Genomic DNA, 243,793 nt, shown 5'->3' on the forward strand with positions numbered 1-243,793 from the left:
TTATAGTGGGTCAGGTCTCTCTACTATTAGGAATGGTAGTCTAAAATCCTTGGGGGATAAGATCAAAATATCATCAGGCTAGTATTGGAATAAAAAGGGGAACAAAAGTCTTGCCCATATTTAATTTTACATTTGACTTCTTAACTATATTTTTTCCTTTTTCTTTTTCAAATAAAATGCTCCTGTCCTCACAGAGGGAGTTGGAGTGGGGGATGTTTGTATTTTGCCTGGAAGCTCCTGGCTGCCCACCGCTGCCATTTTGAATGGGATCCTAAAATCGTTGAGTCTACCACTAACTGTGCCTGTTTCAAACTCACCCTGTTCTAAAGCCTGTGTGAGCATCTCGTCTACCGATCAGTCAGCACAGGAAAGAGCACAGCGGCATGGTAGTGTGATGTGGTTGCATATCAGGCAAATAACATTCTTCCCCCCTGCCTAGCAGCTATGTAGCTCAGCCATCCTACTGTAGGTTGATATCTCAAAAGTGCCATCTGCAATGCATTCGCCGTGGCTGCAGTTTGGATGCCAACATTTTGGCCTGACTAGTGTTGATAGCAAATTTACCAATTCATTTAAAAGGCATATTAAGCTATGGATAGATAGGGGTCCAGGGATTTTTCTCTCTGGTAGAAATCCTCAACTTTGCTCAGGGAAACTTGCTAGCTCAGTTGTATCAGGATCAAAACTGAAACTCTGGCTCACTTTGTCTCCATTTCGACACAAATGAATTAGACTGAGCTGACACCAGAGCAGATGTGGCGCCTCTGTATTCTGACAGTTGCTTTTTTTTTCCCAGAGTATCATTATTTCACGCTGTTGTTGTCACTTTAGTAACACTCATTGCATCCCAGCGATTGAGGTATTGATCCACTCAGACCTTTAAAATAAATGATGGATTAAATGTACTTGTCTCCTCTTCCATGTTGGTTTGAGAAAAAAAAAAAGTATTTTGTTGTGAGGGCGAGGGGAATTGAATATGGATAAAATATATTTGAGTTCCCTCTCTATAAAGCCTTTTTGTCTTCCTAACTTATATCCCTCAACACATTCCCCCCTCAAGCACTCAATCACCTTCTAGATTCTAGACAGACTTCACATAAACATCCTTTTTACAGCCATATACAGTACTCTCATATTTAGTATACAATACAGAGAATAAAAACTCTCTTGAGCCTAAAATAACAAAGCTATTTTAAATAATGCCTTCGGGTAAAAAAAAAGTCAATTTTTAGCTGTGGCCCTACGGGTAATACCATTGTATCAAGAAATATTGATTCATTTAAATGTTTTATGAATATACAATATTTCCCATTGCCCATCATTAAAGAAATACAAATGGAATAACAATATCATTGTTATGTGGTTTTCATCCGATGGTGAGTGAGAGTATTTTTATTGAACTCCTGGTAGTAGTGATAGGGATAGTGATAGGTATGGGTTTGTAAAAAAAAATGTTTAGGGAGAAGGTGCAGGGTGGGGAAAAGGAGCGTCTTGGTGATATAAAACATTGATCAGCATTGATTTTGTGTGTCTGTGCATGCTCTGGCCTCTCCGTCTCTCCTCCTCCCCACTCCCCCACTCCCCCTCTCCCCCTTTCCAGTCGCTCACCTCAATGATGTTTACTCCTGTTTCTTTTTGGGCGGTGTTTTATCGAAGAGGAGGATGGTAAAAATCCATATAATAAATAAATAGAAACAAATAAATGTAATGGCCTCAGTGTGAGGAGAAATAGGCTAGTATTGGCATTAAAAAAAGAAATGAAAGTAGGCCCTGAAGACAACTGTAAATTATGTTTCCTAAGGATTGGTTGAAAAAGACACGATGAGGGTATACTTGGTTATAGGTCGTCCTGTTTGCATACGCGAGGGAACACTTGGCTGCTTACATTTCAGAATCATTGCATGATTGTATTCTACTTTTGTGTTTATGTCTGTCAAAAACTCTTGGTGAACGCGGTGAGCTGGAAGAGCTGGCAAGCAAACAAACTCTACTCCAGGCAATATCTACAAAAATAATTCCCCCATTAAGCAATGTTGATTGCAGTTGCTTGGTCGTTGTGTGTTGTTGTTCATGGTCTCTCGCTCTCTCTCTCTCTCTTGCTCTCTCTCTCCACACCATTAAGGTTGCTGAATAGCTAAGCCCTATTCTACTTCAGCATCTTAGATTTCTAGAGCAGTCAGGGATTGGATGTGACTATGAGCTGCCTTGCTGAGTGTGTCGACCCTCCAGTGAGATCAGTGTGTGTCCCCAACGGAGGTGGGTGGCTCTGAATGTTTGCCCAGGATGCGTCTCAAATTGTACTCTATTCCCTTTACAGTGCACTACTTTTGACCAGGGCCCATGTGGCTCTATAAAAGGAATATGGTGGCATTTGGGATGCATCTCCATCCACTGAGCATGGCACAGCAGGTCTCAGGTCTGTGGGAGCGTGTGGCTGAATGTCTGGCCCTCAGCTGTGCCATGCCACACGGCAGCAGGCTGCAACTCTCCAGATGGCTGCTGGTGGAGCGTGGAGGCCACAGGGCTGAAAATCCCATCAAGCCCCAGTTCCAGGCCCGTGCGTCGGAAAGATGAAGCGCACCAGCGCGCCAGGGGACAGACACGGCCAAACCCTGACGCATCTCCTCTTCATGTCCTTCTTTCTTTTCCTCCCTCTCTCCATTTTCCATACCTCTTTTTTTTCCTACTAGGAGAATGATGCAAGCCCAAAAAGCTGGGATACGCTACGGTGTTGCCCCCAGGGTCCGTGCCCTGGCTTGTTAAATAAAGGAGCTGACTGGCTGATTGATAGACCCTCACCAGTCCCTGCCCCTCACACGTTTCCCGGTTCACTGCCTTAAATAAGAATCCTTTGTTGGGCAGCCTGGTTTGGGCGGTCGTTAAATGTAGTGTTTGATGGATGGCACCAATTTTCCTCCAAACCCAGATGAGCCACCTAAGCACCTTTTTCCCCCCCTCGTTCCTCCCCAGGTAAACCCCCTGTGCGCGAGAGGACAGGAGTATTCCAAAACGGTATCAATCACACCAAAGCCCACACCGCCGCTACACAATGTTTCAATTATTCCCCACTTCTTGATATCTGGCGCCCCATCACTCCCCTTGGCCCCCTAGTCAGAGGAGAAAGCCTCCAACCCTCTTATCATCAAAGCGGCCCACCTCTTTAAATTCCTAATATTTTTTTATTTTTTATTTTCCCAGTTTTCTCCACTTCAATCACCCTGTCTAGTCTACAACACGGTCCACCCCTCCTTACCCCAATGTCCCACAAGCCACACCAACCTCGCAAATAGACAGTCTTCCAAACCATGACGCATGGCTAAGTCCGAAAGGCACCGTTTGAGGTCCGTAGTGGCCGGCCCGGCCGGGGCTGCAGTGGGTCGGAGACCAACAGACAGGCAGGCGGGTGGATAGAAGAGATAAATAAATGCGAGCCCATGGTCTCCATAGTGTCAGGTTCATTTGTTACCCAGCGAGGACAGACATTCCCCTCAGACAGGGACAGGGCAGCACCAGATGGGAAGTCAGTCCTGTGGCAGAATAAAAACCTTGGGTTAAGGATAAGGATTTTCTTGGCTGTGGGCTTTTATTTCCCTTGTGGAGCGTCTTATCCAAGCACTGTTTCTCTTTTGAACTCTTCTCTCTGCCTCTCCTTTATCTTGTTTTTTTTTCCACTGTTTCTTCCGTTTTTTTAAATGAAATCAAATCAAATCAAATCAAATCAAATCTTATTTGTCACATACACATGGTTAGCAGATGTTAATGTGAGTGTAACGAAATGCTTGTGCTTCTAGTTCCGACAATGCAGTAATAACCAACAATTCCAAAACTACTGTCTTATACACAGTACGGTACTGTACATATTTCACTAACAAGTGTCTTTTTCCATTCAATTCATACTTTATTGCTTCTTGGACCTTTATGTAACCTGTAGGTATGATGCAAAAGGACCAGGTCATATATCAACAGCAAAACTGACTATGAATACGATTTGAATACAGACTAAAACAGCAACCAGGGTAGAAACCCCTTTATTAAACCAGCTGGTTGCATCCCTCATGCATATCTAGTTCCATGAACATCCACATTACTGGACAGAACTGGTTTAAATATTACGGGGAGCGTTCGACCATACTAATTGGCCCAGTGAACCGAACGACTCATTCATCATTGTCGCTCATTAGGTGCATTTTAATATCACGCTATGGCCATCGCAATTGATTAGCCAAACGAGACTGGATCAATGAATCTTGCGTTAAACCTCATACAGTCAGGTCAAAAATTATTGGCACCCTTGATAAAGTTCAACAAAAAAGACTGGATAAAAGAAGTAATACAAATATTGAGCTATATTATGATGCTCAAGAAAATGGGAAAATAGTCTATTTTTATACTAACGCAACTGCTCATAGAAAGAGAGTTTTTAAAAAAAAAAAACTTTTTCTCAAAAAGATATGGACCAAAATTATTGGCACCCCTGTTTTCAATACCTTTCAATACCCCACCTTTCGAGGATGACGGCACTGAGACTTTTTACCCAAAAAGTTCATGAGATTGGAGAGCATATTGGAGGGATCATAGACCAACCATTGCTCCATATGGAATATTTCCAGATCCTTGATATCCTTAGTCTCCACTTATGGACTGCCATCTTCAATTCAAACCACATGTTTTCAAGATGACTATTGTAAAATGTTGATTTTGGGGTTAATAAGAAAAAAGTGGATTTTGATGTGTGCTTGGGGTTAAAGTCTTACGGTCAAGTTTCAGCCTCCGGGTTTTTGGTGAAAACTCTGACGATGTGCACTTGAGCAAGGCACTAACCCTGATTGTGCTAAATTATTCAAATGTTTTTACATTGGAATTTGGTTGTGCTTTTAGATCATTGAAAGCATAGTGATAACGCATTGGGAATTCAACAAACTTCTGGCTATCTTTTTTTTTTTTTTGAGTGGATGAATAAAGGTTCAAATCTCTTTGATCTACATGTCAACCAAATATGACCCAAATGTCCATGTTGAAAGGATGTGGTGTGCACAGTGGGAATTGCCCCAGGACCAGTGGAAGCAAATTAGCCCCATAACATCAAAGATCCACAACCATATTTCACAGCAGGTATGGGGTTTATTTTCTGCTTATGTATCCTTTGTTCGATGCCAAACCCACCACTGGTGTTTGTGGCCAAAGAGCTATATTTTCATGTCATCGAACAAATGTGAACACCTGGAGTTTGCTAAACGGCATTGGCACTTGGATTGAAAGCGGTGTTACGTTCAGATGACACGAACATAGAGCTCTTTTGCCACGTGCACCTGTGGTGGGTTTCTCTTTGGCCACGTAAATCAAATGGTGGTGGATATTTTATGTTACGGGGCTATTTTTCTTCCACTGGTCCTGTGGCCCTTGTTAAGGTCAACAGAATCATGAACTTAACCCAGTATTAGGACATTTTTTGCCAAAACCTGGTTGCCTCTGCCAGCAGGCTGAAACTTTGCCGCAAGTGGATCCTCCAGCAACACAATAACCCCAAACACATTAAAATGGTTAAGAAACAGTTCATTGTAATGGTCATTGGCCACAAAATCAACATTCTGCAATGGCCATCTCAGTCTCCGGACTTGAACCCCATTGAAAGCCTGTGGTTTGGCTCGAAGAAGGCAGTCCATAAGCGTAGATGAAGGATATCAAGGTTCTAGAAAGATTATGTTTGGAGGAACGGTCTAAGATCCCTCCCAATGTGTTCTCATAAAACATTTTTGAAAAAGGCTCAGTGCCGTTATTCTCGTGAGGTATTGAAAGGTATCGATAAAAGGGCAGCCAATATTTTGACCCCTATCTTTTTGGTGAAAAAAAACTATTACTTGTTAAACAAAATCTCAGCATTTGTATTATTTATTTAATGCAGTATATTTTGCTCATCTTTATCAAGGGTGCCAATACTTTTGGACATGATTATATACTTATGAACACACCTGGGTTCAAATACTATTCTCAATCTTTCATATACAGAACCAGTCAAAAGTTTGGACACACCTACTCATTCCAAGGTTTTTCTTCATTTTTACTATTTTCTACATTGTAGAGTAATAGTGAAGACATCAAAACTATTAAATAACACATATGGAATCATGTAGAAACAAGAAAAGTGTCACGCCTGCTTCCGCTCTCCCTCCCTGGTGCTCGAGGGCACCAGGCTACCCAGCACTAAGCACTCCTGCCACCATCATTACGCACACCTGCTTCCCTTGTCCCACACATCAGCGATTCATTGTTCTCGCCTGGACTCAATCTCCTGTGTCATTACCTCCCCTATATCTGTCTGTTCCCCAGCTCTGTTCCAGCCTTCAGCATTGATTGTCGTATGTCTTCATATTACCTGGTTCTGACGCCGTTCCATGTCTGTGCTAAATTAAATGTTCAACTCTCCGTACCTGCTTCTCATCTCCAGCGTTGGTTCTTTTAAAAAATGTTAAACACATCAAAATATAGATTCTTCAAAGATTCTTTGAAGTCACCACCCTTTGACTGTATTTATTATGGATCCCCATTAGCTGCTGCTAAGGCAGCAGATACTCTTCCTGGGGTCCAGAAAAATTAAAGCAGTTTATACAATTTTAAAAACATTACAATACATTCACAGATTTCACAACACACTGTGTGCCCTCAGGCCCCAACTCCACCACTACCACATATTTACAGTACTAAATCCATGTGTATGTATAGTGCGTATGTTATTGTGTGTGTGTGTATATGCATGTGTCTGTGCCAATGTTTGTGTTGCTTCACAGTCCCCGCTGTTCCATAAGGTGTTTATCTGTTTTTTAAATCTAATTTTCCTGCTTGCGTCACTTACTTGATGTGGAATAGAGTTCCATGTAGTCATGGCTCTATGTAGTACTGTGTGCCTCCCATAGTCTGCTCTGGACTTCGGGACTGTGAAGCGACCTCGTGTGGCATGTCTTGTGGGGTATGCATGGGTGTCCGAGCTGTGTGCCAGTAGTGTAGACAGACAGCTCGGTGCATTCAACTTGATGACAGCTTTGCACACTCTTGGCATTCTCTCAACCAGATTAATGAGGTAGTCACCAGGAATGCATTTCAATTAACAGGTGTGCCGTGTTAAAAGTACATTTGTGAACAAGGTAGGGGTGGTATACAGAAGATAGCCCTATTTGGTAAAAGACCAAGTTCATGTTATGGCAAGAACAGCTCAAATAAGCAAAAGAGAAATGACAGTCCATCATTACTTTAAGAAATGAAGGTCAGTCAATCTGGAAAATCTCAAAAACTCTTTCAGTACAGACGCAAAAACTATCAAGTGTTATGATGAAACTGGCTCTCATGGGGAGAGGAAAGGAAGGGAGGGAAGACCCAGAGTTACCTCTGCTTCAGAGGATACGTTCATTAGAGTTACCAGCCTCAGAAATTGCAGCACAAATAAAAGCTTCACAAGTTCAAGACACATCTCAACATCAACTGTTCAAAGGAGACCGTGTGAATCAGGCCTTCAAGGTCGAATTGCTGCAAAGAAACTACTACTAAAGGACACCAATAATAAGAAGAAACTTGCTTGGGCTAATAAACACAAGCAATGGACATTAAACCGGTGGAAATCTGTCCTTTGGTATTATGAGTCAAAAAAAATTATTTTTGGTTCCAACAGCCGTGTCTTTGTGAGATGTAGAGCAGGTGAACAGATGATCTCTGCCTGTGTAGTTCCCACCGTGAAGCATGGAGGAGGAGGTGTGATGGTGTGGGGGTGCTTTGCTGGTGACACTCTCTGTGATATATTTAGAATTCAAGGCACACTTAACCAGCATGGCTACCACAGCATTCTGCAGTGATACTCCATCCCATCTGGTTTGCGCTTAGTGAGATAATCATTTGTTTTCAACAAGGCAATGACCCAACACACCGCCAGGTTGTGTAAGGGCTATTTGACCAAGAAGGAGAGTGATGTAATGCTGCATCAGATGACCTGGCCCGACCTCACCCGACCTCATCCCAATTGAGATGGTTTGGGATGAGTTGGACCGCAGAGTGAAGGAAAAGCAGTCAACAAGTGCTCAGCATATGTGAGAACTCCTTCGATACTGGAAGCTGGTTGAGAGAATGCCAAGAATGTGCAAAGCTGTCATCAAGGCAAAGGGTGGCTTCTTTGAAGAATCTCAAATTTAAAATATATTTGGATTTGTTTAACACTTTTTTGGTTACTACACGATTTCATATGTGTCATTTCATAGTTTTGATGTCTTCGCTATTATTCTACAATGTAGAAAATAGTCAAAATAAAGATAAACCCTTGAATGAGTGTGTCCAAACTTTTTGACTGGTACTGTACTTTGAGCATTTGCTTTAGCCTGTCTGGGAGTGCCAGGTTGGACAGAGTTTTCTATTGGTTCCAAAAGTTCAATCAAGCACAGCTTAAGTATTTTGAACCAGTTATGGTTCTGCCTAGCCACACTAACCCAAAGACTCAGGCCAGCCAACATCACTGCTTCAGGCTCTCTGCGATCACTCAGGGCACTTAACACCATCTGTTAAGATCTTGATTGAGATAAACTAAAGAATGAGCTAATCAACAAAAAAAGATGGGAGTGTACGCCTCATTAGCCCTTGCTCTTTAGTCTGGGTTTAGAAAGCATGGCCCACTTGACTTTGATTTAAGCGAGTTTAGGGGCGCTCGCAGAAAAGTCATCAATCCCACACTTTTGCATGGTAATCTAAAATAATTGCAAGTTATGAATGGGTCCTATCTTTCGTTGTTAAGGTATCTTTTGATCAATGAGGCTTAGAGTGATTAAAGTCTTAAAACCAACCTTTTTCATAGACTATTTTAGTTGTTAAACATCTGTTCTAGCCATCTGTAAAGCAAAATTATAAACATTAACCACTGATCATTAGTACCTACTGTGAGAATGACTACTGTATACCTTCATTCTACAAAGGTTTTTCTTTCCATTTGCAGTGCCTTCAGAAACTATTCAGACCCCTTGACTTTTTCCACATTTTGTTACGTTACTGTCTTATTCTAAATGGATTAAATAAAACAATTTTCTCAGGAATTTCCTTACACAATTCCCCATAATGACATAGCTAAAATAGGTTTTTATAAATGTTTGCAAATGTATTAAAAATAAAAAACAGAAATACCTTATGTACAGAAGTATTCAAACCCTTTGCTATAAGACTTGACATTGAGCTCAGGTGCATCCTGTTTCCATTGATCATCCTTGAGATGTTTCTACAACTTGATTGGAGTCCACCTGTGGTAAATTCAATTAATTGGACATGATTTGGAAAGGCACACACCTGTCTACATAAGGTCCCACAGTTGACAGTGCATGTCAGAGAAAAAACCATGCCATGAGGTCGAAGGAATTGTCCGTAGACCTCCAAGACAGGATTGTGTTCAGGCACCGATCTGGGGAAGGGTACCAATTCATTCTTAAATGGAAGAAGTTTAGAAACCCCAAGACTCTTCCTAGAGCTGGCCGCCCGGCCAAACTGAGCAATCAGTGGAGAAGGACCTTGGTCAGGTAGGTGCTCTAGAGTCCCTCAGAGCTCTAGAGTCCCTCTGTGGATATGGGAGAACCTTCCAGAAGGACAACCATCTCTGCAGTACTCCACCAATAAGACCTTTATGGTAGATTGGCCAGACAGAAGCGGCTCCTCAATAAAAGGCACATGACAGCCCGCTTGGAGTTTGCCAAAAGGCACCTAAAGAATCTCAGACCCTGAGAAACAAGATTATCTGGTCTGATGAAAGTAAGATTGAACTCGTTGACCTGAATGCCAAGCGTCACGTCTGGAGGAAACCTGGCACCGTCCCTACGGAGAAGCATGGTGCTGGCAGCATCATGCTGTGGGGATGGGGAGACTAGTCAGGAGCGAGGGAAAGATGAACAAAGCAAAGTACAGAGAGATCCTTGATGAAAACCTGCTCCAGAACGCTCGGGACCTCAGACTGGGGCAAAAGTTAACCTTTCAAAAGCGCACAGCCAAGACAACGCAGGAGTGGCTTCAGGACAAGTCTCTGAATGCCCTTGAGTGACCCAGCCAGAGCCCGGACTTGAACTTGATTTGAAAATCTCTGAAGAGACCTGAAAATAGCTATGCAGCAACACTCCCCATCCAACCTGACAGAGCTTGAGAGGATCTGCAGAGACGAATGGGAGAAACTCCCCAAATACAGGTGTGCCAAGCTTATAAAAAACTGTTTTTGCTTTGTGTGTGTAGATTGATGAGATAAAAAACAATAAATTACATTTTTTAATAAGACTGTAAACAAACAAAATGTGGAAAAAGTCAAGGGGACTGAATACTTTCCAAAGGCACTGTCTATCAACCTGCATTTTGTTGCTCTATATGATGTCTCACAATGTGGTGAATTACATGCTGTTCCAGTCACACAAGGGCAAAATCCATGGATTCAAGACAACTGCTGTTCAACCACCCACATTATTTCATATTGTTGTTGTTATGGCTACAGGCTTCTTGTATTGGGCCAATCCAAACCATGGCTTTTCACATGAAACCATGAGCAAACCAGGCCTATGGGCAAGGGCCATGGAATTCACAGTCAGACAGACAAACTCAGAAACAAGGGTTTTGTTGGGTGGTCCTTGAGTTGAGACACACTGGCACATACTCGGAACAACTGGCGCCTCTCCTCCGCAGATGGGCACACAGGTGGGCACACAGGTGGGCACACAGGTGGGGGAGGGAGGGTAGGGGCACTTGCCAGGTTTGTGTCCCCGTCCTGCTCTGTTTGTGTATGGATGTGTGTGTTCCAAGTGTTTTGGGTATTTTTTTCACCTTGCTATTGGTCACATCTGGACAGTGGTCCACTGTGTGCCTTTTGTAAGACGGTAATATGAATCTACACTGCTCTCCAGTGGACAACACAGGTACTGTATACATACTACATGATTATTGAATGCATTGTTTTTTCTCCATATCTTATGTTGTCCACTGGAATAGTTTCAAATACAAATATTTTTTATGAAGTGAGTTTTTGATATTTTGCTTGCTATAAAGCTGCAAACACAACAGTTGTAACCGTGGGTTGCTGCGTGTGTGAGTTGCCCATATGAATCGCTTAGAATGTATTGGTTAAGAGCAGCAGAGATTGTATGGTCCAGTTACTGTTTCATCCACCTGGAGCATTGAGGCACAGGGATATTAAAAATCATAGAATAGTTACCTACTGTATATCCACACTTTTCAAGCAGTAACAAGTGTTTCTTTCCAGAGGACTATGTTTTTGCCTTCACATTAAATATGGATATTCACCCATCCTTTACATAGGCCTCTTGAGGCCTTCTTTAAGAGCGTCGTCCGGTCTTCTCCCGTCAACTCTCATCCAAAAGTGAAATTGCTTGTCTATCTACTGTGCTATTATAATGAACAAAACAAAACAATCATTGCAGAAAAGCAAACTTCAGTATTGATTTCCTGAAACATACAGACAGCAAATTGATATGTGTGTCTCCTCAGTGCATGCCATGAGTCTAGATCAATTTCAGTGAGAGGAGTTATTGACAAAGGAAGTGGAGTCGCTCCACGTTCAGTGGTGTGGACTGCTGTGAATTCCTCGTCAAACCAGACCACAATGCTGTCATAAATGGTCAATACGTAAATATGCAATAGACTTACATTTCACGGTTTCCCTAATTCTGGGTAAAGAAATATACATGTATTAATTGAATATAATTTGCCATTCAGCAGATCTGTTTATGTATAATCTCATTCTGTTTATCTAAGATTCTCTTGTTGCGGTTACCCTATCCATCCACCTTTACCATCCCCTCACTCTGTGGCCCACCCCTCTAGCCCCAAAACTACTAGATTATCTATTGATCGGAGGCAGCCTCCATGTAACCTGTAGAATTGCTTCATCACTTTGCCATTATCAGCCCATGATGAGCTGATGAAAGCTGCAAAGGTGTCTCCCAAAGGAAATCTTATTCAACAGTGAGCCCTGGACAAATCTGCTTCTTCAAATGGCAAATTCCTCTGAGGTTGGAGAAGGTTGGAGGTTTGCTTATACTGTTAGCGACGCAGCAGACACTTTTGAAACTGGGCATGTAAACTCAGCAAAAAAAAGAAACATCCTCTCACTGTCAAATGCATTCATTTTCAGTAAACTCAACGTGTAAATATTTGTATGAACATAACAAGATTCAACAACTGAGATAAAAACTGAACAAGTTCCACAGACATGTGACTAACAAATGGAATAATGTGTCCCTGAACAAAACAAAGGGGGGGGGGGTCAAAATCAAAAGTAACAGTCAGTATCTGGTGTGACCATCAGCTGCATTAAGTACTGCAGTACATCTTCTCCTCATGGACTGCACCAGATTTGCCAGTTCTTGCTGTGAGATGTTACCCCACTCTTCCACCGAGGAACCTGCAAGTTCACGAACAATTCTGGGGGGGAATGGCCCCAGCCCTCACCCTCCGATCCAACAGGTCCCAGACGTGCACAATGGGATTGAGATCCGTGCTCTTCGCTGGTCATGGCAGAACACTGGCAGTACTGTCTTGCAGAAAATCACGCACAGAACGAGCAGTATGGCTGGTGGCATTGTCATGCTGGAGGGTCATGTCAGGATGAGCCTGCAGGAAGGGTACCACATGAGGGAGGAGGATGTCTTCCCTGTAACGCACAGCGTTGAGATTGCCTGCAATGACAACAGGCTCAGCCCGATGATGCTGTGACACACCGCCCCAGACCATGACGGACCCTCCACCTCCAAATCGATCCCGATCCAGAGTACAGGCCTCGGTGTAAGGCTCATTCCTTCAACGGTAACGCAAATCCGACCATCAACCCTGGTGAGAAAAAATCGTGACTCGTCAGTGAAGAGCACTTTTTGCCAGTCCTGTCTGGTCCAGTGACGGTGAGTTTGTGCCCATAGGTGAGATTGTTGCCGGTGATGTCTGGTGAGGACCTGCATTAGAACAGGCCAACATGCCCTCAGTCCAGCCTCTCTCAGCCTATTGCGGACAGTCTGAGCACTGATGGAAAGATTGTGCGTTCCTGGTGTAACTCGGGAAGTTGTTGTTGCCATCCTGTACCTGTCCCGCAGGTGTGATGTTCGGATGTACTGATCCTGTGCAGGTGTTGTTACACGTGGTCTGCCACTGCGAGGACAACCAGCTGTCCGTCCTGTCTCCCTGTAGCACTGTCTTAGCTGTCCCACAGTGCAGACCTCGCAATTTATTGCCCTGGCCACATCTGCAGTTCTCATGCCTCCTTGCAGCATGCCTAAGGCACGTTCACGCAGATGAGCAGGGACCCTGGGTATCTTTCTTTTGGTGTTTATCAGAGACAGTGGGAAGGCCTCTTTAGTGTCGTAAGTTTTAAATACTGTGACCTTAATTGCCTACTATCTGTAAACGATCTAAACTATCTGTTAGTGTCTTAACGACCGTTCCACAGGTGCATGTTCATTAATTGTTTATGGTTCATTGAACAAGCATGGGAAACACAATTTAAAACTTCTTCAGGATCGGTGTCCCTTCCATGAGACGGTTGAGCTAACATAGGCTAATGTGATTAGCATGAGGTTGTAAGTAACAAGAACATTTCCCAGGACGTAGACATATCTGATATTGGCAGGAAGCTTAAATTCTTAATAATCTAACTGCACTGTCCAATTTACTGTAGCTATTACAGTGAAAGAGTACCATGCTTTTGTTTGAGGAGAGTGCACAATTTTAAACATGAAAAGTTATTAATAAACCAATTAGGCACATTTGGACAGTCTTGATACAAAATGTTGAACAGAAATGCAATGGTTCATTGGATTAGTCTAAAACTTTGCACATACACTGCTGCCATCTAGTGCCATCCAAAATCTAAATTGCAACTGGGCTGGAATAATACATTATGACCTCTCTTGCATTTCAAAGATGATGGTACAACAAAATACAAAATAACAATTGTTTTTTCTTGGTATTATCTTTTACCAGATCTATTGTGTTATATTCTCCTACATTCCTTTCACATTTCCACAAAATTCAAAGTGTTTACTTTCAAATGGTACCAATAATATGCATGCCCCTGAGCTACAGGCAGTTAGATTTGGGTATGTCATTTTAGGTCCCATTTTTTTTTTTTTTAAAGGAGTGGCTCCTTAAGATGTTAAACACTTTACAATGAAGATCTGTGAAGTTATTTGGATTTTTACTAATTATCTTTGAAAGACAGGGTCCTGAAAAAGTGCCACCAGGTAAACATAACAAGACCAAAACAATGAACAACACACAGTTTAAAAAATTCTAACAAATTAAAGATGATCATTGTACATTTTAATCATATTAATTAACACAATCCAGGCTATGCATTGAAGACAAAGGAAATAAAGAAGTGGTCAGATGACGCAGATGCTAAGCTACAGGACTGTTTTGTTAGCACAGACTGAAATATGTTCCGGGATTCTTCCGATCGCATTGAGGAGTACACCACATCAGTCACTGGCTTCATCAATAAGTGCATTGATGATGTCGTGCCCACAGTGACTGTACGTACATACCCCAACCAGAAGCCATGGATTACAGGTAACATTCGCACTGAGCTAAAGGGCAGAGCTGCCAATTTCAAGGAGCGGGACTCTAAGCCGGAAAATTATAACAAATCCCTCTTTGCCCTGGAAGTGTACTCCGAGCATGTGCTGACCAACTGGCAAGTGTCTTCACTGACATTTTCAACCTGCCCCTGACTGAAGCTGTAAGACCACCATAGTCCCTATGCCCAATAACACTTAGGTAACCTGCCTAAATTACTACAGACCCTTAACACTCACATCTGTAGCTATAAAGTGCTTTGAAAGAATGGTCATAGCTCACATCAACACCATTATCCCAGAAACCCTAGACCCACTCCAATTTGCCTACCGCCCCAACAGATCCAAAGATGATGCAATCTCTATTGCACTCCACAATGCCCTTTCCCACCTGGACAAAAGGAACACCTATGTGAGAATGCTTTTCATTGACTACAGATCAGCATTTGACACCATAGTCCCCTCAAAGCTCATCACTAAACTAAAGACCCTGGAACTGAACACCTCCCTCTGCAACCAAATCCTGGAATTCCTGTCGGGCCGCCCTCAGGTGGTAAGGGTAGGTAACAACACATCTGCCACGCTGTTCCTCAACACAGGGCCGCTCAGGGGTGCGTGCTCAGTCCCCTCATGTACTCCCTGTTCACTCATGCCTGCATGACCAGGAATGACTCCAACACCATCATTAAGTTTGCTGACGACACAACAGTGTCTGATCACCTATAACGATGCAAGCCTCTACGGAGGAGGTCAGAGAGGTGGCCGTGTGGTGCCAGGATAACAACCTCTCCCTCAACATGATCAAGACAAAGGAGATGATTGTGGACTACAGGAAAAGGAGGACCGAGCATGCTCCCATTCTCATCGACGGGACTGTAGTGGAGCAGGTTGAGAGCTTCAAGTTCCTTGGTTTCCACATCACCAACAAACACCCCAAGATAGTTCAAACACCCCAAGATAGTTGTGAAGGGGGGGTCACGACAAAGCCTATTCCCTCTCAGGAGACTGAAAATACTTGGCATGGGTCCTCAGATCCTCAAAAGGTTCTACAGGTGCACCATTGAGAGCATCCTGACTGGTTGCATCACTGCCTGGTAGGGCTCTGCTCTTCCTCCGACCGCAAGGCACCATTCTGACTGTCCTGACCCCGAGCATGCCTGTTGTTCTGTACCTTATTTTTTATTTTATTTTATTTTTTTTATTTTTTTTGAATTTTACCCCTTTTTCTCCCCAATTTCGTAGTATCCAATTGTGTAGTAGCTACTATCTTGTCTCATCACTACAACTCCCGTACAGGCTCAGGAGAGACGAAGGTTGAAAGTCATGCGTCCTCCGATACACAACCAACCAAGCTGCTTCTTTAACACAGCGCACATCCAACCCGGAAGCCAGCCGCACCAATGCGCCGGAGGAAACACCGTGCACCTGGCCACCTTGGCTAGCGTACAGCCCGCCACAGGAGTCGCTGGTGCGCAATGAGACAAGGACACCCCTACCGACCAAGCCCTCCCTAACCCGGGCGACGCTAGGCCAATTGTGCGTCGCCCCACGGACCTCCCGGTCGCGGCCGGTTACGACAGAGCCTGGGCGCGAACCCAGGACTCTGATGGCACAGCTGGCGCTGCAGTACAGCGCCCTTAACCACTGCGCCACCCGGGAGGCCCGTTCTGTACCTTATTGACTCTGCCATGGATTACGGACCACTGCCTGCCTTTGACCTGTTTTCTGCCTGCCCTCTCTTTGGGTCAATACACATCTGTGAGTCTAACTGTTTGCATCTGGGTCTTATCCTGAGTTCTGATAGGTGTTCCTAATGTTTGGTATACTTAGTGTACATAACTTATAAACAGTTCAGCAAGATACTGAAAGACAAAATGCTCAAAACAAATAGACATCAAAATATTAGGTCCAAAGATGTCCTTATGTCATTGAAACAAACTCACCTACACTGAAACTCAAGTTTTTCTAGCTTTACTGATTTGCATTTTGTCTTTTGACAAATTTGCAACAAAGGACACAAAATAGTAGCCTAGGTACCCGTCTGTTTCTTCTTAGCCAAGAATTTTGAAAACAGTTCAGTAGGCCTGAAACACACTTAATTACACAGTAACTTTTTGTGGTTGTGTGTAGAAAGAAAAATGTTCAGCATGATTCAGGCTAAGAAAAAAAACTATGACATTTATTGACATCATATACTGAGAATATAAAAAGGGCAACTACAAATCCATCCTCCTACAGGAAACTGATTTGGGTGTCACACAAATCTATAAGAACAAAAAAGAATCCCATAAAGATAGTAGAGAAACTTTCCTAATCCATTCTTGGTGGCCATGAATCATACATTGATAGCTTTCAGTGTCTACACTCCATAGAATAACCCTTTTTTGGGTTCCATGTAGAACCCTCTGTGGAAAGAGCTCCACGTGGAACCCAAAATAGTTCTACAAAGTGTTCTTCTATGGGGACAGATGACAGATGTAATATGGGGACAGATGTAATAACCCTTTTAGGTTCTAGATAGAAACTTTAATTAGAGTACCTTTCTCATTGTTATTAAACTAGCTTTGCCATAGTTCACATGATCTCACTGAGAGAGAAGAACAATGTGATCCAATCAAATACTGCAAATCAGACTACATGATTTTCTCCCACCCTCTGGCATATGTGCTTGTGTGTATTATGCATTTCACTAGAAGAATCTCATACATGCACTCCATATGAAAACGAACCAAAGCAGTGGTTTCATCTGCAATGACAGTTCCTGCAAACTATATTGCTAATACATTACATGCTCTCCTGAAAGCATTTAGTGTTAGAGCAGTTGACTCATTCAAAAAACATCAAGATGCTGACAGAGACTTTCCTTTGAATTTCAGAGTACACTTCTTTACCCAGACATGAGATTTTGTATGCGAGCCAAAAACATGCTACTCTTGTTAGGGAATAGTGCTAGACATAAATAAACAATGACTGTCTAAACATGGTGAATCACCACAGGAGGTTGGTGGCACCTTAATTGTTGAAGACTGGCTTGTGGTAATGGCTGTATACAACCTCAGTCATCGGCTTCATCAATAAGTGCATCGACAACATCGTCGCCACAGTGACCGTACGTACATATCCCAACCAGAAGCCACGGATTACAAGTAACATCCGCATCAAGCTAAAGGCTAGAGCTGCCACTTTCAAGGAGTGGGACACTAATCTGGATGTATATAAGAAATTCCGCTACACCCTCAGACGAACTATTAAACAGGCAAAGCGTCAATACGGGATTAAGATTGAATCCTACTATACTGGCTCTGATGCTCGTCGGATGTGGCAGGGCTTGAAAACTATTACGGACTACAAAAGGAAACCCAGCCGTGAGCTGCCCAGTGACGTGAGCCTACCAGACAAGCTAAATGCCTTTTATGCTCGCTTCGAGGCAAGCAACACTGAAGCATGCATAAGAGCACCCGCTGTTCCAGATGACTGTGTGATCACGCTCTCCAAAGCCAATGTGAGCAAGACCTTTAAACAGGTTAACATTCACCAAGCCGCGGGGCAAGATGGATTACTAGGACATGTACGCAAAGCATGCACGGACCAACTGGCAAGTGTCTTCAATGACGTTTTCAAACTCTCCCGGATTGAGTTTGTTTCAAGCTGTCCAAAAAATTAAACCATCTAGTGTTCAGCGAAATAACAACACAAATGTCAAATTTTTATTTATTTATTTATTTTATTTTACCTTTATTTAACCAGGTAGGCAAGTTGAGAACAAGTTCTCATTTACAATTGCGACCTGGCCAAGATAAAGCAAAGCAGTTCGACAGATACAACAACACAGAGTTACACATGGAGTAAAACAAACATACAGTCAATAATAAAGTATAAACAAGTCTATATACAATGTGAGCAAATGAGGTGAGAAGGGAGGTAAAGGCAAAAAAGGCCTTGGTGGCAAGGTAAATACAATATAGCAAGTAAAACACTGGAATGGTAGTTTTGCAATGGAAGAATGTGCAAAGTAGAAATAAAAATAATGGGGTGCAAAGGAGCAAAATAAATAAATAAATTAAATACAGTTGGGAAAGAGGTAGTTGATAGGGCTAAATTATAGGTGGGCTATGTACAGGTGCAGTAATCTGTGAGCTGCTCTGACAGTTGGTGCTTAAAGCTAGTGAGGGAGATAAGTGTTTCCAGTTTCAGAGATTTTTGTAGTTCGTTCAAGTCATTGGCAGCAGAGAACTGGAAAGAGAGGCGGCCAAAGAAAGAATTGGTTTTGGGGGTGACTAGAGAGATATACCTGCTGGAGCGTGTGCTACAGGTGGGAGATGCTATGGTGACCAGCGAGCTGAGATAAGGGGGGACTTTACCTAGCAGGGTCTTGTAGATGACATGGAGCCAGTGGGTTTGGCGACGAGTATGAAGCGAGGGCCAGCCAACGAGAGCGTACAGGTCGCAATGGTGGGTAGTATATGGGGCTTTGGTGACAAAACGGATTGCACTGTGATAGACTGCATCCAAACTGTTGAGTAGGGTATTGGAGGCTATTTTGTAAATTACATCGCCAAAGTCGAGGATTGGTAGGATGGTCAGTTTTACAAGGGTATGTTTGGCAGCATGAGTGAAATACAGGTAGCCTAGTCAAATAATTAACATCCAATCACATTAACCATTACTCTCTTGCGGGAATTCCACTAACGGTCGATATGCAGCCAAACGTAGCTGATGCTTATGTTGGCATCTGTACTGATGGCGCAAAAGCCATGACAGGGAAGCATAGTGGATAGGTAACGCGTGTGTAAGCAGTTACTCCCGGCGACACTTGGGTACACTGCAGCATCCATCTAGAGGCTCTTGCTGCCAAGGGAATGCCTGACAGCTTGAAAGACGTTTTGGACACTATAGTGAAAATGGTTAACTTTGTTAAAGCAAGGCCCCTGAACTCTTGTGTATTTTCTGCACTATGCAATGATATGGGCAGCGACTATGTAACGCTTTAACAAGGGGCAAAGTATTGACAAGTTTTTTTAAATAGAGGAACGAGCTTAAAGTTTTTTTTACTGACCATCATTTTCACTTGTCTGACCGCTTGCATGATGATGAGTTTCTCACACGACTGGCTTATCCGGGTGATGTTTTTTCTTGCCTGAATGATCTGAATCATAGAATTACAGGGACTTTTCGCAAATACAGTGCCTTGTGAAAGTATTCGGCCCCCTTGAACTTTGCGACCTTTTGCCACATTTCAGGCTTCAAACATAAAGATATAAAACTGTATTTTTTTGTGAAGAATCAACAACAAGTGGGACACAATCATCAAGTGGAACGACATTTATTGGATATTTCAAACTTTTTTAACAAATCAAAAACTGAAAAATTGGGCGTGCAAAATTATTCAGCCCCCTTAAGTTAATACTTTGTAGCGCCACCTTTTGCTGCGATTACAGCTGTAAGTCGCTTGGGGTATGTCTCTATCAGTTTTGCACATCGAGAGACTGACATTTTTTCCCATTCCTCCTTGCAAAACAGCTCGAGCTCAGTGAGGTTGGATGGAGAGCATTTGTGAACAGCAGTTTTCAGTTCTTTCCACAGATTCTCGATTGGATTCAGGTCTGGACTTTGACTTGGCCATTCTAACACCTGGATATGTTTATTTTTGAACCATTCCATTGTAGATTTTGCTTTATGTTTTGGATCATTGTCTTGTTGGAAGACAAATCTCCGTCCCAGTCTCAGGTCTTTTGCAGACTCCATCAGGTTTTCTTCCAGAATGGTCCTGTATTTGGCCCCATCCATCTTCCCATCAATTTTAACCATCTTCCCTGCACCTGCTGAAGAAAAGCAGGCCCAAACCATGATGCTGCCACCACCATGTTTGACAGTGGGGATGGTGTGTTCAGGGTGATGAGCTGTGTTGCTTTGACGGCAAAAACATAGCGTCTTGCATTGTTGCCAAAAAGTTCAATTTTGGTTTCATCTGACCAGAGCACCTTCTTCCACATGTTTGGTGTGTCTCCCAGGTGGCTTGTGGCAAACTTTAAACAACACTTTTTATGGATATCTTTAAGAAATGGCTTTCTTCTTGCCACTCTTCCATAAAGGCCAGATTTGTGCAATATACGACTGATTGTTGTCCTATGGACAGAGTCTCCCACCTCAGCTGTAGATCTCTGCAGTTCATCCAGAGTGATCATGGGCCTCTTGGCTGCATCTCTGATCAGTCTTCTCCTTGTATGAGCTGAAAGTTTAGAGGGACGGCCAGGTCTTGGTAGATTTGCAGTGGTCTGATACTCCTTCCATTTCTATATTATCGCTTGCACAGTGCTCCTTGGGATGTTTAAAGCTTGGGAAATATTTTTGTATCCAAATCCGGCTTTAAACTTCTTCACAACAATATCTCGGACCTGCCTGGTGTGTTCCTTGTTCTTCGTGATGCTCTCTGCGGTTTTAACGGACCTCTGAGACTATCACTGCAGGTGCATTTATACGGAGACTTGATTACACACAGGTGGATTGTATTTATCATCATTAGTCATTTAGGTCAACATTGGATCATTCAGAGATCCTCACTGAACTTCTGGAGAGAGTTTGCTGCACTGAAAGTAAAGGGGCTGAATAATTTTGCAAGCCCAATTTTTCAGTTTTTGATTTGTTAAAAAAGTTTGAAATATCCAATAAATGTTGTTCCACTTCATGATTGTGTCCCACTTGTTGTTGATTCTTCACAAAAAAATACAGTTTTATATCTTTATGTTTGAAGCCTGAAATGTGGCAAAAGGTCGCAAAGTTCAAAGGGGCCGAATACTTTCGCAAGGCACTGCATATTCAATGGGTGTGACAAAATTGAGGCTATGTTTAAGAAGTTGCAGCTTTTTTCTGCCTGCATTATAAAGGACAACACACAGGTCTTTCCATCATTGTTAGATTTTTTGTGTGCAAATTAACTCAAGCTTACGGACAATGTCAAATGTGATATAGCGAAGCGCCTGAGTGAGTTAGGTGCGCAATTACGTGTAACTGGTGTGAAATGGCTAGCTAGTTAACATTGTGCACGCTAATAGCTTTTCAGTCAGTGACGTCACTCTTTCTGAGACCTTGAAGTAGTTGTTTCCCTTGCTCAAATCAAATCAAATCAAATTTTATTTGTCACATACACATGGTTAGCAGATGTTAATGCGAGTGTAGTGAAATTCTTGTGCTTCTAGTTCCGACAATGCAGTAATAACCAACAAGTAATCTAGCTAACAATTCCAAAACTACTACCTTATACACACAAGTGTAAGGGGATAAAGAATATGTACATAAAGATATATGAATGAGTGATGGTACAGAGGGGCATAGGCAAGATACAGTAGATGGTATTGAGTGCAGTATGTACATATGAGATGAGTATGTAAACAAAGTGGCATAGTTAAAGTGGCTAGTGATACATGTATTACATAAAGATGCAGTAGATGATATAGAGTACAGTATATACATATACATATGAGATGAATAATGTAGGGTATGTAAACATTATATTAGGTAGCATTGTTTAAAGTGGCTAGTGATATATTTTACATCATTTCCCATCAATTCCCATTATTAAAGTGGCTGGAGTTGAGTCAGTGTGTTGGCAGCAGCCACTCAATGTTAGTGGTGGCTGTTTAACAGTCTGATGGCCTTGAGATAGAAGCTGTTTTTCAGTCTCTCGGTCCCAGCTTTGATGGACCTGTACTGACCTCGCCTTCTGGATGATAGCGGGGTGAACAGGCAGTGGCTCGGGTGGTTGTTGTCCTTGATGATCTTTATGGCCTTCCTGTGACATCGGGTGGTGTAGGTGTCCTGGAGGGCAGGTAGTTTGCCCCCGGTGATGCGTTGTGCAGACCTCACTACCCTCTGGAGAGCCTTACGGTTGTGGGCGGAGCAGTTGCCGTACCAGGCGGTGATACAGCCCGACAGGATGCTCTCGATTGTGCATCTGTAGAAGTTTGTGAGTGCTTTTGGTGACAAGAGGCTGCTGCGCCTTCTTCACGATGCTGTCTGTGTGGGTGGACCAATTCAGTTTGTCTGTGATGTGTACGCCGAGGAACTTAAAACTTACTACCCTCTCCACTACTGTTCCATCGATGTGGATAGGGGGGTGTTCCCTCTGCTGTTTCCTGAAGTCCACAATCATCTCCTTAGTTTTGTTGACGTTGAGTGTGAGGTTATTTTTCACATTTGATTGTGAGGAATTCTAAATCAGGTGAACAGAAGGACTTGAGTACCTGTATGTTGTTATGATCACACCACGTCACGTTAACCATGAAGCATACGCCCCCGGCCCTCTTCTTACCAGAAAGATGTTTGTTTCTGTCTGCGCGATGCGTGGAGAAACCAGTTGACTGCACCGACTCCGATAGCGTCTCTCCAGTGAGCCATGTTTCCGTGAAGCAAAGAACGTTACAGTCTCTGATGCCCCTCTGGAATGCTACCCTTGCTCGGATTTCATCAACCTTGTTGTCAAGAGACTGGACATTGGCGAGAAGAATGCTAGGGAGTGGTGCACGATGTGCCTGTCTCCGGAGTCTGACAGGAAGACCGCTTCGTTTTCCCTCTTTTACAACGTCTTTGTTTTGGGTCGCAGGCTGGGATCCATTCCGTTGTCCTGGGTGAAAGGCAGAACACAGGATCCGCTTCGCGAAAGTCATATTCTTGGTCGTACTGATGGTGAGTTGACGCTGCTCTTATGTTCAGTAGTTCTTCTCGACTGTATGTAATGAAACCTAAGATGACCTGGGGTACCAATGTAAGAAATAACACATAAAAAAAACTAAAAACTGCATAGTTTCCTAGGAACGCGAAGCGAGGCGGCCATCTCTGTCGGCGCCGGAAGTAACATCTGCAAGGGCAAAGGATTTTGTGGAGCAATGGGTAGCGATGCTTCGTGGGTGTCAGTTGTTGATGTGTGCAGAGGGTCCCTGGTTTGAGCCCAGGTAGGGGACGAGGAGAGACGGGAGCAATACTTTTTCATAGATGCTGTTGACCCGGATCACTGGTTGCTGCGGAAAAGGGGGAGGTCAAAAGGGTGAGTGTAACTGGTGTGAAATGGCTAGCTAGTTAGCGGGTGTGTGCTAATAGTGTTTCAATCAGTGATGTCACTCACTCTGAGTGCATCCTTTGAAGCATACCCTTCTCATTAACCTGTGGTGAGTTATTCACATTTTTCGATTAACAAATAATGTTGAAAAAGTAAGACGGTTAAATAAAAAGCAAAATGATTGATTGCTATTACATTATTATTTATGTCCCGGTCTTATAAGAGCTCTTTGTTTACAACCCGGCTCACGGGAAATGACAAACTCACACTCATTCTTATGTTTAATAAATGTATCGTACAGTGTGTGTGTGTGGCAGAATTACAATGAGGCAAAAAACATTTGAAAATGTGCTGACGCTGGTGCTAGAGGGGGTACGTAGCTGGAGTTTGAATGTTTGAAGGGGTACGGGACTATAAAAACTTTGGGACTCCAATTTGCCATACCGCCCCAACAGATCCACAGATGACACAATCTCAATCGCACTCCACACTGCCCTTTCCCACCTGGACAAAAGGAACACCTACAGGTGAAGTCAGAAATGTACATACACCTTAACCAAATACATTTAATCATAGTTAAAATTCCCTGTATTAGGTCAGTTAGGATCACCACTTTATTTTAAGAATGTGAAATGTCAGAATAATAGTAGAGAGAATGATTTATTTCAGGTTTATTTCTATCATCACATTCCCAGTGGGCCAGAAGTTTACATACACTCAATTAGTATTTGGAAGCATTGCCATTAAATTGTTTAACTTGAGTCAAACGTTTCGGGTAGCCTTCCACAAGCTTCCCACAATAAGTTAGGTGAATTTTGGCCCATTCCTCCTGACAGAGCTGGTGTAACTGAGTCAGGTTTGTAGGCCTCCTTGGTCCCACACGCTGTTTCAGTTCTGCCCACAAATCGTCAATAGGATTGAAGTCAGGGCTTTGTGATGGCCACTCCAATACCTTGACTTTGTTGTCCTTAAGCCATTTTGCCACAACTTTGGAAGGATGCTTTGGGTCATTGTCCATTTAGAAGACCCATTTGCGACCAAGCTTAACCTTCTTGACTGATGTCTTGAGATGTTGCTTCAATATATCCACATAAATTTCCTTCCTCATGAAGCCATCTATTTTGTGAAGTGCACCTGTCATGTATTGTCATATTATGTCTTGTTCCTGTTCTTTCTCTTCACTCCGTCTCCCTCTGCTGGTCGTATTAGGTTACCTTCTCTTCCTCTCCTTCCCCCAGCTGCTCCTCATCTTCTCTAACTACCTCGTTCACCCTTTTCCCACCTGTTCCCTTTTTTCCCTCTGATTAGGTCTCTATTTCTCTCTCTGTTCCTGCTTCTGTCTTTGTCAGATTCTCGTTTGAGTTTCTCATGCCAGAACCAAACTATCGTCTCGTTTGCTTCACCCCTGTCCTGTCGGAATCTGCCTGTTCATCTGAGGCTACGTGTGATCAGGTACCTCTGTCCTCTACAACCCAGCTATTCTCCTCTGCTGCTAGAAGGGGAACTCTTCTGTGATATTCAGAAGGACTTTATGTTTCATTTGTCGCCCTCTCTGCGGGTTGTTTATTTTGCCATCATATACATTTGAAGAGGATCTATGTCTTACCTGTGTTTTGACATTAAAGGACTCTGTTTTTGTTAAACCGCTTTTGGGTCCTCACTCACGTGCATAACAGCACCAGTCCATCCTGCAGCAATGCACCCCCACAACATGATGCTGCCACCCCCATGCTTCACGGTTGGGATGGTGTTCTTCAGCTTGCAAGCGTCCCCTTTTTTCCTCCAAACATAACGATGGTCATTATGGCCAAACAGTTCTATTTTTGTGTCATCAGACCAGAGGACATTTCTCCAAAAGGTACGATCTTTGTCCCAATGTGCAGTTGCAAACCGTAGTCTGGCTTTTTTATGCGGTTTTGAAGCAGTGGCTTCTTCCTTGCTGAGCGGCCTTTCAGGTTATGTCCATATAGAATTTGTTTTACTGTGGATATAGATACTTTTGCACCTGTTCACTCCAGCATCTTCACAAGGTCCTTTGCTGTTGTTCTGGGATTGATTTGCACTTTTCGCACCAAAGTACATTAATCTCTAGGAGACAGAACACGTCTCCTTCCTGAGCGGTATGACGGCTGCGTGGTCCCATGGTGTTTATACTTGCGTACTATTGTTTGTACAGATGAACATGGTACCTTCAGGCATTTGGAAATTGTTCCCAAGGATGAACCAGACTTGTGGAGGTCTACAATAATTTTTCTGAAGGCCAATTTCTTTTGATTTTCCCATGATGTCAAGGAAAGTTTGAAGATACTGAGTTTGAAGATAGGCCTTGAAATACATCCACAGGTACACCTCCAATTGACTCAAATTATGTCAATTAGCCTATCAGAAGCTTCTAAAGCCATGACATAATTTTCTGGAATTTTCCAAGCTGTTTAAAGGCACATTCAACTTAGTGTATGTAAACTTCTGACCCACTGGAATTGTGATACAGTGAATTACATGTGAAATAATCTGTCTGTAAACAATTGTTGGGAAAATGACTTGTGTCATGCACAAAGTAGATGTCCTAACCGACTTGCCAAATCTATAGTTTGTTAACAATAATTGTGTGGAGTGTTTGAAAAACAAGTTTTAATGACTCCAACCTAAGTGTATGCAAAATTCTGACTTCAACTGTATGTGAGAAAGTTGTTAATTGACTACAGCTCAGCATTCAACAGCATAGTGCCCACGAAGCTCATCACTAAGCTAAGAACCCTGGGACTGAACACCTCCCTCTGCGACTAGATCCTGGACTTCCTGACGGGCCTCCCTCAGGTGGTAAGGGTAGGCATCACTATGTTTGCTGATGACATAACATTTACAATGATGAGACAGCCTATAGGGAGGAGGTCAGAGACCTGACAGTGTGGTGCCAGCACGACAACCTCTCCCTCAACGTGAGCAAGACAAAGGAAATGATCATGGACTACAGGAAAAGGCGAGCCGAACAGGCCCCCATTAACATTGACAGTGCTGTAGTAAAGCGGGTCGAGAGTTTCAAGTTCCTTGGTGACCACATCACCAACGAACTATCATGGTCCAAACACACCAAGACAGTTGTGAAGAGGGCAGGACAACACCTTTTCCCCCTCAGGAGACTGAAAAGATTTGGTATGGGTCCTCAGATCCTCAAAAAGTTATACAGCTGCACCATCGAGAGAACACCGTCTGGTATGGCAACTCCTCGGCATCTGACCGCAAGGCGTTACACAGGGTACTGCGTAAGGCCCAGTACATCACTGTGGCCAAGCTTCCTGCTATCCAGGACCTATATACTAGGCGGTGTCAGACGAAAGCCCAAGAAATTGTAAAAGACTCCAGTCACCCAAGTCATAGACTGTTCTCTCTGCTACCGCAAGGCAAGCGGTACCGTAACACCAAGTCTAGGACCAAAAGGCTCCTTAACAGCTTCCACCCCCAAGCAATAAGACTGCTGAACAATTCATCAAATGGCCACAGGACTTTTTACATTGATCCCCTCCCCCATTTGTTTTTTACACTGCTGCTACTCGCTGTTTACTATCTATGCATAGTCACTTCACCCCTATCTACATGTACAAATTACGTCGACTAACCTGTACATATAGCCTCTTTATTGTTATTTTATTGTGTTACTTTTTTACTTTAGTATTTTCTTAACCAACAGTGCAGTTCAAGAATTTGTTAAGGGCTTGTAAGTAAGCATTTCGCGCTAAGGTGTATTTGGCGCATGTGACAAATAAAGTTAGATTTTAAATATCTGTCAGAAATGTTATGTTTTTCTCTAACACATGCTGAAAATGGTGTTGCTTATTAGGATAAAAAAAACTAATGATAGTATTTCTTAAATGGAATTTGGGACAGTCTGGAAGGATCTTTGGGCATATATTGTTACACACACTGGTATGTCACAGTCAAGTTCACTCCATCTTCATAGCATCTTAAATTATGGATTATTTCATTATTTCCTGCTCAAACATTAATTGAATACCTATTTTTTCAAGACCTTTCTAGGATGCCTGAAATATAAAGACATCATATTTAGTTATGGATATGATATTACAAGAGAGACACGAAATTGAATGGATAGTTTGTTAATTGAAACTTTAGTAATTAAGTAATTAAGCTTCAAGCACTCAAAAATACATGTCTAATAACCTACTTCCATGTCAAGGGGTGCATCCCAAATGTCATCCATGATGTCATACTCCAGAGGATGTTGAGAAGGCCAATCAGACTACTGTTTCCTATCACTGGTGTGCTAACAGGTCCGTATCTCCTCCTCCTTAGATCATGAGTCTAAGTCCAGTGCCAGACCTGTCATTCAATATTTAAAGAAGAATGATCAATTACATACTGTATCACATTTCTTTGCATTCAAATCTCAGGCTATATTTATGTTAGAGCAGTTAACTAATGATTAGAGATTCTCTGGTACTTTGGAATACTTTTTAGCCAGTAGTTCCGGATGAGCTCATGAGCCAAAATTGCTCCCCCAAAATTGAGTACTACGTCATATGTGCACCACTTCATTGCTCCCCCTCGCACTCTGCTGTGTGTACATGATATGCCTCTTGCTAACTCTCACTAAAATGGTGAGGGGCTGAAGCTCATTAGTTAAACTCAATTTGCTAGGAGGCTGGCCCACATGGGGGAAAATGTAGGGGAAATTACTTGATCAGGCAAATATTGTTTGCCTGATCAATAGACCCCGCCTGGTTGCGAATGATGTAGCCATCCTTGTTGAGGTCCAGAAGTTCTGTCTTGAGTAGTTCAGCCTTGCGCAGAGAACCAATGTAATAGCACGATGTGGTCACTGCAGAAATCTCCAGCACCAAGCCTAGGATGCTTACTACAACTAAGGGCCGAGCGTCCCTTTTCAGTTTCTGTTTGATGGGTTTAGCATTTGTACATGTTCCCCCTGCACCGTACATTTTGGTCATTGTCAAATCAAAACAAATCTAATTTTATTGGTCATACACATGGTTAGCAGATGTTAATGAGAGTGTAGCGAAATGCTTGTGCTTCTAGTTCCAACTGTGCAGTAATATTTAACATGAAATCTAACAATTTCAGAACAACTACCTTATGCACACAAGTGTAAAATAATTAATAAGAATATGCGCATATAAATATATGGATGTGCAATGGCCGAACGGTATAGGCAAGATGCAGTAGATGGTATAGAGTACAGTAAATATATATATACAGTGCCTTGCGAAAGTATTCGGCCCCCTTGAACTTTGCGACCTTTTGCCACATTTCAGGCCTCAAACATAAAGATATAAAACTGTATTTTTTTGTGAAGAATCAACAACAAGTGGGACACAATCATGAAGTGGAACAACATTTATTGGATATTTCAAACTTTTTTAACAAATCAAAAACTGAAAAATTGGGCGTGCAAAATTATTCAGCCCCTTTACTTTCAGTGCAGCAAACTCTCTCCAGAAGTTCAGTGAGGATCTCTGAATGATCCAATTTTGACCTAAATGACTAATGATGATAAATACAATCCACCTGTGTGTAATCAAGTCTCCGTATAAATGCACCTGCACTGTGATAGTCTCAGAGGTCCGTTAAAAGCGCAGAGAGCATCATGAAGAACAAGGAACACACCAGGCAGGTCCGAGATACTGTTGTGAAGAAGTTTAAAGCCGGACTTGGATACAAAAAGATTTCCCAAGCTTTAAACATCCCAAGGAGCACTGTGCAGGCGATAATATTGAAATGGAAGGAGTATCAGACCACTGCAAATCTACCAAGACCTGGCCATCCCTCTAAACTTTCAGCTCATACAAGGAGAAGACTGATCAAAGATGCAGCCAAGAGGCCCATGATCACTCTGGATGAACTGCAGAGATCTACAGCTGAGGTGGGAGACTCTGTCCATAGGACAACAATCAGTCGTATATTGCACAAATCTGGCCTTTATGGAAGAGTGGCAAGAAGAAAGCCATTTCTTAAAGATATCCATAAAAAGTGTTGTTTAAAGTTTGCCACAAGCCACCTGGGAGACACACCAAACATGTGGAAGAAGGTGCTCTGGTCAGATGAAACCAAAATTGAACTTTTTGGCAACAATGCAAAACGTTATGTTTGGCGTAAAAGCAACACAGCTGAACACACCATCCCCACTGTCAAACATGGTGGTGGCAGCATCATGGTTTGGGCCTGCTTTTCTTCAGCAGGGACAGGGAAGATGGTTAAAATTGTTGGGAAGATGGATGGAGCCAAATACAGGACCATTCTGGAAGAAAACCTGATGGAGTCTGCAAAAGACCTGAGACTGGGACGGCGATTTGTCTTCCAACAAGACAATGATCCAAAACATAAAGCAAAATCTACAATGGAATGGTTCAAAAATAAACATATCCAGGTGTTAGAATGGCCAAGTCAAAGTCCAGACCTGAATCCAATCGAGAATCTGTGGAAAGAACTGAAAACTGCTGTTCACAAATGCTCTCCATCCAACCTCACTGAGCTCGAGCTGTTTTGCAAGGAGGAATGGGAAAAAATGTCAGTCTCTCGATGTGCAAAACTGATAGAGACATACCCCAAGCGACTTACAGCTGTAATCGCAGCAAAAGGTGGCGCTACAAAGTATTAACTTAAGGGGGCTGAATAATTTTGCACGCCCAATTTTTCAGTTTTTGATTTGTAAAAAAGTTTGAAATATCCAATAAATGTCGTTCCACTTCATGATTGTGTCCCACTTGTTGTTGATTCTTCACAAAAAAATACAGTTTTATATCTTTATGTTTGAGGCCTGAAATGTGGCAAAAGGTCGCAAAGTTCAAGGGGGCCGAATACTTTCGCAAGACACTGTATATAAGATGAGTAATGTAGGGTATGTAAACATTATATAAAGTGGCATTGTTCAAAGTGACTAGTGATACATTTATTACATCCAATTTTTTATTATTAAAGACCCACTCCAATTAGCTTACCGCCCCAATAGGTCCTGATTTGCCTAGTCAAATAAAGGTCAAAATAAACATTTAAAAATGATGACGGAAGTGAGAGCTCAGTTACCTTAGCTTTCTTGCGAACAGAAACAATGGTGGCCCTCTTGAAGCATGTGGGAACATCAGACTGGGATAGGGATTGATTGAATATGTCCGTAAACAAACCAGCCAGCTGGTCTGTGCATGCTCTAAGGACGCGGCTAGGGATGCCGTCTGGGCCGGCAGCCTTGTGAGGGTTAACACATTTAAATGTTTTACTCACGTTGGCTGTGGTGAAGGAGAGCATGCAGGTTTTGGCAGCGGGACGTCTCAGTGGCACTGTATTGTCCTTAAAGTGAGCAAATAAGTTGTTTAGTTTGTCTGCGAGAAAGACATCGGTGTCCGTGATGGGGCTGGTTTTCCTTTTGGAATCCGTGATTGACTGTAGACCCTGCCACATATGTCTCGTGTCTGAGCCGTTGAATTGCAACTCTACTTTGTCTCTATACCGACGCTTAGCTTCCTTGATTGCCTTGCGGAGGGAATAGCTACACTGTTTTGTATTCGGTAATGTTTCCGGTCGCCTCGCCAAGATTAAAAGCAGTGGTTCACGCTTTCGGTTTTGCGTGAATGCTGCCATCAATCCACAGTTTCTGGTTGGGGAAGGTTTTAATAGTCACGGTGGGTACAACATCACCGATGCACTTGCCAATTAACTCGCTCTCCGAATCAGCGTATACATCAATGTTGTTGTCTGAGGCTATCCAGAACATATCCCAGTTCACGTGATTGAAGCAATCTTGAAGCGTGGAATCAGTTTGATTGGACCAGCATTGAACAGACCTGAGCATGGGCGTTTCCTATTTTAGTTTCTGTCTATAGGCTGGGAGCAACAAAATGGAGTCGTGGACAGATTTGCCGAAAGGAGGGCGAGGGAGGTCTTTGTATGCATCGCAGAAGTTAGAGTAGCAATGATCCAGAATTTTGCCAGCCCGGGTCGTGCATTCGATATGCTAATAATATTTAGGGAGCCTTGTTTTCAGATTAGCCTTGTTAAAATCCCCAACTACAATAAATGTAGCCTCAGGATATGTGGTTTCCAGTTTACATAGAATCCAATGAAATTCCTTCAGGGCCGTCTAGGTGTCTGCAAGTGGGGAATATACACGGCTGTGATTATAATCGAAGAGAATTCTCTTGGTGGATAATGCGGTCAGCATTTGACTGTAAGGAATTCTAGGTCAGGTGAACAAAAGTACTTGAGTTCCTGTATGCTGTTATGATCACACCACGACTCATACGATACACCCCCGCCCTTCTTATTACCAGAGAGATGTTTGTTTCTGTCGGTGCGATGCGTGAAGAAACCAGGTGGCTGTACCGACTCTGAATAACGTATCCCGAGTGAGCCATGTTTCCGTGAAACAGAGAATGTTACAACCTCTGATGTCTCTACAACCTCTGTCTACCTTGTTGTCAAGAGGCTGGACATTCGCGAGTAGTATACTCGGGAGCAGTGAGCGATGTGCCTGTCTACAGAGTCTGACCAGAAGACCGCTCCATCTGCCCCATCGGCAGCGCCGTTGTTTTGGGTTGCCTACTGGGATCCGATCCATTGTCCTGGGTGGTGGTCCAAACAGAGGATCAACTTCGGGGAAAGTCGTATTTGTGGCCATAATGTTGGTAAGTTGACGTTGCTCTTATATCCAATAGTTCTGCCTGGCTGTATGTAATAAGACTTAAGATTTCCTGGGGTAACAGTGTAAGAAATAATATATAAAAAAACTAAATGCTGCATAGTTTCCTAAGAAAGCGAAGCGAGGCAACCATCTCTGTCGGCGCCAGGTGTACAGTGACAGTCCGCCAGTGAAATGGGTTGTCAGGAATCCCTTAACTTTGTGAAAGTATCCTTAAAGTAAAACAGGAGTTCCCTGATTGGCCCTCACAATGCATGTATGTAGAGACGTGTATGAGGCATGACCTTGGAGACTGCCGAGGGAATTTGTCTTGAAATGTTCTTCTTTCAGTAGACATTGCCCCCACTCTTTTCATCTGTTTAACTGCCTGAATGAAAAGAAAGAACCAGCTTTTAGATCAAAGTCTCAAGGCAAAGTTAGTTTAGCAATCCAATCAGTTCTTCAGATCTAAAATCACTGAGAGGGGGAAGGAAAGAGAGAGAGACAAAGAGAGTTTACTTACTGCTGAGTCCCTCTATAAATAATCCAAAATCCACTCACCCATTGTTTGAAATCACTAAGAAACCTTCCAGAAGAGAAGATATAATCACTATATCTCTACAATCATTTTAGGAGATTGCCCTACTGTAACGGGGTGAGTAACTGGTTGCCGGGAAGTCAGGCGCAGGAAAGCAGAGATGGGTGATAACAGGAGAACTTTAAAATACACCCTGGCCCAAAGGCACAGGCGAGGCAGCACAAAGCACAACCACGGTAACATGAACCAGATTAAACAAAACAAACAAACCAAGGTTTGAAACAAACCTAGCGCAAGCCAGCCTGTAGCGTAACACCCTACACAAAGAACAATTCCACACACAGACATGGGGGAAACAGAGGGTAATTGTAACGACGTTCGTCTGTAGGAGGAGAAGCGGACCAAAAAGCAGCGTGGTGGTTATTCATGTTCTTTAATGGAAAACTGAACGATACATGAAATAACTCAAATCTACAAAACAACAAATGGAACGTGAAAACCTATACAGCCTATCCTGTGACAACAAACACAGTGACAGGAACAATCACCCACAAACACACAGTGAAACCCAGGCTACCTAAGTATGATTCTCAATCAGAGACAACTAATGACACCTGCCTCTGATTGAGAACCATACTAGGCCGAAAACATAGAAATGCCCCAAACATAGAAAAACAAACATAGACTGCCCACCCAACTCACGCCCTGACCATACTAAATAAATACAAAACAACGGAAATAGAGGTCAGAACGTGACAGTACCCCCCCCCAAAGGTGCGGACTCCGGCCGCAAAACCTTGACCTATAGGGGAGGGTCTGGGTGGGCGTCTGTCCGCGGTGGCGGCTCTGGCGCGGGACGCGGACCCCACTTCACCATTGTCGTTGTCCGCCTCCGTGGCTTTCTCACCATGACCACCCCTCTCAATGACCCCACTGGACCGAGGGGCTGCTTGGGACAGAGGGGCAGCTCGAGACAGAGGTGAAGCAGCAGCTCGGGACAGAGGGACAACTGCTCGGGACAGAGGGACGATAGCAGCTCGGGGCAGAGGGGCGGCTGCTCGGGACAGAGGGGCGGCTGCTCGGGACAGAGGGGCGGCTGCTCGGGACAGAGGGGCAGCTGCTCGGGAGGCCCCTGGCTGACTGGCGGCACTGGCGGCCCCTGGCTTACTGGCGGCCCCTGGCTTACTGGCGGCCCCTGGCTGACTGGCGGCACTGGCGGCCCCTGGCTGACTGGCGGCACTGGCGGCCCCTGGCTGACTGGCGGCACTGGCGGCCCCTGGCTGACTGGCGGCACTGGCGGCCCCTGGCTGACTGGCGGCACTGGCGGCCCCTGGCTGACTGGCGGCACTGGCGGCCCCTGGCTGACTGGCGGCACTGGCGGCCCCTGGCTGACTGGCGGCACTGGCGGCCCCTGGCAGACGGGCGGCACTGGCGGCTCCTGGCAGACGGGCGGCACTGGCGGCTCCTGGCAGACGGGCAGCACTGGCGGCGCTGGGCAGACGGGCGGCGCTGGGCAGACGGGCGGCGCTGGCGGCGCTGGGCAGACGGGCGGCGCTGGCGGCGCTGGGCAGACGGGCGGCGCTGGCGGCGCTGGGCAGACGGGCGGCGCTGGCAGCGCTGGGCAGACGGGCGGCGCTGGCGGCGCTGGGCAGACGGGCGGCGCTGGCGGCGCTGGGCAGACGGGCGGCGCTGGCGGCGTTGGGCAGACGGGTGGCGCTGGCGGCGCTGGGCAGACGGGCGGCGCTGGTGGCGCTGGGCAGACGGGAGGCTCAGCTGGCGCTGGGCAGACGGGAAGCTCAGCTGGCGCTGGGCAGACGGGAAGCTCCGGCAGCGCTGGACTGAGTAGCTCTCGTAGCGCCGAACAGGCGGGAGACTCCGGCAGCGCCGGAGAAGAGGAAGGCCCTGGTAGCGCCGGAGAGGCCGGAGACTCCGACAGCGCTGGAGAGGAGGAAGGCTCCGGCAGCGCCGGAGAGGCGGGAGACTCCGACAGCGCTGGAGAGGAGGGAGCCCCTGTAAGGATGGGCCGGAGAGACAGCCTGGTACGGGGGGCTGCCACCGGAGGGCTGGTGCGTGGAGGTGGTGACGGATAGACCGGGCCGTGAAGGCGTACTGGAGATCTTGAGAGCAGGGCTGGCACCAACCGCCCTGGCTGGATCTTCACCCTAGCCCGGCAGATGTGGGGAGCTGGGATGTAGCGCACTGGGCTAAGCACGCGTACTGGGGACACCGTGCGAACAACTGCATAACACGGTGCCTGACCAGCACCACGCCCGCCACAGTTAGCACTGCTAGGAGCACTGTAGTGCTGAGATGGCACAGGACGTGCAAGGCTAGGGAGATGCACAGGAGGCCTGGTGCGTGAGGCTGGCACAGTCTTCACCAGACCCCTCGCACGCACCTCAGGATGAGTATGGAGAGCTGACCCCGGTGCCATTAAATCCCTGACACGCTCCGTCGGGCGAATGTCGTGCCTCATGCACCAAACCAGCATGTCCCTCATATCACTCTCCTCCAATTTCCCCATTAACTCCTTCACAGTCTCTGCTTCGCTCACCTCCAACACCAGCTCTGGTTCTGAGCTCCTCCTTGGCTCCTCACGATAAACGGGGGGAGTTGGCTCAGGTCTGACTCCTGACTCTGCCACACTCCCCCTGTGCCCCCCCCCCAAGAAATTTTTGGGGCTGACTCTCGGGCCTCCATCCGCTCTGCCGTGCTAGTTCCTCATAATGCCGCCTCTCTGCTTTTGCTGCCTCCAGCTCGGCCTTGGGGCGGCAATATTCTCCTGGCTCTGCCCAGGGTCCTTTCCCGTCTAGAATCTCCTCCCAAGTCCATCTCTCCAAGTAGTGCAGCCTCTCCCACTGCTGATTTTGCTGCTGCTGCTGTTGCTCCTCCTGCTGCTGCTTTTGCTGCTGCTGCTGTTGCTCCTGCTGCACCAGTCGCTTCTCCTGCTGCTGCTGTTGCTGCTGCCTCTGTTTACCACGCCGCTTGGTCATTGGTGGGTGGGTGATTCTGTAACGACGTTCGTCTGTAGGAGGAGAAGCGGACCAAAAAGCAGCGTGGTGGTTATTCATGTTCTTTAATGGAAAACTGAACGATACATGAAATAACTCAAATCTACAAAACAACAAACGGAACGTGAAAACCTATACAGCCTATCCTGTGACAACAAACACAGTGACAGGAACAATCACCCACAAACACACAGTGAAACCCAGGCTACCTAAGTATGATTCTCAATCAGAGACAACTAATGACACCTGCCTCTGATTGAGAACCATACTAGGCCGAAAACATAGAAATGCCCCAAACATAGAAAAACAAACATAGACTGCCCACCCAACTCACGCCCTGACCATACTAAATAAATACAAAACAACGGAAATAGAGGTCAGAACGTGACAGTAATATACATTTAGTCTGATGAGGGAATGTGAACCAGGTGTGCGGGAAAACAAGACAAAACAAATGGAAAATGAAAGGTGGAGCGGCGATGGCTAGAAGACCGGTGAGGTTGACCGCCGAATGCCGCCCGAACAAGGAGAGGGACCGACTTCGGCGGAAGTCGTGACACCTAAAGCAATACCAACGTGTTTGTTTTGTTCATACATACCTGCTTTTTATGCAAGAAAGGAAATGGCTACACAGACTATTTGTATTGATCCCCCCTTTTTTTACACTGCTGCTACGCGCTATTTATCGTCTATGTATACCCTTTACCCCTACCTACATGTACTGTACATATTACACAAATTGGCTCGGTACTGGTACTCCCTGTGTATAGCCTTGTTATTGTTCTTTTATTATGTTATTTTTAATTTAGTAAATACTTTCCTAACTCTTATTTTTCTTAACTGCATTGTTTGTTAAGGGCTTGTAAGTAAGCATTTCATGGTAAGGTTGTATTCGGCACATGTGACAAATACATTTGATTTGAGGTAGATTTTGCAATAGAGCTGCAATATGAATTCAGGCCTACTCTGGGTGTTTTGTTTCAAAATTCAACAAAGCCAAAGAGTGGCACACATACAAAACTCTGTGTCCCGCTAAGTCCTTAAAAAGATGGGTGGGGCTAATGCTTAAGAGGGTGTGAATGATGCCGAATGTGTGTAGACAAAGAAGAGCTCTCCATTAGGTTTGCCAAAACTATTCAAGGGCCATTTTCTCAAAAGTGGGGCTACAAGTTGATCGACTTTCAAAGCAGATTTATTTTCCCATTGTTCTTCAACCGCAGTGTATGCTATACTGTTTTCTAGCTCTGAGTCTCCACTGTTATCCAATGTAAAAACACAACTTCACATTTTGCTGCATAAGACCAAATTGAGGCAGTCAGTCACATATAATGGCCATCATGGAACCTTTGCCCACATTAGTGCAACTTAAGGGAAATGTGTAACCAAAGCAACAACTCCAATCAGCAATGGGGGTATGGTGGGAGGAATGATCAAACCAGGAGACTGGGAGCTTGGCAATGTGCCAACTCATCTGTAAACACACAGAAGCTTCAAACAGACACACACCTATACACACTCACTTACACTAGAAACCGCAAGGGTCTACTGAGCTAGGCCAATACAAAGCAGGGTGGTTCTGGGTAATTACATGGCTGATGTTAGTTATCAGGGCAAATCAGGAGAGAAATTCAATTTAAGATGCACCAGGCCCAGGGATTTCTGTTCCCTGCCTCTCTCTGAAACCTCTTGCGTGCTGACTTTTATTCCTAACTGCTCTGGGCCTTCATAGCCTGCCTTGGCTGCTGTAGGGTCGATAATGAAGGATGCTTGTAGTTAATTAGCAATCTAATGGTCTAATTCTGTGTTCAACCAGCCTTGCTATAGATTTTTCCCTCAACGGCAACGCTAACCAATCTTGAAGGGTAAGTAGTGGATTTTACATCAACAGGCTGTGGCTCCCAGACACAACATAGCACAATTATTAGCATACAATTAGGCCTACATGTGATACCAAAGGTTATAACAAAAAAATGCATGAAGTCATGTTTTTTAGTCAATGGCCTGTGAAGGTTCTGCATATTAGTTATTTCAGCTGATTTACTATCAGCTAGGCTTGTGCAAATGTCTGCGTGAAATAAAGAAAAAAGTCCTGACACGAAACCTGAATGTTTCACTAGATATACAGTGCCTTCAGAAAGTATTCATACCCCTTGACTTTTTCAGAATTCTGTTGTGTTACAGCCTGAATTTAAAATTGATTAAATGTAGATTGTTTTTGTCACTACATACAATATCCCATAATGTCAAAGTGGAATTATGTTTTTAAATAGTTTACTTATTGATGAAAAGTGAAAAGCTGAAATGTCTTGAGTCAATAAAGTATTCAACCTATTTGTTATGGCAAGCCTAAATAAGTTCAGGAGTAAAAATGTGCTTAACCAGGCATATAATTATACAGTGGGCTCCAAAATTACTGGCAATGCACAAACAATACTTAAAAAATATAAACAATGTAATTCTAGAAACTCAAACTACCAACGTGAGAAATACTGTGATTTAATGTTTCAATGGAACCCACCAAAATCATACAATTATTTAATACAAAATACATTTCACCAAAATCAAGGTTTAATAATTATTGGCACTCGTCATATAGTGCAACCACCTCTGGCAAGGATAACAGCGTGGAGTCTATTCCTGTAATGTTTTACAAGGTTAAGGAACACATTTGGAGGGATTTTGGACCATTCCTCTATGCAGATCCTTTCAAGATCCTTCACTTTCTTGGGTTTGCGCTTATCAGCTGCCCTTCTCAACTCAGCTAACAGGGTTTTTGATTGGATTGAGGTCCGGCGACTGAGATGGCCATGGCAGAACATTGATTTTGTTGTCACAAAACCATTTCTGTGTGGAACTTGAGTAATGTTTTGGGTCATTGTCTTGTTGGAAAGTCCACCTATGGCCAAATCCCAGCCTTCTGGCAGAGGTAACCAGATTGTCAGCCAAAATTGCCTGATACGTGGGGGAATTCATTATGCCATCAATCTTAACCAGTGCCCCTGGACCTCTGGAATTAAAACAGCCCCAAAACATCACTGATCCACCAACATATTTCACTGTGTGTATGAGGTGCCTCTCCTTGAATGCATCTCTGTTGACGCCAAAGATGCCAAATCTGACCAAAACGTTCAATTTTGGTCTCATCTAACCAGAGCATCTGTCTCTTTTGAGCTGCCAGTTCTTTTGTTTTCATCATGGTGGTTATTGCATGCGTGTTACCCCATTTTTATACCCTAGTGAAACAGGAAGTGATGTAATGGCTCAATATAGTTCCTTAAGATTTATATAAACTTAAATAAGTGACATTTAATTCCTGGTTTAATTTTGGAAGATGTCATTTACAATAATCTTTAAGGGTGACATTAATTGTGAAACCTTGATTTGGAGGACATTTATTTGTTAATTAAATCAATAAATTATTTTGTTGGGTCCCATTGAAACATTAAAGTATATTTGAAACCAAATATTAAGTTCTGCTTTTCTGATGTATCAAATATTTATGTCATGCAATAAAATGCAAATTAATTACTTCAAAATACTTAAAAATCATACAATGTGATTTTCTAGATTTTTGTTTTAGATTCCGTCTCTCACAGTTGAAGTGTATCTATGATAAAAATTACAGACCTCTATGAGCAGGAAAACCTGCAAAATTGTCAGTGTATCAAATACTTGTTCTCCCAACTGTGTATATAGATATATATATATATATATATGTATTTTTTTAATTGAATCTTTATTTAACTAGGCAAGTCAGTTAATAAGAACAAATTCTTATTTACAATGACGACCTACACCGGCCAAACCTGTACTACGTTGGGCCAATTGTGCGCTGCCCTATGGAACTCCCAATCACGGCCGGTTGTGATAGAGCCTGGATTCGAACAAGAGTGTCTGTAGTGACACCTCTAGCACTGAGATGCAGTGCCTTAGACCGTGTGTTTAACAAGATTTTTTAACAACTACCTCATCTCTGTACCCCACACATACAATTCTCTATAAGGTCCCCCAGTAGAGCAATGAATTTCAAACACAGACTCAACCAGGAAGGTTTTCCAAAGACTCGCAAAGAGCCCCTATTGTTAGATGGTAAAAAAGGCAGACACTGAATATCCCTTTGAGCATGATGAAGTTATTAATTAAACTTTGGATGGTGTATCAATACACCTAGTTACTACAAGATAGAGGCGTCCTTCCTAACTCAGTTGCCAGAGAAGAAGGAAACAGCTCAGTAATTTCACCATGAGGCCAATGGGGACTTTAAAACAGTTACAGAGTTTAATGGCTGTGATAGGAGCAAACTGAGGCTGGATCACCAACATTGACAGAGTGAAAAGAAGTCTGTACATAAAACAAATATTCTAAAACATGCATCCTGTTTGCAACAAGGCACTAAAGTAATACTACAAAGAATGTGACAAAGCAATTGTCATTTTGTTCTGAATAGAAAGTGATATGTTTCAGGAAAAATCCAATACAACACATTACTGAGTACCACTCTCCATATTTTCAAGCATTGTAATGGCTGCATCATTTTATGGATATGCTTGTAATCGTTAAGGACTGGGGAGTTTTTCAGGATTAAAAATGAATGGAATGAAGCTAAGCACAGTCAAAATCCTAGAAGAAAACCTGCTTCAGTTTGCTTTCCACTAGACTCTAGGAGATGAATTCACATTTCAGCAGGACAATAACCAAATACACAAGGCCAAATCTACACTGTAGTTGCTGACCAAGAAGACAATGAATGTTCCTGAGTGGCCGAGTTACCGTTTTGACACAAAACTACTTGAAAATCCTGACAATGGTTGTTTAGCAATGATCAAAACCAATTTGACAGAGCTTGAAGAATTTTGAAAATAATAATGGGCAAATGTTGCACAATCCAGGTGTGGAAAGCTTATAGAGACCAGAAAGAGTAACAGCTGTAATCGCTGCCAAAGTTCCTTCTACAAAGTATTGACTCAAGGGTGTGAATACTTACACTATCGTTCAAAAGTTTGGGGTCGCTTAGAAATATCCTTGTTTTTTAAAGATAAGCTCATTGTTTTGTCCATTAAAATAACATCAAATTGATCAGAAATACAGTGTAGACATTGTTAATGTTGTAATAGACTATTGTAGCATAGGCGTACAGAGGCCCTTTATCAGCAACCATAGGAACACTGTATATAGATTTTTCTGTTGTGTTATCGACTGTCCTTTTGTTTATCCCATGTGTAACTCCGTGTTGTTGTTTTTTGTAACACTACTTTGCTTTATCTTGCCCAGGTAGCAGTTGTAAAGGATAACTTGTTCTCAACTGGCCTACCTGGTTAAATAAAGGTGAAATACATGTTTGTTTTTTTAAACATCCCTCCTATGTTCCAATGGCTCATTGTGTTAGCTAATCCAAGTTAATCATTTTAAATGGCTAATTGATCATTGGAAAACCTGTTTGCAATGATGTTAGCACAACTGAAAACTGGTGTGCTAATTAAAGAGGCAATACAACTGGCCTTCTTTAGACTAGTTGAGGATCTGGAGCATCAGCATGTCACGTATACTCCCTCTTCGGCCTCTAGGTCATCAGGCTGCTGATTATCCCGCACACCTGTCACCATTTTCTCGCTCACCAGCGCCTCATGATACTCACCTGGACTCCATCACCTCCTTTATTATTTTACCTATATCTGTCACTCCCCTTGGTTGTTTCCTCAGGTGTTATTGACTGTTTTCATGTCGGTGCATTGTTTGTGGTTCGTGTTTATTATTTATTTTATTTATTAAAACACTCACTCCCATTACAAAATAACACCTCACCTAAGGGAAGCATCAGGGAGTGTTTTTTTAAAATTGTGTCAGAGTAATGATGTTGGGTCCGGGAACTGCTACAGGCTCTCATGCCTCAACCAGATCGCCAGGCTCCCCTGCTTCTTCCGATCTGTCAGGTTCCCGCGTGACAGGTTCTCGTGCATCAGCAGGGGTGACCGGTCCGCTCCTGATCCCTGGGTTTGTCCCCTTTGACAGCGTCCTGTGGCTGGAGCCGCGCGTCAGGGAGCGGGTACTGTCACATATACTCCCTCTCCAGCCTCTAGTTCATCAGGCTGCTGATTATCCCGCACACCAGTAACCATCGTCTCCCACACCTGAGCCTGATGACACTCACATGGACTCCATCACCTCCTTGATTTTCATCCCTATATCTGTCACTCCCCTTGGTTCTTTCCTCAGGTGTTATTGACTCTGTTTTCATGTCGGTGCATTGTTTGTGTTTCATGTTTATTGTTTCTTTTATTTATTAAAGCAATCACTCACTGAACTTGCTTCCCGACTCTCAGCGCACTCGTTACACAGCATTTGTCGGTTCGATTAGAGGCTCAAAATGGCCAGAATCAAATACTTTCTTCTGAAACTCGTCAGTCTATTCTTGTTCTGAGAAATGAAGACTATTCCATGCAAGAAATTGCCAAGAAACTGAAGATCTCGTACAACGCTGTGTACTACTCCCTTCACAGAACAGAGCAAACTGGCTCTAACCAGAAGAGAGGACAAGTACATTAGAGTGTCTAGTTTGACAAGTACATTAGAGTGGCTAGTTTGAGAAACAGATGCCTCAAGTCCTCAACTGGCAGCTTCACTAAATAGTGCCCACAAAACACCAGTCTCAACGTCAACAGTGAAGAGGCGACTCCGGGATGCTGGCCTTCTAGCAGAGTTGCAAAGATAAAGCCATATCTCAGACTGGCCAATAAAAGATTAAGATTGGCAAAAGAACACAGACACTGGACAAAGGAACTCTGCCTAGAAGGCCAGCATCCCAGAGTCGCCTCTTCACTGTTGATGTTGACACTGGTGTTTTGCGGGTACTATTTAATAAAGCTGCCCTGCAAGTGTATACTTGTCATGATACGTCCTCAGAATTGTCCACTTAATTTGACGACTGATGGGATAGGGTGTCTATTTTAAGTGTTTGGAATGCAGCCCTGATCGTGTCTGGTGTTGGCGGACAAAATCAACATGCGCACGTGAGCGGTCTGGTCAGCATGTTAGGTAATTCAAGCGTATGAAATGGTTGGATGGAAACCTGGTTACGATTATCCAAATAACTATCCTTCCTCTGTTACTAAAATCAGACAATACTGTAATTGCCCCCCACCACAAAGTATCTTGCCCCAGAGGGAACAAACAAAGTCTCTGAACCGATCCAGAGGTCTCCTTTGCCTGCGTGGCCATGATGTTCGCAGAGTTTCCAGATGTGAAACAGGGGGCTTAGTATGTGGCTGGGGGCTGCCCCTCTGGGGCCCAGGGGATGAAGGCAGGGACATGGGGGACAAGGATGAGGGAACAGGGAATACAATCTGTAACTCCGGGGAATCATGCAGTGACACAGGGAGGGAGACTGGTGAAGTGGGCTGTCTGGAGCCTTGTCTGCAGCATCTGGGGAATGTAATTGCCAGAGAGGGGAATTGTGGGAATCCCTGGGGTTTGGGGAGAAGAAACCTCTCTATATAGGTCTAAACTGTCCCAGTGTCTCCCCCTGGGAGAAATCTGTACCCGGTAAAAAACCTCCCTTCCCCTCTCCAGGATTCTGCAGGGCCCCACCCAGTGGCTGTCCAACTTGGGGCATCTGCCTTTCTTTCTCAGAGGGCTGTAGACCCAGACCAGCTCCCCAGTCACAAAGTACCTTCCCCGGGTGTACACGTCATAGTTCCTCTTCTGCCTCGCACCTGAAATCACCAGCTGCTCTCTGGTGAAGGTGTACTCTGGAATACTCTGACCCCAGGGGAACAGGAGGGCTATCTAGGGGCCTACCAAACGCCATCTCTGCAGGGGTGCGGATCTCTCTGCCCAGCATGAGAAGAGCAGGCGTGCAGGAGGTGGAGTCTTGGACAGCGGAGCTGCACGCCATGAGGACCATAGGCAGGTGCTTGTCCCAGTCATGCTGGTGTTTGGCAGAGATGATGGCCAGCTGCTGTCCAAGCATTTTGTTGAAGCGCTCCACAAGGCCATCACTTTGAGGATAGAGAGGAGTAGTACAGGTGCATACCCAGCCTCTCACACATGGTGGCAAACACACAGGACTCAAAGTTTCTGCTTTTGTCTCTGTGGATGGACTCCGCAGCTCCAAACCTGCTGAACGTCCCCGCTGCCAGGGTGTCGTCGATGGTCTTTGCCTCCTGTAGCATGCCATCAGCCAGCCGCAGTCTCTCAAACTTTGACCACAACTCTTTGGTCGCGAGTGAGAGCGCTGCAGCACTGTAGCACTGGCTGTAGGTCTGTGTCCCGTCCCTGCTTCTGCCCTCATTCATCCACGTCGACAGTCTGCAGCTCACAGCAGACAGGCCCGCTCACCCGACACCCCCTCCTCCTCACACAGCTCTCTCTCACAGCCCTCTCTCGTCTCACAGTGGCGGCAGCCATCTGCAGTACAGGGCCGACGGGACATGGCGTCGATGTTGGAGTGGCGTGCCGCTGCCCTTTGCACCACTGTGAAGTTGCACGACTGAAGCTCCTGCAACCAGCGTGCAACCTGCCCATCTGGCTCTCTGAAAGACATGAGCCACTGAAGAGCAGAGAGGTCAGTCCTTACAGTAAAGGGCAGGCCATCCAGGTAGTACTTGAAGTGTTTGTTGGAAGCTACAACAGCAAGGAGCTCCCGCCAGGTGACACAGCGGCGCTCATGTTTGTTGAATGTTTTGCTGAAGTACGCCACCACTCTCTCCCCCTCTGGCCCCACCTGGGCCAGCACCCTACCCATGCCCACATTGCTAGCGTCTGTGTCCAGGATAAAGGGCAAGGTGAGGTCAAGGGGGGGGGGGGGGAGCACAGGGGCCTCGATCAGTGCATGTTTGAGGGTGTTGAAGGCCTCCTCGCACGCCACTGTCCAAGTGAAGGACTTGTCCTTCAGCAGCAGGCGGTTCTGTGGAGCAGCGATGCTTGAGAAGCCCCGTACAAACCTCCTGTAATACGAGGCCAGTTCCAGGAAGCTCTTCAGCTGATGCTGGTTGTGGGGGTGGGCCAGTCTGGCACCTGCCAGTAGCCAATGCGGAGGTCTAGTGAGGAGGACCCCCTAACCAGGTCCAGCGACTCATCGATACGTGGTATGGGGTATGAGTCCTTCCTGGTTACCTCATTCAGCCGCCTGTAGTCAGAACCCCAGCTCGCTGCTCAAGGGCTGTCTGAGGGCTCGATGAAGTCTGCCCGCTGCATCGCTAACACAGCCTTGTCTGCCGCCTCCTGGCGTGCCAGCGGGATACGGCGGGGACGCATCTTGATGGGCCGAGCATCACCTGTGTCGATCTCGTGCTGCACCAGATGAGTCTGACCCACCTCTTCCTCACTCAGCGCAAAGCTGTCTCTGAATTTAAACAGCAACTGCAACAACCGTTCCTGCTGCTCAGGGTGAAGACCAACACAGTTCCTCCCCCATATCTCCCTCATTGCAGACAGTGTCCTCTCCTCTCCCATCTGGGGTAGCTGGGGGGGGGGGGGCGTGGCCCGGGCTCGCGGAGGGATGTGTCATGGTGGTAGCTGGGGGAATGTAACACACAGGCTTAGGTGACAAGAGGCTGGGGAAAAGTCAGGGGCAGCCATGAGTCTCTGCTGCTTTAACTGTTGGAGTAAAGGGGTTGTTGGGTTGTGTGAATGTGACATTAGGGGTGGCCATGGTGACAGCCGGCCCTCCCTGGAAGCTCAGTGTAACCCCTTCAGGTCTAACTGGCAGCCTGTGCTCCTAAGAAAGTCCAACCCCAGGATACAAGGGTCCTGCACAGTCGCCACCCACACAGGATGACGCACAGTCCTGCCCCCTACTGTCAGAGTCATTATTCCCTTCCCTTTCATGGGTGCCAGCTCACCTGTGACTGTGCGGCGCTGCACAGTTGTGGGCTCAAACTGAGTCCAACCTGGCACAATATCTGGCCTCACCAGGGTTACTGTAGACCCAGTGTCCACCAGTGCAGAGCAGGGCATCCCCTCCACAGTGACAGGGACATGACAAAAGTCCCCAACACAGATCCGGCCCACCACAACAACAGGCTCCACTTGCCCTTGTCGGTGGGCTCCTCCTAAAGATGGTGGTAGTTGGGAAATAGAGCCAGGGTTCCGCACTGCTCCGTCTATGCAGACCCCGAGCCGTTTACCTGAGCTCTTGGGGACATGGGGCAATCCCGGCGCAGATGGCCTGGCTGGCCACACCCCCAGCAGGCCCTGGGACTAGGGGGTGTGTTTCCTGCAGCCTGTAGCGACTCAGCACAAATGAGTTCAGTCATTTCAGCCACCCATGCAGGCATTTCCAGCTCTGGGCTGCTCTGCCCCCCAGCCTGCGCAGTGGGTCAGTCTCCCTGAAGCCCCAGCTGAAGCCTCAGCCCACACCAGCTCCCTCTCCAAAGCCATCTCCAAGGCTATCTACAATGACTCAGGATGAGCCAGCTGGGTCTGTATGCGCAGCTCCGTAGGAGAGAGCGCCTGTATGAACTGGTCACGTGCTAGCTCACTCTGCACAGATGGGGGCATGTGAGCATATGCCCGCCGAGAGAGGCTCTCAATGTTATTAGCTAGCACCCGTAGTGGCTCACCAGGCTGTCACTCGGTTCAGAGTGCAGCAGCCCGGGGTGTACACACTGTCCAAAGCACCACCTCAGTGCTCCCACGAAAGCCCCATAATGACGTCTGTCTCCGGGGCTAATCAATATCAAACACGACAAAGCATCATCTGTGAGGCACAAAGCCAACTGCAATGCCCTTTCTTCATTCTACCACCTTCCAAAATGAGCTAACAGTTCAAACTGAGCATGAAAAGCTTCCCAATCCGCCTTACCGGAGTACTTCAGAGTCTTAGAAGATATGAACACAATCTGGAACTGTGCGCCACCATGTTTGCTTACATCCTGAGCCCCAGATTCCTCGTCCGCAGCGTCTACGTCACCCCTTCGGTCCGTTCATCAGAATCCGCGCAAAGCACAGTCGACGAAGCACTCATGCCCGCTTCAGCCTCCATCATTCTAGCGGTCTCCCTCAAGCATTCTTACTTCTGACACCAATGTAACGACCTGGCTAGATCATAAAGGAGCAATTGTTCCGACAGAGGCTTGAGGTTACGAATTCACGGTTTATCCACGCAGCCGACTGTTTGGCCGGAGCCCACGCCAAATAAATGAAAGATATCCATATAAAAAAAACATGACCTTCTCTTGTGAACACCAGACACAAGAAAGAGAACAATAGCTAAAACCCTTCTGTATTCTCTTGGTATGAACTCACTCATGCAATACTATCTGTTTACCACTTGGTGGTGGAACAGCACAGCAGAATCAGACTAAGCTGTAACAAAGTTACAAGCGGACAGAGTTGATATATGCTTCCTTTATTTACATTTGAATGACTTGAATTTCAGGTAACATTACTTTACATTGTTACTTTACATTATAAATGAGTTATGAATAATGCATTAAATTAATCAGCTGTCAAGATCAAAACACAGCAGAAGATCTCTAATAAATCCAGTACAGTTCATTGAACATGTGGTTAAACTTTCAGCGTAGGCACTCAGACACAAATTCTGGATGAATGATGTAGTATGCAGCCTGGTAAGGTTTCACCACGTTGAAACAGCTGTATCCACCACTGTAACATAAAAACAAACTATACATTTGATATACTATGTGTCGACTGTAGCTGCAATGGCATGCAGTGGTGGAAAAAGCACCCAAATGTCATACTTGAGTGAAAGTAAAGGTACCTTAATAGAAAATTACTCAAGTCCCCTAGTAAAATACTACTTGAGTAAAAGTCTAAAAGTATTAGGTTTTAAATATACTTAAGTATCAAAAGTAGAAGTATAAACAATTACAAATTCCTTATATTAAGCAAGCCAGATGGCACCATTTTCTTGTTTTTTATTTATTTATGGATAGCCAGGGACACAAGTTAAGCATGTGTGTTTAGTGATTCCACTAGATCAGAGGCAGTAGGGATGACCAGGGATGTTATTTTGATAAGAGCGTGAATTTAACAATTTTCCTGTCCTGCTAAGCTTTCAAAATGTAACAAATACTTTTGGGTGTCAGGGAAAATGTATGGAGTGAAAAGTACATTATTTTCTTTAGGAATGTAGTAAAGTAAAAGTAAAAGTTGTCAAAAATATAAATAGTAAAGTAAAGTACAGATACCAAAAAAAACTACTTAAGTAGTACTTTCAAGTATTTTTTACTTTACACCACTGATGGCATGGAACTACATTCACTATATACCCCGACTGTAAATTTGGCTACAGTATTGTGTGTTGCACTTCACACTTGAAACTGTGGATAGTTCAATATCTTTATATAGTCTGTAGTGGGCTATTCAAAACAATGTGTTACTGAGAACATGTACTGAGATGTAAGAGCATGTACTGTACCATGAATCCAGTGTAGTATTGGAGCGAGACCTCCGGTAGTGGGCCTGTGGTAGGAGGTGCCTAACGCCTGGGAGGCTGCCATTTTGAAGTCCATTCCGATGTTCAATGCCTGAGTTTCTCCTGTCAGAAACAAAAACGATTTGAATTTCCCAACAAACTAATGCATATAAATTGGATATGCCCTTTCAAATGAATTAAGTGTTTACAGTATGGTATTCAAAAGGGTAACAGCTAAACAGATATTTTGTATCCGTCAAAAATTAATTGAGACTATGGTTTTTCTATGGGGCTCATACATTGACATTCATAATTTGTCCATCTTTTTTTCCATGTGTAAAAATGTAAATGAGCTTGAACTTGCCTCAGGAGGTCAGGGTTCAAAGGTCACTCTCACCTCAGTCCCTGTGATGAGTGTGGATGGTCACCCCGGTAACACTGGACATCAGTCAGGTAGCAAGCTGGCCTCTGTTGTAATGACTTGGAGGAATCCATGTTGCTGTAATCAACATCAAGTCGTATTAATCGCAATAATTATAATAATCTCCATTGGAATAAATCCCAGAAAAGAACAGAGAGATCACAATCTTGATTTCAATTTCAATCAGAGCCACATATTTCAGGTCTGTGGCAGTATACACTGCATCATTATAATAATGCATGCACTGGATGACTGATTTGGATTTTAAAAAAACTAAAAGACATAAGGAGTGAAGACCTCATACTTTACCTTTGTATGTTTTTTAGGAGTGGTTGGAGTTGCATGTCTCTGATGGAGGGGTCAGTCATGTGTGGTTTGTGTAGCCAGCCTGCAAGTGGCAGCATGTGCTGTGTTGTTCTGGATGGGCTGAGGGGTGGCATGCGTGGCGGCTCTGTGTCCACAGCACTGAGAGAGCGTGCACGTTTGCCATCTTGTGGAAGAAGAGCCACATAAGATCATGCAAAACAAATGTACCACTATGTACACACGTGCAGGCACGCACGCACACACACACACAAACAACGAGGGAGAGATGAGATGATGATAATTCAATGATTGGTTGAACAGGTAGAATGGAGCACAGAGTGTCATACCTGAGTTATGCTGAAAAGACAAGTGCCGGACAGGAAGGAAAAGTGGACGGCCGTTGTTTACAGGAGCAGTAGCAACCTGGAACACTGACCGGGAGGCCCTGTGGCTATTCTGCAGTTTCCTGGGCAACAGGAAGTCCTGTATGGGTAGTTGGGGAAAGAGAGGAAATAAGACACCCGTCCCTCGACTCTGAGCACTGAAGATAGATGGATGGTTGGCTCAGGTGACGCATTCTGGATAATTATGGGGATAGTAGTGTAAGAAGACGATTTGGTAACACTTTACTTGAAGCCTGCGGGTATAATGCATAATAATGTAGTTATAGTGCATTGTAAGACTTGTCAAAAGCATGTATGCCCTCCTCCTTCTCTGTCATAATGATACTGGCTAAATAACAGCCATTTTTGGGTCAGTTGAAGATGTCCTACTACATAGACAGACCTAACATAACATATTATGATGAGACATTCTAAAGGCTCATACATGCCTATAACAAGTAATAATGCATTACAGAAAATTGTTACATTTGCTTTTTGTGTCTCTACTGTCCCGGGCCAAAAAACACATCCGGTACTATATCTAGTATCTATGTGTTACTGTATACACACAATCATTAAGCATTATGTCATGGGTAGGAAAGGTAAAGCTTCCTCGTGATTCTGTTTACATGCCACCTCACGAGGGGAGAGAGGGAAGCATTGAATAATAGATGACATGCAGCTTTCACCCTGTAGAGATGTATGTAGACAACGGCCCTCCAATTAGCGTAAGAGGATTTAGGCCTCATGAAGAGGGGAAGTGTATAGGGGACAAAGGAGGCAAGAGGAAAAAGTAGCAAACCCACAGGGGGATTTTTTTGTCATCTGAAACATCATCCAATCAATTATTAAACTACTGATACAATTCAGACATCGAGCATGTGCCATTCTCAGAGTGTTGACCAGGCAGATGTGTATAGAATGTAGACAGCTGCTATTAAATATGGGTATCCGAGTATTTGAAGAGAACCTGTACAAGGACTTCATAACACAACATTCATAATATAAACCGAATGCATTCATAAGTAGAAGACATTACACAAAATATTGTGAAATATACCGGTATATGAACTTTCAATGCTTATGTCAACAACTGCAAGTTGATATTTCTGTTATGTCAGAGTAATATCACGTATACTGCAATTAGCATCCACATCAACTACACTACATTACTCTTAACCTGTCTATGTGGTTTGTCCTGGCTGTTTACAGTATATTACTATATGTCCTGGTTCTTACCGGTCTGGGGTGGGGGTTATTTCTGCGGTGGGCTGAGGACGGTCTCGGTTGAGTTGGTTTGCCTTGTCCAGGTGAGCTGAACTCCTCTGTGTATGTGCTGATTTGGAGCTGGAGAGACATCTCCCCAGGAGCCCCAGTCGCTATACAGTACCTCTCCTACAAAGAGCTATGTGAATCTCAACCTTTCCAACCCAAGCTGAATCCTCCCTCTCTCTGTCATCTGCTCACTCCTCCCTTGCATTATTTCTTTCCGTTACCTCTATCCCTCTACCTCCCTCTCTAGTTCGCCCTCTTTTCATTTATCTTCAAGACATACTGTTGTAGTCTGTCTCTGTCATTGACAATCCTTTTAACTGCACTCAATTCTGAGATAATTTGCAACAGGACAATAGTTGGAAAGGAGCAATACAAATGTAGGATCTTAATTTGAGCCTGTTTGCTGCAGCATGAAAAATATCCTGCAGCAACAGGAAATGTGAATTATTATGTGGATTATAATTCATGGACATTTTTGTAGGGGTTGAAAATCAAGTATGAAATCTCAGTGGAAATTACCATTTTTTAAACCTCAAATACACTACAAGTTTAAAATGTCCTGCGTTGCAGGAAAGTTATCCTACAACATGGTTATCAAATTAAGTGGTGGAAAAAGTACCCAATAGAAAATTACTTTATGTTTAGTGAGTCCGTCAGATCAGAGGCAGAAGGCATGACCAGGGATGTTCTCTTGAGAAGTGCGTGAATTGGACAATTTGCCTGTCCTGCTAAGCATTCTAAAAGTAATGACTACTTTTGGGTGTCAGGGAAAATGTATGGAGTAAAAAGTACATTATTTTTTTCAGGATTGTAAGTGAAGTAAAAGTAAAAGTTGTCCAAAATCAAATAGTAAAGTAAAGACAGATACCCCCAAAAAACTACTTAAGTATTACTTGAAAGTAGTTTTACTTAAGTACTTTACACCACTGATGACATGAAGATCCTGCCTCTGTAGGCTAATGTGTTGGGTTAGCTATTCAGTTGTTTTTAAATCTAACACGCGGTCATGTGTTGAATCCTTTGGATCCTTTCAACTTTCTACTGCAAGCACATTGTAGAGTTGGTGCCTCAACCTCCCTTATACTGTATGTGGCAGTTGTGAGATGAGCAGCACCCAAGCCAAGAGGAACCAAAGCACTTCTCTCTCTCTCTTTCTCTCTCTGAAATCTGAGCAGCCTTCCTTCAACGGGTTCTAAGCTCTCACAGCTCACTGGCCTTGTCTGTCACCCAATGGTCTCTCACCCAATGGCCTGTCACTCAGTGGCCCCTGCTTAGATCTCAACCAAGGTTCACCTCTCTACAGTCACCGCTCTTCACATTCATCTATTATTCAGCCAGCGGCTGCAGGGTGTCTTTGTGTCCCACTGCACCCCCCTGACATGGTCTTTCCAGGTCATTTTCCCCAGAGTGACAGGATCGGGTTAGCCAATTACAATCCAGTCAAAGCAGACAGGTGCACAATGGTGCCAGAACCCGGAAGGCAGTCATGATGAATCTGTTGGACCCTTACAACCTCATTTCAGCTCAATGTACCCTAAAAGCATGAGGATCCACTCAGGTTATATCTAAAAATGTAGTGACCCAAGATTTTTCAGAGATATACGGCGACTTCAGAAATTATTCATACCCCTTTACTTATTGCACATTTTGCTGTGTTACAGCCTGAATTCAAAATGGATAAATATACAGTACCAGTCAAACGTTTGGACACACCTATTCATTCAAGGATTTTTCTTAATTTTTTACTATTTTATACATTGTAGAATAATAGTGAAGACATCAAAACTATGAAATAACAAAATACTTTATTTTATATTTGAGATTCTTCAAGGTTGCCATTGCCTTGATGACAGCTCTGCACATTCTTGGCATTCTCTAAACCAGCTTCACCTGGAATGCTTCTCCAACAGTCTTGAAGGAATTCCCACATATGCTGAGCACTTGTTGGCTGCTTTTCCTTCACTCTGCAGTCTCCCATAGTACAAAAGTTTATCCTATTATATTCTGTGAGAGAAATAAATATTCCAAACATAGTCTGGGACAGTTGTGGGATGCGATAGACACCAAATTAATACAACCACTAGCATTAAAAAAAACTTTTTTACGCAATATGGCTGACACAACAGATCAGAACATTTAGCTTAAAATGTTGATTAACTATTAGGCTACATGAGATGTGCGACAATGACTTGCAAAAGTTGCCAAAAAAAGGCATTGTTTCTTGTGCTGGGTATCATTCATGGGTATCATGTGCGGCAGGTAACCTAGTGGTTAGAGCGTTGGACTTGCAACCGATTGCAAGATCAAATCCCCGAGCTAACCAGGTGAAAATCTGTCATTCTGCAGCTGAACAAGGCAGTTAACCCACTGTTTCTAGGCTGTCATTGAAAATAAGAATTTGCTCTTAACTGACTTGCCTAGTTAAAAAAATACAAATTCAGAAGTGAGAATATATACGGTTGGAGTCATTAAAACTTGTTTTTCAACCACTCCACAAATTTCTTGTTAACAATTTATAGTTTTGGCAAGTCGGTTCGGACATCTACTTTGTGCATGACACAAGTCATTTTTCCAACAATTATTTACAGACAGATTATTTCACTTATAATTCACAATTCCAGTTGGTCAGAAATGTACATACACTAAGTTGACTGTGCCTTTAAACAGCTTGGAAAATTCCAGAAAATTATGCCATGGCTTTAGAAGCTTCTGATAGGCTAATTGGCATAATTTGAGTCTATTGGAGGTGTACCTGTGGATGTATTTCAAGGCCTACCTTCAAACTCAGTGCCTCTTTGCTTTACATCATGGGGAAATCAAAAGAAATCAGCCAAGACCTCAGAAAAACAATTGTATACCTCCGCAAGTCTGGTTCATCCTTGGGAGCAATTTCCAAACGCCTGAAGGTACCACGTTCATCTGTACAAACAATAGTATGCAAATATAAACACCATGGGACCACTCAGCCGTCATACTGCTCAGGAAGGAGACGCGTTCTGTCTCCTAGAAATTAACGTACTTTGATGCTGTGTGTTTCGGGTCGTTGTCATGCTGGAAGATCCAGCACGACCCATCTTCAATGCTCTTACTGAGGGAAGGAGGTTGTTGGCCAAGATCTCGCAATACATGGCCCCATCCATCCTCCCCTCAATACGGTGCAGTTGTCTTGTCCCCTTTGTGTCACGCCCTGATCTAAGTATTTTGTGTTTTTCTTCATGTATTGGGTCAGGCCAGGGTGTGGCATGGAGTTTTTGTATTGTGGTGTGTTTTGTCTTGGGGTTTTGGTGTGTATGTATTGGGATTGTAGCTAGTGGGGTTATCTAGCAAAGTCTATGGCTGTCTGGAGTGGTTCTCAATCAGAGGCAGGTGCTTATCGTTGTCTCTGATTGGGAACCATATTTAGGCAGCCATATTCTTTGAGTTTGTCGTGGGTGATTGTCCTTAGTGTCTTGATGTCCGTGTTCTGTGTATGTGCACAAGTATTAGGCTGTTTCGGTTTTCGTTACGTTTATTGTTTTGTAGTGGTTGTATTTAGATTCGTGTTGCTATTGTTAAATAAACATGGATCGCAATCCATACGCTGCAGTTTGGTCCGACTCTCCTTCACCACACCTAGAAAGCCGTAACACTTTGCAGAAAAGCATCCCCAAAGAATGATGTTTTAAGGGCTTCGAAAATAAAAACTAAGGTGATCAAATATTTATGTCATGCAATAAAATGCAAATTAATTTCTTAAATCATACATCATACATCATGTCTCTCACAGTTGAAGTGTACCTATGATAAAAATTACAGACCTCTACATGCTTTGTAAGTACGAAAACCTGCAAAATCGGCAGTGTAAAAAAATACTATATATTATTGATTTTAACGGAACGGTTTCGACCTTTACCATTCCTGGTGGTGAAAATATTAAATCGTCTTCGTCACGTTTTAGTTTTGAAATCGGATCCCCTGTCTTACACTCCGTCATGTTTGCTTGTTTTCATAATATTTGTCGATACATTTCTCTCGTCTTCAAATTTGTTTTGTGTTATTATCCAGATTGAAGGTTATCACCCACCAGATTGTGTAGTGCTAAAATTTAGTCTAACGTGCCGATATTGAATACTACGTTTTAATCTTGAGGTACATAACTACGTTCAGCCCACCATTACCAGCACACAATTTTAGAGAAATTAAGTTTTTGTGCCAATGGAACATATCAGGGATTTGTTTTTCTTCATGAAATATGGGACCGACACTTTACATGTTGCATTTATATTTTTTCTCAGTGTACTTTGCATTCCTCATTTACTCAAGTGTTTCCTTTATTTTGTCAGTTACCTGTACATTTTTGCAAAATAGATTTTAATATTATTCCAAAATTTCTGGCTCTGACAGGCCCATTTATATATTACAGTAGTACTATTATTGTAAAACACTGTATGACCTAGGTCCTAGAGTAGACACACGTTGGCATATCAAAACAAAAAGATTGTGTGTGTGTGCATGTGTCTGTTCCAATGTTTGTGTTGCTTCACAGTCCCCGCTGTTCCATAAGGTTTTTTTTAATCTGTTTTTTAAATCGAATTTCACTGCTTGCATCAGTTACTTGATGTGGAATAGAGTTCCATGTGGTCATGCGCTTTATGTGCATCCCATAGTCTGTTCTGGACTTGAGGACTGTGAAGAGACCTCTTGTGGCTTGTCTTGTGGGGTATGCATGGGTGTTCGAGCTGTGTGCCAGTAGTTTAGAAAGAGCTCGGTGCATTCAACATGTCAATACCTCTCATAAATACAAGTGGGGATGAAGTCAATCTCTGCTCCACTTTGAGTCAGGAGAGACATGCTCTCTATTAGCTCTCTGTGTACATCCAAGGGCCAGCCGTGCTGCCCTGTTCTGAGCCAATTGCAATTTTCCTAAGTCCTTTTTTGTGCCACCTGACCACACGACTGAACAGCAAAGGTGCGACAAAATTAGGGTCTGTAGGACCTGCCTTGTTGATAGTGTTGTTAAGAAGGCAGAGTGGCGCTTTATTATGGACATAATTCTCCTCCTCTTAGCTACTATTGTATCAATATGTTTTGACCATGACAGTTTATAATCCAGGGTAACTCCAAGCAGTTTAGCCATCTCAACTTTCTCAATTTCCACATTATTTATTACAAAATTTAGTTAAGGTTTAGTGAATGTTTTGTCCCAAATACAATGCTTTTAGTTTTAGAAATATTTAGGGCTAAATTATTCCTTGCCACCCACTCTGAAACTAACTGCAACTCTTTAAGTGTTGCAGTCATTTCAGTCGCTGTAGTAGCTGACGTGTATATTGTTGAGTCATCTGCATAGATAGACACTCTGGCTTTACTCAAAGTCAGTGGCATGTCATTAGTACAAATTGAAAAAAGCAAGAGGCCTAAACAGCTACCCTGGGGAATTCCTGATTCTACCTGGATTATGTTTGAGAGGCTTCCATTAAAGAACACGCTCTGTGTTTTGTTAGACAAGTAACTCTTTGTCCACATTATAGCAGGGGGGTGTAAAGCCCAAACACATATGTTTTTCCAGCAGCAGATCATGATCGATAATGTCAAAAGCTGCACTTAAGTTTAACAAGACAGCCCCAACAATCATTTTATCATAAATTTCTCTCTGGCCAATCATCAATAATTTGTGTAAGTGCTTGTTGAGTGTCCTTCCCTATAAGCGTGCTGAAAGTCTGTTGTCAATTTGTTTACTGTGAAATAGCATTGTATCTGGTCAAACACCATTTTTTTCCCAGAAGTTTACTAAGGGTTGGTAACAGGCTGATTGGTCAGCTATTTGAGCCAGTAAAGGGGGCTTTACTATTCTTGGGTAGCGGAGTGACTTTCGCTTCCCTCCAGGCCTCAGGAAACACACTTTCTAGTAGGCTTAAATTGAAGATGTGGCAAATAGGAGTGGCAATATCGTCTGCTATTATTATCTATCACTCCAATGTTAATGCGAAATTGTAATTATTTCACCTCCATGGCCTATTTATTGCCATACCTCCCTACTCTTCTACATTTGCACACACTGTACATAGATTTTTCCACTGTGTTATTGACTGTACATTTGTTTGTGTAAATCTGTGTTTTTATCACACTGCTTTGCTTTATCTTGGCCAGGTCACAGTTGAAAATGAGAACTTGTTCTCAACTGGCCTACCTGGTTAAATAAAGGTGAAATAAATAAAAAATTGCTACCACTGTATCATCGAAAGTATTACCTTAGTGAGTTTCAGAGATAGTCAGAATTATTTATGAATGTCATCTGTTACAAGCAAGTTATTGACTTCATGGACCTTGTTTCTCAGGCTGCAAATGTTAATATGGGCTATTTTTAGCACTTTTCTGGGTTGCTTGATTGTTTTTCATGGGAAGCGTATCAGAAGTAGACTTACTCATGTTATTTATATTGGAGCTGATTGTGCAGCTCACCCTGCACTAAGTGGTCTTCCTTCTAGGGCAACACCACCTCAGTGCTAACAGTGTAACTCTGGTTCATAGGCTCATGATTACTGCATACAAGAGTGTTTGCCAGAGTTACACTGTTAGCAGTCAGGAAGTGTGCCCTAGTAGGAATATCCCTTTGTGCAGCTCACCCTGCACTATCAGCAGAAGTATTCAGTGCAATTAGGGGAACATAAATTAAGTTACTTACATTATGTTTGCCATTGCCCCTAGGATCATGTACATTTGATGCAGCATCATGACGACTCATTGTCACAATGGTAGGGATTAACTTCGTTGGTCTTTGATCATTGAACAGTCATTGTTTCAACTCAGCCTTGAAATATGTGGACAGAGTCCAGGAGCCAAGATGATTTGGATTGACCCTGTCATTCCTGTAGAGTATCTTCTGTTTCCAGGAGGTGTCAACGTTATCTATAAAAGTGTGTAGATGGGTGAGAGAGAAACATTTTATTTAATCCCATTTGACTGTAACACAACAAAATGTGGAATAAGTCAAGGGGTATGAATACTGTCTGAATGCACTGTGCTGTACATAGAGAGATAGTTAAACACCCGGGTTAATTTGACCTCTTGTATGGATCATTTGTCCTTGCATGCACAATCGTTCTCACAAACTCCCGATCTCTTGCACTCTAGTACCCATCTCATGCTGGAGCCTACAAGTCTGAAGTCATAACCTATGATATCTTGATCATTATCTCACCTAGGTGTTATTACCCTTAATTAGTTGCCAGCTGCCCAATTACAATGGCACAGGGCTCAGCTCAATAGTAGGTCCTTAGCCCAAGGTTTCACATTAAATAATCACCAAAACACACCTATCTGACTTTTCCAAAGAACACTGACACATTTCCCAAAAACTAGCCAGAGGCAGGAATGACAGTCAATAATTAAGTCAGTATCTTTCCACCTCTCCCTCACTCTCCCTCTCTCTGTATATATTTGCATCTGACAAACAAAGCACAAACCACAAAGATGGTTTCTAATATCTTATCTGCATACTTTATGTTTTGACAAACAGGGCAGACTGAACAGAGAGAGCCGGGTCGGTAAGTTGGTACTCAGCCCAGTAGTTATACTGGTTTGGTTCCATGGAAGTCAAGCAAAAACAAAGAATCACTTGAAGTGTGCATGAACAGTGCACAAACTATTTAGACCCAAACTTACACAACCGCCAACGTGTCTAGTGAGTGGAGAGGAAAGAGAATTTTAATGGTGACATCATTTCTACTTGTGGACTCCGAAGACTCCAAACGTGTGTAGTGAGAGGAAAGGAAGGGACTTCTAACATTAATCTACAAGTACTGTAAGATCTGAAAACACAGCAAAGATCAACATAACTTTTTTCTGATGTCCCGTGGAGGGTGTACAGCAGAATCCAGCAGCATGCGATACTGACAGAATGACAGGTGAGTGAGTGAAACTCTTTCACACAGAACTGTTTAAAAACAGTAGCCACAGGGAATCAGGGGCTAGTGCAGACCTGACCTGACAAGCCCATACCTGATTTTGCATCAATGGAAGCTGGGTGCATTTTTATCCAATTATGGATCAGTTAGGGAATTTTGACTGAAATGTTCAATGTGCTTCCCGGCAAGAGCTGTGTCAGTCAAATCAAATCAAAGTTTATTTGTCATGTGCGCCGAATACAACAGGTGTAGAACTTACAGTGAAATGTTTACTTACAGGCTCTAACCAATAGTGCAAAAAAGGTATTAGGTGAACAATAGGTAGGTAAAGAAATAAAACAACAGTAAAAAGACAGGCTACATATACAATAGCGAGGCTATAAAAGTAACGAAGCTACATACAGACACCGGTTAGTCAGGCTGATTGAGGTAGTACGTACATGTAGATATGGTTAAAGTGACTATGCATATATGATGAACAGAGAGTAGCAGTAGCGGAAAAGAGGGGTTGGCTGGTGGTGGGTGACGGGACACAATGCAGATAGCCCGGTTAGCCAATGTGTGGGAGCATTGGTTGGTCGGCCCAATTGAGGGAGTATGTACATGAATGTATAGTTAAAGTGACTGCATGTATGATAAACAGAGAGTAGCAGCAACGTAAAAAAAAGAGGGGTTGGAAGAGCACATAATGCAAATAGTACGGGTAGCCATTTGATTACCTGTTCAGGAGTCTTATGGCTTGGGGGAAAAGTTAAACCCTATGCAACCTGGCCTCAGGACGATTTATACGTTTTGGAACGTAAATGTGAGTCCCTTCAATTCGTATGATGTATTATGTTACCAGACGGAGGTACACAAATTTACACTCCAAAGTTTATATCTGTTTAAAACTTTGTCAGGATCGGTGTCCCGTCCACGGGACGGTTGAGCTAACGTAGGCTAATGCGATCAGCATGAGGTGGTAAGTAACAAGAACATTTCCCAGGACATAGACAAATCTCATATTTGCAGAAAGCTTAAATTATTGTTAATCTAACTGCACTTTCCAATTTACAGTAGCAGTGAAATGACACCATGCTATTGTTTGAGGAGAGTGGACAGTTTTGAGCTTGAAAAGTTATTAATAATTAATTCGTTAGGTACATTAGGGCAGTCTTGACACAACATTTTGAACACAAATGCAATGGTTCATTGGATCAGTCTAAGATTTTGCACATTCGTTGCTGCTATCTAGTTGCAACTGGCCTGGAATAATACATTATGGCCTTTCTCTTGCATTTCAAACATGTCATTTTAGGCAAAAATAGAAAAAACGGGGTTAATCCTTAATGTGGCCAGGTTGGCCTATGGCAAGGGTCCCAACCTACAGTACATCCAGCCACAGGACAATTTTTTTCTGGAGCGTATGGTCGATGCCGGAACATAATAAATCATATGTGCACTGAAATTGATCGCAAAAAGTCCAAACAGTCAAAAACATTGAAACATAATTTCAAACCTTGATTAAATTACATCTCTTTTTAGGAGTGGGAATACTTTAAGCTGATTTCCTGGAGAAGTATTTATTTTTGCTCAATTTTTTTTTTGTTAACCTTTATTTAACTAGGCAAGTCAGTTAAGAACACATTCTTATTTACAATGACGGCCTAGGAACAATGGGTTAACTGCCTTGTTCAGGGGCAGAAATACAGATTTTTACCTTGTCAGCTCGGAATTCGATCTAGCAAACTTTCGGTTACTGACCAAACACTCTATCCACTAGGCTAACTACCTCCCCGACTTGGGGGACCAAATCTCCCGCGGTCCGCCTGTTGAAAACCCCTGCCCTATGAGCTGGTACTACAATGAATTTGCCCTTGAGAAATTTAGGGACAGTTTCCCTGACACAGATTAAAGGGGAGTGTCGCGCCCTGATCTGTTTCACATGTCTTGTGCTCGTCTCCAACCCCCACCAGGTGTCTCCCATTTGTCCCCTGTGTATTTATACCAGTGTTTTCTGTTTGTCTGTTGCCAGTTCGTCTTGTCCCATCAAGTCCTACCAGAGTGTTCCAGTGTTTCCTCTGCTCTAGTCTTTGCTTTTTCTAGTCTTCCCAGTTCTGACCTTTCTGCCTGTCCTGGCCCTGAACCTGCCTGCCGACTCTGAGACTCGTACTATTCGCCTCCTGCATCTGAGTCTTAGCCTGAGCCGTGATAGTACGAACTGGTCATGACTGAGCCAGCAGACTCGGACCAGCTCCGAAACGCTGTCTCCTCCCATGGAGCCACCATTAGAAGACACGAGGAGTTACTTCACAACCTTATGGAAGGATTCCAGACATTAGTGGAATGCCACAAAGTGCTGTCCATACATTGCTGGAGCAAGTCCGTGGATTGGCTACTAGGCACCCAGCCATTATCGTAATTCCCCTGACTCTCAGCAACCCTGCCACCAGGCTTCTTCCCAGCCTACCCCGGTGTCCCGAGAACCTCACTTACTTCCTCCAGAGTGCTACACTGGAGATTCTGGAACCTGCCAGGCTTTTCTCTCCTAGTGCTCCCTCATCTTTGATCTGCAGCCTTCTTCGTTCACCTCGGACCAATCGAAGATAGCGTAACTCATAACGCTGATGTCCGGGAGGGCTCTTGCCTGGACTACGGCGGTGTGGGAGCAACAGTCCACCGTTTGCCTCAGTCTGGAGGAGTTTTTGGCGGAGGTACAAAAAGTGTTAGATTCTCTATTGTCTGGGAGAGAGGCTGCTCGTAAGCTGCTCCAAATAAATCAAGACTCCCGTAATGTGGCAGACTACGTGGTGGGTTTTCCTGAGATTGCATGGAACCCGGAAGCCCTGTTCAACACATTTTTCCACAGATGATCAGAGGTGATTGCCCATGGAGGGAGCTGCCCAAGGACCTTGACTCCCTCATAGCCTTGGCCAACCAGATCTATGGGTGGCTACGGGAACGTAGGAGGGAGAGGGAGTCTGTTCCTCAATTTCCACCTCATCTCTGCGGAATCCCGGAAATCCCAGAAGTCCACACTTCCGAGTGAATCCAATGACTCCCGAGTTCTCTCGGAAATCACAGAGGGTGCATACTCTCCTCCTCTGGAGCCAATGCAACTTGAGAGCTAGATTGTCTCCTGCCGAAAGGTTACACAGACCGAACACCAAGAGCTGTCTGTATTGTGGGACTAAAGGTCATTATGTTTCTATCTGTCCTGTAAAAAGACCCGGCTCATCAGGAGGTATGAGTATGCTGGTGGGAATTACGGAGAATGTCCGGTCTCCCCTTACTCGTAACACTCTCCATGCCATCCCACTGTGGGGTGAACAGTTAAAATCTCTCCGGGTACTCATTGACTCTGGGGCTGACAAGAGTTTTATGGACGCTACCCTGGTGTCAGAGTTGGGAATCCCCACTCAAAACCTCTCCATTCCCATGGACGTCAGAGCGCTGGATGGGCATTCTATTGGCAGAATCACCCACAACACGGTTCCTATCAACCTGTGAGTGTCAGGCAACCACAACGAGTCAATCCAGTTTCTACTTATTGAATCCCCTCAAGTACCCATTGTGTTGGGGTTTTCATGACTCCAGAGACACAATCCCCTTGTGAACTGGACTGGAGCCCATTCTGCCACGCGCATTGCCTGATGTCGGCACAGGCTGTCCCGGGACATTGGGTAAAGCCTCTGATGTCACAACCGTTCCGACAGAATACCAGGACCTCCAGGAGGTTTTCAGCAAGGCCCGTAAAACCTCACATTTTTATTTTTATTTTATTTCACCAGGTAGGCTAGTTGAGAACACGTTTTCATTTACAACAGTGACCTGGTCAAGATAAAGCAAAGCAGTGTGACAAAGATAACAACACAGAGTTACACATGGAGTAAACAATAAACAAGCCAATAACACAATAAACAAGTCAATGACACAGTGTGTGCAAAAGTCATGAGGAGGTAGGCAATAAATAGGCCATAGGAGCAAATAATTACAATTTAGCAGATTAACACTGGAGTGATAAATGAGCAGATGATGATGTGCAAGTAGAGATACTGGTGTGCAAAAGAAAAGAAAATAAAAACAGTATGGGGATGAGTGTTTTATGAGTTGATAAAGTTAGTGATTATATTTCTGGCATTTGGATAACAATCTAGATAATTATAGACATTTGAGAAATAGATGCGTTGGGCCAAACTTGCTATTTTTGTCTCCCGCGTTTCAGAACCGGGTAGCGTTGGTCATTATTAATTTAGAGTGAGGACACAGAGCCAGCCGATTGAAATTTGAGGAGATATTAGCTGACCAAGCGATAATTCTCAGTTCCCCACATTTTCAGTTGCGTGGATAGGACACAGGCGTATCTTCTTCCTACAATTACAATGAGTTCCAGTAACTTAGTGCTAGCAAAGAAGAATGATGAAAATGGTTTGAATGTAAGATGATTACTAGTAAAACTGTTTCCTTTTTTAAGGATGTTATGCTTGAAAGTGTACAAAGTAGAATTAGCTTACACAAGATGCTAAGCTAACATAGGAAGAGAAGCCATTTTGTTTTTCCTCTGTCACGTTGAAATTCCTCCGTCTTGGTGACAGAACTCCCACCCCTTTGTACTTCCGTTTGATTTTAGCTTTCTGCGATCAGTGACCCCTGTTGGTGAAGAATCACCAGTACATTTTTGATACATAATTATTTAGGTGACACCCAACGTGTATCACGTTTAACAAGTGGTTACTTATGATATCCAGCCAGTCTCAACTGATTGGATATCGATGTCTCATTCAATTGAACTAATAAGTAAATGTCAGACTTACCTTTTTCAAATAGACATTTGAAATATTATCCAAATTGATTGGTTTCTACAAAAAGAGACAATTTAAACTTTTCCACATTAACCTTGATACAGCAACGCTATCAGGTTAATTCAAGTTTAATTCCCAAATAGCCTATACAGGTTTGATTAATCAGTCACATTTGCTTTTGCAAAGCTTATTCAGTACTACCCAGTACTGAAGGAAGTCCCGCCTTCGGCTTTATGAATAAATAACCCTAGTGGTGAAACTACCCTAACGTTTGAACTACGGTTCACACTTATGATAATTCAGCTAATCTCAATTGATTGTATGTAATCTTCTCATTCAATTTAATTAGGTAAATTGTCAAAAATACCTTTTCAGGTTCTTCCAAGTAAATGAGACATTTTAAACTTTTCCATATTAACCTAGATGAAGCAACGCTTTCAGGTTAATTAAAGTTGAATTCCCAGATAGCCTATCCAGGTATGATTAATCATTATCATTGATTAATCAATTCAATTTGCTTTTGCAAATTCATTCACGTTCAACTCCCACATTACGGATAGAGTAATGATAGTTCATTAACGTCTATAAAGAGATTAAAATCGTCTTTGTAGCTTCCATCGTATTCCAAAACCCATTTAAATGTTTTTAATGTTCTAATAATGTGCAAGCTATCAGAGGGGGTAGTCTCCACTCCCCCGCTAATTAGTGAATCCTCACCCATAAATGGATTGATCTCCGACCTCAGCAGCGATACAAACCCTAATTATGCCATTAGTGGAAAAACAGCTGAAATTGCGAACAACGTTCTCCAAAATCTATCATCAAACGCAGGCTTTGTAACGGTTCTCTCCACTTTGGCCCTTATGTATCGCCATCACAGATTAGCATTGGTCCAGTACCGCAGTGCTCAGCCGAAACACATGCAAGACATGGCTGACATGAAGGGACAGGTGGAGAGAACCGAGCAACTATTGAAAAAAGCAGGAAATTAAAACATTCTGCAAGCTGAGGAACTGCGTTTGAAATAGGAACAATTAAAAGTAACTGCAAATACTTATGATGATGAACGAGCACAAAATCTTCAACAAAATAGTTTTCTACAGGAATAACTTGATTTAGCCAAAAATAAATACGATGTAGTCCACTCCAAACTAGATAAATCTTTCAAGTTATCTACAAACAGGAGCACGAAATGTGATAACATACAGGCAGTTGTGTTGAATGTTACTCAAAGTAACAATGTTCTACTTCAAATGCTGCAGAGCAAAGACGATTAGTTAATGAACACAATAACTAAGTTGGATGACAAAACAGCAGGACTCATTGAAGTAGCTAACCAAATGAATGAGGAGAGAACTCAAGTGATGAAGATGGAAATATTGATTTCTAAGCAAAGGGAGGAAATCTCATCACTGAATCTCTCGCTCCGTACTCAAGACCTCTGTCTGCAAACCATGACAAATAGGTATGAGACCGAAAGGAGCAATTGCGACACTCATGTGTCCAAAATCAGTACTCTAATGCAATGCAGCAGAATACCACCCTTAGGTACAATCTGGTGGAATTCCAGAATGGTCATGTGCTGCAGCGTGACTACCCAACCAAGCAACCAGAGCCCGGTATTCAAAGGAGTGAAGACGATAGAAGGTTTCAGATTTTGCCTCCCTCATGTCCCTCAGTCTTCTCCTCTTGGCCATTCGGCAATGAGTAATATGGAGCATCTTCGCTGCCAAAGCTTGGCTTCTCCTCTTGGCCTTTCAGTCCCAATTTCCCCACAGGATGAAGCCAACCCTTTCCACCCGCTTAGCGTGAAATTCCTTGACAAACTAGTCAAAAATTTCCCCACCTTTGACCCCGTTCTAGGTCAGCCAAACGATACTGAGACGTTCCTACCTGACAAAGAGGAGGCATTGGATGGCTACCTGAACACTACGGGTTCTAACAGGGTTTACCTGTTGAAGTAAGACCAGCTGGCTGGTGTGTTTACGGACATATTCAATCAATCCTTATCCCAGTCTGCTGTTCCCACATGCTTCAAGAGGGCCACCATCGTTACTGTTCCCAAGAAAGCTAAGGTAACTGAGCTAAACGACTACCACCCGTAGCACTCACTTCAGTCATCATGAAGTGCTTTGAGAGACGAGTCAAGGACAAAATCACCTTCACTCTACCTGACACCCTAGACCCACTCCAATTTGCTTACCGCCCCAATAGGTCCACAGACGACGCAATCGCAACCACACTGCATACTGCCCTAACCCATCTGGACAAAAGGAATACTTACGTGAGAATGCTGTTCATCGACTACAGCTCAGAATTTAACACCATAGTACCCTCCAAACTTGTCATCAAGCTGGGTCTCGATCCCGCCCTGTGCAACTGGGTACTGGACTTCCTGAAGGGCCGCCCCCAGGTGGTGAGGGTTGGTAAAAACATCTCCACCCCGCTGATCCTCAACACTCGGGTCCCACAAGGGTGCGATTTGAGCCCCCTCCTGTACTCCCTGTACAACGGAACATTTAATAAGGATTTATGCTCGGATCACTTAAAAAGGTACTCTTAGGCCTTTTGACTCCACAGCTACAGTACTCACCAGTTTCTTCACAGAGGTTCATATGTCATCCCGGTAGACTGACCGAAACTGGTGCCTTACAGCTCTAGACTTATCATGTACAGTTGAAGTCGGAAGTTTACATACACTTAGGTTGTAATCATAAAAACTCATTTTTCAACCACTCCACAAATTCTTTGCTAACAAACTATAGTTTTGGCAAGTCAGTTAGGACATCTACTTTGTGCATGACACAAGTAAGTTTTTCAACAATTGTTTACAGACAGATTATTTCAGTAATAATTCACAATTCGAGTGGGTCAGAAGTTTACATACACTAAGTTGACTGTACCTCTAACCAGCTTGGAAAATTCCAGAAAATGATGTCATGGCTTTAGAAGCTTCTGATAGGCTAATTGACATAATTTGAGTCAATTGGAGGTGTACCTGTGGATGTATTCCAAGGCCTAACTTCAAACTCAGTGCCTCTTTGCTTGACATCATGGGAAAATCAAAAGAAATCAGCCAAAACCTCAGAAAAACAATTGTAGACCTCCACAAGTCTGGTTCATCCTTGGGAGCAATTTCCAAATGCCTGAAGGTACCATGTTCATCTGTACAAACAATAGTGCACAAGTATAAACACCATGGGACCATGCAGCCATCATACCGCTCAGGAAGGAGATGCGTTCTGTCTCCTAGAGATGAACGTACTTTGGTGCCAAAAGTGCAAATCAATCCCAGAACAACAGCAAATGACCTTGGGAAAATGCTGGAGGAAACAGGTACAAAAGCACCTACATACTGTATATCCACAGTAAAACGAGTCCTATATCGACATAACCTGAAAGGCAGCTCAGCAAGGAAGAAGCCACTGCTCCAAACCGTCATAAAAAAGCCAGACTACGGTTTGCATCTGCACATGGGGACAAAGATTGTATTTTTTGCAGAAATATCCTCTGGTCTGATGAAACTGTTATGTTAAATTGTTATGTTTGGAGAAAAAAAGGGTAGACTTGTAAGCCAAAGAACACCATCCCAACTGGGAAGCAAGGGGGTGGCAGCATCATGTTGTGGGGGTGCATTGCTGCAGGAGGGACTGGTGCACTTCACAAAAATAGATTGCATGATGAGGAAGGAAAATTATGTGGATATATTGAAGCAACATCTCAAGACATCAGTCAGGAAGTTAAAGCTTGGTCGCAAATGCGTCTTCCAAATGGACAATGACCGGAAGCATACTTCCAAAGTTGTGTCAAAATGGAGGTATTGGAGCGGCCATCACAAAGCCCTGACCTCAATTCTATAGAAAATTTGTGGGCAGAACTGAAAAAGCATGTGCGAGCAAGGAGGCTTTACAAACCTGACTCAGTTACACCAGTTCTGTCGGGAGTAATAGGCCAAAATTCACCCTATTTATTGTGGGAAGCTTGTGGAAGGCTACCCAAAGCGTTTGATCCAAGTTAAACAATTTAAAGGAAATGATACCAAATTCTAATTGTGTATATGTCAACTTTTGATCCACCGGGAATGTGATGATAGAAATAAAAGCTGAAATAAATCATTCTCTCCACTATTATTCTGGCATTTCACATTCTTAAAATAAGTGGTGATTCTAACTGACCCAAGACAGGGAATCTTTACAATAATTAAACGTCAGGAATTGTGAAAAACTGAGTTTAAATGTATTTGGCTAAGGTTATGTAAACTTCCGACTTCAACTGTGACTATATCTCTTAAGTTTACATTTCCCAGCTATCAGGTTTACATCTGAAGTGTGTATAAGATGAATGAATAAGTATAAGAATACTTTTGAAAAGATAATGTGATTTAGTCTTCTAAATGAGAATTCATTGTTTTATGATAACTAATGCAGAGTCAGTAGCCACGCCTAGGTAGGCACAAACATGATGAGATGGCCCTTTTCTACCCAAGTATGAACACCCTCGTGACACAATTCACACCAGACCACGCAAACCACGGTTTAAGCTAAGGTTGCAAATGGTTGAATTTCTAAGACCAGAAAATATGAAGCGTTAGCTACATGCTGAAATGGTTGGCACTACAACTCTACCAAAGGACAAGACCAGAGAACGTGGAGATCATTCCCACGTTGAAATGGCAAAGACATCTACAAACTAAAGAACAATTATGCAGACTGCAGCTGTTTAAATAGTTTAGTCTGGTAAACGCTTCCAATCTAAGAACAGTTCCGAATGGTACTCTGAAGTAGCCATTATAACAACTACGACAGACTGTGACTCCTGGGGAACGCAAACAGAGACTTTCTGTTGATTGACTCTCCAGCAGACGGACCGGCGACCACAGAGAAAGACAAGACATACACTCTTAAATATGTAAATTGCAATTTATTTAAAATGAGCGGTCGTTCATGTAAGGTATTAGAAATGCCTGAGTGTAGTTATCAGCTATGAGTTTCCCATTCTTAAGCCGTCCACATCCCCTTTCCTTTGTCTACTAAGCCGTCATATCGGTTTCGTCTACTAGGGACTTTTTCTTTGTATCATGTAATGCTCAATGTATGAACTAACTGGGTGTGTGTTTCATGTATTTCTGTGATATGATTATTTAGTTAGTAAATAAATAATTAAGCCGATTTGTATATCGCTGATAATTTATTTATAATTTATTCTCGGGTTCGTGCAGATATCCAAGGGTTTGCGACATTCAGTATTGAGAACTGATGAGGTAATGAAAGTATATTAATACAAGACTGTACACAATAAGATATGAAAATATCTGAAGAGTCGATTCGGAAAATAGAGACTCTATAAACATTTTCCCATGGTTCCCCGACTTCCTAGTTAAAAGTTTACGTGATTAGTTTAATCACATAATAATTACTAATAGAGAATTGATTTGATAAAATACCAGTCTTCACATTTAATGATACTCACAGACATTACACAGGCGTCACTGTGCACTCACATGTAATCTAATGCAATCTAATGATCAAATAGCTTGCACACGCACGAGCGCACACATACACCAAATTTTCTCCTGGCTATTTCAGACTAGGCAAACACTCATCTAACGGCCATGCTGCTTTATGAACACAAACAAAAACAATTATTGATACTGTCACTGAATGCAAAGAGAACTGGGGTTTAGCCCCTGTCAGTCTGCCCTCTGAATTTGCTTTACGTTCTGCTGCATAGACTAGGCGAACACCTTGCAAGAAAGCTGTGCATAATGGGAACTATTAATGACCTTATCCATGGTGCTTTACTAGCAGTAGTATTTCCCCCTTATGGTAACTGTCCTTCTAACAATAGGGTAGTGGGCTACGTGAGCACACCCAGTAAAACAAGTTATCTTGGGATCCCGGAGACCAGGGGCTATGCATGTGTATGTGTCCCATATCAAACTGCTCTCCAAATCCACTACAACACTGCTATTTTCAGCACCCTATAAACAAATAGTCGCCAACAAGATTGAGTACCTTAACCTGTAGGCTAATCTTACATTACAGTGGACAAGTGAAAATAAATGATAGGTCTATCCAATGGCTGCGGTAGGAATGATAAATGAAGAAGGGGTTTTATGCAAGTATCACGATTTCAGGTAAGATCCAACTGCAGACTGAAGTAACAACACTTGTAACAACTTGTAACAACACAAGTAACAACTTGTAGAGGTCTACAATTGTTTTTCTGAGGTCTTGGCTGATTTCAGAGCTCCAGAATTCCTTTGTGGAGATGGGAGAAACTTCCAGAATGACAACCATCTCTGCATCACGCCACCAATCAGGCCTTTATGGTAGATTGGCCAGACGGAAGCCACTCCTCATTAAAAGGCACATGAAACTCCGCTTGGAGTTTGCTAAAAGACACCTAAAGGACTCTCAGACCATCAGAACCATGATTCTCTGGTCTGATGAAACCAAGATTGAACTCTTTGGCCTGAATGCTAAGTGTCACATCTGGAGCAAACCTGGCACCATCCCTACGGTGAAGCATGGTGGTGGCAGCATCCGATGTGGGAATGTTTTCTAGCAGCAGAGACTGGGTGACTAGTCAGGAACGAGGGAAAGATTAACAAAGCAAAGTACATAGAGATCCTTGATGATAACCTGCTCCAGAGGGCACAGGACCTTAGACTGGGGTGAAGGTTCACCTCCAACAGGAAAATGACCCTAAGCACACAGCCAAGACAATGCAGTAGTGGCTTTGGGACAAGTCTCTGAATGTCCATTAGTGGCCCAGCCAGAGCCCGGACTTGAACCCGATCAAGCATCTCTGGAGAGACCTGAAAATGGCTGTGCAGCAACGCTGTGCTTCCAACCTCACAGAGCTTGAGAGGATCTGCAGAGAAGAATTGGAGAAACTCCCCAAATACAGGTATGCCAAGCTGGTAGCATCAAACCAAAGAAGACTCCAGGCTGTAAACACTGCAAAAGGTGCTTAAACAAAGTACTGAGTAAAGGGTCTGAATACTTATGTAAATGTGATATCATTTTTTTTAATACATTTGCAAAAAGTTCTAAAAACTGTTTTTGCTTTGTCATTATGGAGTATTGCGTATAGATTGATGAGGGGGAAAACAATTGAATATGTTTTAGAATAAGGCTGTAACGTAAAAAAATGTGGAAAAAGTCAAGGGGTTGCGTGTCATTATTCTCGAAATATTGGCACTTTATTCTTGAAATGTTGTCACTTTATTCTGGAAATATTGCCCCGTTATTCAGAAAATTTTATTTCGACCTTATTGCAGCTTTATCTCTAAATATTGCCACTTTTTTGAAAGTATTGGCATGCAAAAAATTATAATCTTTGTACCACCACCCCTCGCTGTTTTTGTTTTTTCACTTGGCCTTAATACTCTTCTACAGACCAACACTTTACATATTTTTGTTCCGTTTATAAAGCGATCTATAATGACGTGTAACCCCGCAACACTTTAGGCTAAAAACAAACTTTACATTTCACAAGAAAGACAGGATTCCGATGCACATGTGGATATATTTGGTTTATTGACATTGAGGCTGAGTTATGACCTTCTAAAGTCGAGGAGACAAAACAATTGACTTTGCGTGGGAAGTAATCGAATGCGTGGGAAATAAATGAGAACTTGGGGCTTTACCTAGCAGCGTGACTGTCGCCATCAATTGAGCTAATCACTTTTTGAAAAAGATGAACTAAATTAATACTTGAGTGTTGAAATAAATGAGGCTACAATATATTTGTTAGTGGAATAACATTTGTAAAAAAAATAGTATAGACTTTTTTTCTCCCATACTTATTGTCATGAAATTGCTTACGCAACTGAAAAGATTTGGCGTGGGTCCTCAGACCCTCAAAAAGTTCCACAGCTGCACCATCGAGAGCATTTTTGTTTTATTTATTTCACCTTTATTTAACCAGGTAGGCTAGTTGAGAACAAGTTCTCATTTGCAACTGCGACCTGGCCAAGATAAAGCGTAGCAATTTGACACATACAACAACACAGAGTTACACATGGAATAAACAAAACATACAGTCAATAATACAGTAGAACAAAAGAAAACAAAAAGTCTATATACAGTGAGTGCAAATGAGGTAAGTTAAGGAAATAAATAGGCCATGGTGGCGAAGTAATTACAATATAGCAATTAAACACTGGAATGGTAGATCGGCAGAAGATGAATGTGCAGGTAGAGATACTGGGGTGCAAAGGAGCAAAATAAATAAATACAGTGCCTTGCGAAAGTATTCGGCCCCCTTGAACTTTGCGACCTTTTGCCACATTTCAGGCTTCAAACATAAAGATATAAAACTGTATTTTTTTGTGAAGAATCAACAACAAGTGGGACACAATCATGAAGTGGAACGACATTTATTGGATATTTCAAACTTTTTTAACAAATCAAAAACTGAAAAATTGGGCGTGCAAAATTATTCAGCCCCTTTACTTTCAGTGCAGCAAACTCTCTCCAGAAGTTCAGTGAGGATCTCTGAATGATCCAATGTTGACCTAAATGACTAATGATGATAAATACAATCCACCTGTGTGTAATCAAGTCTCCGTATAAATGCACCTGCACTGTGATAGTCTCAGAGGTCCGTTAAAAGCGCAGAGAGCATCATGAAGAACAAGGAACACACCAGGCAGGTCCGAGATACTGTTGTGAAGAAGTTTAAAGCCGGATTTGGATACAAAAAGATTTCCCAAGCTTTAAACATCCCAAGGAGCACTGTGCAAGCGATAATATTGAAATGGAAGGAGTATCAGACCACTGCAAATCTACCAAGACCTGGCCGTCCCTCTAAACTTTCAGCTCATACAAGGAGAAGACTGATCAGAGATGCAGCCAAGAGGCCCATGATCACTCTGGATGAACTGCAGAGATCTACAGCTGAGGTGGGAGACTCTGTCCATAGGACAACAATCAGTCGTATATTGCACAAATCTGGCCTTTCTGGAAGAGTGGCAAGAAAGCCATTTCTTAAAGATATCCATAAAAAGTGTCATTTAAAGTTTGCCACAAGCCACCTGGGAGACACACCAAACATGTGGAAGAAGGTGCTCTGGTCAGATGAAACCAAAATTGAACTTTTTGGCAACAATGCAAAACATTATGTTTGGCGTAAAAGCAACACACCATCCCCACTGTCAAACATGGTGGTGGCAGCATCATGGTTTGGGCCTGCTTTTCTTCAGCAGGGACAGGGAAGATGGTTAAAATTGATGGGAAGATGGATGGAGCCAAATACAGGACCATTCTGGAAGAAAACCTGATGGAGTCTGCAAAAGACCTGAGACTGGGACGGAGATTTGTCTTCCAACAAGACAATGATCCAAAACATAAAGCAAAATCTACAATGGAATGGTTAAAAAATAAACATATCCAGGTGTTAGAATGGCCAAGTCAAAGTCCAGACCTGAATCCAATCGAGAATCTGTGGAAAGAACTGAAAACTGCTGTTCACAAATGCTCTCCATCCAACCTCACTGAGCTCGAGCTGTTTTGCAAGGAGGAATGGGAAAAAATGTCAGTCTCTCGATGTGCAAAACTGATAGAGACATACCCCAAGCGACTTACAGCTGTAATCGCAGCAAAAGGTGGCGCTACAAAGTATTAACTTAAGGGGGCTGAATAATTTTGCACGCCCAATTTTTCAGTTTTTGATTTGTTAAAAAAGTTTGAAATATCCAATAAATGTCGTTCTACTTGATGATTGTGTCCCACTTGTTGTTGATTCTTCACAAAAAAATACAGTTTTATATCTTTATGTTTGAAGCCTGAAATGTGGCAAAAGGTCGCAAAGTTCAAGGGGGCCAAATACTTTCGCAAGGCACTGTAAATACCAGTATGGGGATGAGGTAGGTAGATAGATGGGCTGTTTACAGATAGGCTAAGTACAGGTGCAGTGATCTGTAAAATGCTCTGACAGCTGGTGCTTAAAGCTAGTGAGGGAGATGTGAGTCTCCAGCTTCAGTGATTTTTGAAATTCGTTCTAGTCATGGGCAGCAGAGAACTGGAAGGAAAGACGACCAAAGGAGGAATTGGCTTTGGGGGTGACCAGTGAGATATACCTGCTGGAGCGCGTGCTACGAGTGGGTGCTGCTATGGTGACCAGTGAGCTGAGATAAGGTGGGGCTTTACCTAGCAGAGACTTGTAGATAACCTGTAGCCACTGGGTTTGGCGACGAGTATGAAGCGAGGGCCAACCAACGAGAGCGTACAGGTTGCAATGGTAGGTAGTGTATGGGGCTTTGGTGACAAAACGGATGGCATTGTGATAGACTGCATCCAGTTTGTTAAGTAGAGTGTGGGAGGCTATTTTATAGATGACATCACCGAAGTCGAGGATCGGTAGGATGGTCAGTTTTACGAGGGTATGTTTGGCAGCATGAGTGACGGATGCTTTGTTGCGATATAGGAAGCCGATTCTAGATTTAATTTTGGATTGGACTTGCTTAATGTGAGTCTGGAAGGAGAGTTTACAGTCTAACCAGACACCCAGGTATTTGTAGTTGTCCACGTATTCTAGGTCAGAGCCGTCCAGAGTAGTGATGCTGGACGGGCGAGCAGGTCGATTGAAAAGCATGCATTTAGTTTTACTTGCGTTTAAGAGCAGTTGGAAGCCACAGAAGGAGAGTTGTATGCCATTGAAGCTCGTCTGGAGGTTAGTTAACACAGTGTCCAAGGAGGGGCCAGAAGTATACAGAATGGTGTCGTCTGCGTAGAGGTGGATCAGAGAATCACCAGCAGCAAGAGCAACATCATTGATGTATACAGAAAAGAGAGTCGGCTCGAGAATTGAACCCTGTGCCACACCCATAGAGACTGTCAGAGGTCCAGACAACAGGCCCTCCGATTTGACACACTGAACTCTATCAGAGAAGTAGTTGGTAAACCAGGCAAGGCAATCATTTGAGAAACCAAGGCTGTCGAGTCTGCCAATAAGAATGTTGTGATTGACAGAGTCGAAAGCCTTGGCCAGGTCGATGAATACGGCTGCACAGTAATGTCTCTTATCGATGGCGGTTATGATGTCGTTTAGAACCTTGAGCGTGGCTGAGGTGCACCCATGACCAGCTCTGAAACCAGATTGATTAGTGGAGAAGGTATGGTGGGATTCGAAATGATCAGTAATCTGTTTGTTAACTTGGCTTTCGAAGACCTTAGAAAGACAGGGTAGGATAGATATGTCTGTAGCAGTTTGGTCTAGAGTGTCACCCTCTTTGAAGAGGGGGATGACCGCGGCAGCTTTCCAATCTTTGGGAACATCAGACGATACGAAAGAGAGGTTGAACAGGCTGTAGGGGTTGGAACAATTTCGGCCGATAATTTTAGAAAGAGAGGGTCCAGATTGTCTAGCCCGGCTGATTTGTAGGGGTCCAGATTTTGCAGCTCTTTCAGAACATCGGCTATCTGGATTTGGGTAAAGGAGAAATGGTGGGGGCTTTGGCGGGTTGCTGTGGAGGGTGCCGGGCAGTTGACCGGGGTAGGGGTATGACTGGCATCATGACTGGTTGCATCACTGCCTGGTATGGCAACTGCCCGGCCTCCGACCGCAAGGCACTACAGAGCGTAGTACATCACCGGGGCCAGAGGAAGGCCGTAAAAATAAAAAAATTCCAGCCACCCTAGTCATAGACTGTTCTCTCTGCTACCACACGGCAAGCGGTACCGGAGCGCCAAGTCTAGGTCCAAAATGGCTTCTTAACAGCTTTAAATGGCTACCCAGAACATTTGCATTGCCCTCTTACCCCCTCTTTTATGCTGCTGCTACTCTCTGTTTATTATCTATGCATAGTCACTTTAACAACTCTACCTACCTATAACTCTATGCACATATTACCTCAATTACCTCGACTAACCGGTGCCTCAGCACATTTACTCTGTACCAGTACTCCTGTATATAGCCTCTCTACTGTTATTTTACTGCTGCTCATTAATTATTTTTAACTTAACACTTATTTTTCTTAAAACTGCATTGTTGTTTAAGGGCTTGTAAGTAAGCATTTCACTGTCAGGTCTACTACCCCTGTTGTATTCGACACGTGATAAATACAATTTGATTTGAAAAGATGTAATGGGTCAAGTTACACTACGTTGAATTACAGGAAATTCTCTTCAAAACAACATAGAATTTCTACATATTTCTACAATAATTAAAGTAGGCCCAAATACAGGCTCCGGTCAGCATTCTTGCCTCCAACCTTGACCACGCAACAGCATTCTTGCGCCCACCCTTGATTTCACACACATCTTTAACTTATTTGGTCTTTCACGCTATCTAGTGTAAGTCAGTGGAACAATTCATATTCCCTACAATGGGCTAAATATAGAGTAATTAGTGTGTTTGTGTACTGGAAGAACACTACTGTTATTTTCCATACTTCTTTTATTCCACTTCTTCCCAGTTTTGCCGGTGCAACTAGGCCTACTTATTTGAAGTCTGATATTGTAACGGATTTCCTCCTCTTGTCTGAGGAGGAATAAGGATCGGACCAAAGCGCAGCGTGGTTAGTGTTCATCTTATTTAATAATAAACAAAACTGAACAACAAAAAAACAACCGAAACAGTTCTGTCTGGTGCAGACACACAAAGACTGAAAATAACCACCCACAAAACAAAGGAAAACAGGCTACCTAAATATGGTTCTCAATCAGGGACAACGATAGACAGCTGCCTCTGATTGAGAACCATATCAGGCCAAACACAGAAATAGAAAATCTAGAAAAACTAACATAGACTGCCCACCCCAACTCACGCCCTGACCATACTAAAACAAAGAATAAAATAACAGAACTATGGTCAGAACGTGACAGATATATATGGTAATAGTTCTCTTTGAAAAAACATTTAATGACGGCATGCATTTTTGTAGGCATTTCATATCAGCTGTGTTCTGGACATTGTTGATTGTAAGTCATAAAACATTTGAAATGAACATATTGAAATGCCCCTTGCCTCAAGTATCTTGTTTAGTCCTTTTAGTACTTCAAACCAATTGGTCAAGTTTTAAATATTCATTCAACGTTCAAAGCATCCTGAATACACCGGACTTGTGATTGTATTTTCATTCCATTCTGGTCAAAATCGTATATGTTCGCTTTGCTATTTTCTAATACTGAACATAGCATACCCCTTCTTAACATTTAACAAGTTGACCCCTGGTTATGATAGTGATAATAATGTGTCTGTGTCTTTCCCCAGCTCCGTGGCTTGAAACTTCCCACTGGCTTGACTCCACCCTTCCACCAGTGATTCTTCCCCTTAGCAACCACACGGTGAAGACATTGACTAGCAACCAGTCCTGTAGTGGTGAGGATGAGGTCTTTAAATACAGAGCCTACACCGTCACCTATCTACTTGTGTTCCCTATAGCATTGCTTTTCAACAGCGGAGCGCTGTTCGTGTTCCTGCGACTGAAGTCCAAACGCTCTCCCTCTTCCATTCTCATGACCAACCTTGCCCTATCAGACGCATGCTTCTCCCTTACCCTGCCGTTTCGATTGGCCTACTACTTCAGGGGCGCTCACTGGGACCTCCCTGATTGGCTGTGCCGACTCTGTGTGTTCTGCTTCTACCTCAACCTCTACACCAGGTACGCATGTGCACACACACTGCAAAACAGCTGTTCACTAAAAAACACACATACACACACACAGTTATTATAATGTGAGGTGACCCTGCTTGACCAGAAAGGCACCTAACTAATAAGCTATATTATTATTCCCTTTCCCTATAGCATTCTCTTCCTGACTGGACTGAGCGTGCTCCGTTGGCTGGCCGTGCTGAAGCCTCTTCATCATCGAGCCTTGGCCACGCCCCACCGAGCTTCATTGGCCTGTTTGGGCATCTGGTTGTTTGTGGGTGGAACTTCGGTACCCTTCCTATTTTCGGGGACCAGGGTGAGGGCGGGACTAACACGCTGCTTCGAGCCCCGTAACTCCGCCTCCTGGAAGAGGATCTTCATTCTCAACTATGTGGGCGTGACATTTGGCTTCCTGATCCCATTCATCACCATCCTTGGTTGCTACGGCAGCATCATCCGCCGACTGACAGCTACAGCCATAAGCCAGACGCTACAGACAGGAAGCCTGAAGAGTAGCCATGGGAGACGTCATCGCCAGTCTCTGTGTCTAGTCGCCATGGTGACCTGCACATTTCTACTGTGCTTCCTGCCCTATCACGTGGCTCGCTCGATGCACCTGCACGCGGTGGTGGGCGGGTGGGGCTGCGTTGTTACTGCAACACAGCAGCGGGTGTTGGTGGTGACGCTATGTCTGGCGGCGGCCAACAGCGTGCTGAACCCTCTGTTGTATTACTGTGCCGGGGAGTCCTTCAGAACGACCATACGCAATGCCTCGTCACGACGACGGTCCCTCTCCTCCCTCACTCAGGGCAGCTTGCTGAACTCTCACAGGAAGAGGAGTATTCCAACAAAACTCACAATGCTAGCCACACCCCTCGCTCAACCCCTATCCCTTCCTGAGTCCATACCAGACACACTCAGCCCTGTGAACAACAGTCCATAAAGGATTCAAAACCTCTCCAGAATCAGAGACACTTTTCTGCATGTGTAAAATGGAGCCCTGAAGCCTGAACCAGAAACACACACACACCGAAGACTGAACCCTAACATCCTCTGGGAACATAAGACACTAAAGGTTACTACTGTACAAGTGCCACTCTGTTGATCTACGTGCGTGCATGCACGTGGGTGGTTGGATTCTTGGAGTGGCAGAAACATTTTGGTAACATGATATCCCAATTCCATTCACAAGGGGACGATAGAAATGTTTTTTTATTTGTTTATTTTAATTTTGTAAACAACAAGGAAGAGTCACTTTCCCTTGCTAATAGTAGCCAGCCATTACCTAGCTGGCAGCCTGGCTAGCTGGCTTTTGCCTGGCTAAAAACATAGCAAGCTAGCCTTTTTAGCTTTCTCATCTTCATGTGATATAAATCAGAAAAAGTCACATGGCTAGCTAGTTGGCTACTGTCACGACTGTCCTGTGAGGATCACAAAGGGTCAGATCAGCTTGGCAATGGTTGACAATAACCAGACCTTATCTCACCCACAGAAGAGGTGAGGGGGAACTGGGCCGGTTTGACAGTTCACACCCTGTTGTAAGTTACAGGAGAGGGGGGGGGGTCTCGTTCTCCCCCTCCAATAAAATCCACAAGAGGAATGTCTTTGTTAACAGGCTTTTCCTGACGAAACTCTAACAGGGTCAAAAGTGGATACTGGAACAATAATTCTAACATAAGAATGTGGGTAATGGTCAGTGGGGAGCTAATGAAAACTAATGTCATAATGGTTTTGATTTTGTGATGTCGTTAAAAATCATATGGACGAAATACTGTAACTTGGAAAGTATATCCCCTTTATCTGCCAAGTTTCCATCCAATACGTTGTGCATATAATATGAAAAGATGAAAGTATTTTTTGTTAAGATAGGGACATGAAAATAGTTTTACATAACTTTGTGCATAGTAAGTAGCCACGCCCCAAGTGAGGTCAGAGAGCATGTCAGACTGACAGAACTGTCCCCTTTGGTCAGAGAGCATAAAAGGACTGCTAACAGAGATTAACATTAGACCAGGAAAGACAGGGAGTTGCAGCCCACATCTAAAGTGGTATAAAAGCTGAATCTCAGAGACCAGGAAATGTGAGGCGGGAGCTACATGTTTGAAATGGTTGCAACATTGAACCTGAATACGAGGTGAAGAAATAAACTCACCTTCCTTTAGACCAGAGAGAAGGCGAGCTGCAGGTCATTTCCATCGTGGTGCGAATCCTGAATAACAACATGAGGGGGAAAACAAACTCCCCTCTCAGACAATCACTGAGACAGCTGATTAGCTATCTTGAGTCAAATATCTAGAAAAGCAAAGTGAGACTATCCTACTACGCTCATCACCAATGGGAACTGTCGACATGTCTGGCTAGCTATCTTCCAGAGTGAACAACAGTAGAAAAGGGGGAAAGGGAAGATCCCTTTCGGACAATCAGAGCCATACAGCTTGCCAATGAAAAGCCAACAACCTTCCCAAGGAGGGATGGTTCCGACCGATAAAAGGCTCTCACATGTAAATACATTCATGATTTCTTGTTCAAAATGGGCAGCGGTTTGTGTGCAAACTATATGATTACTGTGAGAATAGTTCTGAAATGTATTGACGATATGTGTCTTTTTCTCTCCCTCTCTCTTCCTCTCCATGTCGTTGTGTAAAAAGCCACCATATTGTAAAAGTCCGCTAGGGACCTTTGTCTCATGTATTAAGTGTGTATGTTAGCCTGTTATTATTTAGTTAGCTAGTAAATAAATAATTAAATCAATTTGTGTAGTACTGAATCATGAGTAAGGCTGGGTTTTTGCAGATGCATGAGCTTCCGAATTAGGATATGATAAGATGCCCTGATCTGTTTCACCTGTCTTTGTGATTGTCTCCCCCCCTCCAGGTGTCGGCCATCTTCCCCATTATCCCCTGTGTTCGTCTTGTTTATTCAAGCCTACCAGCGTTTTGTGTCTCAGCTCCTGCTTTTTCCAGTTTCTCTTTTTCTCGTCCTCCTGGTTTTTGCCCTTGCTTGTCCTGACCCTGTACCCGCCCGCCTGACCACTCTGCCTGTCCCTGAGCCTGCCTGCCATCCTGTACCTTGGCCTCTACTGTTACGGTGCGTGAATGAGGACCCAAAAGCGAATCAACTTAAACAGAGCTTCTTTAATTACCAAACATAGGTAGGCTCAGATGGACCGGCAGATTCCGACAGGACAGGACAAGGTTACAGCAAACATGACGGCAGTCTGGTTCAGGCATGAATGACACAAACAAACAAGAATCCGACAAGGACAGGAGCAGAAACAGAGAGAGATATAGGGACCTAATCAGAGGGAAAAAGGGAACAGGTGGGGAACGGGGTGAATGGGTAGTTAGAGGAGACAAGGGACAGCTGGGGGAAAGCGGGGGAGAAAAGGTAACCTAACACGACCAGCAGAGGGAGACAGGGTGAAGGGAAAGGACAGAGACAAGACAACATGACAGTACATGACAGTACCCCCCCACTCACCGAGCGCCTCCTGGCGCACTCGAGGAGGAAACCTGGCGGCAACGGAGGAAATCATCAATCAGCGCACGGTCCAGCACGTCCCGAGAGGGAACCCAACTCCTCTCCTCAGGACCGTACCCCTCCCAGTCAACTAGGTACTGATGACCACGGCCCCGAGGACGCATGTCCAAGATTTTACGGACCCTGTAGATAGGTGCGCCCTCGACAAGGATGGGGGGGGGGGGGGGGGAGACGAGCGGGGGCGCGAAGAACGGGCTTAACACAGGAGACATGGAAGACCGGGTGGACGCGACGAAGATATCGCGGAAGAAGAAGTCGCACTGCGACAGGATTAATGACCTGAGAGATACGGAATGGACCAATGAACCGCGGGGTCAACTTGCGAGAAGCCGTCTTAAGGGGAAGGTTCTGAGTGGAGAGCCAAACTCTCTGACCGCGACAATATCTAGGGCTCTTCGTTCTACGCTTATTAGCAGCTCTCACAGTCTGCGCCCTATAACGGCAAAGTGCAGACCTGACCCTCTTCCAGGTGCGCTCGCAACGTTGGACAAAAGCCTGAGCGGAGGGGACGCTGGACTCGGCGAACTGAGATGAGAACAACGGAGGCTGGTACCCGAGGCTACTCTGAAAAGGAGATAGCCCGGTCGCAGACGAAGGAAGCGAGTTGTGGGCGTATTCTGCCCAGGGGAGCTGTTCTGACCAAGACGCAGGGTTGCGAAAAGAAAGACTGCGTAAGATGCGACCAATAGTCTGATTGGCCCGTTCTGCTTGACCGTTAGACTGGGGGTGAAAGCCGGAAGAGAGACTGACGGAAGCCCCAATCAAACGGCAAAACTCCCTCCAAAATTGAGACGTGAATTGCGGACCTCTGTCCGAAACGACGTCTGACGGAAGGCCATGAATTCTGAAAACATTCTCGATGATGATTTGTGCCGTCTCTTTAGCAGAAGGAAGCTTAGCAAGGGGAATGAAATGAGCCGCCTTAGAGAACCTATCGACAACCGTAAGAATAACAGTCTTCCCCGCTGACGAAGGCAGTCCGGTGACAAAATCTAAGGCGATGTGAGACCACGGTCGAGAGGGAATAGGAAGCGGCCTGAGACGGCCGGCAGGAGGAGAGTTACCGGACTTAGTCTGCGCGCAGACCGAACAAGCAGCCACGAAACGTCGCGTGTCATGCTCCCGGGTGGGCCACCAGAAACGCTGGCGAATGGAAGCAAGCGTACCCCGAACGCCAGGGTGGCCGGCTAACTTGGCAGAGTGAGCCCACTGAAGAACGGCCAGACGAGTAGGAACGGGAACGAAAAGAAGGTTCCTAGGACAAGCGCGCGGCGACGGAGTTTGAGTGAGTGCTTGCTTTACCTGCCTCTCAATTCCCCAGACAGTCAACCCGACAACACGCCCCTCAGGGAGAATCCCCTCGGGGTCAGTGGAGGCTACTGAAGAACTGAAGAGACGAGACAAAGCATCAGGCTTGGTGTTCTTAGAGCCCGGACGATAAGAAATCACGAACTCGAAACGAGCGAAAAACAGCGCCCAACGCGCCTGACGCGCATTAAGTCGTTTGGCAGAACGGATGTACTCAAGGTTCCTATGGTCAGTCCAAACGACAAAAGGAACGGTCGCCCCCTCCAACCACTGTCGCCATTCGCCTAGGGCTAACCGGATGGCGAGCAGTTCGCGGTTACCCACATCATAGTTACGTTCCGACGGCGACAGGCGATGAGAAAAATACGCGCATGGGTGGACCTTGTCGTCAGAGAGGGAGCGCTGAGAAAGGATGGCTCCCACTCCCACCTCTGACGCGTCAACCTCGACAACGAACTGTCTAGAGACGTCAGGTGTAACAAGGATAGGAGCGGATGTAAAACGATTCTTGAGGAGATCAAAAGCTCCCTGGGCGGAAACGGACCACTTAAAGCACGTCTTGACAGAAGTAAGGGCTGTGAGAGGAGCTGCCACCTGACCGAAATTACGGATGAAACGACGATAGAAGTTCGCGAAGCCGAGAAAGCGCTGCAGCTCGACGCGTGACTTAGGGACGGGCCAATCAATGACAGCTTGGACCTTAGCGGGATCCATCTTAATGCCTTCAGCGGAAATAACAGAACCGAGAAATGTGACGGAGGAGGCATGAAAAGTGCACTTCTCAGCCTTCACAAAAAGACAATTCTCTAAAAGGCGCTGGAGGACACGTCGAACGTGCTGAACATGAATCTGGAGTGAAGGTGAAAAAATCAGGATATCGTCAAGGTAAACGAAAACAAAGATGTTCAGCATGTCTCTCAGGACATCATTGACTAATGCCTGAAAGACAGCTGGAGCGTTAGCGAGGCCGAAAGGAAGAACCCGGTATTCAAAGTGCCCTAACGGAGTGTTAAACGCCGTCTTCCACTCGTCCCCCTCCCTGATGCGCACGAGATGGTAAGCGTTACGAAGGTCCAACTTAGTGAAAAACCTGGCTCCCTGCAGGATCTCGAAGGCTGAAGACATAAGAGGAAGCGGATAACGATTCTTCACTGTTATGTCATTCAGCCCTCGATAATCTATGCAGGGGCGCAGAGACCCGTCCTTCTTCTTGACAAAAAAAAACCCCGCTCCGGCGGGAGAGGAGGAGGGGACTATGGTACCGGCGTCAAGAGCTACAGACAAATAATCCTCGAGAGCCTTACGTTCGGGAGCCGACAGAGAGTATAGTCTACCCCGGGGGGGGGTGGTTCCCGGAAGGAGATCAATACTACAATCATACGACCGGTGTGGAGGAAGAGAGGTGGCCCTGGACCGACTGAACACCGTGCGCAGATCGTGATATTCCTCCGGCACCCCTGTCAAATCACCAGGCTCCTCCTGTGAAGAAGAGACAGAGGAAACAGGAGGGATAGCAGACATTAAACATTTCACATGACAAGAGACGTTCCAGGAGAGGATAGAATTACTAGACCAATTAATGGAAGGATTATGACAAACTAGCCAGGGATGGCCCAAAACAACCGGTGTAAAAGGTGAACGAAAAATTAAAAAAGAAATGGTTTCACTATGATTACCAGAAACAGTGAGGGTTAAAGGTAGCGTCTCACGCTGAATCCTGGGGAGAGGACTACCATCCAGGGCGAACAAGGCCGTGGGCTCCTTTAACTGTCTGAGAGGAATGTCATGTTCCCGAGCCCAGGTCTCGTCCATAAAACAGCCCTCCGCCCCAGAGTCTATTAAGGCACTGCAGGAAGCTGACGAACCGGTCCAGCGTAGATGGACCGACAAGGTAGTGCAGGATCTTGAAGGAGAGACAGGAGTAGTAGCGCTCACCAGTAGCCCTCCGCTTACTGACGAGCTCTGGCCTTTTACTGGACATGAAGTGACAAAATGACCAGCGGCACCGCAATAGAGACAGAGGCGGTTGGTGATTCTCCGTTCCCTCTCCTTAGTCGAGATGCGGATACCTCCCAGCTGCATGGGCTCAGCACCCGAGCCGGCAGAGGAAGATGGTAGTGATGCGGAGAGGGAGGCGACGGAGAGCGCGAGCTCCTTTCCACGAGCTCGGTGACGAAGATCAACCCGTCGCTCAATGCGAATAGCGAGTTCAATCAAGGAATCCACGCTGGAAGGAACCTCCCGGGAGAGAATCTCATCCTTTACCTCTGCGCGGAAACCCTCCAGAAGACGAGCGAGCAAGGCCGGCTCGTTCCAGCCACTGGAGACAGCAAGAGTGCGAAACTCAATAGAGTAGTCTGTTATGGATCGATTGCCTTGACATAGGGAAGACAGGGCCCTGGAAGCCTCCTCCCCAAAAACAGATCGATCAAAAACCCGTATCATCTCCTCCTTAAAGTCTTGATACTGGTTAGTACACTCAGCCCTTGCCTCCCAGATTGCCGTGCCCCACTCACGAGCCCGTCCAATAAGGAGAGATATGACGTAGGCGACACGAGCAGTGCTCCTGGAGTAAGTGTTGGGCTGGAGAGAAAACACAATATCACACTGGGTGAGGAACGAGCGGCATTCAGTGGGCTCCCCAGAGTAACACGGCGGGTTATTGATTCTGGGCTCCGGAGATTCGAAAGCCCTGGAAGTGGCCGGTGGATCGAGGCGGAGATGGTGAACCTGTTCTGTGAGGTTGGAGACTTGGGTGGCCAGGGTCTCAACGGCATGTCGAGCAGCAGACAATTCCTGCTTGTGTCTGCCTAGCATCGCTCCCTGGATCTCGACGGCTGAGTGGAGAGGATCCGAAGTCGCTGGGTCCATTCTTGGTCGGATTCTTCTGTTACGGTGCGTGAATGAGGACCCAAAAGCGAATCAACTTAAACAGAGCTTCTTTAATTACCAAACATAGGTAGGCTCAGATGGACCGGCAGATTCCGACAGGACAGGACAAGGTTACAGCAAACATGACGGCAGTCTGGTTCAGGCATGAATGACACAAACAAACAAGAATCCGACAAGGACAGGAGCAGAAACAGAGAGAGATATAGGGACCTAATCAGAGGGAAAAAGGGAACAGGTGGGGAACGGGGTGAATGGGTAGTTAGAGGAGACAAGGGACAGCTGGGGGAAAGCGGGGGAGAAAAGGTAACCTAACACGACCAGCAGAGGGAGACAGGGTGAAGGGAAAGGACAGAGACAAGACAACATGACAGTACATGACATCTACTCTGGATTATCGAACCCCTGCCTGCCTTGACCTGTCCGTTTGCCTGCCCGTTACAATAAACATTGTTACTTCACACAGTCTGCACTTGGGTCTTACCTTGGTACCTGATATATACCTTAGTTTAATTTTTGAGATGGTAACTGTTTAAACAACCTCTTCCGTGGTGTCTCAAATCCTAATGAGTTAATTGTTACATGATTCATTTAATTGGGTAACAATTAAACATAGTGGATTAAATAAATAAGTCATCAGATTAATGAACATAAAGTCACGACACCACAGCAGGTTCTACCATTTCACAATAGCCTGTAATCACTAGTTATTACATGTATTATTATTATTAAACAAAATACATTTTTGGGTGGATTCTTGTTATCTTCTCATTTGTGGTGAAAGCAAAAGAATGGTCTCTTGTCCTCCATTGCTTACAAGTTTGCTAAACACTGCAAGCTAGCTAACCTTTTTGCTTCCCATATCGCCATGTGAAATAACCAGATTTATAATGAAACATACAGTATGCCCTGGCAAATATTCTTATACAATGAGTGTACAAAATACCTGCTCTTTCCATGACATAGACTGATCAGGGGAATCCAGGTGAAACTATGATCCTTTATTGATGTCACTTGTTAAATCCACTTCAATCAGTGTAGATGAAGCGGAGGAGACAGGTTAATGAAGGATTGTTAGGCCTTGAAACAATTGAGACATGGATTGTGTATGTGTGCCATTCAGGGGGTGAATGTGCAAGACCAAATATTTAAGTGCCTTTGAACAGGGTATGGTAGCAGGTGCCAGGTGCACTGGTTTGTGTCAAGAAATGCAACGCAGGGGCCTCTCGAGTGGCACAGTTGTCTAAGGTACTGCATCGCAGTGCTAGAGGTGTCACTACAGACCCGGGTTCAATCCCAGGCTGTGTCACAACCGGACGTGATCGGGAGTCCCATAGGGCGACACACAATTGGCCGAGTGTCGTCCTGGTTAGGGGAGGGTTTGGCCAGGGGGGGCCTTACCTGGCTCATCACACTCTAGCGACTCCTTGTGGTGTGATTTTGGTTGTTAGTTGAATGGTATTTCCTCCGACATATTGGTGCATCTGGCTTCTGGGTTAAGCGGGCGGTTGTTAAGAAGCGCAGCTTGGCGGGTCATGTTTCGGAGGACTAATGACTCGACCTTTGCCTCCCGAGCCTGTTAGGGAGTTGCAGAGATGAGACAAGATCGAAAAAAGGGGTAAAACATTTGTTTTGGTATTCGCGCTTAACAGTTTCCAGTGTGTATCAAGAATAGATATTATTAAATCTGCTTAAAACAATATGAGCATTTTCCCACCTGAGACGTGTTTCCAGTGCAGATAGTAGTGCAGATAAAAATAACTTTTGCTGTTAAATTCCCATGTACCGAATGAAAAATACACGTTAAATGGGTTTCCATTGCATTTTCAACTATAATGATAGTAACAAAAACTGTTGCGTTACATTGCGAATGTCTTGGAATGTCTTTGGTCTTGGAACATGGGCTTTAGCCAACAGCTCGCAGATACAGTGCGGGTAGACTACCTACATGCTGAGACTATTATGAATAAGAGCGATATTATTTGCATTTGTCAAACTTCAGCCAAGCATCAATCATCATGACACCAGAATAGGAGCATCAAGCTCATCACCTTGCACATTCACTACCCTCTGAAGTTCATCACAACTTATTTAATCTGTAACCTAATAAACTGCATGGTTTCCAGAGTCGTAGAGGGAGGACAACATAACATATCATCACGTGACTTTACTTCGATATGAAGGTTATTAGATCAATATTTGCGCATAAAGGTGTTTCCACCACAATTTCTCACATAATTAATTGTAATTAATTTTACCAACACAAATAGTGAATAGATCCTTGCGACATGGGGCCGTGCATTATCATGCTGAAACATGAGGTGATGACAGCGGATGAATGGTACAACAATGGGCCTCGGGATCTCGTCATGGTATCCCTGTGCATTCAAATAGCCATCGATCAGCAAACTGCTCGCCCACACAAACATTGGCACAGACACATGCATACACACACACACACACACACACACACACACACACACACACACACACACACACACACACACACACACACACACGATAACATACGCACTATACATACACATGGATTTAGTACTGTAGATATGTGGTAGTTGTGGAGTAGGGGCCTGAGGGCACACAGTGTGTTGTGAAATCTGTGAATGTATTGTAATGTTTTTAAAATGGTATAAAGTGCCTTAATTTTGCTGGACCCCAGGAAGAGTAGCTACTGCTTTGACAGCAGCTAATGGGGATCCATAATAAATACAAATGCACAATGCCATACATGGTCTGCGGTTGTGAGGCCGGTTGGACCTACTGACAAATTCGCTAAAACGATGTTGGAGGTGGCTTTTGGTAGAGAAATTAACATTTAATTATATGGCAACAGCCTTGGTGGACATTCCTGCATTCAGCATGCCAATTACACGCTCCCTCAAAACTTGAGACATGTATGGCATTGTGTTGTGTGACAAAACTGTGCATTTTAGAGTGGCCTTTTAGCACAAGGTATACCTGTGTAATGATCATGCTGTTTAATCAGCTTCTTGATATGCCACACCCGTCAGGTGGATGGATTATATTGGCAAAGGAGAAATGCTCACTAACAGAGATGTAAACAAATTTGTGCACAAAATTTGAGATAAATATTTTTGGGTTGCATATTGAACATTTCTGTGATCTATTATTTCAACTCATGAAACATGGAACCAACACTTTACATGGTGCGTTTATATTTTGGTTAGTATTTTTTACAATGGTGGAGGAGCGCCTATTTGGAGTCATTTTTACAATTTGTATTTAAAATGTAACCTTTATTTAACGAGGCAAGTCAGAAAAACCCGGACGACGCTGGGCCAATTGTGTGCCGCCCTATGGGACTCCCAATCACAGCCGGTTGTGAGATGCAGTGCCCAAAAGCCATGGTGGTGACGCGCGGCTCCCGCAGCGTGTCGACGCCAGCCTCGAGGATGACCCGGAGGGCGAGGCGCAGGTCGATCCGGATGGAGGCTGTGGAACTCACTCAGCAGAAATTAGTCCAAGATGTCCCCCACCGGCACCCAGCACCTCTCCTCCGGACCGTACCCCTCCCAATCCACAAAGTACTGCAGGCCCCCCACCCGACGCCTAGAGTCCAGGATGGAACGCACCGTGTACGCCGGGGCCTCCTCGATGTCCAGGAGGGGAGCAGGGACCTCCCGCACCTCAATGTCCTGCACTGGACCAGCTACCACCGGCCTGAGGAGAGACACATGAAATGAGGGGTTAATATGATAGTAAGGGGGAGCTGTAACCTATAACACACCTCGTTTATTCCCCTCTGGACTATAAATGGCCCCATAAACCGCAGGCCCAGCTTCCGGCAGGGCAGGCGGAGGGGCAGGTTTCGGGTCGAGAGCCAGACCCGGTCCCCCGGTGCGAACACGGGGGCCTCACTGCGGTGGCAGTCAGCTCTCTCCTTCTGCCGCCCACCAGCCTGTTTCAGGGATTCCTCCAACGCAGTAGCCTCGGTCTGACTGATGCCACGGTACCAGGACCGGCTGATAGCCCGGTCCTGAAACGGCGACAGGTTCATGGAGGAGTGGCGGAGTGGCGGAGTGAATTTTGGGCCATCTCGGCCCATGGGACGAACCTCGCCCACTCTCCTGGCCGGTTCTGGCAATACGACCGCAGAAACCTACCCACATCCTGGTTAACTCTCTCCACCTGCCCATTACTCTCGGGGTGAAATCCCGATGGTCAGGCTGATCGAGACCACCAGACGCTCCATGAACGCCCTCCAAACCAGGGACGTGAACTGGGGACCCCGATCAGAAACAATGTCCTCAGGCACCAAGTAGTGCCGGAAGACGTGTGTAAACAGGGCCTCCGCAGTCTGTAGGGCCGTAGGGAGATCGGGCAAAGGGAGGAGATGGCAGGACTTAGAAAACCGATCCACAACGACCAGGATCGTGGTGTTCCCCTGTGATGGCGGAAGATCAGTGAGGAAGTCCACCGACAGGTGTGACCAAGGCCGCTGTGGAACGGGGAGGGGTTGTAACTTCCCTCTAGGCAGGTGTCTAGGAGCCTTACACTCGGCGCACACCGAACAGGAGGAGACCCTCAAAACCCTCAAGTCCTTGGCCAAGGTGGGCCACCAATACTTCCCCCTAAGATCCCGCACCGTCCTGTGTGGGCCCACCTGATCAATCTGTCGCGAACACCAAGCGGGACGTACCTCCGACCAGCTAGACACTGTGGTGGAGTAGGTTCTAACCGTGACTCCCGCTCAATGTCTGCGTCCACCTCCCATGCCACGAAACAAGAGGCCGGAAGTATGGGGGTGGGCTCGATGGACCACTCGTCGGTATCATAGAGACAGGACAGTGCGTCGGCCTTAGCGTTACGGGAACCTGGTCTATATGAGATGGTGAAACTAAATCTTGTGAAAAACATCACCCACCTTGCCTGGCAAGGATTCAGTCTCCTCGCCGCCCGGATGTGGTCAGTCCAGATGAGAAAAGAGTGTTGCGCCCCCTCAAGCCAATGTCTCCACACCTTCAGAGCCTTTACCACAGCCAGCAACCCCCGGTCCCCCACATCATAGTTTCGCTCCCTCGAAAAGAAAGCACAGGGTCGAAGCTTCAGTGGCGTGCCCAAGCGCTGTGATAGCACGGCTCCAACACCAGCCTCGGACGCGTCCACCTCCACTCTGAATGCCAAAGAGGGGTCCGGATGAGCCAATACGGGAGCATCGGTAAACAAAGCCTTCAGACAACCAAAAGCTCTGCCCGCCTCCGCCGACCACCGCAAAAGCACCGGCTCCCCCTTCAGAAGTGAGGTAATGAGAGTAGACACCTGCCCAAAACCCCGGATAAACGTCTGGTAGTAATTGGCAAACCCTAAAAACCGCTGCACCTCCTTTACCGTACCGCAATGCGGTCACACTCCATCACCACCCCAGATGTGGAAATGCGATACCACAGGAAAGAGACGGCTTGTTTGGAGAACACACATTTCTCGGCCTTGACGTACAGGTCATGCTCCAACAGTTGCCCAAGTACCCTGCGCACCAGAGACACCCGTGCAGGTCCCGGAGAATATTGTCTACAAAAGATTGGAAGACCGCTGGAGCATTTTTCAACCCATATGGCATGACTAGGTACTCATAAGGTCTGCGTCCGTGCCAATTATTTATTAAAAATAACTTGAGGAGACGGATGACGTGGAGGGCCGAATGTACCCCTGTCCCAGAGATTCGGTGACATATGTCTCCATAGCCACCGTCTCCTCCTGTGACAGGGGATACACATGACTCCTGGGAAGTGCGGCGTTTACCTGGAGGTTTACCGCACAATCCACTCAACGATGAGGTGGTAATTGGGTCACCCTCTTTTTACAGAAACCCAATGCTGGATGATTCTCTTCTCATCAATCCGTCATCAATAACACAATGAAAATGTTGAATTATTTATTAAATTGGTAAAAATGTAAGGCCATGTGGCAAACAATAATGCAGGCACTGGGGATGAGGGTGTGAGCATGTGGGTCTGGGCAGATGAGATGTAATAGTTGTTTCTGTGCGTCTGTAAGTTCAATTGTTGTTCGTATGTGTGTGTTATGTTTGTATCTGGTGTGGGGGCAATTTTTTTTAAATTAAGACAAAAAATGAATGACAACACCTTGTCTTGAATGCACCCATCTAATCCAGCCTACAAAAAGGGGAGACACAAATTGTAAAATATGATGTCCATCTAGTCTGAAGGAGGAAAATATTGTCCCCCAAAAATGTACTTAAGTAGGCTACTGTGGGAAAAATACTACATTTTCATACTTAATTAAAAGTAAATGCTATACATCAAATTCCAGTTAAAGGAAACCAGACGGCATGATTTTCTTTACAGAGAGAGAGAGGAGAATACTAGTCTTTCGAACACCAGCCACTGTGTAGTCAAGTGTGTCGCGCGTCAGCCAAGTAAGGAGGGCGGGACTAGACGCCCTTGATCCAATGAACGAGCACTGTGAGAACGTGATGTGATGACGTAATGAGGCGAACAGAGAACGCGCAAAATTCGAAAGTGGACCGGAAGTAAAATCAACCGCAGGTCCGCAGACAGCAGGAGGATCCTAATGTTTTCTTTTTTTTTTTAAGTATATTGTCCGTTGGCTAAATTTTAGATAGGCTACATTACGTTTTTATTATATGTACGTACTAGGTTGGAAAGTTCATTCGTATTCTATCTCTGTTAGTTTGCTTGCAATGAATGTGTTGAATTATCCAGGGCAAGATAGCTAGTTGACTAGCTGTTATTGCTGCTCATAGCTAACGTACCAGCTGGTTTTGTGATTCTAAAACTGATCCTGCTGTGTCAATCTCTGTTGGATTAGGAAAGAGTCGAGGCGTCGGTATGTTTAAATTCAAATATCAAGGGAGTGTGAAAGATCTGGCGTCTCTCGATCCAATGACCAGTCGCTGCTCCCGCCTCAACCACCTACTGCAGGTGAATATTACTGTCTGGTGTAGCTACTTGATGTACTGCCTTTATATATGGGCTAGTAAGAGAGAATAATCAAAACAACAGTAGAAATACATACTCCTAATAATTTGGTTATAAACTTGCTAGCGACTAATATAGCTAATTAGCTCAACAGTTCAATGCAGATAAAGGTTCAGCAAGGTCTGAGATGGTCGTTGGCAAGCCTCGTTTAATTGATAAGAATGATTAATGTATGCCCCTGTTGCTTTAACACTCCAGGGAAAGACATCCAACCATGGCCTACAGGGTGGGGTGAATGTGACGAGGGAGGAGCTGTTGGACGCTCTGCTCCTTCTCTACCAGGAGTGCTCTTCCCCAGACCTGATGAAGATAGAATATGTGGCCAACTTTGTCAACAAGTGTAAGCATTTGATTTGCATCTATCATTTACTACTGAAGTGTTTTAGTAGTAAAGGATATCATCTTATTATACTCCTATGTTTAATAGGGATGGGTATTTTACATGTTTTGACTGTTGGAGTACTTGCATGTAAAACAAATATGTGTGCATTTGTCTATAGGCCTATGCCAACAGTGTGCAACAATTCCTAATTTTTCATAACCATTACAGATAACATGGCCCATTTATATATTCAGTCAAGAAAAAAGCAAGTGCCATTTTAATATTCATTTATTGAAACCGTAATATCAACTGGTTATATCATATTGTGGAACATAATCTTCAGAACCTCAGCAGTGGCGCTTGCTTGTGCAGCCTATTGCTGTGTAATAGCATAGCCTTGCTTTGTTAATTTAGCAGACAATAGACTCTTATTTCCTTTAGCCCTTATCACAGTCAATTTTATAGAAGAAGAAAAATATTGTGTAATATAACAGAATAAAATAGAACCTCGTATTTTTCCCAAGTGAAACAATTTAGACAGAACAGTTAGACCGTGCGAAGGGATGCGCATCTCACGTCTGGAACAGTTATTCTCAAAGAGTGATCATTTGAAACAGGGCTCAATTTGGCAAGTTGAAATACTTTTTTTCAGGGTTACAAACCAAGATCTGTTTTTTCGAAATACAGGCATTCAATTTAGTTTGTCCTGCCTGTTCTTTGGAATTTTCTAAATTGGATTAACAATTCCACATTGAACTCTGCATGGTGGTGAATTATGGCCATGACATCAGTTTGGTGAGTTGGCCTATGCTTAATGATTGTCATGAAAATGTAGTTTTTGTTTTAATCAAACAAATGTTTTTGCGTATTTTCAGTTTCGAACTTGTCTATGTTTAGGGTGGTTATAAGCTAAGCTAACCAATTCTTAATGGCACTAGCAGTTCGCAAAGGAGCCTACGCGGATAATAGATAGGAAGCAATTAGTCCAAAACTGCAGCTTGTGGTTGGAACACACATTTTCCTACTTCATTCAACAAGTCCATTTTGAATTTGTGAACTGTCATCATTTGGCAAGGAATGTAGCTTGTGTATCCCATTAGTTAGATAATGTTTTTATAGGCATTGATTTCTGGAGGCCTAATGGGAGCTTGTATGCTCACTCAGCACATGTGTGTGTAAGGAGCGGTCAGAACGCAGTTGAGTGAATGAGACACTGAGAGGAAAGGGAATTTAGGGAAAAGAACTTGCGATGCTTGGCTTGGTTTCTTTTTTGTTGTGCCCCTGCAAATGTACATGTACAAATGGAACACTAGAGTCAAAGCAAGTTTATGTTGTCTTCTAGGTGAAATTACACTTGCCTGTTTGGGCAACCACAAAGCGCATTGCACAAAATAGTTTGACAGTATTTGTTGAAAAAAATTATCTCTGGTTAAAGATTGAGCTTTGACGTCTGTTCGAATACTCAATTACTAATGTTTAACTGTGTATGTTTGTGTGACTCTCAGACTCTGAGGTGGTGTCAGAGTTACATGAGTTGCAGCCTGGGTTGCGGGACTTTGAGAAGCGCGGGGTGGTTGGACGCGGCCGCTTTGCTGAAGTACAGGTGGTCCGAGAGAGATCCACAGGAGATGTGTGTGCCTTGAAGGTCATGGAGAAGGCAGGCCTGCGCTCCAAAGAAAATGTAAGCTACACAATTTTTCATTCTGCTCCAAAAATAGTTATTCGTTGTGGGGGCGGGTCCTCACTTCCATGTAAATCATAGAATTTTCACTTAGTCATGCGTCAATGTCGAAGAGAGACTTTGAAAGTCAACTTAAATGGAAGTAAGTATTCACCTTTGACTGAGGAGTCAATCTGTGAAAACTGTACCATGTTTGGAAAATATCCGTTGTTTGTGGTTTCCTGAAATGTAGTTGATAGGCGTAGCATTCCCTTCCTCTGTAACTCATGTTCTGTTCCTCCCTCAGGTGTTCTATGAGGAGGAGAGGAAGATACTGGCACTGAGCTGCAGCCCCTGGATCCCACGGCTCCTGTATGCCTTCCAGGACCAAGACAATGTCTACCTGGTAACAGTATTGAAATACATAGGTTATGGCCTATGAATTATTTGTTGTGTGATTGACACCACAATGCAATATCAATATTCGACACAATTTGTCAAAATCTATAGATATTACTAGCGAGAATGCCCCTAAGACAACGCTGAAAATGATGGCCATGGCCACTCGTCTGTCTCGCTCGAAAACATTCCGTCGACCTTGCTTTCACAGAAAAGTCTCGTTAAAAACAAGGCAATTTGGCTGGGAACAAATCAGATTCCAGATTGGTTATGGGTCAGTACAGCGGTGGGCAATCTATGGCCCTAGGGCCGAACATGTACTTCAATATGGCCTGGGACCCTATATTTACATCCGTAGTTAAATGAATTCATCATGGCATTGCGCTCTGTCAATCCAAATGGAACCCGGGTTGCTTTTCAATTTTCTTACATAGTCTCATACCTCTCCATTGCTATCCATCAGATGTCCAATAGATGGCGTCATGTACCATATTTTGTATTGGGCTGATAAACAGTACTATAGATTTTCAAAACATGTTATCGATGCATAGTGTTTGCAGGGTATGGATGCTCCGATGTCTTCCTTTTCATAACAACAACAATAATATAAACCGAATGCATGCATAAATAGCATCTATAGACCTTAGTAGGCCGATAATAAATAAGAATTTGTTCTTAACTGACTTGCGTAGCTAAATAAAAATAAATAATCAAATTGTTCAAACCGTTCATTGGTTTAATTTTCGTTCCTTTGCAGCCTTCTTTGAGCCGCTATTACAATTTTGTGGCTTGTAATTCAATTTCGAAATCCCAAATGTGTCCCTTCAGCCAAAAAGTTGGCATTTTAGATGTTTTTTCCCACTTTACCTAATCAGTACAATTGTGTGTTTCCCTCACTGTACTCCGTTTGCTGGAACGCTCTGTCCACTTCTTCCTGTGAATTTAGTGGGATTAGAATATCCAAAACAAATGCCAAGTGAGCAATGCATTGCTGCTCGGAAAGCGAACTGAGTGGCTTAAATTAGAAATGAGTTATTTTCCATGTCTGCTTCAGCTCAGTCAGCCCCCGCTCCCAGCTCTGATCTCTGCCCACACTTCCATACTGAGCCCAGAGAAAATACAAAGAATCCATCTCTACCCAAGTGTTAGACTGCTCCAAAGTGTCTCTCAGTACCCTGTTGCTAGGTAACCTCTTTAGAATGCTGCTGTTCATTCAGACTCCCCGACCATTCATGCGCTGCGGTATGCTCCTCGTTGCTGAACTTTTAACACCCCTACTGATAGCTGCTGCCTTTATTGCTTCCTGTTTATATTTAGAATGCATGGAACAACGGCAGCACTGGTAGAATTAATTAGAAACGGTTGCTTTGTTATTTTCTACTCCCTATATATAGCCATGTTATTTTTACTTATTATTTATAGTTGTTATTCAAAGTCTATTTATTCCTCACTATTTATATTTTTTATAAAAATGTTATCTTATCTTTAACTCTGTATTGTTGGAAATGGACCTGTAAGTAAGCATTTCACTTTTAGTCTACAGCTGTTGTCTACAAAGCTTGTGACAAGTATTTCAATTTGATTTCCAGACACATTTTGGAGCTCTTGGTGGTTTAATATGGGACCAATGACCATAGAAACTGTGTTGTCTGCAATGTGGCATGGTGATACTTGTCTTTTTTCGCAGGGTTTCAAATAAACACAAAATGAATGAAGCTGTTTGGCCAGGCTGTTGCAAGACAGTTTCCTGTTTGTCTGAAAACATGATTGTCACGTTACTATGCACATGGCCGTGTTTGTGTTTAATTTCCGTGTGTGTGTGTTGATAGGCGATGGATTACCTCCCGGGTGGGGATCTGATGGCCCTGATGAACAGATATGAGGAGCAATTTGACGAGGCCATGGCCCAGTTTTACCTGGCCGAACTAGTGGAGGCCATCCACGCTGTGCATCAGATGGGTTTTGTCCACAGGTGACTTCCAAATTCCACACTTTTAATACACTCAAATGGGCTGCACACCTCTGTACCGCTAATGTGAATCCCCAGAATAACAACGTGACTACTAGTGTCAATGTTCATATACGGTTAATACACCACAGGTATAAGAGAGAGATCCTTCTCGCTCTTTGTAAGATCTCTCACCTGCGTTTAGGTCAAATTGTTTTGTCTGGTCTCGCTCCTCCTTGTCCTTCTGTTCCCATTCGCTTTCTCCTGCATTCTCTCACATCCTCCTCGCATCTTTGCTGTTGCAGAGATGTCAAACCAGAGAATGTGCTCATTGACCGCACTGGGCACATCAAGCTGGCAGACTTTGGTTCAGCTGCCAAGCTCACTGCTAATAAAAAGGTAAAAGCTCACACATCAGAATGAATATACTGAAGAGGATTTCTTATTTTTCCTATTGAATGTGTGAGAAGGTTGTGCCGCAAAAACAAAACAAAAAGCTCATGGAACTACCAAGTTGCTGGCTCCATTGAAACAACATGTGAAACCTGTGCAAGGGATGGATTACTACTCAAACATTGGGTTATAACATAATGCAATAGCAGTTACAACTTCCACATAATAACATTCATTTAGAGATTATTCATGAGGTCAGAGTAACTGAGATGGCTGTTTTGCAGGTGTTTACCCCCAGGGCATCTGTCGGGACGCAGGACTACCTGTCCCCTGAGGTGTTGGGGGCTATGAACGGGGGGTCCCAGTGTAGCTACGGCCTGGAGTGTGACTGGTGGTCACTAGGGATCATCGCCTACGAGATGATCTACATGAAGTCTCCGTTCACCGATGGCACCGCCACCAAGACTGCCCACAATATCATGAACTTCCAGGTAGGGTCCCATTATTATATCTAATACGTACTGTCTGATACTTCTTGCACTGGTCTGGAAGTCTGTAAAAAGGTATGGAATGATAAAGAACTGGTATCCTGGAAAAGTAGGTCATTTTTATTTTGAATCTGCTGGGGGGGGGGGTTACCTGACAAATGATGTATGAGGCTGTCCGCTATCTCTTCAGGCAGTCTACAGGGAAAATAGGCGTAGCAATTTTACACCAACTACAGTAGTCATAACAAAACATTTAGTGATTCTTGACAACCTTAGCTGCCACAGAGTTATCTGAATTCTATGTTTAAGACCATTGTGACTCTGCATTCTGTCCCTATCGTTTTCCTCCCAGCGTTTTTTGAGGTTCCCCCAGGATCCAAAGGCAAGTAAGCACTTTGTAGACCTGGTTCAGAGTCTACTCTGTGGAGCGCAGGAGCGGCTAGGCTTTGAGGAGCTCCGTTGTCACCCCTTCTTCTCCACTGTGGACTGGAACAAGCTGAGACAAGGTGAGCCCTGGCCCCCTCCTAACTGACCAGGGTCGTATTCATTAGCCACCAAATGGAAAACAAGTGAACTTGTCCAATAAGAAACACTTATTTTCATTTTCCGTTTGCGAAACGTTTTCAAACTTATCCGTTGAGTGCCCTGATGAGTACGACCCTGGTTATAAGCTGATCATGGTCCTCTCACCTCAGCCTTGTTTATGAATGTGTGTCTTACATCTGTTAAGTGTTGCAAGGTAGAGAAGAACCATTTGAAGAAAAATTAGGGTTTGATTCGGTTTAAAGGGATAGTTCACTCAAACTTAAAGCTGGCATGGTTTTCCACTTAGCTTGGTTGTTGATTCACTAAGACAGTTTTTGGATATACAGTATATTTTGCTTACTTCAGTAAATGGTTTGTAGAGCTCTTTCTTATTGATCGATGGAATGCACACACTTGAAATACAGCACTCAAGCGCTTTCCATGCTTCACTATACTACTAAAGGAAACAAAAATTGTACACAGTATACTACGTACAGCGTAATGTGTACACACACACACACACACAGAGCTGCTGATCTCTCCTCAACATCCCCCCTCTGGACTAAGCTGGCCTCCTGCCAGACCGTAGCGAATCTCATTATCTCACAACTACTGATGCCACTACTACTGTGTGTGTCTGTGTGTGTGTGATCCCCAGGAGAGCAGGGAAAAGGCTGGACATAAAGCCTGACACTAGGATGAGGGAATATATTAATGAGATAAACGCTTGTGTGTTACAGCTCAGAATCACTCAGCATTGACACGTGGTGAGAATGTCATGAGAAGAATGCCAGAGCCTTTGATTGACCAGATATGTGAAATTGCCTCATTGATGCTCACAATATCATATTGTTGTCAGGGTAAATAGATGAACGTCTGGAATTAGAATTACTGTGGACTATTCTATTTCTGGAAGAGGATTTACTGGAATATTTTTCCTTTCATGGAAGAGCTGTTATTTGTGGACCCTGATTGAAAGAAAATTGTTGCTGAATTCAGTAAGAAATGGAGTCCCGTGTCCAAGTACTTGATCATAGAGCTCCTTTGTTTCATTGACATTAAAACACAGCATCAGGATGTTTTGGCGCAGCGGTCTAAGGCACTGCATCTCAGTGCTAGAGGCGTCACTACAGACACCCTGGTTCGAAACCCAGTCTGTATCACAACCGGCCCGTGATTGGGAGTCCCACAGGGCTGCGCACAATTGGCCCAGCGTCATTCGGGTTTGGCCGGTGTAGGTCGTCATTGTAAATAAGAATTAAAAAATTATTTAAAAAAAAAATTGACCTGGGTGGCTATTCACCCACCTAGCTTAATGGGCTATTTGTCAAATATGCTGATCAAAGGAACCTTTGGGAATCCAAATACTGCCTCTGCTTTAAAATGCTCTTAAAGACTACCATAAGATGGTGTGATTGGTGTGCGTCTTAAATGCGTGTGTGTGTTGTGCAAATGTATGAGGCTGGGCTTGTTAATGGTTGAGTGAGTGCAGATAGAGCGCTAGACTATAGGGCTGTGCTTTGGCGGCTATGGCTCCAGCTGATTAGACCGAGCTGCTGCAGTGAGAGAGAGGGAGACGCTACAACGTATGTATGGGAGGGGGGGGAGAGCAATTTATGAGTGTGTGTGTGAGAGAAGGAGTGTGTGTGTGTGAGAGTGCGCGAATTGCTGCGCTACAGCCACATCGCATGTTTCTTCTCCTCACTTCCCCCGTTTTTTGTATCTGTTGACTCTTTCCCGGCGTATCTCTCTCGCTCATTCACTCTCTCTCCCTCGTTCGTTCTTTTCTCCCTCCTCCCGCAGCCCTCCCTCCCTTCGTGCCGACACTCCGCGCCGAAGATGATACCTCCAATTTTGAGGAGCCCCCGGAGAAGCCTCGGCCCCGGCGAGCGGATGCCCAGCGAGACCCCCTGCGGCCGGGCTTCCAGGGCCAGGACCTGCCCTTTCTAGGCTGGTTCTTCAGCAGGGCGTTGACAGCGCTGGCCAAGTCTGAGTAAGTACTGTACCTTGACCTGCGTCTGTCAGCCGAACCCCTCTGCTTGATAGGCGCCATTCACAGGTGGTGGCAGGTCTGATCTGCCTTGAGTAACGCCACGGCAACGCTCTCCAGGTATCATCCAACCATGTCTTTCTATATGCTGCCTGAGTCTATAGGCAGTTTTTTTCCTGCAGTGGCAGTGCTTGGCTGGTGGCTCTATTATGGGCTTGGTGGCTATGTGCTGTGTCAGACAGAATGAGGGGAACTCCTCTCTCTCCTTTCTCGTTGGAGACAAGCCCCTCTTTCATGCGTTCATCCAGTCATAAACACAGACCGGATTCTGACTGTTTTCACCATTTGAAAACAGAGCTCTCTGATTGAGAAAGGTTGGGATAAAGAATGAGACGAGAGGTTTGTCGTCTACCTCTGACTGCTGTGGAGATCAGACACACCAGAGCTGAATGGTAGGAGAACGTAGCTTGCTGATGTTATTGGACTATCAGAGCTGGTTGGTATTCCGGTGAGTGTGTCGATGGCGTGCGCTGCTGTGAGGTGGAGGAGACCCTCCCCTCTCTCCCCTCCTCAGTTGTGTGCATGTTATGGTGCTCTGCCTTTGTTATTGCCGCGCAGTGTATAATGGCTTTGCCAAATTAACAGCGGTGTGGTTTGGTTGGTAATTGACTCAACTAGTCAGTGGCTTGCTGATTCCCTAATAATGTTGCCCCTGGTTGATTTCTAGCACTGACTGTTCCCTGTGGCAGGTTAATTGCAGAATCTGTGGGTGATGATGCAGAAAAGGAACAGAAAGAAGAAAAGGAGCACAAAAAATATGAAACAAAGGGCAGATTAGATTAGTCAGAGAAAGGAGGGATGCAGATTGGTGGAGCGAATGTATTTCTATGGAAACGAGGATGTTTTTTTGACCCATCTCTGTATGTCTCTCTTTTTCTCTCTTTCTCGCGCTCTCGTTCTCTCTCTCCTCCCTATTTTACATTCATATATTTTATTTTCTTTCCCACGATGCTGCATCTCCCTAAGACACGGTGATCTGTTTTTGGTTTCATTTTTTGCACTGCTTTTAATGGTACCAAACAAGCAGCGCAAACAAGACACAGAAGCTGATTGTGTTAACATATGAGGGCTTGTTGTATATTAAACTGCTCATTAAGCCCAATTAGGGAAAAATGCAGAGCAATCCAGGCAAATGGTCATTTGTTTAGCATAGTGGAAGCAGATGGGAGCTCCTGTAGCTGACAAGTGCTAACATGTAACCACACAGAGCCTGCCCAGCCATCCATCCTGGCTATCTATGAAAATGCAGCCAGCGCTGGCTGTTGATCTATGATCTCTGCACAGTGTGATGGAGGCAGTGATGCCCATCCTGTGTGTTTTGCTGTTCGCCAGGCACCGTCTCTCCCAGGGGCATTGTGATGATGAGGGAAGTATGTTGCTCAGTACGCATTCAAGGAAAACTGGTGCTGATTTTTATGGATGCGTGTTATGTCATGTACCTGTGTTTTTGGCATTTCAATGTATCAGCCCATTTCAATCTGTACTCATGTAATGGTGGTCCTGAGCGCTCTAGGAAATGTGCTGTTGTGTTTACATTGCAATTTTTCTCATGGTTTGTTTGTCGGACCATATGTCGTTATGTAAACAAGATTCTGTGATTGCTAGACATTGACTTGTTGCGGATAAAAGGCTGTGCATGACGTAGTGGACATGAAAATAACTTTTGCGGCAAAATTCCTATGTACCGACTACAAGTTCAATGGGTTTCCATCGGATTTTCAATTCAGATGGTTTTGTCACGCAGAAAGTGTTCAAACCCCTTGACTTTTCACAAAACAATTACGTTATAGCCTTATTTTAAAATGGATTACATAGTTTTCCCCCTCATCAATCTACACACAATACCCCATAATGACAAAGCAAAAAACATATTTTAGAAATGTTTGCAAATAATTTAATTTGTAAAAAAGTTATAACAAAAAAAAAAAATGAAATATGACATTTACATAAGTATTCAGACTTTTTACTCAGTACTTTGTTGAAGCACCTTTTGGCAGTGATTACATCCTTGAGAGTTCTTGGGTATGATGCTACAAGCTTGACATCTATTATTGGGGAGTTTCTCCCATTCTTCTCTGCAGATCCTCTCAAGCTCTGTCAGGTTGGATGGGCAGGGTAGCTGCACAGCTATTTTCAGGTCTCTCCAGAGACGGGTTCAAGTCTGGGCTCTGGCTGGGCCACTTAGGGACATTCAAAGACTTGTCCCAAAGCCACTCCTGCGTTGTCCTGGCTGTATGCTTAGGGTTGTTGTCCTGTTGGAAGGTGAACCTTCGCCCCAGTCTGTGGTCCTGAGTGCTCTGGAGCAGGTTTTCATCAAGGATCTCTCTGTACTTTGCTTTGTTCATCTTTCCCTCGCTCCGGACTAGTCTCCCCGTTCCTTCCGTTGAAGAACATCCCCACAGCACAATACTGTCACCATCATGCTTCACCGTAGGGATGGTGCCAGGTTTCCTCCAGACGTGACGCTTGGCATTCAAGCCAAAGAGTTCAATCTTGGTTTCATCAGAACAGAGAATCTTGTTTCTTATGGTCTGAGAGTCCTCCAAGCGGTCTGTCATGTGCCTTTTACTGAGGAATGGCTTTAGTCTGGCCGGTCTACAATAAAGGTCTGATTGGTGGAGTGCTGCAGAGATGGTTGTCCTTCTGGAAGGTTCTCCCATCTCGACAGGAACTCTGGAGCCCTGTCAGAGTGACCATCGGGTCAACTCCCTGACCAAGGCTCTTTCCCCCCCCATTGCTCAGTTTTGCCGGGCGGCCAGCTCTAGGAACAGTTCTGGTGGCGCCAAACTTCTTCCATTTAAGAATGATGTAGGCCACTGTGTTCTTTGGGACCTTTTTTTGGTACCCATATCTGTGCCTGTACACACTTCTATCTCGGGACGATACGGACAATTCCTTCTACTTGGTCTTGGCACGTGTGCTCTAGCCAACAGCTTGCAGATACAGTGCAGGTAGCCTATAGCCTACATGATGATATTTTTATGAACAAAAAGGTTTGACAAACTGCAGCCAAGGATCTGTCATCAGAATAAGACCCTAGATTTTTATTGGAAAGGAGAATCAAGTTCATCACCTTGCACTTTCACCACTCTGTGAAAAGTGTAGCCTCATAAACTGCATGGACCACACAACATAGTGCTTTCAGAAAGTATTCACACAACCTTTTCCACATTTTGTTCTTACAAAGTGGGATTAACATTTTTATTCTGTACAGGCTTCCTTCGTTTCACTTAGGTTTAGGTTAGTATTGTTGAGTAACTACAATGTTGTTGATCCATCCTCAGTTTTCTTGTATCACAGCCATTAACTGTTTTAAAGTCACCATTGGCCTCATGGTAAAAATGCATGAGCGATGTCCTTCCTCTCCGGCAACTAAGTTAAGGACGCCTGTATTTGTAGTGACTGGGTGATTTGATACACCATCCAAAGTGTATTTAATAACTTCACCAATAGGTGCCCTTCTTTGAGGCATTGGAAAACCTCCTTTGTCTTTGTGGTGTAATCTCTGTTTGAAATGCATTTGAATTGAATTTATTTAGGCTTGCCATAACAAAGGGGTTGAATACTTTTTGACCGAAGACATTTTAGCTTTTCCTCATTATTTGTTAAATTACAATAAAGAAAAAAAACAATTCCACTTTGACATTATGGGGTATTGTGTGTAGGCCAGTGACACAAAGTCTCAAGTAATGTTTAATTCAGGCTGGAACACAGCAAATTGTGGAAAAGGTCACACAGTACCAGTCAAAGTTTTTAGAACACCTCTCATTTAAGGATTTTTCTTTATTTGTATTATTTTCTACATCGTATAATAATAGTTAAAACGTCAACACTATGAAATCACACATATGGAATCATGAGGTGAAAAGTGTTAAACAAATCAAAATATATTTTATATTTGAGTTTCTTCAAATAGTCACCTTTTGCCTTGATGACAGCTTAGCACACTCTTGGCATTCTCTCGACCAGCTTCATGAGGTAGTCACCAGGAATGCATTTCAATTAACAGATGTGCCTTCTTAGAAGTTCATTTGTGGAATTTCTTTCCTTCTTCATCCGTTTGAGCCAATCAGTTGTGTTGTGATAAGGTAGGAGGGTATACAGAAGATGGCCCTATTTGGTAAAAGACTAAGTCCAGATTATGGCAAGAACAGCTCAAATAAGCAAAGATAAACGACAGTCCATCATTACTTTAAGACATGAAGGTCAGTCAATACGGACATTTTCAAGAACTTTGAAAGTTTATTCAAGTGCAGTTGCAAAAACCATCAAGTACTATGATTAAATTGGCTCTTATGAGGACTGCCACAGGAATGGAAGACCCAGAGTTACCTCTGCTGCAGAGGATAAATTTGTTAGAGTTACCAGCCTCAGAAATTGCAGCCCAAATAAATGCTTCACAGAGTTCAAGTAACATACACATCGTAACCTCATCTGTTCAGAGGAGACTGTGTGAATCAGGCCTTGTTCGAATTGCTGCAAAGAAACCACTACTAAAGGACACCATTAAGAAGAGGAGACTTGCTTGGGCCAAGAAACACGAGCATTGGACATTAGACCGGTGGAAATTTGTCCTTTGGTCTCGAGTCCAAATGTGAGTTTTTTGGTTCCAACCACCGTGTCATTTGTGAGGCGCGGTGTGGGTGAACGGATGATCTCCTTATGTGTTTTTCCCACCATAAAGCATGGAGGAAGGGTTATGGTGTGGGGGTGCTTTTCTAGTAACACTGTCTATGATTTATTTAGAATTCAAGGCGCACTTAACCAGTTTGGCTACCACAGCATTCTGCAGCGATACGCCATCCCATCTGGTTTCGGCTTAGTGGGACTATCATTTGTTTTTCAACAGGACAATGACCCAACACAACTCCAGGCTGTGTACGGGCTATTTTTTTTACCAAGGAGAGTGATGGTGTGCTGCATCAGATGACCTGGCCTCCACAATCCCCCGACCTCCTCCAAATTGAGATGGTTTGGGATGAGTCGGACCGCGGAGTGAAGACTGTTGAAAAAGCATTCCAGTTGAAGCTGGCTGAGAGAATGCCAAGAGTGTGCAATGCGGTCATCAAGGCAAAGGGTGGCTATTTGAAGAAACTCAAATATAAAATATTTTGGTTACTGCATGATTCCATATGTGTTCATAGTTTTGAGGTCTTCACTATTTCTACAATATAGTAAAAATAAAGAAAAACCCTTGAATGAGTAGGTGTTCTAAAACTTTTGACCGGTAGTGTAGTTCTTAACTTGTCTACATTTGGCAAGTTTACCCACAAATTTGTGCTTTCCATCAGGCCCGTCGTGGCATTTTGTTACCTGACATGTACAGTGCCTTGCGAAAGTATTCGGCCCCCTTGAACTTTGCGACCTTTTGCCACATTTCAGGCTTCAAACATAAAGATATAAAACTGTATTTTTTGTGAAGAATAAACAACAAGTGGGACACAATCATGAAGTGGAACGACATTTATTGGATATTTCAAACTTTTTTAACAAATCAAAAACTGAAAAATTGGGCGTGCAAAATTATTCAGCCCCCTTAAGTTAATACTTTGTAGCGCCACCTTTTGCTGCGATTACAGCTGTAAGTCGCTTGGGGTATGTCTCTATCAGTTTTGCACATCGAGAGACTGACATTATTTCCCATTCCTCCTTGCAAAACAGCTCGAGCTCAGTGAGGTTGGATGGAGAGCATTTGTGAACAGCAGTTTTCAGTTCTTTCCACAGATTCTCGATTGGATTCAGGTCTGGACTTTGACTTGGCCATTCTAACACCTGGATATGTTTATTTTTGAACCATTCCATTGTAGATTTTGCTTTATGTTTTGGATCATTGTCTTGTTGGAAGACATATCTCCGTCCCAGTCTCAGGTCTTTTGCAGACTCCATCAGGTTTTCTTCCAGAATGGTCCTGTATTTGGCTCCATCCATCTTCCCATCAATTTTAACCATCTTCCCTGTCCCTGCTGAAGAAAAGCAGGCCCAAACCATGATGCTGCCACCACCATGTTTGACAGTGGGGATGGTGTGTCAGCTGTGTTGCTTTTACGCCAAACATAACGTTTTGCATTGTTGCCAAAAAGTTCAATTTTGGTTTCATCTGACCAGAGCACCTTCTTCCACATGTTTGGTGTGTCTCCCAGGTGGCTTGTGGCAAACTTTAAACGACACTTTTTATGGATATCTTTAAGAAATGGCTTTCTTCTTGCCAATCTTCCATAAAGGCCAGATTTGTGCAATATACGACTGATTGTTGTCCTATGGACAGAGTCTCCCACCTCAGCTGTAGATCTCTGCAGTTCATCCAGAGTGATCATGGGCCTCTTGGCTGCATCTCTGATCAGTCTTCTCCTTGTATGAGCTGAAAGTTTAGAGGGACGGCCAGGTCTTGGTAGATTTGCAGTGGTCTGATACTCCTTCCATTTCAATATTATCGCTTGCACAGTGCTCCTTGGGATGTTTAAAGCTTGGGAAATCTTTTTGTATCCAAATCCGGCTTTAAACTTCTTCACAACAGTATCTCGGACCTGCCTGGTGTGTTCCTTGTTCTTCATGATGTTCTCTGCGCTTTTAACGGACCTCTGAGACTATCACAGTGCAGGTGCATTTATACGGAGACTTGATTACACACAGGTGGATTGTATTTATCATCATTAGTCATTTAGGTCATCATTGGATCATTCAGAGATCCTCACTGAACTTCTGGAGAGAGTTTGCTGCACTGAAAGTAAAGGGGCTGAATAATTTTGCACGGCCAATTTTTCAGTTTTTGATTTGTTAAAAAAGTTTAAAATATCCAATAAATGTCGTTCCACTTCATGATTGTGTCCCACTTGTTGTTGATTCTTCACAAAAAAATACTGTTTTATATCTTTATGTTTGAAGCCTGAAATGTGGCGAAAGGTCGCAAAGTTCAAGGGGGCCGAATACTTTCGCAAGGCACTGTAGCACTTCATTTCTCTGATATAGCCTACTGTATCTGTAGTGGTGAAGGTAAGACACTGGGAGCAAGATTAGCCTTCAATTTTAAAATATAGCTTGAAGAGGTAGGCCTAAACATCATGTGTTTAGTCATTTGCCAACAAAAACATAGGCTTCATTGTTTTGGGGGTTATGATAATAACGCCACTTGGGAATTGTTCCATCCTACAAATTCAAGCGGTTGATTTATTGTAACTTCTCTTTAATATCTTAATTAATATCTTGATTACTACGTTAATCATCCCTCATCTTATTGCCACAAACTAAGCCTCTAAGCATGAGGATTGACTTCAAAGTCATTGTCTGCCAAATCCAATTTAACTTTTCAGTTTGACTCAACGTAGTCAATCAAGATGGACAGTCATTGTACCAAATTATATTGAGAAGAGAAATGGGCCTAGTTGCTTTGAATTAAATGGCATTAAAAATGTGTTATTATTGAGCTTGAATTGCAGTCATGTAATAGCCTAGTCAATGGCCTATAGTCTGGATTGAAGAAACTATTGAATGCCAGTTAGAATCTGACATATTTGTCAAACTCGTGGAGCACAACCCTTTGCATTCAATTCAAAATGAGATGTGAATGTTTTATCAGAATGGTGCAATGAGTGTGTTCTCCCATATGCCTTGTCCCAGGTCAGTGGCTTCAGGCCTCAACTCTCCTGCCAAAACCAACTCCATGGAGAAAAAGCTTCATATTAAAAGCAAAGAACTTCAAGAAACTCAAGACAAATGTCACAAGGTACTGTGCTGCTTAATTTTTATTTTTATTTTTTTTCCTGGAAATGGTCCACATGTAAATGATTCTGAATGGTGGTCTATATCTAAAGTCTCCAGGCACTATTTAACCTGAATGTAAACAAATCTTGACACTCCAACAGTATTCACCTTCTCCGATGAGTTGTTTTTACACACTGATTTTTAAATGATGATCTTCTTGTAATATCTCATTGGAATCCGAGAGAATTAGGAGATTGTCGTGGAGTTTTAAGGTCCATACGTCAGCGTAGCATATGCATGGCATACTCTCTAGATGGATATTGATTTGAGTGCTATAATAACCAATATAGTAAAACATCTTATTTTTAACCCAATTCATTACTGTTAATTAATTATGTATTGATTAACAGATGGGGCAGGAGATCTCTCGTGGCATTTACCGTGACATGGGGCAAACGTTGAACTCCTTTTGAGTGACTATCTCGTCTCATTTGACAAAATGTGTACAACTCTGAGAAATATACATTTCTATATACAGTGAGGAGAACAAGTATTTGATACACTGACGATTTTGCAGCTTTTCCTACCTCCAATGCATGTAGAGGTCTGTAATTTTTATCATAGGTACACTTCTACTGTGAGACGGAATCTAAAACAAAAATCCAGAAAATCACATTGCATGCAATAAAATGCAAATTAATTACTTAAAAATCATACAATGTGATTTTCTGTATTTTTGTTTTAGATTCCGTCTCTCACAGTTGAAGTGTACCTATGATAAAAATTACAGACCTCTACATGCTTTGTAAGTAGGAAAACCTGCAAAATCGGCAGTGTATCAAATACTTGTTCTACCCACTGTACAACTCTGAAAAATAAACCTTTGAGTCACGGTATAATAGCTAGCTTCGGTGTCCCTTGTGGCTTCCTTCCTAGATGGAGCAGGAGATCTCTAGGTTTCAGCGCAAGATGACTGACCTGGAGTCAGTTCTGCACCAAAAGGATGTGGAGCTCAAAGCCTCTGAGAACCAGAGGACCATCCTGGAGCAGGACCTGGCCACCTACATCACTGAGTGCAGTGTGAGTACCTAATGCTATGTGTCCATCCAAACTATCCTTACGGTTACAGCCATTTTGCTAGAAAAGTAATGTGTTAACTCTGTGTTCAAATATCTAGTTGCATATCAACACAGTTGAGTGCATATTGGACAGTGGAGTGTCTCTTACATTATTTTTCTTCATTACAACCTTGTTAATGTGTCCCATATAGTTTAGTATATGCATGACTGATGATAATGCGGTGTCGTCATGCATTTCTCCATTTGATTAGAGTAGACCTACCGCATTATAGGGTGATATATTTGAATGCGTTGTGATTTATTTACTGTGTGTGCGTGTGTTATTTGTGCGTGTGTTTCCACAGAGCTTAAAGCGCAGCCTGGAGGCAGCCCGTGTGGAGGTGTCTCAGGAGGATGACAAGGCTCTGCAGCTGCTGCATGACATCAGAGAGCAAAGCAGCAAGCTGCAGGAGATCAAGGAGCAGGTAGAGTCACACTTCAACTTTGTCTTCACTTCATCAACCCCTTCCTTACCAGTGAACCGCATGCTTACTGAGTTTTCACCCAGAGGGCCGTACGTATCAAGCATGCGAGAGCAGGGCTCTACAGTGCAACCATTTTACTTGCAAATGCGCCGAAATACTTTGCTGTGCGGAATGGAATTGTATTTTAGAAGCTATGTCTAATATCGCAAATATTTTTAATTGTGCGCCTACATCTTTCAACGTAGCTGCACACTTGTTCCTTGTAAAAACAAGTCAGCATAGAGCCCTGCAGAGTATGAGTTGGATCAGGTCATGATGTGAAGGGCCAAAACTGATCTTTAATACATACAGCACCAAACCTACTAACTAACCCTCTGCCTTTCTGAGTTGTATGCGTCACACAACTAAAGTTGTGTCCCAAACTCAAGACATGTCCTCTAGAGGTTCTAGTAAGGGAAACGCCATTTTGGAGACTTTCCCAAAATCTAGAACACAGACAATTTACTCCTATGTCTATGATCAGGACTCTTGCATTTCAGGGAAGTTAGGAACCAATATACCCAGGCAGTTAGGAAAGCAAAGGCTAGCTTTTTCAAACAGAAATTTGCTTCCTGTAGCACAAACTCCAAAACGTTCTGGGACACTGTAAAGTCCATGGAGAATAAGAGCACCTCCTCCCAGCTGCCTACTGCACTGAGGCTAGGAAACACTGTCACCACCGATAAATCCACGATAATTGAGAATAAGCATTTTTCTACGGCTGGCCATGCTTTCCGCCTGGCTACCCCTACCCCGGTCAACAGCCCTGCACCCCCCATAGAAACTTGCCCAAGCCTCCCCCATTTCTCCTTCACCCAAATTCAGATGGCTGATGTTCTGAAAGATCTGCAAAATCGGGACCCCTGCAAATCAGCTGGGCTAGACAATCTGGACCCTCTCTTTCTAAAATTATCCGCCGCAATTGTTGCAACCCCTATTACTAGCCTGTTCAACCTCTCTTTCGTATCGTCTGAGATCCCCAAAGATTGGAAAGCTGCCACGGTCATCCCCCTCTTCAAATGGGGAGACACTCTAGACCCAAACTGTTACAGACCTATGTATGCCCTACCCTGCCTTTCCAAGGTCTTCGAAAGCCAAGTTAACAAACAGATCACCGACCATTTCGAATCCCACCTTACCTTCTCCGCTATACAATCTGGTTCCCGAGCTGGTCATGGGTGCACCTCAGCCACGCTCAAGGTCCTAAACAATATCATAACCGCCATCGATAAAAGACAATACTGTGCAGCCGTATTCATTGACCTGGCCAAGGCTTTCGACTCTTGTCAATCACCACATTCTTATCGGCAGACTCAATAGCCTTGGCTTCTCAAATGACTGCCTCGCCTGGTTCACCACCTACTTCTCAGACAGAGTTCAGTGTGTCAACTTGGAGGGGCTGTTGTCCAGACCTCTGGCCGTCTCTATGGGGGTGCCACAGGATTCAATTCTCGGGCTGACTCTTTTCTCTGTATACATCATTGATGTCGCTCTTGCTGCTGGTGATTCTCTGATCCACCTCTACGCAGATGCCACCATTCTGTATACTTCTGGCCCTTCTTTGGACACTGTGTTAACAAACCTCCAGACGAGCTTCAATGCAGTACAACTCTCCTTCCGTGGCCTCCAACTGCTCTTAAGTGCAAGTAAAACTAAATGCATGCTCTTCAACTGATCGCTGCCCGCACCTGCCCGCCTGTCCAGCATCACTACACTGGACGGTTCTGACTTAGAATATGTGGACAACTACAAACTCACACTAAGCATCTCCAATCCAAAATTAAATCTAGAATCGGCTTCCTATTTCGCAAACAAAGCATCCTTCACTCATGCTGCCAAACATACCCTCGTAAAACTGACCATCCTACCGATCCTTGACTTCGGCGATGTCATTTACAAAATAGCCTCCCAACACTCTACTCAGCAAATTGGATGCAGTCTATCACAGTGCCATCAGTTTTGTCACCAAAGCCCCATATACTACCCACCACTGCGACCTGTATGCTCTAATTTGCTGGCCCTCGCTTCACATTCCTCACCAAACCCACTGGCCCCTGGTCATCTATAAGTCTGTGCTTGGTAAAGCCCCGCCTTATCTCAGCTCACTGGTCACCATAGCAGCACCCCCCCGTAGCACGCGCTCCAGCAGGTATATTTCACTGGTCACCCCCAAAGCCAATTCTTCCTTTGGCCGCCTTTCCCTCCAGTTCTCTGCTGCCAATGACTGGAACAAATTGCAAAAATCACTGAAGCTGGAGACTCATATCTCCCTCACTAACTTTAAGCATCAGCTGTCAGAGCAGTATACAGATCATTGCACCTGTACATAGCCCATCCAACTATCTCATCCCCATATTGTTATTTATTTTTTGTCTCCTTTGCACCCCTGTATCTCTACTTGCACATTCATCTTCTGCACATCTATCACTCCAGTGTTTAATTGCTATATTGTAATTACTTTGTCACTACGGCCTATTTATTGCGGTAGAGACCTAACCTCACCTCATTTGCACACACTGTATATAGATTTTTTCTATTTTGTTATTGACTGTACGTTTGTTTATTCCATGTGTAACTGTGTTGTTGTTTGTGTTGCACTGCTTTGCTTTATCTTGGCCAGGTCGCCGTTGTAAATGAGAACTTGTTCTCAACTTGCCTACCTGGTATAATAAAGGTGAAAAAAATAATGTAACATCCTGCAAGCACTGAATGGTCATTGAGCACCTTAGTTCATTTTGTAGCCTGGGCCTAGCCAGTCCAGTGTTACTTTTCCACTCTCTCATATCTACATTATAAGGTCATAGGGTCATCATACTTGCAATGCATAATGCATATTTTTTTATTTAACCTTTCATTTCACTAAGGCAAATAATTTAAGAGCAAATTCTTACTTTACAATGACGGCCTACACCGGCCAAACCCTCCCCTAACCCGGACGACGCTGGGCCAATTGTGTGCTGCCCTATGGGACTCCCGTTCACAGCCGGATGGGATATAGCCCGGGATCAAACCAGGGTCTATAGTCACTCCTCTAGCACTAAAATGCAGTGCCTTAGACCGCTGCGCCACTCGGGAGCTGGATGTGCTCTTTAATACAGTATATGTGCTCTTTAATACAGTATCATTGCACTCATCACGAACTGTACAGTATCATTGTACAGTATCATTACCTTATTCTGTGACCCTTCACGTAAATACTGGTCGACAAATGAGGCTCATACCCACACACTTTGTCATAGAGAGTATGGCTTTATTATGCGGTCCTTTGTAGTAGAGCTGGGAATTGCCATGGACCTCGCAATATTATCATGATACTTAGGTGCCGATACAGTATGTATTGCGACTCTCACGATTTTATATGTTTTGGGATTCGATACTTTTATTTTATTGGGATTCGATGTTCTGAACATTTTGTTAACCATATGTCTGCTGTAGAGGGATGAGAGAACACGTTTTGATCAGTCATGGAAATTAAGTCTCTGAAAACAAATTGACTCCGAGTTTTGGTAAAGGTACAGCCAACTAGCAAAAATAATATTGCGACATTGTCAAAACGATACGATATATCGTAAAAAATAATATCCAGATATGCAACGGTATTTATGTATTCCCCCCCCCATCACTACTTCATAGCTCAGTTGGTAGAGCATGGCAATTGTAATGCCAGGGTAGTGGGTCCGATTCCCGGGACACCCATATGTAAAATGTTGCACGCATGACTGTAAGTCGCTATGGATAAATGTGTCTGCTAAATGGCATGTATTATATTTATTACTCTGTGTCCCTTTAAACAAAGATACAAGGAGGCCCACACACACACACACACACACACACACACACACACACACACACACACACACACACAAAATCCTTTGTAGAAACTAGCCTAGCGTACCTCTGCAGTCTCTAACTCTCTGGTCTGGTGTGAATCTCTGGGTGATTGTCTGTGGTCTAGGAGCCAGTGATTGGTCTAGGAGCCAGTGATTGATGCCCTCTGAGGCAGGCAGCAGTGTGAGAGAGTGTTCCACACCCATAGTAGGGATCAGCAGGCTTAGTAAGCCTCTCTTTGTCTGTGATTCATCCTCTCCACATGCTCATATACTATAGAGCGGCAGGTAAGAGGCTTTTAACCCCACCGTCTCAATGAGAGGCTCATTCTACTGCTGTTAGTATAACAAGCCAGCTCTTGTCGGATATTATCAACAATATTATTAGAAGCGGGTATGTGTGAATCATGAAGGGGAAAAGACTAAAGAGGATTTTTGTTTTGACGGTGTGATGATTATAAGGATGATGTTTTCCGTCCTGAAGAGTGGATGTCATTATAGTAATTATAAAATCTTTTAAAATCCTCCACGACAACTCCGCAGAAATGATGAGCCAGTCACATACACACACACACACACACACACACAAATTCATGAGACTTTAATTCCCAGGGGCCCAGAATATGTTCATCTTGGCCTGCATACATTTCCCTGTGCTCCAGGAGTATAATGCCTAGCTAGAGGAGACAGACACGCACACCCTGAACCCTTGTCTTTCTCTGTGCGCCCGGCCGTAGGAGTACCATGCCCAGCTGGAGGAGATGCAGGTCACCATCCGGCAGCTGGAGGAGGACTTGTCTGCCGCCAGGCGCCGTAGTGACCTGTACGAGTCAGAGCTCCGAGACTCCCGGAACACCAGCGAGGAGCTCAAGAGGAAGGCTGTGGACTACCAGCAGAGGATCCAGAAGGTGTGTGAATACTGAGTAGGACCTCCATGGAGGTGAATGCAGGTGCAGTCGGAATGCTAACATGTCGGATTTCTGTCCCCAAGGCGAAGGAGCAGGGTAAAGCTGAGGTGGAGGAGCTCCTTTCCAAACTGGAGAAGGTATGCCGTCCTGTCCATGGGTGAACTGTATTGTGGAGTACTCTTCAAAAATCTTTGGGTGTCGAATCGTCGTTTTGTATAGTCCCATAGAGAATGAAATGGATAACATCAATAATTGATGTATTGCCTTGCACTGATGCGTTTTGGCCTCGGTCTTCTGCAGAGATTAGGTCCCATTATTAATAGATACATTTCACACATTGACATTACAGTCAGCTAATCTTTCGTACTGTTTTTCAGACCAATGCGGAACAGCAAGTGAAAATCCTGGAACTCCAAGACAAACTCTCCAAGGTATATTTTCTAAAGTACACACACACACACACACACACACACACACACACACACACACACACACAGGGGTCCTGGATGTCACCGTAGAATAGCTTCGTGAGCCCAAATGAATGGTTAGTCATCAGCTGTCACCACTGTGGTCCAATAGGCACATACAGTTGAAGTCGGAAGTTTACATACACTTAGGTTGGAGTCATTAAAACTCGTTTTTCAACCACTCCACACATTTCTTGTTAACAAACTATAGTTTTGGCAAGTCGGTTAGGACATCTACTTTGTAAACTTGTGTCCCACTGGGAATGTGATGAAAGAAATAAAAGCTGAAATAAATCATTCTCTCTACTGTTATTCTGACATTTCACATTCTTAAAATAAAGTGGTGATCCTAACTGACTGATTTGTGAAAATGTAATTGGCTCAGGTGTATGTAAACTTCCGACTTCAACTGTAGCTATGAATAGCTTCTGATGTAATCAGTCATTGACATTCACAGTTCACTGAAGTTGTGGGTACAAACGTTTCTTGGCTAAATGGCAGTGCCATTTATTTATATTGTGTCATGCCCTTGCTGCCTGTGTTCTTTGGAATAAAAAGGCATGAATCCTAATGGGCTTTGTTGTCTCCACACAATGTCTAATTTGACTCTTGACCCCCAGGCGGTGAAAGCCAGTACAGAAGCCACAGAGCTGCTGCAGAACATCCGGCAGGCTAAAGAACGTCTGGAGCAGGAGCTTGAGCGGCTGCGCGGCAAGGCCGACCCCAGCGACTCCCTCCGACGACGTCTCAGAGAGACCGAGGTACGGTTGCTCATGTGTTGTGTTTATGTAAAAAATGTATTTGTTTTGAATTGTAATGATTTATTGTGTTACATCCATGTACTGCGTTTCAGTCACAGGAGGTTGGTGGCACCTTAATTGGGGAGGACGGGTTCGTGTTTATGGCTGGAACGGGATTAGTGGAATGGTATCAAACACATGGTTTCTATGCGCTTGATGCCATTCCATTCACTGCGTTCCAGGCGTTATTATGAATCGTCCTCCCTCAGCAGCCTCCACTGATTTCAGTGTTGTTGACAGTCATGTGGCTATTATTAAGAACTTGTTGTGTGTCCTGCAGGAGGGCAGGAAGACCCTGGAGAACCAGGTGAAGCGTCTGGAGATGGTGGAACGACGAGAGAACAAGCTGAAGGATGACATCCAGACTAAATCCCAGCAGATCCAGCAGATGGCTGATAAGATCCTGGTGAGAGCCAAGGGATAAGTCCCCTCTTAATACCCTGACCCCCCCCTCCACTCCTCTATCCCTCTCTATACTACCTTTATCCTAGAGCATAGATTAAAGCATGCACACACACACACACATAGGGAATGTCCTGCTTGCTGCCCCATGGCATGCACACACCCATTTCTCTCACTTTGGATGTCCCGCCTGCTCTCACGAGCCACGAAGAAACCACGGCTCACACAGGCGACGTCTTTCTTGACGCGCACCGACCCGGGCTGCATGCCAACATGAACGGCCACCGCTACCACCGTGTCATGGATAAACAGCTCTTCCAAGCAAGTGTCTCTGTCATGGACTGAGTGACAGTGTGGATAGTGCTTTCATCCATATTTTGTTGTTTCATTTTGTAGGTCTTTGTTGTTACCTTGCATGATATATGGTGTGTGTGTGTTTGTTTGTACAGGAGCTGGAGGAGAACTTGAGGGAGACCCAGTCAACAGCCCAGCGGATGGAGGCTCACCTGGTCCAGAAGGAGAGGCTCTATGAGGACAAAATTAAGGTAGAGAGGACTTTTTGAGTCAGCCTGCAAATCATGGTCTCAAGGATATCTTTATGTATTGAAAAGTGTGGCCAAGTGAGCGTACTAGTGACTTGGCTTTCTCTGTCCCCCTGAACTAGGTGTACTGTTCGATTGGGCACACCATAGCAAAACAGTTTGCAACAGAAATAAATACATCTGTGTTCTTATTGGACATGGTCAGGTAGTACCTTCGCATTGCACTACTCAGTTTCAAAACATTTTGAACACTGCCCAGGTTCTGGAGGCCCAGATGAAGGTGGACCTGGCAGACAAGGAGAGCCTGGAGTCCAAACGGGCCCAGCACGAGGAAGAGGCCCGGGAGAAGTGTAAACTCCTCAGTGAACAGAAAGCGGTAAGGCCAATTTTCATAAGGAGTAATAAAACGAATACATTGTGTTTGACTTCTTTCTCTCTGCCAGGCTTATCAGTTCTGCTCAAGCAGGGAAACTGTGCTGAAAGACAAAAAAATGAAACAAGGTGCAGCTGGAGAAGTTAACTAGCATACTTGCTTTGTACTTTTTAATTGACTGCGCTCTTTGATTGTCGCCTGTTCCTTACTATATTGCTGCGCAAAGCTGTGTATATTCTCCATAGAGTACTTGCAGGGCAGTACAGTCCAACACTGTTTGCTTTTTGTGAGGGGGGAAATCTCTGCGAATATCAATGTGGTGACTGCAGCTAATAGAGGAGATGGGAAAATTGTATGACTCACATAGGCTACATGTTATAGAACAGCAGTGAGCCAATTAGACTCCCAATTATGGGGCCGTGTGGGCGAGAGCCTCCGAGACTTCTGCCACAGCTTTTGTTTGTTTGAGGACAGATTCTCTGACATGTTTATGGGCAAAGTTTTTTTTTGTTGTTTGTTTTGTTTGGCGCTCCACTCAATTTGTCGAAGGGAATGCTGTCAAGACTGCGATTTTAATTCGGAGTATTCCATTACATGGGGTCACTCTGCAAAGTCCAAGCTTAAGTCTATAATCTAGTTAACGTGATAGACTTGAGTTATCTACCGCTAATAGGCTTTATGATCAGAGCCAGACAACATTTGACATTGACAGAAAGGGTTTTTGGTCTGAATGTAACATTAGCCTATGTATTAGTTTAGCATTTCAGTACAGGGCAAGTCCACGGTAACAGAGCAACACTGAGACTCAGATTTTTCACTTTAAAATGTACGTCAAAACAAAAACCAATGATTGCCAAGTTAAACGAACCATACAACTGTATACACAATCACACCGTTACCTCATCCCACCGTTACCGTCGAATTGCTCTACAGTAGCTTCATTCAGAGCCATATATTTAATGATATGGCTTTTATATTTACTCCCTGTCTGAATATATGGCTCTGGCTACAAATTTCAACCACCAAAAAAAGTTTTTTTTCTTCCAGATGTCTATTTTCATGGAAATGATAAACAATCAACACATATTTTTGTGTGCGATGTACAAATGCGGTCAGATATATTGTCACCCTTGCATTTTATATTCGAGTGCAATGGAGCAGAATGTTCTGTATTTTTCTTTTCAAAACTCTTTTCAAAACGTATCACAGGTGAGAGAGATTACTCAGTAAACGAGAATCATTGCCTGTGCAAACATATACTCGTGTAAACACCCACAGTTTTCAATGTCAACTTATTTTAGAAGAAAGACTGCAAGGGTGCTGATACATTTGACCACATCTGTAAGCTGTAATCGTGCTTATTCGTAAATAGATAGAATCACATTGCATCCATGTCTCAATTATTCACACCCTGGCACAATTTTCACATTATGTTCCCTTAAATTGAAATGGAGGTGGGGGAAAAAGGCCTTAATTTTATTTCATGGATCTAAGTGTGTTGTTTGTGTTACAATTCCCTTTTTCCAGACCATCAACGCCATGGACTCCAAGATGAAGAATCTGGAGCAGCGGATCACCGAGCTCTCTGAGGCCAACAAGTTAGCCGCTAACAGTAGCATCTACACTCAGAAAAACATGTGAGTACCAACAATAGCATCTATACCCAGAACAAAAACATGTGAGTACTAACCGTAGCATCTATACCCAGAACAAAAACATGTGAGTACTAACCGTAGCATCTATACCCAGAACAAAAACATGTGAGTACTAACCGTAGCATCTATACCCAGAACAAAAACATGTGAGTACTAACCGTAGCATCTATACCCAGAACAAAAACATGTGAGTACTAACCGTAGCATCTATACCCAAAACAAAAACATGTGAGTACTAACCGTAGCATCTATACCCAGAACAAAAACATGTGAGTACTAACCGTAGCATCTATACCCAGAACAAAAACATGTGAGTACTAACCGTAGCATCTATACCCAGAACAAAAACACGTGAGTACTAACCGTAGCATCTATACCCAGAACAAAAACATGTGAGTACTAACCGTAGCATCTATACCCAGAACAAAAACATGTGAGTACTAACCGTAGCATCTATACCCAAAACAAAAACATGTGAGTACTAACCGTAGCATCTATACCCAGAACAAAAACATGTGAGTACTAACCGTAGCATCTATACCCAGAACAAAAACATGTGAGTACTAACCGTAGCATCTATACCCAAAACAAAAACATGTCAGTGTGGCGGTCTTTAGAATAGCTTTATTTTCCCATGAGGGAACTTCTTATTTGGAGTGGTTCAAAAGACATTAAACATAGCAGGCCACGCAGTACACCTACTAGGCACAAATCGTAGTCTCACCAGACAGACATACCCGCCTGAGGACAAAGTTACACAAATAATAAACAGCTAGGACAGGGCTGATAAGAAACCCAATATCTCATTATACAAATAAACATATTTATCATACCAATGATCCCAAACTCTGAGTGATGTTTCACATTTTTACTCAGTGAAGATGTACCAGCTGAATACATAGATTCAATACAGTGCAGTGTCCATTAATACCCTTAGCTCTCACCCCCTCCCTTCCACAAAGATGTACTTCAGTACTTTTCCATCACCCAGGATTTCTCTGTGCTCCTCCGTGCATATCACAGGCTTATCATTCAGGAGAGGCCTTGAGTTATCGGGACACATTCCTGCAGTCAACTACATAATTACACTTCTCATACACAGAGATTTAACCTAACTCTCATTTCTATCTCTAAGGATATATCAAAATGGTGTATTCATACTAAGAGAATATAATGATATAAAACAGTAACTTACAATCTATCAGGACAATACAACATTTTAAACCTTCATGTGCAATAGTGTAGGACTTCCCTTGGTTAGCAATCTCAGGCTAGCAAAACCAAAGAGTTGGTGATCTTGTAGCAGTCTGATGTAGCATTGCATTGCATGTTGCATGTTCACAGCATCATTTATGGAGATGAGCAGCGGCTATGGACAATCCATGCCCCTCAATCCACTACTGTCTCCTCCCCCGCCGACTTGTTGCCCCAGCTAGCCCCTCTCGACAGAGTAGCTAGCTAGGCTCTCTCTGCTAGTGGCAATTGCATCCTGCATGGATACCTGGGGATCAGACAAAATGCTAAACGATCCTTTGGTTGGCACCTTTTTATGTTGTTCATTAGTTGGTATTACCACTTCTATGCACTGCACATGCATTTTTACATATATTGTATGCATAAAGTCAAAGTCAACAAAACAGACAGGAGACGGAACTGACACCAGCCATCACCATTACAGCACCAGAAAACCAAATTAAAAAAGACTCCACACCTAACTAAACTCCATCTCCCTCAGTTCTCTTTAAATCATATCATTCCCACCCTATCCCTTCAGAGAACCAAAGTTGCATACGTAACCAGACAAGTTTACTGTTGTTACCCAAAGAATGCATATTTTGGTTGAAACCTCAATGGTCTCCCTCTCTCTGTCTGACTGTGGTTGTGGCAGGAAAGCCCAGGAGGAGATGATCTCGGAGCTGAGGCAGCAGAAGTTCTACCTAGAGTCCCAGGCGGGGAAGCTGGAGGCCCAGAACGCCAAGCTGGAGGAGCACCTTGAGAAGATGAGTCAGCAGGAGCAAAGCAAGAGGAGCCGTCTGCTGGAGCTGGAGACCAGACTCCGAGAGGTCAGAGTTGAATCAAATGTATTGATCCCCAGAGGGGAATTTGGATAAATAGGGGAGAAGCCAGGAAAGAGAAGGGCCCCCTGTATTGTACACAGTAAGACTATGGGCTGGCTTCCAAGACATTGATTAAGCTGAGACAATGAAGCATATTTGTGCTTTTGAAATTGCTTTTGTTGTCCAGGGCAAAGCTTAATCAGTGTCTGGGAAACCAGCCCAAAAAGTGTTGACTTTGGCTGGCATTTACACAAAGCTACTTGCATGCAACTTCAGTTTCAAGTAATACAGTGCCTTCGGAAAATATTCAAACTCCTTTCCACATTTTGTTACGTTACAGCCTCATTCTAAAATTTATTAAATATTATTTTTTTCCTCATCAATCTGCACGCAATACCCCATTTTTAAATGTATATTATTTTGCCCCTTTTTCTCCCCAATTTCGTGTATCCAATTGGTAGTTACAGTCCTGTTCCATCGCTGCAACTCCCTACGGACTTGGGAGAGGTGAAGGTCGAGAGACGTGCGTCCTCCGAAACACAACCCAGTCAAGCCGCACTGCTTCTTGAGGAAGCGGAGGTGTACAGTGCTTCGGAGGAAGCACTGTACACCTGGCGATCGTGTCAGCGTGCATTGCGCCCGGCCTGCCACAAGAGTCGCTAGTGCGCAATGGGACAGGAACATCCCAGCCGCCCCATGGGTCTCCCAGTCGCTGCCGGCTGCGACAGAGCCTGGACTCAAACCAGGTTCTCTAGTGTCACAGCTAGCACTGCAATGCAGTGCTTTAGACCACTGTGCAGAAAACAGGTTTTTAGACATTTTTGCTAATTTATGAAAAATTAAACACTGAAATAAGACATTTACATAAGTATACACAGTAAAAACATCCCCACAGCATGATGCTGCCACCACCATGCTTGGGATGGTGCCAGGTTTTCTCTAGACGTGACACTTGGCATTCAGGCCAAATATCTTGGTTTCATCAGACCAGAGAATCTTGTTTCTCATGGTCTGAGAGTCCTTTAGGTGCCTTTTTGTAAACTCCAAGCGGGATGGCATTTGTGTATTTTACTGAGGAGTGGCTTCCGTCTGGCCACTCTACCATAAAGGCCTGATTGGTGGAGTGCTGCAGAGATGGTTGTCCTTCTGGAAGGTTCTCCCATCTCCACAGAAGCACTATTGAGCCCTGTCAGAGTGACCATTAGGTTCTTGGTCAACTCCTTGACCAAGGCCCTTCTCCCCTGATTGCTCAGTTTGGTCGGGCGGCCAGTTCTAGGAAGAGTCTTGGTGGTTCCAAACTTCTTCCATTTAAGAATGATGGAGGCCACTGTGTTCTTGGGGACCTTCAATGCTGCAGAAAGTTTTTGGTATCCTTCCCGTGATCTGTGCCTCGACACAATCCTGTCTCGGAGCTCTATGGACAATTCGTTCGACCTCATGGCTTGGTTTTTGCTCTGACATGCACTGTCAACTGTGGGACCTTTTTATATAGACAGGTGTGTGTCTTTCCAAATCATGTCCAATCAATAGAATTTAACACAGGTGGACTCCAATCAAGTTGTAGAAACATCTCAGTGATGATCAATGAAAACAGTACCTGAGCTCAATTTTGAGTCTCCTAGCAAACGGGCTGAATACCTATTTAAATAAGGTATTTCTGTTTTTTATTTTTAACAAATCAGCAAAAATGTCTAAAACTGTTTTTGATTTGTCATTATGGGGTATTGTGTGTAGATTGCTGAGGATTTATATATATATTTGTATATTTTTTTATCAATTTTAGAATAAGTCTGTAACTTAACAAAATGTGGAAAAAGTCTGAATACTTTCCGAAGGTACAGTATTTCACCTCGAGCACTGTTCTAAAGAAACAATTCATGAAACAAGGTGCAGTTAATTTACCCACACCCTTGTATTATCCGATCAAATCCAAAGCAATGCCATGACCCTTTAACCTCTGACCCGTCAACCTTTGGTGTTCTAGATGGGCCTGGAGCACGAAGAGCAGAAGCTGGAGATCAAGCGCCAGGTGACGGAGTTGACGTTGTCGCTGCAGGAGCGGGAGTCCCAGATTAGCGGACTGCAGGCGGCACGCCACGCCCTGGAGAACCAGCTGCAGCAGGCCAAGACAGAGCTGGAGGACACCACCGCCGAGGCCGAGGAGGAGATCACTGCCCTCAGGGTGAGAGGAAAGGACGTTGGCAGGTCAACGGGACAAGTCAACCTGCACAGCTGTACACACACACACACACACAACCTGTCATGTAAATCACACCAGAGGTCAAGACTTTTGTTTTATTTTTTTCAGGCCCACAGAGATGAAATCCAACGCAAGTTTGACGCCCTGAGAGACAGTTGCTCAGTAAGTAACATTTATTGGAATTCCAATTGCAGTGAATGTCAATATAGATTAGAATGTGCGTTTAAGCAATGATTGAACTCCGTTCAGTCGTTGCTTTTGTTCCTCACCCCCACCACCACCAGGTGATCACAGATCTGGAGGAGCAGCTGACCCAGCTGAGCCAGGAGAACGCCGAGCTGAACAGACAGAACTTCTACCTGTCCAAGCAGCTGGACGAGGCCACGGACGAGACGGACGACCGCCTGCAGCTGGGACAGGACGTGGACCGCCTCCGCCGCGAGGTGGCCGACCGAGAGATGCACCTCAACAACCAGAAACAGGTGACGGACGTCTGCTCATCATTTGTTTCCTGTACCTTCCAGAATGTTTAAATGTTTGATTACGTTCCATGACTGCTTGGTCACTTAGAAATGTCCTTGTTTTTGAAAGAAAGGCAAAAAAAATTGTCCATTAAAATAATATCAAATTGATCAGAAATACAGTGTAGACATTGTTATTGTTGTAAATTACTATTGTCGCTGGAAACGGCTGATTTATAATGGAATATCTACATAGGCGTACAGAGGCCCATTATCAGCAACCATCACTCCTGTGTCCCAAATACACATTGTGTTAGCTAATCCAAGTTTCTGTGAAGAGGTGACTCCGGGATGCTGGCCTTCTAGGCAGGTTTGCGAAGAAAAAGCCATATCTCAGGCTGGCCAATAAAAATAAAAGATTAAGATGGGCAAAAGAACACAGACACTGGACAGAGGAACTCTGCCTAGAAGGCCAGCATCGCGGAGTCACCTCTTCACTGTTGACGTTGAAACTGGTGTTTTGCGGTTAACTATTTAATGAAGCTGCCAGTTGAGGACTTGTGAGGCATCTGTTTCTCAAACTAGACACTCTAATGTACTTGTCCTCTTGCTCAGTTGTGCACCGGGGCCTCCCACTCCTCTTTCTATTCTGGTTAGGGCCAGTTTGCGCCTTTCTGTGAAGGGAGTAGTACATAGCGTTGTACGAGATCTTCAGTTTCTTGGCAATTTCTCACATGGAATAGCCTTAATTTCTCAGAACAAGAATAGACTGACGAGTTTCAGAAGAAAGTTATTTGTTTCTGGCCATCAATTAGCTTTTAAAATGATAAACTTGGATTAGTTAACACAACATGCCGTTGGCACACAGGAGTGATGGTTGCTGATAATGGGCCTCTGTGCACCTATGTAGATATTCCATAAAAAATCTGCAGTTTCCAGCTTCAATAGTCACTTACAACATTAACAATGTCTACACTGTATTTCTGATCAATTTGATGTTATTTTAATGGACAAAAAATGAGCTTTTCTTCAAAAACAAGAACATTTCTAAGTGACCCCAAACTTTTGAACGGTAGTGTATATACACAGACTCGGCATAGGAAGTGACTAGTGTATCACCTCGTTATTGCAAACGAGAATGAGTTCTCAACTTCTCAATGACTTACCTGGTTACATAAAGGCAAAATCAAACAAGTGACTGGTGTGCCTGTAGAACATTGAGACTCTGAAGACGACGTGCAGCATGCTGGAGGAGCAGGTTGTGGAGCTGGAGAGTCTGAATGATGAGCTGCTGGAGAAGGAGAGACAGTGGGAGGCCTGGAGGGGAGCCCTGGAGGACGAGAAGAACCAGGCCGAGAGGAGGACTCGAGACATGCAGCGCCTGATGGACAACGAGAAGCAGAATAGGTAGACACGCCCACACGCACGGCAGATTATCATACACACGTCAAGCAAGCGACATGCATGCATGCGCACAAGCCTCATATGCACACATGTCTTACACGCTTCATACATAAACACATACACACATGCATGACACACACACACAATACAGTACATACAAAGGTGCTCATGTCACATTTACATATGCAAATGCCTTCACACACACACACACTACAAACCTACTGCTACCCACACACAGCTGTGCGCACACAGGGAGTGTTAATTTTCCATGTGTGTGTAGGTTGCGTGCGGACCAGCGCAGTATCGAGTCCCGCCAGGCGGTGGAGCTAGCGGTCAGGGAGCACACGGCGGAGATCGTGGCTCTGCAGCAAGCCCTGAAAGAACAGAGACTGAAGGCCGAGAGTCTCTCTGATACGGTGAGTCTTGTCTATAGCATGGCACTAGCGACGGCAGGTCCATGGGTTTGATTCTCGCTGGGGTCGCATTATGTAGAAAAACATCATGTACACACTGTGCTGAATTGCTTTGGATAAAAGTGTCTGCCAAATGGCATATATTATATTTTTCTACACAATCTTTGAACTTGTGGTTGTGTGTGTTGTCAGCTGAATGACCTGGAGAAGAAGCACGCCATGCTGGAGATGAACGCCCGCACCCTGCAGCAAAAACTGGAGACGGAGAGGGAGCTGAAGCAGAGGCTGATGGACGAGGTAGAGAGCACTCCGCAAACATTCACACAAACATCAATAAATACGCAATATTGTATTTCATTTAAGTAAGCCTTGTCCGAGCCAGGACAGCCCATAGGGCAGGAGCCTGTCTCCTGTTTGTAGTGTGAGGCAGCTTAATGTACAGGTACACCCCTGGTCAGGACGCTAGTCCAATTTACACAAAAAGTTACAGAAAATAGCTTTTCGATTGTCTTGGAATGATGTGTGTTGGTGTGGTGACCTCCCCACCACAGCAAGGCAAGCTACAGCAGCAGATGGACCTACAGAAGAGCCACATCTTTCGTCTGACACAAGGCCTGCAGGAGGCTCTGGACCAGACTGACCTGCTGAAGACTGAGAGGACTGACCTGGAGTACCAGCTGGAGAACATCCAGGTAACATTACACTCAGTCCCACTCAGACCGTTTTTAACACCGCTGAGCCCAGCTGTTCTCAGCTGGCCTGGGCCGTATTCATTCGGCACCAAACAGACTGAAAAAGGGAGGTACTATGTGGTCTTGTCCAATAAGAAACGCTTTTTTACGTTTTTTTGAAACGTCCGCCGTAGTTGCTGGAATGGCTCAGCTCTTACAGCTAATTCCATGTGAGACGTTAGCTGGTAGCCTGATGCATTTATATTGACATTGATTCTTTCTCCCGCCACAGGCTGTTTATTCTCATGAGAAAGTCAAGATGGAGGGCACCATTTCTCAGCAGACCAAACTGATCGACTTCCTCCAGGCCAAAATGGATCAGCCCACCAAGAAAAAGAAGGTGAGAGAACGCCGCGATGACGGCGAATGGCGCAGTCTGCATAGGGAGCAGATGGTGGTTGTCCCTGGACGGGGACACACAGGCTCAAACACACACACAATACATCTTAATGTTACTGCATGTGAAATGAATGCCACACAAGTCCGTGGCTCCTTCTGAAACTCCGGGTCCCTCTAACTCTAACTCCCTCTCTCTCCTGTTAGGGTATCTTCGGGCGGCGGCGGGATGAGCTGGCGCCCAATGGGAACGGGGCTGGGGGTTCCGGGGCCCAGGCCCAGCCAGCACTGCCCATGCAGTACAGTGACATGAAGGTGGCCCTGGAGAAGGAAAGGACACGCTGCTCAGACCTGGAGGACGCCCTGCAGAAGATGAGGATAGAGCTGAGATCACTAAGAGAAGAAGGTGGGTGGTGTCGCCAACAATCTTATTACAGGACATACGCCCATATTCATAAAGCCTCTGAAAGCAGGAGTTTTTATCTAGGATCAGGTCCTCCCTGTTCATGCAATAAGGGACGGGCCAGTATACCATGGCTAAGGGCTGTTCTTATGCACGTGTAACCGATGTGAAATGGCTAGCTAGTTAGCAGGGTGCGCATGGGTAACGATGCTTCGAGGGTGGCTGTTGTTGTGCAGAGGGTCCCTGGTTCGAGCCCAGGTAGGGGCGAGGAGAGGGACGGAAGCTATACTGTTACACACAACGCAGCGGGGTGTGCCTGGATATAGCCCTTAGCCGTTGTATATTGGCTGTACACCACAAACACCGGAGGTTCCTTATTCCCATTATAAACTGGTTACCAATGTAATTAGAGCAGTAAAAATACATGTTTTGTCATACCCGTGGTATACAGTCTGATATACCACGGCTGCCAGCCAGTCAGCATTCAGGGCTCGAACCACCCAGTTTATAATATTAATTATTATCGAACAGGCCAAACTGATCCTAGGTCAGCACTCCTGTGAGTTGTTTGTGAATCCATGCCCTGATGATTGTCATAGTGTTTGGTTCAAATCCTTGTATCCCTTCCTTGAACTTCTCACTGATCTGACATATTAGGGAGAGCAGTCCAGTGGAATGCTTACTTTATTTACCCTGTCTTCTTCAGGGAAGTGAGGACACATTTTTGGAAGTATTTCAACAGGGTGATTGTATATTAATGATGGAGACGATGTACAGGAAGCAATGTTTCTGGTGTGTCGAAGTGTGCCAGGTATTGCCAAATGCTTAACGGTTCCTCCCTCCCTTCCAGCGGCCCATTTTAAAGCCTCAGAGCACGCCCCGGCCACGCCAGCCTCCGCCCGCCAGCAGATCCTCATGTCGGCCATCGTCAAGTCCCCCGAGCGCCAGCCCAACCCCAGCAGCCTCCTGGCACCCTCTAGCTCTGCGCGATGCAAGGAGAGCTCCACGCCCGAAGGTAAGTCCCACAGCCCCTGCTCTCGGTGTGTGTGTCTCCTCTCACTATCTCTATATATAGAGAACTCTTAATTTTCTTTCTCTCTCATTCTGCTCACAGAGAAGCGAAGGGTAACTTTTGAAAGTAAGTGTATTCCCAGTTTGAAACTGTTGTGAAGAGGTAACCATCTTCCATCTCATTGTGCTTGTTGTATTCATCAAGTCAAATGTTAGTTGTCACATGCGCCAAATACAACAAGGCTTCCTTATGAGCTCTTTCCCAGCAATGCAGTTAAAAAGCAAGAACATTTACAAATAGATAACAATAAAATAGTAACACAATAAAATAACATTAACGAGGCTATATATAGCCTATACACAAGGTGTACCGGTACCGAGTGTACTGGTGTACGAGGTAGTTGTGGTGATTGATTGATTGAGGTAATACTGTATGTACAGTTGAAGTCAGAAGTTTACATACACTTAGGTTGGAGTCATTAAAACTCGTTATTCAACCACTCCACACATTTTTTGTTAACAAACTATAGTTTTGGCAAGTCAGTTAGGACATCTACTTTGTGCATGACACAAGTAATTTTGCCAACAATTCTTTACAGACAGATTATTTCACTTTAAATTCACTGTATCACAATTCCAGTGGATCAGAATGGATTTACATACACTAAGTTGACTGTCTTTAAACAGCTTGGAAATTCCAGAAAATTATGTCATGGCTTTAGAAGATTCTGATAGGCTAATTGACATCATTTTAGTCAATTGGAGGTGTACCTGTGGATGTATTTCTAGGCCTACCTTCAAACTCAGTGCCTCTTTTCCTGACATCATGGGAAAATCAAAGGAATTCAGCCAAGACCTCAAAAAAAGAATTGTAGACCTCCACAAGTCTGGTTCATCCTTGGGACCAATTTCCAAATGCCTGAAGGTACCACGTTCATCTGTACAAACAATAGTACGCAAGTATAAACACCATGGGACCACGCAGCCGTCATACCGCTCAGGAAGGAGACGCTTTCTGTCTCCTAGAGATGAACGTACTTTGGTGTGAAAAGTGCAAATCAATCCCAGAACAACAGCAAAGGACCTTGTGAAGATGCTGGAAGAAACAGGTACAAAAGTATCTATATCCACAGTAAATCGAGTCCTATATCGACATAACCTGAAAGGCCGCTCAGCAAGGAAGGAGCTACTCCAAAACCGTCATAAAAAAGCCAGACTACGGTTTGCAACTGCACATGGGGACGAAGGTCATACTTTTTGGAGAAGTCCTCTGGTCTGATGAAACAAAAATAAAAATGTTTGGGCATAATGACCATCGTTGTGTTTGAAAGAAAAAGGAGGAAGCTTGCAAGCCGAAGAACACCATCCCAACCGTGAAGCAGGGGGGTGGCAGCATCATGTTGTGGGAGTGCTTTGCTGCAGTAGGGGCTGGTGCACTTCACAAAATAGATGGCATCATGAGGCAAGAAAATTATGTGGATATATTGAAGCAACATCTCAAGACATCAGTCAGGAAGTTAAAGCTTGGTCGCAAATGGGTCTTCCAAATGGACAATGACCCCAAGCATGCTTCCAAAGTTGTGGCAAAATGGCTTAAGGACAACAAAGTCAAGGTATTGGAGTGGCCATCACAAAGCCCTGACCTCAATCCAATAGAACATTTGTGGGCAGAACTGAAAAAGCGTGTGTGATCAAGGAGGCCTACAAACCTGACTCAGTTACACCAGCTCTGTCAGGAGGAATGGGCCAAAATTCACCCAATTTATTGTGGTAAGCTAGTGGCTATCCGACAGATTTGGATTTAACATGTTAAATCATTTAGGCAAGACACTCAATTAGTATTTGGTAGCATGTAAACCTCTGACCCACTGGGAATGTGATGAAGGAAATAAAAGCTGAAATTAATCATTCTCTCTACTATTATTCTGACATTTCACATTCTTAAAATGAAGTGGTGATCCTAACTGACTTAAGACAATTTTTACTTGGATTAAATGTCAGGAATTGTGAGAAACTGATTAAATGTAATTGGCTAAGGTGTATGTAAACTTCTGACTTCAACTGTACATTTTGGTTTGGTGATTGATTGAAGTACTATGTACGTGTAGAAAGGGGGTAAAAAGCAGAACGTCTGGGTAGCTGTCTAATTAACTGTTCAACGGTCTCATGGCTTTGGGGTAGAAGCGGTTCAGGAGCCTTTTGCTCCCAGACTTGGTACTCCGGTACCGCTTGCTGAGAGGTCGCAGAGAGAACAGACTTCAACTTGGGTGGCAGGAGTCTTTGACTATTTTTAGTGCCTTCCTTTGACACCGCCTGGTATAGAGGTCACGGATGGCAGGGAGCTCAGCCCAAGTAATGTACTGGGACGTGTGCACTACCTTCTGTAGCGCCTTGCGATCGGATGATGAGCAGCAGCCAGTCAAAATGCTCTCAGTCGTGCAGCTGTATAACTTTTTGAGGATCTAAGGGCCCATCTTTTCAGCCTCCTGAGGTGGAAGAGGCTTTGTCGTGTGCTCTTCACGACTGGGTTGGTGTGTTTGGACCCTGAGTCCTTAATGATGTGGACACTGAGGAACTTGAAGCTGTCTCCACTCCAGCCCCGTCGTTGTGAATGGGGGCGTGTGCGGCCCTCCGTTTCCGGTAGTCCACCATCTGCTTCTTTTGTCTTGCTAATTAATGTCGAGGGAAAGGTTTTTGTCCTGGCACCACATTGCCAGGTCTCTAACCTCCTCCCTGTAGGCTGTCTCATCATCGTTGGTGATCAGGCCTGCCGTCATTGTTAGGTACCAGTGTGCGGCAACACAGTTGTGGGTGAACGTGAAGTACAGGAGAGGGCTAAGCACGCACCCCTGGGGGCCCCCGTGTTGAGGGTCAGTGTGGTGGATATGTTGTTGCCTACCCTCACCACCTGGGGGCAGCCCGTCAAAGTCCAGTATCCAATTGCAGAGGGAGGTGTTTAATCCCAGGGTCCTTAGTTTAGTGATGAGCTTGTAGGGCACTATGGTGTTGAATGCTGAGCTGTAGTCAATGAACAGCATTCTCACATACAGTACGTGTTCCTTTTGTCCAGGTGGGAAAGTGCATTAGAGATTGTGTCATCTGTGGATCTATTGGGGCGGTATGAGAATTGGAATGGGTCCAGGGAGTCTGGGATGATGGTGTTGATGTGAGCCATGACCAGCCTTTTTTGAAAGCATTTCATGGTGTCAGATGTGAGTGCTACGGGGGCGATTGTCATTTAGACAGGATACCTTGGCGTTCTTGGGCACAGGGACTATGGTGGTCTGCTTGAAACGTGGGTATTACACACTGGGTCAGGGAGAGGTTGAAAATATAATTGAAGACACTTGCCAGCTGGTCAGAGCATGCTCTAAGTATGTGTCTTGGTAATCCGTCTTTGTGAACGTTGATCTGTTTAAAGGTCTTACTCACATTGGCTACGGAGAGCGGGATCATCCCCCTCCCTTCAACTGGTTCATGGGGCACATTTACAACGCTAGTCTGCATCTGAGATGCACGTGATGCTGGGCGGGTTATTGACTGAAGGACCAAGTATTAGTATTTAGTAGGCAACAATATGGAGGCAAGAATAGAGAGTGCTTCAGAAGGCTCTCAGGAAAGGCTCCATGCCAGTTGGTAAACAATGTGGGGTTGGCTCTTGGCAAACGCCCTCAAAAAGCAAAGACGGGGTTGCGGTTCAGGACTTCTGGTTTACAGTTGTCAAGACCCAACCCCTGCTGGATTAGGGCCCCAGCAGCACTTTAGACTGGAACATAAAGTGTGTCCTTTGACCAGCCTTTCTTTCTGCAAAGCGAAGTAGATCTGAAACCATCTCTTTTACAAATACCATAGTTAAAGTACATAAACCCATTGTCATTTGCATGAATCGACTCATAACCATGGTTATGTCGCTAGAACTGAAAATATGCACGTGCGGAAAATGAATTGCTATGCCTCATATAGTACTCTCTTTGTCTTGCTGTCAAAACATTTTTGCTTTCTCTTGTCAGGAGTTTTTAAGTGACAAAAACAATACGCAAACTATGTGCATGACCGCTGCAAAACTCACTCATTCTAGTTTTCACTCATTGTCACTCTGTTGTTGTAGAGTACGGGCGTCGCGTGAAGGAGAGGATGCACCACAACATCCCCCATCGCTTCACCGTGGGACTCAACATGAGGGCCACCAAGTGTTCTGTCTGCCTGGACACCGTGCACTTTGGACGCCAGGCCGCCACCTGCCTAGGTTAGTAGTCCTAATGAGCTTTACTGCCTTTCTTTCTCATTACTGCTACCATAGCACTGCTGTTGCGCTCATGAGCAATGTCCCAGACCACTGCATTATGTTCATTAACTGTTCATCAACTATTTCTTTCAACCAAACTTCCCTTTCTTGTGGCCATTACGTTGGATAATTTTTTTTATTATTCCCGACACTCGTGTACAAGTATGAAGATGCAATGCAACAGAGTACTTGTTTTCAGCCAACATAACTGAAGAAAATCACTCCTCCACAATACATGTATTTCCTTCTCTCTCTTCCTGGTCTTCTGTAGAGTGCAACACCCTCTGCCACCCCAAGTGCTCGCCCTGCCTCCCTGCCACGTGCGGCCTGCCGGCGGAGTACGCCACCCACTTCTCAGAGGCGTTGTGTCGGGAGAAGGCCAGCTCCCCTGCCCTGCAGCTCAAAGAGGCCGCTGGCCACGTTCGCCTGGAGGGATGGATGAAACAACCCAGGTCTGTGTTCTCACAGGAGCATCTTTATTGTGGACATTCTTCTGTTTCTACCTACCTTACCTTGCTTTATGTAGAGCACTTTGAGAATTTGTTGGAAAGTGGTTTGAAAATCAAACGTCTTCCTCCTCCTTTTCAGCTTTCTTGGGCATGAGCTCTGGGTAGGGCCCTTGACAGGGAAAATGTAACACCTCTGAATTGTGTGTGTGTGTCTCTGCAGGAACTCCAAGCGTGGCCAGCAGGGCTGGGAGAGGAAGTACGTGGTGCTGGATGGGACCAAGGTGTCCATCTACGACGCTGAACCCAGAGAAGGTACTGCTCCTTGACTTAACTCGCCTTTCTCTTTCAGCAGACTGTTTTGGCAGCGTCTTCATGACCCTTGCCCTCCTGGATCATATTCATAAGGCAACAGTCTGAAACAGAGAGGGTTCTACCTGGACTTGTAGCTGGCCTGGTAGCGTTGCAAAACGTTTTGCTACCGTGTGCCCTAGTAAATGTACTTCTGGTGTGTTTCCAGACTCTCTGAAGCCAGAGGAGGAGTTTGAGCTGTGTCTTCCTGATGGAGAGGTGACCATCCACGGAGCAGTGGGAGCCTCGGAGCTCATCAACACGGCCAAGTCGGGTACAATGCACTTATAGATACTGTACACATGTAGATTAGAGTCCACCGGTGTTTGTCTTGGGCAGAAATAAGTGCTGGTACTCGTTTTGTGCCGGTACTGTTTATATTTAGGTGCAGGAGCGCCACAATACGTGTGAGCTAATGTTCTATAAGAGGAACAGGAGCTCAAGCAGTAGAACATTTGAGGTGCCGGTACTCGGCTCCGGTGAGCTCCTGCCCAAGTCAAGCACTGGGATCCACCTGGCTAATGCACTTGGAGATCAGAGTAGAACTTCTGTTTCCCAGAAAACTCCATCTGGAACACACTAAGTTAATGAACACCTGACCTCTCCCTACATCCTAACTTGTGCAAAACTACCTAAACTGATCCTATCTGATGACTCTTTGCAGGAGTAATTGCACAGTCGTCAAGTAGCTAAACTGCTGAGCCTGCCGCTGTTGTTTTGTATTTGAATGTGATCTGTAGTCTCTGTCCCTTCACTCTCGTATCTTGCTTCTGTCTGTGCTTCTGTCTGTGCTTCTGTCTGTGCTTCTGTCTGTGTGCAGACACCCCGTACATCCTGAAGCTGGAGTCTCACCCACACACCACCTGTTGGCCCGGCCAGTCCCTGTACTTCATGGCTCCCAGCTTCCCAGACAAGCAGCGCTGGGTGGCTGTCCTGGAGTCAGTCGTAGCCGGCAGCAGGGGCTCCAAGGACAAGGTGGAGGCTGACGCGGTGAGTGGACGTATATCTCGAAAGCCGTCTTCAATCTCTAGTCAGGTTGATATTTGAAGTGTTGTTACTTTCGAGGTCTGCGCCGGAGTTCTCCTACTAGTTTACAGATGGAACCCACACTCAAACATGAGAGAGCAAGACTTTCTTGGTGTTTGCCGAGAGAATAGGGTGTACTCCCACTCAATAGTATCTCTTTCTCTCCCCTCCCCACCCCATTCCCTCTCTCTTTGTCTGCATGTTGTCCCTCTACCGTCTGTGTCTGTGGATGTTGTCAATGATTTTATGCGTGAATACATATTTTACACACGCTGTATGTGTAAAATACACTGGGGTGTTGTTGACCACACTGTAGACAGCTGTTCCTAAAAGACAGAAGAACCTCTCCCCACTGGTCCAGGTAAAGAGCTGCACGAGCCTCTGCCTTATGCTTGGGCCCAAGCGTATGCTTTGATTGACAGAGCATGCAGTAAACACACTTACTGTATACATACCCATGCACACACGCTACACATTCAACCTGTCAGTCACACATATAGTGCAAGCACCCGCTCTCTCGACCCTGAAGAGCAGCCACATACCCACACAATGCAGCACCCATGCAGCGCATGTATGTGAGACAACACTGCTGTGCAGCTTTGTCCGCCGGCGCCGTGCGTGCACGTCCAGAGTCTCAATCGCCACACCCGCCCATGCAGCCCTGCGATACAATTGATCGATGGATTGGTCGATCAATTGGTTTGTCTGGTGTACCATTTTCATTTTGATATCTTCCTGTTTTTCTTTTCTTGCGTGAAATGTTGTATGGAAATCGGAATCGGTGCTACATAAGTAAAATCGTTGTATTTATTGCAAACCCACCCCCAATTGCCCATATCCATCCCCGTGTCGTCGCCTGCTTCAACCCCTGCAAACCACTTGCCTCTGTCACGTCCACTGTGTCCTGCAGGCTATATGACCCTCACAACGTCCTGCGTTGACATTAGTAGATACTGGGGGCTTTGTCTTGGTAGAATGCAAGGTTAGGTTTACACGTCACGATTCCCTGACCTGGCCTGTGTTCCTCTCCCTCTCCGACGACAGAAACTGTTGGGTAACTCTCTGCTGAAGCTGGAAGGAGACGACCGACTGGACATTAACTGTACCCTGCCCCTCACCGACCAGGTACGTGTGCGAGTTTTATGCAGGATTGTGCTTCACTATGCATACAGAACCAGGAAACGTACCCAGGGAAAATGTTACCTAAAGTTTCACATTGGCTTTCTCTCTCCCCCGCCATAGATAGTTTTGGTTGGCTCTGAGGAGGGTCTGTATGCCCTGAACGTCATTAAGAACAGCCTGACTCACATCCCCGGCCTGGCCTCCGTCTTCCAGATCCAGATTATCAAGGAGCACGACAAGCTGCTCATAATTACTGGTCAGTATTGTACTATTATAGGCTTTAGCTTCGTGAGCTACTGGAAACATGGTCTTGAAAAAATGGACCCCATTTCCTATACCAGGTATATGCGAGTATCAAACCCGGCTTGCCTGCGGGCCTACAGACTTGTGTTAGCTCCCCGAGCTAAAGCCTGATAGAAGGCATGGGCTCTGGGAGTTAAAATCTGTCTTCAGGTCTCAGAATTTGTCCTTAGCTGGCTCGCCTGCTTAAATAAAGCTTAAATAAACAGGCAAGTTACTCAGCATGTGAGTGTAGTTCACTGAACCATCTCCGCTACAGTACTTGCAGTTTAGCAGTACTGCGATTCTGAATCGTGTTAGTATAGTGCAATAACTGTTGAAACTGATCACAGATGTGTTATATTGGATGGAGGATGCAGTTGGTACTGTATGTGTTTGTTTCTGATATCTGTACCATGTCCCGTCCAGGAGAGGAGCGGGCCCTGTGTCTGGTGGAGATCAAGAAGGTGAAGCAGTCTCTGTCTCAGTCCCATCTCCCAGCCCAGCCAGATCTCAGCCCATACATCTTTGAGACCGTCAAGGGATGCCACCTCTTCTCCTCTGGCAAGGTGAGCCACCGATTTGCGATTCTTAACTTTTCTTCGTGGATTTTTCACCTTATCGAAATAGGACGAAACAATGTTGTTTCAATCATCATTGTTTCAATCATAGCAAATTATTCAAGCACCTTTTCATGTTGTCTGTGCCTTCCTCGAAACTGTGGACACAACTGATTACGCCGTATTTCTGGAGTGATAGTTCTCCCGACTGTGTTGTTATTGGCCCTTGTGCAGATTGAGAATGGCACGTGTATCTGTGCCGCCATGCCCAACAAGATCACCATCCTGCGCTACAACGACAGCCTCAATAAGTTCTGCATCAGGAAAGAGATTGAGACGTCAGAGCCCTGCAGCTGTATCCATTTCACAGGCTACAGCATCATCATCGGCACCAACAAGTTCTACGAGATGGAGATGAAGCAGTACGTGCTGGAAGGTAGGTCAGCAACTCATCACACAGGATACAACATGTTCAAGGTACACTGTTACCTCGGGATAACTAGGGTGTTGTTCATTAGGCACCAAACACACTGAAACAGAGAGAGATTACCTGGGTATTTGTTGTATAATTGGTTGATTGATTGGTGTGGGGACCTCTCTCTTGCAGAGTTCCTGGATAAGAACGATGTGACGTTGGCCTCGGCCATCTTTGCGGCCTCCTCCCACAGTTTCCCCATCTCCATCATCCAGGTCACCCAGGCACCGCAGAAAGACGAGTACCTGCTCTGCTTCCACGGTCAGACATGTTTCATACACACTTCTATAGGCCACGCGTGTGCGTGCGCCTTTGTCTTTCCGTTAGGAAAAATGTGGTGCCGGATATTTGAGAAATTCACCGGACCCATATGCATTGGCTGCATAACCTGATTAGGTGCTTAGAATGACCGAAATCACATTTACATTATGGTATTTCAGCTTAACAGAACATGCAACTCGAGGATGCAATGGCGTGTCATTCCTACCTAATTCTGATGCGCACTTTGAAGATGTTAGAATAACTGTCCACATTTACTTTTCCTCAGACAACAAGATGAGTAACGAACAGCAGTTGGCCTAGGCTATATAAAACAAATATTAAAAACCTGATGGCTGATCCAACCGATCAGAATGTTTAGCTTGAAATGTTGATTAACTATTATTTTTTCACGTTATAAGCGTAACAGTGCACACAAGGCAGTAGACTGTGCGACTGACACAAGCTCACTGCACGTGTGAGTGGTTTAATGTGATAGAAATTAAAATATCCATTAGCAATTTAGAGTGGAGATCTAAAGATGCAAACACTCGTATTGGTTGCTAAAATGACTAGGATTGTGCCTTTGGCTACTGGACAATGAAAGTAAGTTGATTTGAAAAGCAATACAACATGAGAGAAATATGTTACTGGTTTCAATAGAATATGGAAGTCTCAATAAAATAATTGCCTCCAAGTTTTATGGTCGGATTTTGGCTAGGCTACTTTGAAGCAAGGTAAAACATGCCTCACAATATGAGGTAAAAAGTTTCAATTTTCAACCATGTTTTCAAATGCATACTGCCTCCAACTCATTGCAAAGTGATGTGTGATGTGTGATGTGCGGAAGCCTGCTTACTGTTTCCAATGCACTTGAATGGCGAAAGGAAGCGCGCTTCAGTTACCAGTAGAGAAATAAAAGAGTAGCTGTTTTTAATCATGGTCATAAACTGTTTTTAACACGTGATTGCCTTTATAATTGTTAAGCAATGATTGGGCTTACATTTATAAAAGCACGTTTCACTCCCGAAACAAATTAACTAGCTGTTTGAGGAGCTGTAGCAACAGCTCATCCGCTGACAGATTATCCGCTCAAGCTAGGCTCTGTATCTGTAGGCTGTGTGCGTGTGATAATATAAATAATGACTACGCGGCTCATTTAATTCCACAAAATTATGCAAATGAACTTATAGGCCGATACACATGTCCGGTCCAATGTATTTCCATCGACTGGTTTTTCCATCAATGAATAGGCAAAAAATACTTTATTTCCTTTTTTTTTATCGGCTTTTAATTTTTTTACCGGGTCAAAAGCTGTTTTTTTACCGTTTAAAGGAAACCCTGGTCCGTGTGTGAGGGAGGGAGAGTGCCTATGACTGAGTAGTGTAGCCATGCTCTGATGACTGCTACAAAATGTCCGTTATATTTATTTCCACATAGTTTGCAATGCATACCAGCAGTATCACGTATTTCTATTGTGGTGATTCCTTATCCAGAGTTCGGGGTGTTTGTGGACGCATACGGACGCAGGAGTCGAAGTGAGGACATCAAATGGAGCCGTCTGCCTCTCTCGTTTGGTAAGTCAAAATCATTTTACATCGGAAACCATCCTCTCGGAGTGATCCTAACCAAAGCATTGAAGAATTGCCATCTAGTAAAGTGTTATAATAAGACATTATTGGGGCTTGTAACACAGTGCTCCTCTCTATATCAGCCTACAGAGAACCCTACCTGTTTGTGACCTACTTCAACTCGTTGGATGTGATCGAGGTCCAGGGCCACTCTGCTCTAGGGTAAGATCACCTCACTGATCCTTTACTTAACTGCAACCCTGAGCTAGTTAGCATAACATTGTAAGAAATAAACGGGGGTATTGTGTCTTGGTCAGGGCCCACTCGTACGCTCACCTGGACATCCCCAACCCGCGCTACCTGGGCCCAGCCATCTCCTCCGGAGCCATTTACCTGGCATCGTCCTACCAGAACAAGCTCCGGGTCATCTGCTGTAAGGGCAACCTGGGACAGGAGGGGGAGCTGCAGAGGAATGGCTCTGGACGCAGGTACGTTAATATGGCTCTTTCTTCTGGGATTTGGAGCAACAATGGGGATCCTTCATTCTGTCACTGCACCTTCTGTTGGCTGAGCTGGTTAGTGGAGGCAGGATTGGGGCAGTCATGGTTACAGTGTGACTTCAGAATGACTTCCCTTCTCTCTAATTTCGCCCATTGTTTAAATTCCACCAGGAATCACTGAAGTGCACGGTGATGGTGTGGAGCTTCTCACAGGTGGCACACTTGCTGCATGGGTTGGCATACAGGTGGCATAGGTTGGCATATAGGTTGGAGTACAGGTGGCATAGGTTGGCGTACAGGTGGCATAGGTTGGCGTACAGGTGGCATAGGTTGGCGTACAGGTGGCATAGGTTGGCGTACAGGTGGCATAGGTTGGCATACAGTTGATATAGTTTGGCAAACAGGTGGCATAGGTTAGCATACATAACTGGGGAACTATCTGGTGATGGTGTTCCATCTGAGACCTGGATTAATACTAGCCTCTGTTCTTTGCAGGAGGAAGATTTCATTTTTTATTTGTAACAAAGCCTAAGGCAGGCAATTTTTATTAAAAATGGCCCCTGTGTGATGTTATAATAAAATATTTAAAATAAAGTATGGACACTTCTTGTATTTTCTGAGACTTCCTATATCAACCAATCAAGCACCTGCATTAATGTACATAATATTGCAGTGATTGTGTGTTTAGAGTTAGCTGATTTGACCACCGTACCATATAGTCCTTTATGATGTTTAAAGGACAGTAGAGAGGGTTCATTGCTATTTTTCCTCATCAAAAATACAGTACAAAGACCGAATTCGAAAAAGCCATCCCAAATGTAATTTGTCAACCCTCATTCAGCCTTTATCCATACATGGAAAAGTGTTGTACTCTCTCTGTGCAATTTAGGGCTGAAAAACGAGTGTTGATTATAACGCTAAATGAAGTGTAGGTGTGCCACCTCTGCAGGTCACGGATGGAAAAAGACCAGCTACAATTTTCATATCATTGATTCCATAATCCTCTGTGGGCTATAGAATTGGAGATGTGACTTCTGGAGCTAACATGGTGACGATATGACTCAATCTCTTTAGCTCGCTATTCATTGGTGGAACCAAATGTGCAGTCAGCCATGTCTCATTTTTCTCCGTTGCACTTGCTCATTCTAGTCTCCTACTGTGACAGAGTGTGGCTAACAAATTACCTGTCTGCATTATCTCCAAGGATTTCAATGAGAATTGCTTTCTCCACATCCAAAGCCGTTGCTCGCTGCAGTCATTATTTCATTTTACAGAGCTATTGAGAGTATTACACTAGCCATAGTTTTGATTGACATAAGCTTAATATGCATTTACACTGACGTTAAGAACACCTGCTTCTTCCATGACATAGACTGACTAGGTGAATCCAGGTGAAAGCTACGATCCCTTATTGATGTCACTTGTTAAATCCACTTCAATCAGTGTAGATGAAGTGGAGGAGATAAGTTAAAAGCTTTTTAAGCCTTGAGACAATTGAGACATGAATTGGGTGTGTGTGTGTGCCATTCAGAGGGTGAATGGGCAAGACAAAAGATTTAAGTGCCTTTGAACTGGGGTATGGTAGCAGGTGCACTGGTTTGTGTCAAGAACTGCAATGCTGCTGGGGGTTTTTCCACGCTCAACAGTTTCCCGTGTGTATCGAGAATGGTCCACCACCCAACGGACATCCAGCCAACTTGACACAACTGTGGGATGCATTGGAGTCAACATGGGCCAGCGTCCCTGTGGACCGCTTTCGACACCTTGTAGTCCATTCGCCGATGAATTAAGGCTGTTCTGGGAGCAAGTGGGGGGGGGGGGGGGCTGCAACTCAATATTAGGAAGGTGTTCCTAATGTTTGGTTCATACAGATAGTGCCCCTCTCACGGTTCTTGTTCATACAGATAGTGCCCCTCTCACGGTTCTTATTCATACAGATAGGTCCCCTCCCACAGTTCTTGTTCATACAGATAGTTCCCCTCCCACGGTTCTTGTTCATACAGATAGTTCCCCTCCCACAACCACAGCAGTACACTATGCAATGCTTTCTAGACAACATCTCTGATGGTCTAACAAAATGTTGACCCTGTGATCTTTGTCATGTGGTCCCCGGCCCTCTCCATCTCCACAATGGGTCTCTCCACCCCCTTTCCGTCCGCAGCCCCAACAAGCGTGGGCCGCCTTCCTACAATGAGCACATCACCAAGCGCCTGGCGGCCAGCCCCGCGTTGCACAGTGACCCAGGCACGCCGCGCCGCTACCGCGAGGCCCGCACCGAATTCCGCCGCGATAAGTCGCCCGGCCGCCCGCCGCACTCAGTGGAGAGGGAGAAGTCTCCCAGTGGCAGGATGATGATGGACCCCCGTCTGGCCAGATCTCCAGGAAGGGCCATGGGGGGGGGCCTACGCCTCGACCGCTCCCCAGGGAAGCTGATGGACCGGGACGTGAGGAGGGAGAGGTCACCCGGCCGGGGGTTCGAGGAGCAGCAGCCTGGAGTTCGTCAGAGACTCCACACCAGCTCCGGTCGCACGCCCCTCACCACGGTCAACAAGGTGAGACAGTAGACTATGTACAGAATACTTCCCAGAGTCCTATGTACTTCCCTTGCCCACATTACAGGACGTAACTTGAGTGGTATTGGGTGCATTACTTTTGATCAAAGGCCTATGGTCCCATGTCTTTTTTTTATAGTTTCTATGGATATGCTGACTCATGTATTTTTCAATACGACGTTCCTATTCCAGTGATATTGTTACGGAACCAATAACTAGCCTATGGATATTGTTACACTCGTTAAGGGTCTTAGGCCTAGTTAACCGGTCTGTAACCTGAATGAATGTGTGCATTTATGTGAGAAATCAGTGTATGCGCCTAGGTGTTGAATGTACAGCTCTGTCTCTCTCAACCTCTTGGTCGGCCAGTCCAAGCGGATTATTATTTGTTTTCGATGGTGACGAAAAAGGAAAGTGCAAACAGGCATGCCCAAACAAGATTCAAAACCAAACGAAAGGCCTCATTGCCACCAAACCAACCAGCAGCCTCACGGCTCTCCAAGCTGGCACTCTGACTGATCACCTCAATTGGCAGCACCTGATGTGCTATTCAACCAGGCTCAGCGCATGGACGAGATTGCTGCAGCCCCCTGGGGGAATAGTGTGGAAGTGTATACTGGATAGTGGGTTTGCCTATCTCCTAACACTAACCTTATCATCTGACCCTATTTGTCTCTGATCTTTCTGTACAGGTGTGGGATCAGTCATCTGTTTGAGTGACAGCAGCGCTACATCAGTTAGAAGAGTGACATCCCCAGCTCAGCACATCACTCAGTTCTTACCAGGGTTTGGGAAGAGGAGCGGGGTCAGAATACTGCATCACCTAGAGAGCCCAATAGGAAAAGCAGCTAAAGTGTTGATGACCTACTGTCGAAGCTGAATGTCATGTGTATGGGTTTTTACTAGAATAAATAATAAAAAATAATAATAATGTTGATATACATTAACAAATAAAAAAAAGTATCCATCATTTAAAGTCAGCAAGGACCAAAACATAACATTTGTCACAAACACTGACAAAAACGCTTGGAATATCTGCAAAATTAAATCCTGGAAATAGCACTTACAGATGAGGCTTCAGAGTTTAGAAACACAACGAAATGTTCTCCTGGATTTGCTCTCACCCTGTGCATATCAGCTAGATCAGTGGTGGGCATCTCCTAGGGATGCAGTGTGTGCAGGCTTTTGTTACAGCCCAGCACTAACACACCTCATTCAAATAATCAACTAATCCTAGTCTTTGATTTTCATCAAGTGTAATTAGGTGTGTGTGTTAGAGATGATATGGAATAAAGTCTACACTCACACAGCGGCCCTCTAGTATTGGTCCATCCCTGAGCTAGATGACTACAGCTGACACACTAAAACTGCGCTACCTACAATCCCCAGCACCAGCTGGCTCTCGGGCCTTTCTAAATCATCACGATGCTATTTGACACTGTAAATAGGCAGACTTAGGTTTAGTCCGAAATTGCACCCTACTCCATATATAGTGCACTGCTTTTGTCAAAAGTAGTACACTTTAAAGATTAGGGTGCCATTTCAGACTGAGCCTGACTTTTTATAGATACTGAAAGGGAACCTCAAGGCTGGAAAAGCCACGTCTATTTTTGTTAAAGAGAAAAGTGATTGTTGTGTGTCCTCTTGAATGTCAAATGAATATTATTCTTTTAAAAACGTCCTTTATCGAGTGAGCATTTTGCCCTGGTCCCATCTTGTGTAATGCACTTCCACACGCAAAAGCAAACTTACATGCGGCTTGAGAAATCATTAAGCTTACAACCCACTACTTGAATATTTCTCTTTTTTTTTTACCCCAATCTCCCCTTACCTTGTGTATACATACCCTCGAAATTGTTGTTTATGATCGATCGGTGCATAAAATAATGTTCTTTGATTAACTGATTCTTAAGGCATGGATGTACTTAAATGAGAATGGAAAATACATATCCTATGATCTTCAACTTCATTTCAGTGAACTACATGCGATTCGTCACTGTAGCATGAGCGATTTAAAGAAAGAAATCTACATGTTTTAGTTAGCCTTCAATTTCCATTTTCTTTCAAATCCTCCTGAGCTATTATGAGCGACATTTTCCTACTGCTAAACACCTCTCATGCAGCAAGAACAAATATGGTATTTTCAGTCACATAAGCCTACTCTTTATACTTTAATATATCTACTTACTTTTGATTTACTTATTCTTGATATAAAAAAAAAAAAAAGAATTCTGTCATTTTTTAAATTTATTTATATTCAACCAAATTCAGTGTAGCACTGAAAGGTCACGTAGCAAATGCTTTTGGAACAGATTTTGGCCTACATGTGCAATAAGAAAGCTTTTGCTCACATCCTCTACACACAGAAGCAGACATTTTTCGTTTTTACTCCGCATCAGGGTGGGAGTGAACAGGGTTCTAAATCGATTTTAATTTCAGGCTTGCTTATCAATTTACCATCTGCTACATAAGTCCAGCCTTCTACTGTTTCAGATTTCAGAAACTTTGCTGGAGCAAAATACCAGTGATGCACAGATATGAGCTAAACTTTAGATATGTTCATTTTGAGGATTCCGTTTAGACGAGGAACATGTTGCCCTGTGCTCGATATGAAGATATTGATGTCTTACAAATGCTAACAAAAGATGTACTAGCTTTCCCTGTAGAGTTTTGTCACACAATATTAAACATAACCACTGTTTAATTGCTGGCGTATATCCTGTGTGGCCTATGTGGAATCGTGCGAGAGAGAAAGCGATTGTGTAAGAAAGAGGGAGAAAGAGATTGTGTGTTTATGTCCAGTGTGTTAGGGTAACAATGCACATTTGGTATCCACTAGCTGCCCCAGCCTCACTGTGACAATGCCTTCCCATTCTGGATCCACTGGCATGTAGAGCAGCAGTGGCTATTTGTGTCTTAAACTGGGAATAACTCTGAGGAGAAAGACAGCTGCCTGTGCCCGGGAACAATTGTTCATCTGAGGGGTGTGGGTGAGTGAATGGCAGTCAAACTTGAAATGTAATCTTCAGACATGTTGCTTTAGAGTTTAGATGTAGACAGCTGTAATTGTCTAAATTAGGGGGTGCTTATACAGTCCTGTTTTACTATATGTACATGTGAGTAACCTGTACAGGTGTGAAATGGAAATGTGTTTTTTGCATATTCCACTCCCTCTGAGACGCCCTCAGAGAATGAGGTCACCGCCAGGTGATCAGCCATTATCAACGGTGATCCCGGAGAAGTTAACGTTAAATGCCTTGTCGGCTCAGGCATTCGATCCACCAACCTTTTTGCTTATTGGCCCAATACCTCTAACCGCCAGGCTACCTATCTGATTTTACGACCTCAAATAAACAAGTTACTAGAGACTCCTTCCATGCTGTGAAGGGGCAGAGATTATGGCATAAGTGACATATGCTATTTAGACATTGACTCGTTAAACACCTTGCTGAAAGAGAAGATTGACAATGACGAGGTGAAGAAGGCTTTCAGCACATCAGGACCTTTTATATAGACAAGCCCCCCACCCAGACATTGTTGGGAGATTCTGGCCCTAACACCCTATTCACTGATTGGCACTTTAGCATTTTCTCTTGCCGGCATGACCGAACCTGACAGGAGTGGTACTGGGTGACTTGTGAACTCTAATTGACACATTGTAAGGCGCAGTTCTCCGTCTCAACAGGGTCACACTTAAGTATTGGAACCCAGCTAATGTTGCGCTGCAGAGTTTGGAACGTGAAACTGGGTGCAAATGATTTTGAACATTCTTCCTTTCCTAGTCTCTCGTTAAAGAGTTTGTTCATAAAAAATACAAATTGACATGGTTTTCCAGCTACCTTGGCTGCTGTTTTTAAACATGTGAAATGGACTCGCTTATGATACAAAGTTGCATGCTCTAAAACAGTTAGAAAGATTTATGTGAAGAGAGAGTTAACTAGCTATGACCGCTTGAGTGAAGCGTGGGCTCTGTAAAGGAGTGATATGTATAGAAGCATGTGAGAGATGTGACTGGGCTTGCTCCACTGTTAACCCAGCGTGCCAGTCACACTCCCCTGACAGCAGCAGGGCTATAAATAATGGCTTAATAAGCTAATATTTGTCCACACTGGCTTTCATCTTTAAAATTATTGTTATATTGGCCTTAGACAAACAAATGAACATGTAATGACGGCATAAACACACATCTAACAAATTGAAGAGCATAGAGGTAGTGGTAGTAGCCTAGTAGAGGTAGATAGGCTACTGGCTGCCAAAACTCTTTTTCGCGAGCTGTACGGTGCTGGCCTGATTACAGAACCAGCACAGTACAATTTGGGTCAGCATGATGGTGTGAAAAGGGTGTAACCTACTAGGTAATCGGGGCTATGCTTCCGCTAAAACCACAACGACTCAACAGCTGGCTCTTAGTTCCTCTAGTTTTGTCTAGAGTGCAAAGAACCTTAGCGTGACTCTGGACAACACCCTGTTGGTCTCTGCGAATGTCAAAGCAGTGACTCACTCCTGCAGGTTTGTGCTCTACAACAAGGTTCCCCAACGGGCGGCCCGCGGGTGCTTTTATTTGGCCACCCAAGTTTTCTGAGCAAAACCATTTATTTAAATGTTTTATTATTTTCATTGTTGGACTTATAAGACTATAAACACCAGGAAATGAGCTCCAAGGGATTTTAATGTAAGAAGTCCAGTTCCCAAGTATTCCCATGCATAATAGATACATGACCGTATACAAATGTTTTAGTCAAACATTATATATGTTTGGGCTTCTTGCAGTCAATTTGCAGTCGACAAATGATTTGTAATTATATACTTGGTGATTCAAGCCCTGAATGCTGATTGTCTGACAGGTGTGGTATATCAGACCGTATATACCACGGGTATGACAAAACATTTATATGTTATATAACATTTTTGATATGGTAATTACGTTGGTAACCAGTTTATAATAGCAATAAGGCACCTCAGGGGTTTGTGGTATATGGCCAATATACAACAGCTAAGGACGGTATCCAGGCACTCCACGTTGCATCGTGCTTTAGAACAGCCCTTAGCCATGGTATATTGGCCATATACCACACCCCCTCAGCCTTATTGCTTAATTATGTCCCCCCCCCCACCCCCCACCCGACCATCTGCTCAAGAAAAAAAATGATGAAAATTGTAGAGTACAACCCTACCTCACACAGGAAGTGGCACAGGTCCTAATCCAGGGCACTTGTCATCTCCCATCTGGACTACTGCAACAGTCTCCTGGCTGGGCTCCCTTTTTGTGCAATCAAACCCCTGAAACTTATCCAGAACGCTGCAGCCGGCCTGGTGTTCAACCTCTCCCATGTCACCCCGCTCCTCTGCACACTCCACTGACTTCCAGTCGAAGCTCACATCCACTACAAGATCATGGTACTTGCCTATGGAGCAGCAAGAGTAACTGCCCCTCCCTACCTTCAGGCTATGGCCAAATCCTACACCTATACCTAAGTTTTCAGTTCTGCCACCTCTGGTGTCTTGGCACTCTCACCCCTAAGGGAGGGCAGCTCCCACTCAGCCAGGTCAAAGCTCTTCTCTGTCCTGGCACCACAATGGTGGAACCAGCTTCCCCCTGAAACTAGGACAGCCCTGCCCAAGATGAGTCCCTGCCCATCTTCCGAAAACATCTGAAACCCTACCTATTCAAAGAATGTTAAATAATCCCACAGCACCCCCCCCCCCAAACATATTTTGTTAAATAACATATTTTCCCCCCTTACTAGTTCTGAATTTGCTACTTTATTGAAGAAAAGTGTACTTACTATGACTGAGATATGTGGTTGTACCACCTAGCTATCTTAAGATGAATGCACTAACTATAAGTCACTCTGGATAGGAGTGTCTGTTAAATGACTAAAATATCTGCACACACACACACAATATGGGCTGTGGATTGAACGGGCATCACCTCTGCTTTGAGGTTGTGAGGCATCACTCACTCATACATTCAGCAGCACTTTTAAAGCAGGGTAGGGGAGAGAGGGGAATATTCCATGTTCTCTCGGGGTAGGAAAGAGAGATTAGAGTATTGGGTTCCTTTAAACCCCCCCCCCTACAGACTGTCAGTTTAAGCTAGAGATATCTGTTTGGATGCGTCTCAATCCACTGCGTCCGCTGATATCTCACTTCCACATCTGCAGTGAAGGGTGGCAGAGCTAGAGCAGTGTTTGTCAGACCATGAGACATCCTGAAAATTGGTCTTCTCATGAAAATGTATTTTACCTGAAGGGCAAATTCAATATTTTATCAAATTATTTTATTTTTATACCTAAAGGGGTCCTAAAATTCAAAATCAAATAGCTAAAAGATCCATAGTATGACCTTCCAACAAGTCCATATGTCAGCTTAACCTTCAGCATGCAAGGTCCTGTTATTCTAAACCACTGTTATTCCACTCTGAGAGCTGACAATGAACTTTGGGGCAGAGGGCAATCAGGATTATTCTCTCGTGTGTGTGTGTGTTGTCATTTACCTGTCACTTCCTAAAGAAGGCATGGTTTATTTATATCGTCCAGTAGAATGGAGTGCATGTAGGCTACATAAGGCCAGACAAAGCACTCTCCATTGTTCAGTTGCATTTTGGGAGTCCCATTGTTCTGTTCATCACCCATCTCCTCCAGCTCCAGCTATGGTAAGTGCCTGTCCTGTTCTATGCCACTGTAGGATTTCACACTGTCAGCTACGTATGTCAAGGGGGTGGTTGTAGGGGAAAGGGAATTATTCATGTAAAACTCTGCTAAGTCCTTAGAGGAAGCAGCTATACAGGTAGATAGATGTGTAGTTAGATCGATTGACGGTGGTAGCTTGGATGATGATGACAATTGTTCGAATCAAAAAAGGAATCTGTTAGATGTCATATTTTCTTTCATAGTGTTCTAGAAAATTAAAATTTTCTATCTGTTCAGTATTTCCAGTATGTAAAGTATTTTAAGTTGGGCGTGATCACACCTTAAATCATAGTATCCAGTTTAGTTAGTTCAAGGCATTGTCCAGGCAAAGACCGTTTTATCCCAAACATAACAGTTGTATTGTGTCGATACATTGCCGCTAGTATAAATCTGGGTAGATCTGCTCCTGGAAGTCCACAGTGTGCAGGCTTTTGCTCCAGCCCACTATGTTTTATGGATATACCTCTCCTTTCCACCTCTCTCCAAAGGCACCCAAGAAGGCAAAGAAGAAGTCAGCGGACTCTAACTCCAATGTGTTTTCGATTTTTGAGCAGTCTCAGATCCAGGAGTTCAAGGAGGTAATAATCTGTCTCTTCCCTTATTACCATGACGACAGCCCATCGATCACACTGCACCCTTTTCTGTCTGGTTTGTTTGTCATCGTCCTAGTGCCCAACCCATTCTGCCTCTACTGTTCAGATTGAATCACACTATCGGATCAACCCGAACTACTATGCTAGCTCAGACATTTTCTTTTCACATTGTCCTTTCAAGCACAGTTCCAGCAACTATGGTGAATGTTTAACCAGGCCGCCTAATACATCTCGGTTTGGCCCTATAGTGTGAATCCGGCATCTCTGTAAGCCTGTATGTTTACCTGTCCATCACCTTTCATGAGTTGTCCATTTTCCACCTGTCTCTCTGCCCTTATCATGAATTCCAGGCGTGTGGTATGAGCGGTGTCGCTCCTTAAATCATGGCCAGGCATTCAGGCCCTGTCATCGGTGATTAGGCAGGGCTGGGGATAGAATGGGAAATATGCCCTGGCCTGAATGCCACTCTTAAACCCCAGGGAGTAACATAGTATGAATACAGCAACTAAGAATAAAGGCTTAGAAAAAAGGAATGTCCAGAGATCCATGTTCCAGAGAGCATCGATGGGATCGTTTTGACAAAGATTTCTGGCATGGAGATAACGTGTGGTCCACTTGACCAAACACCGGCACATTGAAATGATTTGATATGCAGAGTGGCTCCAACTGTAGGCCATGGGATTTACTGTCACTCTCCTCCCAACACATACACACACACACACAGACAAACTCTAGTTACTGGAGTCGTTTTCATGTCTCCCTTTAAGTGTTGAACCTCCATATTGACAGGCCTTCACCATCATGGACCAGAACAGAGATGGATTCATTGACAAAAATGACCTGAGGGACACCTTTGCTGCACTGGGTGGGTTGAATATGTATTCTACTATGTATCTATTTGTTCAGTTAGGTCAGTAAGAATGTATTCCCGTTTACAATAACGACCTGGCCATAACGAAAGCAATGGTACTGACCCATGTCTCTGTAACAGGGCGGCTCAACGTGAAGCAGGAGGAGATAGATGAGATGCTGAAAGAGGCGTCCGGCCCCGTCAACTTCACCATCTTCCTCACCATGTTCGGGGAGAAGCTGAAAGGTGAGGTGTGCAAACAAGGGATGCATTCAGTTGGTTAAACGTCGTGCTACATTTTGCAACAGTGCTGAATGTCACTTCCTCCCAAATGTTTAACAGATGAGTTGCCTGAATCCTAATTTGAATGACATTTTCCCTCTGAATTTTTGTATGTTGTACTCTTATATTGTCCACGTCTGCCTCCCATCGACTTAGTTCTAATTAGACGTTTTCTCTGTGTAGGCGCTGATCCAGAGGAGACTATCCTCAATGCTTTTAAAGTATTTGACCCCGAAGGAAAAGGGGTCCTGAGGAAGGACTTGTGAGTAGTCGCGTGTGCGTTTGTGTAAACGGGCCTATAGGGTCAAAGCTTTGTGGAGATGGTTAATGTCATCCTTGTTCTTGCTCGTCTTCAGTGTGACAGAGATGCTGACGACACAAGCGGACAGATTTTCTCCTGAAGAGGTTGGAGCACATACCAATTTACACTAAACACAATATAATCTATATACTGTCCACACACACATTGCACACATTGACCCATTGTACATACAACTATTGAAATACAGCAGACAAACCATTTTAAATAAACAACTCATCACCACTCATAATCAGTAACATAACATAGTTCATGCATAAACATGTTGCGTGTTGCTTCGAAAATGGTGTGAAGTGCGTGATGTGTACGCCAGTGATTGAGTCACTAAATCTTCTCGCTGGTTTTCTCAGATGGAGCAGATGTTTGCAGCCTTCCCACCAGACGTGGCAGGAAATCTAGACTACAAAAACCTTGTGCACATCATCACACACGGAGAAGAGAAGGACCAGGAGTAACGAACTCACTGCTCCTTCAGCGTGTCTGTCAGTGATATAAATACAAGCTCTAGACAAGAGATAATCTAGCGCTTCTATTTCTCTGGTCAAAACACCTATTGGCAGTCATCTATCATCTCCAGGCTCCATCCACGGTCCTGTGTGCTTGCCCCGCCCACTTACATAGTCAGATCAGGTGAAGCTCCACAGTGGAAGGGGAGAAAAAGGAACAGAAGGAAACTCACTGGCCTCTGCCTCCTACAAAAGGCTCAAAACACTTTTCAACTGGCCTCCTTTTGTGATGCATTACGTTTGCCGCTCATCAGTAGAGGTTAAGACAGTGTTTTCCAAACTGTCCTCGGGATCCTAAGGGGTGCACGTTTTGGTTTTTGCCTGTAACATTACACAGCTAATTCAAATGACCAGAGCATGATGACTAGTTTATTATTTGAATCAGTTGTGTGGTGCTATTGCAAAAAAACAAACATACACCCCTTGGGGTCCCGAGGACCGAGTTTGGGAAACGCTGCGTTAAGCCAACTGTCAAGCCAAATGTGTGTAAATGGTTGAATTCAGGCTACAGCTATTATACAATCTGATCACTGTCCAATAAATCACTTTAACTCATGTCTTTTGTCCATTTGTTATTTCTTCCACCTTACGATAATACATTTAGATTTTGAAGCAGCTCCTTTGAGAGCATAACAGCTATTAGATGCTCTTTTTTTACTTGATTGACTAATGACACATTAGAACGAATGTCATATGTTATAAGTGACATAATGTTTCAACTCAACAAATCTAGTATATGTATCAATGGGCGTATGCTTCCTTAAATTATTAAATTAACCTCTTAACAATTTGTCCAAGTTTATCACATAACTGCTGCTGCCACCCTGTGTTGTAAATAGGTAAAACAAAAAATATAGTTTACATCAGGGGTTAATGACAATCAGTGTGGGTTGTAAATAGTGCATAAGCAGACTTTTCCTAATACGAACAGCCCACTAGGCGAGTTTGAGGTTCAATCGATCTCTTCAGTCAGGAAGAGCTTTTCAACTTGTTTATAAACTGATTCAGGGTTTCAGCTTTGTTTTGGCAAAAGTCCTGCCCAGCAGCTGAGGGTATGATGGATCCCCTAAGACTAAGATCATGTAGCCTTCTGTATTTAGAGAGGAGCAAGTGAGGTAGTAGAGATGGCTGTCTTCTGACATCAGACTGGGCTTCAAGGTACAGAGGGGCCTGACACTGTCCAAACATGGGGTTTGGTTTGGAAAGACAAAGCCCCTGTGTTTATTTTAGTTAATGTGATGACGAGACAGGGTAACGTTACACCGCATGATGCATCAAACAGGCAGACAATAAGCTGCCAGCAAGTGATCCCCCTAACGCCTGTTGTTGCTCCAATGAGCTGATGCCTGGCCATGCTGGGAGACTTTGACACAGGTGCAAAGCCCTGAGTCACCCACTGTTTGTTATTTCATTGTCCAAAATTAAGCATTGTTCCTAGGGTGGGGGACAAGGGATAAGGGCCTAGATGAGCTGTGGTATTTCCAACGATAATGGGAACAAACCTGTTCAAAAGTGTGTGTGTGTTTGTGTAGGGCTGTTGTGGTGACCATATTACTGCAACACTGGTAGTCATGAGTCATGACCGCAGTACAATTCCACATAACGATTGAGTCACTGTAATCTCCTTTTATGCACTCTGGACATGCTTGGGTAGTGCCCAACTTCCTAATGACCATCAGGCAAACTCTGTTTTTCACAATTCCTGACATTTAATCCCAGTAAAAATTCCTTGTTTTATGGTCAGTTAGGATCACCACTTTATTTTATGAATGTGAAATAATAATAATAGTAGAGATAATGATTCATTTCAGATTTTATTTATTTCATCACATTTCCAGTGGGTCAGAAGTTTACATACACTGAATTAGTATTTGGTAGCATTGCCTTTAAATTGTTTAACATAGGTCAAACGTTTTAGGTAGCCTTCCACAAGCTTCCCACAATAAGTTGGGTAAATTGTGGCCCATTCCTCCTGACAGAGCTGGTGAAACTGAGTCAGGTTTGTATGTCTTTGTACACCCAAATCACACCCTGACCAAACCAAAATAGAGACATAAAAAACTCTAAGGTCAGGGCGTGACAGTACCCCCCACCCCCCACACACACAAAGTTGCGGACTCCGGCCTCAAAACCTGAACCTATAGGGGAGGGTCTGGGTGGGCATTTCTCCGCGGTGGCGCCTCTGGTGAGGGACGTAGACCCCGCTCCACCTCTGGCTTGGCCCACTTAGGTGAGGACCCTCGCCGCCGACTGGGGACCCTCGTAGAGAGCTCCGGACTGGAGGGCGCTGCTTGAAGCTCCGGACTGAAGGGCGTCTCTGGAAGCTCCGGACTGGAGGGAAACTCTGGATAGAGGAGACGCAGAGACAGCCTGGTGCGTGGGGCTGCCACAGGGCCCACCAGGCTGGGGAGACCTACAGGAGGCCTGGTGCGTGGAGGAGGAACCGGATGAACCGGGCTGTGGGGGAGCCCTGGTGCGGCAGCCTTGGCACCACTCCTCCAGGCTGAATGCCCACTTTAGCCCGGCCCCTTCAGAGTGCAGGCACAGGTCGAACCGGGCTGTGGGGGAGCACTGGAGATCTGGTGCTTAACACTTGCGCCTCTCCATTAGGCTCATTGCCCACTTTTGCCCGGCACGGGCGGAGCGCAGGCATAGGGCGAACTGAACCCTCCCAGCACCCCGGAGACACAGTATAATCACACAGGTCTATCGCCTGACCCCGCCAATCTCCCCGTGTGCCCCCACCCCAAAACATTTTTGGGGGGCTGCCTCTCGTGCCTGCTGCGCTGCCTTGCCTCATATCGCCACCTCTCAGCTTTAGCTGCCTCTAGGTTTTCCTTCGGGCGGCAATATTCCCCAGCCTGTCTCCAGGGTCCCTGTCCGTCCAATATCTCCTCCCAAGTCTAGGAGTGCTGAACCCTCTGCTCCTCGTTACCACACTGCTTGGTCCGTTTGTGGTGGGTAGTTCTGTAATGATATTCGTCGTCGGAAGATGAGGAATCATCGGACCAAAGTGCAGCGTGGTAAGTGTTCATGCTTGTTTTATTAAAACTGAACACTAAAACAAAAGTAAACAAGAGAATAACCGGAACAGTCCTGTAAGGTGCAAACACTAAACAGAAATGAACTACCCACAAAAACCCTGTGGGTAGACAGTTGTCCCTGATTGAGAACCATACCCGGCCAAAACAAAGAAATACAAAAACATAGAAAAGGGAACATAGAATGCCCACCCATATCACACCCTGACCAAACCAAAATAGAAACATAAAAAGCTCTAAGGTCAGGGCGTGACAACTCCAATACCTTGACTTTGTTGTCCTTAAGCCATTTTGACACAACTTTGGAAGTATGCCTGGGGTCATTGTCCATTTGGAAGACCCATTTGTGACCAAGCATTAACTTCCTGACTGATGTCTTGAGATGTTGCTTCAATATATCCACATAATTTTTCCTCCCTCATGATGCCATCTATTTTGTGAAGTGCACCAGTCCCTCCTGCAGCAAAGCACCCCCACAACATGATGTTGCTACCCCCGTGCTTCACGGTTGGGATGGTGTTCTTCAGCTTGCAAGCCTCCCCTTTCCCTCCAAACATAACGATGGTCATTATGGCCAAATAGTTATATTTTTGTTTCATCAGACCAGAGGACATTTCTCCAAAAAGTACAATCTTTGTCCCCATGTGCAGTTGCAAACCGTAGTCTGGCTTTTTTATGGCGGTTTTGGAGGAGTGGCTTCTTCCTTGCTGAGCGGCCTATCAGGTTATGTCGATATAGGACTTGTTTTACTGTGGATATAGATACTTTTGTGCCTGTTTCCTCCAGCACCTTCACAAGGTCCTTTGCTGTTGTTCTGGGATTGGTTTGCACTTTTTGTACGTTCATCTCTAGGACGTTCATCTCTAGGAGACAGAAAGCGTCTCCTTCCTGAGCGGTATGACGGCTGCGTGGTCCCATGGTGTTTATACTTGCGTACTATTGTTTGTGAAAGTGGTACCTTCAGGCGTTTGCTCCCAAGGATGAACCAGACTTGTGGAGGTCTTGGATGATTTATTTTGATTTTCCCATGATGTAAAGCAAAGAGGCACTGAGTTTGAAGGTAGGCCTTGAAATAATTCCACAGGTACACCTCCAATTGACTCAAATTATGTCAATTAGCCTATCAGAAGCTTCCAAAGCCATGACATAATTTTCTGGAATTTTCCAAGCTGTATAATGACACAGTCAACTTAGTGTATGTAAACTTCTGACCCACTGGAATTGTGATAAGTGAAATTGTTGGAAAAATTACTTGTGTCATGCACAAAGTAGATGTCCTAGCCGACTTGCCAAAACTATAGTTTGTTAACAAGACATTGTGGAGTGGTTGAAAAAACAGTTATAATGACTCCAACATAAGTGTATGTAAACTTCTGACTTCAACTGTAGGTGGGGGCGAAGTGACTACGCATAGGTATCAAACAAACAGCGAGTAGCAGCAGTGTGTGGGGGGTGTGTCTGGTGGCAATTTTTATGAATTGTTCAGCAGTCTAATGGCTTGGGGGTAGAAGCTGTTGAGGAGCCTTTTGTTCCTAGACTTGACGCTCCAGTTCCGCTTTCCGTGCGGTAGCAGAGAAAACAGTCTGTAACTTGGTGACTGGTCTCAATTTTATGGGCTTTCCTCTGACACTGCTTATTATATAGGTCCTGGATGACAGGAAGCTTGCCCCCAGTGATGTACTGGGCTGTTCGCACTCGGTCAGATGCCGAGCAGTTGCCATACCAGGCGGTGACGCAACCGGTCAGGATGCTCTTGATGGTGCAGCTGTAGAACTTTTTGTGGATCTGAGTACCCATGCCAAATATTTTCAGTCTCCTGAGGGGGAAAAGATTTTGTCTTGGTATGTTTGGACCATGATAGTTAGTTGGTGATGTGGACACCAAGGAACTTGAAACTCTCAAACCGCTCCACTACAGCCCCGTTGATGTTAATGGGGGCCTGTTTGGCTCGCCTCTTCCTATCGCTCCTTAGTCTTGCTCACATTGAGGGAGAGGTCGCTGTCCTGGCACCACACACAAACGGTCTCAGTGAACTACCTTCATTTATCCACCATCTTTGTTCATAGCCAACATAACAAATACATGGTTAGTGTGATTGTGTGAGTGCGTAATGGATGTAGGTTTATGTGATTGTGTGAGTGTTGAATGGAAATAGAATTGGTTGGTGATGATGGCTGCAGTACCTGGTTGACATGGTCCTCCATGATGCGGCTGCCTCTGATGAAGTCTCCTTAGGGTGCGTATCCTAACCCCATCTCCTTCTTCCTCTGCCACAGCTTAGCAGGATCTCCTTCATCTGAGGAAAAGGAATAGCTTGAAAAAAAGTAATTATCCTAGCCTGGTCCTAGATCGGTTTGTGGTACCTTCCAACACAAAATCGGATTGATTTATTATTTAGGCCAGGGTTGCATACCATTTATCTCCAATAAACAGAAATACACATTGGTTGGAAATTGGAATTGTGTGCGTGTCACTTATCTTCTCACCAAATATTGAGCTTCCCTAAACCCAAAATAACTAGCGGAGCTCGGGGCTGCCATTTCGCTGAAAAACGAATCCCATATTGTAGCTTTAATCAGAACATCCCTAGTAAAAAATACATTTAAAAAATCACCCACTGCCGCTAGATGGCAGACTACCGCTAAAAGTTTAAATGCACCAGCCTACTGGTAAAACTTGGAGGCTCCAGGTGGGGGCGAGCTGCGTGTCCCCATGAGTGCATTTGTCTCCTCCTCGATTGTAGCAGGCAGCAGCTAAATTGAAAACTTATTTGCTGCATTCAGATCACTGGAATTTCTGTATAGCAGCCACGGCGTAGACAGATCTGTGCTACCAACAATCGAATCAAAGGACAACCGCCTCGGTTTGCAGAGTAGAACCGACTCCTGCTGCTACCACCATGGATGATTTAGGTAAATTTGATTGTTGTTATTTCCTAGCTAGAGCTATCGAATTGTTTCCCATCTTTTCTTACTGCCAGATTACCTGGATATCGCTCGTTCCTCGGCGCACAACAAATCTGTTAATAGCTATAGCACAGGACAACAAATGTCGCTAACGTTATAGCCAGTTATTACCCAGCTGTAGCTATCCTATTACACAGCGTGGGAATCGGCAGGTTGGAGGCCCGCTGTGGTTCCGAATTTTTTATTTTTGCCTTGGCGTCATGGAGGGAGCAATAGGCTAGACATCCAATTCGTAATTATTGTGAACTCCTGCTAGCTGTGAAGCAATGCTCGCACATGTGTTTTCAAAACCCAATTTGAACATAATGTTAGCAATGTACATGCACATTAGGATTCAGCCTCTAGTTTTTAACTGCCTCATCACATACTGGTTGATTTGCATATCAACTTTTTAATTACATGACAGATTGCCAATCTGAATTTTGCGAGTCGGTATGCAGTTTTGCCCGGTGCTGACGGGCAATGCAACTAAATGATGACAGCGACTATGCATGCACTCATCTTGCAGCACTCGCACTTTACATGACATTCGGTATCGGGTGACCGAGGTGCACACCTCTGCTACTTTCCAAGTTGGGGCGTTTGTTGAGCCATAAATGTGTAGCCTCAGGTTTGAAGAAATCTGTTAATTCTAGTTCTCTGCTGCCGTTTGTTTTCTTTTTGCATCTACTAATTTAAAGAGGTCATGGGTATCTCTCAATGTAGATGTTTTATATTGAATATTTCTGTTACTTTTTATTTATGTATTTTTTAATGATCTTTTTTACCTGTAACTGTGTGAGCATCTGGGTTTCCCTTCTGTCCTATTTGATCTAAGCCAATTATGGGGTCCATGTGCAGATGATGAGTAGGGAGTTCATTCTGGTATTTGAGTGCAGGTCAAGCAGAAACACAACCCCCCCCCCCCCCCCCCCTCCCACAGCCCAGTTTGGACTCGTGGGGTTCATTGTGCATGCTGTCCACAGTGTGACACCATCTGTTTTCTTACAAAATTTATGAATCTGCTTTTACAATGAACGTCCTAGCTCCTCACGACCTGACCACAGCTTATGGGCAGATCAGTGTCAGCTCGCAACCTTAATGGATTTATCAGTGAACAGTGGCGAAAACCTGAATTAACTCGCCTCCCAAAATAGCTAGCCTACAATACATGCTATTGGTTTGCTGCTAACAGCATGAAATGGTTGTGCTGTTGCTTCTGTCATCATTAGGGCACCTCCACAAGTGATTAGAGAGAGCACTCCCAGTTCATAATTGTATCAGAGTCTCAAAATAGACCACAGCATTGTGTTTACAGGTTTTGCACACCCAATGCCCACACTCATTCAGCAATGCAATATTGCAGGGGGGAAATCGTATATGTAGGTGTGTCTGGGTCTAGGTTTGTCTGTTGGACATGGAAACCATGAGGTTCAATTTAGTTAGTCATCTGAAAAACACATTATTGGATGCAAAAAAAAATGCATTTAATTGGATTCTAAAAATGGTTCAGAATAACAGCTTAACGTAAAGACAGGTAATAAACTGTTCTGTAAAAGACATGTGGCTCATGCTATTATGGTATTGATATAGGATGCCATGTAATGTGAGGCCCCTTTTAAAGGTGTAATTTGATTTTGGATGTCAAAAAAATTGCCACGCCGACACTTGCAGGACCGAGCGAAGCGGCATCGCATGAAATGCAGGAGAACAGCGTCGTACCTACTGAGTCTTTTGCCTGATTCACATACTATAGGGGACAACCTGAACCGTACTGTACTGGCTCAGATATATTCTCTTCACATTGTCCTTTCCAGCAACTCGATGCATAACCAGGTCAGCCCAGTATTGCTCCACTCGGTTTTGCTCAGTTTGACTTGGCTCAGTAGTGTGAAAAGGGCCGTAGTTTGTTTTCCACTCGAGTTGAACGCGGCACTAACAACTTACCTATGTGACTGCGCCCACCTCAGTGGCGTAGTTGAAATCATACACATCTTCTAAATGACCAACGGGAAATCACCCTCCCTTCCAAATGTTATCCTTAGTGTCCAAAGAAAATCATGCCATGAATGTTTGTCACACTAAACCCTGTCAATATTTATGGACACACAGGTGTGTCCCAAAAGGCACCCTATCCCCTACATAATGCACTACTTTTGACCCAAGCTCTATGGACCCTTGTTCAAAAATAGTGCACTGTATAGGGAATATGTTGCCATTTGGGATGCAGGAACCGTCTCCACTTATGTAGTTGAAGGGCTTCTCCTTAAAGTCCTCCCTCAAAAATTAGAGTTGCGCAATCCAGTGTGGCTTTATGGCCATGCAGTGAGGGGTTGTAAATGTTGTCATAGGGATTCTGAATAGATTTTAGGGGGGTTTGAGGGCCACAACACATCAGCCACAACCTATTCCAGAGAATGGAAGTTAAGCTGTATCTTATACTGCCCATTTCATAATAGAAACACTTGGTAATTCATGTCTTTTTTACCCTTGCATTCCTAGTTCAGCTCATGGCTGAATTAGAGTTTAGGACCAAACTTTACCAAGTAATTACTCAGTTATTTAATTGAAAAAGGACTGGTATGTTTACCGGGAAGATTTTCCTTGGTAGGCAGAGGTATATCATGAAAAGAGGGGCCAGCAAGTTTGTCCTCGTCTCTCTCTGAAGTGCTGAGGCGGCAGCCCCCAGGTAGCCTCTCCCTCTCTCACACACACTTTATGGACTCTGTTGTCTATTTCTGGCACCCTCACTCAAACCACACAACCCCGACCCAGGCCGGGCTCCTATGCATAAACAAACCACACACAAACGCAGGAGGAGGATGAGAAGTGTGGTCTCACACGGACATTCAAGCACACCCTACTTCCTACTCCTCTTAAATGTGTTTTCTGACTTGTCAGTGAGTGGATGTGAGAGGCAAAAACACACAAGACCACTCAACTAGTGTTATGTGCCATGTGTTCCACATTTTTACACTTACACTGCACAAGAATATAAACGAAACATGTAAAGTGTTGGTCCCATGTTTCCTGAGCTGAAATAAAAGATCCCAGAAATGTTCCATTTGCAAAAAAAGCATATTTCTCTCAAATTCTGTGCACAAATTTGTTTATATCTCTGTTAATGAACATTTACCATTTGCCAAGATAATCTAACAGGTGTGGCATATGAAGAAGTTGATTAACTTAATTGGGATAGGGGGCAGCGTTTTCACTTTTGGATGAATAGCGTGCCCAGCGTAAACTGCCTCCTACTCAGTCCCAGATGCTAATATATGCATATTGTTAGTAGTATTGGATAGAAAACACTCTGAAGTTTCTAAAACTGTTTGAATGATGTCTGTGAGTATAACAGAACTCATATGGCAGGCAAAAACCTGAGAAAAAATCTAAACAGGAAGTGGGAAATCTGAGGTTTGTAGTTTTTCAACTCCGTCCGTATTGACGATACAGTGGAAAATTGGTTACGTTGCACTTCCTAAGGCTTCCACTAGATGTTAACCGTCTTTAGAACGTTGTTTGATGCTTCTACTATGAAGGGGAGCTGAATGAGAGGGGAATGAGTCAGAGGTCTGCCAGCAGTCACGAGCTCAGTCACGCACATTCACATGAGAGGTAGCTCCATTTCCATTGCTTTTCTACAGACAATGGAATTGTCCGGTTGGAACATTATTGAACATTTATGATAAAAACATCCTAAAGATTGATTCTATACATCGTTTGATATGTTTCGACGAACAGTAATATAACTTTTTGGAATTTTCGTCCGACCTTTCCGCTGGAAGTTGCGCGTTTCGATTTGTTTACCAAACACCCTAACAAAAGGAGGTAAATGGACATAAATTATTAACTTTATCGAACAAATCAAACATTTATTGTGGAACTGGGATTCTTGGGAGTGCATTCTGGTGAAAATCATCAAAGGTAAGTGAATATTTACAATGCTATTTCTGACTAATGTTGACTGCGCAACATGGCAGATATTTATTTTGGCTGGTTTGGGCTCTGAGCTCCGTACTCAGATTATTGCATGGTATGCTTTTTCCGTAAAGTTTTGCAGTGGTTGCATTAAGGAGAAGTTTATCATAGGTTCCATGCATAACACTTGTATTTTCATCAACATTTATAATGAGTATTTCTGTAAATTGATGTGGCTCTCTGCAAAATCACTGCATGTTTTGGAACTACTGAACATAACACGCCAATGTAAAATGAGAATTTTGGATATAAATATGCACTTTATCGAACAAAACATACATGTATTGTGTAACATTAAGTCCTATGAGTGTCATCTGATGAAGATCATCAAAGGTTAGTGATGAATTTTATCTCTATTTGTGCTTTTTGTGACTCCTCTTTGGCTGGAAAAATGGCTGGGTGTTTCTGTGACTTGGTGGTGACCTAACATAATCGTTTGTGGAGCTTTCGCTGTAAAGTATTTTTTAAATCAGACACTGTGGCTGGATTAATGAGAATTGTATCTTTAAAATGGTGCCTAATACTTGTATGTTTGAGAAATTTGATTTTTGAGATTTCTGTTGATTTGTATTTGGCGCCCTGCAATTTCATTGGCTGTTGTCGAGGGGTTCTGCTAGTGGAACGCAGGTTAAACAGCATGATACATGAGACAATAAAAGGCCACTCTAAAATGTGCAGTTTTGTCACACAATACAATTCCACAGATGTCTTAAGTTTTGAGGGAGTGTGCAATTGGCATGCTGACTGCAACATCGTTTTAGAGAATTTGGTAGCACGTCCAACCGGCCGCACAACTGCAGACCACGTAACCACGCCCGCCCAGGACCTCCATTTCCGGCTTCTCCACCTGCGGGATCGTCTGAGACTAGCCACCCGGACAGCTGATTAAATTGTGGGTTTGCACAACCGAAGAATTTCTCCACAAACTGTCAAAAACCGTCTCAGGGAAGCTCATCTGCATACATATCATCCTCACCAGGGTCTTGACCTGACTGCAGTTCGGCGTCGGAACTGAGTTCCAAGTGGGCAAATGCTCACTTTTGATGGCCACTGGCACGCTCGAGAAGTGTGCTCTTCACGGACGAATCCTGGTTTCAACTTTATCTTGCAGGAGGCATACAGAGTGTATGGCGTCGTGAGGGCGAGCGGTTTGCTGATGTCAAGGTTGTGAACAGAGTGCCCCGTGGTAGTGGTGGTGGGGTTATGGTATGGGCAGGCAGGCAGGCAGGCATAAGCTACGGTCAACTAACACAATTGCATTTTATCGATGGCAATTTGAAGGCACAGAGATACCGTGACGAGATCCTGAAGGCCCATTGTCGTGCCATTCATCCGCCGCCTCATGTTTCAGCATGATATTGCGCAGCCCCATGTCGCAAGGATCATGCCGCCTTAACCAGCTGCGGCATTGGAGCTAGCACATAGACAACCAGAGCTTTGACAGCAATGTGAGTTACACCTACAGGTGCAATCTCAAAAATGTATGTCCCCTGTTACCACAGTATAAAAATATGTAAACAACCGATGCTCACACAATTGTCCTTACTCCCTCACTCACTGTGAGTGAGTGCAAACAATACACTCACACCCCCCCCCCCCCCCCCCCCCTCTCCGTTCAACCTTGACAATCAATGCCTTTTAGCAGAAATCAAACGTCAAATTCTGCCTCTAAGAAAGCACACACACGTGCTCTATTTAATGCCAGAGAAGCCGGTGTTCGGAGGATATATAGGCACGGGTGTTGTTAGGCTCAAGGCAAAGTCGAGCACTATGCCGTTCTGCACGATGCGTTTCTAGGACTAGGGTTATAGTGTAGTTCTACATCAGCACATCCACCACTAACACACCCTCAACTTCCGCAGTTGAGGGCGTGGCCATTTCACATCTGAATGTGCCCCCTGCTAAATGTATATGTACGTGTGTTTCCTCAAAAGCTAAAACAGGCCAGTTTGAAGTGCCGTTGCTGCACTGGGCTGAGTGAGATAACTCGTTGTTACCCCTGAATGAGAACTGACATACATAGACTCCTCCTGTCATCTGGTTCTAATGTTCACCATTACACTGCACATGGGACCACTACAATAGTGTGTGTGTGTGCGTCAAGTACATTGATAAGGTATAATGTTGGCCTAAGTTTATGGGAATAGAATATGCTTGACATGGACAGTGTATTTTAAAGGGCTTCTGTCTGTGTTGTGTGAGTGAGAGGGCTCAGTGGAATATCTTAGTTGTCACTGTCTGTTTGTCAGTCTTGGCGGAGGGAGGTGGCCCAAGGGCCAATGTGTCATTTCCTCTCGTAATGCAAAGCACAGCAGCCCCATGTCTCTGAGTCTGACTTGATCTGTGTGCCTGCCTCTGCAGCCCTATGGGTCTGTGTGCCTCTGACCTATGTGTAGCCTTTGTCTGGGAGGCTGCATGTGACTGAGTGCTTTCTTGCGTGTTTGTGTCTGTGGTGAGGCATAAGTGACCGGAGCTAGGGAAGCACAGTGACTTGTGCTTCAGGTACTTCTAAGACTGTTTTCCCAGGTACTATTATTCCTTGACTAAAAAGCACTTTGGAAGGAGAATTTTCATTAAAATGGCTGTTCAGTCCAGGACTAGGATTATTCTAAATCCGGGAAACAGACCCCGAACATTCCAAATTTTATGTAGTCTTAACTTTTACGATTCACAAGTTCTATCCGTCACTTGTGGGAGAATGTGGTTCTGTCTAAATGTGGCCATGCCCACATCTAAATCTTTCCTTTTCTAGTGGTAAGTGAGAAGTAGCCTATGACTGGTAAGTCTTCAGACCCCTTGACTTTTTCCACATTTTGTTACGTTACAGCCGTATTCTAAAATGGGTTAAATGAAAGCAATACTCAGCGATCTACACACAATACCCCATAATGACAAAGCACTTTTTTTGGGGGGGGGAGATTTATCACTTGTTTAGCATTTGGTGAAGGCGCAGTTAAGCGTTAGAGGCAGAAAAGAATAGGTCTACATTTCTAACATGTTTTCACTTTGTCATTATGGGTGGGTGAGAATAATCTATTTAATACATTTTTGAAAAAGGCTGTAACGTAACAAAATGTGGAAAAAGTCAAGAGGTCTGAATACTTTGCAAAGGCCCTGTAGACGTTCAACAAAGTCCTCCATTTGAAGATCCTCTTTTTCTTCCTTTGTGGTGGTGACAATGCCTGTGAACTACGCCCAACATTTTAGGTCCGCTACAAAACAATCACATCTATGTACACTGAAACACCTACTGCTAGTACAGACCACAAAACAATGGCGGTACGAACTTCAACCAAACACCTCTGAAATGAACAATCGCCATAATACTGCAGCGCCACTGGACGTATGTTGAAAAGATAACCTGTCGAAGAAAATTCACACATTGAAATAGCCAAACACTTCAAAGGCCTGACTTCACTGAGAAGGAGGTAACGGCTGTTTCAGAGCTAGTGAAAGGGCGTGACAGGCGTTTTTAAGGCCCGACTTCATCCGTCAAACAGTACACTGTCCTCCTGTATTTGGGCACAATGCTGTCCTTTTTATTAGGTGTGTGTGTGTGACAGTGCGTTCGTTCTTATGTGGAGTTCTTAGGAGAATGAACAACATGCGCGGACGGTGGAGAGCTTCTGTAGGTTCCAATCATCTGCTGGATCCAGTTATAAGGCGAGCTGGACCAATCCAAACTCAATTTCCAGTTGTCTCCTCTGACAACACTGATTACAGATTAGGACTATAACCCACTGCTGCAGGAGATGGGGCTTCTACGTCTGCGGAAACAGATTTCCAGGCCAACTACTGCTTAATAGAAGCCTCCCCTTCTCAGTCCGAACCCTTTCACCCTCTCACTCTCCCTCTCTGGCACTTAAACAGCACTGATTGTTTTCCAGCCGATGATGTGGCCTGGCGGGATGTTTGCCTGAACTTTATGGCGTTTCAGGGGCCGTCCCCCTCCTCCTTCTCTTATTGTGTCCAAGGCGGAGGTTGACAAAGGCAGGCCTGTCTCGGACCCTGTGATCAACACTGGCCTCCAGAACAGAGACAGTACCGCTCAGAGCCCAGGCAATGACGAACATCAAGTTGATCAGTGGTCTAGTCAGCAGCCCCCAACCCCATGGACCAATATGTCTAGACCTAGTAAAGTGTTCAGTCAAGCCTCTTGCTCATTGTAAACCGTGTGGATTCTTATGCATCTCTGCAAATTTCGTGAAATAAGACATGGGTTGTAGTCATTCACGCAAATTCTATTCCCAGAAATGCATGCAATAGTTTGAAAACATTGCATTTGGTCTTGGTCATTTGTTTATGGATTAGAGATGAGAAGCTGAAACTAGAGTGAAGTGTGAGATTGAGAGTAGGGTAGAGAGAACATAAGTGGGTCTCCCCCTGTGCAGAAATGTTTGATCTCTAGAGTTGGTACAATATCCCGGAGGATCTTTGACCTCGGTTGTGTTTACTAGGCACGAAACGGAAGGAAACCAACTGAAACAGAGAGGGACTAGCCGAACTAGTGTCCAATGAGAAACACGTTTTCGTTTTTTCATTGTAAAACGTTTTGCAACTATTTTCCCTTGTGAATACGACACAGGACTTTTCTGGTGGATCATTAATTGAGATGTTTTTATTGCTTATGTTCTGGTTTGCAATGTGGATGTGCACAGGGCCCTGGCCAGAAGTGTTTCTAGTGCTGCATTGGTGCTTGAGCATTGCGCAAGTGTTTGGATGTTACTGCACTTTGGTTACAGTAGAGGATGTCTGGGCCACATAGCCCGAGGATATGTGTTAAAGCCTTTTGAAATGATTGCTGTGGACAAGGGCTCACTTGAAAAAGAGATGCCCACCAATCTCAAATGTGACCTAAATTTTAAAGGATGCGAGTGTGTGTGTGTTTGGAGAGTCCCATCTGAAGAGTGAAGTACTCCGAGTCATTTTCTCTTAAAGTCTGTCTGTGTGCTTGTGTGTCAAGTCATTATTTTGAAAACCGTATGGGTAGCCATGCATGTCATACTCCATCCAGAAATATTATAATGCTCCTAATAAGTCTCGAATTAGCCTGACTGAACAATATTTGTATCTTATGGTGCAATTCTGGGGGCGAAATCCGGTATCTGTGACCAACAGATACCGTATTCCCAGGCATGTGAAATCCATAGATTAGGACCTAATGAATTTATTTCAATTGACTGATTTCCTCATATGAACTGTAACTCAGTAAAATCTTTGAAATTGTTGCATGTTGCGTTTATATTTTTGTTCAGTGCATTTAGTAGGGCGAGGACAATACCTTTTTCGCAATACTATATTAGTATCATGGCAAGGAAACAAGAAGCGAATATCTTTAGGAAAACAGCCCTAATGTTGGAAACAATGTCATCCAGTCGCATTTGTTTATTTCCCATTTATTTTCCAAGCTAAAGCACACCTTATTTTACAGCATGTTTTAAAGGACCAAATAGATCGGTCTGATTTGTGTTGTAGTTTTTGCCATGGAAAGAATATCACGAAACTGGTATCGTCCCGGCCCTACTTCTTTTTAGAACATACTGTTTAGTAAAAAATACATACTGTACTTGTCATCCGTACTGAGAAGGCGTCATCTTAGATGCGTGATCACACTTGTTCCCCGCCGTTCGTTCATTTTTCTAAAGAGCGTCCCCTCTTCTGATGATCAGCTCTTGTCAAACATTGCTAGCTGTGAGAATATTATTCTCTTCCTCAATAGTGTGCAGTGAATTCTACTAGATTAAAAGCCGAAAGGAATATGAATTCCTGGCATTTAACCCTTTAACTCGTTGGAACTTACCTGTATGCATAGGGCTAAATTGAAATGTTTCTTACAGAATAAATATGGAAAGCATATGCATAACCAGTAGTCAAAATAAAGAAGCCTTGAATGAGTAGGTGTGTCCAAACTTTTGACTGGTACTGTAGCTTGAAGATTAAAAAAAAAGAGTAATGTGCTAATATTGTGCAATCCAGGTGTGCAAAGCTCTTAGACTTGCCCAGAAAGACTCCCAGGTGTAATCCCTGCCAAAGGGTGTTCTAACATGTATTGACTCGGGGGTGTGAATACTTATTTAAATTAGATATTTTTGTATTTTATTTTCAATAAATTGGCAATAAAGCTATAATTTATCACTTGTTTAGGCAGAAAAGAATAGGTCTAAATTTCTAACATGTTTTCACTTTGTCATTATGGGTGGGTGAGAATAATCTATTTAATCCATTTTGAATTCAGGCTGTAACACAACAAAATGTGGAATAAGTCAAGGGGTATGAATACTTTTTGAAGGCTCTGTAGCTAAGTTATAAAATACTATCTTACAGTGTTATGCTTTCACAAGGCAATTTAGACAAACCGATCAGAATTTTGGTGCTCATTGAAAGGAGTCATGTGCCATGGCAAATTTTCTTCACAATAGCAGACATACTGTAGGATCAGTCTGTTCAGAACAACCCAGGGTATGACGACATGTCATCTTGTAACTGTACATCAAACATAGAGATCATAAACGTTGACACTGTATATGACATGAGTTCCATGATTTGGAAATGTGAAGTGCACATTTGGACTTATGGGTGTATGGCTTGCTTGTATGACATCAAAGCACTATTTATTATAATCCTCAATGCCTCATCTTTCAAAATACATCAAGTCATTTTCATGTACAGAATTTCCCTCTCAGACAACAAACATTTGCAAAGGTTGCCCAGTTGCCGGAAGGGATGGGGTCACTTCTTGTCACGCGCATTGATCAAGTTCAGAATGGCTGTTAGTGAAAACCCATACAGCACTGTGAAGCGCAGAGCCAGAGCTCTGACATCATCTATAGCATGTTACTATACAGCCGCTACGTTCCAATTTAGACCCTTATAGAGCCCCACAGTGGAGGTGTCATAATACCCATAAAACCTAGCAGTCAAACAGGGAAATGATTCCAATTGGTTTTCCACCGTTCATTTTTCCCATGGGGGATTTTTAGAAACACTTCAAATAAGGGATGTGTTTAGTGAAGGCTTATCATGGTGTGACGTTTTGGTAACCATGTAAATCTCTCTCGGACAAGGTGATTTATCAATATATTCAGCTCAATTTGGTCTCTTGATTCAAAAAATGCTCATTTGCATCAGAGTAGACTACAAATCCCTGCAAGCTCCTGCACGTCATCTCTAGCTGACACCTTTGATAACAGTTATTGCGTGTATTTAAAGTTTGCACAAGACAGAATTGTCAATTGAAATACATTTTGCAAATGTATTCATTACTAAATTTAGCTAACATTAGATAAGAATCCAGAGATTCTTAACTTTGCCTCGATTCGGCAGTATCGTCCAGATCATCACGTAATATTTAGTTCTTTATGTTAACCACGCTATCAAAACGTCACGCCAGGGTAAGCTTACACAAAACACAGCCCTTATTTTAATAGTTTCTAAAATCCCCTATGGGAAAAATGAATGGTAGAAAAACGATTGGAACCATTTATTTGTTTGACTGCTTGGTTTTGTAGGGATTCTGACTCATACTGTGGTACTCTATTGATGCCCAAATCTGCCATTTTCAACCCGTATAGGGGTATAAGTGTGAAGGGCTACAGATTACAACATTTTAGACATTTCACATATTATAAGACATTCTATTTTTGTATACCCAAAAAGCCTGCTATTTAGAACACAAGTATGGGTATTCTTTCACGGCAAGTGATTGGGAGTGGTTAAGTTTCTCTAGTCCCATCCCACAGCTGTATAGCAAGAAAGTGGCGGGGTGCCTGCTTTATTTTTGTTTGAAACCCAGGTTGCCACATAAACCCTTTAAAAAAAGTTTTTTCTGAAATCCGTTATGTAATTGGCTCATCCAGGTTTGCAGTTTGGGTTGTCTGCCCTGTCTATAGCATGTGTATGGTGAGGTTGCCTGTGTGAGTGTTTGCACTTGTTTTAGTGGTACTAGGCACCTGTGAATATTGTAGCAGAAGCAGCTGGAACCAATGATGCACACACCATTTCAACAGGCAAGAGCCCTCTGCTGCCTGCCACTGATCTGGAGGTATGGGTGTGGGGGTGTGTAGGGGATCTCTCCTCAAATAGCTTGCCGGCTCGGCCCATGTCATATTCAAAGCCACTCTGCTGACTGTAAACCGTTTTAGTCAACTTATTCTAATGCTGCAGGCTCAACACTGTGTAAAGGCATTTAGTATTAAATCAGGAAAGCTTTACCTACTGGTAGCCTACAGATGTAGGATCTTAATTTGAGCCAGTTTGCTACAGCAGGAAAATAATCCTGAAGCAACATGAAATGTGAATTATTATGTGGATTATAGTCAATGCCCATTTTTTTGTACGGGTTGATGTATTTTTCTTTAGGAACTTTTTTAAGTGGAAATATACTACAAGTTTGCATTTCCTGTTTTTTCGGCAACAAAAGAGTGATCAAATTAAGATCCTACATCTTTATATCAGAATTGACTTTCTAAATCTCTGCTCAAGTGTTCAACTCATTGGAGAACCAACAGCCTTCTAAACATATGAGCAGGGTCATTTCTAGCTTTATTTCATCTCTCCCATGACTTCTGCAATCCTCACACCTTCCCCCTTTTCCTTCCTTGCTTTCTTTCCCGTCAAACTCCTATATTCTCTCTCTATCTACCCCGCCCCCCACGCTTTCTCGTATTTAAAAAGCAAGCAGGCGATAGCATGTCAGTAATTCCCAGCACACCTCGTTGCCCATCAGATAAGAAGGGAAGCAAGAGAGAGTGGGGATATACAGTTTATGCACAGATAGATAGAAGGCAGGCATGTTCAACAACCTAAACCATACCAGATTCTCCCTCCATCTTTCACTCCCTCTTGTTGTTTGACATACTGTATTAGGGTTTATTACAATACATGTCCCTATACCAAGTAGCCTATTTTTAAGATGGGAACACACAACACAATGACATTTAAAGTACTCATGTTGACCTCTCATTCTACATAACAGTGCCCCCCCCCCCCCCCACCTTTCTCTCGCTCAAAACCCAATGACATTTAAAAGCTCACTGTTGACTTCCCATTCTGCATAAGACTCCCTTTCTCTCTCTCTTTCACGCTCTTTTAACAATTCAATGTCGCCCTCTTCAGTCTGCAACAGACACTGGTTGATCTAGAATGAAGCAGAATGGTGAACAAGACTACTGAAACCCATATTAGCTCGTGGCATCTATATTTTATATCCTAAGCAGCAACACATAATATCATCCAGCATGAACATTTATAGTGAATAAAACATTTCTTGCTTACTTAAGAGAATAATTAAGTGATAATGCCCGAGAAGCCGGTGTTTTGAGGATATATTGGCACGGGTGTTGTTAGGCTCAAGACAAAGTCGATGGCCTGCAAACCGTGCTAATATATCCTTCAAACACCGGCTTCGAAGGCATTATCACTTTTATACAACGGGTTGCCAACATATTCAAATAATGATTGACATGTTTTCATTAAAAACATTATTTTGCTGAATTTATTCATACTATTTCATCCTTCCACAAGATATAGTCCCGACACAAATCTAGTGTTGCTACCTCAGCGGGCTGGTCATTCCTTCTATTGGTTCGGTTGCTAGAGACGGGACCCAGTCGTTCAGTCTTTTTGTTCTGTGCCTATGAACACGACCCAGTCGTTCGTTCTAAATGTTCTATTACCATACTGGCTGGCAACGTTCTTATCCCATGTTTGCTAGTTAGACATCTACGGCTAACTTACAGTCACGTCAAACAGTGCAGCCAGAATAACAACAGTAGCTGCATTTGCATTTGTTTAAGCTGTTTTCTAGTGACATTTATTTGGATACATCCATAACAATGAGCTAATGAGAACTGATTTCACCTGGCATAGAACATGTGCTCTCTTATCATGACACTGTTGTTCAGAGGAGCTAGCCAACAACACAGCTAACACAATCACTTCAAACTCAAGCTGGAAAGACTGAAAACTAGCTGCACTTCGTTTCACCTTTTTTCAACTGACATTTCATAAAAAATGATGCCAGCTGATTCATGATTTGGACTAGCCTAGAAACGTTGCCTGCCTGCCTGTCTGTCTCATCCGGACACAATCATTACTATGGGACAGCTGGAGATCAAATTTAAATTTTGAAACAATGTTAGAGAGACAGACAGCAAGGTTTATACAAATATCTGATGTTGAATACTAAATGTTATTCTAAAATAAATGTGAGATAATGTCATAGATTTAGCCTGTGGTAACTTGTGGAATAGACACCAGCTGGAATGAGGTTTTAACCAATCAGCATTCAGGATTAGACTCACCCGTTGTGTAAATCCTCTTAAGGATCAAACCCTTTAAAAAAAAAATATTCCCTGAAAATGACATGCCTGAATCTAACTGCCTGTAGTTCAGGCCCTGAAGCAAGGATATGCATATTCCTGATACCATTTGAAAGGAAACACTTTGAGGTTTATGGAAATGTGAAATTAATATAGGAGAATATAACACATTAGATCTGGTAAAATATAATACAAAGAAAAACCATGCGTTTTTTTGTATTTTCTTTGTACCGTCATCTTTGGCCATAATGTATTATTCCAGCTCAGGCACAATTTAGATTTTGGCCACTTGATGGCAGCAGTGTATGTGCAAAGTTTTAGACTAAGCCAATGAACCATTCAATTTCTGTTCAGAATTTTGTTTCAAGACTGCCCAAATGTGCCTAATTTGTTTATTAATAATTTTTCATTTTTCATAACTGTGCACTCTCCTCAAACAATAGCATGGTATTATTTCACTGTAATAGCAACTGTAAATTGGACAGTGCAGTTAGATTAACAAGAATTGAAGCTTTCTGCCAATATCAGATATGTCTATGTCCTGGGAAATATTCTTGTTACTTACAACCTCATGCTAATCGCATTAGCCTCCGTTAGCTCAACCATCCCGCGGGGGACCCTCCGATCCTGTAGAGGATTTATGACATGCTCCGATGAAGAATTTTGTCTGTTGTGTTAGTATGGAAAAGCGAGTTTGTTATCTAATTTTTGCCTAAAAGCAAGGCATTTTTGAAGACACGATCATTTACGATAGGCAGTGTCTTGGCAAAGGCCTGCTTTTTAGCTGTGTGGGTAGAAAATGGGACATAGTGGGTAGCACTGAGATAGCCCCAAAGAAAGTGCTGAAAACATTTTGGCTCACGATTTAAAAAGAAGATGTAGAACAAGCTGTAGGATGAAAAATACCAGAGTTTTTGCACAGGTACAGCTGACTAGCGCTAGCAAACGCTACCTAGCAACAACAACAAACAAAACGCTTTTTTAAATGTTTTATTTACGAATCGGTACTTCGAGTCAAAGTATAGATATAATATAGTCCAAAATAATATTGTGATATGTAACTTTATTAATAACACATAGTAATGCACTCAAACTTTATCTTCATTCCCTCTTCTTGTCCTGTTCTCTCACTCTTCTTTTAAATCCTTTTTCTCTTTTTCCTCTGTCTGGATCCCTTCATCTTCCTACCGTCTTCTCCTAAAAAAAACACACACCGTTAATTTGAACAGGGAAGGAGCCCCCACGGTCTCACCAACCCACTTCTACTCTCTAGGGAGGGGCTTCCCCTCTCTCTGTGTATCTAACTCTTTCTCTCTTCCCTGTCTGGCCTTGTAATGAATCCTATGTGACTCTATGCTCAAGGCGGCATCGTAATAAATAAATGTAAATACCGCTCACCGTTAATATGAACAGGGAGGGAGTATCCACGATCACACCAACCCACTTCTAGCCTTCTCTCTCTCTCTCTCTCTCTCTCTCTCAGATCTCTTTCCATTCTCTTTTATTTGTGTTGTGGCACCCTTCATCTCACCTATCTTGGCTTACAGGCTTCATTTCATTCAGGTGTAGTGGCCCTATTGTTCAGTATTTGGTTACGGTACACTGCAAGGAAAAATCTAGAACATTCTTTATGGTTGCTGATCCTGCAGTTTGGTCATGCTCTTCACCCAAGCACATAAAGCTCTGGTGGTGTGTATATTTAGGGGCTTTAGGCTTCTTATTTTAGCCAGGGGGTCGCTCAACCTCTTACCCGGGGGCTCAAGTCGCCCTAGTTACCGTCTGTTGGGCGACTGGTTTATGAACTTCAATACGGCTCATATCTTTTTACCGTATTACATTTAAGAAATGTATTCTGTCCGTGATGTTCTCTTCCAAAGGAGTCAGCATTTTTTCAAGGGAAGAGGATTTGTTTAGTATGCAGAGGTTGAAATGCTATCTCCCAGCTGCAGGCGACTCGAGGAGACACTCCCTCATTCGGGGTACTTTTGACTTTGCTGCAGTTTCATTCCCGGCCACTGAGGGACTTAGTTCCAGACAGGAGTGCAAGGTCCTTGGCCAAGTTCCAATATGCACACTAAGTCAATGATGCTATGTATTTGCCAATGAGAGGCTTTGAAGCCACCAGTCGTCAATATTGGCACTCCCCAGAAGGAGCAGTCCTCCATAGGAATTAATGTAATTTTACAGTATTTAAATTAAATGTAAGTATTCGGTTGTTGTAGTGGGGACAGTAACATTAGTACTTTCAAAAAATTATACTTGAAGGAAAATGTTTTTTATTTTTTTATATATGAATGTTTAGCTCACATAATGTCATTTAAAAGTAAGCATTAAGGTGTCTGTAATAGCATAAAAGTGGAAAAAGCAATGTAAACATTAATAAATGCTTTTCTATAGCTTCCAAAATATGTTTTACACTGGTGGGAGAATGCCAAAATGGAGGTGTGGTGGCTTCAAAACAGCGCCCCTATCAGTCATCTAGTGTATAAATAAATCATTGCTTAGAATTCGTTCCCAATACAGTGTCTTCAGAAAGTATTTACACCCCTTGACAGTAACCACATTTTGTTGTGTTAGTCTGAATTTAAAGTAGATGAAATTGACATTTTGTGTCACTGGCCTACACACAATATCCCATAAGATCAAAGTGGACATTGGAGTTCAAGAGTAAAAATTAGCTTAACAAGTCATATTGTAAATTGCACGGACTCATTCTGTGGGCCAAAATTCTGTTTAACATGATTTTTGAATGACTACCTCATCTCTGTACCCCACACATACAATTATCTGTAAGGTCCCTCAGTCGAGCAGTGAATTTCAAACTCAGATGCAACCACAAAGACCAGGGAGGTTTTCCAATGCCTCACAAAGAAGGTAAGTTGGTAAATAAAAATTAAGCAGACATTGAATATCCCATTGAGCATCATGAAGTTATTAATTACACTTGGATGGTGTATCAATACACCCAGTCACTACAAAGATATAGGCATCCTTCCTAACGCTTAGGGATTTCACCATGAAGCCAATGGTGACTTTAAAACAGTTAGAGTTTAATGATTGTGATTGGAGAAAACTGAGGATGGACCAAGGACATTGTAGTTACACCACAATACTAATCTAAATGACCGAGGTGAAAAGAAGGAGACCTGTACAGAATAAAAAATATTCCAAAACATCCTGTTTGCAACAAGGCACTAAAGTAAAACTGCCAAAAATGTGACAAAGAAGTTAAGTACTGAATACAAAGTGTTATGTTTGGGGCAAATACAACACATCACTGAGAACCACTCGTTATATTTTCAAGCTTGGTGGTGGCTGTATCATGTTATGGGTATGCATGTGCTTGTCATTGGCAAGGACTAGGGAGTTTTTTAGGTTAAAAATAAACGAAATAGAGCTAAGCACAACAAAATCCTAGAGGAAAACCTGGTTGTCTAATTTCCAACAGATACTGGGAGACAAATTCACCCTTCAACAGGACAACAACACAAGGCCAAATATACAGTGCATGCATTCGGAAAGTATTCAGACCCCTTGACTTTTTCCACATTTTGTTACGTTACAGCCTTATTCTAAAATAGATTAAAAATATTTTTTTCCTCATCAATCTACACACAATACCCCATAATGACAAAGCAAAAATGTTGTATTTTTTTTTTAAATTACAGCCTCGAGTCTTCTTGGGTATGACACTACAGGCTTGGCACACATGTATTTGGGGAGTTTCTCCCATTCTTCTCTGCAGATCCTCTCAAACTCTGTCAGGTTGGATGGGGAGTGTTGCTGAACAGCTATTTTCAGGTCTCTCCAAAGATGTTCGATCGGGTTCAAGTCCGGGCTCTGGCTGGGCCACTCAAGGACATTCAAAGACTTGTTCCGTAGCCACTCCTTCATTCTCTTGGCTGTGTGCTTAGGGTCATTGTCCTGTTGGAAGGTAAACTTTAGCCCCAGTCTAGAGTCCAGAGCGCTCTGGTGCAGGTTTTCATCAAGGATCTCTCTGTACTTGGTTCCGTTCATCTTTGCCTCGATCCTGTCTAGTCTCCCAGTCCCTGCCGCTGAAAAACATCCCCGTAGCATGATGCTGCCACCACCATGCTTCACCGTAGGGATGGTGCCAGGTTTCCTCCAGACGTGACACTTGGCATTCAGGCCAAAGAGTTCAATCTTTGTTTCATCAGACCGTGGAATCTTGTTTTTCATGGTCTGAGAGTCTTTAAGCAGGCAGTCTTGTGTGTTTTACTGAGGAGTGGCTTCCGTCTGGCCACTCTACTATAAAGGCCTGATTGGTGGAGTGCTGCAGAGATGGTTGTCTATCTGGAAGTTTCTCCCATTTCCACAGAGGAACTCTGGAGCTCTGTCAGTGACCATCGGGTTCTTGGTTATCTCCCTGACCAAGGCCCTTCTCCCCCAATTGCTCATTTTATTCGGGCGACCAGCTCTAGGAAGAATCTTGGTGGTTTCAAACTTCTTCCGTTTAAGAATGACAGCCACTGTGTTCTTGGGAACCTTCAATGATGAAGACATTATTTGGTACCCTTCCCCTGATCTGTACCTCGACACAATCCTGTCTCGGAGCTCTCCAGACAATTCCTTCGACCCCATGGCTTGTTTTTTTTTTTCAAGTTGTAGAAACATCTCAAGGATGATCAATGGAAACAGGATGCACCTGAGCTCAATTTCGAGTGTCATAGCAAAGGGTCTGGGGATCTGAATACTTTCCGAATGCACTGTACACTGGAGTTCTTACCGAGATGACAATGGCTTGAAAATGGACGTCTAGCAATGATCATCAACCAACTTGACAGATATTTAAGAATTTGAATGTTTACGGTTTGTACAATCCAAGTGTACAAAGCTCTTAGAGACTTACACAGAAAGACTCAACTGTAATTGCTGCCAAAGGTGATTCTAACATGTATTGACTCAGGGGTGTGAATGCTTATGTAAATGAGATATTTCTGGATTTCATTTGAAATACATTTGTGAAAATGTCTAAAAACATGTTTACACTTTGTCATTGTGGGGTATTGTGTGTAGTTGGGTAAGATTGTATATATTGTTTTCTCCTCCATTTTGAATTCAAACTGTAACATAACTAAATGTTGAATAAGTCAAGGGATATGACGACTTTCTGAAGGCAGTGTATATTGTTTCATTCTGAGTGATATTTGAGTTTGGATATTGTAACAGAGCCGTGTGAATGGCTGGCTATAAGCTGCTGTGTTTTGGCATGTTCCAACTCAATCCTTTGGCAGGGAGGACTGACACAGGCCTTTTTGTAGGCCTCCACACAAATGCTAATGTCTACAGCAATACATTTTAAAAAACTGCCTCCGTATTGCACAACCTGTTGCAATCAGTTTCCTTCATGATCTGAGTCCTCAGAACTACCAGAAACAATAACTGGAGGCTGTCCTAAAGACTGTCCCTCATCCACTTCTTTGCTGGCAGGTGTACTAGCACACAACCTTCCACAGAAAAACCTTCAGAAACCCCTTTTACTTGAAATCAAACGGTAATGGATCTTTGAGCGTTTTCATTGCCCAATAAGAAGCCTGACTCTAGATCCTGAGGTTTGCTACTTCTCTCTCACTTCCCTCTGGGCAGTTGGTTTGTTGTTAGACTATCTATCTCCCCTGAGAGGGAGTATCTGGCTGTAGTTAAATAAACACCCGGCTCTGCTGTATCCAGAATCAAATCCTCTGGAATGTCTACACTGTCTCAGAGTTGGTGAGCAAACCCTTCTGCTTCGGAAACCCTGTCATCATCTGGCATGCTAATGACGTTAACTCCAGCCAAGTGGATCTGTTCAGTAGCGATCACCACTGTCTGTCTTTGGCATCCATGATTCCCTGGGCCATGGGATACGCTCGGTCTGTCTCAGCCTCTCCATACTGATGAGGGAGTGTGTTGTGTTAGGTTTTTAAATGAATTGGTCACTGAAGTCAAGTGCACCTGGACTGAACCTTGAGACCGACAGAACAAGAGACGCAACATATATTCCGTCACTTTCACAACTTTTTCACAACGTTGTTTTTCCCAGGCTGTGGTATAATAAGTTGTCGAGTTCGCTCTACTTGCCTAGTTAGCCGACTGTTCTCGACAGCAGTCGTGTGAGTGAAAACAAACTCTTACCTCAGCCTTCATGGAGCCAAGAACACTGAAACTTCAAACTTGCATAGCTAGGGGTAAACCTAATCCTCCTGCTGCTACCAATGTGACGCCTCCCCTCTTCCCTCCCTCCTTTCCTTCCCTCCTGTCTCAGTCTCTCATTACCAGTCTCTGGTGCTAGTTAAGGGTAGCAGTTCCTGCCTGTCAGCCAGTGTGTTTGGGTTGCGTTCTTCTTCCCAGTCTTCCTCTGCATTCCTGTCTTCGTCCTTCCGGGGTGTGTATGTGCTAGTCTTTATCGCCTCAGGTATGTCGTTTCCACATATGTGAGTCTCAAGGTTTACTTTTTATTTCTCACCTTTTGTCGGCATCAGTTTTCAACGCATAATGCTTCAATCATCTTATCAGTTACTTGGTTCAGTGTGGCAGTGTATTGTTGACTTCTTCAAGTTTAGGTGTATATCGTTCACAGTTCATTTATGGATGTGCTTTTGTTTGTTTTTCTGTTTCAATGTTCTGACTGAAACAGAGTCTATTTAAGACAGTAGGGTAAGTATTATTAGTGAAGAAGGGGGATTGCATTGCACACAGTTTCACACACTTGTGAAATCGGAGGCATCGATTTGGGTGTGTAACAGTAGAGGTGGTTTACAGAGTGGGTGTGGATGATGTCGTCTTCCTCAAGTTCTCTTCAATGCCCACAAACTGTCTGGGAGGCTAATTGGCTTGCCGTTTTGTTACCTCGGATATAATGGCTGCATTTAGAGGGGAGCTGGGGATGTGTGGTGTTGAATCCCAAATTGGGTTTGGTCCATGTTTCCAAGGCATTGAACGGACATAATCTAGATGAACCAATCAAAGGTGGAAAGCAACAATTGGTAGGCCGTGAATACAACCTGGGCAGAGAAAGTTCTGGTAGTAGGCTTACTCTTTAGATGAAGGTATACTTAAAATGATTCACAAAATGTTTATAAGTAGTATATAAACTGTTTATTAATAGTTTGTTTAAAGGGTGCTTGAATGTAAAGTGTTACCATAAATCCTTAATAAAGTCAACATTTTAATGTTAAATTACCGAGGCTTTCACTTGTGGCCACTGTTCACTTCACACTCTATGCTTGGCAGTGGAACTCTGGAAGCAGCAGAGTGAGTGAACCAGTGTAAGTGTACTACAGCAGGGTAAATGAGTAACCAAAGGAGTGGTGCTGAGTGGTGACATAGTCCAGATGATTCAGTGAAGTGGATTATTTACTAGTCTGCTGCAATGTCTGAATGTTATTCCCATCTGGCTGTGTTTGGACACGTTGGGAAAGCGTCTGGACCTGACACGTCCGGGTGTACTTACTGATGACCAGTAGGAGGATGATGATGATGAATGGTCAAAGGTCATAACTCGGCTTTGCAGTTGAGAAAATAAACTTCCACAACAATGAAGTTTGAAACCTCAGTAGATTAGGGGTTCACTGTCCGGCACAACATTGTGGTACATTAGATGATGGGAGATCTAGGGACAGGATAGCCTACGTTTTAAAATGAAACCTCTCCTTGAGAGATGCAATCAAACAAGCAAATGGGATTTCCCGATGTTGAGTGTTGTCAAACTTGTCAGTGATTTTCTGTTTACAGCAGGTCAACTGTTGGTTTTAAGATTGCCACTTGCTGCGTTTGAAAAATGGATCTTACTCTCTATGTTCCTAGATGCTTTGCTGGCGGACTTGGAGTCGACAACCTCCCACATCTCCAAGCGGCCGGTGTTTCTGCCGGACGAGACGCCCTACTCTTTCCCCACGGGAGGACCGGCCTCGTCCCCTGTACCCCAACATCCCTCTACTGAGGCCCTGAACGGAACCGCGCTCGACCCCCTAGAATCCACCCGTTCATCCACACAGGTACATACTCATATACACCTTTGTGTATATGTCATACAGTACAGTACATACCCAAAAGGCAGGTGTGGTGCAGGCTTTTGTTCAAGTAAGTTACATACCCGGTTCAACTAATAACATATTGGTGAAGACTATGAATGGATGATCAAAAGCCTGTATCCACATGACCCTTTAAGGGTAAAGTTGAACACAGCTGACATGCACTCATTTACCACATGACCCATCTAGACCACTCACATACTGCACTTCTAAATGTGTGTCTTAACTCTATTTCTTGAACTGCATTGTTGGTTAAGGGCTTGTATGTAAGCAATACATTTTGATTTGTACCTACCCTTTCTTAGTCCTACAGCAGTAGCTCCCCCCCCTTACCCCAAAGTGAAGACGACCACGTCTACAGGTAATAATGCTAATAATAACAATACACTTTTGTTTGTGTTGTGTCGCAAGACAAAATGAACATCAGATGTCTGTTACTGATGTTTGTGTCTCTCTGTTGGTTTCTGCAGCTTCCCCAACAAGCAAAAGAGTGCAGAGGCTGCCATGAGCTCCTTCCTGGGCAGCAACTTGTCGGAGTTGGACCGGCTGCTTCTGGAGCTCAACGCTGTGCAACACAACACGCCCTCCTTCCCGACTGAGGGTACACTATACCATTATGTCTTGCATCCCAAATGGCACCCTATTTCCTAAGTAGTGCACTGCTTTTGACCAGGGCTCACGGGTCCAAAACTCTTTTTGGTACATAAAGCATTTAGCAGGCACTTCGTCTTTGTTGTTGAAACTAAGGGAATACTGTATGTAAAGATGTATATTTCTCCATCTGTGTTGCAGAGGAGACAGCCCCACCCCTCCCCTCTAGCAGCACCACCCACTATGTGCAGGAGAACGGGGTTTCGGGGGCCGGCAAGGTGCCTCCCCCCACCATGGAGAAGCCCAAGCGCAGCGTGGCCACCAGGGTCATTGAAGACGTGCGCCCCAGCGTTGAGAGCCTTCTGGACGAGCTAGAAAGTTCTGTGCCCTCCCCCATGTAAGGATTAAGGCGTCCTCGTGCTTCCCAGTTTGAGCATATACAGTGGGGCAAAAAAGTATTTGGTCAGCCACCAATTGTGCAAGTTCTCCCACTTAAAAAGTTCCGGAAGACCGTTTCATCTTACATACTGATTGTGCTATTCTCCTGTGTGTTTCTCATGTTTGACTGTGGTCATTTATGGCCTAATGTTTGTTGTTTTTAATTTGATTAATTAAGTTTTTATAATTTCACTTGAGAAATACTGCACCAACCTTAGATGTAAAATTGCACGACTAAGATCTCCTTGACAAAAAGGTCAAAATTATTGACAGATTTCTTGAGTTATGTTAGATTAATTCTGACTATTTTGTGGAAGTATATACTGGCTGCGTCATCACAAGATCGATCAATTGTACAATTGCCGCGATTTTCAAGAAAAGGTATTTTAGGGGAATTATGCGAGCATACTTGTTCGGTTCGACTAGGTTCCAGCCGAACCGAAGCATTTGGAAGGCTTTAGAGCTGGTCAAAAACGTTCCTATCCCCAGAAATGAGGGACAATTGACAGCAAAGCAGTGACACTGCACCTTATGTTCCGGAAGACCGTTTCATCTTACACACTGATTGTACTATTCTCCTGTGTGTTTCTCATGTTTGACTATGGTCATTTATGGCCTAATGTTTGTTTATTTGATTTCTAGTCCCATCCCCTTGGTGGAGTTTACGGAGGGGGAGGAGGAGACACCCTCCCAGCTGCAGGCCAGAATCTCTGCCTCCTCCGCCACGCGGGAGCTCGACGAGCTCATGGCCTCGCTGTCCGACTTCAAAGTCCAGAGCAATGTAAGTTTTACAGAAATATTTTTTTTTTACCAGGATGTGTCTGTCTATATGTGTATGTATATACAGTACCAGTCAAACGTTTGGACACACCTACTCATTCAAAGGTTTTTCTTTATTTTACTATTTTCTACAAAAGAACACATAGTAGTAACATGTAGTAACCAAAAAGGTGTTAAACGAATCAAAATATATTTTAGATTCTTCAAAGTAGCCACCCTTTGCCTTGATGACAGCTTTGCACACACTTGTCATTCTCTCAACCAGCTTCACCTGGAATGCTTTTCCAACAGTCTTAAAGGAGTTCCCACATGTGCTGAGCATGGCGGTTGGATCCAAAATTCTCAGACTCATCAGACCAAAATACAGATTTCCACCGGTCTAATGTACATTGCTCCTTTTTCTTAGCCCAAGCAAGTCTCTTCTTATTATTGGTGTCCTTTAGTAGTGGTTTCTTAGCAGGAATTTGACCATGAAGGCCTCTTTTCACCATGAAGGTCTCCTCTGAACAGTTGATGTTGAGATGTGTCTGTTACTTGAACTCTGTGAAGCATTTATTTGGGCCGCAATTTAAAATCAAATCAAAGTTTATTTGTCACGTGCACCGAATTACCTTACAGTGAAATGCTTACTTACAGGCTCTAGCCAATAGTGCAAAGATGTTAGGTGAACAATAGGTAAGTAAAGAAATAAAACAACAGTAAAAAGACAGGCTATAGTAGCGAGGCTATAAAAGTAGCGAGGCTACATACAGACACCGGTTAGTCAGGCTGATTGAGGTAGTATGTATATATGGTGAAAGTGACTATGCATATATGATGAACAGAGAGTAGCAGTAGAGTAAAAGAGGGGTTGGCAGGTGGTGGGTGGCAGGACACAATGCAGACAGCCCGGTTAGCCAATGTGCGGGAGCACTGGTTGGTCGGCCCAATTGAGGTAATATGTACATGAATGTATCGTTAAAGTGACTATGCATATATGATAAACAGAATATCAGCAGCGTAAAAAGAGGGGTTGGGGGGAGACACACAATGCAAAGAGTCCGGGTAGCCATTTGATTACCTGTTCAGGAGTCTTATGGCTTGGGGGTAAAAACCGTTGAGAAGCCTTTTTGTCCTAGACTTGGCACTCCGGTACCGCTTGCCATGCGGTAGTAGAGAGAACAGTCTATGACTGGGGTGGCTGGGGTCTTTGACCATTTTTAGGGCCTTCCTCTGATACCGCCTGGTGTAGAGGTCCTGGATGGCAGGCAGCTTATCCCCAGTGATGTAGAGGCCGAGCAATTTCCGTACCAGGCAGTGATGCAACCAGTCAGGGTGCTCTCGATGGTGCAGCTGTAGAACCTTTTGAGGATCTGAGGACCCATGCCAAATCTTTTCCGTTTCCTGAGGGGGAATAGGCTTTGTCGTGCCCTCTGCACTACTGTCTTGGTGTGTTTGGACCATTCTAGTTTGTTGTTGATATGGACACCAAAGAACTTGAAGCTCTCAACCTTCTCCACTACAGCTCCGTTGATGAGAATAGGGGCGTGCTCGGTCCTCCTTTTCCTGCAGTCCACAATCATCTCCTTAGTCTTGTTTATGTTGAGGGATAGGTTGTTATTCTGGCACCACCCGGCCAGGTCTCTGACCTCCTCCCTATAAGCTGTCTCGTCGTTGTCGGTGATCAGGCCTACCACTGTTGTGTCGTCTACAAACTTAATGATGGTGTTGGAGTCGTTTTTGGCCATGCAGTCGTGGGTGAACAGGGAGTACAGGAAGGGACTGAGCACGCACCCCTATGGAGCTCCAGTGTTGAGGATCAGCGTGGCAGATGTGTTACTACCTACCCTCACCACCTGAGGTCGGCCCGTCAGGAAGTCCAGGATCCAGTTGCAGAGGGAGGTGTTTAGTCCCATGATCCTTAGCTTAGTGGTGAGCTTTGAGGGTACTATGGTGTTGAATGCTGAGCTGTAGTCAATGAGTAGCATTCTCACATAAGTGTTTATTTTGTCCAGGTGGGAAAGGGCAGTGTGGAGTGCAATAGAGATTGCATCATCTGTGGATATGTTGTGGCGGTATGCAAATTGGAGTGGGTCTAGGGTTTCTGGGATAATGGTGTTGATGTGAGCCATTACCAACCTTTCAAAGCACTTCATGGCTACGGACGTGATTGCTACGGGTCTGTAGTCATTTAGGCAGGTTGCCTTTGTGTTCTTGGGCACAGGGACTATGGTGGTCTGCTTGAAACATGTTGGTATTACAGACTCAATCAGGGACATGTTGAAAATGTCAGTGATCATACCTTGGTCAGCACATGCCCAGAGCACACGTCCTGATAATCTGCCTGGCCCCGTAGCCTTGTGTATGTTGACCTGTTTAAAGGTCTTACTCACGTTGGCTACGGAGAGCGTGATCACACAGTCGTCCGGAACAGCTGATGCTCACATGCATGCCTCAGTGTTGCTTGCCTCGAAGCGAGAATAGAAGGTATTTAGCTCGTATAGTAAGCTCGTGTCACTGGGCAACTCTGGGCTGTGCTTCCATTTGTAGTCTGTAATAGTTTGCAAGCCCTGCCACATCCGACGAGCATCAGAGCCGGTGTGGTACGATTCAATCTTAGTCCCATATTGACAATTTGCCTGTTTGATGGTTCGTCGCAGGGCATAGCAGGATTTCTTGTAAGCTTCCGGGTTAGAGTCCCGCACCTTGAAAGCGGCAGCTCTACCCTTTAGCTCAGTGCGAATTTTGCCTGTAATCCATGGCTTCTGGTTGGGGTCTGTACATACAGTCACTGTGGGGACGACGTCATCGATGCGCTTATTGATAAAGCCAGTGACTTATGTGGTGTACTCCTCAATGCCATCGGAAGAATCACGGAACATGTTCCAGTCTGTGATAGCAAAACAGTCCTGTAGATTAGCATCTGCTTCATCTGATCACTTTTTTTATAGACCGAGTCACTGGTGCTTCCTGCTTTAATTTTTGCTTGTAAGCAGGAATCAGGAGGATAGAGTTGTGGTGATTTACCAAACGGAGGGCGAGGGAGAGCTTTGTACGCGTCTCTGTGTGTAGAGTACAGGTGATCTAGAATTATTTTTCCTCTGGTTGCACATTTAACATGTTGATTGAAATTTGGTAGAACTGATTCAAGTTTCCCTGCATTAAAGTCTCCGGCCACTAGGAGCGCCGCCTCTGGGTGAGTGGTTTCCTGTTTGATTTTTCCTTATACAGCTGACGGTCTTAGTGCGGCCAGCATCTGTCTGTGGTGGTAAATAAACAGCCACGAAAAGTATAGCTGAAAACTCTAGACAAGTAGTGTGGCCTGCAATTTATCACAATATACTCTACTTCAGGCGAGCAAAATCTAGAGACGTCCTTAGATTTCCTGCACCAGCTGTTGTTTACAAATATGCACAGACCGCCCCCCCTCGTCTTACCGGAGTGCGCTGTTCTATCTTTCCGGTGCAGCGTATATCCCGCTAGCTGAATATCCATGTCGTCATTCAGCCACGATTCCGTGAAACATAGGATATCACCATTTTTTATGTCCTGTTGGTAGGATATTCGTGATCATACCTCGTCTAATTTATTGTCCAATGATTGCACATTGGTGAGTAGTATTGACGGTAACGGTAGCTTTCCCACTCTCCTTCTCCGGGTCCTGACCAGGCATCCGGCTCATTGTGCTCTGTCACTGCGTCGCTTCCTCTTGCAAATAACGGGGATGTCGGCCCTGTGGGGTGTTTGGAGAATGTCTTGTGCTTCGTCCTTGTTGTAGAAAAAATCTTAGTCTAATCCGAGGTGAGTGATCGCTGTCCTGATATCCAGAAGCTCTTTTTTGCCGTAAGATACGGTTGCAGAAACATTATGTACAAAATAAGTTACAAATAACGCAAAAAAACCCACATAATAGCACAATTGGTTGGGCGCCCGTAAAACTGCTGCCATTTATTCTGGCTGGTAACATATCTTCTACAGCAGAAGTAATTCTGGGTCTTCCTTTCCTGAGGCAGTCCTCATGAGGGCCAGTTTCATCATAGCGCTTGATGGTTTTTACAACTGCACTTGAAGAAACTTTCAAAGTATTGACATTTTCCGGATTGACTGACCTTCATTTCTTAAACTGAGGATGGACTGTCATTTCTATTTGCTTACTTGAGCTGTTCTTGTCATAATATGGACTTTTACCAAATAGGGCTATCTTCTGTATACCACCCCTACCTAGTCACAACACAACTGATTGGCTCACACGCATTAAGCAGGAAGGAAATTCCACCTATTAACATTTAACAAGGCACACCTGTTAATTGAAATGCATTCCAGGTGACTACCTCATGAAGCTGGTTGAGAGAATGCCAAGAGTGTGCAAAGCTGTCATAAAGGCAAAAGGGTACTTTGAAGAATCTCAAATAAATAATATATTTTTATTTGTTGTATCACTTTTGTGGTTACTACATTTTTAATTTTACCTTTATTTAACTAGGCAAGTCAGTTAAGAACAAATTCTTATTTTCAATGACAGAACGACAGATTTGTACCTTGTCAGCTCGGGGATTTGAACTTGCAACCTTTCGGTTATTAGTCCAACACTCTAACCACTAGGCTACCCTGCCGCCCCATGATTCCATATGTGTTAATACATAGTTTTGTTGTCTTCACTATGATTCTATAATGTGGAAAATAGTAAAAAATAAAGAAAAACCCTTGAATGAGTAGGTGTGTTCAAACTTTTGACTGGTACTGTATGTGCGTATGTACAGTACTAGTCAAAAGTTTGGACACCTTCTCATTCAAGGGTGTAGAGGTGGATAGGAAAGAGAGGTAGGCAGATGCAGATGGGTGAAGGGACATACTGTAGGGTGAAATGTGCAGTCAAATGAATGGGGCATGTGTTGTTTTTAAAAGGTTGGTTGTATATTGATTTTTAGCATGGATGTGGGGGTTCTTCACACAGGCACATTGCTGCAGTGTTGCTGTGGTCTAGACTCTATTGTACATTCGATCAGGCATTTCCTACCATTTACCTTATTGATACAACAATGTATTTACACTGATGCAATGAGTGTGGAATGTGAATGATTTTAATATCCATCACAGTGATATATATATATATATATATAATTCCAATTTTCACACAGCTTTATTGAGGAAGTTGTCATGGTTCATTTGCCATGGTGCATGTCTGCCGCTGTGGCAACTTCCCTTTTCTACCTCTCTTGAAACCATTTCCCCTTTTTTTTCTCCCTGTCTTCTATTATTGTTTCTGTGCTGCCCGTCCTCCAGTCTGGTTCTCAGTTGTCTGTCAATATGAATACCCTCCTGATCAGTCAAGGATCAGAACCCTCCTCCTTGGAGACAAAGTCACCTGCTTCCCCAGTAGTTGTAACCAGGGACCCAACTGGGCCTGGTGATCTGCAGCTGGAGCCCCCCAGTGACACGTCCCCCTCCTGTAACCCTGTTCCTTTAGAACTCCACATAGATGAAGATGCCTGCTCTGGCCCGCCCTCCTCCACCCCCCTCTCAGCTGCTTCAGCCTCCTCCGTTTTGTTGGCCTCGTCCCAGAGCCTCCAGTACACCCAGATTCACACACAGCTGGGAGGAGTAACTGATCCCAGCGTGAGAACTACGCTGACCTCCCACATGGAGTCCCTCACTGTGGTCTCTAACACCACAAGCCACACTTTGCCAAAGACCCCCTATCCTTCTGTTGCCCCCGTTGTAAAGTGCAACAGTCCTGCAGTGGATAATAAGACCACCAAGACGCCTAGTCCAGTAACTGTTGCCAAGACCCCTAGTCTGGTACCTTTTGCCAAGACCCTTAGTCCCATGACTCTTGTCAAGACCCATAGTCCTATAACTGCTGCCAAGACTCTTGGTCCAGTTATGGTTGCTAAGAGCCCCAGTCCTGTTCCGATTCCTAAAAGCCTCAGTCCTCTTCCAGTTGCCAAGAGCCCCCGTCCAGTTCTGGTTGCTAAGAGCCCTGTTTTTGTTAGTGTTGCTAAGAGTCCCACTCCTAAAACGATCACCCTTCCTCAGTCACCCTCCATTGATCCATCTTCCTCACTGAAGGAGAAGCATCCAGAAACACCTGCTGCTCAGCTAGCAGAGCCCCCAGCTGCATGTCCTGACTTGGGGATAACATGGCCATGTCGGGAGCCCTTGCTGGAGGACACCCTTGACAGATTGCTGTCCTTCGACTTTACCCTGCCAGAGGGAGAAGTGAAGCATGCCAAGGAGACCCATCAGGACAAAGAGGAGCTTTATGCCATGGCAAGAGACAAGGAAAGGACTTGGGAGGACAAGGAAAGTATTAACCCAAAGCACAGCACGTCCCTGGACGGGCGCGAGGGGACGATGACCCCCCTTAACAAGGCCAGCTGGATGGATGACTGTTTGACCCCCTCGACGTGTCCAGGAACCCCCGAGACCACCCTGGACCTGCCCCTGAACCAGCCTTCGGCCGTGGAGAGGCTGTCCACCTCGGGCCAAGTACGATGCTCCCGCCCAACAGACCACCCACCCGCAACAACGCTCTCCCAAAATAAGCTGGCACGCGAGATTAAAGGCTGTAAGATACCGTATGGTTTATCTTTTATTAGGCCAAGTTTGAGGCCAAATGCCCACTTTGACACATTTCATCTTTCCCATGTATCCTGGCACTGGTGGTGTCACACACTAATAGGTGTAACGGAGCCAGTAACATACAGAGATGATAATGATCGCTAATATATATGATGCCTTTGAATTTTTATCTGATGATGGCTCATTCTAGCCTGGTGGAATCAGTCTGATCGCTAAGTTCACCATCCTTTTTCACTTCGCTTATATGTCTGAGATTTCTCATCTTCGAGTCTGTGTCTGTAATGGGGCATTATTCAAAACTAACTTGTCAGCGATTGGATCACCTTCAACCAATCAGAGGGTGGCCTAATTCAAAGCAAAGTTTGACTGAGTTGGTTTTTGTCCAAAACCCACCCACTGTTTCTGAGAGGATGCTGATTGGACTGTCAATTTTCTGGTTTATTCCAAATGCACATCTTTTGGATTAAGCAGCGATCAGACTATATCCACTAGGCTCATTCAAGTTCAATTAAGCTCTGTTACAGTATGTCAGTTATTATCAAGTTGAAGTGATTGAGATGGGCTCTTATTTTGGGAGAGTGACTCACATGAACACAACATGAGGACACAAGGACTTGAATGTATAGGGCATCTTGTCAAAGTTTTACCTGAGAAGTTATGCATGGAGTTTGTATTTTCTGCCTTGTGTAGAATGTTGGCTATTGTGAACTTAACAAGGATATACAGTGCCTTCGGAAAGTATTCAAACCCCTTGACTTTTTCCAAATGTTGTTATGTTACAGCCTTATTCTAAAATTGATTAAATTGTTTTCATCAATCTACACACAATACCCCATAATGACAAAGCAAAAACAGGTTTTTAGAAATGTTATCTAATTTGTAAAATAAAATAAATATCACATTTACCTAAGTATTGAGATCCTTTACTCAGTACTTTGTTGAAGCACCTTTGGCAGCGATTACAGCCTCAAGTCTTCTTGGGTGTCATACAAGCTTGGCACACCTGTATTTGGGGAGTTTCTCCCATTCGTCTCTGCAGATCCTCTCAAACTCTGTCAGGCTGGATGGGGAGCGTTGCTGAACAGCGATTTTCAGGTCTCTCCAAAGATGATCAAGTCTGGCTGGGCCAAACAAGGACGTTCAGAGACTTGTCCCTAAGCCATTCCTTCGTTCTCTTGGCTGTGTGCTTAGGGTCATTGTCCCGTTGGAAGGTGAATCTTCACCCCATTCTGAGGTCCTGAGCGCCCTGGGGCAGGTTTTCATCAAGGATCTCTCTGTACTTTGCTCTGTTCATCTTTGCCTCGATCCTGACTAGTCTCCCAGTCCCTGCCGCTGAAAAACTTTGCCATAGCGTGATGCTGCCACCACCATGCTTCACCATAGGGATGGTGCTAGGTTTCTTCCAGACAATACACTTTTCATTCAGGCCAAAGAGTTCAGTCTTGGTTTCACCAGACCACAGAATCGTATTTCTCATGGTCTGAGTCTTTAGGTGCCTTTTGGCAAACACCAAGTGAGCTGTCTTGTGCCTTTTACTGAGGAGTGGCTTCCGCCTGGCCACTCTACCATAAAGGGCTGATTGGTGGAGTGCTGCAGAGGTGGTTGTCCTTCTGGAAGGTTCTCCTATCTCAACAGAGGAACTCTGAAGCTCTGTCAGTGACCATCAGGTTCTTGGTCAACTCCCTGACCAAGACCCTTCTCCCCTAATTGCTCAGTTTGCCGGGCGGCCAACTAGGAAGAGTCTTGGTGGTTCCAAACTTCTTCCATTTAAGAATATTGGGGACCTTCAATGCTGCAGACATTTTTTGGTACCCTTCCTCAGATCTGTGCCTCGACACAATCCTGTCTTGGAGCTCTACGGACAATTCCTTCAACCTCATGGCTGGGTTTTTGCTCTGACATGCACTGTCAACAGTGGGACCTTACATAGACAGGTGTGTGCCTTTCCAAATCATGTCCAATCAATTGAATTTACCACAAGTGGACTCCAAGTTGTAGAAACATCTAAAGGATGATCAATGGAAACAGAATGCAACTGAGCTCAATTTCTAGTCTCAAAGCAAAGGGTCTGAATACTTATGTAAATAAGCTATTTCTATTTTTTTTTTAATGATATATTTGCAAACATGTCTAAAAACCTGTTAAAGCTTTTTCATTATGGTCAAGGGGGTTAACTGCCTACCGTGGTCCATGTGGAAATGTCCGCTCTGTGTTGTTTATCGCTATATTGCACGTCTCAACTTGCAGCTGTGAGCTTGTCACTTGGACAATCAAGAGTGATGCAATCCTTCACCGCACTTCTGTGTGTAGTGCCTTGCAGCCAGAGGCCGTGCAGTTGCCATACCAGGCAGTGATGCAACCAGTCAGGTTGCTCTCGATGGTGCAGCTGTAGAACCTTTTGAGAATCTGAGGACCCAAGCCAAATCTTTTCAGTCTCCAGAGGGGGAATAGGATTTGTCGTGCCCTCTTCATGACTGTCTTGGTGTGCTTGGACCATGTTAGCGGAACTTGAAACTCTTGACCTGCTCCACTACAGCCCCATCGATGAGACTGGGGGCGTGCTTGGTCCTCCTTTTCCTGTAGTCCACACTCGTTTCCTTTGTCTTGATCACGTTGAGGGAGAGGTTGTTGTCCTGGCACCACACGGCCAGGTCTCTGACCTCCACCCTATAGTCTGTCTCGTTGTTGACGGTGATCAGGCCTACCACTATTGTGTCATTGGCAAACTTAATGATGGGGTTGGAGTCGTGCCTGGCCATGCAGTCATGAGTGAACAGGGAGTACAGGAAGGGACTGAGCACGCACACCTGTGGGGCCCCCGTGTTGAGGATCAGCTTGGAGGATGTGTTGTTACCTACCCTTACCACCTGGGGGCGTCCCGTCAGGAAGTTCAGGATCCATTTGCAGAGGGAGGTGTTTAGTCCCAGGCTCCTTAGCTTAGTGGTGAACTTTGAGGGTACTATGGTGTTGAACGCTGAGCTGTAGTAAATTAAAAGCATTCTCACATAGGTGTTAATTTTGTCCAGGTGTGAAAGGGCAGTGTGGAGTGCAATAGAGATTGCATCATCTGTGGATATGTTGTGGCGGTATGCAAATTGGAGTGAGTCTAGGGTTTCTGGGATAATGTTGCTGATGTGAGCCATGACCAGCCTTTCAAAGCACTTCGTAGCTACAGACGTGAGTGCTACGGATCGGAAGTCATTTAGGCAGGTTACATTCGTGTTCTTGGGCAAAGGAACTATGGTGTTCTGTTTGAAACATGTTGGTATTACAGACTCAGACAGGGAGATGTTGAAAATGTCAGTGAAGACACTTGCCAGTTGGTCAGCGCATGCTCGGAGTCCACGTCACGTCTTGGTAATCCGTCTGGCCCTGCAGCCTTTTCCGGACTAATGTTGACCTGTTTAAAGGTCTTACTCACATCGGCTGCGGAGAGCGTGCTCACACAGTCGTCCAGAAGAGCTGATGCTCTCATGCATGTTTCAGTGTTACTTGCTTCGAAGCGAGCATAGAAGTTATTTAGCTCGTCTGGTAGGCTTGTGTCACTGGGCAGCTCTCGGCTGTGCGTCCTTTTGTAGTCTGTAATAGTTTGCAAGCCCTTCCACATCCGACTTAGTACGATTTGATCTTAGTCCTGTATTGACGCTTTGCCTGTTTGATGGTTCGTTGGAGGACATAGCGGGATTTCTTATAAGCTTCCGGGTTAGAGTCCCGCTCCTTGAAAGTGGCAGATCTTCCCTTTTGCTCAGTGCGGATGTTGCCTGTAATTCATGGTTTCTGGTTTGGGGTATGTACCTACAGTGACTGTGGGGACGACGTCATTGAAGCACTTATTGATGAAGCCAGTGACTGATGTGGTGTACTCCTTAATGGCATCGGAAAAATCCCGGAACATATTCCAGTCTGTGCTAGCAAAACAGTCTTGTAGTTTAGCATCTGCTTTGTCTGACCACTTTTTTTATTGACTGAGTCACTGGTGCTTCCTGCTTTAATTGTAGCTTGTAGGTAGGAATCAGGAGGATTATGATCAGATTTGCCAAATGGAGGGCAAGGGAGAGCTTTATTTGTGTCTCTGTGTGTGGAGTAAAGGTGGTCTAGAGTTGTTGTTTTTTCCCTCTGGTTGCACACTTAACATGCTGGTAGAAATGAGGTAAAACGGATTTAAGTTTCCCTGCATTAAAGTTCCCGGCCACTAGAAGCACCACCTCTGGATGAGCGTTTTCCTGTTTGCTTATGGCCATATACAGCTCATTGAGTGCGGTCTTAGTGCCAGCATCGGTTTGTGGTGGTAAATGGACAGGTACGAAGAATATAGTAGATAGTGTGGTCTACAGCTTATCATGAGATACTCTACCTCAGGCGAGCAAAACCTCAAGGCTTCTTTAGATATCGTGCACCAGCTGGTGTTTACAAATATACATAGACCGTATCTTACCAGAGGCTGCTGTTCAATTCTGCCGATACAGTGTATAACCCGCCAGCTGTATGTTATTCATGTCGTTGTTCAGCCACGACTCAGTGAAATAAGATATTACAGTTTTAATGTCCCGTTGGTAGGATATATGGGCTTGTAGTTTGTCCACTTTATTATCTAGCAATTGTACGTTGGCCAATAGTACCAATGGCAAAGTCAGATTAGCCACTCGTCGCCAGATCCTTACAAGGCACCCAAATCTCCTTCCGCGAAGTCTCTGTCTCCTTCTCCTGTGAATGACGGGGATGAGGGCCTGTTTGGGTGTCTGGAGTAAATCATCCCCCTCCTGCGCCATTATCTAGGTTTGGCATAGCCTACAGAAACAAAATAACAAAATGTAATCTATTCCATCTTTGCTAAATATGTAGGTGTTTAGGTGTTTGTAGTCCACATTGTATGAAGCCTTATTGTATGGCTTCAATTTGGACATATATTGTTAAATATAACATTCACACTGGCTAGGCCTACTGTAAATTGCATTATGTCTGAGCCATAGACATGCCAAATGTTGTTAATAAACTAGATTAAATTCACTATTGATAAGGCTTATAATCAAAAATCTAAACAAAACTAAACAGCAGCTTGTTTAAAAAAAATAAGCTATGTCTAATTATAGTTGCAGGCACCATCATTGCTTCCCGTGGATATATAAAGGTAGACCATATGGAGTCTTTTACACACGTCCAAAATAATAACGGGAGCTAAAATAATGATAAATGGGATGTCTGCTCACTATTTTGCTGCTCCCAAACTTGATTGTTTAATAACGTTTTGGGGATTTCACATGTAATTTCAACGCAGTCTTACGAGCGAAATCCTTTATTGATTGGCTGCTATTTGGCGAATGCATTGGTCAGCTGTTGATATGGCAGTATAGGAGGACTGAATAGTTTAGATGAGCGTGTCTTTGGTAATCGTACCAGGTGCACTCTTTGAAAATGGGCATGGATAGCCTACTTGAACAAGCTAAATTAATTATGTAAATTGTGAATCATAAAAAAGCATTCAGCGGACCATTTAAAACCTCTTTATTCATAGGCGGCTTGGTTTATGCATGGCCAGGATAAAAATACACACCTATCTGAAGCTGCTAAACCAGCCTTGATTAAGGGGGAAGGTAGGCTATGCATGTTCTTTTTATTAAAAAAATTATGAAATGGGAGGGAAATATTGTTTTATGTTTCTAAATACGAGATTCACTGGCGCAAAAGGCACATTTCTCTGGCGCAAAAGGCACATTTCTCGTTCCATAGGGACAGTGCGTCATGGCTGGCTAGGCTGCGCTTCCGTTCTCAAAATCCATGCGTTACCGTTAAGACCTGCTTTTGGTGGGTCTTAAAATTTCCCTTCAGCGCTGCATGAAATTTTCACTTTTGCTCTTGTTTTTAAGAACACACCTCAAATATTGCCACCCCTCCCATCTCAGCGAGCTGATGTTAGACAGGTAAAATCCCGAACCTGGCGTAAAGGTTGTAAAATGCCCATTTTATCATGACGAAATTGCAAACTAACATGTGTTTGAAACTTGTGGCTCCTTAGCGGCAGCCAAAAATAGAGCCTGTGGTGTTAAGGAAGAGTAATTTGATTTGAATTGAGCACGTTACCGCTTCTTCCAGGTGACGTGAAGAAGGTCTGTATTTGCACCGTGTTGTCTCTCTACGGGTGTTCCACAGGGCTAGGTACTACACACATTCTCTGTGCACATGTTTGGGTGGAGAAGGGACAAACTTAAAACAACATGCGAGTGGAGCAGAGAGGGTTTATATGGGCCTGTGGAACCAAGTTTTAGAATCTGTTTAAGGACATTAGCTGCTTCTCTACAGTGACATTACTACAAGAATCTAAGACCATCGGTTTTGCTGCTTGCATTTTATGCCTGCCTGTGTATTGCATGAGCATTAGAGTTCTAGTCGTTGTTTTGCACATCGTGTATTTTACATTTACATTTTAGTCATTATCTTATCCAGAGTGACTTACAGTAGCAATTAGGATTAAATGCCTTGCTCAAGTACACATCAACAGATTTTTCATCTAGTCAGCTCGGGGTTCAAACCAGTGACCGTTTGGTTATTGGCCCAAATCTGTTAACCGCTAGGCTACCTGCTGCCCTGTATGTTTTTGCGCTGAGAAGAATGGGCGTTTGTGTTTTCAATCACCCAGCATGCTTACACACTGCAGCCTAGCACGTGTGAAATAGACTGCCTCGGAAAAGAGTGTGATGGAATGCAGTCGAGTGGAGTGCCGTTTGACTTTCGCGATCAGCCTGGCCTGAAGGATTGTGCTTCCTGGTGTTTCGTGCCTGGCTCTGCAGCACCCCCGATATGTGCGTCGTCATGGGAGGTATGGGGAAGCACCCCCATGCCCCCCCCCCCCACCCCCCCTTACTTCATTCTACCCAACTCTGTAGCTCAAGTCGGTTATCCGCCGCACCAAAGAGACGCCCAACGTGCACCCCATGTACCGAGACGGGCATGTGTTAAGGCGTAAACTGGGTCCTGTCATCTTCACCAAGAGCAGTTCCCAGGACTGTCTCATCGCAGAGCTGCAGGGCAAGCTGGGAATCGAACGCGCCGTTGAGCGCCGACGCAAGAAGCAGTCAGACGACTGGCTCACTGAGGGGGTCATCGTCATGAACAACCCGCAGCGCATGCGGGAAGACAGGGCCTCGCCGGTGGTGGACAAGGTACAGAGATGTGGCCGGAGCCCGTTCTAAGTCATCTCATTGGGCCAAATTTAGTTGTAGAGCAATACAGCACCTTCCAGTAGCGTGTTTCTTGATTAGTGCTGTTATTCTAGAGTAACGTTATCAAGGCAATGTTCTACACCACACAGATGGACTATGACTAGCGAACCACTTGTTGATGTTTTTTTGCTCCACCTGAGGCTTTCTATTTCCTGTGGTTTAATTTCACTCATTTTTGATGTCTCTCTCTTGATCTCTGTCTCTTCCCACACCCAGATCGTCATTCCTCCTGACTCGCCTGTCCCTCAGAGAAAAGTCATCCCCCCTCCGCAGTCCCCCCCGGCGCCCAAAAAGCAAACCCCTGTCAAGCAGACTCCTCCGCCCCTGCCTCCTCCCCCACCCCCCTCGCCCCCTCCCAGGGTGCCCACCCCTCCCCCGCCATGCACCCCTTCCCCCCCACCTGTGGAGCATCAGCCCACCCCTCCCTGGATGCCGACCCCCAGAGAGCCCACCCCTCCATCCAGGAAACCTGCCCCGCCCAAAAACCCCAGCCCCCTGCCCAAGTCTGTCACCCCGCCCCCTCCGCCCAAGGTCTTTGTGTCTGTTGGCTGCCAGACTGAGTATGATCCCATCTTCCCACCAATGGAGGCATGGAACACTCAATCCACCTTGTTCGTTTATCCTTCTGTTTTCTCTATTTCTCGCGTTCTCTCTTTGGCCTAATCTGCCTCTCACCTCTTTCTTTTCTCACTATCACCAAATGTATTCTCTATTTCGTCGTTTGTATTGAGTCGTCTGTCTGAGTGTCAAAACCAAAACTCTTCTGTGTGTGTGTGTGTGTGTGTGTGTGTGTGTGTGTGTGTGTGTGTGTGTGTGTGTGTGTTGAGAAAACAGATGTATTTTGGGCCCTATCTCTAGCCACTTCTCCACCAAGAGTCTAGGAGAGGGGTTGTGATAAGGAAGGAGCTCTTTAAAGAGGTGTGAAATCCATTCTGTAGAGATGAAAGAGTATGACATCCAGGCTGGCGAGTGAACCGTCTCGGTTTTTGGAGAATGGCGCCCAGTGGCGCCAACTTGGGCCATGTCGTTCCTTGAAATCAGTATCGGGTGGTTGGTGGGGAACAGACATCATGGCTCTCTCCTTGATATTACAGCCACACTGTCCTGATACCTGTCATGACGCTGGAATGGTTCCCACCTCCCAGAGGACTTGCCTCCACCATAGTCACTTCAGACCTAACTTTTGACTGTTTAACTTGCCAAGCCCTTTTGACCAAGCCCAAATCTGAACAGGTTGAAATAACTTGACTCTAATTTTCTCTCTACCCCTTTCTCTTTAACAAACACATCCAGGTCCAAGCCAAGTTGGTATTTGATTTTACTCCAGATGAAAGGGTGGTTGTTTAGTGAGGGTTGCCTTTCGTTGGTGAAATTTGCCTGTACGTGACTGTTAGTCCCTGTGTGTGTGTGCGTTTATGTGTGTGTGTGTGTGTGTGCATTTATGTGCGTGTGTGTGTGCGTTTATGTGTGTGTTTATGTGTGTGTGTGCACGTTTTTTGTAAGCAGTAGGCCCACTGACAGGCTATTTTTTCCCTCTGTGGAATTTGACTGGGTCAGGAAGCTCCAATGACCAAACCATTTGAGAAGTGTAGTTCCCTCCCACCTTGCTTCTGCCCATCAACAACCCACAGACAATCAATAGGCTCTATAGGTAGCTAATAAGCAGCGTTACTCTTGGAGACAGTAGTCAGATTGAAGAGTCACAGGGTTGGACTGCAGTGCTTTATGTAATGTCAGCTTTTATGCGATGAGCCGAACATGTTCTTTCTAGCCTGGCATGCATGCCAGCAGCATTCTCCATCTCAGCCATTAAAAAGACTGATTTCTGTGGCGGGTCACATAAGCCCAGGGAGAGTGTGTTCTGTTTCGTCAAGAATAATTACTGTTGTGTCTATGAAGACTCAGTTCAATTCAAAAGACTTGATCCCAGGGGAGCAATTACGTTCAGATGTAATCAGCAGAGTTGTTGAAGAGAGACTCTTCTACGCTTTAATGGGGTTTTCTGTGAGTTGAGCAGAACATGAGTTGGGAAGGGATCTCTATTTGTGGAACTGTGTTGTTTGCGTGTGTACGTTTCTATATGCGTGTGTGTTTCTGTGCGTCTGTTTCTTTCTCTGACATGTCTGTCTGTGTGTGACCCATCCACAGATTCTGGCCCAGGGGAAGAGCTTGCCCAAGGCTCCCCCCAAACAGGCCAACAAGCTGGACAACATGCTGGGAAGCCTCCAGTCAGACCTCCATAAACTGGGCGTCCAGACTGTGGCCAAGGGAGTGTGTGGGGCCTGCAACAAGCCCATAGTTGGACAGGTGACCTTACGCGCACGCACACACACACACACACACACAAACAGGCCATATTCACACACTTACATGCACCCTTTACTGTGCTTATTACATCCATTTTTTGGTCCCCGTTGAATTTATTCCTAGATCCATTTTGACGGTCAATACCACAGTAGGTGTGAATAATGTGCTCATGATTAGATTGAGCTGCCTACATAGCTCGCATGGTTTGCATTCCTCCATATAATCAATGTTTGCTGGTAATGGAAATAAGGTTAAGTACTTTGTCCACCATAGGAAGGTCACTGTTCCACAGTGAGGACTGAATCTGAACTGGAGATATGCACCATTAACCGGTGGAAATCAATCATACATTGATGTCAACGGGACATTGGCATAGTCATACGCACATCTCTGATTAGGATTCACCCCTGGGGTGCGTATTCGTGAAGACTTCTAGTAGGAGAGCTGATCCAGGATCAGGGGTCTTTTAGATCATAATGATTACGTTTACATGGACAGGGGGTACCTGTTCCTACTCTGAGGCGGTTTATGAATGCGCTTCCAGATTCACTAAATCTTAGGTTGAGGCTCCTAGTTTAGATTTGTGATGCGTCTGTCTTGTGCCCTCCCTTGTGCCCAGGTGGTGACCGCCATGGGGCGCACGTGGCACCCGGAGCACTTTGTGTGTACCCACTGTCAAGAGGAGATCGGTTCCAGGAACTTCTTTGAGCGGGACGGAGCGCCTTACTGTGAGAAGGACTACCACAACCTGTTCTCTCCACGCTGCCACTACTGTAACGGACCTATCCTGGACGTTAGTATTACACACACACACACACATTATGCCACCTTGAATCCCACAAACCCAGCTTTGAGCCACCCGTCATCTCTGTTTCTGTCTCACTCCGCACGTCAACACTCACTCATTTTCTTGCTCTGACACACTGCAGCATGTGTATGAGTCACTGCACACATGAACACACACGTGCGCGCGCGCACACACACTGCCTGGGGTGAGGCACCGCAGCAAAAGGGGAGAGCGACTAGACTTTAGCCTCGGGATAGGTCAGATTAGTCCCGGTGGAGACAAGCTTCCTCATTGGTCCAGTGTTGTGTATTCATATAACTCCTTTATCTCTCCTTTCTTTCTATTTCTCTCCCTTGTCACGCTACTATGTCCACTGTCGTCAGCCTCGCTAGTGCTGCCATCTGTTGGATATAAAATAAATGGGCAAAAGGCCTAAAACCTTGATTTTAGGAATTCAATCTGCTGCTAACTGGCCTCAGATTAAGGACTGACTCTCGTGTTAACTTCGAAAAGGGGGGGGGGGGGGAGGGCGGAGCTAGCATGTTGGAGTGAACGGCTGTGCGTGAGAGGCTCCTGCAACTTTTTTGCGAAATAATCTAATTTAACCTACTTCATGGCACTTTTTACAACAAACGTTTCTTTCTAATACAAGATTGTAACTTTTTATATGAAAATGCCGAGTAATAAGCGACCAAAGGACAATAAATCCACAGCGGAGGCCTACTCCCCACTAAACAACGAGACAGAGAGGAGGCACCTGCAACAACGTGACACTTACAGAACTTACCCGGGCTTTGGGGGAGCTACGTGTTGCTATAGCTGAGGATCTTAAGACCACTATTGCTGAACTGGACACCAAAATCGAGAGCATCATTCAAACGGTCGCTTCGCATGGCCAGAGTATTGTGGACCTTGAGAAAGCTTCTGAATTCAACGCTGGTAGGATTGACGAGTTAGAGAAGCTATGCACGTCATTACAGGATACTGTGCAGAGGCTTTCTGTGAAAGTGGTGGACCTGGAGGGCCGATCCAGACGTAATAACCTTTGCGTTGTTGGTCTGGCAGAGGGGGTAGAGGCGGGCTCTCGCCCCACCGACTTCTTCGCCAAGCTATTGAAGGATGCAATGGGATCGGATGTTTTGGATTCGGATCCCCAGCTGGACCGCGCACATCGCTCCCTTGTCCCAGTGCCTGGACCGGGCAAACGTCCTCGCCCAGTAATCATCTGCTGTCACAGTTTCAAGACCAAGGATCTTATCCTGCGTGAAGCTCGAAGGAGGGGCAACCTTTCACATAAAGGGCATCCATTCCGTGTCTATGAGGATTATGCGCCCGATGTGGCAAAGCATCGCGCCGACTACAGAGATGTCATGACCAACTCTACAAACTCCATCTTCGCCCAGCCTTACTCTTCCCTGCAAGGCTAAGAATTACCCCGCCTTCCGGTGAGAAGATTTGGCTCTCCTCGGTTTTGGACGCAGAGAAGTTTATCCGGGGATATACACCAATCCCCCGTACAGGTTAGAGTGCCTTGTTATTGCGTGTTAGGGTCTGCTCATGGACTCGAATCCATACTATACCATATTGGGTGAAAACGTATTAAACGGGCTCAACAAGGGCTACCGAACATGTAAGACGCTGAGCAGACCAATGGATGGCGGTCAGAGCTCTCAATTAACGTTACATTCACTTTCATCCCAGCTGTGCTCAGCGATGCATATTTTTTACTTCCAGGTTTGATCACTGACACCTTCGGACGGATATACTTATATTCCCCCACTTTTGTTTTGTTTCGTTATTTATTTTACAATCCTTACATTATTCTTACTACCATACCATTTATTTATTGCTTGCAGGGGACTGGGGGTGATGGTTGGGAAGGGGCAGACACCTGGTTAGCAGGTTGATGTTTTGTGCCGTTCTGCCTTTGTCTGGCCGTGGGCCTCTCTCCCGACTAGAGTCCCACCAGCCCTCTGTAGTGCTTATGTCTGTGTAGGTGTGCGTACATATAATTACAATTTGTACTTTATTACTATTTTCTCTTAGCATTTTAGTATTATGTATGTGTATATTTTAAATCAGTGTAGACTGTTATTCTGGGGTATGAATGTTTGTATGTGTATATGTGCATATGGATGTATATACATATTCTTTAAATATATATTTTTATATATGATTTTTTTGTGTGGGTATGTATACATACATGTATATGTATGTATATGTGTGTGTGTATGTATATATATGTGTGTATGTATGTGTGTGTATGTATGTGTGTGTGTATATGTGTGTATGTATATGTGTATGTATGTATGTATGTATGTGTGTATATATGTATGGATGTATGTGTGTATGTGTATGTATGTGTATGTATGTATATGTATGTGTGTATGTATGTATGTATGTATGTATGTGTGTATATATATATGTGTGTATGTGTATATGTGTGTGTATGTATAAGTGTGTATGTGTATATGTATATCTGTGTGTGTGTGTGTGTGTATGTGTACGTGTGTATGTATGTATGTATGTATATGTATGTATATGTGTATGTATGTATGTATGTATGTGTAGATGTATGTATATGTATATATATATATATATATATATATATATATATATGTATGTATGTGTGTATGTGTGTATATATATGCATATGTGTGTGTATGTGTATATATATATATATATATATATATATATATATATATATATATATATATATATATATATATATATATATATATATATATATATATATATATATATATATATATATATAATGTATATATTTTTATTTATTTTTTATTAAACATATTTTGTTTATGGGGAGAACGTTTAATTTAACAAATCCTTGTTCCGATCTCCTGACCCACAGTATGTAAAGGTACAGCTGACTATGTCGGTTGTGGATGGTTTATTTTTTGACCGGCAGATCTTAGCAATATAATCTTGAGGCTATATCTTGCTTATCTCTGGGATTGACCCAGGATGACGCTTAAATGCGCAATATGTTTAAGTTGCAACTTATTCTGTTTAGGTTTATTAGATGTTAACTGAACACTTAACTCGCCTCCTCAGTTCATATGTTAGTAGAAGTTCTAGGATAGTGAGAGGTGAACGTATAGTTGGGATTTTATTTTTGTTTTACCTCTTGTTCGAGGTCGCGCTGTGCTTTTTTGGCATTGGCCAGACAATGTGTTTATTATTTTTATTTTTCCTTTTTTTTCTCTCCTGTTTGTGCATGCCTGTTAAAGGTGGGTTGATGGGGGGGGTAAGTGTTGGGGAAATTAGGGGAACAGGGTGGGAAGTAAAGGTGCTTGCAGGGGGGAGGGGTGGGTTGGATACTGCTCGGGTGTAGGTGCTACATATGCTGATCGTGATGGTTTGGTGCGCTTTCTTACCTTTTTATCAAGCTACATGGTATGCAGGCCACCATAGGAACTACAAACGAGAGGAGGGCGGGGCTTACATTCACTTCCTGGAATGTCAAGGGTTTAAACGAACCAATTAAGAGGGGCAAGGTCCTAGCCCACTTGAAAGCACTCTCGTCTGATATTATATTTTTGCAAGAAACCCATCTGAAGAATAACTCTCATGGCAGACTTAAGTGTAGGTGGGTGGGGCAAGTGTATCACTCTAACTTCTCTGCCAAAACGAGAGGCACAGCGATTCTGGTACGGAAAGGAATTCCCTTTCTACATAAAACGACTATTGCGGATAAAGAGGGTCGGTATGTGATCGCAATAGGAGAAATCCACTCTACCTCAGTAACTCTACTAAATATCTATGGGCCAAACATTGACAACCCCTCTTTTTTCAAAAGAGTCCTTGCCCTGATTCCAGATATCTCCCATACTAACCTGGTCATTGGAGGGGACCTTAACTGTGTGCTAGACCAATATTTGGATAGATCCTCTACTCGGCGAACCCCTACCTCCTATTCAAGCGAATTCTTGAATACCTACATAAAAAATTCGAACTTATTTGATATATGGAGGATCGCTAACCCTACGGGTAGGGAATACTCCTTTTACTCTCATGTTCACAAGGTTTACACTCGAATTGACTACTTTTTGTTGGATGCTAGACTACTCCCCTATACCTGCAATGTGAGGTATCATGATATTATAATCTCGGACCACAGTCCACTCACCTTCTCCCTGAGATTGGGTGACATTGTACCAAACGAGAGGGTCTGGAGGTTGAATCCTCAACTCCTCACAGAACCAACATTCTGTGAATATCTTAAAGACCAAATTACATTTTTCTTTGATACCAATGACAACACAGAGACCTCCCCAGCATTATTGTGGGAAACACTGAAGGCTTATCTGAGAGGCTGTATCGTCTCCTTTCAGGCTGCCAGGAGTAGACAAAACAGAGGGAAACTGGAAGAACTGGAGGGACAAATTCACTTACTGGATAGGGAGAATGCTAGCCACCCATCTATGGAGAAACATAAAAAAAATTACCTCTTTAAAATTTGAATATAATCAGATTATCTCAGCTAAAATTGCTAAATCTTTTCTCTATGCCAAGCAAAAATATTTTGAGTTTGGTGACAAACCACACAAATTACTCGCCAGACAACTTCGAAAAAATGTGAGTGACCGAATGATTCACAGGGTTAAATCTGCATCTGGGGAATTACTCTCTTCCCCCAAAGACATCAATGACAGATTCCGGCAGTTTTATGAGACTCTATATACATCTAAAGCGGATCCTAACCCCTTAATTATGCAAACATTTTTGGAGGACTGTAATCTTCCTGCCCTGAACCAGGAAGATTCTAACTTCCTGAATAAGGAAATATCTCTTGATGAAATTCGAGAAACAATTAAATCTCTAAAGAGTGGCAAGACCCCGGGCCCAGATGGATACCCTGGTGAATTCTATAAAACATTCAGCAACATGCTCTCTCCCTATCTGCACAAAATGTTGGTTCAGGCCAATGAGGATGGAGCTCTCCCTTCTACTTTGGACGAAGCGTTCATTACAGTTATACATAAGAAGGGTAAAGATCCAGAAGAGGTAGGGTCATACAGACCAATATCTCTCCTTAATACAGACCAAAAGATTTTAGCAAAAACTCTGGCTAACAGGCTTAGTACTTTAATTGGCAAATTGGTCCATTCGGATCAGACCGGCTTTATCCCTAACAGACACTCATTCTTCAATCTTAGGCGCCTCTTCAATATTATGTATTCTCAGAGGTTACCCAACGTGGACCTTGCCGTCATATCTCTTGACGCCGAAAAGGCCTTTGACCAAGTTGAGTGGCCCTATCTATTCAAGGTCCTACAGAAATGTAATATTGGAGATAGGTTCATAAATTGGATCCAGCTTTTATATAGGAACCCCTGTGCCAGAATACTCACTAACCAATCATTGTCGCCCCGATTTAACCTCAACAGGGGGACAAGGCAGGGTTGTGCGCTGTCGCCTATGCTCTTCGCCCTAATTATCGAACCGCTCGCTCAGACGATTAGATCTCATGCAGCAATACACGGCTATAATACTAAAGATACTCTAAATAAGATCTCCCTATACGCAGATGACATCCTCCTCTATGTAACAGAACCCCAGGCTAGTATCCCAGCTATTCTTGATGTGATCAATTTGTTTGGTACCTTCTCGGGATACAGAATAAATTGGAACAAGAGTGAATTAATGCCCATACGGTCGCAAAATACCTCCTGGCTAGAACATCTCCCATTTAAGTTATCTTCAGAAAAATTTACCTACCTAGGAATTGTAGTTACCAAACAATACTCCTTACTATTTAAAGATAATTTCCCCTCTCTGATACAAAAACTCAAATCAAACATACTATTTTGGAGAACTCTCCCAATTTCTCTGCTCGGAAGAATTAATGCCATTAAAATGGTCTTCCTCCCACAACTGCTCTACCTATATCAGAACATCCCAGTATTCATACCTAAATCCTTTCATAAACAACTGGACTCAATTATCAATCCTTTCATCTGGGATTATAAAACACACAGGATAGGTAAAAAGCACCTCTGTAAATCTAAGATGGAAGGAGGATTGTCTCTCCCAAATTTTATATTTTATTACTGGGCCGCTAACCTCCGCATTGTTACGTTTCTGCTGGATGACGTACTTCCGGCATCCAGCTGGCTTAGTATGGAGCGTGAGGAGTGTCACCCCTTCTCTATTGGCGCTGTGATTTTGTCGCCTGTCAATCTGGAGATGTCACTTTATTGTAACAATCCTATTATACATAGCACAGTTCGAATCTGGAAGCAAATTAAAGTCCACTTTGAGCTTAGACCAATGTCATTCATGCTCCCTGTCGCCAGGAATCCCTACTTTGCCCCTTCTAACCTTGATAACACCTTTGAGCGATGGGGAGAGTTGGGGATAAGTACCATAGGGGATTTATACATAGAAGGGACCTTTGCTTCCTTTGAGTTGCTGAGGGAAACTTATAACCTTCCCAGAAGTAATTTTTTCAGATACCTACAAATTAGAGACTACGTTAGAAAACACCTCCCAACATTTGGGAATGCTAAACCTTCCATGTTTGACGGATGCATAAAAATATGCCCCACCTCCGATAAACTGATATCGCGTCTATATGATGCTTTTCAATCTGTTAGCACACCTTCCACTGATGCCATTAAGGCTAAATGGGAGGAAGAACTAGGGACTGACATCTCGGTGGCAGACTGGGAAGAGAGCTTGGAGTATATCCACACATGCTCCATTAATTCCAGACATCGTCTCATACAATTCAAGGTATTACACAGATTACACTATTCCAAAACTAAACTGCATAGGATATTTCCTGAGACATCCCCTACATGTGATAAATGTCAGGCTACGCAGGGTACACTACTCCACTGCTTTGCCCTATGCTCTAGCTTGCATGGTTATTGGAGTGGAATTTTTGGGATCCTCTCTGAAGTTTTGGAGACTTCAATAGATCCAGACCCGCTTCTGATAATCCTGGGAGTATCTGAGTCCCTAAACGGATTAACCAACCCCCAAAAACAACTCATCTCGTACGGTCTCATCTCGGCAAAAAAACGAATCTTGTTGTTTTGGAAGAGGAGGGAAGCGCCCTCTACCAAATTATGGCTCAGTGAATTGGCAAACACTGTACACTTAGAAAGAATTAGATATATTCTGAACAATAAATTATCAACATTTGATCAAATCTGGCAGCCTTTCCTCTCCTACTTGGACGAGTCGGCGCTGTGAATTTGTACTTATTAACGCACTCTCAATTGTAATATTTTAATCTACCTTTGGGCAGCGTGTGCTAGCCCTGCCACCCGAGCAGTTGGGGGGGGGGGGGGTTTGGGGGAATAAGGGGGGGGATAGGGGGGACATCTTCCCTCTTTCTTTCTACTTGTCCTTGTTTTGTATGTCGTGTTTTGTATGATTTGTTCTGCACCCAGGATTATGGGTCTTGTTGTTCCTTTATGCTCTTGTATGTTTAGATAAGAATTGTATACCTGTCTTGTATACCTTATACACCATTCTTGTGTGTGTTTAATAAAAAATATTTGAAACGAAAAGGGGGGGGGGGGGTTGTTCCAGGGAGGGACCTCCTCAGACGGACAACTCTCCCAACAAATCACTAGGCAGACATGCCAGAACGTCGCGGTTCGGGCGATTTGCAGGCAAAAGCTTTGCGGTGGTTTTAGTGAAGGGGGGGGGGGGGGGGGGGGGCAACAAGCAGATAAGACAGTGATGTAGTTCCTCTATCATCATAGGTTTCACCTGGATTCACCTGGTCAGTCTATGTCATGGAAAAGGCAGGTGTTCTTAATGGCTTGTATACTCGGTGTATGCTAACTGCATCTAGGGAAAAATATTTATCTTTTTTTGCGCCCTACAGAAAGTGGTGACTGCACTGGACAGGAACTGGCATCCAGAACACTTCTTCTGTGCTCAGTGTGGAGCTTTCTTTGGTCCAGAGGGTAAGCTATCTCTCTCTCTCTCTCTCTCTCTCTCTCTCTCTCTCTCTCTCTCTCTCTCTCTCTCTCTCTCTCTCTCTTTCTCTTTCTTTTTCTTTTTCTTTCTCTCTCTCTCTTTCTTTCTCTCTCTCTCTCTTCTCTTCTCTCTGTTCTTCTATCTTTCTCTTCTCTTCTCTCTGTTCTTCTATCTTTCTCTTCTCTCCTCCTCTCCACTTTTCTCTCTCTCTGTTGTCTTAAGGCGGTGTCCTTCTCTGCCCATCTTCCACAGGTTTCCATGAGAAGGATGGAAAGGCGTACTGTCGGAAGGACTACTTTGACATGTTTGCACCCAAATGTGGAGGCTGTGCCCGCGCCATCCTGGAGAACTACATATCAGCCCTCAACTCCCTCTGGCACCCCGAGTGCTTCGTCTGCAGGGTAAGTGGGTGTGTGCTGTGGTGCTATTCTAAGCGCATTATCGCGCATCTACCTATGGTGAGACATACAGGCAACGGCCAAAATAAATGAAACACCAACATAGGCCACTACGAGCCGCCGGCTTGACATAGATTCTACAAGTGTCTGGAACTCTATTGGAGGGATGCGACACTATTCTTCTATGACAAATTCCATCATTTGTTGTTTTGTTGACGGTGGCGCCGCTCCAGAATCTCCCATAAGTGTTCAATGGGGTTGAGATCTGGTGACTGAGACGGCCATGGCATATGATTTACATAGTTTTCATGCTCATCAAACCATTTAGTGACTGCTCGTGCCCAGTGGATGGGGGCGTTGTCATGCTGGAAGAGGCCACTCCCATCAGGATAGAAATTATTCACCATATGTTGAAGGTGATCACTCAGAATGTCTGTGTTATTGGCATTTACCTTGCCCTCTAAGGGGTTGAGCAGACCTAAACCATGTCCTGAAAATGCACCCCACCCCATAACAGAGCCGCCAGAAACCTAATTTACTCATGAATTTCCTTTATTTTGGCAGTTACCTGTAGCTTCCATAGCTTTCATACAGTTCTTGGGAAAAAAGGGTATTTAGAAAAACAGTATAGAAAGCCTTGATTGCCTCAGCCATTTTGTGACAACTTTCCTTCTCTTCCCACCTCTGTGCATTACAGGAGTGCTTCACCCCCTTTATAAATGGGAGCTTCTTTGAGCACGAGGGCCAGCCCTACTGCGAGGGCCACTACCACGAGCGCCGCGGCTCCCTCTGCTCGGGCTGTCAGAAGCCCATCACGGGCCGCTGCATCACAGCCATGGCCAAGAAGTTCCACCCCGAGCACTTTGTCTGTGCCTTCTGCCTTAAGCAGCTCAATAAGGGCACCTTCAAGGAGCAGAATGACAAGCCATACTGCCAGGGCTGCTTCATCAAGCTCTTCAACTAGGGAGCTAACCCACTCCCCAGCTGTGTGTGTGTGTGTGTGTGTGTGTGTGTGTGTGTGTGTGTGTGTGTGTGTGTGTGTGTGTGTGTGTGTGTGTGTGTGTGTGTGTGTGTGTGTGTGTGCGCATTTGTGTGTGTGTGTGTCTGCGTTTGTGTGTGTGTGTCTGCGTTTGTGTGTGTGTGTGTGTGTCTGCGTTTGTGTGTGCCTGCTTTGTCCCAATTCTCTACGGTTCAGCCCTAAGTGTGCACTTGCACCCTTCATGAATTTAAAAGGAAATGACAGGTGTATAAAATATAGTGGAAACTCCAGCCCATGCCTACACCAATCCAATGCTTTAAAATGTGTGGGGAGGAGTACACAGGAAGAGAATCGGGGACGTGTGCGTGTCAAAAGGCGAAGGCGTGGATAGAAGGCCGTCGGTGGCTATGATGAGGAAGCAGACAGTTGTCCCTTACTGTGCATGTAGCAGAGATGAGACTGGCCATTAGAAAATCTCCCCTACAGTCACCTGGAGGTTACTGAAGACAGGACTCAATGTTCAACAGAGTCTTCAGGGCCGTGGGGTTGACATTTCAAGAGTTCCAGAAAGCATGAGGTTTAAAGCGAGCCCAAAGAGATTTTTGTAAATGTAAAACGAGCAAGAGAAGCCATTTTTGTGTGAGAAGCGGTTTTATGTTCTGTTTGATTTATTTTCCTGTCCTAATAATGGTAGACTGCGTTATCATGTGACCGACGTGTGGAGGTCAGGTTATGGGGTCCTGGGATGGGTTTAGACAGGTGTTCAGGCAGTACTTAGTACACATAGAATGTTGTTGACATTCACTAGGCAGCGTTTTGCCTATTAGTCCAAAATATGCAGTATGTCGGTGCCATTGCAAATGCACACCTATGAACTGTCTCTTGATCTCAAACGCAAACACACACACAGAGACACACACTTTATACTCTGAGAAGAGGAAAAGCTCTCGTCTCCTCTTTCCCTCCTCCCTTTCTCTTCACTTCTCTGTGAGACCAGTTCAAACACTTGGTGCTCTCTCAACTCAATCATAGAGTCCTCTCTCTGTGGCCCTCTTGGGGCCATTTTACAGCCTGGTATGGTCACGATATCAGGGTCCTATTTTTGTACACTTTTCCTATGGAAATGTTCATATACTAACAAGGACAGCTCAGCGGCATAGATTTAGTACAGCCGTTTTCCTTTTCCCTTTTTGCTGAATTTGTCCAATGGAACTGTACAAAACTCTCAAATGTGTTTGTGCAAAACGAGACACGTTGTTCAGACACACATACTCACACTCTTTCTCCAGATTACTGCTCTTTTCGATGTGCTGTGGACTCTCCGTTTCTATTTTCTGTAGGTCAGCCTTTGCGCCACCGATCTCATATGAATTCTCATTCATGTAATCTGATTTTAAAAGAACATGCATTTGAATATTGTCTTTCCCTTGATGTGGACAGGGGGTGGCGGTGTTTGGGTGAGTGTTGGCGACCTCTCATCTCGGAGGCACTCTGCTCGTCCCTTACTTTCCATCCGCTTTGGGTAGGGAGGCAGCTCTTAGCCTGGCAACCAAACTGAGCACAGTGTTCTTCAGTCTGGTGTGACCAGGCTAGGCCTTCTCCCTTTCTATAAGGAAACAGGACAAAATACTAGAGCATGTTGATTTGAAACAACATGTTAGTTGTGTGTATTTGATTTGCTACTGTATTCGCCCACACATTTATCCAAGTCTTAAAATGAGTAATTCAGAGTGAATGGGGAGTGCTTTTCTTGGGGCAATGTTTTGTTGTACATTTAGCTACTGACAATGTGTGTGTTTTCCCTCAGATACTTAAAAAGTAACTAATAGAGGGAGACTTGGTCCTTTTAATGTACGGGGGGAGGATTGGTTTTTAACCTCACTGCTTATTGACTGATTGAGCAACACACATTCTGCAATACAAGTTGTGTAGAGGTTTTTGTCAGCATTTTCTGCATAATTTTATTACAATCACAATATTAAATTGACTTTAACATACTTGGTTTAGTGGCATGGAGCAGTATTGTCACTGTATGATTTTGAGCTCTGTAGCTCACACTGATATGCAAAGAGCTGGCTCTATGGACAAGGACATAAATGGACCCTAATACACACACACACACTGGGTTGGTTTCCAGGCAACAGGGACATTTCTAACCATGGGTCCCTGAAATGCCCTCAGAGTCACATGGTAATCTGTACACACAGATCTGCAGTCAGTACCTAGTCTGTTTCCCAAATGACACCCTATTCCCTATAAAGTCTACTGCTTTTGACTAGGGCCCATAGGGCTCTGGTCAAAAGTAGTGCCCTATATAGGGAATAGGGTGCCATTTGGGATGCACAACAAGTCAATAATGGCATCCAAATATCCTCGTTACCTGATCCCAAATCACTGCAGTGGGTCAGGTTTGAGCATTTGTTTTTGATATGTACGTCATTGATTTACTTATTATTTCATCATTCACTGTTTATTTTTTTCAAGTGTCCTTGTAATGTTGCATATTTGAATCATTGTGAAGCAGGTGATTTTAACTTTACACATGCTTCTTATATTTTTATGCTAAATGTTTGTTTTTTATGGTTTTCAACCCAGTTGTCATCACTTGGCATGTTGGTTGTGGTATAAATACACACATACGTTTCATTTTAATTTCTTAACGCTTTGAAAGAATAAAGATAATTGTGCTAGTGCCAAATTTTCAATGCAATGTCTTTAACACTGTTGAGGTATATGGCGCACTTCCAAGTCCTTGCTGCGATCGGATTGGTGAAGCCATTTTTGATGTCGTAGAACAACATTGGCTGGATCAGCCAGTGTCATGGGGTGCATCTCAAACATCTAAATTGGCTTCCTCTGTTTATTTCCTCCATTTGTGTTGATGTGAAAGTACTGGACAGGTGAAAGCAAACCCCTCGAATACAACCTCAATATAGCTTACAGTGAAGTGTAAATTAAGAAGAGACAAATAGTGAAGCCATTTTAGACTATTGAGATGCACCTCTGGGTTTTGGGTGTCAGTAAAAGAGAGGCAAGTAACTTAGAGGGGGCAAACTGAGGATGGCCTCACAGCACAGTATAGTCGGCAGATTAAAGGTGTATAGTAATTGTTGCTTTAAAATTACTACATGTTACTATTGGGTGTTTTTTATGTCTGGCCTCCTCAGGCTGGGGTGCCATTTCTGGTGATGTTTGGAACGGTGAGACGTGGGTTTTTAAAGCACTTTCAGCCTTGCTATGCCATAGATTCCTTGAGCTTCTCTAGTAGTGCAACTGTGTTGACATGAACATGATTAATCTACAGAGGGGCATTTCACCTAGCCTGGTTAATGAGGAATGCTGCTAACATAATATTCTAATTTAATTTTGAAATTCATAGACTGAGGTGTAACAGAAGAAGGGTTAGAACTACTTCATATTGACCCTGTTTTAAGTCAGGCTCTCTTTCTAAGCCATTAAATCCTAAATTGTTCACGTTAGTGTGCCAAATAATGTATCAAGCTCAATGAAATATCCCTCTGATAGCCTTTATAGCCATGCTTTGGAGACCGGAGACACAGACAATGAAAACAAGTGTAAGTGCTGCCAGGGTGCCTGAATCTAGCCCTGGACAGTTGCAGTTCAAAGTTGAATGAGTTCCTCAATCAAGGGGAAATTACTGGAAAGATTTCTTGAGAGTAGCCATGACCACAGGTTTAGGCACCAGCCCAAATATTGGAATGCAACAAATGGAGCCCTTTAAAGAGAGGCTTGAGAGCATGTTACTTTCATGTATCTCTAGACACCCTATGTAAGATTTTATTTTTATCTACACCCTATGTAAATCATCAGGGATTGTAATTATTATTAGTTTTTGCTAAATTTATTCATCCTATTACATTTCTTTGCTTTAGTTCTATGCTCTCTCTGTTGACTCAGAAATCCCAGACCTAAGTGGGAAGCAACCCGTCTGTCTGACTACTCTCAAAGCCTTTTTATTTTAATGTTTACAAGTTAACCTTGTCATTTAATCCCCTTAATTTATCTGAAAGGAACTATTTTACCCCAATACTCCTGAGTGGCGCAGTGGTCTAAGGCTCTGCATCGCAGTGCTAGAGGCGTCACTACAGAACCTGGTTCGATCCCTTGCTGTATCACAACCGGCTGTGATCGGGAGTGCCATAGGGTGGCGCACAATTGGCCCAGCGTCGTCCGGGGTAGGCTGTCATTGTAAATAAGAATTTGTTCTTAACTGACTTGCCTAGTTACATTTTAAAAAAGTGGTTTTGTTTTTTCCTTTCCTCTTGACTGTTTTATTTGCCCATGTACCTCTGTTGTCATGTTTTATGGGATGGCTATATGGTACCTGATTGCTGATCATTTTTAATTCAATGTGATTGATGCCAATAAATAAATAGTTTATTTCTGACATTCATTGTTTTTATCTCAACGACTATGCACACAACACACACAATGAATGCTCACAGTTAAGACTATGAGCAGATAGGTTGCTTTTTTTTCTTTTGATCTTGACAAACTCACGTTCCTAATCTAGTCTGCATTTCCTGCCTTGCTCGTTCTGGAAATCCACAGCCGGCGTGGCTGCTTCCACGCGGCATAAAACGATCGCACCCATGGATAACAACCGACAAAAAGATTGACACAGCTGGCCAATCATGTCTGTGGACCATTGTTGTCGTAGTGGATTGTGATTGGCTGTTAACGCTGTATATTACTTGTGCGCTTCCTATGTCGCTCTCTTTCTTTCACGCGTCCTTGGTAAGAGGTAAGGAGTTTTCATGGGCTTGATTCTTTATGTAGGATTGCATGTTAAAATGTGTTTCGCTGTATTATTTGATAAAATACTTTGATTACGTTAACTACAGTACTGTGACAATGTCACAAGATCAATAGGATGACTTATTATTTAAATATATTGTATTTCATCTGCGGCCTATTCGGCACACTCTGCCGCCATGTGCTACCATTATTTCCGTGCCTTTTTAGCAAGCTGAACTTGCTTCTAACCCATAATGGTAAAATATGTTCACCTTAAAGACACTTCCAATAACATGTCTTAGCTAGTTATCTAGCTATATGTATGTAGCCTACGTTATATTTGCTACGTCATCTAGCTACAAGTTAAAGCTAGGCCTATTTTGCAGTGTTTTAGCGTTAGCTAGGTGAGTAACGATAGTGACTGCCAGTTTATCAAGATGGCTATTAGCAAGTTTGTCGCGTACTGTGATTGTAACTTGACGTTGTGGACCTGCTACCTGTCTAACATAGTTTTATTTTCCATAGAATATCTTGTCTTTAAACCAGCTGTTTAAGCGATCCTTCGAAGCACTGCAAAGATGCCGAGGGAAGACAGGACCACGTGGAAGTCCAACTATTTTATGAAAATCATCGTACGTTGAAATAACTTGACAACTTTTGATGCACGAAAGTGTGTAAACTATGGAACGCCGTTCGGGTCTTTGCTTGTCAAAGGCACTCAAATAAGCTTGTTGACCAATCAGGACCTGTATGACTGCACGTCAAATAATTTTACGGAACTATTACACATTGATTACATTTAGTCGTATTTCCTATGTCACAACGATTAGTCGATACGTATGCTATGATGCAATTGTCTCACGCATCTACAGTGCTGGCTTATGGATGCCAACAATGTTTTCTCCAAAAACATAGTGAAATTGCATCTTTCAGTAGCTATTGTTTTAACTAGCTAACTATACAGCTAGGTGTCATCTAAAATAGCCACAATTTATAAGATAGTATTTATTTGCTCTTTGTCGAACACTATTCCAGAGTGAAAACAATACTGCGCAGATGTTTTGGAGGCTTTTAACTGAGGATGTTGGGGGGGAGGGGGCATGTCTTGGTTATTGAGTAGACTGATGCACCATTTCTTGATCCCTATCCTTACCTAAAGCAGTGCAATATGAATGTCAATACACACAATAGGCTGACTGGGGAAGGGATTTCAGTCCTCTGCCCAAGCGAAAACTAGCTACCCCAGAAGCTGTGGTCCAACACACAGTACAATATAACTGTTTGATGTGTCAAACTAAAAGCTTATTTGACATTATTTTTGGACACGCATAGACCCAAACGGCATTCCATAATAAACTTGTTTGATTGACCATGTACAATGCAGGATAAGTTACAGTGCATTTTGTTCAGTACTGCTCTGTCGTTCCCCCTGCACACAGAAACCTGTCTCCTCGCTATCCCGGTCTGCCTCCATCCCACGGCTGACGGGGACGCATGGTCTCAGACACTTTTGTACAGACGTTGTAGCCAACTGAATAAAGCTTTTGCAGTCTTGTAAACCCACTACCATGGGATAACATTTCCTCGAGCAGTGAAGTGTAGAAGTTGTTGGTCTTACTTTTACTTTTCTTTTTGCAGCAATTGCTGGATGACTATCCCAAATGTTTCATTGTCGGCGCCGACAATGTGGGCTCCAAGCAGATGCAGGCCATCCGTCTGTCCTTGCGTGGGAAGGCTGTGGTGCTCATGGGTAAAAACACCATGATGCGCAAAGCCATCCGCGGCCACCTGGAGAACAACCCCGCCCTGGAGAAGTAAGTTCACAGCAAAAACCTTTTGGCCTAAGAGGCTGACCATGGTCACATTCACTAGGAAGTCAAAGGGACAGCCTGAAGTTGGCCAATAAGATGAGCGTGGTAACAATATGGGTTGCAAACTTTTGCTGCTGTGTGCACGACCCAGTTATCAAAGGCTTAAATGCAGCTATCGAGCCCATGGATTGGCTATTTATAAAGCAGGATAAGTTACAGCGCTGCGTGTTCAGTACTGCGCTGTCGTTCCCCCTGCACACAGAAACCTGTCTCCTACTATCCCTGTCTGTCTGCATCCCACAGCTGGCAGGGACGCTTGGTCTCAGACAAGTGTGTTCTCAGTCTTGCTAATCATGTATCCGTTGGTGATGGATTGAGATGTTAAGTGTTGCCGTCTTCACAGGTTGCTGCCTCACATCAAAGGAAATGTGGGCTTTGTCTTCACCAAGGAGGACCTTGCTGAGATCAGGGACATGTTGCTGGCCAACAAGGTGACTGCAGTGTTGGATGCTCTGGTCTAGCAGGGAATTGTCAAGGTTTGTCCCAAGTGGCACTCTTGTAGCGTACTACTTTTGAACGGGGCATTATATAGGGCAGGGTGCCATTTGGACCAAATACGATGTTATTTAGTCATACAATGTAGCAGATCCAGATTTTGGATTATGCTTCAAGATATGGCGATGCAGGATTAGTTACAGTGCAGCTTGTTAAGTGCTGCTCTGTCGTTCCCCCTGCACATATCAACTAGATTCCTACTATCCCTGTCTGTCTGCATCCTACGGCTGACGGGGACCATTGGTCTCGGACACTGTCCTGTGGATTTTGCTCAGTCTCGTAGGCTGTCATTTGGCATGCATCCATGGACGTTGCATATTTATTTATTTTTGAAGCCATGGCTTGATTGTTCATTGACCTCTGACCCTCTGCCCCTCAGGTGCCAGCTGCTGCCCGTGCCGGCGCTATTGCCCCCTGTGACGTGACTGTGCCAGCCCAGAACACTGGGCTGGGTCCTGAGAAGACTTCCTTCTTCCAGGCCCTGGGCATCACCACCAAGATCTCCAGAGGAACTATTGAAATATTGGTGAGTGGCAACTGTAGTCATAGTCCTCAGGCAGTATCTCAGCCAGTCTATGCTTAATGGGCTCTACTATAAACTAGTGGGATGGTTGTGTTCAGTCATCAAAAGAGATTCTTCAGTGATGAGACGATGACGAGTCGGAATTGGACACGATCTGTCTCTGGGGTCACTGGGTCAGGGTCACGTTCTGTGTCTTTGGTTTCAAGTCCCCAGAGCAGTGTGTCTTTTCACTTGAAGACATCGAGGCATTTGTCTGAGAAGGGTTTCTTCTTGATTTGATAAATTGTTGCTAGGTTTGTGTGGGTGTAATGACCTGTGTCCTGTTCTGTAGGATATGTATATAATTTATTCTCTAGAAAACAAATGGTTTCTGAAAATGAAACACTTGTTGACTAAGTGTCTGATTGCTTCATTTCTCCCTACAGAGTGACGTGATGCTCATCAAGCCTGGAGACAAGGTGGGAGCCAGCGAGGCCACGCTCCTCAACATGTTGAACATCTCTCCCTTCTCCTTCGGTCTGCTCATCCAGCAGGTGTATGACAACGGTAGTGTCTACAGCCCTGAGGTGCTCGACATTACTGAGGATGCTCTGCACGCCAGGTTCCTGGAGGTGAGGAAGCATCTACACAGTGCCTTGTAAAGCTACTTTGGGTCCATAATCCAAACCCCGTTGTATTGGTGCCTTGGGTAGTAAATGGACTGAAGTGTAGCGCTGTGTCCTATTATGTTGTCATTGGTTCCCCTTCCTCCATAGTCTTCCGTCATATCTAAAGTTCTAAAAACGAGTAACAACCATTGGAAGAGGAATGTAATAGGTGTGAATTTCAGGCCATTTTTTTCCCTTTTGTCTGAGGTAGCAGGATAAGTTACAGTGCAGCTTGTTCAGTGCTACTCTGTCGTTCCCCCTGCACACATCAACTAGTTTCCTACTATGCCTGTCGGTCTGCATCCCACGGCTGGCAGGGACGCTTGGTCTCAAACAAATCTTAATGTGTTCAACAGACTTGGGTGACGTGCTGTAAGTTGCTGTCATACCTGACAACTTTGTTTCTTTCAGGGTGTTCGTAACATAGCCAGTGTGTGTCTGGAGATCGGATACCCCACTCTGGCCTCTGTCCCTCACACCATCATCAACGGATACAAGAGGGTCCTGGCAGTCGCCGTGGAGACTGACTACTCCTTCCCCCTGGCAGACAAGGTATGTCGTCCCACCCACATTTGGACCACATGGTATTGAAACGGATGACTGGCCGAATACTGGCCCAGTCCACAAACAGTTGCTGTAGGGCTGAAATAATTGTATACGTAATATGGTTGTAGCTCCACCTTGCCCTCCAGGCTAAGGAATGTTCACCATCGCTTATGCCTATCAAATCCTTTGCTCTAACATTTACATGGGGAGTAGGTACCACCGTTTTGAGTCCCAGCTGCAGGATAAGTTACAGTGCAGCTTGTTAAGTGCTACTCTGTCGTTCCCCCTGCACACATTAACTCGTTTCCTACTATCCCTGTCTGTCTGCATCCCACGGCTGGCAGGGACGCTTGGTCTCAGACACTAGGTTGCCCATCGGCATGTTTTATCCATAGCTTTCTACATTTTAGTTCACATTGCTTCTCTTACCCCCCTTTTACTCCCAGGTGAAGGCCTACCTAGCTGACCCCACTGCCTTTGCTGTAGCTGCTCCTGTGGCTGCTGCAGTGACTGCTGCTGCCCCAGCCGCTGCTAAAGAAGAGGCCAAGGAGGAGTCTGAGGAGGGCTCGGACGACGACATGGGCTTTGGCCTGTTTGATTAGATGGCAGTAAACTCCACTCCTATGGTTGCTGACCGAATTCAAGAAGATCATTGAATTTTAAATAAAATCTAGAAAATGAATTAATGTTTGTGTGTTTTACCAATGTTGCTAAATGTAAAGTCAGGTTCTTGGGCCACAACCTGATTGGTGTGGCTTGCACACCTGGGTGAGAAGGTTCTTGACACGTTTAAGTCTGACACCATGTATTGTAAAAACCTGTAGTTGCGAACTAGCTGCCGAGTGCTGCAGGCTGTTCACTCACCAGTTAACTGATTTATGTTGAGGGTGGAACTCGAGCTGCATCCGTCTCACCCCCAGGCCCAGAGGAAAGAAATACATTTTTAAACGCAGCTTGTTTACATCGATTTTATGTAATGTTTTTCCCCAAACACTGCTTTCAATGGATATGTATATAGCAGAACATCATGCCAAATTGAGTCAGGTGTTTAAAACTGGAAATTGCTAAAAAGCCAATTTGTCTCAGGACATTGTTTTCACTGAGGTAATGATAATGCAGAGGAACATCCAATGTCTGCCATGTTTTTGGATGTCGTCGCTGCACCTAGTGCACGTGTGATGTCCAAGTCTATTTTCTTCCAAACTAGGTTAGTTGAAACCAGTTTTAATCTACGGGTGTGTTCTAGCCTACAGTTGTGGCCAAAAGTTGACTGGGGCATATTAATTTTCACGAAGTTTGCTGCCTCTTGTTTGTATGATGGCAATTTGCATATACTCCAGAATGTTATGAGTGATCAGATGAATTACAATTAATTGCAAAGTCCATCTTTGCAATGCAAATTAACTGAATCCCAAAAAAAACATTTCCACTGCATTTCAGCCCTGCCACAAAAGGACCAGCTGACATGACCATGATAATCTAACTAATTAGACGGGCATGTCAGTCTGTTAGGCGTCGTCAAAACAGATTTCCGTTGTGTTTTAGTATGCGTCTCAAAAACGGTTAAGCACCTGAGAAAGTCAAACATGTTTAAGTCATGTGTGGAAGCAATGTTTTATCATTGGAAACAAACCAAAATTTGCTAAAAAATACGCATTTTTGTGAAAGGAAACAATGACCAAATATAAATTTATAGAGTAGAAACTGCACTAGGCTATATTCATAGGTGAATGATGTAGTCCTTGCAGGTATCTAACATGTTACATCACAAGCAAAATATATATTCTGAGTTCAATATGCAAAGTTTATTGCATTTCAGCTGACTTCAGACTTTGTGGGACACACAGCAGTTGAGGGTGTAAACTCAATTAAATCATTAGCTATGCTTTGAAAAGGACACTAGATGGGGCAGTTCAATTAAATGTTTTTTTACTCACTTTAACACATTTTTCAGATGTAAAACACAACTAACACTTGTAATGTCCCCATCTTATGTTCAGAACATTTGTTGTGCATTCATTGGAGTTGAACACATCTTTCACCCTTGAGCCATTCATGCAAATGACATTTTCTGTGAAATACCATTTCAACATTTTTAGTCCCCAATAGGGCTACATAAGAAAATGGACGATGGGCTCATAGTTTAGTAATTTTAACTAACATTTAACATATACACATTTCTAAACTATTCTATTTGGAGTGTCCAATATAAATCGAAGTAGATGGTAAATATTTTCTATACAGTATTTGACTAGCTTGCAGTTCTTTTTTGACAAACCAATAAAAGTATAATTTGTATCCAATGGCAGGTTGTGAGCATTTTGAGAAATATGTCCGTCTTAGAGTTTCATGATCCTTATACAGTATACATAGGATGTGTGACTGTGACTTTGTTTGTTGTACTTAATTGAAACATGGGCCATTTTTACGATCTGTTTAGATCTCTGTGCTGAGAGTTGTGAAAATATATCATATACTTGTGAGATGTGCACAAATTTATGGAAGAAAAGTGGATTGTGTTTCTTTTTTATTCATGTATTTTTTTTTTTACATCTTATGGAAACTGCACAGCAATTCGGTTTTATTCTAAACTGCCAAAGTGCTCTGTTGTAGCACATGTATTTGTATAAAATATAAATTATCCCTCTAATATGACGGGGAAAAAATGATTGGATTTAAGCTGATTTCCTGTTCTTAAAGGGACACGATATCAATGACGGCCTTGGGGGTATAAACTAGATTTGGAAAGTGATCCTAGGTAGAATGGACCCCACTTTTGCTGCAACACAATGTACAGGCAATTAGGTATGGTATATCCAACATGAAAAACTTACTCCATTTCTTCTTCTTTGAGAATGAGTTGGCGGATCGCATCCAACTTTTAAGGTGCATTCACCGCCACCTACTGTACTGGATTGAGTACTGCATGGCCTAAATACATTCAATTCTCTTCATTAGTCCTGATCCTCTAAGAAAGTGAAATAGAGCCCTCGACACCACTTCCCTACTCTTTCCTCCCCCCACTACACCACCCAAACCCCAACCCTGTCCAGCCTCTCTAACCCTTTCACACAATCTCTCCCTATCTACGTCATACAGTTTACAAAATATCAACACATGCGCCACCATTTCCTCCACGAAACACTCATCATACAGACCTGTTTCATGTCTCCCTATAATCCACAATGTGGCATTCAAACCTGTGCGCCCAAACCGTAATCTACTCCACACAACTTCATCTCTCCTACATCCCATATTCTCCACCTCTTCCTCTACTGACCGGTGCATGCGATAAAATAGCCTCCCCTTACTACTAGCATCCCCCTCCATGGTAAGCAAATGCTTACCACCACTCCCATCTTCTCCAATCCCATTAACAGCACCATCTCCACAAACAAGTGTCCCCTATCCTATTACCCAAAGAAATAAGGAAGAGAAAAAATAAAAATACTAATAATACAAATGCACATATCAAATACAGACATGTAGCGAATACATTTTTTTGAGATTTTGTTTTGTATGTTTTAAGGATTCTAAATAGTTTTCCAAATCACTTAAAAAACAACATTTAATTGTATTTTTCTTCATAAATTTTGATTTGTGTAAAAAAATAAAGAGATGTATGATATATTGACATTCGATTGTGGAATCAGTGTAGTAAAATAATATGTCAAACTTAGATATTTCAATGGTTGTATACATTTAGTTGCCGATATATAGTTTCACATCAGTCCAGAACACCTCACTATGTAAACAATTACAAAATAAGGGTTGACTCATAGACTCAGTTTCTAGTAGCCAAGCACAGCGGCAGTTTACATCAAACGATGAAACCCAACAAAATATAGCAGGAATATAATCTATGTAGAAAATATAAACCTATGCCATTCACCTGGATATCGCTTACAATAGGAGATATTCCAAACTATGCATTATTCTGAAGTAAAGTTTTTAATCCCACTAGGTATAGCTTTCATAGCAGTGTCATATTCCTTGCTTGAAACCTCAAAGTTGTATCTTTCCATACATTCTCTCTCTCTAAATTGATTCTCACAAATACTAACTAATTGGTTGTCAATGAGAATGTTTTTCGAGAACTAGTTACGGTAAAAATTACTTATTGTTTCTATGTTATATCTACCCATTATTCCATATATAACATTTATGAGGTGAAAAGACTTTTCAGAAAAGTTGTGTTTATACAGCAAAGCCCAGCACATTAAAGTCTGCTTGTGAAAAGCCGCCAATTTCACAGGAAGTTTATATAGGGACATTGTCGTAAAAAAAATTTATCCCTCTGAGCTTCTGAAAAGCAAAATGAGGAATAATATTCCAGAAACTATTAGGATTTTTAAAGTACCTTTTAACCCAGTTGACTTTTGATATCTGATCAAAGAGACTGAAGACTTAAGACATCTAAGGTACAGCAAGTGGATTTGGGAATGTCAATGCATCCCCTCAGTTTTAGATAAAAGCACCCTCCCTTGAAGACTTAAATCCCTCCCTAACCACGAGGATCATTTATTTTTGATAGCTTCACTTGCAGGATTCATATTATGATCATTCACAACCTTAAGATTTTTGGTGATCTTTACACCGAGGTAGGTTGCACATGGTTTATGAACTGATACGTAAAACGACACCGGACTCAAAACTTTGAATATTTCTATTTATATTATTGCAAACAATATAATGTTATTTATATGGGGGATACAACCTTCCCAGCTCTGCAGATTTTGCTATGAAGAGACAGAATCATTAGATAATTTGTTTTGGTACTGTCCATATGTGGCATGTGTTTTTGGTCACAGGTCCAGGAATGGCTGAAGAATTGCAATGTTTTCATGGAACTAACTCTGCAGATAGCACTACTGGGTAATCTGAAAAGTCATAGTCAATCGATCAATAATATAATAATACTTTTAGCAAAAAAAAATGTATTTTCAATTTACAATCTGTAGAAAAAATTACAATAGAAAGGTTCAGAACTTGTGCGAATGTAACAGAGTTGGTTATGTTTCCACTTGCCTCTAAAGAAATGTGTATTTAATGTTCAAGCATTCTTATTGGTTAGTTCAACTCCGATGACAATAAGGTGTGTTGTGATTGGCCTCGCTTTCAGATAGGGGGAGATCGCGAACGTCAGGTCTTCCCAGTATGAAAATGTGATGCAAGGGGTAGGTCACGTTCTGAATACTGTTTTCTATTTTCTATTTTACAATGTGTACAAGTTTGCTGTACGTTACTGATTTATACATGTGTGGGTATATGGTACCTGTTAGGGATTGAGGGGCTTTCTGGGATGTGCTTTGGCATATGATTGCTGTAAATAAGTGTGTTAGCTAGCATACACCGATGTAATGGTCACATAAGCCACTGCTAACACAGATGTCTTCATGCAACAGATTTTGCCATCGACAGCCATCAATACCGTTAAGCCGTGCACAACTGCACCGTTTCCCATTTAACAACAGCAGAAATAAATTATGCTCAACTGGGACCACTGGCCGAAGTGATTTATTTTGAGAAAACACAACCCATGGAGAGTACATATACATCTGCTACACTGGTGTCGTGACCCGGATCACTGGTTGCTGCGGAAAAGGAGGAGGTCAAAAGGGGGGTGAGTGTAACGGATGTGAAACGGCTAGCTAGTTAGCGGTGGTGCGTGCGCTAATAGCGTTTCAATCGGTGACGTCACTTGCTCTGAGAAATAGAAGTAGTAGTTCCCCTTGCTCTGCCAGGGACGCTGCTTTTGTGGAGCGATGGGTAACGATGCTTCGTGGGTGACTGTTGTTGATGTCCCTGGTTCGCGCCCGGGTATGGGCGAGGGGACGGTCTAAAGTTACACACAAAACATCACAAGACAGTTGAAAAATATTTGGCAAATAAAAATCTAATATGGACGGCGATAAGAGATAGATGGGAGGGGTTGAATGGAGCTGAAGATTGGGACTAATAACAACTAATAACAACAAGATAACTAATGTAAAACATACTGTGTCCGTAAAACATATATAGGTTCAGAACTTTTGTGAAAGAGCACAGTTTGAAAGATATGGCAAATACAAATCAAACCGTATGGAAATCAGAAATAGATGGGAGAGATTGAGGGAAGAGGAAGGACTGGAGTAAAAACAAACAAAATATAGCGATTGTGTCCATAAATGTATATAGTATGTATAAGCTGGAAGTAGAAACCTAAGCGTTGCGTTGTTGGTCACTAGTTTACTCAAATTAGGGGAGGGGTGGTAGGGTTAGAAAGTAATAAAGGATAATATATTTTAAAAGTGGTTGAAAAAATAGTTTTAATGATTTTCAACCACTCCACAAATGTCTTGTTAACAAACTATAGTTTTGGCAAGTCGTTTAGGACATCTGAAAAGTGCAAATCAATCCTAGAACAACAGCAAAGGACCTTGTGAATATGCTAGAGGAAACAGGTACAAAAGTATCTATATCCTCGATAAAACGAGTCCAATGTCAACATAACCTGAAAGGCCGCTCAGCAAGGAAGAAGCCACTGCTCCAAAACCGCCATAAAAAAGTTAGACTACGGTTTGCAACTGCACATGGGGACAAAGACCGTACTTTTTGGAGAAATGTTCTCTGGTCTGATGAAATAAAAATAGAACTCATTGGCCATAATGACCATCGTTATGTTTGAGGAAAAAGGGGGAGGCTTGCTATCCGAAGAACACCATCCCAACTGTGAAGCATGGTGGTAGCAGCATCATGTTGTGGGGGTGTTTTGCTGCATGAGGGACTGGTGCACTTCACAAAATAGATGGCATCATGAGGCAAGAAAATTATGTGGATATATTGAAGCAACATCTCAAGACATCAGTCAGGAAGTTAAAGATTGGTCGCAAATGGGTCTTCCAAATGGACAATGACCCCCAGCATACTTCCAAAGTTGTGGGAAAATGGCTTAAGGACAACAAAGTCAAGGTATTGGAGTGGCTATCACAAAGCCCTGACCTCAATCCTATAAACAATTTGTGGGCAGAACTGAAAAAGTGTGTGCAAGCAAGGAGGTCTACAAACCTGACTCAGTTACACCAGCTCTGTCAGGAGGAATGGCCAAAATTTACCCAACTTATTGTGGGAAGCTTGTGGAAGGCTACCCGGAACGTTTGACCCAAGTTAAACAATTTAAAGGCAATGCTACCAAATACTAATTGAGTGTAGAGGTCGACCAATTAATCACAATGGCCGATTAATTAGGGCCGATTTCATGTTTTCATAACAATCGGAAATCGGTATTTTTGGACGCCGATTTTGCTGATTTCTTTATTAAAAAAATAACTTTATTTAACGAGGCAAGTCAGTTAAGAACACATTCTTATTTTCAATGCCGGCCTAGGAACGGTGGGTTAACTGCCTTGTTCAGGGGCAGAACGACAGATTTTTACCTTGTTAGCTCAGGGATTCAATCTTGCAACCTTACGGTTAACTAGTCCAACACTCTAACCACCTGCCTCACGAGGAGCCTGCTTGTTACGCGAATGCAGTAAGAAGCCAAGGTAAGTTGCTAGCTAGCATTAAACCTATCTTATAAAAAACAATCAATCAATCATAATCACTAGTTATAACACATGGTTGATGATATTACTAGTTTATCTAGCGTGTCCTGCCCTGCATTGCATATAATCGATGCAGTGCGCATTCGCGAAAATGGACTGTCGTTGCTCCAACGTGTACCTAACCATAAACATCAATGACTTTCTTAAAATCAATACACAGAAGTATATATTTTTAAACCTGCATATTTAGCTAAAAGAAAGGTTAGCAGGCAATACTAACCAGGTGAAATTGTGTCACTTCTCTTGCGTTCATTGCACGCAGAGTCAGGGTATATGCAACAGTTTGGGCTGCCTGGCTCATTGCAAAATAATTTGCCAGAATTTTACGTAATTATGACATAACATTGAAGGTTGTGCAATGTAACAGCAATATTTAGACTTAGGGATGCCATCTGTTAGATAAAATACAGAACGGTTCCGTATTTCACTGAAATAATAAACGTTTTGTTTTCAAAATGATAGTTTCCGGATTCGACCATATTAATGACCTAAGGCTCGTATTTCTGTGTGTTATTATGTTAGAAATAAGTCTATGATTTGATAGAGCAGTCTGACTGAGCGATGGTAGGCACCAGCAGGTAATCATTCATTCAAACAGCACTTTCGTGCGTTTTGCCAGCAGCTCTTCGCAATGCTTCAAGCATTGAGCTGTTTATAACTTCAAGTCTATCAACTCCCGAGATTAGGCTGGTGTAACCGATGTGAAATGGTTAGCTAGTTAGCTAACCATTTCAGGGGGTGCGCACTAGTAGTGTTTCAAATGTCACTCGCTCTGAGACTTGGAGTAGTTGTTCCCCTTGATCTGCATGGGTAACGCTGCTTCGAGGGTGGCTGTTGTCGATATGTTCCTGGTTCGAGCCCACGTAGCGGCGAGGAGAGGGATGGAAGCTATACTGTTACACTGGCAATACTAAAGTGCCTATAAGAACATCCAATAGTCAAAGGTATATGAAATACAAATCGTATAGAGAGAAATAGTCCTATAATTCCTATAATAACCAGAACCTAAATCTTCTTACCTGGGAATATTGAAGACTCATGTTAAAAGGAACCACCAGCTTTCATATGTTCATATGTTGGCGCTCCAGTACCGCTTGCCATGCCGCATTGGAGAGAGTCTATGACTTGGGTGGCTGGAGTTTTTTGGGACACCACCTAGTATATACAGTGGGGAGAACAAGTATTTGATACACTGCTGATTTTGCAGGTTTTCCTACTTACAAGCATGTAGAGGTCTGTAATTTTTTTCATAGGTACACTTCAACTTTGAGACACGGAATCCAAAACAAAAATCCAGAAAATCACATTGTATGATTTTTAAGTAATTAGTTTGCATTTTTTTGCATGACATAAGTATTTGATCACCTACCAACCAGTAAGAATTCCGGCTCTCACAGACCTGTTAGTTTTTCTTTAATTAAGAAGCCCTCCTGTTCTCCACTCATTACCTGTATTAACTGCACCTGTTTGAACTCGTTACCTGTATAAAAGACACTTGTCCAAACACTCAATCAAAGACTCCAACCTCTCCACAATGGCCAAGACCAGAAAGCTGTAAGGACATCAGGGATAAATTGTAGACCTGCACACGGCTGGGATGGGCTACAGGACAATAGGCAAGCAGCTTGGTGAGAAGGCAACAACTGTTGGCTCAATTGTTAGAAAATGAAAGAAGTTCAAGATGACGGTCAATCACCCTCGGTCTGGGGCTCCATGCAAGATCTCACCTCGTGGGGCATCAATGATCATGAGGAAGGTGAGGGATCAGCCCAGAACTACACGGCAGGACCCGGTCAATGACCTGAAGAGAGCTGGGACCACAGTCTCAAAGAAAACCATTCGTAACACACTACGCCGTCATGGATTGAAATCCTGCAGCGCACGCAAGGTCCCCCTGCTCAAGCCAGCGCATGTCCAGGCCCATCTGAAGTTTGCCAATGACCATCTGGATGATCCAGAGGAGGAATGGGAAAAGATCATGTGGTCTGATGAGACAAAAATAGAGAGCATTGAAGATGGGTCGTGGCTGGGTCTTCCAGCATGACAACTACCCAAAACACACAGCCAGGGCAACTAAGGAGTGGCTCCGCAGTGTATCAAATACTTGTTCTCCCCACTGTAGGTCCTTGATGGCAGTAATTTTGCCCCAGTGATGTACTGGGCCGTACCCACTACCCTCTGTAGCGCCTTATGGTTGGATGCCGAGCTGTTGCCATAGCAGGCGGTGATTCAACCGGTCAGGATGCTCTCGATGGTGCTGTAGAACTTTTTGAGGATATGGAGATCCATGCCAAATCTTTTCAGTCTCCTGAGGGGGGAAAGGTGTTGTCGTGCCCTCTTCACAACTGTCTTGGTGTGTTTGGACCATGTTAGTTTGTTGGTGATGTGGACGCCAAGGAACTTGAAGCTCTCAACCTGCTCCACTTCAGCCCCGTCGATGTGAATGGCGGCGTGCTCGGCCCTCCTTTTCCTGTAGTCCACGATCAGCTCTTTTGTCTTGCTCACATTGAGGGAGAGGTTGTTGTCCTGGAACCATACTGCCCTATAGGCTGTGATCAGGCCTACCACTGTTGTGTTGTCAGCAAACTTAATGATGGTGTTGGAGTCGTGCTTGGCCACGCAGTCGTGGGTGAATAGGGAGTACAGGAGGGGACTAAGCACACACCCCTCAGGATCAGCGTGGCAAATGTGTTGTTGCCTACCCTTACCACCTGGGGGCGGCCCGTCAGGAAGTCCAGGATCCAGTTGCAGAGGGAGGCGTTTAGTCCCAGGATCCTTAGCATAGTAATGAGCTTTGTGGGCACTATGGTGTTGAACGTTGAGTTGTAGTCAACGAACAACATTCTCACATAGGTGTTCCTTTTGTCCAGGTGGGAAAGGGCAGTGTGGAGTGTGATTGAGATTGTGTCATCTGTGGATCTGTTGAGGCGGTATGCGAATTGGAGTGGGTCTAGGGTGTTAGGTTCTAATTCTCAGAGTAAAAACTCAACGGACATTATGAAAGCTTAACCAAGTTTAATTCTTCCCAGAGGATCAATACAGCTGCATTAGACAAAACATGTCCCCATCAACACAAGTATATATACTCCTCCTTCTCTCCAACCCTGACATCTGTTATGGTTCGACAGGAAGACAAAGTGATGTAATAATCAACCGTTACTCCTCCCTTAAGGTGACCTGACCTGACCTCAACCGCCTTGATGTCTTATCCTAAACTCTCCACCCGTGTCACCTATAGAAACTCCCTTAATTGCCTCCCCTCTACCCAGCACGTTCCAAAGCAACCTGGCTCCTACAGATATTTCTAATGTAAAAACCAGTCTCTATCACTCCTCAGATACTATAGTATTACTCCTGATGTATCATCTCTCTAGTATAACAATGTTCCATGTTTAACCCAGAATCTAACAAGGGTTTCCGGGATGATGGGGTTGATGTGAGCCATGACCAGCCTTTCAAAGCACTTCATGGCTACTGACGTGAGTGCTATGGTGCGGTAGTCATTTAGGCAGGTTGCCTTCACTTTCTTGGGCACAGGGACTATGGTGGTCTGCTTGAAACATGTACAGTAACAGTCAAAAGTTTGGACACACTTACTCATTTAAGAGATTTTCTTTATTTTTACTATTTTCTACATTGTAGAATAATAGTGAAGACATCAACTATGAAATAACACATATAACACATATATAACAAATCAAAATATATTTCAGATTTTAGATTCTTAAAAGTAGCCACCCTTTGCCTTTGCACACTCTTGACATTCTCTCAACCAGTCTCACTAAGCGCAAACCAGATAGGATGGCATATCGCTGCCCAATGCTGTGGTAACTATGCTGGTTAAGTGGGCCTTGAATTCTAAATAAATCACTGACAGTGTCACCAGCAAAGTACCCCCACACCATCACACCTCCTCCTCCATGCTTCACGTTGGGAACCACACATGCAGTGATCATCCGTTCACCTACTCTGCATCTCACAAAGACACAGCGGTTGGGACCAAAAATCTCAAATGTGGACTGATCAGACCAAAGGACAGATTTCCACCGGTGTAATGTCCATTGTCCGTGTTTCTTGGCCCAAGCAAGTCTCTTATTATTATTAGTGTCCTTTAGTAGTGGTTTCTTTGCAGCAATTAGACAACAAAGGCCTGATTCACATGATCCCCTCTGAACAGTTGATGTTGAGATATGTCTGTTACTTGAACTCTGTGAAGCATTTATTTGGGCTGCAATTTATGAGCCTGGTAACTCTAATAAACTTATCCTCTACAGCAGAAGTAACTCTGGGTCTTCCTTTCCTGTGTCGGTCCTCATGAGAGCAAGTTTCATCATAGCGCTTGATGATTTTTGTGACTGCACTTGAAGAAACTTTCAAAGTTATTGAAATGTTCCGCATTGACTGACCTTCATGCTTTGCTGTTTTTACCATAATCTGGATTTGGTCTTTTACCAAATAGGGCTATCTTCTGTATACCACCCCTATCTTGTCACAACACAACTGATAGGATGAAACGCATTAAGAAGGAAAGAAAGTTCCACGAACTTATAACAAGTGTCATGACTGTCCTGTGAGGATCACCATGAGTCATATCAGCTTGGCAATGGTTGACAATAACAACATCCCCCACAGATGCCCACAGAGGGGAGGAGGGAACTTGTGTGGGGGTGTTGATACCTCCACACCCTGTCGTAAATTACGGAGAAGGGGTGGCTCTTTCTCCCCCTTTAGGATCAACTAAAGGAATGTTCTATGTCTCCAGATACTTTTGCCACCCGAAACTCTTAACATCCAAAGAGTGAATACCGGAACAGTATGGGAAATGGTCAGAGGGAACTATGGAAAACAAATGTAATATTGGTTTTCATTTTGGGATGTCATTAAAAACTGTATGGATGAAATACTGTAACTTGGAAAGTATATCCCTCCTATCTATCAAGTTTCCATCCAATACGTTGTGCATATAATATGAAAAATGTATTAATGTATTTTTGTTAACAGGAATGTGATTTTAGGAGGTAAAAGAGAATCTATCTCCTATAAACTGTGCATAAATAAGTAGCCATGCTCTGAGTGAGGTTAGAGAGCTTTTCAGATGGATGGAGCCATCCCCTTTGGCCAGAGTGCATAAAAAGTCTTGGTAACGAAATTAACATTAGACCAGAAAAGCGTGGAGCGGTCGCTACACATCTGAAATGGTTGTAACTTTGAACCTCAACACGAGGTGAAGAAAATTAACTCACCTACCAGACCAGGCCATCGGCAGTCTGCAGCTGTGCGTGTAAAGTGGTTTGGAACTTTGACTATCTACCCGAGGTGTAGAGAGGAGAACTCCCCTCTCAGACAATCACTGGTACAGCTAAGTATCTGTTCTGAACACCCAATGGAGACCAGACAACTAAGAAGAAGGACATTGAGACCTCTTGTGGACAATCAGCCTTACACATGAGGAGACCCAACCAAACCCTTTTCCAGGGAGGCTTGGTTCCGACAGAGATAAACAATTAATGAAGGCATTCACACGTCAATACATTCATGATTTCTTACTCTAAATGGGCGGTGGTTCATGTGCCAAGTATTGGGATTATGTGAGAGTAGTTTCCAAGTGTATCCAAGTGTTGTGTCTCCCTTTCCCTTTCTCTGTACCCCTCCCTCTTTTGGTAAACAAGCAGTCATATTTTGTCAGTTCACTAGGGACCTTTGTCTCATGTAAAGGGTGTATGTTTATTCTGTGTTATTATTTAGTTAGCTAGTAAATAAATAATTCAACTAATTTGTGTAGTACTGAATCATGAGCAAGGCTGGGGTTTTTGCAGATCCAATAAGGTTACGACTGTTCAGAATGATGATATGATAAGAGGTTATGATTAATATGTTGACTGTTTTATGGATGTTGTAGGTAAAGACCTTATAGAGTTTCATTCGGGAGATGGTAACTCTTTAAACAACTTATTCTGTGGTGCCCAAAATCCTACTGAGTTATTTATTAATTATACATTTAATCGGGTAACAATTAAACATAGTTAGTGGGTGAAATAAATAACAGTCATCAGATGAATGAAAGTAAATTCATGACACAATTCACACCTGTTAATTGAAATGCATTCCAGGTGACTACCTCATGAATCTGGTTGAGAGAATGCCAAGAGTGTGCAAAGCTGTCATCAAAGCAAAGGGTGGCTATATATTTAGATTTGTTTAACACTTTTTTGGTTACTACATGATTCCATATATGTTATTTCATAGTTTTGATGTTTTCACTATTATTCTACAATGTAGAAAATAGTAAAAAATAAAGAAGAACCCTGGAATGAGTAGGTGTGTCCAAACTTTGACTGGTACTGTAGGCATTACAGACTCGGTCAGGGAGAAGTTGAAAATGTCAGTGAAGACTAACCAGTTCACTACACCAGCAATAAAAATTGCCTATTTATTGCCTTTACCTCCCTTATCTTACCTCATTTGCACACACTGTATATAGACTTTCTTTCTATTGTGTTATTGACTGTATGTTTGTTTATTCCATGTGTAACTCTGCTGTTGTTTGTGTCGCACTGCTTTGCTTTATCTTGGCCAGGTCGCAGTTGTAAATGAGAACTAGCCTACCTGGTTAAATAAAGGTGAAATATAAATATTTTTTAAATAACATCTGCTGAATATGTGTATGTGACCAATAAAATTTGATTTGATTTGATTTTTATCAAAAACCCTTCCCTCCACATGGTATCATAAGCTTTCTCAATGTCAAAATACACAACACTCATCACCTCTTTTATTGACAGGGCCTTGGCTATCTCTGTACTAACTGTCACCAGGGCATCCATGGCAGACCGCCCTCTCCTGAAACCACTCTGTGCTACACTCATCAAACCCCTAACTTCCACAAAATATATCATCCTACTCACTACCATCTTTTCCATCAACTTACACGTTGGAAGTCAGCGCGATAGGCCTAGGTTTCACAAATGGCAACAACACCGCACGTTTCCACCTGGCAGGTATCACCCCAGTCCTCCACACCTTATTATACAACCCTAACACTGCTTCCAACACACTGTTCGGTGCGTGCTTAAACAACACATAACACACCCTATCTTCTCCAGGAGCAGTCAGCCCTCAAATACCCTACCATCTAACCCTACACTCATTAAAAACCCACCACCCTACTCCACTATTTCAATCTATCTAGACCTACCTCAGGCCAACAGCCTGAAAGGACGGGACACCCCCACTCAACACACCCTGTAACTCCTCTGACGTCAAGTCTCGTACACCCAAATACTACTCTGCAGCTGCCAACATAACCTCAATTTACTGTGACTTACGTCCCTGCTGTACAGTTGATAACCATTTCTAAAATCCAATCTTACTGAAACATATCCCTTGTTGGCCTATCCCTCTGTACTGGTACAGTTCTACTACTCACACCACTCCTCTCAGGATACCTCCAACTTGTACTGGTACAGTTCTACTACTCACACCACTCCTCTCAGGATACCATCACCTTGACCCATCTTCCTTTACTTTCCTCACTGCCTCAGCATATGACAACTTCTGCACTACTCTAACCCTGGTAACCTCAACCTGCCTCTCTCGCACCAGACATTTCTGATCCCCAGCCCCATGGGCACCGCTACAATTAATATATAGTGCTTCTTCCCTCAATGCTACACATTCCTTTGTCTCATGCCCTTCTGCACACTTCTCACACCTAGGAATCTCCCTCCTACATGTAACAGTACTCTGCTTGCGTTTTGTACAATCACCATAATGTATTCGGCACAAAAGCTTATACGGGATAACTTATATATTCTAACATCATTTTGTCGGGCAAAGACTCAAAATCAAAACAAACAAAAAAACAGACAAAGACTCTTCTGTTTCACCACTCACGCCACTGTGTCTGTGTCGCACCAAACAACGAGCATCACGGGAATCTTCCCCTTCAGTTGGTCAACTTTCACATTTACAACTACCCCAGTAATCACTCCTTTCAATGGCACCCTTTTCTTGAGAGCAAAACAATTCACATCTCTTGTCCCCATTTGTTTGAGGCTGAGCGCATGCTCCCTCTGACCAACAGAAACACAAACAATTATCACAAGACCATTTCTGGTGACCTTCACCCAACTCTGTTTTCACCCAAAGGCACCTCACTTCCATTTCTCCTCCTGTCTTCGTTCTGACATACAGCTTGCTTATATAGCGCTTTCTGAAAGTATTCAGACCCATTGACTTTTACAACATTTTGTTATGTTACAGCCTTATTCTAAAATTGTTTTTTTCCCCCTCATCAATCTACACACAATACCCCATAATGACAAAGCAAAAACATTTTTGCTAATTCATATTTTTTTAAACCCTGAAATATTCCATTTACATAAGTATTCAGACCCTTAACTCAGTACTTTGTTGAAGCCCCTTTGACAGTGATTAAGCCTTGAGTCTTCTTGGGTATGCAAGCTTGGCACACCTGTATTTGGGGAGTTTCTCACATTCTTCTCTGCAGATCCTCTCAAGCTCTGTCAGGTTGGATGGGGGGGCGTCACTGCACAGCTATTTTCAGGTCTCTCCAGAGATGTTCAATTGGGTTCTGGCTGGGCCACTCAAGGACATTCAGAGACTTGTCCCTAAGCCACTCCTGCATTGTCTTGGCTGTGTGCTTAGGGTCATTGTCCTTTTGGAAGGTGAACTTTTGCCCCAGTCTGAGGTCCTGAGCACTCTGGAGCAGGTTTACATCAAGGATCTCTCTGTACTTTGCTCCGTTCATCTTTGCCTCGATCCTGACTAGTCTCCCAGTCCCTGCCGCTGAAAAACATCCCCACAGCATGATGCTGCCATCCCCATGCTTCACCATCGGGATGATGCAAGGTTTACTCCAGATGTGACACTTGGCATTCAAGCCAAAAAGTTTTATCTTGGTTTCCTCAGACAATAGAATCTTGTTTCTCATGTTCAGAGAGTCTTTAGGTGCCTTTTGGCTAACCTAGCTGGGCAGTGCATCTCTTGGTCTGTCTGTGTCTTGATTGCTTGCCAGCCACTTCCACTGTGTTCTGTGACTTTGTGCATGACAAAAGTGAGAGTGAAATACAACTATTTATTTTGTTTGATAAACGCCAACGGGCAACAGTGTTTATAAACTGCAACTCGAAAAAGATAACCGCGTCGAGCGTGAACATGCGTTCAAATGCGCGTGCACGAAATGAAACTTGCGCTTTCCAGCAGCAACCTCTGTGGGGATCAGTCCAGACGATATATGGGTGTGATGACACTCCCCATAGGTGCACATCATTTTAAAACAAGACAATGATTATCAAGTCTCTCAGTCAAGGTTTAGTTACAACTCTGGACTAATGCAAGATGGAAAGCAATGGATTAACACTGACTATTGATTTATATATTGAATTTAAAATGTTGATTAGCTGGGCATACTGGGCAATATGGATGCACAGCTCTCAGTAAATAATAACCAACAAGTATTCAGCCAAGCCATAGTATAAATAGTATTTTATATTTTAAAATGTATAAAATAAAATATGGGGGAGCCAGTTTGAATGGGCCTGATGCAGTTGATAAAATTAATAATAGTATTGTTATCTATAATTTACCGGTGCTATGCTTAAGTTTGTTAGTAGAGGAGATCATCAGCCAATACAAGCACAGACTCAGTTGATCCATATCCAGCCTCAGCAAATAGTAACACAGACCCAGTACTGGCAGTTTCAGCAAGTATTAACACAGACCCAGTACTGGCAGCTTCAGCAAGTATTAACACAGACCCAGTACTGGCAGTTTCAGCAAGTATTAACACAGACCCAGTACTGGCAGCTTCAGCAAATACTAGCACAGACCCATTACAGCTGTCTTCAGCAAGTACTAACACAGACCCAGGTGAAGTACAGGCAGCCTCAGCCAGTACTAGCACAACCAGAGGTGTACAGCCAGCATCAGATACAAGCAGCGCAGGCCCTAATAGAACAGTTGTTGCTCCACCAAATGACCCAGGAGTCTTCTTTTCAGTTGGCACACAAACATGGGGTGTTTTAAAGAAACACGTGAACATAACTGTGAAGTCATGGAGTGACACAAGATGGGAGTGTAGGCTCCAACGTGTTCATATAATCAGGTATCAGGCTTCTGAGGTTCAGGAGGCATAACTGGAAGCCAGACAGACAATCAACTATCCTGTGGCCAATGTGGAGGCACAAGCATTTGCAGAGGAAGTTGGGTCCTACTGCTTCTTGATTTGCTGTGTCGTATGGTGTGAGATACTGACAATGACAGACAAGCTGAACAAGCAAAGGCCTCCCTCACTAAATACCGGGAAACTGGATTCTCTGAGGCCCAGACAACAGCCAAAAGCATTTGTGAAGAAATGAATGTGGAGGCTGTTCTGATAGAGAAGAGCCTGAGAAACAGCAAGAGGCATTTCAGCTATGAGGCTTCTGACGAACCAGTGACTGAGGCACCGAAAAACCTTGAAGTCAACTACTTCAACATTGTGATCGACTCTGCTGTGACATCCATGGATGAGAGATTTGAAACACTCAACCAGGTGAAAACCAAATATGGAGTGCTGCTGACCTTCAGCACTGCCTCTCAGATGTCCAGTGAATCTTTAAAGGCTCACTGCATGGAAGCTGAAAACACTCTAACCTTCAGAGATGACTGTGACCTCAGTGGAATGGATCTGGCACACGAGATTCAGAATTGACCAGATCTGCCATCAGATAAGATCTGCCTTTGAGCTGCTTTCCTTTCTCTGTGAGAAAAACCCTGGAGGAACTCTATCCTAACCTTTGGATGGACCTAAGAATTGCAGTCACCCTACCAGTAACAGTAGCATCGGCAGAGAGGAGCTTTTCAAAATGAAAGCTCATCAAAAGCTACCGGAGGTCTTCCATGTCACAGGAACGTAGGAGTGGTCTGGCCATCATGAGCATAAATCATGACGTGGGGAAACATGTCACAGGAACGTAGGAGTGGTCTGGCCATCATGAGCATAAATCATGACGTGGGGAAACATGTCACAGGAACGTAGGAGTGGTCTGGCCATCATGAGCGTAAATCATGACGTGGGGAAACACATGTCCTATGATGACATCATTGATGATTTTGCCTCAAAAAAGTGCAGAGGAGGAATATTTTGATGGTAAGATTTTAATTCAAACATTCAAATGTTTACACACTTAGTAACATTTAAGATTGTATGGCAGAAGTGCATTTGTGTAAGTGACTGCTTAACTATGTGACATACTTTCTCAACTTCTTCCAGACAGTCCAGATGGACTGGTGCTGAACATGCCCAGGCTGTAGAGGGAACCAAAGTTAATCACACAGCTGTATAAGTTTTATTTGACTATTTTCAGACATATAGCTGCAGTCATAGCCTACAGGGTTATGTTTACTATTGTATAGACAAAGCTAATTGTATAATATTGTGAGGACTGGACTAATTACCAGGCAGCAGAGCCAAAGCTCAGTGTTATATTTTATTATTTTCTACATTTGATATTTTCTACAATTTGTTATTTATGTTAATGTTAATATTAACTTATCTTAAGATTCTATAGAAAATCTTATATTCAATAAATATTTTTTGTTTAAACCTTGTTCGGTATAGGTCTAAATCAAATCAAATCACATTTTATTTGTCACATACACATGGTTAGCAGATGTTAATGCGAGTGTAGCGAAATGCTTGTGCTTCTAGTTCCGACAATGCAGTAATAACCAATGAGTAATCTAGCTAACAATTCCAAAACTACTACCTTATACACACAAGTGTAAAGGGATAAGAATATGCACATAAAGATATATGAATGAGTGATGGTACAGAGCGGCATAGGCAAGATGCAGTAGATGGTATCGAGTACAGTATATACATATGAGATGAGTATGTAAACAAAGTGGCATAGTTTAAAGTGGCTAGTGATACATGTATTACATAAAGATGCAGTAGATGATATAGAGTACAGTATATACGTATACATATGAGATAAATAATGTAGGGTATGTAAACATTATATTAAGTAGCATTGTTTAAAGTGGCTAGTGATATATTTTACATCAATTCCCATTATTAAAGTGGCTGGAGTTGAGGCAGTGTGTTGGCAGCAGCCACTCAATGTTAGTGGTGTCTGTTCAACAGTCTGATGGCCTTGAGATAGAAGCTGTTTTTCAGTCTCTCGGTCCCAGCTTTGATGCACCTGTACTGACCTCGCCTTCTGGATGATAGCGGGGTGAACAGGCAGTGGCTCGGGTGGTTGTTGTCCTTGATTATCTTTATGGCCTTCCTGTGACATCGGGTGGTGTAGGTGTCCTGGAGGGCAGGTAGTTTGCCCCCGGTGATGCATTGTGCAGACCTCACTACCCTCTGGAGAGCCTTACGGTTGTGGGCGGAGCAGTTGCCATACCAGACGGTGATACAGCCCGACAGGATGCTCTCGATTGTGCATCTGTAGAAGTTTGTGAGTGCTTTTGGTGACAAGCCGAATTTCTTCAGCCTCCTGAGGTTGAAGAGGCGCTTCTGCGCCTTCTTCACGATGCTGTCTGTGTGGGTGGACCAATTCAGTTTGTCTGTGATGTGTACGCCGAGGAACTTAAAACTTACTACCCTCTCCACTACTGTTCCATCGATGTGGATAGGGGGGTGTTCCCTCTGCTGTTTCCTGAAGTCCACAATCATCTCCTTAGCTTTGTTGACGTTGAGTGTGAGGTTATTTTCCTGACACCACACTCCGAGGGCCCTCACCTCCTCCCTGTAGGCCGTCTCGTCGTTGTTGGTAATCAAGCCTACCACTGTTGTGTCGTTCGCAAACTTGATGATTGAGTTGGAGGCGTGCGTGGCCACACAGTCGTGGGTGAACAGGGAGTACAGGAGAGGGCTCAGAACGCACCCTTGTGGGGCCCCAGTGTTGAGGATCAGCGGGGTGGAGATGTTGTTACCTACCCTCACCACCTGGGGGGCGGCCCGTCAGGAAGTCCAGTACCCAGTTGCACAGGGCGGGGTCGAGACCCAGGGTCTCGAGCTTGATGACGAGTTTGGAGGGTACTATGGTGTTAAATGCTGAGCTGTAGTCGATGAACAGCATTCTCACATAGGTATTCCTCTTGTCCAGAGGGGTTAGGGCAGTGTGCAGTGTGGTTGAGATTGCATCGTCTGTGGACCTATTTGGGCGGTAAGCAAATTGAAGTGGGTCTAGGGTGACAGGTAAGGTAGAGGTGATATGATCCTTAACTAGCCTCTCAAAGCATTCATGATGACGGAAGTGAGTGCTACTGGGCGATAGTCATTTAGTTCAGTTACCTTAGCATTCTTGGGTACAGGAACAATGGTGGCCATCTTGAAGCATGTGGGGACAGCAGACGGGGACAGGGAGAGATTGAATATGTCTGTAAACACACCATATGTGTGTATAGTGCGTATGTTATCGTGTGTGTGTATGCATATGTCTGTGCCTATGTTTGTGTTGGTTCACAGTCCATGCTGTTACATTGAACCCCCCCTCCCCCCCTCCCTTTTGTACACTGCTGCTACTCGCTGTTTATTATCTATGCATAGTCACTTCACCCCTACCTACATGTACAAATTACCTTCAACTAACCTGTACCCCCACACACTGACTCGGTACCGGTACCCCCTGTATATAGCCTTGTTATTCTTATTGTGTTACTTTTAATTCTTATTTTTTTACTTTAGTCTATTTGGTAAATATTTTCTTAACTCTTCTTGAACTGCACTGTTGGTTAAGGGCTTGTAAGTAAGCATTTCACGGTAAGGTCTAAACTTGTTGTATTCGGCGCATGTGACAAAGTTGGATTTGATTTTGATTTGTTCCAGAATGTGTATTATTTTCTGTTTTTTAATATAAAATGTTACTGCTAGCATCAGTTACTTGATGTGGAATAGAGTTCCATGTAGTCATGGCTCTATGTAATACCGTGCGCCTCTCATAGTCTGTTCTGGACTTGGGGACTGTGAAGAGACCTCTGGTGGCATGTCTTGTGGGGTATGCATGGGTGTCCGAGCTGTGTGCCAGTAGTTCTAACAGACAGCTCGGTGCATTCAACATGTCAATATCTCTCACAAATACAAGTATTGATGAAGTTAATCTCTCCTCCACTTTGAGCCAGGAGAGATTGACATGCACAATATTCATGTATACTCTCTGTATACATCCAAGGGCCAGCCGTGCTGCCCTGTTCTGAGCCAATTGCAATTTTCCTACGTCCCTCTTGGTGGCACCTGACTACACAACTGAACAATAGTCAGGTGTGACAAAACTAGGACCTGTATGACATGCCTTGTTGATAGTGCTGTTTAGAAGGTAGAGTAGGGATTTATTATGGACAGACCTCACCATTTTAGCTACTGTTGTATCAATATGTTTTTCTCCTGAATAGAATGGACCACCCTTTTACTGTAACACAACAGTACCACCAATTATGTACTGTGCAATAAATGTGGAAAAATAAACAAATAACTTACAGAAATATTTTCAATAATTCTTTGTATTTATTTTACCTTTATTTAACTAGGCAAGTCAGTTAAGAACAAATTATTATTTTTTATGACGGCCTAGGAACAGTAGGTTAACTGTCTGGTGGCAGAGCGACAGATTTGTACCTTGTCAGCTCCGGGGTTTGACTTTCCGGTTACTTTCCGGTTACTAGACCAACGCTCTAACCACTAGGCTACCCTATTACTTATCATTTTCGCCCTAGTTATTCTTTTAGAAAGTATATAGGAAAGGACTCTAATTCTAAAGGATTCCAAAAATCCGTGACCAGGAAGTGCGTAGTTATTTTTGCCCGCTTCACAGCGGTGTCATGCAGCGTTCAAAACAACTGGAAACTTTGACAAATACAGATCAAATCATGACGTCAGTGTTCTTCAGGTCGGAGTTTATGCCGCGTTCAAACCAACTGGGAGTTCGGAACTCGGTCCCAGAAATCTCAGACTTCCTAGTTTTCAAAACAACAGAACTCGGAATATTTTTTTTTATTTGAATGGTTATCGAACTCGGAATTCCAACTCGAACTCGGGCCTTTTTCTTGAGCTCCGACTTTCCGACCTGAAGATAACTGACGTCATGATTTTACCTCGTATTTTTTCGAGTTCCCAGTCGTTTTGCACGCGGCACTAGAAAGAAGCACTAGTTCCGGCGTTGGAATTCCGAGCTCGTTTTTCCTCGAGATCCCAGTTGGTTTGAACGCGGCAGTAGTGAGCTAGCTGGAGGAAGGAACAGTCACTCAGTCCACTATGGCGGAGGTAAATTGCGTTCACATTTGTGTTTTAACTGTGTGTATTGAGACATTTACAACTATATTATAAGCCGTGTCTGACAAAATCAGATATCACAATTTGGTGGCTGCCTGTGGTGTGGTGCTTGGTCTACTAGCCTAGCAAACTAGGTACGTTAGCTAACGTTAGTTAGCTCTCTGCCTGTCCAGGGCCCGGTTTCCAAAAAACATCTTAAGGCCCATAACGTTAGTCTGTCGGAAGCAGAGATATGTAACGTTAACTAACTAGCTTTTTCCATTAACCCAATAACTAGAATTCTGATGGATTCAAGTGATCCCATGAGATGTTTTTTCAAGTCATGCTTTCCTCACTTAATTCATGCTTTACCCCACCCAGACGCACAGCTTGCAGGAGCTGCAGCAACAAGCAGCTGTCGCCTCCAAAGTGTATGTCCAGAGGGACTACAACTCGGGTAAAATCTGCAAGTTCCAGACCAAGTTCCCCTCAGAGCTGGAGTCCAGGGTATGATAACGCACCAGTGCTGAGCGATTTGTGCTTTTTTTTAAAAGGTCGTTTCGGTTCGATTATATACAAATAAACACGGTTTTTGATTGTTTGTTTTTTTTTTTAAACATTAAATGCACTATACATTGTGGGTTGAATGCTGGAACACAGAATAAAACAATTCATAAGTCACATGATGGTATAGATGGCCCATTACTGCTTATCACCTATTAACCATTTATTCACAACTTTAATCAAATATTTCAGTTTTGTATATTACATTTATTTTATAGAGCTGATGCCTATGCTGTCTGACTTTTTTATAAATACTAGATAGTTCATCCATATATATCTAATGTTAGCTAAATGTAGTAATGAATTAATTGGCTTCATTTCTTTAAATTGACAATTCTGTGAACTGTCTTGTGCAAGTTTTCAATGGACACAATATCTGTTAGCAAAGGTGTCGGCTAGAGATGGCGTGATGTCTACTTTGATACTAAGTAGCATTTTCAAATCTGAGAGTAAGTAGAGACAAATATATTGATTAATGTCACCTTGTCCAAGTGAGATTTACATGGTTATCAAAACGTCACACCAGGGTAAGCCTACACGAAACACAGCCCTTATTTGAAGTGTTTCAAAAATACCCCATGGGGGAAAATGAATGGGGGGGAAAATGAGTGGAAACCATTTCCATATTTGACCACTAGGTTTTATGGGTATTATGACACCTCCACTCTTTTTATCACCTCACAATCTCACACCCTTCTCTCTTTGTAGCAGGCTTAAAACAAACAGACCAGTCAAGTAGATGCACAATGGATTATTGGCCACATTTTATGCACTAAACTATAAAATATTTATGTTGGAAACATCAACTCCCTACTACATCGCACAGTTCAGGCTGGATCTGATTTATCTCTAGAGAAACTGTGTGATGTGCACATTGAACTCAATGGAAAAACAAATGGAATTCAAATAATTGAACCGATGCCGGTCAATTAGTTGTTTTAAAAAATGGAAAAATACCTGAAATTCTGGTTAATCGCTCAGCACTTTATTAACATACATGCACACAGAGGTACTTAGAAATGAATTGGTTTCTTTAAGATTGTGTACAATGTTCACCCTTATTAGCACCTGAATTAGGCCCAATGTATGGATACAACTAGCTACTCACCTGTTTCCTTTTCAAAGGTGTGAATTTGGCCATGCAGACCTTTTTAATGAGGGGTTGGTGGGCATTGTTTTTTCAGGTTGATAAGCAGCAGTTTGAGGAGACGATGCAGACACTTAACAACCTTTACGCCGAGGCTGAGAAAATTGGTGGCAAGTCTTACCTGGAGGGCTGTTTGGCCTGCATGACCGCCTACACAATCTTCCTCTGTATGGAGACCCACTATGAGAAAGTAGGTCCCTAAGTCTTTTACTTTATTGTCCCTTTAGGGAAATTTTGTTGCAGTATCATGTACACGTTTAAATACAAAACAAATTGACAGTACAACTTTCATAAGTTACATACCAATAAAAAGAGACTAGCCTGCTGGCCTTACTGGGTTTGATAGGAATATTAGCATGAGCTATTTAGGAGCGATATCACACCTGCGCAAATGTATTGTCTAGTTCAGTTTTTTTCCTGCTGAGGGAAAAACAGAACTAGACAATATGTAGGACAAGGGTTGGTATAATTTTCCAAATAAAAGCAATCTGGGTCCCAAATGTCACCCTATGGGTCCTGGTCAAAAGTATTGCACTTTTTAGGGAACCGGGTGTCATTTGGGACTTAACCAATGTTGAATGACACGTGGACCAGTGGCCATATTGGATGTAGTCTTTTTATGAGGCCAAGCCATGAATGGGTGAAAGGGCTTACTTTCTTTGTCTCTAGGTATTGAAGAAAATTGCTAGGTTCGTCAAGGAGCAGAATGAGAAGATCTACGCTCCTCTGGGACTCCTGCTGACAGACCCAATAGAGAGAGGTCTCAGGGTTGTATCCATTACTGTCTTGGAGGCTCACACAAACAGGGCACATCCCAAATTGCACTGGTCTGGTCAAAAGTAGTGCGCTATATAGGGTATAGGATGCCATTTGGGACACACTCAGACCTTTCATGTGTACAGCCTTCTTTAATGTCCTGTTGGATCCTAGTTTCCTTAACTAACCCTCTCACCAGGTTGAAATCACCATTTTTGAGGACAGAAGTATTGGCTCCGGAAGATGAACCACACCAAAGGTGAGTGTTTTCAGGGAAATCATTCACCTAATTGAAATGAGCTTTCTTCTCAACCTGCACTCTTATCTGGGGATATCAATGGAAAACTGTACTAAGTTTCACAGCAACCTCACTAAAGTTTCTAAATAATTAGAAAGAATGGAAGAATATTGACTTGTAGATGCTGTCAAATGATATGCCTTGATTCCCCGTGGTTAAGGAGCAGCAATTATAAGAAATGTTATTTCACGATCACAGCTCTTGGCCTACAGCTATAAGCTATCAAGACTACCTTCATAGTATTCTTAATTTGACATTTGTTTGTTTTTGCTCTCATGCAGGATGGCCTACTTGACCTGGTGCATCTCAATTATCTCACCACACCCATCAATAATTCCTTCTGGATGTAGATGGATGTCTTTCTGGATGTAGATAATTGTTTTTATTTATTTCACAAAAGGGATGGGCTATGTGTGCTAGTAACCTATAACCCGCTGAAACAAACACTCCCTGTTTTTACATGTTTATTGAGATTATTAATTTGAACATGTGAAAATGTCTTATTCTAGTTAACCAATACCACACCTTTAGTATGAATGGTGCCGTTTTCTTTTGTATTGCCATTTTAAACTCTTACTCATTAAAGGTGCATTGTGTAATATCTCCAAATACAAATAGCCTTTAAAGGTGTAGTTCACCCACAGTTTTTAAACCTGTGTTTAATATACCCTCTTTGGTTCACCAAATTTACAACATTAGGAAGATGGTTCCTTAACTTGACAGTTGTCTACGGGCCAGGAGAAACTATAATCCACGACGATACATGTTTTTCTACTAAGCCGCTGACACCAACTGGGTGATTCTCACGAAGCTGGCACTTGACAACAAGAAATAAACACATTTTCCACCATAATTCCTCTAAGAATAGGATCTCTAGTTATCTATTTCAGAATTATTATGTTTATTTATCAGATATTGTCCATTTCCACAACTACCAATGCAAACATTTTCATTACCGTAATAGTTTTCGAAGTCCCCAAAAAGTAATAGACAAACCAATTTCTCAAAAAAAAAATTTACATTGCTCACCTAATGAAAAGGCCTGAGTTAAACACTGAAAACAAATATATTTAAAATTAAATTATTCATCTGTTTTGTAATTTTTCATTACTGCAACATACAACCTTTTCTGACTCTTGTTTTTTTGGTGATAATTACTTGTTTTTATGTAAACCTATTTGGATAAAGAACAAAAGGCACACTATCAAATTAAGCCAACATTACTAGTATACATTTTACTTTTTGTAATATTTCCTAAATATTGGTTTATTACGGTAATGATAAGTTGGATCCGACGATGAGAATACATGTTTTGGTAATGAGTGTTGCATAGTTTGCAGTTTAAAAACTGTACTGAGCTCTGTTAGATTCATCATCAAAATGTGTCATTTGTCAATCCCAAAGGATTTGGGTAATATGAAAATCACTGGTCTTAATACAATTGACTAAAATACCTTAATTTAGCATAAGTACTGTAATTACGTGCATGTATTTTCAAAAGTGAAAGTGGACTTAAGCATAAAAAGGTGACACTTTCTACAGGTAATATTGGTGTATTAGGATGTGGATATGTGTGGTTCTAAGGTATTTTAGATGGGTTTGTAAATTGAATGGCATTTTATGGGCAAATGGCATAGCATGATATGCCAAAAAAAGTATCTGTGGGATATTTACCAAAAAGAGAGGTAAAACAGGTACACATGTCAAAATGGGGGATATCCTCCTTTAAGTGGCAGGGCTGCTCTTTGTTGAAACAAACTCCAGATTGTGGCTTTAGGTCAATTAAATGGGGTTTACACCCATAATTATTTGATCCTACTTAATCGAATAACTGATGTTTTACCAAAAATCTATACAATAGGTGTAAGCTGTAGTCCTAGTAAATAATTAGTTACCACCACAGCACACCGATCGACTGACTATACATTAAAATGAGGTTATTATCGTTACCGAAATGAAGGTTCTCATTAACGAAAGACCTAAAAGTGATGCGGTAATGAGAAGCACTTAGCTCAGTCTGCTGTCTCCTATTGCTTGCAAATGGACCACATCACTAAAGCCCATTCATGCCTCCATGCTGGTACGGTGATGGTTCTCTACGTTTTTCATTTTTCTAATTTTTCTAATTTTGGTAATGAGGTCGTCGTGTCGTTAAGGGGAGAATAAGATCCTCATTCTGAAGACATAAATAAAGTTAACTTTTCATGTAAGGACTACTTCTCTAGATGAAGCATCATGGGTGAATAAAACTTTATAAAAAATAAATATAGGAGTTTTTACAGCCATTTGAAAAGTATTGCGGTAATGAGAAACATGTCCACAGACACTCTTTTTATGTAATAAATATAGTTTAATGTAAACTTCCAACTAGTACATAATTTTTATGATTTATTCTCAAACTGCAGAAACATATTGTGTTTATTCAAATAAGTTAGGTTTTTCTAGTAATAGTAGTACCATTTTATAAAATTACCCAATTTTAATCCGGATGCATTTTGGTAATGATAATTTGGGGTGAAAATGTAAGGCACTATGCCATAAACTAAGCATCTTAGTCTTAAGAATGATTGTTGCAGCTGCATCATGGTTTTATAACTCAATTTGTTACTGCTATGGTTAAAACTTGTTTCATGAGAATCACCCAACTGCTAACTTGAGCATTAATGACCAAAAACAATGAGAGGGGAATGGGGCATTGCTAGCGCGTTCCAACTTGTGGGTTTTTGTTCTTGGAGGTTGCAAACTTAAAACAGTAACAACATTTCAATCCTGATAAGTTTCTGGTTTATGGTTTGTTATTTCAGGTATTACTAAATTGTACTCCTCAAAAATCAACAAAGTTCATGCTAAAATGTGACATACTGTATCTTTTATTCAGCCTCCTGTCATTTTGTATGCAAATGTTCATGAAGATAACTAATTGAGTTGGTGTGGGTGCACTTTTGGTCACCTTAGCGGGCTATTCAATATGAACTTGTTTCGTATGCAACATGTTGTGTAGGTCTGCATAGTATTATGAAGATGTCTGTTCTGTAGTGACGGTTAACCACAGTGTTTTAAGCACACAGGTTACCTGTTATTGCCAATATGAATCAGGTTTTCACATTGGCTAGTTTAATTTATGAATTTGTAAGAAAAGGTTAAAAATCACTTACCTAGATCTGACCTCAATATTGTCACTGCTTAGCTTGACTTAATGTGAATTGACAGGAATTGGGACTCCAACCCTGACTGTGGTTTAGCATAATTATGAAGAGGTTTTAGACTACCCCATATGCTTGATGTTGTCCAATTATGTGTAAATAATTATTGACCACAACACAAAATCACCACAGAAACCTTAAGCATGCTTTGACTCTCAATGGTGTATAAGACTGCCTGTTAATTCCTAATTATTGTATTGTTTGTTCTTGTTCTTATATGTACTGTATCGATTAATAAACTATTTTCTTGAAAAACCTAAAAAGCCATACTCAATTAAATATAGCATGCATCAAATTGCATACAGTTTTGTTTTTACTAGATCACCTGTGATGGTAGCTAGCTAGACAAAAATGGCAAATGAGTCCTTACCATTTTTAATAGCAGTTAACAATATTCTGCAGTCAATGGCGCAATCGTTCATTAGCAATATAATAAAATGCAGTTTATGGATGCATTCTGCGCCTGCTGATAAGGGGACGCATTTACACAGA

At 43.7% G+C, this 243,793-nt stretch overlaps 7 protein-coding genes, 1 long non-coding RNA gene and 4 other non-coding genes across 24 annotated transcripts; 11 read left to right on the top strand and 1 right to left on the bottom strand.

Moving 5' to 3' along the window:
• Positions 1–47,263: 47,263 nt before the first annotated feature.
• On the bottom strand, positions 47,264–50,786 carry LOC110493219 (uncharacterized). Its single transcript, XM_021567492.3, has 6 exons — positions 50,547–50,786; positions 49,272–49,407; positions 48,928–49,108; positions 48,595–48,696; positions 48,201–48,320; positions 47,264–47,425 (listed from the first exon to the last, which is right to left on the bottom strand). The coding sequence occupies exons 1-6, from the start codon at positions 50,664–50,666 to the stop codon at positions 47,335–47,337; spliced, it is 750 nt and encodes a 249-aa protein (XP_021423167.2). The 5' UTR covers positions 50,667–50,786; the 3' UTR covers positions 47,264–47,334.
• Positions 50,787–76,116: 25,330 nt separating this feature from the next.
• On the top strand, positions 76,117–79,619 carry LOC110493220 (cysteinyl leukotriene receptor 2-like). Its single transcript, XM_021567493.3, has 2 exons — positions 76,117–76,861; positions 77,006–79,619. Exons 1-2 carry the CDS (start codon positions 76,434–76,436, stop codon positions 77,793–77,795), a joined length of 1,218 nt encoding a protein of 405 aa, XP_021423168.3. The 5' UTR covers positions 76,117–76,433; the 3' UTR covers positions 77,796–79,619.
• Positions 79,620–91,058: 11,439 nt separating this feature from the next.
• On the top strand, positions 91,059–142,771 carry cita (citron rho-interacting serine/threonine kinase a). 5 transcript variants are annotated; one of them, XM_021568855.3, is made up of 49 exons: positions 91,059–91,234; positions 91,418–91,530; positions 91,786–91,927; positions 93,415–93,590; positions 93,877–93,975; positions 95,798–95,940; positions 96,222–96,315; positions 96,594–96,800; positions 97,150–97,303; positions 99,126–99,315; positions 106,987–107,092; positions 108,007–108,150; positions 108,494–108,613; positions 113,217–113,387; positions 113,471–113,524; positions 113,765–113,818; positions 114,475–114,615; positions 114,935–115,060; positions 115,506–115,601; positions 115,858–115,974; positions 117,499–117,608; positions 119,515–119,689; positions 121,668–121,865; positions 121,992–122,045; positions 122,168–122,365; positions 123,558–123,751; positions 124,029–124,164; positions 124,354–124,458; positions 124,713–124,853; positions 125,125–125,232; positions 125,436–125,634; positions 126,482–126,646; positions 126,746–126,769; positions 130,751–130,888; positions 131,199–131,379; positions 131,597–131,688; positions 131,894–131,998; positions 132,545–132,714; positions 133,067–133,111; positions 133,795–133,875; positions 133,993–134,128; positions 134,581–134,720; positions 134,946–135,147; positions 135,319–135,447; positions 136,941–137,021; positions 137,159–137,237; positions 137,333–137,503; positions 139,677–140,067; positions 140,760–142,771. In XM_021568855.3, exons 2-49 carry the CDS (start codon positions 91,438–91,440, stop codon positions 140,781–140,783), a joined length of 6,399 nt encoding a protein of 2,132 aa, XP_021424530.2. In that variant the 5' UTR covers positions 91,059–91,234; positions 91,418–91,437; the 3' UTR covers positions 140,784–142,771. The 5 variants fall into 5 exon arrangements, with proteins under 5 accessions (XP_021424530.2, XP_090061647.1, XP_021424533.2 ...); XM_090205521.1 differs by lacking the exon at positions 126,746–126,769; XM_090205520.1 differs by lacking the exon at positions 133,067–133,111 and having other exon boundaries at positions 91,086–91,234.
• A 3,476-nt stretch (positions 142,772–146,247) lies between these two features.
• Positions 146,248–149,864, top strand: LOC110494139 (myosin regulatory light chain 2, ventricular/cardiac muscle isoform). The gene is made up of 7 exons (XM_021568911.3): positions 146,248–146,722; positions 147,248–147,337; positions 148,142–148,217; positions 148,344–148,448; positions 148,668–148,746; positions 148,841–148,889; positions 149,154–149,864. Exons 1-7 carry the CDS (start codon positions 146,501–146,503, stop codon positions 149,256–149,258), a joined length of 726 nt encoding a protein of 241 aa, XP_021424586.2. The 5' UTR covers positions 146,248–146,500; the 3' UTR covers positions 149,259–149,864.
• Positions 149,865–155,064: 5,200 nt separating this feature from the next.
• On the top strand, positions 155,065–210,053 carry LOC110493221 (paxillin). 7 transcript variants are annotated; one of them, XM_090205527.1, is made up of 14 exons: positions 155,065–155,262; positions 177,399–177,589; positions 177,931–177,986; positions 178,096–178,226; positions 178,418–178,613; positions 179,297–179,435; positions 184,697–185,902; positions 192,877–193,152; positions 193,429–193,800; positions 195,361–195,519; positions 196,139–196,312; positions 204,174–204,255; positions 204,521–204,669; positions 205,364–210,053. In XM_090205527.1, the coding sequence occupies exons 1-14, from the start codon at positions 155,250–155,252 to the stop codon at positions 205,628–205,630; spliced, it is 3,411 nt and encodes a 1,136-aa protein (XP_090061653.1). In that variant the 5' UTR covers positions 155,065–155,249; the 3' UTR covers positions 205,631–210,053. The 7 variants fall into 7 exon arrangements, with proteins under 7 accessions (XP_090061653.1, XP_036806107.1, XP_090061650.1 ...); XM_036950212.2 differs by lacking the exons at positions 184,697–185,902; positions 192,877–193,152; positions 193,429–193,800; XM_090205524.1 differs by lacking the exons at positions 155,065–155,262; positions 184,697–185,902; positions 192,877–193,152; positions 193,429–193,800 and adding an exon at positions 175,862–176,007.
• Positions 210,054–210,930: 877 nt separating this feature from the next.
• LOC110494133 (large ribosomal subunit protein uL10) lies at positions 210,931–215,167 on the top strand. Its single transcript, XM_021568901.3, has 7 exons — positions 210,931–211,035; positions 212,042–212,217; positions 212,618–212,705; positions 213,149–213,295; positions 213,718–213,903; positions 214,351–214,491; positions 214,932–215,167. The coding sequence occupies exons 1-7, from the start codon at positions 210,982–210,984 to the stop codon at positions 215,085–215,087; spliced, it is 948 nt and encodes a 315-aa protein (XP_021424576.1). The 5' UTR covers positions 210,931–210,981; the 3' UTR covers positions 215,088–215,167.
• Positions 212,416–212,544, top strand: LOC118940662 (small nucleolar RNA SNORA63). The gene has a single exon (XR_005037248.1). It is a non-coding gene; the product is annotated as a small nucleolar RNA SNORA63 (small nucleolar RNA).
• Positions 213,406–213,554, top strand: LOC118940659 (small nucleolar RNA SNORD15). Its single transcript, XR_005037245.1, has one exon. It is a non-coding gene; the product is annotated as a small nucleolar RNA SNORD15 (small nucleolar RNA).
• Positions 214,148–214,276, top strand: LOC118940663 (small nucleolar RNA SNORA63). Its single transcript, XR_005037249.1, has one exon. It is a non-coding gene; the product is annotated as a small nucleolar RNA SNORA63 (small nucleolar RNA).
• LOC118940664 (small nucleolar RNA SNORA63) lies at positions 214,721–214,849 on the top strand. The gene has a single exon (XR_005037250.1). It is a non-coding gene; the product is annotated as a small nucleolar RNA SNORA63 (small nucleolar RNA).
• A 4,447-nt stretch (positions 215,168–219,614) lies between the features above and the next one.
• On the top strand, positions 219,615–228,765 carry LOC149975941 (uncharacterized). 2 transcript variants are annotated; one of them, XR_016487933.1, is made up of 3 exons: positions 219,615–219,662; positions 219,891–220,108; positions 226,346–228,765. It is a non-coding gene; the product is annotated as an uncharacterized LOC149975941 (long non-coding RNA). The 2 variants fall into 2 exon arrangements; XR_016487932.1 differs by lacking the exon at positions 219,615–219,662 and having other exon boundaries at positions 219,673–220,108.
• Positions 228,766–237,278: 8,513 nt separating this feature from the next.
• On the top strand, positions 237,279–243,564 carry LOC110494141 (golgin subfamily A member 7). Of its 2 annotated transcripts, XM_021568914.3 has the most exons (6): positions 237,279–237,345; positions 237,715–237,840; positions 239,082–239,234; positions 239,714–239,815; positions 240,000–240,059; positions 240,380–243,564. In XM_021568914.3, the coding sequence occupies exons 1-5, from the start codon at positions 237,337–237,339 to the stop codon at positions 240,045–240,047; spliced, it is 438 nt and encodes a 145-aa protein (XP_021424589.1). In that variant the 5' UTR covers positions 237,279–237,336; the 3' UTR covers positions 240,048–240,059; positions 240,380–243,564. The 2 variants fall into 2 exon arrangements, with proteins under 2 accessions (XP_021424589.1, XP_090061654.1); XM_090205528.1 differs by lacking the exon at positions 239,714–239,815.
• The last annotated feature ends 229 nt before the right edge of the window (positions 243,565–243,793 follow it).

The sequence above is a fragment of the Oncorhynchus mykiss genome, chromosome 17, assembly GCF_057628025.1.
Source record: "Oncorhynchus mykiss isolate SJ-2025 chromosome 17, ASM5762802v1, whole genome shotgun sequence".
Classification (NCBI taxonomy): domain Eukaryota; kingdom Metazoa; phylum Chordata; class Actinopteri; order Salmoniformes; family Salmonidae; genus Oncorhynchus; species Oncorhynchus mykiss.

Coding starts and splice junctions, on each gene's coding strand:
- LOC110493219 (XM_021567492.3), bottom strand. CDS start 50,666: ATGTCTCTCCAGCTCCAAATCAGCACATACACAGAGGAGTTCAGCTCA. Junction 49,408..50,546: donor ATAACCCCCACCCCAGACCG/GTAAGAACCAGG, acceptor CTACCCATACAG/GACTTCCTGTTGCCCAGGAA. Junction 47,426..48,200: donor AATACTACACTGGATTCATG/GTACAGTACATG, acceptor TTTATGTTACAG/TGGTGGATACAGCTGTTTCA.
- LOC110493220 (XM_021567493.3), top strand. CDS start 76,434: ATGATAGTGATAATAATGTGTCTGTGTCTTTCCCCAGCTCCGTGGCTT. Junction 76,862..77,005: donor TACCTCAACCTCTACACCAG/GTACGCATGTGC, acceptor CTTTCCCTATAG/CATTCTCTTCCTGACTGGAC.
- cita (XM_021568855.3), top strand. CDS start 91,438: ATGTTTAAATTCAAATATCAAGGGAGTGTGAAAGATCTGGCGTCTCTC. Junction 114,616..114,934: donor GACGTCTCAGAGAGACCGAG/GTACGGTTGCTC, acceptor TGTGTCCTGCAG/GAGGGCAGGAAGACCCTGGA. Junction 131,689..131,893: donor CGACGCTGAACCCAGAGAAG/GTACTGCTCCTT, acceptor GTGTGTTTCCAG/ACTCTCTGAAGCCAGAGGAG.
- LOC110494139 (XM_021568911.3), top strand. CDS start 146,501: ATGAACTTTGGGGCAGAGGGCAATCAGGATTATTCTCTCGTGTGTGTG. Junction 147,338..148,141: donor AGATCCAGGAGTTCAAGGAG/GTAATAATCTGT, acceptor CCATATTGACAG/GCCTTCACCATCATGGACCA. Junction 148,449..148,667: donor GTTCGGGGAGAAGCTGAAAG/GTGAGGTGTGCA, acceptor TTCTCTGTGTAG/GCGCTGATCCAGAGGAGACT.
- LOC110493221 (XM_090205527.1), top strand. Junction 177,590..177,930: donor CCACCCGTTCATCCACACAG/GTACATACTCAT, acceptor ACCCTTTCTTAG/TCCTACAGCAGTAGCTCCCC. Junction 193,153..193,428: donor CCTCGCCGGTGGTGGACAAG/GTACAGAGATGT, acceptor TCCCACACCCAG/ATCGTCATTCCTCCTGACTC.
- LOC110494133 (XM_021568901.3), top strand. CDS start 210,982: ATGCCGAGGGAAGACAGGACCACGTGGAAGTCCAACTATTTTATGAAA. Junction 213,296..213,717: donor GAGGAACTATTGAAATATTG/GTGAGTGGCAAC, acceptor TTCTCCCTACAG/AGTGACGTGATGCTCATCAA. Junction 213,904..214,350: donor TGCACGCCAGGTTCCTGGAG/GTGAGGAAGCAT, acceptor TGTTTCTTTCAG/GGTGTTCGTAACATAGCCAG.
- LOC110494141 (XM_021568914.3), top strand. Junction 237,841..239,081: donor CCTCAGAGCTGGAGTCCAGG/GTATGATAACGC, acceptor TTGTTTTTTCAG/GTTGATAAGCAGCAGTTTGA. Junction 239,235..239,713: donor TGGAGACCCACTATGAGAAA/GTAGGTCCCTAA, acceptor CTTTGTCTCTAG/GTATTGAAGAAAATTGCTAG.